Raw genomic sequence first — 288,358 nt, 5'->3', positions numbered from 1 at the left:
CTTTTCTTTTTGAGACAGGGTCTTGCTCTGTTGCCCAGGCAGAACTGTAGTAGTGTGATCTCAGCTTACTGCAACCTCAGCCTCCTGGACTCAAGCAGTCCTCCCACCTCAGCCTCCCAAGTAGCTGAGACTACAGGTGCATGCCACCATGCTGGACTAATTTTTTTTGGTAATTTTTGTAGAGACAGGATTTCATCATGTTGCCCAGGCAAGTCTCCAACTCCTGGGTTCAAGCAATCCGCCCACCTTGGCCTCCTAAAGTGCTAGGACTGCAAGCATGAGCCACCGTGCCCAGCCCTGAGTCTTATTTTCACTTCAATACCAGACATTGCTAAGTGGAAGTTGCTGGACCAGGTTCAGCCTCAAATTTCATTTATTCGGTACACACAGTATTGGAAATATCTCTTTTAATCAATTACTACCATTGAAAAAAAATCAGGAGATTTTACATAAATCTTTTGGCTTCTCTTAAGAAACAGGATCCGGAAACATTGTTTCCATCCCCTTGTAAGGTGACAGCACTCCTAACTGGCCTGCTCTGCTCATTTTCATGACCTACCTGGGTTTTGGCTTTATGTTAATCCTAACCTCTGGCAGAGAGTGCGCAGTTCTCTCTCATAGAGTTGTTATGAGGACCAAATACAATAGTGTATAAAGTGGCCGCTAGTAAGAACTGAATCATTATTACTTCTTGCTTTTTAGTTGCTGAAATTTAGGTTTGTGAGCTTACATTGACTTTTAAACATCTAAATAGATTTTCCATTTTACATAGATGAATAATGATTAAAAATAGCAAAAGTAGGATTAGATGAACACCTGGGATGAAGCAATTCCTTAAAGGAAAATAATATGATCTCAGAATCTTGAAAACATGTTGGCAAGATACATTTTTTCTTTGAGATTAAAATCTTTTTGTTATCTCTTCCAAATGACTTTTGTTATCTCTTCCAAATGAACCATTTAATCAATGAGACAGTTTATTGGACAAATAGATGTTTTCCTTGCACTGTGCCAAAAAACTGATTTGATTGATTTTACAATTAAATCGAGGGAGGTGGCTGATAGTTTTTGCAAACTCATTCCTTGCCCTTTATTGATTTTTGTTTAAAGTTTAGCCATTGAACATTACAATAAAGTAACTAAGCAAGCCACCTTGAACTGACAAAAACAAGGGCACTCATCAAGTGAAAACATTAAGACCTGTCAGAGCACTTACGGATTTTGCATCTGATCACTGGAATAAGACATCTAGAGTACTAGGATTAAGAATCTCAGCCTTGAAGTTAAAAAAAAAAAAAAAAAAAAAGAGGAATCTTAGCCTTTTCCAGGCACAGTGGCTCATGCTTGTAATTCCAACACTTTGGGAGGTCAAGGCTGGAGGATTGCTTGAGGCCGGGAGTTTAAGACCAGACTGGGAAACACAGTGAGACCCCTCCCCTTCCCATCTCTACAGAATAAATAAATAAATAAATAAATAAATAAATAAATAAATAAATAAAAGAATCCCAGTCTTGAGGTTAGCTTTTGGACTATCAAAGCTGCCTCAACTGTTGCTCATTTAAAGAGTCAAAAGCTTTTTTAAGAACTCGCTTGTTTGTTTCATTTCCTCTTCTGAAGATTTTTTTTGCAGATCCAGACTTTGAAGAGGCTCCTCCCTCCTGCCAGGCTCACTTGCCCTTGTCCTTGCTGTGACAAACTGCATATTTCAAAACTCTCAAGTAGTGCCCCGCTTCTTACCCAACCCTACCACTACCATACATATCCCTTGCTGAACTCTGAGACCAAGACTCAGTTTCAGGAAACACAGCTGTCCGAACGCTCCTCCATTTACAGAGTCTACAGGCATCTCACACCAGGTCTCCAGGTCCTGATGTCCCAGCATGAAGTGTGGGGTGGAATGTGGCAGAGGCCTGTCACCTCTCCTCCCTCCAGGGCTGGCAACTTAACTTCGCCCCACCTGGCTCTTCTGTTTCACAACAGATTAAGTCTTTTCAACTTCTGGACGCCTCTCTTGGTAGCTCACACCTGCAATCCCAGCACTCTGAGGGGCAGAGGATCCCTTGAGCCTCAGAGTTCAAAATCAGGCCAGTGAATCTAGTGATACCCCTTCTTTATCAAAAATAAGAACTAAAACATAATTTTAAATGAATGCTTCTCTTAGCTTGGTTTCTCTTTGCATTTGAAAAATGATGCCAATTATTTTCCTCAGGGGACGTCTTTGAATGCCTCTGGCACTTTCACAGATTGCTTCTTTTATTCCTAAAATTTGGTTATGAAGCAAAATGTGGCAATTTACACGTTTCATTAGTTGTTACTAAGCTGTGTCTCTGCTTGCTTTGTAAACTCTTTCCAGACCCACTGAAAGCTCATGCACGTCTTTTACTTTTTTGAAGTGAACTAGCACCCTCTGTAGGCCAATCTTGTTATAAATACAAGAAAGCACATCTCAGGGTGTTAATAGTTTCTAGCGCCAGCGCCTAAGGCAAAACAATCGTATTTGTCAACCCTATCTGTGAAAATCCCTTAAATTATCAGGAAACATAAAAACGAAGAATTAGTTTCTTTTGTTTCTGTTTTGATTTGGTCAGTGTCTCCCTTTTTTGGAGTAGTGGATTTCAATAGGGGAGGGAAGATTAAATAGAGAGTCTTTTTCTCTACCTCTCTTTTTGTCTTTTCTCCCACGCGCTTATGTGGAGAAGCCTGTATTCTTGAATTTCCATATAATATATTCATTCACTCAGAAACATTTATTGACTCAACTCCATGCCAAGCACCATACAGATTCTGATACAGAGAGATGCCTGCTCTCATGGAGCTTACATTCTAATAAGGAGAGAAGATTACCAGCTAGGTTTTTAAGAGATGCTTCTTCAGAAAATAATAAATACTCTGAGCATAATAAAGTGAGAGTGGTGTAGAGAGTGATAGGGCAGTGGGGTAAGCTGTATTAAATAGAATAGTCATGGTGGGCCTCCAGAAGTAGGTGATTTTTAGCAGAGATTTGAATGAGGAGGAGCCAGATTCATAAATTCTATGCTGGGGTGTGACCACAGCAGTCTGGCTCCCCAAACCTACTCCTAATCTCTATATTTACTGCCTCCCACGTTTTATTTTGGCTATACCACATTAGTCCCCAAAAAGTAGATTACGAGGTGGGAGGATCACTTAAGGCCAGGAGTTTGAGACTAGCCTGGGCAATATAGTGAGACTTCATCTCTTATTTATGAAAGAGAGGGAGAGAGAGCAAGCAAAAAAAAAAAAAAAAAAAAAAAAAAAGCTGGACATGGTGACGACACCTGTGATCCCAACATTTTAGCGGGGGCAAGGCAGGAGGATTGCTTAAGACCAGGAGTTAAAGAACAGCCTAGGCAACATAGTCGCACTCTGTCTCCCTTCCTCCCTCCCTCCCTCCCTCCCTCCCTCCCTCCCTCCCTCCCTTCCTTCCTTCCTTCCTTCCTTCCTTCCTTCCTTCCTTCCTTTCTTTCTTTCCTTTCCTCCCTCCCTCTTTCCTTTTCTCTCTCTCTCTCTCTCTCTCTCTCTTTCTTTTGACAGAGTCTTGCTCTGTCACCCAGGCTAGAATGCAATGGTGTGATCTCCGCTCACTGCAACCTCCGTTTCCCGAGATTAAGTGATTCTCCTGCCTCAGCCTCCCAGAGTAGCTGGAACTACAGGCGTGCGCCACTACGCCCAACTAATTTTTGTATTTTTAGTAGAGACAGGGTTTTGTCATGTTGTCCAGGCTGGTCTTGAACTTCTGACCTCGTGATCTGCCTGCCTCAGCCTTCCAAAGTGCTGGGATTATAGGCATGAGCCACCACACCTGGCCTCTATCTAAATTATTTTATTAAAAAGAGAGAGAGAGAGAGAGAGAGAGAGAGAGAGAGATGCTGGGTACAGTGACTCATGCCTATAATCCTAGCACTTTGGGAAGCCAAGGCAAGAGGATCACTTGAGCTCAGAAGTTCAAGCTCAGCCTGGACAACATAGTGAGACCCCCATCTCTATTTTTATCAAAGTAAAATAAAGATAATTTTAAAAAAGAAGAAAGAAATTTGTTGTAAACAAATATTGACAACATTTATTACAACATACTCTGTCTCCCATATACACCAATAAGCCCATAGAAAAATCCAGTCTTGAAACATAAATGGAATATTGTTTTCTGAGAGATACATCATAAACTGTTTTTGTTGTTGTTGTTGTTGTTGTTGTTGTTGTTGTTGTTTGAGATGGAGTCTTGCTCTGTCGCTCAGGTTGGAGTGCAGTAGTGCCATCTTGGCTCACTGCAACCTTTGCCTCCCGAGTTCAAGCAATTCTCCTGCCTCAGCCTCCTGAGTGGCTGGGATTACAGGCATCCACAACCACGCCTGGCTACTTTTTGTATTTTTAGTAGAGACAGGGTTTCACCATGTTGGCCAGGCTGATCTTGAACTCCTGACCTCAGGTGATCTGCCCGCACTGGCCTCACAAAGTGCTGGGATTACAGGCTTGAGCCACCGTGCCCGACCGTTTTGTGTTTTTAAACTTTTAAGTTCAGAGCTACATGCGCAGAATTTTTGTATATATAAGCACGTGTCACAGGGGTTTGTTGTATAGATTATTTTGTCACTTGGATAATAAGCATAGTACCTGATGGTTAGTTTTTCGATCTTCACCCTCCTCCCACCCTGGACCCTCAAGTAGACCCCAGTGCCTATTGTTTTCTTTCGTCTTTTCTTTTCTTTTCTTTCTTTTTTTTTCTTTTCTTTTTTTTTTTTTGTTGAGAAGGAGTTTCACTCTTGTTGCCCAGGCTGGAGTGCAATGGCGTGATCTCGGCTCACTACAACCTCGGCCTCCTAAGTTCAAGCGATTCTCCTGCCTTGCCCTCCCTAGTAGCTAGGATTATAGGCATGTGCCACCACGCCCAGCTAATTTTGTATTTTTAGTGGAGACAGGGTTTCTCTATGTTGGTCAGGCTGGTCTCGAACTCCTGACCTCAGGTGATCCACAGCCTTCCAAAGTGCTAGGATTACAGGCATGAGCCACTGCACCTAACCGTTTGTTGTTGTTGTTGTTTTTGTTGTTGTGTGTTTTTTGTTTTTTTGAGACAGGGTTTCACTCTGTCACCCAGGCTGGAGTGCAATGGTGCAATCTCAGCTCGCTGCAGCCTTCACCTCCCAGGCTCAAGTGATACTCCCACCTCAGCCTCCCACCTTATGTGCCTGTAGCTGGGACTACAGGCAGGCACCACTATGCCTGTCTAATTTTTAAATATTTTTTATAGAAACGGGGTTTTTCCTGTTGCCCAGGCTGTTCTTCAACTCCTGAGCTCAAGCAATCTGCCCTCCTCAACCTCCCAAAGTGCTAAGATTACAGGCTTGAGCCACCACACCCAGCCTATTTTTGACTATTTTAATACACATTCTGACTGGTGTGAGATGGTATCTCATTTTTATTTTGATTTGCATTTATCTAATGATTAGTGATGTTGAGCATATTTTTGTATGTTTGTTGGCCATGTGTATATCTTCTTTTGAAAAGTGTCTGTTCATGTCCTTTGCCCACTTTTTAATGGGATTGTTGATTTTTTGCTTAATATGTGTAATGTGTTTCCTACAGATTCTACATATTAGATCTTTGTCAGAGGCATCATTTGCAAATATTTTCTCCCATTCTGTAGGTTTTCTGTTTACTCCATTGTTTGTTTGTTTGTTTGTTTGTTTTGCTGTGCAGATCCTCGCTAGCTTATTAGGTCCTGTTTGTCAGTTTTTGGTTTTGTTGCAAATGTTTTTGATGTCTTCATCATGAAAACTTTGCCAGGACTTATGTTCAGAATGGTATTTCCTAGGTTTTCTTCTAGGGTGTTTTTTTTTATAACTTTAGGTTTTACATTTAAGTCTTTAATACATCTTGAGTTGATTTTTGTTATGATGAAAAAAAGGGGTCCAGTTTCAATCTTCTGCATATGGCTAGCCAGTTATCCTAGCACCACTTATGGAATAGGGAGAACTTTCCCTATTGCTTGTTTTTATAGATTTTGTTGCAGATCAGATGGTTGAAGGGATATGGCTTTATTTCTATGTTCTGTAATCTATTCCATTGGTCTATGTGTCTGGTTTTGTACCATTACCATGCTATTTTGATTATTGTAGCCTTGTAGTATAGTTTGAAGTCAAGTAAGGTGATGCCTCCAGCTTTTTTTTTTTTTTTTTTTTTTTTTTTTTTTTTGCTTAGGATTGCTTTGGCTATTCACCTTCTTCTTCTTTGGTTGCATATGGCTTTTAGAATGTTTTTTTCTAATTCTGTGAAAAAATAACAGTGAATATATAAACATCTATATATTGAATAGCATTTAATCTATAAATTGCTTTTGGCAGTATGGCCATTTTAACAATATTGACTCTTCTTATCCATGAGCATGGAATGTTTTTCTATTTGTTTGTGTCATCTCTGATTTCTCTCACCAGTGTTTTGTAATTCTTGTTGTAGAGATTCTTTACCTTCCTAGTTAGCTATGGTATTCCTGGGTATTGTGTGTATGTGTGTGTCTGTGTGTGTGCATGTCTGTGTCTACTGTGAATTGGATTTTGTTTTTGATTTGGATCTCAGCTTGGATGTTATTGTTGTATAGAAATACTATTGGTTTTTGTACATTGATTCTGTAACTCAAAACTTTATTGAAGTTTTTTTTTTATCAGTTCTGGTAGCCTTTGGGCAGAGGCTACAGGGTTTTCTAGATATAGAATCATATTGCCTAAGAAGAGAGATAGTTTGACTTCCTCCATACCTATTTGGATGCCTTTTATTTCATGATAGTTCTGACTATTATGAATACCTCATGCACAAAAACTGAGGGGTTTTTGTATTTCTGTGGATTAGGTGGTAGTGTCCCCTTTGACATTTCTGCTCGTGTTTATATGAATTTCTCTTTTTTTCTTTATTAGTCTATGTATTAGTCAGGGTTCTCTAGAGGGACAGGACTATTAGGATAGATGTATATATTAAAGGGCATTTATTAAGGAGTATTTACTTACATCATCACAAGGTGAAGTCCCACAATAGGCTGTCTGCAAGCTGAGGAGCAGCTGAAGCCAGTCTGAGTCCCAAAACCTTAAAAATAGGGAAGCTGACAGTGCTGCCTTCACTCTGTGGCTGAAGGCGTAAGAGTCCCTGGTAAACCACTGTTGTAGGTCCAAGAGTCCAAAAGCTGAAGAACTTGAAGTCTGATGCTTGAGGGCAGGAAGCATCCAGCACAGGAAAAAGATGGAGCCCAGAAGATTTAGCCAGTCTAGTTTTTCCATGTTCTTCTGCCTGCTTTTATTCTGGCTGAGCTGGAAGCTGATTAGACTCTGCCCACCTGGATTAAGGGTAGGTCTGCCTTTCCCAGTCCACTGACTCAAATGTTAAACTCCTTTGGCAACACTCTCACAGACACACCCAGGATCAATACTTTGCATCCTTTAATCCAAGCAAGTTGACACTCAATATTGACCATCACAGTCTAGCTAGTGGTCTATCAATATTATTTATTCTTTCAAAGAGTTAACTTCTGGTTTTGTTGATCTTCTGTATGGTTTTTCATGTGTCAAGTTCACTCAGTTCAACTCTATTTTGGAGCTTTAAGGTCAGTTTGCTCTTTTTTTTTCCTCCTGGGTATGATATTAGGTTGTTAATTTGACATCTTTCTAACTTTTTGATGTGGGTGTTTAATGCTATAAACTTTCCTCTTGACACTGCTTCGGCTGTGTCCCAGACACATGTTATCTCTAAAGATATGCTGTATCTTTGTTTTCATTAGTTTCAAATAATTTCCTGATTTCTGCCTTAAATTCATTATTAACGCAAAAGTCATCCAGGAGCAGACTGTCTAATTTCCATATAATTGTACGGTTTTGAACAATCTTCTTAGTATTGATTTCTATTTTTGTCATCCTGTGGTCCAAGAGTGTAGTTGATATGATTCTCGTTTTTTGAATTTGCTGAGAATTGTTTTATAACCAATTGTGTGGTCATTTTTAGGGTAGTGCCATATGCGGATGAGAAGAATATATATTCTGTTGTTTTGGGTGAAGAGTTCTGTAGATGTCTGTTAGGTCCATTTGGTCAAGTGTTGAGCTTAGGTCTCAAATATCTTTGTTATTATTTTGCCTGATGATCTGTCTAACACTATCAGTGGGATTTTGAAGTCTCTCACTCTTATTATGTGGTTAAGTCTCTTTGTAGATCTTTAAGAACTTGTTTTATGAATCTGTGTACTCCTGTGTTGGGTGCATATATATTTAGGATGGTTACGTCTTCTTGTTGGATTGAACCCATTACTATTATGTAGTGCCCTTTGTCTTCCTTGATCATTGTTGGTTTAAAGTTTGTTTTGTCTGAAATTAGAATAGCAATCCATGCTTTTTTTCTGTTTTCTGTTTGCCTGGTAGATTTTTTTTCATCTCTTTACCTTGAACCTATCCATGTCGTTGCATGTGAGGCTGGTCTCTTGAAGGCAGCATACAGTTGGGTCTTGCTTCTTTGTCCAACTAGCCATTCTGTGCCTTTATTTTATTTTATTTTATTTTCTTGAGACAGAGTCTCTGTCGCCCAGGCTGGAGTGCAGTGGTGTGATCTTGGTTCACTGCAACCTCCACCTCCTGGGCTCAATTGATTCTCCTGCCTCAGCCTCCCAGGTAGCTGGAATTACAGATGTGCACCACCATGCCTGGCTAATTTTTGTATTTTTGGTAGAGATAGGGTTTCACCATATTGGCCAGGCTGGTCTCAAACTCCTGACCTCAAATGATCCAACTGCCTCAGCCTCCCAAAGTGCCAGGATGGAATTACAAATTACAGGTGTGAGCCGCTGTGCCCAGCCTTTGTGCCTTTTAAGTGGAACATTTAGCCTATTTACATTCAAGGTTAATGATATGTGCAGATTTTTTTCCTGTCATCATTATGTTAGCTGGTTATTATGCAGACCTGATTGTGTAGTTGCTTTATAGTGTCAATAGTCTATATATTTGTGCTTTTCTGGTGGCTGGTAATGATCTTTTTCTCCCATATTTATCACTCCTTTGAAGACCTTTTGAAAAGCAAGTCTGGGCCGGGCGCGGTGGCTCAAGCCTGTAATCCCAGCACTTTGGGAGGCCGAGACGGGCGGATCACGAGGTCAGGAGATCGAGACCATCCTGGCTAATACGGTGAAACCCCGTCTCTACTAAAAAATACAAAAAACTAGCCGGGCGACGAGGCGGGCGCCTGTAGTCCCAGCTACTCAGGAGGCTGAGACAGGAGAATGGCGTGAACCCGGGAGGCGGGGCTTGCAGTGAGCTGAGAGCCGGCCACTGCACTCCAGCCTGGGCGGCAGAGCAAGACTCCGTCTCAAAAAAAAAAAAAAAAAAAAAAGAAAAGCAAGTCTGGTAGTAAAGAATTCCTTTAGCATTTGCTTATCTGAAAATGATTTCTCCTTCACTTATGAAACTTATATAAAATTCTTGGTTGGAATTTATTTTCTTTAAGATTGTTGAATATAGGCCCTAATCTTTTTTGGCTTGTAGGGTTCCTCCTGAAAGGTTTGCTGTTAGCCTGATGAGGGTTCCCATTGTGGCTGACCTTCCTCTTCTCTTTAGTTGCCTTTAATATTTTTTCTTTCATGTTGTCCTTGGAGAATCTAATGCCTATGTGTCTTGGAGATAGTTCTCTTGTATAGTGTGTTACAGGGGCTCTCTGCATTGCCTGAATTTGAATTTTGGCCCCTCTAGTGAGGTTGGGGAAATTTTCATGAGCAATATTCTCAAATATATTTTCCAAGTTCCTTGCTTTCTCTCTCTCTCTTTCAGGGATGCTAATGGGTCATAGATTTAATCTTTTTACATAGTCTCAAATTTCTCAGAGGTTTTGTTCATTTTTTTATGTTTATTTTTTTTAATTTGCGTCTCACTGAGTTGATTTCAGAACTGGTTTTTGAGCTCTGAGATTTGTTTCTCAGCTTGGTCTATTCTGCTGTTAATACTTGCAACTCTATTATGAAATTCTTGCAGTGTTTTTCAGCTCTATCAACTCAGTTTGGTTCTTTCTTAAAACGGCTATTTCACTTTTCATCTCTTCTATAGTTTCACTGGATTTTTTTTTCTTGACAGAGTCTTGCTTCATCACCCAGGCTGGAGTGCAGTGGTGTGGTCTCGGCTCACTGCAAGCTCTGCCTCCCAGATTCACACCATTCTCCTGCCTCAGCCTCCCGAGTAGCTGGGACTACAGGCATGCCCAGCTAATTTTTTTTGTATTTTTAGTAGAGACAGGGTTTCACTGTGTTAGCCAGGATGGTCTTGATCTCCTGACCTCGTGATCCACCTGCCTTGGCCTCCCAAAGTGCTGGGATTACAGGAATGTGCTGCCGCACCCGGTGACTTATTGGATTTTTAATATTTGTTGGATTGGATTTCTACTTTCTCCTGAATCTCAATGATCTTCTTTCCTATTCAGATTCTTAATTCTGTATCTGTCATTTCTGCCATTTCAGCCAGTTAAGAACCATTGCTGGGGAACTAGTGCAATCGTTTGGGTGTAAGAAGACACTGTCGCTTTTTTAGTTGCCAGAGTTCTTGCATTGGTTCTTTCTCATCTGTGTGGGCTGATGTTTCCTTAATCTTCGAAGCTGCAGTCCTTTGGATGGAGTTTTTTGCTTTTATATTCTTTGACATCCTTGAGGGTTTGAGTGTGATATAAGGTGGATTCAGCTGACTGGCTTTGTTTCTGGAATATTTTAGGGACCCAAGGCTCAGCTCAGCACTCCTGAGCTGTAAGTACTAACCCTGTGGGGCTGGTACTAGAGCTCCAGCTTTGTTCTTTGGCCCCTTGAAATTAAGAACTTGCTGCGCTGGTGGGGGGTCGAAGTATTCCTGGCTAGTTGGCAACAATACTCTGATGGAGAGTGCTGATCAAAGTGCTTTGTTGTGGTGGTAGTGACAGGATCTGTGCTCATGTGTATTTCAGTAGCAGCAGTGGCACAAGTGGGGCACTGGTGGCGGTGGGGTGGGGGCAGGGTGGTAGCATCTAGGCACATGCTCACAGTGGCAGTGGGGTGGTGGAATGCATGCACACAACCAGTGGGAAAAGGGAAGTAGGGTCCACCCATGCAGACACACATGCAAAGCAGTATGTGTGTGCGCTGGGTGGGAGCGGGGCAGGAGGGGGTAGCAGGTGTGGGCAAGTGTACACGGGTAAAGTGGCAGGGGGAGGCTATGGTTCAGGGAGGCTTCAGATGGGTGTTTGCATGTCAGCATAGGTCAGTCTGCTGGAACTCTCCAATGGTTAAGAGTGCTCTGCCAGTGAAAGAGCTAAAATGAAGGCCCTCAGGAAGCATCCTGATTGGGCATCCAAGGCTATGCTACAAGCAAGCACAGCAAGACTGGGGCTCCAGAAGAAGCTGGATGACAGTGGAGCACTCAGATTAGACTGGGCCCATCCCACGGGGAAGACTGCCCTGCTCGTCCAGGTCTGGCAGTCACCAAGGGCCAAAGCCACCCAGAGGAGCATGGTAAGCCCTGAAGGATGGGCATCCCTGGCCATGCTCCACTGTAGCCGTTCTCATGCCAAACCCTCTGGGCTCCACACAGGCTAGAGTTCTGCCCCTGCCACCTTCTCTGAACAGCTCTCCTTGCCAGCTCAACTGGGGGTCATGGGGTCTGCTGCACTAGAAGTCTGTAGGTCCATGGTGAGAGTAAGCTGTTCCCCACCTGTTTAACTCACCCCTTCCCAAGGAACCACTGGGGGCCAGGAACAAGTCCTGGTGCTTGGCAGCCCTGTGCAGGGTTCTCAGCTTCCTCTGCCTTCAGCCCGGGGTCTACTTCCTCCCTGCATTCACTTTCAATGCCTTACCTCCAAAGATCTGCTCAGAATATACTAGGTTTCCCTGATAGTCTGGTCTTTTGGTGGGAGATGCTCTTCCTGGCTGTGTCTAGTTGGCCATCTTCAGAAATAATTTTAGAAACAAACAAAAAAATTGAACTGTTGCCACTTCCCAGCCTTAATCACCTTGAAGTGGCAGTGTCAGAAAATCTGGTCAACTGTGGGCCACAGTAGTGGTGATGGGGTAGAGAGTTGGTAGCTTGGGTAAGGATATTTGCAGTTTTGAATGGGTGGTCTTTTTAGTTTCTGAGAACTCACAATTTATCTGCCTGTGCAGAGTGGCTACTGCTGCTCAGAGCAGCAGGTGGAAGCAAAGAAATGAGTTCCATTTTATGAATGTTTGATGCTCTCTTCTCCATGTAGAGCTTACACTCAGGACATCAAGCAGCTGTAGAGAATTCAAGTTAGATTTTTAATCAAAGGAAGTATTGTGATTGAGTCTTTACATAGGAGGCTGAGAATGTCATTTCCTCCCAGCTGAGTCTTACACAAAGTGATATTTTGAGGGCAACTTGACACCCCTGGACAGCAACTGGGTTGGGCAGTGTCGTGTACACACTCCTCTCTGCCTCTCCACACAAGATTCCCTCATAACGTTGCTAGTCTCGAGACAGTGGACTAAAGCAGTGTCTCAAAGAGAAGCCAGATAGAAACAAGGCAGTCATGGGGGCACTTGGGGTGTGGTGAGAATAATGAGAAAGAAAACATTTGGCTGATCAAATTGGTCTCTTCCAGGGCTTGCTTCCATGTTTAGAGCTGCCCAGTGCTGTTATAAGGCAAAATGATTGACAGATGACCAAAGATAAAATGATTCTGAAAAGACAGAGTGATAGCGCAGTGCTTGACACACGGTTGTTGATTAATACATGGTTAATGAAGAGATATGAAAAGCAATTAGAGTTGGAAATAGTATATAAATTCTGTCATGTCTGGGTTTCAATTTCTTAAGGGTATTTTGAAATTATTTTTGAATGATTAAGTAAGAGGACTACAGTGGATTGAAAGTATGCGTTACCGGGGGTTAAAAGCTGCCTCTGAGGTCCAACGAGGTTCTTCAAAGCCTTATCTATGTCTGGAGGGTGTTTTGATTTTTTTTTCATACTTCACAACACATATTTTGAGGTTTTTTTTTTTTTTTTAAATCTGAGTTTTCTTGAGTTCCTGTCTTCCTTAGTGACAACTAGATTCCAAATTCCTGATGCTCTGTATGATTTGTAACTGATTGCTATTAATGAATAACAAATTTCATATGATGGAATAAACTGTGCCATTGCATTTAATTGCTTAAATTTATGTCTCTCTCTCCTTCTCTGTTTCTCTTTTTCTCTTCCTTGACTTTACTAATTGGCTTGTTTTCCTGATTTGAGTGTTCTCTCTAGAGGCAATTCATAAGCATATTCATTCTATACAAGTATTTTCCTAGGAGCTGAGTTGACCTTAAAATTCTGGTTGTACAGACTACACATCTTGATTAGTATGTATAAGTAGACCATCTTAAATATGCTTGTTGAATGTATAAGAAATATGGACAGGATTGTCACCATGCCAAATTAACATATTTTTCCATAAAAGAATGAAACCTACTTTAATCAAAACTAGTTATCTCTTATAGACTAGAAAAGAGCTTCAACAGTAGTTTAAAAGAAAACAGAAGAAAGTATTACCGTGAAGTCATCTGAGAATGCTTTTACAGGTATTGTTTTGTTTATTATTCACCGAAAACAGGGCTTTCAGATCAAATATACGACACCCAGTTAAATTTGAATTTCAGATAAACAACAACAACAAGAAAACGATTAGTGTAAATGTGTCCCAAATATTTTGTCGTTATCTGAAATTCAAATTTCATTTTATTTATTTATTTATTGAGACAAGGTCTTGCTTTGTGGCCCAGGCTGGAGTGCAGTGGCATGATCAAGGCTCACTGCAGCTTTGAAATCCTGGGCTCAAGTAATCCTCCCATGTCAGCTTCCTGAGTAGTTGGTACTACAGGTGTGCACTGCCATGCCCAGCTAATTTTTTAAAAACTTTTTGTATAGATGGAGTTTCATTATGTTGTTCAGGCTCATCTTGAACTCTTGAACTCCTGGGCTCAATTGATCCTCCAACCTCAGCCTCCCAAAGTGCTAGGATTACAGATGTGAACTACCTCACCTGGCCTTGAAATTAAAATCTAACTGGGGGTCCTGTATTTATATTTGTGAATCTGGCAACCCTACCTTAAAACTACTTAGTTTACAATCTTCAAGCATCCTTTCATTTTAATGCCTGTGAAACAGCTAATTTCTTGGCTAGAATCGCTTGATGTCCTCTGAGGCAATCTGATCATCAGGTGGAATCAGTAAGTACTTTACTTAATATCAAAGAGAAAAACAACAGACTTAGAGAAAAGAAAAGGACAGAAAAATTAGCATAATTTATATGGCTTGGAAACTAGATAATGGGTGAGATGCACTACAGTACTACTAATCTATAAAATGGTTGATTATTCTTAGATCAAAAGGTTTTTATAAGGTCATATCAGTGAAGTGGTGGACTAAGGACCTTCCCAATAGTCTCTCTTTCATAAAAACAATGAGAATAATTCAAACATTTATGCAATCAACTTTTTCAGAATTCTGGAAAACCAAAAGCTTGCAGCAATCTGGAGAATGTTTATTCAAGAAAATGACTGAAACTCAGAAAGGGAGAGTTTGTGTCATTTTAACTTTTTCTATTTCCATTCTCACTTTTTGCAGCTCTGAGAAAGTCTTACAAAGCAACAAGGCAGCCACAAGCCACAAAACCAACAAGATGCAACCACATTTGTAATGATCACAATGGAAAACAGCAGCCTGGCAGCCACTGGAAAGGTAGAATGATACTGGGGTTCCTTCAAAGCCCCATTCCCAGGGAATGACCATTATTTAACCCATCTCATAGGTCCCTGGAAGACCTCAATTGCAAGGTTGTCATTACTTGACTTGAGTTGGAGCTCATGCAGTGAAAAGAGCCTTTTCTCCATGAATGTTTATTAAAAACAATTAGAAGCAATTGTTTAACATCATGGCTGCCTGATGCAATCACCTTTTTAAAGATTATGACAGCAAAAGAAGTCTAGCATAGCTGACTCCATCTTGTTTCAAGCCTCACAGACTGGCTGTCCTCACTCATTCTTGGGTGTAGGTCAAGCTAACCATGGGAGACATTTAGTTTATAGTTTAACTTTGCATCAAGGATGATAAAAGTCCCTCCCTAAAACTGACCTCCTCCTTAAAACTGAAACCACCTTTGTAAGACTAATGAAAAGCCACAAGATTAGGATTATGGTGTGGGGCGGAGCTGATTTCTGCTAAAATGTAGGTACTGTTAAATGATAACCAGCCATTTGTTCCCTAGCTTGCTTTTCTATAATGCATTACTGCTTAAGAGTCATGTGGCCAGATGTCACATGATTTGTAGCTTCTACTTGGCCAGACCTGCAATTATTAAATTCTTTCTTTGCTGCATAAATCTGCTGTTCTGATTGCATTGGCTTTTCTGGACAGTAAGCAAGAGGAACCTGTTAGGTGATTACACTGAGGTGGTGGATAAATATGGGGACAAAATAATAGAACAATGAAAAAACTTTAAAAAACGGAAAATAAGGGGAATGAGATGTCCACAGGGGGCTTTGACATGCTGTGATAGATTCCTGGGAGTCTAGAAGGCAATACAAATGAAGCTGGGCACAATGACTCATGCCTGTAATCCCCAACAATCTGGGGGGCCAAGGTGGGCGGATCATCTGAGGTTGGGAGTTTGAGACCAGCCTGACCAACATGGAAAACCCATCTCTACTAAAACTACAACATTAACTGGGCGTGGTGGTGCATGCCTGTAATCCCAGCTACTCAGGAAGGCTGAGGCAGGAGAATCACGTGAGCCTGGGAGGCAGAGATTACAGTGAGCTGAGATTGCAACACTGCACTCCAGCCTGGGCAACAAGAGCAAAACTCAGTCTCAAAAAAAAAAAAAAAAAAAAAAAAAAAAAAAAAAAAAAAGAAAAGAAAAGAAAAAGAAAGCAATACAAATGAGTAGAACTATATGCATGCCCAGGGCTGTGTACAAGTTTGGGAAAGAATTGAGAAGGCCCTAAACTCTCACCTCTGGCTGATCTTGAAACTACACTAGCAGGAAGTGAATGCTAAGTCAGAGTTGAAAACTGCCTGGCTGAGTGTTAAAGGCAAGTTCCAACATGCACACAGAGCTCCTTAGCAAAGACTGAGAGACTTACACGTTTCAGTTAAGAAAATTTCAGTCCAACCGTTACCTAACCACAAAGCTAACTGAGTAGAGAGAATTGACAACTTCTTTTCACAAGTACAAATATGGACATAAATGCTCATAGCAGGTGGGCACAGTGGCTTACAGCGGCTCCCAGTCTTAGCACTTTGGGAGACCAACACAGGAGGAAAGCTTGAGGCCAGGATTTCAAGGCTGCAGTGGGCTATGGCCATGCCACTGCACTCCAGCCTGGGCAACAGAGTGAGATTCTGTCTTAAATAAATAAATACATAAAATGACATGGGATGGGCACAGTGGCTCACACCTGTAATCCCAACACTTTGGGAGGCTGAGGTAGGTGGATCACCTGAGGTCAGGAGTTTGAGGCCAGCCTGGCCAACATGACGAAACCCCGTCTCTACTAAAAATACAAAAATTAGCTGGGCGTGGCAGTGCACGCCTGTAATCCTGGCTACTGGTGGGGGCTGTGGCAGGAGAATTGCCTGAACCCAGGAAGCAGAGGTGAAGCTATTGAAATGTTAATGAATCAAAAATGAATTTCTAGTTTTATACAACAGTTCTTTATATTAAATATCCAATTTAGGCTGAGTGCGGTGGGTCACACCTGTAATGCCAGCACTTTGGGAGGTCAAGGTGGACGGATCACTTAAGGTCAGGAGTTTGAGACCAGCCTGGTCAACATGGTGAAACTCTGTCTCAACTAAAAATACAAAAATTAGCCAGACGTGGTGGCACATACCTGTAATCCCAGCTACTCGGGAGGCTGAGGCAGGAGAATCACTTGAATCCGAGAGGTGGAGGTTGCAGTGGGCCAAGATCACGCCACGGTACTCCAGCTTGGGTGACAGAGCAAGACTCCATCTCTCAAAAAAAAAAAAAAAAAAAAAAAAAAGAAAAGAAAAGAAAAGAAAAGAAAACAAAGAAAAGAAAAAGAAAAAAGAAAGAAAAGGTCTTTATAAGAAAAAGGTCCCATCCACTCTTCTGTTCTGGAAGGATTAAATCCCATATACCTTCTAGGAGTGGCCCTTAATATCTCACACATACTTTGAGTTATATAAACTTTTTTTTTTTTGAGACAGGATCTCAGCCCAGGCTAGAGTGCAGTGGTGCTATCTCACCTCAATGGAGCCTTGACCTCCCAGGCTTAAGCAATCTTCCCACCTCAGTCCCCCAAGTATCTGGGACTACAGGTGCACACCAGCATGCGTGGCTAGTTTTTGTATTTTTGTGGAGATGGGGTTTTGCCATGTTGCCCAGGCTGATCTTGAACTCCTGGACTCAAGCAATCCTCCTGTGTTGGCCTCCCTAAGTGTTGGGATTACAGGTGTGAACCTACTGCACCCCACCATAACAACTTCTTTTTTTCATTAAGCAACTAGATGTCTTGAGTATTTTGAAGTCTCAAACATCCTCCCATCTACCCCACCCAAATGAAGAGCATATGACCCAAATGAAACCAGAAATTTGAATCTAGAACATAAAGGCACACAGATAGAAGACTGGGGTTGATGGACACAGCACTGTGACTCACCCCTGTAATCCCAATACTTTGGAAGTCTGGGGCAGGAGGATTGCTGGGCAATTTAGCAAAATCCTGTCTCTACAAAAACTAAATTTTAAAAAATGAGCCAGGCTTGGTGGTATGCACCTATAGTCTTAGCTGCTCAAGAGGTTGAAGCAAGAGATTTTCTTGAGCCCAGGAGTTCAGGGATGCAGTGAGTCATGATAGGGCTACTGCACTCCTGTCTGGGCAACAGAGCAAGAGGCAGTCTCAAAAAATAAAAAATAAAAATAAAAAAGAAAAAAGACTGGATTGAGTCATCGGGTCATTTTCTTGGCAGCATCCAAAATGTAACGATTCAGGAATTTCTGGTACTGAAGCCCCTGGAAATCCCCTAGTCTGGTTCTTTTTGAGCCTGATTTATTCTTTTTGTTGCTTGAATTCTGTCTTTTCTTGTGTTATTCCAATCAGTTCTTTACTGCTTGAATTAGTCAGAATCTATGTCTGTTGTTTGCAGGCAAAGGACCGTAACCGAGACAAGTGACAATGTGAAAGTGGTGCTGTGTACTGGGCTAGATTCTCTTGAGTTGAGCCTGCTTGCAGACTGTGGGGTGACCCAGTGCTCCCGCAATTTTCTTCAGTAATTCTGCTGTGCAACCTCCGATCTTCCTGTGCACAATACGCTGAAATATCACTTGTCCCTCACTTGGTGCAAAAACATTACATTATGTATTACGTTCACATTTGTTTTTTTCTTATGAGTCTGTGTTGATAAAAGTAGTGGTATTGATGCCCTTAAGAAACCATTTTGATCACAAAAGTAAATAACATCCTTCAGTTATAAAGTGGCCATTCAAATGATCCAAAATATACCTCTATTATTTTTGACATTATCATTGAATGAAAGCACATGGCTTTAAAAAAAAACAATTTGTGGCAAAGGATTTTCAGATCCTCGAAGGCAGATTTGAGAACTCTTGCCCTGGCTATTAGAGACTATTGTGATACATCTATTTTTCTTGTAGTTTACAGACTTCATCTTTCTCCCTGATACCTCAGTGATGATCAGGTCCAGGCTTAACAAATGTGTAGCTGAGTGTCATATGTTTAAAAAATTAACATGCAAGGACATGAGCAGAAAATTCACAAAGAGGGAAGTTCAAATGGTCAATAAATACAGGAAAATGTGTTTAGTCTCAGTAGTGAGCAAAGATGTTTAATGTATTAGTCAGGATGGTGTAGATAATGCTGCCCTAACGCTCAACCCTAAGTCTCAGTGGCTTACAACAACAAAGTTTTATTTTTTGTTCATACTCATCATGGCTTACTTGGAGTCTTTATTCCATGTTGTTCTATCAAACTGAATACAGTATGTTCATGTTAATCAATTATGGGACCCAGGCCATTTTCTGAAACATTGTTGGTAATCAATAGCAGAAGTGAAAGAGAGCTCTGTAAGGTCTTGCTCAACCCAGAAGTGACACATACCATTGCTATTCACAACTCAGTGACCAGACCAGGTCACATGGCCCTGCCTAACTTCAAGGGCCATAAAATTAAATCATTTTTTGTGTTTTGTTTTTGTTTTTGAGACAGAGTCTCGCTCTGTTGCCCAGGCTGAAGTGCAGTGGTGTGATCTAGGCTCACTGCAACCTCTGCTGCCTCCCAGGTTCAAGCGATTCTCATGCCTCAGCCTCCCTAGTAGCTGGGCCTACAGGCATGTGCCACCAAGCCCAGCTAATTTTTTTGTATTTTTAATAGAAACGGGGTTTTGCCGTGTTGCCCAGGCTGTCTCAAACTCCTGAGCTCAGGCAATCTGCCTGCCTCAGCCTCCCAAAGTGCTAGGATTACAAGTATGAGCCACCACACCCAGCTCATAAAATAAAATTTTACCATGTGCTTGGAGGTAGAAGCCAGAGGTATTTGGTGGGGAGCATTAATGACTATAACATACAGTCAAAACAATAAGTTATTATTTTTCAGCTACCAGATTGGCAACTTTAAAAAACAGCTAAAACCTTTTTAAACAAAAAACTTAAAATATAGAGATGGGGGCTGGGCGTGGTGGCTCACTCCTGTAATCCCAGCACTTTGGGAGGCCAAGGTGGGCGGATTGTCTGAGGTCAGGAGTTCGAGACCAGTCTGACCAACTTGGAGAAACTCCGTCTCTACTAAAAATACAAAAAAATTAGCCAGGCATGGTGGCACATGCCTGTAATCCCAGCTACTTGGGAGGCTGAGGCAAGAGAATTGCTTGAACCTAGGAGGCGGAGGTTGCAGTGAGCCGAGATCATGCCATTGCACTCCAGCCTGGGCAACAAGAGCAAAACTCCGTCTCAAAAAAAAAAAAAAAAAAGTGTGTGTGTATATATATGTATATATATATGAGAGAGAGAGAGAGAGAGAGATGGGGTCTCCCTATGTTGCCCAGGCTGATCTGAAACTCCTGGACTCAAGGGATCCTCCCACCTCAGCCTCCGAAAGTGTTGGGATTATAGATGTGAGCCACTGCACCCAGCTAAAATCTTGTCTCATCAAATGTGTATAAACATCTATAAATTGGGAATGAAAGTTTATACATCATTTCTGGGGGCAATTTGACAGTATACACAAATACATATGCACACACACACACACACACAGAGTGCATACTCTTTACCCTGCAATTCCATTTCCAGGAATTCAACCTAAGGAGATATTTATACAATTGTGAAAAGATAAATTTACAAAAGCATTTATTGAAGCATTTTATATAATGGCTGAAAATGGATACAACCCAGCCGGGCGCAGTAGCTCATGCCTGTAATTCCATCATTTTGGAAGGCTGAGGCGGGTGAATCACCTAAGGTCAGGAGTTCGAGACCAGCCTGGCCAACATGGTGAAACTCCGTCTCTACTAAAAATAGAAAAATTACCCAGGTGTGGTTGTGCATGCCTGCAATCCCAGCTACCTGGGAGGCTGAGGCAGGAGAATCGCTCGAACTCAGGAGGCAGAGGTTGCAGTGAGCCGAGATCACGCCACTGCACTCCAGCCTGGGCGACAGAGTGAGAGTCTGTCTCAAAACAAAAAAGAAAAAAGAAAAAGAAAAAGAAAAGAAAATGGATACAACCCATAAATGCAGCAGTAGAGTAATGACCAAACAACTTACACCATGTCTATTAGATTAAATATTATGGAGCCATTAAAATTATGCTAGCAAAGACTGATCATGGTGGCTCACAGCTGTAATTCCAGCAGTTTGGGAGGCCGAGGTGAGCAGATCACTTGAGGTCAGGAGTTCAAGACCAGCCTGGCCAAGGTGGTGAAATCTCATTTCTACTAAAAATACAAAAATTAGTAGGGCGTGGTGGCAGGCACCTGTAATTCCAGTTCCTTGGAAGGCTGAAACAGGAGAATCCCTTGAACAGAGGTTGAGGTGCCTCAAGAAACCCTTGAGCCGAGATCGTGCCACTGCACTCCAGCCAGAGCGACAGAGTGAGATGCTGTCACCCCTCCCCACACACACAAAAAGAATTATGCTAACGAAGTAATATGTTATTCTATAATTTTAAATGCCAAAGCAGTCTAGCAGTCTATATGCATTCAGTGAAACTTCTTGCTGCATGCTACAAGTGCAAGCGAAAAAAAAGCACCGAGGAGTTCTCCCTAATTGATTCTTTCCTGGTAATTGGAGGTTATCACAATTCATTCAACAGAGTCTGTACATCCACAATTAAGAACCTTAACCAGGACTGCCCTTCCACGGGTAACACATTGTGCTATTTTATAGCTCAGCTCTTCACCATCCACAGAAGCTACCCTGGGAGCAAGATGGTGGGCGTTGTCTCTTGACAGAGTGCTTCCACTTCCCTAGAAGCTCATTTATGCTCAAGATTAGGAAAGAAATAAAAGTACCGACTGTTTTCTTCACAATTCTTCTTATGGTTGAGTTTTCCTTCCCCAAAGAACCATCTCCTGTTTTATATAGACTAGCAAAGTGCCCTGATCTTCTCATGCTGATTCATTTCCTCCCTTCCTTCCCGCCTCCCTCTCTCCTTCCCTCCCTCCCTTCCTTCCTTTTTTGTTTCCTTCAAAGAAACATTTATGAGCAGTTTAAGTCTCAGGCACTATGTCCAGTGCTGGGAATACTCTCAATGAACAGACACTGTCTCTGTTCCCATGGAGCATATTATTTCTTGGAGAAAAGAAGGAGAATAGCAATTGCAATATATCCCTGTGGCAAGCACTTTTGAAATGACCCAAATGATCACTGCTTCTTGGTATTCATTTCCTTGTGTCATCCCCCTCTCCTGAGTGTTGACTCAACTTATGACTTGCTTCTAACAAATAGAACATGGTAGAGTGATAGGATGTCATTTTGAGACTAGGTAATAAAAAGACTCACTTCCATCATGCGTCCCCACTCCCCAATCCTTGCTCTGGGGGAAGCAAGCTGCCGTGTGCTCCACCAATACGTTACAAGACTGGTGTCATTTGTCAGAAAGGGAAGGCAATTGTAAAACGAATCACGACGAAAGCAAAACAAAAATTTAAAACAGTGTTATTAAATCCTAATAAGACAGGATTGTCTACTGAAAGCTCTGAGCCTAAGGCTTCCTTGCACCTTCTCTCTCTGTCATTCTTAAGAAGAGAAGTGGTTTAATTTGTGCAGCAGCAATAAAAAACAAAAAACAAACAAACAAAAAAAAAAGAGAAGTGGTTTAAAAATAAAAGTAGCAGTACCAAATCAAAATTTTCTTCCTGATATAATCAGAAGGATTAAAGAGAATTTGAAAAGAAATCACAGAATAACTATTTCAGCTATTGCCGTGTCTATATAGTACTAAAACTCATCTCTTATTTGTGAGGCACTTTGAAAACACTGGCCTACACTAACCAGCCGAGACCCTCAGCCACAAAGATGGGTTTTTTATTTGTCAAGGAGAGCTTCCTTCCTAGCCAGAGTAAGCTGCTTTTTCAAACCAGACCTAAGACAATAGTTCTGTACCTGAATGCATGGCACAGTACTATTCCATGAATTTTTACAGTGTGTTGACAAATTTTGATCAGTATATAAACTTGACTTCCCCCTTCCAGCTGAGGCTACACATTTTTTTATATCTGTGACAGAAGGCTCTGTAGAGTGAGCTGGGAAAAGTGTATCCCACCCTCCAACTGTATTAGTCAGGGTTCTCTAGAGGGATAGGACTAATAGGATAGATGGATATATGAAACGGAGTTTATGAAGGAGTATTGACTCACAGGATCACAAGGTGAGTCCCACAATAGGCTGTCTGCAAGCCGATGAGCAAGGAAGCCAGTTAGAGTCCCAAAACCTCAAAAGTGGGGAAGCTGACAGTGAAGTCTTCAGTTTGTAGCTGAAAGCCTGAGAGCCCCTGGCAAACCACTGGTGTAAGTCCAAGAGTACAAAAGCTAAAGAATGTGGAGTCTGATATTCGAGGGCAGGAAGCATCCAGCATGGGAGAAAGATGGAGGCCAGTCTCGTCCTTCCATGTTCTTCTCCCTGCTTTTTTTTTTTTTTTTTTTTTTTTGCGGGGATGGGGGGGCGGGGGACTGAGTCTTGCTCTATTGCCCAGGCTGGAGTGCGGTGGTGCGATCTTGCCTCACTTCAACCTCCATCGCCCGGGTTCAAGCGATTCTCCTGCCTCAGCCTCACGAGTAGCTGGGATTGTAAGTGCCCACCACCATGTCTGGCTAATTTTTGTATATTTACTACAGATGAGGTTTCAGCATGTTTGTCAGGTTTTGAACTCACCTCAGGTGATCTGCTCACCTTGGCCTCCCAAAGTGCTGGGATTACAGGCATAAGCCACTGCACCCAGCCCTTCTACCTGCTTTATCTTAGTCATGCTGGCAGCTGATTAGATGGTGCCCACCTAGATTGAGGGTGGGTCTGTCTCTCCCTGTCCACTGACTCAAATGTTAATCTCCTTTGGCAACACCCTCACAGAGGCACCCAGGAACAATACTTTGCATCCTTCAATCCAATCAAGTTGACACTCAAAATTAACCATCATACCATCCTTAAGAAATATCACCTTTCTAAACTACTTTAAATTTCATGTGGAACCAAAAAAGAGCCCATATAGCCAAGACAATCTTAAGCAAGAACAGCAAAGCAGGCTACAGTAACCAAAACAGCATGGTACTGGTACCAAAACAGATATATAGACCAATGGAACAGAACAGAGACCTCAGAAAAAAAAACCACACATCTACAACCATCTGATTGTCGACAAACCTGACCAAAACAAGAAATGGGGAAGGATTCCCTATTTAATAAATGGTGCTGGGAAAACAGGCTAGCCATAGGGAGAAAACAGAAACTGGACCCCTTCCTTATACCTTATACAAAAATTAACTTAAATGTAAAACCTAAAACCATAAAAACCCTAGAGGCAAACCTAGGCAATACCATTCAGGACGTAGGCATGGGTAATGACTTTATGACTGAAACACCAAAAGCAATGGCAACAAAAACCAAAATTGACAAATGGGATCTAATTAAACTAAAGAGCTTCTGCACAGCAAAAGAAACTACCATCAGAGTGAACAGGCAACCTACAGAATGGGAGAAAATTTTTACAATCTATTCATCTGACAAAGCTCTAATATCCAGAATCTACAAGGAACTTAAACAAATTCACAAGAAAAAAACAAACAACCCCATCAAAAAGTGGGCAAAGGATATGAACAGACACTACTCAAAAGAAGACATTTATGTGGCCAACAAACATATGAAGAAAAGCTCATCATCACTGGTCATTAGAGAAATGCAAATCAAAACCACAGTGAGATACCGTCTCATGCCAGTTAGAACGGCAATTATTAAAAAGTCAGGAAACAACAGATGCTGGCGAGGCTGTGGAGAAATAGGAACACTTTCACACTGTTGGTGGGAGTGTAAATTTAGTTCAACCATTGTGGAAGACAGTGTGGCGATTCCTCAAGGATCTAGAACCAGAAATACCATTTGACCCAGAAATCCCATTACTGGGTATATACCCAAAGGATTATAAATCATTCTACTATAAAGACACATGAACACGTATATTTATTGCAGCACTATTTACAATAGCAAAGACTTGAAACCAACCCAAATGCCCATCAATGATATACTGGATAAGGAAAATGTGGCACATATACACCATGAAATACTATGCAGCCATAAAAAAGAATGAGTTCATGTCCTTTGGAGTGACATGGATGAAGCTGGAAACCATCATTCTCAGGAAACTATCACAGGAACATAAAACCAAACACTGCATGTTCTCACTCATAAGTGGGAGCTGAACAATGAGAACACATGGACACAGGGAGGAGAACATCACACACTGGGGCCTTTTGGAGCGTGGTGGGTAAGGGGAGGGGGAGCATTAGGACAAATACCTAATGCATTCAGGGCTTAAACCTAGATGATGGGTTGTTTTGACGTGCCAGCAAAACACCATGGCACATGTATACCTATGTAACAAAACTGCACATTCTGCACATGCATCCCAGAAGTTAAAGTAAAATTTAAAAAAAAAAACTCCCAAACCAGCAAAAATAAATAATATATTATTTAAGAAAAAAAAAAAAGAAAGAAAAGAAATATCATCTTTCTGTGGAAACAGTGAACTGGAACACTGATCAGAGCAATCTATACTCATAGGCTGCATAGCAATAGAGAACGACCAAGTGAGTGGTCAAACTATTTTCAATTTTCTAAAACTTGCTATCTAAAAACCACCATTTACCTGTAGATAAAAAGAGTCAAACTCTGTAAAATATTTGAAGAGATTTATTCTGAGCCAAATATGAGTGACCATGGCCCGTGATACAGTTCTCAGGAGGTCCTGAGAACATGTGCCCAAGGTGGTCAGAGCGCAGCTTGGTTTTATACATTTTAGAGAGGCATGAGACATCAACCAAATATATTTAAGAAATACGTTGGTTTGGTCCAGAAAGGTGAAACAACTCAAAGTAAGGGCTGTAGGTGAATTTCAACATTTTCTGGTTGACAATTTGTTGAGTTTGTCTAAAGACCTGGGAGAGACAGAAAGGGAATGTTCAGGTTAAGATGAAAGATTGTGGAGACCAAAATTCTTTTGAAGTCTTATAGTGGCTGCCTTTAGAGACAATAGGTGACAAATGTTTCCTATTCAGATTTTAGTTAATCTCTTTAGGATTGGGAGGGTCTGGAAGAAAAAGATCTAGCTATATTAATAGAGATTCTTTACAGATGCAAATTTTCCCCCACAAAGAACAGCTTTGCAGGGCCATTTCAAAATATGGCAAAGAAACATGTTTTGGGGGTAAAATACTTTGATTTTCTTCTGTGTCTGCTAGTGTTACGCCAGAGTCAGGTTGGAAAGTAAATCATGATATATAAGGTTGAATAAAACCCATCTTATGAGAACTTATAATTTGTAGGGCATGACTCCCCAGACCTCTTAGATAGGAATTTGGGCAAGATAAAAAAAATTAGAGGTCAGTCCTCACCAAAAGCACTTGCATAGTGCTTATGAACTATCCAAACTTCTAGAATTCAAAAATGTGGCTAATCCTCCCATTTTCGGGTTGACGTCAAATCCTAACGTATGAAAAGGGTTGTAGTTCAGAGATTAGTGGTCAGACTCATTCCACTAGCAACAAAATCAAATTTCAGAATTCTTGCAATCACAGTTGTGCTTTTATGGGAGTAAATATTTCTTATTCATTTGTTTTGCCAAGGCAATAAAACATGACTAGTGATTTGCAGTGATAATATTTTCTCCGAAAACCTTCCTGATGTGCAACTTGATCTTTTTTTTTTTTCTTTTCTAAAATATATTATGGAAACATTTTGAGCTTGTAAATGATTTGTTCCAAGTGCCAATAGAGAATAGCATTTCCGGCCGGGTATGGTGGCTCACGCCTGTAATCCCAGCACTTTCGGAGGCTGAGGCCTGTGGATCATGAGGTCAGGAGTTCGACACCAGCTTGGCCAACATAGTGAAGCTCTGTCTCTACTAAAAATGCAAAAATTAGCCAGGCGTAGTGGCAGACACCTGTAATCCCAGCCACTGGGGAGGCTGAGGCAGGAGAAGCACTTGAAACTGGAAGGTGAAGGTTGCAGTGAGCCCAGATCACGCCACTGCACTCTAGCCTGGGCAACAAGAGCGAAACTCCATCTCAAAAACAAAACAAAACAAAACAAAACAAAACAAAAAAAAAACAGAGAAGAATGTTTCCTAAAAAAACAATGGCTTCCTCTCTCAGAATTTTGGAATCTGCCTGATATATTTCTGGACAAATGGGATCAAACAGCATAGTCATACCCTGGAAGTGCAGAGGTTGGAAAAAAGGTGTACAGGGCATAGTTGGGAGTGTAATTTTGTGCATAAGAACAGAAGAAGAAGGTACAAGGTTAGAAAATTAGTATTATGCTTTTCTCCTTCACTGCAGAATTGGGCTATGTTTGAGTACCTGGAATAAGCTTGGCAAAAAATCACTTGCTTCCCCATGCTGCTATGTTCTACAGAACTTTCTGTTCACATTACTGTCTTACTGAATGGCCTATTTTGTAAACCAGATGCCACAGTATTTCCACATATCTAAATTCAAAGAAATATGCTGACCTACAGTATGAAAACCCATTGAAATATCAGACAATTTTTTTTCTTGTTTAAATTTTAAGAGTTACTTGCTTAGCCTTGCCAAAATGATTTTAATTCAGTATCTAACTTGGATTGAAATGTTTGAATCCTGGACAGGAAAACAATAAAAGTTATGAGGGTTACAAAAAACAAACAAACAAACAAAAGAAAAAACAGGCATGGTGGCTTACATCTGGAATCCCAGCAATTTGGGAAGCTGAGGCAGGAGAATCACTTGAGGCCAGGGTTTTCAGACCAGCCTGGGCAAACATAATGAGATCCCATCTCTATTAAAAATTTTAAAAGTTAAAAAAAAAAAAGAGTAAGTCAGCCGAGCATGGTGGCTCACGCCTATAATCCCAGCACTTTGGGAGACTGAGGTGGGCGGATCACCTGAGGTCAGGAGTTTGAAACCAGCCTGGCCAACATAGTGAGACCCTGTCTCTACTGAAAATACAAAACTTAGCCAGGCGTGGTGGCACATGCCTGTAATCCCAGCTACTTAGGAGGCTGAGGTAGGAGAATTGCTTGAACCCAGGAGGTGGGTGTTGCCATGTGCCAAGATCATGCCACTGAACTCCAGCCTGGGCGACAGAATGAGACTCCATCTCAAAAAAAATAAATAAATAAAAAAGTCATGAGAAGAAAAGAGATTGGGTAGGAGGGAATCAAGTCCAACTTCCTCTTTTTTTTTTAAGAAAGATTTGCAGTGGAGCATAGTGGTTCATCCCTGTCATCTCATCATTTTGGGAAACTCATGGTCAGGAGTTTGAGACCAGCCTGGGCAACATAATGAGACCCCTGTACCTTCAAAAAAAAAAAAAAAAAAAAAAAGGCCAGGTGTGGTGGCACATACCTGTAGTCCCAGCTAATCAGGAAGATGAAGTGGTAGGATCGCCTGAGCCTGGGAGGTGGAGGCTGCAGTAAGCCATGATTGTGGCATTGCACCTCAGCCTGGGTAACAGAGCAAGACCTTGTCTCCAAAAAAAATAAAATAAAATAAAAGGATTTGTGCATCATCATTTTTTGACCCCTAAGAAGAAGCTTTCAATGAAGCAAAACAATTTTTTATTTGCTTAAAAGTTCAAATCAATAAAAATTACATTTAATTGGGACTTTAATAACTGAAGAAAAGGACAGATGTCATAATCTAGTAGGTCAGACTCAAGGCACGCAGGGATCTGGTGCCTGACTGGTGGGGAGAAAGTAGTGGTTGGAGCCAGGATGGGGTACATGATATGACTATGAGTCAGACCCCCAAGGATGCTAGCAGGTGGTCCAAGTTGGTGTTCAAAGGGAAGGGGCAGATTTGACATTAATATATCCAATGCTAATACCTAAGAGAGTCCAGTTTACAGGTGAAGCATGGCAGTAAAGGCCTCCATGAAGAGGTAATGCCTCAAGTTAGCATGGAACTTGCTTGTGAATGTTCATCTTTTTATTATTTTATTTTATTTTGAAGCTAAGTCTCTCTCTGTCATTCAGGCTGGAGTGCAGTGGCGCGATGTTGGCCCACTGCAACCTCCACCTCCCGGTTTAAGCGATTCTTCTCCTGCAGCCTCCCAAGTAACTGGGATTACAGCCGTGCACCCCCAGGCCATGCTAATTTTTGTATTTTTAGTAGAGACAGGGTTTCACCATGTTGGCCAGGTTGGTCTTGAACTCCTAACCTCAAGTGATCCACCTGCCTCAGCCTCCCAAAGTGCTGGGATTACAAGCGTGAGCCACTGCACCTGGCCTGTTCATCTTTTTAGAGTAGAGCCCTAGATAGCAACTTGGGGATTAGTAGGGAGTCTCTAGGCCCCCAGGAAGAGGAATGCTAAGACTTCACAGAGTTCTAGTTGGCTAGAGCAGGGTTTTAGCTCTTGAGGCAGAAGTTCAATTACACAGACTAGCCTCCCACAGTGAGATTTAGGAGAGTATTATAACTCAGTGCATCCAATACAGGGATCACAGATACTATGTCTACAGAAAAACAGCTATTTCCAGAACACACCCACTTACAAAGGTGGACTGTAGTGACCCAACTTAGAAGGTAGGAGCTAACATTAACATTAGGAAACCAGGCAACATTGTCATGGCAAGTAGCATCAGCCATACTCGTTGAGGGTATGTCCTATTGGCAGCCCTGTATTCGATTTCTTGGAAAGGAAGTGTAAAAAAATTTATAGACTCCCAAATGTCCAAGAAACAAATGAAAGATGCAAGCTGGAGAACCTGGAAAGCCAGTGATAGAATTCAGTCCAGGCCAAAGGCTTGAGAAGCAGAGAAGCCAATGGTGCAAATCCCAGTCCAAGACTGATGGACCGAGAACTGGGACAGGGTGGTGGGAGCCCTGGTGCAAGTCCTAGAGTCCAAAGGCCTGAAAACAGGGAACTCTGATGTCCAAGGACAAGAGAAGATAGATGCCCTGGCTCAAGAAGAGAAAGTGATGTCACCCCTCCTCTGCATTTTTGTTTCATTTGTGTACTGAACACTCACATCGGTGAGGGCAGAGCATATTCACTCCATTACTGATTCAAATGCTAATCTCTCCCGGGACGGCTCTCACAGACACATCCAGAAATGATGTTTTACCGGCTATCCTAGTATCTCTTAGCTCAGTCAAGTTGACTCATATAATTAACCATCACAGTGTACTTATCCAAAATAAAATGAGGGATTAGTAGAAAAGGAAAGGGAATGATGAGTGACTAAAAATCAACAAATTTCAGGCCAGGCGCAGTGGCTCATGTCTGTAATCCCAGCACTTTGGGACGCCGAGGATGGACGGATCACCTGAGGTCGGAAGTTGGAGACCAGCCTGACCAACATTGAGAAACCCCCTCTCTACTAAACATACAAAACTAGCCAAGTGTGATGGCACATACCTGTAATCCCAGCTACTTGGGAGACTGAGGCAGGGAAATCACTTGAACCCGGGAGACAGAGGTTTCAGTGACCCAATAGCATGCACTGCACTCCTGCCTGGGTGACAGAGTGAGACTCTGTCTCAAAAAATAAAATAGACTGGGTGCAGTGGCTCATGCCTGTAATCCCAGCACTCTGGGAAGCTGAAGTGGGCAGATTACTTAAGGTCAGGAGTTTGAGACCAGCCTGGCCAGTGTGGTGAAACTCTGTCTCTACTAAAAATACAAAAATTAGCCAGGCATGGTGGAGGGCACCTGTAATCCCAGCTACTCAGGAGGCTGAAGAAGGAGAATTGCTTGAACCCAGGAGGTGGAGGTTGCAGTGGGCAGAGATCATGCTATTGCACTCCAGCCTGGGCAGCAGAGTGAGACTCTGTCTCAAAAAAATAAATGAATAATAAATAAATAAATAAATAAATAAATAAATAATAAATAAAATGTAAAACAAAATAAAATACCATAGGAACACCCTGAAGAGAAGGGTTACTTTGGCCATGAGGCAATTTCACATCTCCTTCTATGTCCTTGTAGATTACTCCGAGGGACTGAAATGAAGGAAGGGTGACAACACCACATGACAAATTCACAGCGGGTTGAATGATATTCCTATGCAATGGAGGGAGAAGGCAGAGGGCAGTTCAAGGAATGCAGCCTCTATATGAGCCCCACAAGACCATGGCTGTGACTGTCTCTACAGCATCTGTGTCCAAGATTCAGACATACACAAAGAATAACTGTGAAATCTGCACGTGACACAGAATTGAGAAGAATGACTGCAGTACTGTCTTGCCCTGAAATTCTGTTGCTTTAAAGATGCATTCTACGTTGTATTTCTTAATGGAACATTTGCTTTCTATTAATTACCATGTCTTTGTGTTTAAATACATTTGTTAACTATATTCAAGTGACTTGGTAAATGGAGTTTCCAAGAGAACAAATCAATAACTTGATTGTCAGGCCTCTGAACCCAAGCTAAGCCATCATATCCCCTGTGACCTGCATGTGTAACTCCAGATGGCCTGAAGCAACTGAAAAACCACAAAAGAAGTGAAAATAGTTCCTACCTTAACTGATGACATTCCACCATTGTGATTTGTTCCTGCCCCACCCTGGCTGATCAGTTAACCTTGTGACATTCCTTCTCCTGTACAATAAGTCTCCGGAGCTCCCCACCAAGCACCTTGTCACCCCTGCCCCTGCATGCAAGAGAACAACCCTCTTTAACTGTAATTTTCCACTACCTACCCACGTCCTATAAAACTGCCCCACCCCTATCTCCCTTTGCTCACTCTCTTTTCGGACTCAGCCCACTTGCACCCAAGTGAAATAAACAGCCTTGTTGCTCACACAAAGCCTGTTGGTGGACTCTCTTTACACAGACTGGCATGACATTGATATTCTGGAATGTTAAATATCTTACAAAGTAAATTCATGATGCCAGAGTTAAAAACAAAAACATGGCCGGGCTTGGTGGCTCATGCCTGTAATCTCAGCACTTTGGGAGGCCGAAGCAGGCAGATTGCCTGAGGTCAGGAGTTCGAGTCCAGCTTGGCTAACATGGTGAAACCCTGTCTCTGCTAAAAATACAAAAATTAGCCAGGCGTGGTGGTGGGTGCCTGTAATCCCAGCTACTCAGGAGGGTGAGGCAGAAGAATCGCTTGAACCCAGAAGGTGGAAGTTGCAGTGAGCCAAGATCACGCCACTGCACTCTAGTCTGGGTGATAGAGCAAGACTCTGTCTCAAAAAACAAAACAAAACATACAAACTCTTTAACATTCCTTTTTCAAACACAAGCTGTGCTGTCATCCTTTTGATTATTACCATAACATAATTTTGATTAAACTCTTAATTTTATTTTATTTACATGACTAGGCCTAAAATCAACATTTTAACCACACCATGAAAAAATCATTAGCCAATTTATACTCACTCAGTGGTTGAAATGAAGTAGTAAAAACCATTTTGCTTTTCCTTCCTCTCTCTCCCTTTTCCTTCCCCCCTTTTCCTTTTTCATTCCTCCCTCCTTTCTTCCACAAACACTCATCCTTTCATGAGCCTGAAGCTTTTCTAAGTGCACACATTTGGAAGATATAATACTTAGATTCAAGCATACTTAACCAGTCATGTCCAGAATAAGTTTAATATGATGCATTTGACCTATTATAATATCCATCCACACATCTCACATGTTTTTAAACTCTAATTTTGGCCCATTCATCTTTGAGTACTGACTCACCACCATGCAGTTCTTGATTAGATTATTGTTCACCCCTACTCTGAGAGCAAAATAAGAGTATGCTCAGCTGACTCTAGTGAGTCAGTGGACCCACTTTTCATTTCCTAATTCTAGTTCTACTTCAAGATTGAATAAGCAATTATATACACAGCAATTGTAATTAAACCCATTAATTTAAAAAATACACATAGACCTTAACACATCAATTAAAATGGTTATAGGTTGTGTCTAACAAAGCATGGGAGTCAAACGAGTAAATATTTCTATGTACAAAGGCTGAAATAGAAAACAAGACTGAGTATGTTTAACGTAGCTGATACATCACTGTGGACCTGCTTCCATGCCTTCTGCTGTTTATAGAGATGACTTTTTTTCTTTTGTTTTTTTTTCTCTGAGATGGAATTTCACTCTTGTTGCCCAGGCTGGAGTGCAATGGCACAATCTCAGCTCACTGCAACCTATGCCTCCCAGGTTCAAGTGTTCTCCTGCGTTAGCCTCTCGAGTAGCTGGGATTACAGGCGCATGCCACCATGCCCAGCTAATTTTGTATTTTTAGTAGAGATGGGGTTTCTCCGTGTTGGTCAGGCTGGTCTCAAACTCTTGACCTCAGGTGATCTGCCTGCCTCAGCCTCCCAAAGTGCTGGGATTACAGGCGTGAGCCACCGCGCCCTGCCAGAAATTATTTTCTTTTGTTGCTTTTGTTGTTGTTGATATTTGGTAGGCCGCCCAGGTCTTCTAAAGTAAGGACAAAAGATAAGAATTTGTTAGCTCTTGTACATGATGTTTATTAACATTCCAATGACACATGAAAAAATGTCTTGAAGGGTTTCATTTATATTTGAGTTTATCTTGGCTGGGTGCAGTGGCTCACACCTGTAATCCTAGCACTTTGGGAGGCTGAGGCAGGAGGATCACTTGAGCTCAGGAGTTCGAGACCAACCTGGGCAACATGGTGAAATCTCCATCTCTAGTAAAAATACAAAAATTAGCGGGGCATGGTGGTTCCCACCTATAGTCCCAGCTTCTTGGAAGGCTGAGGTGGGAAGATTGCTTGAGCCTGGCAGGTTGAGGCTTCAGTGAGCAGTGATCATGCCACTGTACTCCAGCCTGGGTGACAGAACAAGACCCTGTCTCAAAAAAAAAAAAAAAAAAAAAAAATTATAGTTTCTCTAAGCTATTCATTTTAAAATAAACTAGGAAATTCTGTATGTTCAGCTAAGCTACTTTATAAAATGAAGTCAAGGGGTAAATCTTAACAGACTTGTCTGAATATAAATGAGGACTTTCCTATTTATTTTTAGGATAATCCTCAGTGGTGCTGACAATGGGTGGGAAGTAGCCCCCATTTTAAAAAGGGCATCTGAACACATGTGCACAGGCCTTACTATGACACAGTCATTCTTTCTGGTCTAGGAATCGTCACTCCCAAAATCCTATAGCAGAGAAGGCTGTGGTTTTAAAGGCAAATGCATCTGCATTAAACATTTTTTTCTTATTTATTTATTCCACACATACTTTTAAGTACCTGCTGTATGCTAGGCAGTGTTGTAGGCATTGGGGATATAGCAGTGTACAGAAGTGGGGAAATGTTCTAATGGAGAAGACAGTAAACATGGTAAATATGTAAGATATGCAATATAATAGATAGTGATAATTGGTAAAGATATAAGAGCAGAAAGTAAATTGTAGAAAACCAGATAGTGATGCAAATAATCATTGTGTAATATAAGTGCAAGTAACCTTTGTCCCATGGAGATGCAGATGATTTGAGGCTGGTAAAGAGACTACAACCCACAGTTAGTTTTATTACCCTACGCGGCACTAACCAGTTTTTATGTAATTTAGTAATCATAGTCTAACATTTTTGTTTGTTCTAGCATAGTCTAGCATTTGTTTTTTCTTTCAGTGACTACCTGTCCTATGCCCCTTTGAACTGGCTTTCTTCTCTTGCTGACTCTCTTATCTATGAGCTCTTTGATTTTTTTTGTTTTTTGTTTTATGATTTTTGTTTTTTTTTGAGACAGGGTCTTGCTCTGTTAGCCAGGCTGCTGGAATGTAGTGGTGCAATCATGGCTCACTGCAACTTTGACCTCCTGGGCTCAAGCGATCTTTCTGCTTCAGCCTCCCAAGTAGCTGGTTCCACAGGCATGTGCCACCACAGGTGGCTAAGTTATTTTTATTTTTAGTAGAGACAAGGTCTCACTATGTTGCCCAGGCTGATCTCAAACTCCCAGGCTCAAGCAATCCTCCTGTCTCGGCCTCCCAGTGTTGGAATTACAGATGTGAGGCAGCATGCTCAGCCAACTCTATATATATGGACTATGAAAACCATGGCTTTTAGCTTTTTAAACATTATACAATGACATATAGAATGCACTTTATATGCTTCTGATTTGTTATATACATTTTAATGAGCAAACAAAAACCTAAAATATATATATTTAAAAATGAAGCAATAGAGATAAAAAAAACTTCCTTGTGGACTGATTTTCTACATTCTAATGTTGATAGACTGTTAGGCATTAGAAATTATAATTATGGGGCCAGGCGCGGTGGCTCACGCCTATAATCCCAGCACTTTGGGAGGTTGAGGTGGGCGGATTATCTGAGTTTGGGAGTTTGAGACCAGACTGACCAACATGGAGAAATCCCGCCTCTACTAAAAGTACAAAATTAGCGGGGCATGGGGGCACATGCCTGTAATCCCAGTTACTTGGGAGGCTGAGGCAGGAGAATTGCTTGAACCTGGGAGGTGGAGGTTGCGGTGAGCCAAGATCGTGCCATTGCACTCCAGCTTGGGCAATAAGAGCGAGACTCCATCTCAGAAAAAAAAAAAAAAAAAAGACATTAAAATTATGAAGACTGTAGAGTTATATGTGATGAAAGCTTATGAGAATTTTTTTAAAATATGTAGATAAATAAGTAAATAAAACATTTAAACTCCTAGAATAATATTGCCTCTTTACTAGTGTAACCAGCATACTAGGTATTTAAGTATTACAAATCATTGACACTGCAGAGCTCTTGAGTCAGGTTGTCTGGTTTTAAATCTTTGCCCAATCACTTCTTGATTTGGGCAAGTTACTTAATCTTTTTAAACCTCATTACTGACTGGGCGCACCGGCTCACGCCTGCAATCCCAGCACTTTGAGGCCGAGGCGGGCAGATCACCTGAGGTCGGGAGTTTGAGACCAACCAGCCTGACCAACATGGAGAAACCCCATCTTTACTAAAAATACAAAATTAGCCAGGCGTAGTGGCGCATGCCTGTAATCCCAGCTATTCAGGAGGCTGAGGCAGGAGAATCGCTTGAACCTGGGAGGCAGAGGTTGTAGTGAGCCAAGACCACGCCATTGCACTCCAGCCTGGGCAACAAGAGTGAAACTCCATCTCAAACAAACAACAACAAGAACAACAACAACAAGAACAACAAAACACCTCATTACTTTCTACCTCACAGGATTGTTGTGAGGAATAAATAAAATAAGAAGCTTAGAACAGTGCTACCAAATGCTCACTCAATGTTAGTTACAAACTTTCTGTTTAGTTATTTTTATCTTTGCAATGAAAAGTTACGATATATAAAGTAATACAGAGCAAGTAAGTAACCATTGCAGCTTCCTATCATTGCATAAATTACTTTTAAAATCATATACAATGTTTGCAAAGTTCAATAGAATAATGTTACTCAGTGTTGAAACATTCTTACCAAAGCTTCTTTAAAGTCAAAACATTGATTTTAAAAAGAAACACAAAGCTTCTTTAAAGTCAAAACATTGATTAATTTTTATCCATCTAGAGTCTTGTATTTTATCTTTATTTTATTGAACTACAGAACATTTTACAACCACAGGTAAACAGTGTTGTCCAGTGAAACCCAGGTCAACCACAGGTAAATTGTGTTGTCCAGTGACACCCAGGTTTCAACACCGATACTTCTTTTGCATGGAAAAACAAAACAAAACAAAAAACCTCAACAAAAAACTTCCTAAGTGAACTGTTGCTTAAGTTGCTTGAGTAAGCAAGTTAAAATATAAAGAAAAGCTCTGGCAAGCATTTCTTTAGAGGATTTATACTTAAACCAAATTTTAGTAGTTATTAATTCTTCAAACCACAGAAACAAGACACGAAAATAAAAATTCAATAAAATGAAGCAAAACAAGAATGGATATGGCGCCCTCTAAACTGTAGGCATAGTTATTCAAGCCAAACTCCCCTTAGAGGTCAGAAGCTACTATGCAAGCTTGAAAAATGACTTGGTGGCTCTGAATACCTTCAGCTTTTACAAACGGCTTGCTCTTTCCAAGTGTTTTCAACTTTTTAACTCAGAGCAAAAGGTGCAATAGATTCTTTTAATCTACTCTACCTCACGGTATTTAAAATTTAGCAAGATTGTCAATATGGAGGTACAAATACATATTGTTTTTGTTTCTTGAGACAGAGACTCACTCTGTCATCCAGGCTGGAATGCAGTTGCTCCATCACGGCTCACTGCAACCTCCGCCTCCTGGGCTCTGAGTAGCTGGGACTATAGGCATGGACCAACATGCTGAGCTAATTTTTTTTGGTATTTGTTATACAGGCAGAGTTTCATCATGTTGTCCAGCCTGGACTCGAACTCCTGGACAAATGTATTTATTTAACTAACAATACTGTAACTGCCCAGTGGATTCTCCTTGCCCACTGCCCAGACAGAGATGATTTATTAAGACAGGGGAATTGGAATACATAAAGAGTTTAATTCACACAGAGCGAGCTGAATGGAAGACTAGAGTTTTATTACTGAAATCAGTCTCCCCCAAAATTCAGAGACTGCATTTTTTTAAGGATAGTTTTGTGGGTAGAGGGCCAGGGCATAGAGAGTGCTGATTGATCAGGAGGTGCCAGCTGATGCACCGTAACACAGGGTCTAAAAAATATCTTGAGCACCAATCTTAGGTTTTACAATAGTAATGTTATCCCTAGGAACAACTAGGGAGGATTGAAATCTTGTGGCTTCTGGCTGTATGACTCCTAAGCCATCATTTCTAATCTTGTGGTTAATAGGTTAGTCTTACAAAGACGGTCTGGTCCCCCTGGCAAGAAGGGGTTTGTTTCAGGAAATGGCTGTTATCATCTTTGTTTCAAAGTTAGACTATAAATTAAATTCCTCCCAAAGTTAGTTTGGCCTGCACCCAGGAATGAAGAAGGGCAGCTTGGAGAGTGTAAGCAAGCTGGAGTCAGTTAGGTCAGACCTCTTTCATAATTTTCTCAGTGTTTATTTTTGCAAAGGTGGTTTCAATACTCCTAACTTTTCTTGTTAAAATTACAATATATACTATTTCAGACTTTTTCTTCAGTATATGAAAGGATTTAAAGATTTTTGTCACTTCTCATAAACTGAATTATTTATTAGTTTTAAATTTCTTCCCATCATCTTATGCAGTAACAACATATATAGTACAGTTTCTTGAATGAATTGAGGAAAGAAATATAGCTCAGAGCAATCTGAGCTCTGTGAGGTCTGCAAAAGGTGCCAGGCCCAGAGAGACATGAGTACATGACTTTAGTTACATCTTACAACCCCCCACCATCTTGCATCCATGCCCAGGGGTAATTGTTTTTTGTTTGGGTTTTTGTTTTTGTTTTTGTTTTGATACAGGGTCCTGCTCTGTTTCCCAGGCTGGAGTACAATGGCATAATCCCAGCTCACTACAGCCTCCACCTCCCTGGCTCAAGTGATCTGCCCCACTCAGCTTCAAGAGTAGCTGGGACTACAGGTGCATGCCACCATGTCTGGCTAATTTTTGTGTGAGTGTGAAGATGTGGTCTCACCATGTTGCCCAGGCTGTGCTCAAGCTATCTTCCTTTCTTGGCCTCCCAAAGTTCTGGGATTATAGGCATGAGCCAACATGCCCTTTATCAGGTTTTTTTTTTTTTTTTTTTTCCCAGACAGGGTCTCACTCTGTTGCCCAGGCTGGAGTTCAGTGGCATGATCATGGATTTTGTTGCCCCGGCTGGTCTTTAACTCCTGCCTTGGCCTCCCTGGGTGTTGGGATTACAGGTGTGAGCCACCGTGCCCAGTCAGGGACAATTGTTTAAAGGCATTCTGGCTGGCATGGTGGTTCATCCTGTAATCTCGGCATTTTGGAAAGACAAGAGAATCACTTGAAGCTAGGAGTTTGTGATCAACCTCGGCAGTATAGAGGAAACCTGTTTCTATTTAAATACAACTATTTTGAAGAAAAAAAAAGGCATTTTGTTTCTGACTAGCTGACCTGCCCATTATCTTCATGTTCCTGAAATCTGTGATACAAAGAACATGGTACAGCCAATCAATAAATTATATATTTAAATATAAGTTATTGGTGCATATATTAGCCCGTTATCACACTGCTATAAAGAACTACCTGAGGTCTGGCATGGTGGCTCATGCCTGTAATTCGAGCACTTTGGGAGGCCAAGGCGGGTGAATTACTTGAGGTCAGGAGTTCGAGATGAGCCTGGCCTACATGGTGAAACCCCGTTTCTACTAAAAATGCAAAAATTTGCCCAGTGTGGTGGTGGACACCTGTAATCCCAGCAGCTGGGGAGGCTGAGGCAGGAGAATCACTTGAACCCTGGAGGCAGAGGTTGCATTGAGCCAAGATTGCACCACTGCACTCCAGCCTGGGTGATGAAGCGAGACTCTGTCTCAAAAAAAAAAAAAAAAAAAAAAAAAAAAAAAAAAAAAAAAAGAACTACCTGAGACTGGGTAATTTATTTAAAAAGGTTAGATTGACTCACAGTTCCGCATGGCTGGGGAGGCCTCAGGAAACTTACAATCATGGTAGGAGGCAAAGGAAAAGCAAAGAACGTCTTACCATAGCAGATCAGGAAGAGAGAGAGAGAGTGAACCTCTCTCTCTGTCTGAGAACCACCAGATCTCAGGAGAACTCACTCACTATTATGAGAACAGTAAGGAGGAAATCCAACCCCCATGATCCAGTCACCTCCCACCAGGCCCCGTCCCTGACATGTAGGGATTACAATTCAACATGAGATTTGGGTGGGGACACAGAACCAAACCATATCAGTAAACAGCATAAGACCACCTCTTCTTGTCCCTTAAAAACCTACTTGTGGTTGGGTATGGTAGTTTACACCTGTAATCCCAGTACTTTGGGAGGCAGAGGCGGGAAGATTGCTTGAGCCCAGGAGTTCAAAACCAGCCTGAGCAATACAGTGAGACCCTCTCTCTCTCTCTCTCAAAAAAAAAAAAAAAAAAAAAAAAAAAAAAAAAAAAAAAAGTCAAGAGGATTGCTTGAGCCCATGAGGCACAGGCTGCAGTGAGCCATGATCGTGCCACTGCACTCAGCTGGGGTGACAGAGAAAGACCCTTTCTCATAAATAAAATAAAATAAAATAAAAAAAACCCCAGCTACTTGTAATTGCTGCTAGTTGGAGTATATATTCAGGGAACTTTGAGTCTATGTTCTAGGTTGCAGTCTTTAAAGCTGGCCCAGATAAACTCTCTACTTACATTACATTTGCCTCAGTTTAGGTCAACAGAACAACATTACAATCTGGATTTTAATTGAATTGGGCAAACTGATATTTTTTCTTGAAGGCCACACAATGCTCTACAACCTGAGAAAAAAGGCATTAGGGAAAAGGAAGAGGAGGGGTATTGTATTTTTCCAAGTTTTTCTTTAATTTTCTTTTCAGGTTAATTTGTTTGTTGCTTTTTTCATTATCTAAATGTCTATTTTGTATATTAACCAAAATATGTCAATGAAATGTATTTTTGGATCACATTTTTAGCCAACTAACTCATAACAAGAATAGTCCTGAAAAAGTTTATAAAAGGCATATTGGGCTGGGCGTGGTGGCTTACGCCTGTGATCCCAGCACTTTGGGAGGCCGAGGTGGGCAGATCAGGAGGTCAGGAGTTCGAGACATTCTTGGCCAACATGGTGAAACCCCGTCTGTACCAAAAGTACAAAAAAATTAGCTGGGAGTTGTGGTACACGCCTGTAATCCCAGCTACTCAGGAGGCTGAGGCAGGAGAACAGCATGAACCTGGGAGGCAGAGCTTGCAGTGAGCTGAGATCGTGCCACTGCACTCCAGCCTGGGCAACAGAGCGAGACTACAAAAAACAAACAAACAAACAAACAAAAACAACAACAAAAAAGAAAAGTAAGTTACTATATATAGGATCAAATAAAACCCATCTGATGAGAATTTATGGTTTGTAGGACTTGACTCCCTAGGCCCGTTAGGTAGGAATTTGGGCAAGATAAAAAAAATATCAGAACTTAGTCTTCACTATTATTTTGAATTTTTCCTAATCCTGCCTTCAAATAAATTCAATGGAGACCAGAGACTTTTCTTGAGGTTATGCAAGTCAGTTAGGGCCTGGAGAAAACCAGCAGGAAGTACTAGAGAATTCATGTATCTCCCAACTCCTCTGAGCTCCTCATCTTTACTGCCCTCTCTACCCTGCCCTCAAAGGCTGAAAGAAGCATAGATCAATGCTAGGCTTCAACTAGTTAGTTCAATGATGTTAATGTAATTTGTGAACCATTCAGTTAATTTAAAACGAAAAAAAAAGAAAAAAGAAAGAAAAAGCTATTTTAGTTGGGTTAGTGGTCATGTCTGAATTCTAAAGAATCCATAAACTGTTTTGGCCTTGCTTATACAGAGCCATCATTAACACTTTGCTCATTTTTGTTGTGATTTTTTTTTTTTTTTTTGTGAGATGGTGTCTTGCTCTGTTGCCCAGGCTGGAGTGCAGTGGTGAGATCTTGGCTCTCACTGCAATCTCTTCCTCTCAGGTTCAGGTGACATTGTGATTTTTATCATGGACTTGCTTCTAGTTGGAAGTGAATATTTGGTTATAGCACAGGAAATTGACAAGAAAGGTGCCTTAACAATGTTTTTTTTTTGTTTGTTTGCTTTGTTTTGTTTTTTGAGACAGATTCTTGCTCTGTCACCCAAGCTAGAGTGCAATGGCCGGATCTTGGCTCACTGCAACCTCCACCTCCCGGGTTCAAGGGATTCTCCTGCCTCAACCTCCTGAGTAGCTGGGATTACAGGTGCCCGCCATCATGCTCAGCTAATTTTTGTATTTTTATAAAGACAGGGTTTCACCATGTTGGCCAGGCTGATCTTGAACTCCTGACCTCAGGTGATCTGCCCGCCTCAGTCTCCCAAGTGCTGGGATTACAGGCATGAGCCACCAAGCCTGGCCCAATGTTCTAATTTATGGAAAGTAAGAAATAGGTTGTTTCCCATAAATACTGGGAAATTTTGAAGAGTCAAGAAACATGCACACACATTATGTAAAAAGAAAAAGATTGTCAGATGGGATCAAAAGATTGTTGGATTGCTTTCAGGATTGTTGCATTTGGATCACTTCTTTATAAATAGGAAGATGTTAGCTTGAGGAACTTTGGAAGTTAACTATTATAGGAGTAATTATATACCTTTCATTCCTTCAATCCTTCATTAATTCAACAAATATTTATTTAGTGTTTACCACAAATTGAGCAACGTTTTGGTTTTGAAGTCGCAGCACTGAAGAGCGGACAAGATCCTTGTGCTCAGAAAAGTGACATTCTTGTTGACAAGACATACGCAGACAAACAAGATAAGTCAGAAATGGTAGTTTCTCTACCATGTAGAGAATTAGAATGGGTGACTAGAGATTCAAAGCACTTTGGATGAGGTGGTCCTTGAAGACCTCTCTAAGGAAGTGACTTTAAGATAATTATCTGAATGACACAAAATTAACTACAAGATTTCAGGAGAAAGCATTCCCTAAATAGGAACTGGTTGGTGTACAGGCAGGAATAGGTTTTGTGCAACTGAGAAAAGTCCAGAGCAGCTGGGGCATAGTGTGCAAAGGGGAGGATGTTCTAAGTGGAAAGCAGAGAAACAGGCAGGCCCAGATCAGCAGGGCATGTAAGCCAGGATGAGGTATTTGGATTTCATTGTGATGATAATGGGAAGCTACAATCTAGGAGGGCAGTGACATTTTTGATTTGCATTTTTAAAAGTTGTGCCTGGCTTCTGCATAATGAATGGATTACACAGAAGGCAAAGTAAAAGCTGGGAGACCAACTAGGAGACTATTCTAGTAGTCTCAACAGGAGATGAAGGGTCTATAAACTAGGGTGAAAGTGGTGAGAAGTGGCAGATTTGGGATATATTTTGGAGGTGGATCTGTCAGGATATCCTGATGGATCTGCTGGAAGGAAGAGAAGTGGTGAGATAAAGAGATTTTTGGTTTGAACCAACTATCTGGTAGTGATACATACTGAGACAGGAAAACTGGTGAAGAAGTTTTCAGGATAAAAATGAAACAGTTTTGTTTGGGCCATGTTAAGTTTGAGATGCTCACTAGACATCCAAGAAGAAATATGAAGTAGATAATTTTTTTTTTTTTTTGAGATGGAATCTCACTCTATTGCCCAGGCTGGCATGCAGTGGCACCATCTCGGTTCACTACAACCTCCGCCTCCCAGGGTCAAGCCATTCTCCTGCCTCAGCCTCCCAAGTAGCTGGGATTACAGGCACATACCACCATGCCGGGCTCATTTTTGTATTTTGAGTAGAGATGGGGTTTCATCATGTTGGCCAGGCTGGTTTTGAACTCCTGACCTCATGATCCACCCACCTTGGCCTCCCAAAGTGCTGGGATTACAGGTGTGAGCCACCCCGCCTGGCCTGATAGATGAAATTTAAAGCCAGGGGACTAGTTGAGATTACTTCCAGGCTGAGTATGACAGATAAAAGCAAGGGCCCCAGAACAGAGTAGGGGCACTCTAACATTAAGATATACAGTAGAGAAGCCATCAGACAGAGAGGCAATGGGCACTGAGGAGAAAAACCAGAAAGTATAGTGTCAAGGAAGCCAAGAGAATAAAGTAACTCAAGGAGAGAGTGGCCAACTGTTTTCTATATAGGAAACAGTCAAAGTCAAAACAATAAAGTAGTCACTGGAATAAGAAACATGCAGGTCATTAGTGATCATAAGAACAGCCTTATTGGAGTCAGTGGGACACAGGCTACAGAGGCTCGACTGGAAAGGGTTGAGAAGAAAATATAGAGTGAAAAAGTGCAGCAACGTTAGATGTGTAGGCCATCTTGAAGATCTTGAGAAAGAAGACAGAAATAAAGTGTAACAGGAATGCTGCTGGGCAACTGTTAAAGGAGTAATCACATACCTTTCATTCCTTCAATCCTTCCTTCATTCGTTCAACAAATATTTATTTAGTGCTAATCATGAATTGAGCAATGTTTTAGTTTTGGGGTCACAGCACTGAAACAGGTACAAGATCCTTGTGCTCAGAAATTTGATATTCTTGTTGGGGAGACATATACCTGAGATTTGTGGTTATTAACGCAGAATGAGCCCAACAACCCGTTATATATGTGTACCTCTAGTGATATTTAGACACTTTCCTATTCCTATATATATATATGTGTGTGTGTGTGTGTGTGTGTATATATATATATATATATATTTTAGATGGAGTCTCGCTCTATCACCCAGGCTGGAGTGCAATGGTGTGATCTCAGCTTACTGCCACCTCCACCTCCTGCCTTCAAGCGATTCTCATGCCTCAGCCTCCCCAGTAGCTGGGACTACAGACGTGCGGCACCATGCCTGGCTAATTTTTGTATTTTCTGTAGAGACAGGGTTTCACCATGTTCACTAGGCTGGTCTTGAACTCCTGATCTCAGGTGATCCACGCCCCCTCACCTCCCAAAGTGCTGGGATTACAGGAGTGAGCCACTGCGCCCAGCCTTCTATTCCTATTGATTCTGTGCAGCAGAGAGTAGGTGGTTAATTGAACTTAACCAGGGTTTGGCCTCTGCTAGACAAAAGCAATGGAGGAAGAGAAAGGTGAAGAAGTGGCCGGGTGTGGTGGCTCAATTCTGTAATCCTAGCATTTTGGGAGGCAGAGGTGGGTGGATTACCTGAGCTCAGGAGTTTGAGACCAACCCTGGCAACATGGTGAAACCCCGTCTCTACTAAAAATACAAAAAATTAGCTGGGCATGGTGGTGGGTGCCTGTAGTCCCAGCTACTCGGGAGGCTGAGGCAGGAGAATCGCTTGAATCCAGGAGGCAGAGATTGCAGTGAGATTGCACCACTGCACTCCAGCCTAGGCAACAGAGCAAGACTACATCTCAAAAAAAAAAAAAAAAAAAAAAAAAAAAAAAAAAAAAAAAAAGAAAAGTGAAGAAGTTAAGCATATTTGCAAAGGGAAGATTGTAAAGTTGTACCACAGGTTTCAGGAGGGGTTTTGACAGAAATGAGTAGGCTACAGAAATGACTGATAGTAAGAAAGTAAGAGGGGCCAATGGATTTGAGGTCTTGCTGGGGATCAAAGTAAATAGATGGTGGGGGAATATTAATGGACAAGAGCTGAACAGATAGGAATTAGTGGTCAGACACGGTAAGCAGAAATGCTATGTGTAGGAAGCTGCTAGATTAGTGAAGGGTATTCTTACATGATTGTCTCATCCACTGCTTATTTTCTTTTGTAGTAATTAAGTTCTCCAGTGTATTATCCCAGTGATGGAGTTATCATGAACTGTGCAGGGGAGTACACAGATTTTCAAATAATCTATCTAGCTCAGCTGTAGATGAGAGCCTATTATATTATTCAAAGGATTCTACAGGAGAATTCCAGTAAAGAAGGTCTTAGTATGTAACATTAATAAGCAGTTTTAAGCTTTTTTTTTTTTAACGACAGGGTCTCACTTTGTCACCCAGGATGGAGTACAGTGGTGAGATCATAGCTCACTGCAGCCTCAACCCTCCCTGGGCTCAGGTGATCCTCCCACCTCAGCCTCCTGAGTAGCTGGGACCACAGGCTCACGCCACCATACCCAGCTAATATTTTTTTAGACGAGTTGTTGCCATGTTGTCCAGGCTGGTCTGGAACTTCTGGGCTCAAGTGATCTGTCTGCTTCCGTCTCCCGAAGTGCTGGGATTACAGGCATAAAGTCAGTGTGCCTGACCCTAAACTAATTTTTGAAAAACAAAAAAAGAGGAAAAAAGTCACTTTTATCACCCCAAGTTGCTGAGAATGTTTCCCATATTGTCTGAAAATAAAGCACCTCATGTTTAGAAAGATGGAAAAGTATGTGCTTTGTAAGGGCATTATCACTGGTGATTACTAATAAATTAGCTGTAGGCATGACTGTTCTGCTGCACCATCAGGAGATACACACACATAATAAAAAACCAAATATATTTGGAATAGCAATATCGTATTACATTATATACTGCATTATACTTTACAGAACATTTTCCTATTAACTCGTTTGCAAATAATATTTAATTTTGTGCTGCTTTTCAAAAGATCTGGAAGTACTTTCAAAAAGCACTCCATTCATTGCTTCATAGGTTTCATTCAGTGTTGTTTTTTTTCCCCCTCCCAGAAAGGTTAGTTCCATTATTCCCTCTCCTTCCCTGTTCAAGCAATATTAAAGGCTTCTCTTTTTCTACCAGGTTGTTAAGTTGAGCCTCTTGGCTTGTGAATATCGGCAGAATGCTGTAATTTCTCAAGTTAAATAATGACATCGCACCTGGAGGTCAGTTCCAAGTCCACGCCGTTTTGGCACGATATTTATTTGTGACCTCATTTTTTTCTTAATCTATAAAACAGAGGCATTAATGACAACTTACTTCATATATCTATTATCAGAATAGGACTTAAAATTCCTTAGGAGGTCAAGCACGGGCTTTAGAAAAAGAAAGCTCAACATGTGAACATCAGCCTGTTAAAAATTGTTTTGATCTAGAAAAGACAACCTCAAACTTCTCTTGACAATTCAAATTCCAGCTTCTTCCTACCCTTCTTTTCTAAATCTTTGCTTTCTCTTTGGCTGAAATTAGAAGCAGGAAGGGAGCAGGGAAAGGAAACCAGGGGCTGGAAAAGGGCAGGGGAGCCCAACAGACCGGTTAAGCACGTCTGAGATTCTCTAGTTGGCTTCAACCCAGAGGCCCAGAGGCAGAGTCAGCTTTTCCAGCAGAAACGAGGATATAGCTCAGGCTCAATACCATGTCCATAGTCAGGAGCAATAGCCGGAAGGGTCACATCGACACATTTTACAAAACAGCCCGAGGAGTCCCCTCCTCCTGCCTGGGTCAGGGAGGGACACCCCCAGGGGTCCTCGCCCGCCTCCCACTAGCTGGCACGCGGTCGTCGCGCGGGCGCGGCCCTCTGACGGAGCCCAGGCGTGCGCTCCGCAGCCTCGGCGTCCCCCAGCTAGCCGGAAGAAACTGCGGCGACAGCGTCCTGCCGCCTGTCAGTCACGCAGCCGCCCACGCTGCCACCGCTTCCGATTGGTCGCTGGCCCGGACCGGCCCCCTTCAGCCCCGCCTCCCGCGGATGGACATGCGAGGGGCGGGCCCGCCGCCGCCCCGCCCCCCGGCGGCCGCGGGCGGGCCCGCCCAGCTGTCAGTTACGGGGGCCGCCCGGCGGGCGGGCAGGAGGCGCTCGCAGGCTGCCTAGTCGTTTGCTCGCTCTCTCTCGCGTGCTCCCTCTCGCCGCCTGTGGGGAAGTCGGGGCCGCCCGAGCGGCCGCAGCCACCGCCTCGCCCCGACCTCCTTCCCAGTCCCCTCCCGGCCCAGTCCCTCCCGCCCGCGCACCCCGAGTAGTGAGTGGCCCCGCGCAGGGTTTGGAGAGTCACCGAGGCGGCGCCGGGTGGTGGTTAAACCATGTTAAGGAGGATTTTACAGAGGGTAAGAGAGTGAAACCGTCTTTCCGGCAGCACGTGAGCGGGACAGCCGGAGCTTGGGGCCGCGGCGCGGGCGCCCTTCCTCAGCGCGGGCTCCTTCCTTCTCTAGGCCCCACAGCCCGGCAGGCTCTTAGGCCTCGGTCGCCCGGCCCGGGGGCGGGGAGGGCGGGTGGGGCCGGCGCGGCGGGGCGGCAGGCGGAGCCCTGATGGCCCCGCGCGTCCAGGCCTGGCGCCCGCTCCGGCGCGAGGCTCGGTCTGTGCGAGCTGGCTGCGACCTGGAGGGTGTGGTGCCGGCGCCTTCCTCCCGGGATCCCGGAGTGGGAATGAAAATGGAGAGTTGGTGCCCGTGGGACGGGCCGACTGGCCGCCTGCCGGGCTGGAGAACGCCCCCTGGGAGATTGCGGGCGGCTTGCTTCGCCCTTCCCCACCCGCCGCACTCCCCGTGCCCCCCAATTTGACACGACGCGCACCTGCCACACACGGCCCGGCTTTCTCCTTTGGACCACATTGGAGGGTGGTGTGGTGAGCCCCGGCCTAGCTTGGGCCCAGTCGTGGGACTGACACTGGCAAAGTCAGCCGAGAAGGAAGATGTTACTCACTGTTGGAAACTTTTTTTTAATTAAAAAGACGTTTTCTGTCCAAGCCCCACTACCTTATTTTAGCTATCCGAGAATAAATCCGCAGTAAGCTTGATCAAGTGGTATACACTTAGTTTCTGCCAGTGCTGTCTCTGAAATCTGGAAAACCTTGAGGATAGAAAGATTAGAGCATTAGAAAACTGTAAGTGTATCATTTAGGAATCAGTTACTAGAATAACATAATTCACATCTCTTTTCCTATAAGAGTTGTTGTACCTATCAACTGTTAACTTTTTTTGGGGGGCATAGCTTTTTTCTTTTCTTTTTGAGGCTGATAGGGTGTAACAAAATGTAAATGATTGAAAAGTAGGTGCCAGGCCTATTAGTTCTTTACCGAGGGAGTAGCATAACTAGTTCAAAGGACAAAAGAAATTAGTTAATTTGTAGGATTCAACCGAGGAATGTGCGGAAGAGAGTTGAGTCATCCAGTAGATAGGAAGGGAGTGCTCTTGCTTCTGCCTAGCTTTCTCCTGAAAGAATGAAGTCATGTGAAACTTGGTCAGGTTATTAGAGGGAGAAATAGTTAACTTTTTTATCTGACAACCTGTATTGACATTTAATTGTATTTTGCAGTGTTTTGTCAGTTTTGAAATCCCGATCAGCGATGATTTTGGCAGTAGCAAGGGCGTGTCCTTTACTTTCCCCATCACTTCCTCAGTTCAGCAGCATCTGTGCATTATTTACTTTGAGGCTTTAGGAGATTTTTCTTTTATCAGACCTGGAGGAACTGATTACCTCACGTTTCAGATTGTGTTTCTGTCATAGTTCCGCAAGTGAAAATTAGTTTGCCCGTGGTTTGCTTTGAAGTTTACAAATAAAAGTGTTTACTGGTTTAAGAGTGGCTTCTGTAGTTATAGATTGGTTTTCAGAAATATGGGATGCTTTCTAGTAATCTTGGTTTGAAGTTAAACATCGAAATTATATGAAGATCATTTTTAATTCCGTTGAAACTACAGAAGTGAAATTGATTGTGGTTATTGCCAGAGATGTGATATTGAATCATCACATCCGAATAAGTCAGTTGACAACTGAGTTTCTTAACGTCGGCGCTATTGGCATTTGTGACTGGATAATTCTGTGTTGTGGGAGGCTGCCCTGTGCCTTGTAGGATGTTAGCAGCATCCTTGGCATCTACCCCCACTAGATGCCAGTAGCATTCCCCTATATTCCCTTCGCCCTTGTTGTGACAACCAAAAATACCTCCAGATTTTACCAGATGTCCCCTAGGGGCAAAATTGCCTCTGGTTGAGAATCAATGTGTTAAATGCATTAACTCTTTAATAGGAAAGTTTGAAGTGTTTCTCACAGTTAAGTACTTATCTTTCTTTTATTCAGTGTATTTATATTGAGTTTCAGTAAATGCCAGTCTTCATGCTAAGGGCTGGGAAACAGTTGATTAAGCTATGGGTCCTCCCTTTAGAACGCACAGGCTGTTTGGGAGGTGAACATTTAAAATGACAGTGCTATGTAATAGAATAATGAAGAGGACAGAGGACCCAGGAGGCACTCTTTGGGAGGAGGTGAGGGTAATTAGGAAAAGCTTCAGGGAGGAGGGCATATTCACAGCTCAGAAGAGGGAAGGGCTTGTCACCCAGAGGGAACAGCAAATGCAAAGAGATGGAGTCATAAAAGGTGCACTCCCCACACTATGGGGAGTGTGAACAATTAAACTTAGGGAGTGAGATGGTCTGTAGCAATTAGTAAGAGATGAAGCTACCATGGTGGCTAGAGACCAAATTGTGAGAGGACTTAAGAGTCCCTTTGAAGGATCTCAGCTTTTATCGTGTAGTTGGATCAGTGTTAATGCTGAGTATTTAATAGGGACATTTTGATAAATGTCTTAAATCTGGTGATTTACTAGTTTAGAAGGTAGAATATATATTTTATTAACTCTACAAGTGGTATTTACCAACAAGTATAACTTGAATCTTTAAATTGTGTAACATGGCAACCTATTTTACCCCACACTGCTAGTCTTATTTCTCAGCCTAGATATTAAGATATAAGATGAAAGCTATTGTCAATTTAGAGATTTATTTGAAATGGACTCCATGCTTTGAAATTATGTGGCATTCCTTTAACATTTTGTTTTTAGATGACCTTTTCATTTTAACTATTCTTATTTTCTTCTGAATAGTGTCCTTTAAATAGCATTTTTTTAAAAGAGGAAAGAGACAAAGTGCTTACAATCAATTAGAAGTCAAAGTCTTTGAACATCATCAGTAAGTCTCAGGATACTTTACAGAAATTTGGTTTCTGGTTCTTCTGCTTCTGTCCCTCCTTCTGCTCCTGCTCCTCCTTTTTCGTTAGCTTACTAAGGTTGTTTCTCTGAGGCTTGAATGAGGCTGGAAAACAAAAACAAAAACAAAAAAACCTCAAAACAAAACCAAAATGAAGTAGCTCCAATATATGTATTGAATATTTTACTTTAGAGTCCTTTGAAGAAAAACATGAATTTGAAGTACTTAATGGTTAGAACTTTAATCAACATTTAGTACCTTAGGCAGCTTGTAAACCTTGTTGCCATTTCTTTCTTAAGTATTATAACTTACTGTGGGCTGGCTTAGTGGCTCATGCCTGTAATTCCAGCACTTTGGGAGGCCGAGGCGTGCAGATCACTGAGATCAGGAGTTCGAGATCAGCTTGGTCAATGTGGTGAAACCTTGTCTCTACCAAAAAATACAAAAATTAGCCGGGCATCGTGGTGCACGCCTGTAGTCCCAACTACTTGGGAGGCTGAGGTGGGAGAATTGCTTGAACCTGGGAGGCAGAGGTTGCAGTGAGTCAAGTTTGTACCATTACATTCCAGCAACAGAGTGAGACCCTGCCTTAAAAAAAAAAAAAAGTAACCTACTCTGATTAGTGGTTTTTTTTTTTTTTGAGACATCTATTGTGGGCCTACTGTGTGCTGTGCAGACAATGATGGGTAAAGCAGGCATGAATTTCTGTGGAGTTTAGTGTCCAGTGGAAGAGAGGAAATCTTCAGAGATTCATACAGCTGTACTATTGAATGAGTTCTAGGAAGGACAAACACAGCCGCAAGAACACCCAGCAAGAGGGCCCTGGTCTTAGATGTTGGGAAGGTGTCCCAGATTAGTTGTACATCTAAGTTTGATGAAAGTATTGCTGATTTATTGAAGTGAATTTTAAAAAGTGGCAGCTAATGGAATGATTTTCTTTTTGAGTGGTTTTTTTTTTTTTTTTTTTTTTTAGGCATGTTAGGAATAAAGAAGAGATTAAGATATTAAAGATCCAGGACTAGGCCGGGCGCGGTGGCTCAAGCCTGTAATCCCAGCACTTTGGGAGGCCGAGACGGGCGGATCACGAGGTCAGGAGATCGAGACCATCCTGGCTAACATGGTGAAACCCCGTCTCTACTAAAAATACAAAAAAACTAGCCGGGCGAGGTGGCGGGCGCCTGTAGTCCCAGCTACTCAGGAGGCTGAGGCAGGAGAATGGCGTGAACCCGGGAGGCGGAGCTTGCAGTGAGCCGAGATTGAGCCACTGCACTCCAGTCTGGGCGACAGAGCGAGACTCCGCCTCAAAAAAAAAAAAAAAAAAAAAAGATCCAGGACTAGAACTGAGAATAAAGAAGACATTAAGAAATGAAAGAACCAGGGCTAGTACTCAGTTTTCTTCTCTAATTCCAGTGGCCTTTTGCTTGAGCTAAAGAAATAATGTAATTTAGTAGTTAAGAACATGAACTCTGATACCAGACTCCCTGGGTTTGTATCCTGTTTCATTTACTATCTGTGTAGTTTTGGAGAAGTTACTTCTCTGTGTCTCAGTAAAATAGTTGCAATAATACTACCCTCCTTACAAAGTGGAGAACTAGATAACTAATATGTATAAAAGTCTTAGCCAGGCGCGGTGGCTCACGCCTGTAATCCCAGCACTTTGGGAGGCTGAGGTGGGTGGATCACCTGAGGTCAGGAGTTTGAGACCAGCTTGGCCAACATAGTGGAACCCTGTCTCTACTAAAAATAGAAAAAATTAGCTGGGCGTGGTGGTGGGCACCTGTAATCCCAGCTATTAGGGAGGCTGAGGCAGGGGAACTGCTTGAACCCGGGAGGCGGAGGTTACAGTGAGCCGAGATCGTGCCATTTCACTCTCCAGCCTGGGCAACAAGCAAAACTCCATCTCAAAAAAAAAAAAAAAAAGTCTTAAATGTTAGCTGCTGCTAATGTTGGTATTTTCTTGTTGTTTTTGGTGTTTAACTTTCTTTTCTCTTTTGAAACAGGGTCTTGCTCTGTCAGCCAGGATGGAGTGCAGTGACACCATCACGTTCACTGCAGCCCCTGCCTCCTAGGCTCAAGTGACCCTCCTGCCTAAGCCTCAGGAATAGCTGGGACTATAGGTGTGAACTACCACACCTGGCTGATTTTTTAAAATGATGTTTTAGTGTCATTATAAACTCCAAATTTCTTTAAGGAACACTTATCATTTCCTTTATTTTTCTAATCTCCATTTTTTTTTTTTTTGTAGACGAGGTAGATGAGGACTTAGAACATAGGTGCATTCATTTTATGTACTACTGAATATTTATTTTGTGCTAACTACTGTGCAAAACACTCTTGAGAATAAAAACCAAAAAGCAAAACAAAACAAAAACCTGCTGAGCTTTAATGGAGGAGACAGATAAATAATTACAAAACAATGTGATAAGTGTTGTAATATATACGCAGAAGAAAAGTTTGTAAGCACAAAAGAAAAAGTAACTATGTGGTGGAGAAGGTGTGTGGTGGGGGGGCAAGGAATAGAGATTGTGGAAGTCTTTGCAGAGGATGGAAGTGACTCAGGCAAGGAGGGACAAAGGACAGAAGGGCATTTTAGAGATCAGAACCAGACAAATCCAAGGCATGATATAGTTTAGTATAGAGTAGGGGGATTGTGAGTATTTCTGGATGTGGATGGGATGGTTGCAACAGGTAGCTTGAAGGGTTTTGGACCTTATACTGTAGACAGTAAGGAGCCACAGAGAATTTTAAAGTTATCAAATTTGTAATAAGGAAAACCCTCCAAAAGTAGTTCTCCCAGATAATCTTTATTTTATTTTATTTTATTTTTGAGGCAGAGTTTTGCTCTTGTTCCCCAGGCTGAAATGCAATGATGCAATCTCGGCTCACTGCAATCTCTGCCTCCCGAGTTCAAGCAATTCTTCTGCCTCAGCCTCCCGAGTAGCTGGGATTACAGGCGCCTGCCACCATGCCCAGCTAATTTTTTTTTTGCATTTTTAGTAGAGACAGGGTTTCACTATGTTGACCAGGCTGGTCTTGAACTCCTGACCTCAGGGGATCCGCCCGCCTCGGCTTCCCAAAGTGCTGGGATTACAGGCGTGAACCACCGCACCCAGCCAGGGTAGAGATTTTTTTGTTTTCCTTTGTATGTTTAGGTCTAACATGGTGCTTGATGCCTGGTGGTTTTTCAGTAGTACATATTGACTACTTGGTGGCCCTGTAGAGAGGATGACTTCATTAGGGAGATCAGCTAGAAAGTTATTGTCGTTCTTAAAATTGTTGCATATTGGAATCATTTGGTATTCTTAAAAACAAACCAGATTTTTGAGTTTCTCAATTGAATCAGAATTTCTGGACCTCTGGCCCTTAATCTAGGGGATAATGAAAGCTTGAATTCAGGCAGTGGTTTTGTGGATAGAGAGAGAATAAAGTGATTTTCAAGAAGTGGAATAGAATTGCTAGAACTTGTTGACTTGTGAGTAGTTTGGGTAGCTGTGAGGGTGGTGGAATAGATCTAAGATTAAGGATAGAGATAGAGGAAAAGGTTGGGGAAGAAGATAAAAGTGAACTAGAGGTCTGGACTTTCCAAGTGGAGATGTTCAGTAGGCAAGAGAAAATACAAGTCTAGCACTCAGGAGACAAGTAGAGGCGGGTGTTAGGTATGTGTAAATGTTGAAGAGAAGTTGAGTCAAATAAGGACTGAGAAGTGCCCACTGAATGTAACAATTGGGTCATACCTATTTCGGTTGCAAGAGAGTCACAGGGGGAAATGAATGACTAGGAAGTAAGGGAATAGAAACAGGGACTACAGCCTACATGGAAAGTGTTGAAATATTAAATGCATTAGTGTAATCTGTCATTCTTTGACCATCTTCTAATAACTTTCTTTTTTTTTTTGAGACAGAGTCTTGCTCTGTTGCCAGGCTGGAGTACAGTGGTGTGCAACCTCTGCCTCCTGGGTTCAAGCGATTCTCTTGCCTCAGCCTCCCAAGTAGCTGGGACTAAAGGCATGTGCCACCATATCCGGCAAATTTTTGTATTTTTCGTAGAGACAGGGTTTCACCGTGTTGGCCAGGATGATCTCCTGACCTCGTGATCCACCTGCCTCAGCCTCCCAGAGTGCTGGGATTACAGTCGTGAGCCACTACACCCAACCAATAACTTTATTTTCAAGGATTACAGATCTCCTCAAATTAGTTTAAATTTAAAGAGGGATTTATTATAGGGTTTCATAGTGATCCAAGATCTGGAATCACTGTATACATAGTTGGGTCTCTGGAGAGTAGTTCCTAGAATGTATCAGGGACAGAGGCAGCTCTTTTCTCTGTCTCACACTTTCTGATGGACCATTGGCTTCTTATCTCCACTTCTCTGTGCCTATTCTCGCTGCTGCTTACTAAGTATGGCCAGGATTTTCATGGCCATCTGACATGATTCCACGTGCCTTTCACGTCAACTTTGCATAGCCAACTGGCCCAAAGTCTTGTTTCCAAAATCCCAACAGAATAATCTAAAACGTTTTTCTCATCTTTTCTTATCAGGTCATGCATAGGTCTCTGGATGGCCAATAGAATTGTTTCCTCCGGGTCAAGTGTCCATTGCTGGTCTAATCAACCAAGGTTGGGGGTGGGGTAATATTGTGTCTTCAGGAGTTGTGGCAGCATGAAACACATCTTTTGTAGGTCGTTCTTCTAGAAATAAACTTTACCATGGCTCTGTAACAGTGATAATGTTTCTGATTAAGTTCATTTGGTTCTAGAAGTAAAGAATCTATTGGGTTAGCTCAAATAGGATGGTAATGGTTATAAGGATACATTCTGCAATTAAAAAAAGGTAGAATTTCATAGAAATCCAAGACCAAAAAATGTCATATGGGGCTGAGCCTCCGATACATTTTTACTGGAAGTCTTTGCAGGATTAAGGCAGTGCTCTTTGGGAGCTCTGTAACAGGGCTTTATAGATTTTTCACTGTAGGGTTCATCTATTAAAGGACTCACTTCACCTGTTTGCATCCTTGTTTCTGCTGTTAAGTAATTTTTTTTTTTTTTTTTTTTTTTTTGAGATGGAGTCTCGCTCTTGTTACCCAGGCTGGAGTGCAATGGCATGATCTCGGCTCACCACAACCTCTGCCTCCCTGGTTCAAGCGATTCTCCTGCCTCAGCCTCCTGAGTAGCTGGGATTACAGGCATGCGCCACCATGCCCGGCTAATTTTGTAGTTTTAGTAGAGGTGGGGTTTCTCCATGTTGGTCAGGCTGGTCTTGAACTCCTGACCTCAGATGATTTGCCTGCCTCGGCCTCCCAAAGTGCTGGGATTACAGGAGTGAGCCACCACGCCCAGCATTTCTTACTCTTTATTCTAGTTTTCTTAATACCATGTCTTCTGCACACTCAGAATCTATGGTCTTTTAAAACTTTGGCTGGGTTGTAACTTTGATTTGCTCAAGTCCTTCAAGTACTCTTACTTCATCTTGTAACTACAGTGTATGTCTGTTTAGTGTCAGTTTGTACAGCTGATCAATCATTTCCCTTCTTAGTTTGTAATGCACAGGCCTAAACATGGGACCCAGCTGTAGCTGTTCATTCCTACATTGGCCTCCCCCCACCCTGCACTGGGCCATTTCACTGGTGGCTAGCTAGCTGGTTGAGTCCAAGTGGTCACATCTGGTTAGTCAGCAGTAAGCATGGGAATCATATAACTTGGCTGTCTTGGGCTTTGTTCTCAACACGAACAGTGGTAGGACAGCTTACTTTAGGATGGATCATGGCTGTTGCATGCCCTATGATTGATTGACATATTTAGCACAAAGATGCATAGACATCTGTTTTAGTGTTGCATGGGCCATAGCGGTAGATGCTATTTAATAAAAATCATGTTCTTTCCCTTATCTCGGTTTTTAATATCAGACTGTGGCTAAATTTTACATATGTATGCGAATATAAAATTTTTTCCAGTGTGTTGGTGGTATTTTATTTTGACTTAATTAACTAAATAATGTTTGGAAAATGTTTTAAGAGTTCCTTCCTTTATACTGTGCTATGCCAAAATAATTGCTTTGTGAATGGATTAAGTGGTTGGTAGGTCATATGGAGTTAGATCCCCAATAAAGAAGTGTGAGTTTCTTTTGTTCTGTAAAACTTTTTTTTTTTGTTTTGTATAACTTGTTTGCAACTGCCCATATATTTTAAGCAGTGATTTTATTTTAAAAATATTTAAAAACGATAAAATATATTTCTGATTATGAAAATAAATCATACACATCATGAAAATTTGAAAAGTTTAGAAAAGAAGAATTGAGAAGTAGCATAGGGCTGTACCACAGTGGGTAGTTTAACTTTAAAAGCGCAAGACTGAAAGTCAGATGGAATCTCAACTCTTCCCATTATTAAATTTGTGGTCTTAGCTAATGACTAAGTTAGCTTTTTAAACTTTTTTTTTTCCCCACTTGGGTAAATGAGAGCAATCTGTTGTCTTTACTCAAAAGATTCTTGTGAGGATTAAATGTTATAAAGCAATTAAAGTGCCTGGCATAGTGCCCATCATAGAGTTTACATCTTAGCTATTATTATTGTTAATAAAAATATAGTCTTTCATTTAGCAGACTACCAACTGATACTTCTTCAACTAGTATAAAACACAAGTTTTATGTGCAGGAATTTGAAAATGCACATAATCTAGGGGAAGTTGATATCCAGAGCTTTATAATAAGATTTATGCCTCAGGGTTATCTTGGTTTTATTAAGTTTTTGATTGTAAAGGCACCAGAGCATGTTAAGAACTCATTGAAGCTGGAATCAAAGACCTGAGTTTAGGTTCTGCTTCTGCTACCAGTGTGATCTTAGGCAAATCGTTGAGCTTTCCTGGGCTTTATTTTCCTTATCTGTTCAATGAGGGCATGGGCTAGGTGATCTCTCTCTCTTTTTTTTTTTTGAGATGGAGTCTTGCTGTGTTGCCCAGGCTGGAGTGCAGTGGCGCGATCTGGGCTCACTGCAAGCTCTGCCTCCCGGATTCATGCCATTCTCCTGCCTCAGCCTCCTGAGAAGCCAGGACTACAGGCGCCCACCACCACACCCGGCTAATTTTTTTGTATTTTTAGTAGAGAGGGGTTTCGCTGTGTTAGCCAGGATGGTCTCGATCTCCTGATCTCATGATCCACCTGCCTCGGTCTCCCAAAGTGCTGAGATAACAGGCGTGAACCACTGTGCCCGGCTGATGATCTCTCTTTTTTCCTTTTTTTAGACACAGTCTTGCTCTTTTGTCCAGGCTGGAGTGCAGTGGTGGAAACAGCACCTGCCACATAGTAGGCTCCAGAAGATAGTAGGTCTCTTTCTTTACCGAGGTCTTTGTCCCTCTAGTGTATAGCCCTTTTTGATATTTCAAAGGCAAGTAAGGCGCATTATTGTAGTGTGACACCTAGATCCCTATTCAGGGTAGAGACACCTTCCTTTAACTGCCTAGAGTCATGGCTGCTAAAGGCCCATAGGTGCATCTTTTTCTTGGACTTGCCCTTGTAGAAGGAAGCAACCTGCATTTAATTAATGATTAATGTGGAAGATATGCATTGCCTCATTAGGGTCTTATATGAAGGACTGTCCCCACTTCAGAACTCTTAGTAGGATTCACTGAGGTTGCTGTTGTGATTGTGTTACTGTTCAGTACTGTTCAATTTCTCCCTCTACCCAGTCATGCTTTCCTCTATGCCCACACAGGTGTTGTTCTTGAGATTACTTCCCGATAAACCTCTTGTATGCAGATTTCAGTCCCAGAGTCTGGTCCTTGGGAACCCAAGTTACGACAGTCATCTACTATTTGGATCGTCTCTCCCAAAATTTTTGCATTATAGAAAATGATTATATTAAGGATGGATTTTAATTTTATGAATTTTGTGGTCTACTTCTTTGAAACTGATTCTATATATCTTTTATAATGGGAATCTGTAGCCAGTAGATTCGAATTTTTGTTAGATTATAAAGTGTTACCTAACAGGTTTTTTTTTTTTTTTTTTTTTTTGAGACAAAGTCTCACTGTTGCACAGGATGGAGTGCAATGGTGCGATCTAGGCTCACTGCAACCTCCGCCTTCCAGGTTCAAGTGATTCTCATGCCTCAGCCTCCCGAATAGCTGGGATTACAGACACATGCCACTGTGCCTGGCTAATTTTTGTATTGTTAATAGAGATGGGATTTTGCCATGCAAACTCCTGGCCTCATGAGCCACTGCGCCTGGCCACCTGACAGATTTTTTCTTTTTTTTTTTTTTTTTAATATGGAATCTCACCCTGTTGCCCAGGTTGGAGTGCAATGGCACGATCTCAACCTCCGCCTCCCAGGTTCAAGCGATTCTCCTACCTCAGCCTCCTCAGTAGCTGGGATTACAGGCGTGCAGCACCATGCCTGGCTAATTTTTGTACTTTTAGTAGAGACAGGGTTTCACCATTTTGGTCAGGCTGGTCTCGAACTCCTGACCTCATTATCCGCCCACCTTGACCACTCAAAGTGCTGGAATTATAGGCATGAGCCACCGTGCCCGGCCCAGATTTTTAAGTTTGTTTCATAGTCCATGATTTTGAGCATGATCCACAGATCCTCTGTTCAAGAAATTTTATTGTCAGTACCTTTCCCTGTTCCCTTAAGTAAGTTTAAGACTTAAATAAAATGAAAAGTGGCTACTTCTTTAAAGTAGACCGTTAACTCTTATTTTGGTACGTTTTTATATCTGTCTATTCATATTTGATGAATCAGAACAGCCTATATTTTAAACTTGCCTAACATATGTAGGTCGATTTTAATCAGATGGTGGGTATTTTTAAAACTTTATTTCACCTAATATTACTTATATTCACTTAATATTTCACTTAATATTAAGTTAATTGTATGATATCTGTAAACCCAAATTAGGTACTAGGAACTTATCTATAATGAGTTCTGATAGTCTTAGTCTCTTACAGACTTGGCTGCTTGTGAGAGACAAATTATTTTCATCTAACTAGTAACTTAAGTTTTAGAGTTTTAAATATGACCATAAGAAAACTAAGGATATACGGATATTGGAGATATGTTTGACATCCTTTTAGGTCAGCCAATTTATGGCTCCAGATCAGTCATAGAATGAGAATTTTGGAAGTGGAAGCTCCTGTGAATTCGTCCTGTCCTTATAGTTTATCAATGAAGAAATTGAGATTAGAAAAGTTAGGCTTAATTGGTATCAGAGAAATGAACAAGAAACGTTTTGAGATTGTAGGGAAAATATCAGTTGAGATCCCGGAAATCTAAGTGTTAATTGTAGCTCTACCATTAGATAGCAGAGCGTTGTCAGGCAAGCCAGCTATTCTTTCTTTTAGTTTCTTCATGTATGAAGTGGCAATTGGACCAAATGATTTCTGAGTACCTTCCAGCTTTTATTGTTTTTGTTTTGTTTTATTTTGTTTTTGAGACAGGTTCTTGCCCTGTTGTCCAGGCTAGAGTGCAAGTAGCCTGATCACGGCTCACTGCAACCTCAGCCTTTCCAGGCTTAAGCAATCCTCCTGGCTCAGCCTCCCTAGTAGCTGGGATTACAGGCCCACACCAGCATACCTGGCTAATTTTTTGTAGAGACGGGGTCTCACTTTGTTGTCCAGGCTAGTCTTGAACTCCTTGGCTCAAGTGATAATCTCACCTTGGCATCCCAAAGTACTGGGATTACATGCATAATCCACTGTGCCCGGACAGCTTTTAAATTTTGATTCTAGGTCTTTTTTGTGCAGAGAGATGTACTTAATAATAATATTTGTCTATTTATAGTGTATCTACTATAATGCCAGACACTAATTTAAACATATTTATTATTTAATCTGTACAACAATTCTGTGAGGCTGTCATTATTAGTTTCACTTTACAAATGGGAATTTCAGGCTTAGAGAAGTTAAGTAAATTTACAAAGCTTTGGCCAGGTGCGGTGGTTCACACCTGTAATCCCAGCACTTTGGGAAGCTGAGGCGGGTGAATTACCTGAGGTCAGGAGTTCGAGACCAGCCTGGCCAACATGGCGAAACCCCGTCTCTACTGAAAAGACAAAAATTGGTCGTGGGGGTGCACGCCTTTACTCCCAGTTACTTGGGAGGCTGCAGTGGGAGAGTTGCTTGAACTCTGGAGGCAGAGGTTGCAGTGAGCTGAGCTCACACCACTGCACTCCAGCCTGGGTTACAGGGCAAGACTCCTCAAAAAAAAAAAAGTCTATAGAGACAAAGGTCTTGCTATGTTGCCCAGGGGCTGGTCTTGAACTCTTGGCCTCAAGTGATTCTTTCACATCAGCCTCCAAAGTGCTGGGATTACAGGTGTGAGCCAGTGTGCCCAGCCTCAATGCAATTCCTGTCAGATTGCCAACATCATTTTTCATAGAATTAGAAAAAACAATTCTAAAATTCATGTGGAACCAAAAAAGAGTGTGAATAACCAAAGCAGAACAAAGTGGGAGGCATCAAATTACCTGACTTCACATTATGCTACAAGCTACAGTAAACATGGTACTGGTATAAAAATAGTCACAAGTCAATGGAACAGAATAGAGAACCCAGGAATAAAGCCACATACTTATAACTAACTGATATTCAATGAAGTTGACAAAAATATGCACTGTGGCTTCTGATTATGGGCCTGGGATCTGAGTGCAGGGCTAGAGGCAAGCAACGGCAGGGCCAGAGGCCATGGGGGCATGGGCTGGTGAGTAAGTGGAAGGGGGAGACCCGAGAGTATGGTGGGGGTAGGGAAATGCAGTGGGGAAAGAATACTTTATTCAATAAATAGTGCTGGGAAAATTAGATAGCCATATGCAGAAGAATGAAGCTGGACCCATATTGTTCACCATATACAAAAGATAACTCAAATTAACTGAAGGATTAAAGACTTAGATGTAAGACCTCAAACTAGACCGGGTGTAGTGACTCCCAGCACTTTGGGAGGCCGAGGTGGGCAGATCACCTGAGGTCATGAGTTCAAGACCAGCCTGGCCAACATAGTGAAACCCTGTCTCTACTAAAAAGACAAAAATCAGCCAGGAGGCTGAAGCAGGAGAATCGCTTCAACCTGGGAGGTGGAGGTTGTGGTGAGCTGACATCACACCACTGCACTCCAGCCTGGGCAACAGAGTAAGACTCTGCCTCAAAAACAAACTAATAAATAAACAAAAAACCTGGAACTAAAAACCCTGGAAGAAAACCTAGGAAACTCTCTCTGGACCTTGGCCTGGGTGAAGAATTTATGACTGAGATCTCAAAAGCAAATACAAAAACAAAAATAGAAGAAAATGGGAATTAATTAAAGTAAAAATCTTTTGTACAGCCCAAGAAATAATGAACAAACAGACAGCCTACCAAATGGGAGAAAATGTTTGCAAACTATGCATCTGACAAAGGACTAATATCCAGAGTCTGCATGGAACGCAACAAGAAAAAAACAAACCCATCAAAAAGTAAACAAAGGACATTAGCAGATATTTCTCAAAAGAAGACATACAAGTGACCAACAAACATGAGAAAATGCTCAACATTGCTAATCATCAGAGAAATGCAAATTAAATTAAAAATACAATGAGATACCATCTTATACCAGTCAGAACGGCTGTTACAAAAGATTAAAAAAACAAAACTAACAACATGTTGGTGAGGAGGTGGAGAAAAGGGAATGCCCATACATTGCTGGTGGGAATGTAAATTAGTATAGCCTCTATGGAAAACAGTATGGAGATTTCTCAAAGAAGTAAAAACAACTACAGTTCAACCCAGCAGTCCCAGTACTGGGTATATATCCAAAGGAAAACAGGTCATTGTATAAAAAAACAAATCTGCATATGGCTGTTTGTCACGGCACTTTGTACCACAGCAAAGTCATGGAATCAACCTAAGTGTCCATCAACAGATGATTGGATAGAGACAATGTGGTTTATATGTACCATGGAATACTACTCAGGCATAAAAAAGAATGAGATCATGTCTTTTGTAGCAGCAGGGATGGAACTGGAGGCCATTATCCTAAGTGAAATCACTCAGAAACAGAAAGTAAAATACCGCAGGGTCTCACTTATAAGTGGGAGCTAAACAATGGATACAAATAGACATAAAGATGGAAATGTGGGGAAAGGGTGAGGGTGGGAGGAGAGTGAGGGATGAAAAATTACCTATTCTGTACATTATTAGGGTGGTGGGTACACTAAAAGCCGAGACTTCACCACTATACAATATGCCCATCTAACAAAACTGCACTTGTACCCACTAAATCTATAAAAAGAAAATAAGGTGGAAAACAGAATGGATTATCTAAGGTACCTTCACTCATATTGCTGGTTTTATCCATTGGGCCACATGTGTCCAAGGCTAATCTGGGTTTAGGTGGTGGCAGAGAAGTTTCCAGCAACAAGAGAACAAATCCCATTGTGCAGACAGACACCTTTCAAGTCTCTGCTTGTGTCTCATTTGCTACTACCATTAGTCAAGGCAAGTCTCATGGCCAGCCCAGAGTTTATGTAGGGGAGGATTACATAAGAGAATTACAAGGGCATGAAAACATAGGCCTGATTCATTGATGGTAATTACCATAACGAACTACCACTGACGCCACTCTGTTCTTCCTTCTATTATGAGTAAATGCTGCAAGAGGAAATATAAATAAGGGATGTAGTCAAGTTTAAAGGATGGAAAGATTTCTTATTTGAGTAAGAACACTCAGAATATTTTATGATGCCATTTGGGTTAGATTTCAGCAATATTTGCAAAATGATCTTCTAAATCTTTCATTGCTTCTACATATATTAACTGAAATTTTTCTGTAAAGAACTTTTTGATATCAACCAGGGCTATTTGGTTATCCCAAATTTCAGTGCATACTTGCAAGGCAGGATAAAGACTTAATTTTTTTTCTTCGATTACTGTTAGAATAAGAGTTGGTACACTAGCTACTTCAGCAGTGATCATTGTGGTTTTCTGAGTTTTCGTTTGATTTTCTCTTTCTTGAGGAAAGGAAGTTCATAGATTTGAAAAACAAGTTACTTTTTAGAGCAGTTATAGGTTCACAATAAAACTGAGTGAAGGTTACAGAGATTTCCCATATACTTCCTGCCCCTACACATGCACAGACTCCCCCATTATCAATATTCCCCTCTAGAGTGGTATATTTGTTAGGATTTGTGAACATATATTGACATATCATTATCATTTAGAATCTGCAGTTTACAGTAGGGTTCACTCTTGGTGTTGTACATTCTGCTGATTTTGGGACAAATTTTTATGTTTCTACCATTATAATACCATACAGAGTACTTTCACTTACATACAAATCCACTGTGTTTTGCCTATTCATCCTTCCCTTCCCCTTAACTCTTGGCAAACATTGATCTTTTCACTTTTTTCCTAGTTTTGCCTTTTCCAGAAGGCATTTTCAGATTGGCTTCTTTCACTTTATATTTCACTTAGTAATATACGTTTAAGTTTCTTCATTGTCTTTTCATGGCTTAATAGTTCATTTCTTTTTAACGCTGGAGAGTATCGTCTGGGTGTACTAGTAAGTTATTGATTCACGCACTGGAAGATATCTTGGTCAATTACAAGCTTTAGCTATTATGAATAAAAGCTACTTTAGACATCTGTGTCCACGTTTTGGTGTGGACAGAAGTTTTTAATTCATTCGGATAAATACCAAGGAGTATGATTACTGAATTGTATAGTAAGAGTATGTTTACTTTTGAAAGGAACTACCAAACTGTTTTCCAAAGTAGCTGTACCATTTTGTGTGTCCACCAGCAATGAATTCCTGTTCCTATTTCTCCACATCCTTGTCAGCATTTGATGGTGGTAGTGTTCTGGATTTTGGCCATTCTGCTAGGTGTGTTGTGGTATCCCATTGTTTTAATCTGCATTACCCTGATGGTGTATGCTGTGGAGCAACTTTTCATATGCATATTTGCCATCTGTATATCTTCTTTTGTAAGATGTCTGTCTATTAAGGTCTTTGCCTTAGTTTTTAATTAGATTATTTATTTTTTCCAAATAAATTTAAAAAATTGTTTGTATATTTTGGATAATAGTCCATTATCAGATTTGTCTTTTGTAAATATTTTTCTCCAGTCTATGAGTTGTCTTTTTATTCTTGACAATGTCTTTTGAAGAGCTGACATTTTTAATTTTAATGAAGTCCAGCTTATTAATTCTTTCCTGGATTGTGCCTTTGGTGTTCTACCTAAAAAAATAGTGGAAAAACCACAGTCTTTTTCTCCTATTTTATCTTCTAGGGTTTATAGTTTTGTGTTTTACCTTTAGGTTTGTGATCCATTTTGAGTTAATTTTTTTTTTTTTTTGAGACGGAATCTTGCTCTGTCGCCCAGGCTATAGTGCAGTGGCATGATCTTGGCCCACTGCAACCTCTGCCTCCCAAGTTCTAGTGATTCTTCTGCCTTAGCCTCCTGAGTAGCTGGGATTACAGGCGCGCACCACCATGCCCGGCTAATTTTTGTATTTTTAGTAGAGATGGGTTTCACCATGTTGGTCAGACTGGTCTCAAACTCCTGACCTCGTGATCTGCCTGCCTTGGCCTCCCAAAGTGTTGGGATTACAGGCATGGGCCACTGCACCTGGCCTTGAGTTAATTTTTTAAAATTAAAATTAAAATATAATTATTTATTTTTGAGATGGAATCTTGCTCTGTTGCCCAGGCTGGAGTGCAGTGACGTGATCTTGGCTCACTGCAACCTCCACCTTTTGGATTCAAGTGATTTTCCTGCCTCAGCCTCTTGAGTAGCTGGGATTACAGGCGCCTGCCACCACACCTGGCTAATTTTTGTATTTTTAGCAGAGACAGGGTTTTTCCACATTGGCCAGGCTGGTCTCAAACTCCTGACCTCAGGTGATCTACCCTTCTCAGCCTCCCAAAGTGCTGGGATTACAGGCGTGAGCCACTGCACCTAGCCTAAATTTATTAAGACGGGTCTCACCATGTTGCCCAGGCTGGTCTTGGGCTCCTGGACTCAAGTGATCCTCCTACCTCGGCCCCCCAAATAGCTGGGATTGTAGCCATGAGCCACCATGTCTACCCTTGAGTTAGTTTTTATGAAGAATATAAGGTCTGTATTTAGATTTTTTTTTTTTTTGCATGTGAATATCCAATTGTTCCATTACCATTTGTTGAAAAGACTATTGTCTTAACCCATTTTTTTTTTCTTTTTTCTTTTTTTGCTGCTATTACAGAATCCCACATACTAGGTAATTTATAACGAAGCTTATTTGGCTCACAGTTCTGGATGCTGGGGTGTCTAAGCACACAGCACCTTTCTCTGGTGAGATCCTGTCTGCTATGTCATCTCATAGCAAATAGGAAGGGCAAGAGAGCAGGTGTGATGGAGAGCTTTGTTTTCTTTTTTTGAGACAAAGTTTTGCTCTTGTTACCCAGGCTGGAGTGCAGTGGCGCCATCTCAGCTCACTGCAACCTCCACCTCTCGGATTCAAGCGATTCTCCTGCTTCAGCCTCCTGAGTAGCTGGAATTACGGGCATGCACCACCACGTCCAGCTAATTTTGTATTTTTAGTAGAGATAGGGTTTCTCCATGTTGGTCAAGCTGGTCTCGAACTCCCGAACTCAGGTAATCTGCTTGCCTCTGCCTCTCAAAGTGCTGGGATTACAGGTGTGAGCCACCATGCTTGGCCGCGAGCTTGTTTTTATAACAAAGCCATTCCCGTGATAACTGATCCATGTTCACAATAATGGCAATCCGTTCATGAGGGTGGAACTCCCATGACCTAGTCACCTTTTAAAGGCCTCACTTCTCAATACTATTACATTTGCAATTAAGTTTCAACATGAGTTTTGGTGGGGACATTCAAGCAATAGCAGCTATCTTTTCTTGTTGTATTGCCTTTGTTCCATTGTCAAAGATTATTTGACTAACTCCTGGATTTTTATATTATGAACTCATGGATTTACATATAATTAGTGTGTTTCAGTCAATTACAGTCAATGTTTTTTGCTGATGTGAAAATGATCTCAGCTGTAGCTACTGGGAGTATCTTCAAGGTGACGTTTGTCATTTTGACAGGACCTTATTTGTGTTCAAAAAGCTTCCTTGCTTTTTGGCACAATATATGTTTCAGATTTATCTTGTAAATTTCCCCTCCCATGTCTGGAATCAGCCATTTCTCTAGAAAATTCCTTTGAGTGGGGAGTGATGGTTAGAGACCATAGTATAAGCACTGAGGGTGCACTTTGCTTTTGGGTTGTCTTTGCTTTTAAGCTTTTGAATGGTAAGAATTATTGTTAAGAAACAAGGCCAGGCGTGGTGGCTCATGCCTGTAATCCCAGCACTTTGGGAGGCCGAGGCAGGCAGATCACAGGTCAGGAGTTTGAGACCAGCCTGGCCAACATGGTAAAACCCTGTCTCCACTAATTAGCTGGGTGCATGCCTGTAATCCTAGCTACTCAGGAGGTTGAGGCAGGAGAATTGCTTGAAATTGGGAGGCGGAGGTTGCAGTGAGCTGAGATTGTACCACTGCACTCCAGCTTGGGTGAGAGAGACTCTGTCTCAGAAAAAAAAAGAAACAAAAACCAAAATAATAATTCAAATTTAAGATATAAAATGTTTTTTTATTTATTTGATTCTGTATTTATATCATTTTTTCTTATACTGAATATCTTGGTTCTTAACATTAGCAAATGTTTTTGCTAAAATATGCATAAGTAGCTTTAAAATTAACAATATGAATCTTATGGCTAAGATTATTGAATTAATTTTACTGTTTCTTTTTTTAACAGTGTTTTTTTGGCTTTGTGCTATAACCCAAAAGGATATGTAGTAAAAACTCTATGTTCTTAAATACTTAAAATAATTATTTTGTCTGTTTGGTAATGCCTGCAATATAATACTTATTTAGGTTTTAAAAATTTTATTAAAAATTAAAATTGTGACAAAATATACGTAATTTAAAAGATACAATTTTTACCATTTTTAAGTGTACAGTCCAGTGGCATTAAATGTATTCACAATGTTGTGCAATCATAACAACTAAACTCCATACTCATAAAACAACAACTCTTCATTCCTCCCCTCCCCTGAACCCACTGTAACCACAATTCCACTTCCTGTCACTATGAATTTAACTGTTCTAGGTACCTCATGTAAGTGGAATTATACGATAGTGATCCTTTTGTGTCTGGTTTATTTCACTTAGCATAATTATTTCTGCTTCATTCATGTTGCAGCATGTTATCAGAATTTTCTTCCTTTTAAAGGCTGAATAATATTTCATTGTGGATGTTTATACTACATTTTGTTTATCCATTCATCTGTTGGCGGACATTGGGTTATTCACATGTTTTAGCTATTGTGAATAATGCTGCTATGAACATTGGTGTGCAAATATCTGTTTTAGTTCATTTAGGCTTTAATTTTTGTTTGTTTGTTTGTTTGTTTTGAGACAGTCTCACTCTGTCACCCAGGCTGGAGTGCAGTGGTGTGATCTCTCATTGCATTGCAACTTCCACTTCCTGGGTTCAAGTGATTCTCCTGCCTCAGCCTCCCAAGTAGCTGGGATTACAGGTATCCACCACCATGCCTGGCTAATAGTTCATTTAGGTTTTAACTGAAGTTCTTGATAAATGAGGATATTATTGACTAAGCTGGAGAACATAGTGAAGAAAGTAAACTTTTTCCTAGGATGGTAAAGTGTTGAGATGAATAAAGAGTTTGGTTTGGTTACAATGCTTTGAGACATCCATTACTTGATTTCTTAGTAAACAACTAGAAATGTGGATGTAGAAGTATAGAGTGCTATATTAGGTTTCTTTTATAATCCAGGTGAGAGATGATGGCAACATGAATTAAGGTAGTGGCCAAGGAGAGGGAGAAAGGGGGATAGATTCAAAATGTATGTGGGCAGTTGAATTAACTTGGTGATTGGATGTGAAGGTTAAGGAATAGAGACGAGTAAGAGTGATGCCTTGGATCTAGGCAAAATGAGTGTGTGATGGTTCTGTAATCTGAGATGGAGAATGCAGATGGGTGAAAGGGTTGAGCAAAGATAAATGAATTTGGTTTTGAATAAGCTGACTTTGTGGTGCTCTCAAGGCATTCAATTAGATATGTTTGGCAAGACGGGAAAATATGAATTGGAAACTCAGCAAAGGTCTGGATTAGAGTTAGTGTTTTTATTATTGTCAGCAATGGTGATAATGAAAATTTAGGGAGTAAATGAATTTACCTAAACTATGTGATCAACTAAGAGGTCAAGTATGAAAACTCCCTGGGAACCCCTCAATTACTTTACATGAATTTTTTGTGTGTGAAATAGTATGTGTTTTTTGCAAAGATACCTTCTTGCTTTATCTATATGTTATATTTTTAGCTCTTAATAGTAGAAAAAGGTTAGTGAGAGCCCTTTGTCTATCCATTTAGTATAAGGCTTGCATAATGTATTTAAAGCATTGTTCTTAAGGTCTCTGTATAGTAAATGACTTTTCAAACTTTTTGAATTTGTGAAAATCTTTCTAATTAATTTTTATGGTGGGATGAGGATGAAATAGAGTAACAAAATCAGTGTTGAAAGTTACATTTTAAGCCGGGCGCGGTGGCTCAAGCCTGTAATCCCAGCACTTTGGGAGGCTGAGACGGGCGGATCACAAGGTCAGGAGATCGAAACCATCCTGGCTAACACGGTGAAACCCCGTCTCTACTAAAAAATACAAAAAACTAGCCAGGCGAGATGGCGGGCGCCTATAGTCTCAGCTACTCGGGAGGCTGAGGCAGGAGAATGGCGTAAACCCGGGAGGCGGAGCTTGCAGTGAGCTGAGATCCGGCCACTGCACTCCAGCCTGGGCGACAGAGCCAGACTACTCCGTCTCAAAAAAAAAAAAAAGAAAGTTACATTTTATTTTATTTTTTATTTTTATTTTTATTTTGAGACAGAGTCTAGCTCTGTCACCCAGACTGGAGTGCAGTGTCGTGATCTCAGCTCACTGCAAGCTCCATCTCCCGAGTTCACGCCATTCTCCTGCCTCAGCCTCCCCAGTAGCTGGGACTACAGGCGCCCACCACCACGCCCAGCTAACTTCTTTTGTATTTTTAGTAGAGACGGGGTTTCACCATGTTAGTCAGGATGATCTTGATCTCCTGACCTCGTGATGCGCCTGCGTTGGCCTCCCAACGCAGTTGAGTGCTGGGATTACAGACGTGAGCCCCCGCACTCGGCCCCGAAAGTTACATTTTATAAGAAATCCTTATAGATATCTTATAAATCACCAAGATTTTGAGTTGTATATTATTTAATTTCTAATACTTGTATCCTTTCCAGTTTTAGAAATAATTTTGCTTAAAGAAAATTAGCCAGGGCGGGGCATGGTGACTCATCCCTGTAATCTCAGCCCTTTGGGAAGCTGAGGCAGGTGGATTGCTTGCATCCAAGAATTTGAGACCAGCCTGGGCAACATGGCAAAACTCCATCTGTATAAAAAAAACACAAAAATTAGTTGGGTGTGGTGGCATGTGCCTATAGTCCCAGCTACTCAGGAGGCTGAGGTGGGAGGATGTCTTGAACCCAGGAGGCAGAGGTTGCAATGAGCTGAGATTGCACCACTGCACTCCAACCTAGTTGACAGAGTAAGACCCTGTCTCAGAAAAAAAAAAAAAAAAGAAAAAAAGAAAAGAAAATTAGTCAGATGTGGTGGCACTCATCTGTAGTCCTAGCTACTCAGTAGGCTGGGGCAGGAGGGTGGCTTGAGCCCAGGAAATTCGAGGCTATGATGAGCCATGATTGTGTCACTGCACTTCAGCCTGGGTCACAGAGTGAGATTTTGTCTATTAAAAAAAAAAAAAAAGAAATATGTCTAAATTATACTCAGTAAACAACTAGTCTGCAATAGATAAATCATTTATTTCAAAAAAGTTTTGGGTTGTTAAAACTTCTGTGACAGTGATATTTCTTTTTAAGATATTTCACGTAGTAAACAATAACAATTTTTCTCCTAGTAAAGTGCTGTTCTTTCTCACATTTGTGTTTGCTTCTTTGATAGTTTTTTGCAGATATTAATGCTGTTTTATACTGATCTTGTAGTATGAATTTGTTTTTTATCAGCAATCTAGGATATCCTATTTATTGCAGACATCTGTTCTTTTTTTTTTTTTTTTGAGACAGAGTCTCTCTGTCACCCAAGCTGGAGTGCAGTGGCATGATGTTGGCTCACTGCAACCTCCGTCTCCTGGGTTCAAGTGATTCTCCTGCCCTGGGCTCCCCAGTAGCTGGAATTACAGGTGTGTGCCACCACGCTCAGCTATTTTTGTGTGTGTGTGTGTGTATTTTTAGTAGAGATGGGGTTTTACCATGTTGGCCAGGCTGATCTCTAACTCCTGACCTCAAATGATCCGCACGCCTTGGCCTCCCATTGTTAGGATTACAGGTGTGAGCTACCGCACCCAGCCAACGTCTGTTCTTATTTGAAGTAAATACTTTGAATACTATGTATTTTTTTCATAATTTCAAATATTAATATTGTATTATAATAAGAAATATATATTTGTTTTTTTTTCTTGTTTCTGGCATGGACTCCTAAAACTTTTGGAATTCCTTGAGTGATGGAGGTGAAAGGAGTGTCATTTGTCATTCATAATAAGTACCTTTTGGCAATAGCTGAGTTTATGCTAATAAGGTGATATTGATGGGCCCCTAGATAGCTTCAGATTGGGGACTGGTTGCCATAGACACTAGCCACAAGATTAAGGATATGGAACTTTCATCCCTACCCTCTGACCTTCAGGAATAGAGAGGGGCTAGAGATTGAGTTAATCACTAATGGCCAGTGACTTAATCAATCATGCTTACATAATGGAACCTCTGTAAAAACCTTAAACAATGGTTTTGGAGATCTTTCTAGTTGTCGAATGCATTCATGTGCTGGGAAGGTGACATATCTCTAAATTCATGGAGACAGAAGCTCCTGTGCTTGGGACCCCTCCAGACCTTCCCTAACATACTGCTTCATCTGGCTATTTGTATCCTTTAAGATATCTTTTAAAGTAAATATAAGTAAAATGTTTCCCTGAGTTCTTTGAGCTGCTGTAGCAAATTATCAAACCTGAGGAGGGGAGTTGTGAGAGTTCCCCATATGTAGCCAAGGTAGACAAAAGTGTGGGTAACCTGTGGACCTTTTATTTGCTATTGGCGTTAGAAGGGGAGGGCAGTCTTAAGAGACTGGTCCCTTAGTCTGTGAGGTCTCTGCTAATTCCAGATAGTGTCAGAATTCAATTAAATTGTAGGACATACAGTTGGTGTCTGCAGAGAATTGGTGTGGAAAACTCAAACATTTGTTCAGAAGTATAGTGAATAGAGAAATAGTTTTGTTGTAGCTGGTTTTCCTTTAGTTGGTCTGTTTGGTTGTAGCTACTTAAACATTAATGATAAGTGATTGATAATTAGAATTCTCTGGGTCTTCTTGTCAAGCCCAAATAGTTTTTTAAAAATGAGAAAACTTTTGGCTGGGTGCGGTGGCTCATGCCTGTAATCCCAGCACTTTGGGGGGCCAGGGTGGGCGGATCACCTGAGGTCGGGAGTTCAAGACCAGCCTGACCAACATGGAGAAACCCTGTCTCTACTAAAAATACAAAATTAGCCAGGGTGGTGGTGCATGCCTATAATCCCAGCTACTCAGGAGGCTGAGGCAGGAGAATCGCTTGAACCCGGAAGGCAGAGGTTGCGGTGAGCCAAGATAGCGCCATTGCGCTCTAGCCTGGGCAACAAGAGAGAAACTCCGTCTCAAAAAAGAAAAAAAGGAAAAAAAAAAAAAAAGAAAACTTTAAAAAGTAATATGACAACACTAACAAAAAATTATGGGTGGAAGTAGCTGGGTGGTTAATAAAATCATCTTAGCACAAATCTCATCTTTTCAGTAATATAAGAGGGAAAAGTAACAACAAAAAAAATCACCCTAACATGAAACTCATTGGTTTTATATGATTACCTTTTAATCTTTTTATGTGTGTATATGTTTATGTAATTGAAGTCATAATATATTCCAATGTTGTATTTACCTCTTTGGCAAATTCGGGATTTATATCATATACATTCTTTTCTTTCTTTTTTTTGTTTTTTCTTTTTTTTATTTCTCATAGTAGCTGTATCATATATCATATGCATTCTCATTTTTCTTTTTTTTTTTTGAGATAGAGTTTTGCCTTTGTTGCCCAGGCTGGAGTGCAATGGTGCTGTCTTGGCTCACTGCAACCTCCACCTCCCGGGTTCAAGTGATTCTCCTGCCTCAGCTTCCCAAGTAGCTGAGACTACAGGCACCTGCCACCATGCCCGGCTAATTTTTATATTTTAGTAGAGACGGGGTTTCTCCATGTTGGTCAGGCTGGTCTCGAATTCCCGACCTCAGGTAATCTGCCTGCCTCTGCCTCCCAAAGTGCTGGGATTACAGGCGTGAGCCACTGCTTCCGACTGTATTCTCATTTTTCTATATAACCTTCATACTTTATAACCTGCACACTTATCCCATTAATTGTCAAGACTATTGAACAGTTACGTCATAGTTAACAGTTTCTTCATTTTAACATATAGGTTGCTTATGATTTATAAACTGTTACAAATAATGCTTTGGTTGGAATGCCCTCTCATCTCTACCTGGAAAAGCTCTGCTCAGATTTTGGGCCTAAACAGTGCATGGCAAGATTTCCAGCTTTTTTTTTTTTTTTGAGACAGAATTTTGCGCCGTTGCCCAGGCTGGAGTGCAGTGGTGCAGTCTTGGCTCACTGCAACCTCTGCCTCCCAGGTTCTAATGATTCTACTGCTTCAGCCTCCCGAGTAGCTCAGATTACAGGTACCTACCACCACGCCCAGCTATTTTTGTATTTTTAGTAGAGACGGGGTTTCACCCTGTTGGCCAGGCTGGTCTAGAACTCCTGACCTCGTGTTATGCCCACCTTGGCCTCCCAAAGTGCTGGGATTACACGCGTGAGCCATCGCACCTGGCCGGATTTACAGCTTTTTAAAGAGTTTCTATTCATTGCAAGAGATAGTTGCCTTGCCTGGATTACTAAGTTTTCACAGTGGGCCTGGCTTTTTATTACCTTGCACATCCAGGGCGATTTTGGTTCTTATTACTGAACTTAGCTGCCTCTACCTGTTTTAGGTTCCAGAATCCTGGATACTCTATGTTTCAATTTTATTTTTGGTCCATTGTGATACTTACCTTGTTTTTAAGATTGGTTCCATCTTAATAATATTTGAAATTCTTTTTTTTTTTTTTTTTTTTGGAGACAAGGTCTTACTCTGTTGCCCAGGCTGGAGTAAAGTGGCATAATCACAGTTCACTGCAGTGTTGACTTCCTGGGCTGACGTGATCCTCCCACCTCGGCCTCCCAAAGTGGTGGATTACAGATGTGAGTCATTGTGCCCAGCCTATCACTTTAAATTTTTAGCATACATCATTCCAATCCCATTCTTTTTGCAAAATAAAACTTTTATAAGTGAAAAAGTCAGAATGCTTTATATTGTTTATTTAGAGTTAATTTTATTGTTTTTGGGCTTCTCATTGAAATAAAGGAATTTTAGTGGCTTAAAAATAGAACAAGAATGAAGGCCGGGTGCAGTGGCTCACACCTGTAATCCCAGCACTTTGGGAGGCTGAGGTGGGCGGATCATCTGAGGTCAGGAGTTTGAGACCAGACTGACCAACATGGAAAAACCCCGTTTCTACTAAAAATACAAAAAATTAGCTGGGCATGGTGGTGTGCACCTGTAGTCCCAGCTACTCGGGAGGCTGAGGCAGGAGAATCGCCTGAATCTGGGAGGCAGAGGTTGCAGTGAGCCGAGATCGTGCCATTGCACTCCCGCTTGGGCAACAAAAGTGAAACTCCGTCTCAAAAAAAAAAAAAAAAAAAAAAAGAACAAGAAGTTCTTAGATAATTTAACAACAATCATGAGGAGTATACTTACAATATGGGCATCAAAAACCCCTATCTTGTGAGGGTTTCCGTTTACTCCCTGTGCCTCTTGGGCTTTACTTAGGTACATTTACTAGGATTATTTTAGGCAAATTTGAGAAAGGGTATTTTTGGTGGTGATAATAGGATTTGTAGAAGTACCTTATTTCAGGTGGCCATGGTGGCTCACACCTGTAATCCCAGCATTTTGGGAGGCTGAGGCAGGAGAATCACTGGAGCCCGTAAGTTCGAGATGAGCCTAGGCAACATACGGAGACTTTATCTTTACAAAAATAAAAAAAGTACAATATTTCTTTGAATTACTTACTTCCTCTCAGTCAAGGAAAACCTTAGTGAAAAGCCATCTGGCATCTGGAAAAATAAAGTAAACAAATGGGGAAAATATAGTTCTTTGGAAGTATAACTTCCTGTTACCAGTATCTTTCATTATTCTTAATACCATCGTAGTGTGAAGCTATTGAAATGTTAATGAATCAAAAATGAATTTCTAGTTTTATAGAACGGTTCTTTGTATTAAATATCCAATTTAGCCTGGACATGTTGTCTCATGCCTGTAATCCCAGCACTTTGGGAGGCTGAGGCAGGTGGATCAGTTGAGGTCAGGAGTTCGAGACCAGCCTGGCCAACATGGTGAAACCCCGTCTCTACTAAAAATACAAAAATTAGCTGGGTGTGGTGGCGTGTGCCCATAATTCCAGCTACTGGGGACGCTGAGGCAGGAGAATCACTTGAACCTGGGAGGCAGAGGTTGCAGTGAGCCGAGATCATGCTGTTGTACTCCAGCCTGGGTGACAGAGCGAGACTGTCTCAAACAAAACAAACCAAAACAAAACAAAAACAAAAACAAAATTTAAGTGCTGTTTTAAAACGTTTTCGCCATTTACTTTTTGCCACATCCATGAATGTTTCATTAAATCCAGAACTGGCTTTTATTTATTTATAAATTCGTGTCTCAATTGTATTATTTTGGGAACAAATCTTGCTTTGGTGTTGGCAGGACTGTAGCTGATATGAAAACAAGAAAATTTTGTGGGCATTAAATGAACACAGTAAAAACATACTCTGGATAAATTTAGACAGTTTTAGAATGTTAGATTTTAGGAAAATTTAAAGGGACTGTGGAGACTGAGGCCTGCTGCTCCATACTGTACCAGGAAATCTGAGATTCCCTAGGCTGAGAAGAATTTGAGGACTTTTTTTCTGAAAGCCCTTGAATGCCTTTAGATAAATCGAGGGGAGAAATACTGAGATCAGTATTCCTCCTGTGTCTGTGATAGCTAAGGATACATCATTGGAAACAGTCAGGGTGTTAACTACCTTTTTAAAAAAATCATTTGACTTTTGGTCCCTTTTGTTGTGATTCCTTGTTTCTGCAAAGCTGGCTGGGATCAGCATAGTAGGTTAAAAAAAAAAAAACAACAAAAAACTCAGTGACAGAGTTTAGGAATCTCCAATCGCCCAAACATGTCACTAAGGACTTGAACCTGGGCCGGGTGCTGTGGCTCATACCTGTAATCCCGGCACTTTGGGAGGCCGAGGTGGGTGGATCACAAGGTCAGGAGATCGAGACCATCTTGGCTAACACGGTGAAACCCTCTCTCTACTAAAAATACAAAAATTAGCCAGGCGTGGTGGTGGGCGCCTGTAGTCCCAGCTACTCGGGTGGCGGAGGCAGGAGAATGGCGTGGTCCTGGGAGGTGGAGCTTGCAGTGAGCCGAGATCGCGTCACTGCACTCTAGCCTGGGAGACAGTGCGACACTGTCTCAAAAACAAGCAAACAAAAAAACAAAAAAACACTTGAACTTATCACCAAATACTCAAGATGCAGAAGATAAATTCCACCCAAGGGAGAATGACCCTCTGAAGAAAAGTTTGGAATCATTATCACAGCCATTGGAGGAGACACCCAAGAGTCATGTGGCTGAGGTTTCACAATATCCTGCTGTGCCTCCAGTCCAGAAAAGAAAGCTAGATCAACTTCCAAAAAAGCATAGGCATTTTAGGAAGATTGTAAGGGCAAAGAAAATGAGACCGAGCAAGAGGAAGGAGAAAATAGAGGCCCACTGCTTCCTCTCCCCTAATTCTTCCAGCACCTTTGGTCTCACCACAAAGTGAAGAGACTAGATTAAAAGCTGACCCTGTTCAGTACCCAGGAAGATGATCCTGACTTTCCCAATGAGGGCAGATTACAGTGTCAGCAGGATGAATGTGCCTGTGTAATGCATCAGGAATGTCAAATCGAGCCCTGTGAGCTCTCAGTGGCTCAGGAACCCAGGCCTTCTGCCATGACATCCTTGGCATCACTGCTTTGATTATTTCACAAGCTTTGTCTGCTTGTCTAGAAAGTGGAAACTTCCCAGAAGAAGGGTCAGCAACCATGCTGAGGCAGGAGGTAGTGCTCAGGTTCCAAGACCTGGCAATAAAGTGCAACCTCTCTAAAGCCTGTAGCAAATTGAAGTTAGGCTGAAGTGGGATTTGATCTAGATAGGTGGTATCTAAAATTCATGTTTATTTCACTCATGTATTGGTTGGCTTAACCTTCTCTGACTTCTCTGAGGATGAAAGTCTTACAATTTCATCATTTTGGTTAGTGTCTCCTGATACTGACAACCAAATGGAGACTCCTCATATCCAGCTCCTCTCGTTTTTCTTTTTTTTTGCCTTTGGCCAGAGATTCATTTTGCATTCTTCATCTTTAGTACTTTATTGAAATTCTGCCACTTTCTACCTGTTTTCGATAAGCTTTGGTGTGGTGGTTGCTACTATTCTTGGACAGGATAGTTATTGCCTCCTCTATCTCTCAACAATGTTTCTTTTTTTTTTTCTCATTAGTAAGGTGCCTCTTTCTGAACTGTGCCTCTGATGTTCTCTAACCATCTTTATTGAAACATAGGCTGGATGCAGGGGCTCTTGTCTGTAATCTCAGCACTTTGGGAGGATGAAGTAGGTGGAGGATCACTTGAGCCTGGGAGTTCAAGACCAGCCTGGGCAGCATCGTGAGACCTGTCTCTAAGAAAGAAAGAAAGAAAGAAAGAAAGAAAAAAAGACATAGTTACACAAGTAATGTTCCTTTTTTTTTTTTTTTTGAGATGGTATCTCGCTCTGTCACCCAGGCTGGAGTACAGTGGCATGATCTCGGCTCACTGCAACTTCTGCCTCCCAGGTTCAAGCAATTCTCCTGCCTCAGCCTCCCGAATAGCTGGGATTACAGGTGTGCACCACCATACCCAGCCAATTTTTGTATTTTTAGTAGAGACGGGGTTTTACTATATTGGCCAGGCTGGTCTCGAACTCCTAACCTGAAGTGATCCACCCACCTCAGCCTCCCAAAGTGCTGGGATTACAGACGTGAGCCATTTCACCCAGCCATAATGTTCCTTCTTTGTCATCTTTAGTTGACAGAACCTCCCAGAACCCTGAGTTCTTTTGAGAATCCTAAAGAACATAAGTACTTTAAAAAAGGTTCAAGATCATTTTATTTCCACCTTGTCATGGCATGCTAGGTTAATACTCTATCCAGAATATGAAATAAACGTTTAATCTTATACCCTTCTTTGAAGAAGTATGTTTAAGAAGAGTTTGGGAGTTTCTCTGTAGCTTTAATTACTGGTTGTTATTTTGTATTTGTTCTAGTTTCCTGATTTATATAAAAATTTTACAAGTATATAGGCATACTTGTATATAGGCATATCTCGGAGATATTGCGGGCTTGGTTCTAGATCACTGCAATGAAACAAGTATTGCAACAAAATGAGTCACATAAATTCTTTGGTTTCACAGTGCATATAAAAATTATATTCACAGCATACTGTAGTCTATTAAGTGTGCAATAGCATTATGTCTAATTAAGTAGATACCTTAATTAAAAAATATTTTATTGCTGTAAAATGCTAACAATCGTTTGAACTTTCAGTGATTTGTAATCTTTTTTTCTTTGATGAGACAGAGTCTCGCTCTGTCACCCAGTCTATAGTGCAGTTGTGTGATCATAGCTCACTGCATTTTTGAATTCCTGGGCTTAAGTGATCCTCCTGCCTCAGCCTTCCTAGTGTCACTGGTAGAGGGTTGTGACTGCAGGTTGTCCAGGTTCTTGGCGTTTTGAATAAAGAATTGGGCAAAATGCCCAGCAAAGCAAAGAAAGAATGAAGCAACAAAAGAACGAAAGCAGAGATTTATTGAAAACAAAAGTACACTCCACAGTGTGGGAGTGGGCCTGAGCAGCGGCTCAAGGGCCTGGATGCAGAATCTTCTTGGGTCCAAATACTCCCTGGACGTTTCCCATTAGCCACTTCACGCTCACCTCATGTAAATGAAGTGATAGCCCACAATCAGTCTGGTTGGTTGCAGAAAGCAGCCAACCAGAGGCTGAAGTAAAATTACAGAGGTCACACTCCTGTGCAAACATCTGATTGGTTGCAAAAGGCAACCAATCAGAGCCTAGGGTGAAGCCACACAGTTATACTTCTATGCAAATGAGGAGTTGCCTGCAATCTGATTTGTTGTGGATAGCCAGTTTCCCATCTGCCGTGCAGAAAAGGTTAAAGGGAGTAGCCTCTGGTCCTTTTGTTACTTAGGTGTGAAAGACCTACTCTGAGGCTACTCTGAGGCAGGAGGCAGAGGCTGGAGAATGGCATGAACCCGGGAGGTGGAGCTTGCAGTGAGCCGAGATTGGGCCATTGCACTCCAGCCTGGACAACAGAGTGAGACTCTGTCTCAAAAAAAAAACAGTGATCCATGTGGTAAACAGATGTGCTATTAATTAGGCTTTCTCGCTCTATTTATAGAGCACAGAGTAGCATTAGCATAATTCTTTAGGGTCCTAGGAATTTCAGAACGGTATAAATGATCATTGGCTTGAACTTAAAAGTCATCAGCTGCATTAACCCCTAACAAGAATTACCCTGTTCTTTGAAGCTTGGAAGTCGAAGCTGGGAAACCCAGTATTGATTTCTCTTCTCTAGCCATAGTAGTTCTAGATGACATCTTCTTCCAATAGAAGGCTGTTTTTTTCTGAATTGAAAATCTGTTATTAGACATCTACATCACTTATCTTAGCTAGATCTTCTGGATAACTTGCTGCAGCTTCTATCATCATCACTTGCTGTTTCACTTTGCATTTTTATGTTATGGAGACAGCTTCTTTCCTTAAATCCCATGAACCAACCTCTGCTACCTTCAAACATTTCTTCTGCAGCTTCCTCGTCTCCGTCAGCCTTCGTAGAATTGAAGAGATGGCCTTTCTCTGAATTAGGCTTTGGTTTAAGGGAATGTTATGGCTGGTTTGAACTTCTATCCAGGTCACTAAAATGTTCTCAGCAATTTGTGCTCTTATCATTTGTGTGTTCACTGGAGTAGCACTTTTAATTTCCTCAGGAACTTTTTCTTTGCATTCACATTTGGCTGTTTGGCACAAAGGCCTAGCCTTTGGTCTGTTTCAGCTTTCCACATTTCTTCTTATTAAGCTTAATCATTTCTAGCTTTTGATTTAAAGTGAGAAATGAGCAGCTCTTCTTTTCACTTGAACACTTAGAGGCCATTATAGGGTTATTAATTGGTCTAATTTTAATATGGTTGTGTCTCAAGGAATAGGGAGGCTCAAGGAGAAGGGAGAGAGACTGGGAAATGGCCAGTGAGTGGAGCAGTCAGAACACACACAACATTTATCAATTAAGTTTGCCATCTTATATGGGTATGGGTTGTAGTGCCCCAAAATAATTGCAGTAACTTCAAAGATCATTCATCACAGGTCACCATAACAGATATGATAATAATAAAAAAGCTTGAAATATTGTGAGAATAAAAAAATGTGACACAGAGATACAAAATGAGCACATGCTTTTGAAAAAATGGCAGCAATAGATTTGCTTGACGGCAGAGTTGACATCAACTTTCAATATCTAAAAAGCACCACATCTGCAAAGTGCAATAAAGTGACACACAATAAAATGAGTATGCCTGTAAATAAATGTGCAGAGTATCTGCATGAGGAAAAAAAAAGGAATGCTGTCTATTCAACTGGAGGTTTGCTTATCTTTAACATAAAACATTTTTTTCAAGATAAAAGCAATTCAAGTGTGTATCTAAAATTCTGAAAAAAAAAAGTAGCAAAAACTAAAACTGAAAAACATAAAAATGAAGATTCCTGTTTTACTACAGAAATCATTATTTGAATTTTGGAATATTTCTTTTTAGTCTTTTTTCTTAAATCAGTAGTTTTTATATATAATTTAAATCATGTATATTTTTCCATTGTATGTAGTTTTTATAATCATTTTGATGAATATAGCATTATGAATTCATCCTTATTTGGCATTTAGGTTGAACATTTAGTAGTGATGTACAGGATGTTCACATCTTGAGGCAAATATGTAGTGAGGTGTTTTGAATCTTGGGTGATTGAGGGGCATTTCAGTGGAGATGTCTAACAGAGAAGGAGTATTGGTTAGTGATTAAGAGCCATACTGCTCTAATTAAAATCCCTTCTTCCCTTTATTACCCATCTGACTTTGGGCAATTTACTTAGTCTCTATGCCTTGGTTCCCTCATATGTAAAGTGTGGATAATGCTAGCATGTACCATATATATTTTTTGATGAGCATTATTGAGTCAGTTTTTGTGCTCTAAATCTCTTTTTACGCAGTGTTTTACTGTGTTTCAAATTCATCCAAAAAGCAATTTGATATAAAAGTAACACCTAGATTTTAATAAATGATAATGCTAAGTGATAAATGGTGCAGGAGGAAAAGACCTTTAACCCTCCAAAATGTGCCTCTGATGGTGTCATATCAATGACACCATCATATCAGTGTGCCTCTGATGGTGTCATATCAATGGAGATGGATGGTAATGACTGGTTTGAATGGTAGGTGATGGGGACTTGATAACTTGGGCTGCATTTGGTCTTTTTTGCACCACTTGAATCACTGTAGTTTTAGTTTGTGTAGAAAAGAGAGCATTGCCGGCTGGGCGCTGTAGCTCACGCCTGTAATCCCAGCACTTTGGGAGGCCAAAGCGGGGGGATCACTTGGGGTCAGGAGTTCGAGAACAGCCTGGCCAACATGGTGAAACCCCGTTTCCACTAAAGATACACACAGAAAAATTAGCTGGACATGGTGGCATGTGTCTGTAGTCCCAGCTACTCAGGAGTCTGAGGCAGGAGAATTGCTTGAACCCAGGAGGCAGAGATAGCAGTGAGCCGAGATCGTGCCACTATACTCCAGCCTGGGTGACAGAGCAAGACTCCTGTTTCAAAAAAAAGAGAGAGAGAGGGAAAGCATTGTCAAAGAAATCAGATCTGCATTTTAGTTCTGCATCTTCGGATTTTTTTGCCTTAACTTGGATCTTGAGAACTTTCTGATTTTTTTTTTCCTCCTTGAGCTTACATCTTGAGGACTTTCTGATTTTTGTTAACAGTACAATGGTAGTCTGAGCATCATGGCTTACATCTGTAACCCCAGCACTTTGGGAGGCAGAGGTGGGCAGATTGTTTGAGCTCAGGAGTTTGAGACCATTTTGGGCAACATGGTGAAAGCTCGTCTTTACCAAAAATACAACAAAGTAGCTGGGTGTGGTGGTGTGTGCCTGTGGTCCCAGCTACTTGGGTGGCTGAGATGGGAGGATCACTTGAGCCTGGGAGGCGGAGGTTGCAGTGAGCTGAGATTGCACCACTGCACTCCAGCCTGGGTGACAGAGCAAGACCCCAACTCAAAAAACAACCAAAACAAAAGAGTACAATGGTGAACAAGTCACTTCCTACTCTAAATCTGTTTTCTTCTCTACAGAGATAACATCCATCTTATCTGTCTTAAGAGATGTCATTTTGATTAAATAAGATGTTTCGTGAAGGTGACTTGAAGACTTTGAAAAGCGTTGTATACATTTTATTAATTTAAAGTGACTGAAAATGAGAGAAATGCATATATAAAGATTTTGATACAGCATTAGGTATAGTCTTCCATAAAGGATACTGTTAGTGCTGTTATTATTGTAAAGACATCTACTTTTCTTATGTGAAAAGGTTTAGATTATTAAATGGCCTATGAATATATTGTTAATGTCTGCTTTTTTTCACCCTTCTGTTTGTGTTCCAGACTCCTGGGAGAGTTGGCTCTCAAGGTTCTGATTTAGATTCATCAGCAACTCCTATAAACACAGTGGATGTCAATAATGAAAGCTCTTCAGAGGTATGATAATAACTTGGCAATAAAATTCAATATTATTTAAGGGAAAATGAGCAAATATTTGGTGTAACAATTGGTGATTTGTTTAGGAAAATTTCTCATAAGTTTTTCTTATAAGTTGGAATGTGACTTTTGAAACATGCTTGTAACTGTATACCTGTACCTAGTTGTGAGACTGAGAAAGTGTACATTAAGACTCTGAAAAATAATATTGCCAATTTGTCTTTAATGCTAATGTCATCTCACTGAAGATTTTAAAATGTCTGTTTATAAAGAATTACAGGTTAATTAGTATCTATGTGTGTGTACTGTCATGAACTATTGCACTAAGGAAAAATTGGGTTATCAAATTTACATATTATTTACTATCTTCATGTATGACTTTGTAAGGACTTTTGTCTTTGATATTAAAGATATTATATTAAATATAAATACATTATATAAAAATGAATGCAGAAAGTATTATAAATAAGTGAAAAAACCTCAAAAAATGTGAAAAGTCAGCTTTAGTTGCATTAATATTATTTTTAATAAATAAGTAATATTGGATGATTATAGAAAAAAAGGAGATAAGGAATGTGAAGAACATAACACTCACCCATAATACTGCCACGAAGAGATCAAGACGCTCACATTTTGCTCTGACACTTTTTGTCAGTTGCCCCTTTGAAGGCCTAGCTGTAGTCCTTACCCAGTCTTTTTTCTCTGCTCTCCTCCACCTCTTGGTTGACAAGTGTGTATTGTGCATACGTTTCTGGATATGTCCTCTTTCTGTCCATTCATCATTCTGTTTTGTCTCTCTCTGACCATCTGTTTAGTATTTGTCTCCATGTATATATATTTTAACCATAGTAAGATTTTACAAATTTGCGAGAGGGGAGGAGAAGTATCAGTTAGACTTTATTAAGAACAAATTTGAGGAAATGTCTTTAAGAAAAAGTTGGAAACTGTGATTGTGATATGATGAACTCAAAGGAATCTAGTAATAATTTAGTTGACCTCAGTCAGAACAACACCAAAAAACAATTCCGATGGGTATTGGTATTGTGCAGTGCTTGGCAATACTGTTAATATCGTATTAGTAGGATTAACTTCCTACTTTCTGAGATAGTTATTTTGTACCTTCTTTGTTTTGAAATCTGTCTCTTTTTAACCTTCTCTCAGTCACCTTATATATAACTGAGAAAATAGGAACTATTAGATAAATGTTCTTATTTTATCATACCTATGCCATGCCTGTTTTCTCTTACTTTATTACACTGAGAAAAAGTCCTTTTTATCAAATTTCATTCCTTTGTCTTGTTCTCTGGATTCCATTCTTTTTCATTCTTAATTTATCCTCTCTCCCTCCTGCTACTTCACTTTTTACCTCTACTTCATGTAATTCCCAATAACATACAAATTTGTTCCATATGATTCATATGAAAACAAATAAGAAAAGAACACCAAAAAATAAAAAATGAGAAAAACCAAAACCAAAATCTCTTTCTCTGACTTGAAATCCCCTCTTCAGATACCATCTGTTATTTGCTTTCCTTCAGAGCCAAACTTCTCTAATACGCTGTTTAGTCACTGGCTTCATATTTTATCTACTTAGATCTGTTATATCCTTTTAGTGAATTGGTGTTTAATAGTAGTGGAATAACCCCAGTTTTGTTTTGATTAGTATTTTGTGTATCTTCTTCTTTCTTTCTTTTCTTTCTTTTTTTTTTTTTTTTTTGAGACAGAGTCTCACTGTGTTGCCCAGGCTGGAGTGCAGTGGCGCAATCTTGGCTCACTGCAACCTCTGCCTCCCAGGTTCAAGTGATTCTCCTGCCTCAGCCTTCTGCATAGCTGGGATTACAGGTATGTGCTACCACACCTGGCTAATTTCTTTTCGTATTTTTAGTAGAGACGGCGTTTTGCCACGTTGGCCAGGCTGGTCTCGAACACTTGACCTCAGGTGATCTGCCTGCTTCAGCTTCCCAAAGTTCTGGGATTACAGGTGTGAGCCACTGCTCCTGAACTTTTTCTTTCTTTTCATTTTCATATTTTTTTGTTCCTTTTGTTTTAGGTGGGTTTTTTTTGTTTTTGTTTTTTGCAAAGAGCGTAACACGTGTCTTTTAACTGGGAAAACCCCTTTGAATTATTTTGGTTATTGGTGTATTTTGATTTATTTTTATTGCGCTTTGTACTTTCTCTTTATCCTGCTTTTCTGTTTCTTTTTCTCTTTTTGCCTTAGTTTGGATTTAACTTCCTTACTACACATTCTTTTCTGTGCTTCTGTAATACCACACTCTTCTGGTTTTTTTCCTACCTCTCTAGCTGTTCATTCTTATTTGCTGGCCCTTTGGTAAGCAACCTTCACGTGGTGGTGGAGTACATTGCTGGGGTTAGTCCTGGGTACTGCTACTAGTTTGGATATTATGCATTATATTCTGTTGATTTAGTGTTTCTTTTCTTTTTATGTTTTTGAGACAGTCTTGTTTTGTTGCCTTGGAGTGCAGTGACGTGATCTCGGGTCACTGCAATGTCCATCTCCCAGGATCAAATGATTCTCCCACCTCAGCCTCCTAAGTAGTTGGGATTACAGGCGCATGCCAATATGCCCTGCTAATTATTTTGTGTTTTTAGTAGAGACAGGATTTCACCATGTTGACCAGGCTAGTCTCGAACTTCTGACCTCAAGTGATCCATCCACCTCGGCCTCCCAAAGTGCTGGGATTATAGGTGTGAGTCACCATGCCTGGCCCATTTTTGTTTCTTTTGTAACATACATAATGTCTAAAATACTTTTCTCTCCTTCTGTTTCAAGGACCTTTGAATGCTTTGATATGGATCACTACTTCCCAACTTATATTGTGGTTCAGTAGTTTAGATTTATCTTATTTTCTTTTATCTTCACAAATTAGAGGTTATTATTGTTTTTAGATTTATCCATGTGTTTACCAGTATAGTTGTTTACCATTCCTTGTTGCATCTTTGGCCTTCTACTTACAATTATTTTCTTTGTGTTATAGTACATCCTGTAGGATTTTTTAAAATGAGGACTGATTTGCCAGACTCTCAGTTTCAGTCTAAAATTTTATTTCATGCTCGTTCTTGAAACACGATTTTGCTAAGCATAAAATTCTACATACAGATCTGTTTTTTTTTTTGTCAGCACATTGAAAACTTCCATCTCTGTCTTTTTTCTGGGTCATATTGTTACTGTTGAGATGACTGTTTTTAGTCTATTTGGTTCTATTGAAGGGATCCTTTTCTCTACTCTTGTCGTTGTTTTATAAAAATTAATCAGCCAATCAATCTGTTCTAGTCTCTTTCTTTCATTTCCTGTTATATGTGTGTGTGTGTTTAATCCTGCTTGAGACTCATTGGGCTTTCTGTACACACCAATGTGTATTTGAAGTGTTTTGGAAAATTCTCGGTGATTATCTTTGACTGTTGCCTCAATTTTTTTCCGATATTGCCATATGAAACCTACATTAGATATACTGATGCTCCTCGATTTATGATGGGGTTACATCTTGATAAATCAGTCATAAAGTCAAAAATTTTAAGTCAAACTATCCTAAGTTGGGGGCTTCCTGTATGTTAAAATTCTTCCCTTTATCATTTATTCTATTATATGTGTTTTATTATTTTTATTTTTATTTTTTGAGACAAGGTCTTGCTCTATTGCCTGGGCTGGAGCGTGGTCATAGTTCACTGCACCTCAAACTCTTGGGCTCAAGCAATTCTCCCAATCTGATGTCTCTAGTAGTGGGACTATAGGTGCACATCACTATGCCTGGCTTTTTTCTTTTTTTTTGGTAGAGATGGGATCTCATTATGTTGCTTAGGCTGATCTTGAAGTCCTGGCTTTAAGCAGTCTTCCTGCCTCAGCTTCCCAAAGTGCTGGAATTATAGGCGTGAGCCACTGCACCTCTCCTTGTTTTAGTTTTTAATTTTTTGGTTTTTGAGATGGGGTCTCCATCTGTGACTCTGGTTGGAGGCTGGTCTTGACTTCCTGACCTCAAGTGATCCTCCTGCCTTGGCCTCCCAAAATGTTGGGATTACAGCCATGAGCCACCGTGTCTTGTCTGTTTTGTATTTTATATCCTTCTTTTTTGTTTTTCATTTTGGATTAAAAAATGTATTATCCAATTAATTAAATCTTTCCTCAACTGTGGAGAATACCTGTGGTTTAATATGCCCATTAATTTTCATTTTAAGTGTCTTTTTTTTCATTTCTAGAAGTTTTTTCTTTCTTTCTTTTTTTTTTGAGATGAAGTCCCGCTCTGTCGCCCAGGCTGGAGTGCAGTGTCACTATCTTGGTTCACTACAAGCTCCACCTCCCAGGTTCACGCCATTCTCCTGCCTCAGCCTCCCCAGTAGCTGGGACTACAAGTGCCTGCCAAAACACCTGGCTAATTTTTTGTATTTTTAGTAGAGATGGGGTTTCACCATGTTAGCCAGGATGGTCTCAATCTCCTGACCTCGTGATCCGCACGCCTCGGCTTCCCAAAGTGTTGGGATTATAGGCATGAGCCACGGCGACCGGCTTTTCTTTTCCTCCCTTCCTTCCTTCCTTCCTTCCTTCCCTCCCTCCCTCCCTCCCTCCTTCCTTCCTTCCTTCCTTCCTTCCTTCTTTCCTTCCTTCCCTCCTTCCCCCTTTCCTCCCTTCCCCCTTCTCCCCTTCCCCCTTCTCCCCTTCCCCTCCCCTCCTCTCTTTCCCTTTTCTCCTCTCCCTTCCCTTCTCTCCCCTCCCCTCCCTTCTCTTCCCTCCCTTCCCCTTCCCTCCTCTCCCATCCCCTCCCATCCCTTCCTGTCTGTGCCCTCCCTTCCTCTCCCCTCCCTTCTCCTCCCCTCCTGTCTCCTCTCCTCCCCTCTCCTCTCCTCCCCTCTACTCCTCTCCCCTCTCATCTCCTTCTTTCCCCTCCCCTCCCCTCTCCTCTCCTCCCCTCCTTTCCCCTCCAGTCTCCTCCCATCCCTTCCTTTCTCTTCCCTTCTCCTCTCCCCTCCCCTTGCCTCACCTCTTCTTTTTTTCACAGGATCTTGCTCTGTCACCCAGACTGGAGTGCAGTGGTGCAATCATAGCTTTCACTGCAGCCTCGAACTTCTGGCCTCAAGCAATCCTCCCACCTCAGCCTCTTGAGTAGCTGAGATTACAGGCATGTGCCACTATGTCCAGCTAATTCTGTTTTTTTTTTTTTTTTTAATTCGATCTTTCTTTTTCTTAGTTCCTTGTTCTTTGCTTCAATTTTCAAGCTTCTCTTTTATTTATTACAAATTCAAATATGATTATTCTATATTTTCTGTCTGGTAATGTTTATAGCATTATAGTATTTGAAACTTTATAGGTTTGACTCTGTTGCTAGTTCTTTCTGTTGGACGTCACTCATAATGGCTTGTGGCTTGTTCTCTTGTATATTTTGTAAACTTTTTTCGATTGTGAATTTTTGTTCCTTGGAACTTTTCTTGTGGAAACTCTTTGTGGTCTATGCTGATGTTCTTTCAGAGAGGATTTGCTTTTGCCAGTGCTCAACATTATGTATTACAAAAATGTTATTACAGCCGACACTTGAATAACACAGGCTTGAACTGTGCAGGTCCGCTTACATGTGAATTTTCTTCCACCTCTGCCACCTCTGAGACAGCAAGACCAATTCTACTTCTTTCTTTTCCTTTTCAGCCTACTCAGAGACAACAAGGATGAAAAACTTTATCATGATCCACTTCCACTTAATGGATGGGAATGTTAGAGAGGTGCTGTTAACTGGGGACTGCTTGAAATTAAGCTCTGAGCTTGAAATTCTTCAGATTATATAACAGCATGCATTCTGACTACTAATCTAATTGAGGGCTCTTAGTGGTTATGGATTCTCAGGGGAAATTATTTTTTCCATATGCCACCAATACTAAGGTACAGACAAGGTCTTGGTTGGTCTCTCTCTCTGTCTCTCTGAGGTTTGTTTCCTTTTTACCTTAACATTGAGTTTGGCCTCCTACCTTGGACAAGCTCTAGGTTTTAACATTGTGCCTTTAACAGCTTCTAAGTGGAATTGGAAATATCATGGTCTCCAGGACATTACAGAAATAAACATTAAAGAAATACTTTGGTGCTATTTATATAATATTTTATATTTTATAATATGTAGTTGACCCTTGAACAATTTGGGTGCCAACCTCCTGTGCAGCTGAAACCTCCTGTGCAACCTCCTGTGCAGCTGGGGAGTCACTTTTGACTCCCCAAAAACTTAACTACTAATAGCCTACTGGTGACCAGAAGCCTTACCTATAATATAAACAGTTGATTCACATATTTTGCATGTTATATATATGTTATATACTGTATTCTTTTTTTTCTTTGCACATTAAAAAAAAGACATTTATTCAGCATCATGATCAGACTATTACATTTAGCAAGCAACAGCATGGATGCAAAAAAAAAAAAAAAAAACTACATTAAAACCCTTTGTTGGAATGCTTTACACTTTGCACAGAACAGAAATTAAAATGACTTGTTACACAATTAGTCACAAATACAGTCCTTGAGTTTTTTGCCCGTATCCGTGAGAATCTGTCTAAAACAGGTCTTCTTTGTAGTGGCTAGGCCCTGCCACCACTGTGCTTGGCTGAGTTCACAAATCTGTTGTAACCTGTAGCTTCCCTGTCACTTCTCTGGCTCTCCTCTCCTGCTAAGCTTTGTTTCCTAATTAAAATCTCCTGCCACTGCCATAGCTACTGCTGCTACTGGAACCACCTTAGCCACCTTGGTTTCTTGGTTGGCAAAGTATTGGCCTCTACCACCATAAGGGCCAGGGCTTCTGTCCCCAAAGTTTCCTCCCTTCATGGGTCCAAAATTTGAAGACTGATTGTTGTAATCGCCAAAATCATTGTAGCTTCCACTGTCTCCAAAATTGCTTCCATCATTACCAAACCCATTATTGCCATCCCCACTGCCACCATATCGACCACTACCACTGAAGTTTCTTCCATTACCAGAGTTGTCATTCCCACCGAAACCACCTCCACGACCACCACCAAAGTTTCTAGAACCACTTCAGCCTCTTTGGCTGGATGAAGCACTAGCCATCTCTTGCTTTGAGAGGGCTTTCCTAACTTCACAGCTGTGGCCATTCACGGTATGGTGTTTCTGAATGACAGTCTTATCCACGGAGTCATGGTCGTCAGAGGTTACAAAGGCAAAGCCCCTTTTCTTGCCACTGCCTCAGTCAGTCATGATTTCAGTCACTTCAATTTTTCCATACTGTTCAAAATAATCTCTTAGGTGATGTTCTTCAGTGTCTTCTTTAATGCCACCAACAAATATCTTTTTCACAGTTAAGTGGGCACCTGGTCTTTGAGAATCTTCTCTTGAGACAGCTCTCTTTGGTTCCACAACTCTTCAATCCACCTTGTGTGGCCTTGCGTTCATGGCTGCATCTACCTCCTCCACAGTGGCATATGTGATGAACCCAAAGCCCCTGGAGTGCTTGGTGTTTGGATCTCTCATTACCACATAGTCTGTGAATGTTCCCCATTGCTCAAAATGGCTCCTTAGGCTCTCATCAGTTGTTTCAAAGCTCAACCCTCCAATGAAGAGCTTCCTCAGCTGTTCAGGCTCTTTAGGAGATTCTGACTTAGACGTGATAGAAGGGAGAAGAGAGATTTTAATGATGCTTCTTCGGCGGCATCCACGGGCAGAAAGGAGCAAGCTGATGAATGTGTCTCACTGTATTCTTACAATAAAGTAAGATAGAGAAAAGAAAATGTTATTAAGAAAATCATGTGGCTTATGTAGAAGAATGAAACTGGACTCCCTACCTTTCACCATATACAAAATTTAACTCAAAATGGATTAAAGATTTAAATATAAGACCTTCAACTATAAGAATCTTAGAAGAAAACCTAGGAAACATCATTCTGAACATTAGTGTTGGGAAAGAATTTATAACTAAGTCCTCAAAAGCAATTGCAACAAAATCAAAAATCGACAAGCAGGACTAATTAAAGAGCCTCTGCACAGTGAAAGAAACTATCAATAGAGTAAAGAGATAGCCTGCAGCATGGGAGAAAACATTTGCAAACTGTGCAGCTAAGTTTGCAGATATCAAAGGTCTAATATCCAGAATCTGTAAGAAACTTAAATGGTTGAACAAACAAACAAACAAACAAACAAAAAAAAACCCATTAAAAAATGGTCAAAAGACACAAACAGGCACTTCTCAGAAGAAGATATACAAGTGGCCAAGAAGCGTGACAAAATGGTCCGCATCTCTAATCATCAGGGAAATGCAAATCAAAACCACAATGAGATACCATCTCACACCAGTTAGAATGGCTATTATTAAAATATCAAAAAACAAATGTTGGTGAGGCTGCAGAGAAAAGAGAACGCTTGTACATTGTTGGTGGGAATGTAAATTAGTTCAGCCACTGTGTAAAAAAGCAGTTTCGAGATTTAAAGAACTTAAATAAGACTACCATGTAACCTAGTAATCCATTACTGAGTATGTATCGGAACAAAAACAAACCGTTCTACCAAAAAGACATGCATTTGGATGTTCATTGCAGCACTATTCACAATAGCAAATAAATGGAATCAACCTATGTGCCCATCAGTGGTGGATTGGAAAAAAAAATATGGTACATATACACCACAGAATACCATGCAGGCATAAAAATAACAAAATCATGTTCTTTATAGCAATATTGATGCAGTTAGAGGCTATTATCCCAAGTAAATTAACACAGGAACAGAAAACCAAATACTGCTTGTTCTCACTTATAAATGGGAGCTAAACATTGGGTACTCATGGACATAAAGGTGGCAACAATAGAAACTGGAGACTACTAGAATGAGAAGGGAAGGAGGCAGGCAGTGGTTGAAAATCTGACTGTTGGGTACTATGCTCAGTACCTGGGTGACAGGATCATTTGTACCGCAAACCTCAGCATCATGCAATATACCCAGGTAATGAACCTGCACATATACCCTCTGAATCTGAAATAAAAATTGAAAAAAAAAAAAAATGGCCAGGTGCGGTGGCTCATGCCTGTGATCCCGCACTTTGGTAGGCTGAGGTGGGCAGATCACCTGAGGTCAGGAGTTTGAGACCAGCCTGGCCAATGTGATGAAACCTTGTCTCTACTAAAAATACAAAAATTAGCCAGGCATAGTGGCATGTGACTATAATCCCAGCTACTCGGAAGGCTGAGGCAGGAGAATCACTTGAACTCAGGAGGCAGAGGTTGCAGGGTTGCACTGAGCTGAGATCGCTCCACTGCATTCCAGCCTGGGTGACAGAGTGAGACTTTGTCTCAAAAAAAAAAAAAGAAAAGAAAAGAAAAATCATATGATCTAGAAAGATTCCATAGAGCCAAAAAAGAAAAAAGAAAAGGAAAGTCATAACAAAGAGAAAATATATTTACTATTCTTTAAGTGGAAGGTCATAAGGGTCTTCATCCTTGTCTTTATGTTGAGTAGGATGAGGAGGAGGAAGAAATGGAGTTGGTCTTGCTGTCTCAGAGGAGGCAGAGGTGGGAGAAAATCCATGTATAAGTGGACCCACACAGTTCAAACTTGTGGTGTTCCAGGGTCAGCTGTAATAATATATAATATATATAATACATAATGTAATAAGTGATATTTTATATCATTTCATTGTTTTCATCAGGACAGTTCAGACTGTTGAGTACACCATATTGCTAGAAGCAAATGTCTGTTTATTGTTTATCCCATTCCAATTTGGCTTCCATCCTCAGTTTTTCCACTGAAACTACTCACTAGTGGCCTATATTTTACTAATTCTCATCTTTACTTCTTTATCTTCATCTTACTTTGCTTCCTAGAAGCATGTAGTCCAGTCAACTCTTGCTGTCTAATGCAGTCTTTCTTGTGCTTCTCTGATACCTCTCTTCTGGTGTTTTCCTACCTCTCCAACTGACCTCCAGATGTTGTAGTATCTCATTACTTCACTGCCTTTCTTTCCCTCTTTCTTCCTTTCCCTTTACCTTTCCTTTCCTCCGTTCCTTCTTTCCCTGTCCTCCTCCTCTCCATCTCACTCTGTTCCCCAGGCTGAGTGCGGTGGTGTGATCACTGCTCACTGCAGCCTCAATCTCCCAGGCTCAAGTGATCTTCCTACCACTGCCTCCCGAGTAGAGTAGGTAGCTGGGACCACAGGCACACATCCCCATGGCCCTGCTAATTTTTTTTTTTTTTTTTTTTTTTCATAGAGATGTGGTCTTGCCATGTTGCCCAGGCTAGTCTTGAATTCCTGAGCTCAAACAATCCACCTGCCTCGGCTTCCCAAAGTGCTGGGATTATAGGCATGATCTACTACACAGAGCCCCTTTTCTAAAAAGCCAGTTAGATTTAGCAGTGGGAGGACTAACTCTTGCCTGATCTTGTGCCTGGAGAGAGCAGACTTTTCTTGTTAGCATGGTCTGGTGTTTCCAGATTGCTGGCTTCTCCAGTATTCATTTCAGAATATATGAGGCAAAGAACTCATCAGTCTGTCATTCCTTGGCTGAGATCACTAACTGGTCTGCCTTCCTGTCTGTATCTTTCAGCATCTTCTTACATTTGTTTTGTATATAATGTCCATGAATTTTAGCTGTACTTGGCAGAAGGAATAAGGAAAAGTACATCTATGCTATTTTTTCTGGAACTGGAAATGTACCTATTTTAAAAATTAAGCCAGGTGTGGGTAGCTGATGCCTGTAATCCCAGAACTTTGGGAGGCCGAGGTGGGCTGATCAGGAGGTCAGGAGATTGAGACCATCCTAGCTAACATGGTGAAACCCTGTCTCTACTAAAGATACAAAAAAATTAGCTGAGTGTGGTGGTGGGTACCTGTAGTCCCAGCTACTTGGGAGGCTGAGACAGGAGAATGGTGAGAACTGGGAGGCAGAGCTTACAGTGAGCCGAGATTGCACCACTGTACTCCAGCCTGGGCGACAGAGTGAGACTCCATCTCAAAAAAAAAAAAATTAGCCAGGCATTGTGGCGTGTGCCCGTAATCCCAGCCACTTGAAAGGTTGAGTCAGGAGAATCGCTTGATCCTGCAAGGTGGAGGTTGCGGTGAGCCGAGATTGCACCACTGCGCTCCAGTTAGGGTGACAGTGAGACCACAACTCAAAAAAGAAAAAAAAAATTGGATTATCTTTTTATTATTGAATTGTAAGACTCTGTACTGGGTGCAAGTCATTTGCATTTGCCAGTGTTTTCATTGCCTCCTGTGTTTACCGTGTGGTGAAGGAGGGATTTTGCCCTAGGGTTATGGGAATGGCTGAACACATGACACAGGACAGTTGAGATCAACAGCAGTATGTTAGTTACATATGTTTACAGCCTAGGGGAGAAGGACACTACATGCCATGCATGGCTACATGAAGATTACATTTGGGAACAAAATGAACAACCAGGGGCTGTGGGAGGCAGGCTTGGTAGTATCAAGAGGCTGGCATACCTTCTGGTTCCTAAAGAAGGATATGATTGTATTGTTTGGATAAGTGTGTGGGCTGTCAGGGGACCAGGACATGGAAACCCGCTATGTAGGGATAAGCAGGCACTGTGCCTGGTCCCTGTGATCAGAAGGGCTGTTTGAGTAGGCAGCTTTATCTGTGGGAGCAGAATGGGGAGGCAAACTTGTGATTAGGCCATTTGAGGCCCTCCCAGTTTCAACAGATGTCAAGGCAGGACACAGTATCGGGTCTTAATTTGGGTCAAATATTAAATAGAATTGGGGAGAGTAATTATTTTACTTTGTGAACTTAGGGGAATAGCATTTAAGGTTTTTACCACTGAGAATGATGGTAGCCATGAGTTTTTTCTGATCAGTTTAAGGATGCTTTCTAGTTTTCTGAGAGCTTTTCCCCTTCCCTCCCTCCCTCTCTCCCTTCTTTTCCCCTCCCCCTTCTATTTGAATGAATTTTGAATATTGCGAAATGCTTTCCCACATCTATTGAGATGATAATATGATTTTCTCCTTCCGTTGTTTTGATGAATTTACATTGATTTTTGAATGTTGATCTACTCGTGTTTCTAGGATAAGCTCCACTTGGTCTTGCTGTGTTTTTATTACTATTTTAATACAGGTGGAGCATCCCTAATCTGAAAATTCAAAATCTGAGATGCTCCACAACTCCAAACTTGAGTGCCGAAATGGTGTTCATTTCAGATTTTGGATTTTTTGCATTAGGATGTCCAAGTATCATGTAAATATTCCAAAAAAAAAAAAAAAAAATCCAGAATCTAAAAGTGTCTCAAGCATTTCAGATAATGGATACTCAGCCTGTATACTGCTAGATTTCATTTGTTTATATATTTTTGGGGGACGTTTCATTTGTTCATGAGGGATATCAGTCTGTAATTTTCTTTTTTGAAATGTCTTTGGGCCGGGCACGGTGGCTCAAGCCTGTAATCCCAGCACTTTGGGAGGCCGAGACGGGCGGATCACGAGGTCAGGAGATCGAGACCATCCTGGCTAACACCGTGAAACCCCGTCTCTACTAAAAAATACAAAAAACTAGCCGGGCGAGGTGGCGGGCGCCTGTAGTCCCAGCTACTCCGGAGGCTGAGGCAGGAGAATGGCATAAACCCGGGAGGCGGAGCTTGCAGTGAGCTGAGATCCGGCCACTGCACTCCAGCCTGGGTGACAGAGCGAGACTCCGTCTCAAAAAAAAAAAAAAAAAAAAAAAAAAAAAAAAAAAGAAATGTCTTTGTCAGGTTTTGGAATCTGGGTTTTCGTGGCCTCATAAATTAGGAGACATTCCTTCCTATATTTTCTGAAAGAAATAGGCACTAATTATACCTCGAATGTTTGCTAGAATTCACTAGTAAAACCATCTGGGCTTGGAGCTTTCTTTTTGGGAAGTGTATTATTACTCAGATTCTCCGTTTCTTTTTCAGTCAGTTTTGGTGAATTGTGTTTTTAAGGAATCTGTTATTTCATCTAATGTGTTGAATTTATTGGCATAAATGTTTAGAGCATCTGTAGGGATAGCCCATGATTTTGGTAAGAGAGAAAATATTTTATCTTTTTCTTTCTTTCTTGATTATTCCTTTTAGTTTATCCATTTATTAATTTTTAAGATAGCCAACTTTTGACTTTGTTAATTTTTCTGTCTTTTGCTTTTCTCTTTTATTGGTTTCTGCTTTTATATTTAATTTCCTCCATCTACTTACTTTGGATTTAGTTTGCTTATCTTTTTTCTAGATTCTAAAGGTAGAAGGTTAGGTCTTTAATATGCATTTTAAATTTAATATTTGTCCTAAATTTAATGTGTAAGTTAAATTCTTGCCCTCCACCTTTTCCTGCCCCAACATTCAACTTGCTATTCTTTTAGCCATCTTAGAAAGCTGAAAATTGTAGAAAATCTCAGATACTGAAGCTAAGGATTTCAGAGCAAACTTGATTCTTCCTTTTCCTTAGTCATCATATTCAGTACATGATAAATCCTATTCATTTTAGCCCCCAGATATATCTTCAGTCCTTTCCTCCACCCTTTTTTTTTCTTTTTTGTTCCAAAGGAAGCTGTGTAGAAATTTAATTTTTAATTTTCTTGTAGGAAGGGGTCTTGCTATGTTGCCCAAGCTGGTCTCAAGCTCTTGGCCTCAAGCAGTCCTCCCACCTTGGCCTCCTGAAGTGTTAAGATTACAAGTGTGAGCCACCATGCCTGGTCTTATCCTCTTCTTTCTATTTCTGCTGCCACCCTCGTCTTTCACCTAGATGATCACAAGGGTGTATTATCCTTATCATTTTAGGTCACTTCTCCAAAGAGCAACCAGAAGAACTGGAATCAGATCAGGCCATTCCCTGAATTAAAATCTTCATTGGCTTTAGGAAATGCCTGCTTCCAGCTTCTGCTGGAGGCTATGCTTCCCAGCAAGAAAAGAAAAAAAATATTCATTGGCTTCCTGTTATGCAAAATAAATTACGTTATATCTTATCATGGTCTGTAAGGCCCTGCATATGTGGCCACTACCTACCTATCAAATCTCATCTCCTAGGCTGAGCGTGGTGGCTCATGCCTGTAATCCCAACACTTTGGGAGGCTCAGGTGGGCAGATCACAAGGGCAGGAGTTCGAGACCAGCCTGACCAACATGGTGAAACCCCATCTCTACTAAAAATACAAAAATTAGCCGGGTGTGGTGACACGCGCCTGTAGTCCCAGCTACTCAGGAGGCTGAAGCAGGAGAATCACTTGAACCCAGAAGGTGGAGGTTGCAGTGAGCCAAGATCATATCACTGCACTCCCGCCTGGGTGACAGAGCAAGACTTTGTATCAAAAAAAAAAAAAAAATTTTAATTTTAGTTCAGTTATTACCTCCTCAGAAAACCTTTTCTATTGAAATTGCTTAAGCAATAATTTTAATCCATTTTGTTACTGCCTTAACATAGACTACCATCAATCTTTAACTGTCACATATTATTGTAACTGTCCTCCTTTTTTTTTTTTTTTGTCTTTTTTTTTTTCTTCCTTTTTGTGGAGAATGGGGTCTCACTATATTGCCCAGGCAGGTCTCGAACTCCTGGGCTCAAGCTATCCTCCCGCCTCTGCCTCCTTGAGAGCTGGGATTATAGGCATGAGCCACTGTGCCTGGCCTATGCTTATGTTTTGTTTGTCTTTTCTTTTTTTTCCTATCCTCCTTTTATCTGATGTTACCCACCTCCTATCTCCTCCCTCTTCCAATTGAATCTATTCTTTTAAAATATCGCTAGGATTTTATGATGCCATTTTCCTGGTTAAAACCCAGGTTAGGCCAGGAATGGTGGCTCATGCCTGTAATCCCAGCACTTGGATGCCCAGGCTTGCGGATCAGTTGAGGCCAGGAGTTTGAAACCAGCCTGGCCAACATGGAGAAACCCTGTCTCTACTAAAAATACAAAAAAAAAAAAAAAAAAAAAAAAAAAAATTAGCTAGACATGAACGCCGCATGCCTGTAATCCCAGCTACTCGGAAGGCTGAGGCATTAGGATTTCTTGTGCTTGGGAGGCAGAGGTTGCAGTGAGCTGAGTTCGTGCCACTGCACTCCAGTCTAGGTGATAAAGCAAGACTCTGTCTCAAAAACAAAACAAAAAACAAACAAAAAACAGCCAGGTTAATGGTTTTCAATCAATTGTCCTTAGAATAAAGTCTAAATTCTTTAGCTTGTTCTAGAAGTTTTTTGTTGTTGTTTATCTTCTTTTTTTTGGTGATCTGCTTTCTTTTTACTTCTATAACTTCATTTCTTCTCATAGTCTTCTTGATACTTTTTGATCCAGGCATACTGAATTCTCTCTCTGTTTTTACAGTGCACCAAGTTTTTTCTTTTCTCTGGGGCTTTTCCATAAGCTAATCTCTGTATCTCACCTGCTTATCTTGGTAAGTTCAGACTGCTAATACAAAATACCACAAACTTAGTAGCTTATAAACTGTAGAAATTTATTTCTCATAGTTCTAGAGGATGGGAAGTCCAACATCAAGGTGCTGGCAGATTTGATGTCTAATGAGGGCCCATTTCATGGTTCATAGATGGTGTCTTATCCCTGTGTCCTCATGTGGTGGGATGGGTGAAAGAGCTCACTTTTACCCATTAGTTAGGACAAACTAAAAAATATTTATCCTGGTGGAGCTTACATTCAACCGGGTGGAAATAGGCAAAAATAAAAACATACTAAACATACTAAACATGTATTGGCCAGGCATGGTGGCTCACGCCTGTAATCTCAACACTTTGGGAGTCTGAGGTGGGAGGATCACCTAAGACCAGCCTGGACAACATAGGGAGATGCCGTCTCTACAAAAAATAAGAAAGAAAATTAGCCAGGAGTGGTGGCATGCAGCTGTACTCTCAGCTACTCTGGAGGCTAAGGTGGGAGGATCGCTTGAGCCCAGGAGTTCGAGGCTGCAAGGTTACCATGATTATGCCACTGCACTCCAGCTGGGATGATAGAGTGAGACCCTGTCTCAAAAATAAATAAATAAAAAATATATCAAGTTAGACAGTTGGTGTTATTGAAAAAAATAAAGTAGGAAAGGGGGCATATAAAGTGTTCTTGTTGGCTGCAATTTTAATTAGTTATCAGGGAAGACTTCTCTGAGGAGGGGATAACACAAAAAGAACTGAAGGAGGTGAGGAAATGAGTCACGTGGATTTCTGGGGCAAGTATTTTTCCAGGTGTGTGGAACAGCAGGTCTCTAAGGTGGGAATATGCCTGTCACGTTGAAAAAGCAACCAGGAGGCTAGTGTAGCTCTAGCATAGTGAGCAAGGGGGAGAATGGGTCAGTGATCAGTCCTGCCTCTTGTAGGGCCTTATAGACTATTATACAGACTTTAGTTTTTAACTGTTACTGTGGTAGAAAGCTATGGGATAATTTTAAGCAAGGAAACGACAAGATTTGATTTGCATTTTTATGGGATACACTCCAGCTGCTGTGTGTTAGTGGGGTAAGCGTGGGAGCAAAGAGAGTGTTAGGAGGCTATTATAATGATCTATGTACAGTGTGATGGTGACTTGGAGCAGAGTATTAACAGTAGAGGTGCTGAGGTTCTGGATGTATTTTCAATGTGGATCTAATAGGATTTTCTGATTAGTGGGGCATAAAATGTAATTTTTTCTTTTTTGAGGCAGAGTATCACTCTGTCGCCCAGTCTGGAGTGCAGTGGCGCGATCTCAGCTCACTGCAATCTCTGCCTCCTGGGTTCAAGCGACTCTTCTGCCTCAGCCTCCCGCCACCACGCCCAGCTAATTTTTGTATTTTTAATAGACTATTGGCCAGGATGGTCTTGATCTCTTGACCTCGTGATCCGCCTGCCTCGGCCTCCCAAAGTGCTGAGATTACAGGCATGAGCCACTGTACCCTGCCTAAAATGTCATTCTTTTAGGTAATTTTTTCAGAGAGTCTATAAGCTTCTTGAGGGTGAAGACCTTGTCTTATTTATCATTGTATTCTTAGCACCATACCACAACAGCTAGAACATAGTAATCACATGTCCATGTGATTTTTAAAAACTCATATAGTACTTAAAAATTTATTTACTTTTTAAATGGACACATTTTAATTACACCTAGTTGCGGGATACATTTTAATGTTCAATGCGTATCTATGTTGTATAATAATCCAATCAGTGTAGTTAGTGTATCCATCACCTCATTCATGTGTCATTTCTTTGTGGTGAGAGCATTCAGAAGACTCTCTTTTAGCTATTTTGTGATATATAATATTTCACTGTTAACCACAGTTACCCTATTGCGAGGTAGAATACCAGCAAGTAAATACTTGTTGAATGAATGACTGTATATGGAAACTTAACAGTGAACAAACAAGAGTAAAGTAAAAGCCAACCTAAAGCTATGGTGGCAGTAACAAAACAGCCGGGCATTGTGGCTCACGCCTATGATCCCAGCACTTTGGGAGACTGAGGCGGGTGGATCACCTGAGGTCAGGAGTTCAAGACCAGCTTGGCCAACATGGTGAAACCCCGTCTCTACTGAAAATACAGAAATTAGCTGGGCGTGGTAGCAAGCACCTATAACCCCAGCTACTCGGGAGGCTGAGGCAGGAGAATCACTTGAACCTGGGAGGCCGAGGTTGCGGTAAGCTGAGATCGTGCCACTGTACTCCAGCCTGGGTGACAGAGGGAGACTCTGTCTCAAACAAAACTAAACAAATGAAGCATATTTTTCTTTTTCTTTTTTCTCTTTCTTTTTTGAGACAGGGTCTCACTCTATTGCCTGGGCTGAAGTGCAGTGGTGTGAACATGGCTAACCACAGCCTGGACCTCCTGGACTCAAGTGATCCTCCCGCCTCAACCTCCCTATACCTGGGACTATAGTTGCACACCACCATGCCTGGCTATTTTTTTTTTTTGTATTTTTTGTAGAGATGGGGATTTGCCATGTTGCCAAGGGAGGTCTCAAATTCCTGGGCTCAAGCGATCTGCCAGCTTTAGCCTCCCAAAGTGCTGGCATTACAGGTGTGAGCCACTGCACCCGGCTGAAGCATCTTTTAAAAAAGAATTGTTCTGTAGTTCTAGCACTTGAGACTGTGGTCATCTGGAAGACAACCCTTTCATCAGTTAAAAGAAAATGAACTCATGTTCCTTACTTTGATCCCCGGATAATCTCCTTTAAGGGCTATTAACAAAAGGAGTAATTAAAGTAATGATAGCTAACATTTACTGAATGTTTTCTTTGTACCAGGTACAATGATAAGTGCATTGCATGTATTATCTTACTTAATTGTCATGAGATTCATATGAAGTAGGTGTTATTGTTATTCCACTTAACAGATGAGGAAATTGAAGGTCACATAGCTATTAAGAGTGATATGAATCCAGGATTCAAGCCCAAGTCTAGCTCTTAATTGCTACCCTGTCTTGCTTCCCATCTGGCATCTGTTTTCAGTCTTCCTCTCTTTCCTTGCTATTCTAAGTGACTTTGATAACTCAAGGAACATTTTAACCTCCCAGTTCCTTAATGTTGTCAATGTCAATGATCTTTATTATCTCTTTTCTAGCTACTCAATTCCATGGCAGTACCTTCTACTGTATCATCAGGCACAATAGTTTCACCTGAAATATTAAAGTCATATCTTCCCATTCTTTGCCATAATTATCTATCCTCTCACAAACTTTCTTCTTCATATTCTCACTACTTCATTTCCTTGGCCTTGCTGAGTAATCTAGGTTTTTAATTGCTATCTTGTCATCTAGTCTCTCAGTCCTTCCCTTTCATCTTTAAGCGTACATCTAATGATAGGTCATATTTCTTGAGTACTTATAATATCTCAAGCACTGTATTTAGTATTCTATATACACAATAACTCTAGAAGAATATGTGCTAATATTAGTCCCATTTTATAGATAAGAACACTCAAGCAAAGCAAAGTGATTTCCTTAAGGTCATATAATGAGGCATTGATTGAGCCCCAAGTCCACATCTGTTTTTGACGCTGACACTCATGATGTTATAACATTTTATCCTCATTGCTGTCTTTATTTTATTTCCTTTTTTCCTGATGCTTTCAATTCTAGTCTCTCATCCTATTGTTCTTTTATTTTGTTTGTTTGACATGGAGTCTCACTCTATTGCCCAGGCTGGAGTGCAGTGGTGCGATCTTGGCTCACTGCAACCTCCACCTCCTGGGTTCAAGCGATTCTCCGGCCTGAGCCTCCGTAGTAGCTGGGATTACAGGCGCACACCACCAGGCCTGGCTAATTTTTGTATTTTTAGGAGAAATGGGGTTTCATCATGTTGGCCAGACAGGTCTCGAACTCCTGACCTCAAGTGATCTGCCTGCCTCGGCCTCCCAAAGTGCTGGGGATGCAGGCATAAGCCACCACGCCGAGTCCCTCATCCTATTATTCTTATTTGACAAAACCTCAGGCCATACATAGATCAGTATAACAGCGCATATTTTAAAATATTGGTATTGTTAGGCATAGGAAATTTAAAATATTGTTTGAAGATGGTTTTATTTGCCTCAGAAAATTACAAGGAAGAATCATCTGGGAATTATGGGTGTGGGAAAGAATGGGATCTCGAGCTAGTGGGATATAGTAAACACTAAAAATTACTTTCATTAAATTACTTTCAAGGAGAATTTCTTTGTCAAGCACATTGTATGACAGAAAAGTATTTGTTATTCTTGCTAGTAATTTCTTGATCTCGACTGGGCGCAGTGGCTCATGCCTGTAATCCCAGCACCTTGGGAGGCCAAGGCAGACAGTTCTTGTCAGGGAAGGAGTTGGAGACCAGCCTGGCCAAGATGGTGAAACCCCATTTCTACTAAAAATACAAAAATTGGCCAGGTATGGTGGCACGTGCCTGTAGTCCCAGCTACTCGGGAGGCTGAGGCATGAGAACCCCTTGAACCCAGAAGGTTGAGATGACAGTGAGCTGAGATCATACCATTGCACTCCAGCCTGGACAACAGAGTGAAACTGTCTCATAAATAAATAAATATGTAAATAAATAAATAAATAAAACAAAAGCTAACTTGCCGATAATAGGTCTTACATAAGTAAGGACAAAGTATCATAAACAAATAATTTTTTAAAAGTGTCATAAACAAAATAATATTCTAACTGAAGCAACTGGATACCATAATGAAAAGAAATTGAACCAATGCAAATTTATAGCATAAGGATAGGAACTAATTTTAGAAGTCCGACTTTGGATAGATTTTCACCTTTTGTACAGTTACCACTTGAAAATTTTCCTTATGTATACTAAAAGAGATACACTAATTATTTTCTTGTTATTTCTCTTTGCATTGTCTTGTTTTATACAAATATTTTTTTGTATATTTTTCTAAAAGTTGTTATTTCACAGGGTTTCATCTGCCCCTTATGTATGAAAAGATGTATAACTGCTATTGATTTATCGGAGCATTACCAGAAAGTGCACGATGAAAATGAAACAAGAGGACAGGAACTTCTTTATGACTCAAGTGTTACTGTGGGTCCTGTATATTTTGTTTTAGCAGCTTGGTTTTGGGTTGCTCAAAATAGCTCATTTTTCCTTACCTTGGTGTTGCTTAACTTTTTATGCTACAAGGGAATATGGATTGCTTTAATTATGCATGCTTAAAGGAAGTTTCAATAAGGAAAAGAGGCTCTTGGGAAGTCTGCGTGGTTTCTCTTACTGTTTGCAGCTGTCTTTTTGTGAATTTGTAAATAAATACAGAAATTTAAGTTAATATTTTGTATCAGTTTTGCCCTGAAATCAAAATATTAAGTGAATATTATTCCAACATTGGTAAGTTATATTTTTATTATTTTGTTAATGTTTCATTAATGGATGTACTAAAATGCTTTAGTATAAAATACTTTGCTCTTACATAGAAAGAGGACTTTGAGGCTGGGCACTGTGGCTCATGCCTGTAATCTCAGCACTTTGGGAGGCTGAGGTGGGCAGAACACTTGAGGTCAGGAGTTCGAGACCAGCCTGACCATTGAGGTCAGGAGTTCGAGACCAGCCTGGCCAACATGGTGAAACCCTGTCTCTACTAAAAATACAAAAACTAACTGGGGTGGTGGCACGTGCCTGTAAATCTAGCTACAGGGAAGCCTGACGCACAAGAATCACTTGAACCTGGGAGGCAGGGGTTGTAATGAGCTGAGATCATGCCAGTGCACTCCAGCCTGGGCAACAGAGTGAGACTCTTTCCCATTCCCGCCCACCGCCCCCACCTCCCCCAGCCAGAAAAAGGAAAGAAGGCTTTGCGTATGAACAGTTATTGTCCCTGCTGGGGAAAATATACAGCATTAGAACTTGAATCTCAGACTGTCTCAATTTTCATTTTAATTCCCCCAGACTTGAGGAAGGTGACAGAATGACATACTCTCGTAAGTAACAGTGGATCACTCCAAAAATATTTCTCAGTATGTGAGGCTGCACATAACAAAGGCTGAGGAGGGGAGCAAGTTAGGGGAAGCGCTGCCCATTTTCAAGCTGAAAAGAATTTCTCAGATGATCCTGATAATAGGTTTTCTTTGAAAATCACTATGGTATTCCAAAAAAAAAGGAAACATAGCTTTTAAAAAGTGTTTTATAAATCTTATAAAATAATGCAAACTTTTGCACCAGAAAGACCAAAAATTACTTTTTTTCTATGAGGTAATTATGTATATAAGAAAGCACTCTCACCAACATTTAGTTATTTGACACATTAATGGAGTACCTTTTATGTGGCAGATATTTTGGCAGGTGAGGGAGATAATGGATGAATAGGTGCAATCTCTACCCCAGGGAGTTTCTGTGATAGGTATTATTTGTAAAAAGTGCAGTGGCTAATTCAGCATGAGAGGAACTCAGGAAAAACTTTGTAGGAGGACAGTTAAATGAGAGATTTTAACTGTGGTGGAGAAATGGGTGCATGTAGGATGATACTAATTAAACCGGCTGAAGCAGTGCAAGCAAAGATGGAGGCATAAAGGATTCTTGAAAGTCTGCTTAGCATTTTATCACATGTTATCCTTCTGGACTTTGTGGGTCAACTTTTCTTCTTGATGGGCTAGCCAAAATCAAAATTAGTAATCTCACCTACTCTGCATTTAAGGTAAGGGCTTTCCTGTGTTTTTTTTGAGGCAGAGTCTCACTTTGTCACCCAGGCTGGAGTGCAGTGGTGCAATTTTGGCTCACTGCAACCTCCTCCCGGTTTCAAGAAGTTCTCCTGCTTCAGCCTCCCAAGTAGCTGGGACTACAAGCGTGCACCACCACGCCCGGCTAATTTTTTGTATTTTTTTTTTTTTTTTTTTTTTTTTAGTGGAGATGGGGTTTCACCATGTTGGCCAGGGTAGTCTAGAACTCCTGGCCTCAAGTGATCTGCCTGCCTTGGCCTCCCAAACTACTGGGATTATGGGCTTGAACAACTGCACCTGGCCAGGGCTTTTCTTTTAACTAAAAGGATACTTGGTACAACAGGAGTACCTTAAGTATCTAGTTAAGGTAAGTTCTTAGCTGCAGTGGATATGAGAAAGGATTACAGATAACCAAACTCTAAGTATATTGAATATATTGTTTTTAATCTTAAGTGAATTGTGTTTTTTAGAAGTTGGTGACAAATTTGAAATGATTAAGGGAAATAAATGTAGCTGACTAGCTTTAGTGTGTTATTGTTAGCTAACAGTCCTTCTCTGGAATTTATCTATCTAGCAACCTCGATCCCCTTGGAGATTATTTAGAAAAAAATAGAGGAGTCTCATATATCAAATTGGTTTTCAAAGTCCATGAACTAAAGCTCATGCAGTCTGTTCATGGAACATCCCTGAGGCACTCATTCTAAACTTATTATACTTTTATTTTAAATGAATAGTGGGTTTTAATAAACTTTAAATAAATCTACCCATCCCATTTATTGCAGGTTAGCATTCCCAGAGGTAGCATGCTAAGAATTTTTAGAAATGACTGTTGAAATACAAAGCAGGCGAACTATAAAATGTGGGTATAAGAATTAAAGAACCTTGCCAGAATTAATAGGGTAGAAGACATCTATTCAGTGATAAATATTTATGTCTTGGAGGCATTAGGCAGAGGTTTAATGTCATCTGTTTGAGAAGGTGAGGAATTATACGTATTTTAGAAAGATTTATTTTTATTAGAAATGTCCCCAAATTTAAGTTTTATTTAAACAAGGAAATCTTAATCACATGGAAAATTCACTTATGTGGAATATTTCTATAATAAAATGTGTATTACTGATTTCTAAAGTTTCTCATTAGGAATGAATCATTTATTTCTGGGGTATTAATCTGGTAATTTTTGGAAGTTGTCAGAAGGTATGGCATACCTCAGTGTGATCATTAGCTTTCTGGAACTCTTAGGTATCTGGAGCCCAAACCTGAAAGTGGAGACAGTAGTCAAAAAGCCACAGTTACAAAGATTAAATCATGTAATAAGGATGTAGCTTCTCTGAGGAACACTTTTTCATTTGCTTTCTGGTTATTAGCAGAAGTTGAGACACAAAAGAGAAATGACAGGCTAAACATTATACAGGTACATGTACTGTTGCACTAAAAGCATATCTACTAGTGTTGTACAACAGTGGGTAGGAGATCTAAGAATGCCAACAGATGGTTTCGAAGAAAATGAGAATAACAGCAGCTAGACTAACATCCTGACTGGGAGCATTCATTCATTTAGAAGACAGTGTTGAGTACCATATCTCTGGAGCCTAATGGCGTCATTGTATTCTGATGTCCAGAAGCACATCCTCAATACTACTATTTGCTCATTTCAGGAGTTTCATAGGAGATTATTGCATTTATCACCTGTCGTCCCCTGCCCTTTGTTCTGGCTCTGTGATCAGAACACACGTAGAAGCCTTCTGTTTCCTAAATGTAACATGGCTATTCATAGTGTTTCCTGCACCTTTGTTTATGCTCCTCCGTTTGCTTAGAATGGTTTTTTCTCTGCCAGGTAAACTCCTATTTATTCTTTAGTACCGAATTCCAGTGACACACACTCTCTCTCTCTCTCTCTCTCTCTCACACACACACACACACACACACACACACACACATGTATACACACACACACACAATGCAGCTGCAATGAGGATGCAGTGAGGATGGAGATGAGACACATATATAATGTGTATAGGTATTTTTGTAAATGAGTCTCACTCTGTTGCCCAGGCTGGAGTGCAGTGGTTCAATCTCAGATCACTGCAACTTCTCCTTCCTCAAGTCTGGGGGAATTAAAACGAAATTTGAGACAGTCTGAGATTCAAGTTCTAATGCTGTATATTTTCCCCAGTAGGGACAATAACTGTTCATACGCAAAGCCTTCTTTCCTTTTTTTGGCTGGGGGGGGGGGCGGGGGCGGTGGGCGGGAATGGGAAAGAGTCTCACAAGAATTCTGAGGCACAAGAATCGCTTGAACCTGGGAGGCAGGGGTTGTAATGAGCTGAGATCATGCCAGTGCACTCCAGCCTGGGCAACAGGTAGAGTTGGATACTTCTCCTGCGTTCCCATAATTCTTTATCTATAATTGTATTATATAGCATTGTATGGTAATTGTCTACATATCAGTATCCCCAGAAAACAGTGATCTTTGATTCTGCCACATAATGTGCATAAATACTAAATGAGGATATACATTTTTTTTTGCATCAGCACTCAAGCAACAGGTTTTTTATTTATTTATTTTTAGTTTTTACATGCTCAGAGTACTTATTGCTTAGCTCATTTTCTCCCTTGGAAGATTTTATAATCTGTAAGCTATTACAGATCTTCTGTTTTTTTGGCCAATTTTGCACTGCCAGGTTCTTTCATATTTCAGTGAATAAATATACAATATAGAAAAATATAGTATGTTTAAAGTACCACCTGTGGCCATTATGGAAATATGGATGAAAAAAATCCAATATGCTATGTATTATAGTGAGTAAAGGAACTTGACAAGCTAATGAGGGTGTTCCTGGAGGGAAAAAGCAGTATACGCAAAGGCACAGAAGTTTGAAGTATGATGGCGTGCTCAGGGAAATGCAGGTATTTAGTATTGAAATACGGTGAGGGAGTTAGGGGAATGGTTATGCAGAACCTTGTATGCCATATTGATGATAAAGGTTGGTGAAGGATATTGAAGAATCTATTTTATAAAGATTCCTCTGGCAGCTCTGTGGAAGATTAATTAGGGAGAAGGAAGACTAGATATAGGAGCACTGTTTCTAATGTTATTGCAGTAGTCTGGACAAGAGATACTGAGTGTCTGGACATGAGTAGCTGCAATGAGGATGGAGATGAGAAGATGGAAAGGAGAAATGTTTATGCTTAATGTTTTATTAGAAATGAATCAGAGGGAGAGTAGTGAGTAGTTTAGCCAAATTTTTAGGTTTCTAGTTCAGGTGAAAGGTGGGTGTTGGTGAGAAAAGGAGGTTTGGGAAGTGAGTCTTGCATTTGTTGTATTAGAGATGCCTGTGGGATGCAGGTAGAGATACATGTTGTTAAAGATTCATAAGAATTCTGAAGTGAGTTCTTGGCTAGCTAGATGGATTTGGGAGTCATCAACATGTCAGTGATAGCTAAAACCATTGCATTGTTATATACCTGGGAGAATGTTGAGTCAGAACACGAGGAGATCAATGAGAGAGCCTTGGGGAACAATGATCTTTAAAGGGAATTGTATTTTGTTTTTCATAGAAGCAAGAGACGATGACCATTCTTATATGTAAAAGCTGTACATTCTCATAAAATAAAACTTACTTTCCATAGAACCTTCAAAGTTATAATGTATTTACTTGTTTCTTACAGTGCAGGAGCACCACTGCCACACACATTCCACTTTATTTTTGTATCTGTAATGGAGGGGAATTTTAGAATTGTGGTGTACTTGATGGAAGCAAAACAAGTTTATTTCTTGCTACCTTTAATTAGCAGAATTGTATGTGTAATAATTTTATCATGTTTTTGCTAATTGCTATTTTTTTAATCTGTGATTTAATGAGTGACTACAAATATTCTTTTTTTTTTTCTTTGAGAAGGAGTCTTGCTTTGTCACCCAGGCTGGAGTGCAGTGGCATGAACTTGGCTTACTGCAACCTCCTCCTCCCAAGTTCAAGCGATTCTCCTGCCTCAGCCTCCTGAGTAACTGGGACTACAGGTGCGTGCCATCACGCCCGGCTAATTTTTTGTATTTTTAGTAGAGATGGGGTTTCACCGTGTTAGCCAGGATGGTCTCGATCCTCTGACCTTGTGATCCACCTCGTGATTTTTAGTAGAAACGGGGTTTCGCCGTGTTAGCCAGGATGGTCTCGATCCTCTGACTTCGGCCTCCCAAAGTGCTGCAATTACAGGCGTGAGCCACTGCACCTGGCCCACAAATATTCTTTAACATATGAAATTTTCATGCACAATAGATTGCATGAGGATATTCTTGTGTATTAGGGTGAAAAATGGGCTGATAGTGTTTTCAGAATTAATATCCAGTAATATTTTTTAAAAGTCAAGACTTTGGAGTAAGACCTCCTCAGAACCCTTGTTTGTGTGTGCATGTGTGTGTATGTGCATGTATGTGTATGTATGTGTGTAAAGTGTGGGGAACTACTTTATTATCTATAAAAACTTTGGAATGCAAATAATTTAAAGACTAATTCAAAATTGAGAGTTTTCTATTTATATTGGGTTGATGATGCTGAAGTATTACGTTATATATATGTGTATACACACACACACACACACACACACACACAAATTTTTTGAGACAGAGTTTTACTCTTTTTGCCCAGGCTGGAGCGCAGTGGCACAATCTTGGCTCACCGCAACCTCCGCCTCCCAGGTTCAAGCGATTGTAGTGCTTCAGCCTCCTGAGTAGCTGGGATTACAGGTGCTTGCCACCAAACCCAGCTAAGTTTTGTATTTTTAGTAGACATGGGGTTTCGCCCTGTTGGCCAGGCTGGTCTCGAACTCCTGACCTCAAATGATCTGCCTGCCTTGGCCTCCCAAAGTGTTGGGATTGCAGGCAAGAGCCACTGCACCTAGTGGTATTATGTCATATTTGAATATTACCAAAAATTCGATGGATACAGAAGTTGAGTAAGTAATTTTTTAGAGTACCAACACACAGTTGGAACGAAAGCTGTGATTTGTTTGATTTGCCAGTTTACTTTGTAATCAGGTACCCCTACAATATAAACTTCAGTGCCATCTTGTTAGTCATTAATTCAGTTTCATGCATTAAGGTATTTTTTCATATGTATATATTTTGCCTTCTCAGTTTGAAGGCCAAGAATATATTTTGCCATTTGTATCTTGTAGAGAACTCTGATAACACTTGAAAATTATAGCCAATACATATTTTTGAATAAAGTCACTAAAAAGTTAGATAAAAGGGCTTCTTTTAAGGTAGTCATTTATAAGGTGAGTCAATGAGTTTAAGAGATAGAATAGCATATTAGTACATGGGATTTGTCTAGCAGACTTGTGCATCTTTTGGTTTAGTTAGGTTAATGATTCTAGGAAAGTAATGTAATTTTCTGAGGTTTAATTTCCTCTTCTATAAAATGGAAATAATAATACTAACAAATTATTGAGAAATTTAAACAAGGTTGAATAGGGAAAGCACATAGTATGGAATTTAAAAATAATCATTATTGTTATACATTCCATCCTGTATCTAACAGCTATCTGTACTAGTGCTTCTCAAATATTTTTGATAGCAACCACTTAAGAAACACACTTTTCTGTCATCACTCAAAACAAAAGTTAATAAAACATCCTTACTACATATGATGAACTCTAATATATTTTGTTGTAGAGAATTATTATTTTAAAGTTGTGGCCAGGGCCGGGCGGTGGCTTACTCTTTTAATCCCAGTGCTTTGGGAGGCCGAGGCGGGAAGATCATGAGGTCAGGAGATCCAGACCATCCTGGCTAACACGGTGAAACCCCGTCACTACTAAAAATACAAAAAATTAACTGGACGTGGTGTCATGCTCCTGTGGTCCCAGCTACTCAGGAGGCTGAGGCAAGAGAATTACTTGAACCCGGGAGGTGGAAGTTGCAGTAAACCAAGATTGTGCCATTGCATTCCAGTCTGGGTAACAGAGTGAGACTCCGTCTCCAAAAAAAAAAATTGTGGCTGGGCATGGTGGCTCATGCCTGTAATCCCAACACTTTGGGAGGCTGAGGCAGGTGGACCACCTGAGGTCAAGAGTTCTAGACCAGCCCGGCCAACATGGTGAAACCCTGTCTCTACTAAAAATGCACAAAAAATTAGCCAGGCGTGGTGGCAGGCGCCTGTAATCCCAGCTACTTGGGAGACTGAGACAGGGAGAATCGCTTGAACCCGGGAGGGGGAGGTTGCAGTGAGCCAAGATCCCACCATTGCACTCCAGCCTGGGCAACAGAGTGAGACTCATTCTCAAAAAAAAAAAAAAGTTGCAACCCAGTAAGTTGATTTCGTGATTCATTAATGAATTGCAATCTAAAATTTGTAAAACATGGATCTTTATCAGCATCTGTAACATAGTACTCTAGTTGATAGTTTTAACCATATAATAATTCTGGGATTAGTTATATAGTTGTATTTGTTTTTTATATTTTGTGGGGCTACACACTAATTTTAGGCCTTTACTGTGTTAGCTGTAGATTAGCAAGGAAATTTACTGACTAGAATACTGGTCTATCATTGTAGATATCTGAACTCTGTGGTGATTATGAATTACTTTTTTTCCCCTCAGTGATTCATCATCTTTTTTTTTTTTGTTAGCCTTCCTGTGAAGTAGATTGGAACAGATATTATTTTACTAATATGGATATCTAGAGAATGGAAGGATATGATGGCAGATCTTCTCAACTAATCTATATTAGAACTAACTTTTCAGATTAGACTTGGATACTCCAGCTATTAATTTATCTAACCTAAAGATGGTTGCAAGGGCTTTCTTTGTGTTTTGTAAACTTCAACTGGAATAGACAGTGAAGTATCTTTGTATGATACAAGAATTTGGGATTGATATCATAAGATACAATTTACCTAATGGCACCATTGGTATGATTAAGATATTTGATGATATTTAATAATATGCAAATTGTTGTTTCATAATATTAAATACTATTTTGAAACTTTTTTCTACCCCTTTCTATAGGGTTTCATATGTCCTCAGTGCATGAAATCTCTTGGATCTGCTGATGAACTTTTCAAACATTATGAAGCTGTTCATGATGCTGGTAATGACTCAGGTCATGGAGGAGAGTCTAATCTTGCTTTGAAGCGGTACAGTATGATAATTTTGAAGTATAATGTTATGGAATATGCATGTGATATCATTGTTTAATCATGATTAATTAGTTTATGAAAATAGTAACCTTTTTGTATTATTTAATTTAAATCTGTCATCATTTAGCATATCCTTCCTCCATTATTGTTAAAAACTATTCAATCCTTGACCAGTAACTATCTATGCCAGCAACTACAATACGGTACATAGGGTATGTTTTTAATGAAGATTGTGAGTTAGCGAAAGAAGGTTAAATTATAGTTAGCATATTGTGTGTAATATAAGATACTATTTGCTTACATGACTTTATAGTAAGTTGTTAAAATAATGAATTTAGCCAACAATTAAAATTTAATTTTTAATTAAAAATTTTAAAAATTCCATTTATAATCACCAGTATAGCAATAAGCACACGTACACATTGTATTTTTTGATAAGTTGTCTTCGTCATTTTAAGAAGTAAAAGTAAACTAAAATATAACTACTTAGAACAGCATTCAACAATATAACTTTGCATTTCTTCCGCTGTTGGAGAGAACTCTTGTCTTTTGTCCCCACTGAGGGCATAAAAGCTTCACTTCATTGTACTTGTAAAAAATTATTTTTATGCTCTCCTAAAAAAAAAAAACTTACTGGTTGATTAATCTGCTGTAACACAAAGAATACTATGTAAAGGAAAATTTGATGACCACATAAACTTTGTGGTTGATAAATAATGTAGAACTATAAAACATGGCCATTTTAAATTAAAATATGTGGGAAAAACTGTATTAAAATATGTTGGAAAAAACTGTATTAAAATATGTGAGAAAACCAGTGCTTTTGGGAAGAGTGGATCTTCCTTTTTAATATGACTGTTAATGCTCTCGGGTATTTTTATGTGTGAATTAATAATTTCGGCCACTATTCTTTTGTCATTTGTTAGGAAATAGATTAAAAATATGTGGTTATATTAAATTATAAATGTTTTTATGTTTAATATCAATTTAATAGAGTTGTGTTTCAACTATGAATTAGACCATGTCCAATATATGAACTTTTAACATAAAGGCATCCACGGTCTACCCTTGTTCTTCTTAACTTTTCATTTAGCGTTTTAGTTAATCGAAGCCTGACTTCTGCCCTACCATTCTCTGGCAGTAGCTCTGAAGGCCAACAGTAACCTGGATTATTTTCAGTTCTTATTTTGCTTGACCTCTGTTTTGATTATCTTTACTGTCTGACAGTCTACCCAAAGAGCCTAGTGTTTAAAACTATAACAGTTTATTAATTTTCATGATTCTTTGAATTGACTGCATAGTTCTTCTTTAAGTTTACCTCTTTAAGTGAGGTAAACTGGGGTTGTAGGAAGACCAGAAGTTTCAAAATGGCCTCACATTCATGGCTGGAATTCCATGTTGGATGCCAGCTGGGAGCTCATCTGGGGCTTTATGCCAGAGGCTTCAGTTGTCTTTCATATGGGCCTCTTTATATAGCTGCTTGGACTTCCTCACAAACTGATAGTTCGTTCCAAGATAGTGTGTTCCAAGAGGAAAGAAGCAGAAGCTGCCAATCTTCTTTAGGCTTGATTCAAAAGTGTCAGAGCATCACTTCTGCCATTCTATTGGATAAAGTAGTCATAGTGCCAGGTCAGATTCATGAGGCCTGAAGATAAACTTTGTCTTTTAGTGGGTTAGTGGATTTTGTGTGTAGGAAAGGAAGAACTTGATTGTCATCTCTGTAGACTATCTACAACAACCACTGCAAAATTTGGCTTTGCCGTCTCTCCTTCCTTCTAGTCTTCTGAGATGACATACCATTGTGATAATTTTTTCTTGATCTGTTTTGTATGCTGCCCTTTCTCTCTATGGTCTACCTGGGGTAATATCTACATCCATAACTTCCTCCTAAACCACATCTCCAACCTAGAATTATCTCCCAACCTGCCTATTAGTTACCTTCCCTCAGATGTTCCCGAGGCACCTCATCATTGACATTTTGAAAATAGAGTTTATTCTGTTTTCTTCTAAACCCACTACTCTTGTCTACTCTTCTGGAGAATGGCAGCATTATCTTTCTACCCAGTTAGTAAAGCCAGGAAAGTAGGTGTGCTCATTTTTACACATCTGCTCCTCCTTCCCCTATCTGATATATCATAAAGTTTAGTTAATTCTGTTTCCTTAATAACATATATTCTTTTACATTTTTTACTGTTGTAGTTCATTTTAGGCTTTAAATCTCACTCAGAAATGTTTTTTCATATTTATAATTGACTCGCTGTCTTTAGTCTTGTACTCCTCCAATTAATTTCTCCATATTGCTGCCAGAATAATCCTTTTTTTTTTTTTTTTTTTTTTTTAGAGATAGGATCTTGCTCTGTTTTCCAGGCTGGTGCAGTCATAGCTTACTGTTCAAGTGATCCTCCTGCCTCAGCCTCCCAAATGACTGGGACTACAGGCATGGACCAACATGCCTGGTTAATTTTTACTTTTTTTTTTTTTTTTTTTTTGAGACAGGGTCTTGCCATGTTGCCCAGGAACCTCAAGAAGTTCTCAAGGACTTCTCCCACCTCAACATGCCAAAGTGTTAGGATTGCAGGCCTGAGTCACTGCGCCCAGCCAGAATAATATTCTTAAAATGCAAATTTGATTGATGTTGCTTTAAGTAATAATTTTTGCTGGCTTCTCATTGCTTACAGAATAGTTACTGCATGCGTTTCCATTTTTATCTTATTGTATCTCCTCTTCCCATTTTCCTACGCCTCAGTTTCTGACAATTGCATTCTACTCCTCTGTAACACTTTGGATGATATGTGATTATGAGCAGGATATGTCTTTTAGATCGAAAGTCCACATGACTCAGGTGGGTCATGAAACCTTTTTGTTTTAAAGCCCTCTGTTCATCAGTTTATATGCAGATTTCATCAACATCAAATATTTGAAGCTTGATGCATTAGTGAGCTTTTTTAGACTAGATCTTTAAATGTATGTATGTAGATGTACATAGTACAAAATTCAAATTGTTCAAAAAAGTTTATGGTGAAAATTGAGCCCTTGCCACCCCCTTTTCCCTAGCCTCTTTTTTTCGTCAATTTCTTATGTATTCTTTCAGAGATATTCTATGCTTATATATTCATATGCTTATATCTACATATAAATAAATATATAAATATCTGTAATTATATAAAAGTTAGCAATTCTACGTTGTTCTGTACCTTTTGTTTCTCTCTGTATCTTATGGATTCTTTCATATCAATTTGGATAGACCTATCCTATCTTTTTAATGATAGCATGGAATTTTCTCATTCTTTGATTGATGACTATTTAGGTTATTTGTTGTGTTTTGCATACTTATGACATCATGTAAGTTCCTTTGGAGATATCCTTTGTACCTGTTTGAGTGTATCTGTAAGATGAATTTGAATCCAGCAGGGAAAGATATGTTCCTGACATCCAGAATAATAATTCTTTATAATGGTGTTTCCTCATGAAATCTCTCTCCCGCAGAAAGGCCTAGAATGGTCAGTTCACCATTCTTTGTCAGTTTGACCCTTAGGTGAGGGGAACAGAGTGTGAGAAGCTTCTCAGACGGGAAAGAGCATGCCAGACCCAAAGGAACAGAAATAAGCAGGGTTGTCTGTGTGTGTGTGTGTGTGTGTGTGTGTGTGTGTGTGTATGTGTGTATTTCCCCCCTTTTTACAGAGCTTTTTCTTCTTTTTTTGTTTTTTTTAAGGTAGAACCTAGCATTTTATTTAGATCTTCATTAAACTGTTGGAATTGAGAACCAGACGTGTGTAATAAACCTCCAAAAATAGATCCTGAAAGGCACTTTCTGCTTTGGGCAAGCAGTCATGGAATAAGCATGTAAACAAGCTGACTTCTCTATCACACCAACCAAGTCAGCTTTCTCCATGGCCAGCTGCACCAGCTCTGCCCTCCCTTTGTTAACACTCAGCCAGACCCCCGGTAGGTCTAACCCAAGGTTTTTCTGTAGGACACCTTGGCCTACCTAGGAATGCTGGAAATATGTTGTTAAAGGGATCATGGTAATCATGGTATTGAGAGAAAAAAAGAATTTTGAAAGCTGCCATCTGAGGTGATGCCTTCTGTGTACTTACGCCATACCCCAGAATACAATAAATAAGCAATTAGAAAATGTTCAAATATGAAGGAATTTCCTCCTCCCTGCCAAAAACACTGCTCTCTGAAGGAAGCTGACTTCTCTGTAGCTACACCAGCTGTTCAGAAAACTCATTAGACCTGGTTTTGAAAATAAAACAAAATTAAAACCCTGGGAGGAGTTATCGTGCAGTGTGGAGTACTCAGACTTTCTTATAAAGGAAAAAAAGTTACCTGGTACCAAAGTGTGCAACCTACAGACCCTCAGGGACTGCCCTGTGACTTCACTGTATGGTACCATAAAGGTACCAAGTGCCTGTTTTTCTAGAGCTAGGAGTTGGTGAGGTTTGGCTAGTGCTGAAACCATGCATAGGATTGGTTTAGTAAATTAAAACCTTACTATGTACGTCCTCCAAAATACAGCTGAAAGTGGAGAGATTTTGATTTGGTACTGTTAAAGAGGTGGCAATTAAGAGCATAAGCACCAGGGACATGGTTTAATGGTAACTGCCTTTTTTTGATGTCAGGCTAGAGCTCCATCTGGGAACTTGCATTACATGCAAGATTGATCAAATAGAGAACACTCCCTGACAAAGAGCTCATAATTAGAAATGGATCAAGTTCCAGGGAGGATAAGGGGAAGACTTCACATTCATAATAGAGCTCAAGACATTACAAATTCATGCTGACAGAACTGTGGCATTGCCAGACAGAGGCTATAAGTGGAACTACATGTACTTTATGTGCACATTACAAGGACATTTTCACCATTTGGTGGGAAAGTCAATGCAATTAGGACTTTGGAGCATTGGGTCATAGGGCACAAATGTTCAATTTTAAAGCATTATTTACTACAGTGTTGTTTCTAGGCAGTTACATGGATCACCTGTGCTCACTAAATTCATTACAATGGTAAACAAAACACCTAGGGACAGAATAGCAAGCCCAACAAAACACCTAAGATTATTTACTACAGTGTTGTTTCTAGGCAGTTACGTGGATCACCTATGCTCATGAAATTCATTATCGATGAACAAAACACCTAGGGACAGAATAGCGAGCCCAACTTACCCACAAATGCTAAAATTCATGTCATTGACTAGTGACTACAACTGATCAGGCACTGAAACAGGACAGGAAAATTTAGAAAGGAGGGCCCTTTCCCTCAGAGCTCGAAGCTTTCTCTGTTGCCTACGCCAACAAGTATGGGTGAAAAAGGCTAACACTTTCAATATTTAAGCTTTTTGGGCACTTCCCATGGGAAGCTATCCCTACCAAAGTGACCATAGGCTGCAGTCCTCTGGCTTCTTCAGATCCAGATCCCTGACAATAACCCTAGAGTGGAGATTGAAATTCTTCTTTACAATCTCTAGTAGCTCTCTCTCACTCTTCTGAGAGGTACCATAATGGAAAACGGAGATAGATAATGGATGAGAAACTCCAGTAGAGCAAGAGACCTGAACAAGAATCCTTCTGCACAGACCTCCTGTTACAAGGGATTTTGCCACTGAATGAGCAGGATAAGCAACGGAACGGTTGACCTTAGTATAAAATCCTTTCATGAAAAGACACCTCCTCCGTGAACACCGCAACCTCCATAAGTGTCCACAATGGTTTTCCGTCCAGTCGTACAAACCAGTGTCACCCAGAGCCCCACCAATAACAAGTCTGCCACTTGGCTGTAGGTGGTAGATTATATCCTCATCAAGGTATTTTGCAGGCACAATGGCTTTGATGACTTTCTCCTTTAGGGCATCTCTCATCTCATCAAGACAAACCTCTTCATCATGCGAAACAGTTATAACAATTGTGTGGACTCTGATGGGAAGCATAGCACCTCAATCCTGCATGTACTGCACAGTAACTTGAGTTTTAGAATCAGGGCATAACCAAGGCAAAGTGCCATTATGGCATAGTTCTGCCAGTTCGGCTTTAAGCTTGTATGCCAAGACAATGGTTCAAGGCATACATACACTCCTCAGTTTTCATTAGTGGCATAGCCAAACATCAAGCCCTGGTGTCCAGCACCAGTGTCTTCTTCATTTCTGTCAAGATGAACACTTTGAGAAATATCTGGTGACTGTTCCTTCAAGGCTGCCAGCACATTACAAGTCTTGTAGTCAAACCCTTTGGAAGAATCATCATATCCAATGTGTTTAATGGTTTCACGAACCAGTTTCTGGTAGTCAGCAGCAGCTCTGGATGTAATTTCCCCAGCAAGAAGGATCATTCCAGTTTTAGCAACAGTTTCACAAGCTACTTTGGCATCAGGATTTTGTTGAAGGTGGGCATCAAGGACAGCATCACTGATCTGGTCACAGATCTTATCTGGGTGGCCTTCCCCCACTGACTCTAAGGTGAAGAGGAACATGCCCTTCTCAATGAATGCCTAGTGGAAGCTGCTGAGCTCCTGTTCATGTTGGTGTTGGTGGCGGTGAGTGGAAGTGGCATTGAAAAGGAGCAGCAGCAAGACGGCGGCTGCGAAATGTGCAAGCTGCGGATGGCATTCTACTCAGATCGTAGAATCAGGGTGTAACCAAGGGTGGTGTGGAGTGAACCAGGGCTTTTTCTCAGTGTGAAAAAAAGAAGCCAATGTTGATAGAGCTAAATGAGTGAAGGGGAGAGTGATAAGGCAATGACTAGATTATGCAGATTTTATAGTCCATGTTAATGAGTTTAGATTTTATGCTAATTACAATAGGAAGCCATTGATGCTTATTGTTAGTAAATTAATGGGAGACATTTTGCCTCTTGGCTCGGGCACTTAACCAGTCAGTTTTATGGTTATTTCCATGAGAAAATGTTTTTCCATTTATAAACAATGAGCTTTACAAATAAAATTGTTTTTCTAAGGGCTTTATATATATGCCATTATATATAAAATCTTTCATAGTTTTTTTTTGGAATTGAAAAACCTATAATGCTAATATACAATTACTAGTCATGATTTCTTAAGTTTTTTAATTAAAGGATGTTAACTATTAATTCCTTCCCCCCATTTTTATTTAGAGATGATGTAACACTGCTCAGACAAGAGGTCCAAGACCTACAGGCTTCACTTAAGGTAAGAATAAAAATTGTTATACCTTTTTATTTTCAGTGTTTCAGGTAATACCTCTTTTTAAATTTACTAATTAAAAATCTTTTTTATTAGGAAGAAAAATGGTACTCGGAAGAATTAAAGAAGGAATTAGAAAAATATCAAGGGCTGCAGCAGCAAGTAATTGCTCTTAAATACTTAAAGCATGTTTATTAGTTGTTTATTTTTATTGTTGAAAACTAAATACCTTTTTGCAAGCAGGTGGCGGCCTGATATAAATAACTTCCTAATAGCCTACAGTGTATAGTCTTTGTAATTCTGATAAATGCAAACAAATATATGAAGAGTGAAGATGTAATTTTTTTAAAGGTGTACCATTAAAAATCAGTTACTAGATGGGCCTATGCCTGTAATCCCAGCACTTTGGGAGGCCGAGGCAAGAGGGTTGCTTGAGCCAGGAGTTCAAGACCAGCCTGGGCAATACGGGGAGACCCTTGTCTCTACAAAAAATTTTAAAATTAGCTGAGTGTGGTGCGATGTGCCTGTGGTCCCAGCTACTTGAGAGGCTGAGATGGGAGAAACGCTTGATCTCTGGATTTCAGGGCTGTGTTGAGCTATGATCTCACCACTGCACTCTAACCTGGGCAACAGAGCAAGACTCTGTCTCAAAAAAAAAAAAAAAAGAATCAGGTACCTATATGTTGTTTTTTTAAAAATCAGGCTGTATTATTCTAATTTTTTGTAATATATCTAAATGGCCAAAAAAAAAATAAGAATAAAAAAAGGTTCAAACAGTAGTGAGTCTTCAAAGCATTTAAGTTTCTGACAAATTGATAATGACTAAAGTGTCTGCTGGTAGGGAAAAAATATTACTAGCTACTTATAGCTAGTAATATTATTTGCTATGTTAGTGAAGATTAAAAACTGAGAAACCTGTTCTATTAACAATGTTTTTTAAAAATTAAAAAATATGTATTTGTACATACATGCACACACACGCATATTCTCTATGACTTTACATAAAAATAATACATGGAAAAAAACAGAAGAAAATCACTGCAGTATCAAAAGTGGTTCTCTCTGAATAGGATTTTTTTGATGTCGTAGTTTCTGTGTAGTTTAATGTGTTTTCTAAGTAAATGCCTTAGTTATTATTTTTATGCTGAAATTATTTTAGTTTTATTCTGAAATTAGAGGAAGAATCAAAGGTTATTGAAATTTTACCAAATCCACAGTCATCATTTGTAAGAATAAAAGTAGTTACCCTTCAGCAATAGTTCTAATATTTTTCTAAAGTAATTAATAATCCCTTTGCATATTATCTTATCATATTGTGACTTTCAGAGAACCTTTTTTGCTTTTTAAAGCCTTTGCACCAAGAATAGGCAGTTGGACTGAAAAAGACAAAAACAAATAAGTAAATGACAAGATAATTAATCTTATTTCTATTCAGCTTCTCTAATTGGTGATTCTGTTAACATTAAAGAAGTTTTTAGTAATCTAAAATACTTACAGCTCATTTACTCATGTTTTGTACAGATGCCATTAATAGTTAATCGAATATGGGCTGTATTCTTTTCTGTATCTGAAAACAGAGTGGTAATTGTTTACTACATTTGAGATGACTATTTCACATTTAATACACTTAAATAACTTCTCCACGGTGCAAGGTGTAAGTTACCTTGGCAGGAAATTTACCTTTTGGGGGAAATATATTTTAAATACTTACGATTCTTTGCAATCAGTATGTCTTAGTTCAATGTAAAGAGAAACAAAAAGTCAGATATACTAGGAAATGCCTTATTAAACTCTTTCAGATGGGTATAATTCTCTAAAATACAAAAATAATGCCAAAGTAGTATATTATTTTGTTCCTAATGCATGTGACAAATTAAGCCATATGGAATCTGTTATTTCTGCTTCTTTTAAAGTTGACTTGTCCTGAATTAAAAATTTATGCTTATAAAGCCAATTTTTTTAGTAGTGATAGTTTTGATAGCATGTTTTAACTAATGCAAATGTTCAACTATTATAGGTGTTGTGTTTGATTGTAATAAAAAGCATGATTTGAAGTATGATTTCACAAATTGCATGGTTTATTGCCAAAGAGAAATTTTCTTAGGTTCACAGTGCTTAAAGGGGGAGAAGTAACATGAACAAATCTTGTGGGGAATATCAATTGATGAGGTATACTAACTATATAGTGAATAAGCTCCAAAATTATTAAAGTCTAGTCATCTATCAGGATGGAAGCAGGCTTTTGTGAAAAATAAAGTCTAAAAGGATTGAGGTGTGCCTTTTTATATGAGCAGTCTCTCTGGAGAGATGGCATCTAAAACAGTGGAGATCCCGCACAATGGGGATCTCCTCCTGCTAGAGGAGATGTAGGTGTTGGCTGGCAAGACTCAAGGCTCAAAGGCCAGCAGGATGTGGTCCTGTTGCAGCATGAGCTGCCAATCTGAAAGAAAGCAACTGATAAAGTGCAGCCTGCCATGACCTAAGCTTTCAAAGTGTCTTTCAGACTCTTTGGTTAATATGCATTTTGAAGTCCAGTAGTTGAGGTCAGTAGCTCAGATCTGGGGTATGATAAGGTCTGATGTAATACTACTGAAGAGAGGAGAAGTTCATGCCAAGTTCTCACATATGGGGTCTAACAGGTATCACATGCTTGAGTGGAGGGGGATAACACTCCAAGTTCTTATTACAGCAAAATATATAGCATCCATGTAGCAAACTATGTTAGGGTTTGAAATTATTTCAGAGCTACATGCTAACACGATTGAATGTTGCCAGTTGACTTAAGTATTTGTTTTAGAATCTATATTTATAATTACAATAATTGTGCTATTTATTTATTACTGAGTTCATGGAATTTAAGATGACCACAATAACTTCATATTTATTAACATACAAAAAAACTATGTTAGAACTAATAAACTGAAGTTAGATCATTATGCTCGTCTGCCTGCTGGTCTCTTACAGATCTGGAAGAGTGGAAACTACCAAATTTAGATTTTCACCCAAATCTTACTACTTACCTCAAAGAATGTGACTTTCGAGATTTTTAAAATTGACAATTTTAACAGTCTTATCTTTTCCTTTTAATTCATTTGTTTATGTCTTTTGTTTTAATTGAGGAGGCTAAACCTGATGGGTTGGTGACTGATTCATCAGCAGGTAACTTTACTTAAAGCAGATGTTTTTTCAGTTTTCTTTTTCTTCTTGTTTTCCTTTCTTTTTCTTTGATGCCTGCTAAATGAATTTTGTTTCATGGTTATGCTTTATCACTCTAAAACAGTGAAGATAATGGTCTTATTCTAGGTTTAGAGAGTTACATGTGAACTTCATAATTTAATCAGTTAACTAAAACTTTAGTTTTCTTAGTTCATTATATTTTGAAGTAAGGAGTAAACTTCTGGAATATTACATTAATATGATTGTTTAATGAAATTTTAAGTTTATGTTAAGAATAAGATAGTTTCTTTTCTTTATGATGAAGTATTAGGAGTTGATTGCATAGTTTAATGAATTAAAAATTTTGAGGCCTTGATCTTAACCGTTTCTAATTCTTCCTGCTTTATAACTAATTTTATCAGAGGAGCAGAATGTTTTCGTTTTTGAGCCAGGCTTGGTGGCTCATGCCTGTAATCCCAACACTTTGGGAGACTGATAGGGGAGGATGGCTTGAACCCAGGAGTTTGAGATTAGCCTCAGCAACATAGCGAGACCCCCATCTTTAAAAAAAAAAAAAAAAAAAAAAGACTGTATTCCTTTTGGGTCAGTTGATGGATATAGAAAAAGAACTGTGAAATGTTAAAATAACTTTTAATCAAATCTTTATAGATTATTTGGCAGTGATTCTAAATATTCCTTTCATTTGTATTATGTTTTTAAGTTATGATTTATACCTTAAATGAAGCAGATATACTTAATTTCTTGAAATGTCAAAACACTCTACTTGTAATTGGATAATAAACTTAAGTTGATCATCTTTACAACTGTAATGAATATAAGTAATAACAATTTAGCATATGTAATTAACATGGTATTTGAATAACCATGGCATTTTTTTGTAGAACTACAGTCTTTGGAACAGCAATTAGAAGAAGCCCAAACAGAAAATTTTAATATTAAGCAAATGAAAGACTTATTTGAACAGAAAGCAGCCCAACTTGCTACTGAAATTGCAGGTAAATTGTATTAGAATTTTTTAGCCATTAAATCAGTCTCATTACCTTTTTGCCATTATATACCCTAGCAATAAATATAGTATTTTAGTGTGTTAAAGCATCTGTGATAGACTTAAAATGGTGATTAATGGAATTTAATGATTTCAGAGTTGCTATGTAAATTATTTTGTTTGTCCGCTAGCTGTCCTCCGTCAAAGGACTGGTGTTTCTCTGTAGATTCATGTTGAAATTTAGAGAAGATACATTTTCTTCTATGACATGCTTAAAGATTAAAAAGGAACATTTTAAAGAAGTGAATTAAATAATATAGTATAAATGTAATACTTGGTTATACTATCACATATATATTTTTTAACATGTGCTTTTAGGTAAAATGTGATTAAGTATACATTAAAATGCTAATTATTAATGTTGAGTGAAATTTATGTAGTCAGAAACAATTAATTTTAAGTTCATTTTATGTAATTAAAAGTATAAATTTACTGTATATATTTATGGTTATCTAAGGAATGTCAATTTGAATTAGAGCGATATACAGATATGCAGAGTAATATATGGGAACTTATAAAACTGCCCTTCCCTTAATGTCATAAAACTAATATTTATATAACTATCTTTAATTAGATATAAAGTCAAAGTATGATGAAGAAAGGAGTCTCCGAGAAGCTGCTGAACAAAAAGTGACACATATGACAGAAGAATTAAACAAAGAGGCAACTGTAATTCGAGATCTGAAGACGGAACTGGTAATTTAGGAATTATTTATTGAGATGTACTCTTACACCTTTCTAAATTAAAAATAAAATACATACCCTGAAGGAAAAAGTTTAAAAATATAATTTGAGTGAAATGGAGGAAATAAGCAATTCCCTATATTCTACCACCTGCATATATATTCTGTATATGATTTTAAAAATAAAAATGGAATGTTATGATACATAACTTACTACCTTAACATTTTTATTGTTTCTATGTAAATATCATCTGTAATTTTAGTAGTTTACATATCTGCATCTCTGATCCTGGTCTTCTCTTGCATGTTAGTTTTACAGATTCGTCTGCTTTTAGGGTACTTTGTGTTGAATTTCTAGCTTTAATTTCAAATTCAACAGGTATAAAATCAAAGTAATCATGTTTCCTCATTACTGTATTTCTGTTATTGGAATCATACTTCTCTAATATTCTCCCAAGACTTAATAATCTTGGATCTGTTCTTGACTTTCTTTCCTTTATTTAGCTCTCAATAAATATATAAATTAACTACATCCAACCTGCAGCATCTGTGCTTACATCTGCTCCTTCATTTTTATTCCTAGGATAGGAAAAGAAGGAATGTGGCATTTTCAAGTCAGTGTTATGACCAATAGATGTAGTTTGTGAAGGAAAGGAAAACAAAGTGGTACAGATAATTGTGAATTTACTAGACTGCACCTTGAGTAGTAATACTATTAAATGCAAGGTAGGATGGGAAGAAGTGGCTTATTGTGGGAGAAGATATCAGTGTTCGGTGTTTGGAGTCTAAAAATTGATATTGAAGATTGTTTCCCTTTTGATTTCTTTGTAGTGAAATTATTCTAAAAATGTATATTATTTTAGTTTTTCACTTTAATTTTTAATTAAAATGTGTTGCTTCACAGCTTCAGAGACCTGGTATAGAAGATGTTGCTGTGCTAAAGAAGGAACTGGTGCAAGTTCAAACACTAATGGATAATATGACCTTGGAACGTGAGCGAGAATCTGAAAAACTCAAAGATGAATGCAAAAAATTACAGTCACAATATGCTAGCTCAGAGGTAATGAAGTTCATTGTACTTAAATGTGATTCATATTAGTTTGTCTAGTGTATACTGTTGAGTGAAGCCAGGATTTGAGATTTTTCTGAGTGGCCTATCAAAGTATTTGTCTTTCTTTCATTTTTAATCTGAATAATATTTGTTTATAGTCAATATTTACAGTCAGTATGTTTTGCTTTATAAAGCTAGACATTAAGAGAAGAATATTTGCATAAAGATTATTATTCTGTTTAATAAATGATATATATGGCTGACATGATATTTAAGGTTAAATTTACTCAAGGTTAGTTGATCAATGGTAATTGAGTTTGTCTTTGGTAGAAATAAAGGAACAATGATAGCATTTTCTACAATTATATTACCAATTTTGTTTAGAAAAAATATTTAAGAAAGGCTTATTTTGTAATAAGCTTATTTCTTTTTTTGTTTTTTGAGACAAAGTCTTGCTCTGTCACCCAAGCTGGAATGCAGTGGGGTGATCTCAGCTCACTGCAATCTCCACCTCCCAGGCTCAAGCGATTCTCCTGCCTCAGTCTCCCAAGTAGCTGGGATTACAGGTGCCTGCCACCACACCTGGCTAATTTTTGTATTTTTAGTAGAGATGGGGCTTCACTATGTTGGCCAGGCTGGCCTCGAACTCCTGACCTCAGATGATCTGCCCGTCTCGGCCTCCCAAAGTGTTGGGATTACAGGCGTGAGCCACCGCGCCTGGCCATAAGCTTATTTCTAATTGATAGACTTTGAATTATGAATTTGAAAGAAGTCTTAAAAGGAGCTAGTCTAACATTCCATCCAGGACTTCCCTTTATGGCAACCCTGATAAGTGATCCATAGTCCTTGCTAGGTGGCGTAGGGTGTGCATATTTCTTCCTAAGTCTATTCTATTGAGCTGACATTTGTTTCTCTGTAATTTACATGCACTGGTTCTAGTTCTGTCCTTAGGAATTACACAGAATAAATTGTTCCTCTTTCCACATGAGGTATTTGAAGACTGCTCATATTTGCTCTGAGTGTTTTCTCTTCCAAGATAAACATTTTCAGTTTCTTCCACTATTTCTTACATGACATGACTTTGGCCTGTAAATCCCTTGTATAATTATGTCAGCATATAACAAACTCTAAGATGTATAATAAATAAATTTCCTTAAAAATCCTAGTCTGTGTCCTTTTTACTTTATTATAGGAGACATTTTGTTATGACTACTATTATTTGTAGTCTTTAAGCTCCCTTATGTAAAGTAGACCTCTGATTTTCTTATTTTCAGTTTAAAAAGTTGTTACCGTGACATTTTAATTTGAATCTCTTTCTTAGAGTTTTGTAACTGGTGATTTAAAAAGCCACTCTATTCATAAATAGTAACATGTCATCAAGCTTTGGGGTATACGTATTATAGATAACCCATGTCTAATTCATTTTTTAAAATCTTTCTTCTTTATCTTATGGAAAGGGATGGTGAAAGTTTGTGGATATAACACACATAGGCATGTAAGGCCTTGTGATGCCTAACACTTCACTCTCTAACGTACGATATTTGGATGCAGATTTTCCAAAATTGACCCTTTGTAGCCCAATAACACTTAATTCCAAAAATTTTCAAACAATTTCAGGTGGTTCATGAACTTACTGAAGCCAGTTAAAAGTTCTTGTTCTACAGGTATTATTAATGAGCAAAAGACAATGAGTAATCTGTAAGTACAAATGTGGAATCAAAGAGAGGCTGAATTAGAAGTCGCATGAGGAAAAGTTCTATTCAGATCTTAGTGTAAAAATACCTAAAGCTGGGTGAACCTAGTCATTTATTTCTTTGTTTCAGTAAGAACTATTTTTGATTAGATATGTCTGCCTACTGGTATTTCTCAAATAAAAAAAAAAATTACACTCTCTTGATTAAAAAATATCTTAAATGCTATTTGAAAATTTAAAATAAATGTATTATGGTGACTAAAATAGAACCAAATTAATGGCAGTTTTAGGAATACATATTTTAAAGTTGAGTCCTCTCTGACTTATTCCAGCTGCAAGTTTTGGAGTTATACTTGTTAAACAAATAGAGTATTAACAAGGAAATAAATTTACATGTTTACTTGCCATTTAACAAAATATAGACTGAGTATCGTGGCTCACCCCTATAATCCCAAGACTTTGGCAGGCTGAGGCAGGCAGATTGCTTCAGTCCAGGAGTTTAACCAGCCTGGGCAACATGGTGAAACCCTGTCTCTATAGAAAGTTAGCCAGACGTGGTGGCATGTACCTGTACTCCCAGCTAGGTGGGAAGCTGAGGTGAGAGGATTGCTTGAGCCCAGAAGGTTGAGGCTGCAGTGAGCCATGATCACACCACTGCACTCCAGCCTGGGTGATAGAGGCAGACCCTGTCTCAAAAAAAAAAAAAAAAAAGTGAGAATATAATATAACTTGCTAATGGGAAGGCATTTCTAAGTAATATTTTATCTAAGAGTTACTCTAATTTAAGAATTACTCATTTCTAAGTAATATTTAAGAGTTACTATAATAAATTCTTTTTAAGAATTTGTAGTGTGTTTTATGAATTTATATTATTGTAGATTAAAATACCTTTATATCTAAGGGGAAGAAGTGATTTAAGATGAAAAAGCTATGATTAGAGTTTTTTTGTTTTTCTTTATTTAACAAATTATTTTTGGTTGAGATGGAGTCTTGCTCTGTTGCTTAGGCTGGTCTTGACCTCCTTGGCCTCAAGCAGATCCTCCTGCCTTAGTCTCCCAAAATGTTGGTATTAAAGGCATGAGTCACCACACCCGTTCTATGACTAGAGTTATGAAAGATAGGGAGGTGAAAGAATTTAGTGTCTCCCTCCATGGCCCTCCTACAAACAGGGCTAATTGTAGGAAACAGTGGTTTTGTTTTTTTTTTTTTTTTTTTTTCTAGAAAAGATATTTCTAGGAAAGAAGGAAGACAGCTTAGAAATCAGTTCTTTGTGTCTTCATTTAAAGTTTCATAAAAGTTTATCCTTTCAAGTATTTGGAAATAAATTTAGAAAGGAATTTATTTGTGCTGAGTAACTGAATAGGTGATTTAATATTTCATTATGTTTTTAATAAAACAAGAATAATACTTATTACCTATTTAATTGATTAATGGATATGTAGTGATGAATGAGACCTTGGCTATGTTAAAATATTTTGAGTAACTTTAGGAAATGGTAACTTAAGAGTCAGAATAATATTATTATTAGAAACAAACTCATACTTTTTTGAGCACCAGTAGGTTTTGGATACTGTGTTAGGCACTTAAAACGTGGTCTCATTTGTTTCTAATAACCCTGTAAGTTAACTATTAAGTATGTTTTACATATGAGGAATCTGAGAGGCAATGAGGTTAAGTAAATTGTTCAAGGTCACACATAACATAGAAGCTAGGGTCGGAACTCAGGTCGTGTCCAAAGCCTGTGTTATTCCCTTTTTATCGTGCTGTCTCCTAATTTAGGTGGTCTGATGATTGCCTTATAAGTAAATTTGTGCTATTAATCTTGTCCTAATACTTATTGTTAATTTTTTTATTTTGCCATATTGTGTGTTGTAATATTTGTATTGGGTAATATCTAATACTTTTGAGTTATGTCATACCATTTCCATATGAAAAAAAATTACTGTCTACTTCATTTTATTTGTTTATAACTGCATTTGTTTTTTAGCATTTCCTTAATCTGAATATATGACGTTTCATTAATTTATTAAAATTCAATTCTATTTATTCTCAATTAAGTATGTTAGTGAATTATAGGACTTAATACAACAATTTTTATTATAGATGCTGCCGTTTTTACCAAGCCTAAATATTGGCATCAGAAACAAAACACATACAAAGGAATTAAAGAAGCTTTATTTTTAAGGGCCGGGTGCAATGACTCACACGTGTAATCCCAGCACACTGGGAGGCCCAGGCAGGTGGATCACCTGAGGTCAGGAGTGCAAGACTAGCCTGACCAACATGGTGAAACCCTGTCTCTGCTAAAAATACAAGAAATTAGCCGGTGTGTGGTGGCATATGCCTGTAATCCCAGCTACTTGGGAGGCTGAAGTGGGAGAATCCCTTGAACCTGGGAGGTAGAGGTTGCATTGAGCCAAGATCATATCATTGTACCTCGAGCCTGGGCCGTAGAGTGAGACTCTGTCTCAAAAAAAGAAAAAAATTATTTTTAAATGTCAAATAAACATTTACTTCAAACCAAATTAATGGCAATTTTAGGAATATGTATTTTAACATTTATTTCAAATAAATGTTTATTTGCCTAGTATACCTCGTTGGGGCTGAAGATGTATAATCTGGTGTACGTTATTAAGTATGTATGTCCTTGTGTTTATTACTTTTATTGAATGCATACCTTACGAATACACTGACTTCTTTTTGCCTGAGCATTTTTGAAGGCATATAGAAAATATCTCATTCTAAAGCATTTGAAAATTCTTATAAACAATTGGCTGTTTTGTGGGTTGGAAATAGAGGATTTAAAGGTTAAAAAGTATTATTTATAAAAGTCTACATTATTGAAAATATCTAGGCTATAATCAACTTGTATTTGGTGTAGTATTTAATGGAAATGATTTTTAAAGAATTTTATGTTTTTCCAAATAAACTCATTTGAATCCCAGTTTTAAGAACTAAAATGCTTATGTAGATATGGAATAAGTATGATTAGACCCATGCATAGCTATGAAAGTATTTAAATATCTTTTAAAGTATGGTTATTTAAGAGACTAGACTTGCAGGCATGTTTGGTCATTTTTATTATGTGCTCAGTGTGTACTTTTGTCAGTCTTGTCTGCCACCTTTCATCCACCATTTTGTTATTATTTTTTCTGCTTTCTAATGGAGATGCTTAAATTTGAGGTAATGTGATTTTGGGAGGCTTTTTAATATTAGTAATACCCTTAATGTATCACCTTCAATTGTTATATGGCAATTTTATGTTTTAAGGCAAACTTAGAACTTCAAAGACATGCCCATTTTTGTTTTATTAATCATGCATAGCTTCAACCATTTAAAAATGATTATTTACTAATAGTTGTAGTATATTAAAACAATAGTTTTTTTTTTCTTGGCCATATTTTATTTTATTTTATTTATTTATTTTTTTAAGGTAAGAATTTCTTTTTTTATTTTATTATACGTTAAGTTCTAGGGTACATGTGCATAACGTGCAGGTTTGTTACATATGTATACTTGTGCCATGTTGGTGTGCTGCACCCATCAACTCGTCAGCACCCATCAACTCGTCATTTACATCAGGTATAACTCCCAATGCAATCCCTCTCCCTTCCCCCTCCCCACAATAGGCCCCGGTGTGTGATGTTCCCCTTCCTGAGTCCAAGTGATCTCATTGTTCAGTTCCCACCTAAGAGTGAGAACAGGCAGTGTTTGGTTTTCTGTTCTTGCGATAGTTTGCTGAGAATGATGGTTTCCAGCTGCATCCGTGTCCCTACAAAGGATACAAACTCATCCTTTTTTATGGCTGCATAATATTCCATGGTGTATATGTGCCACATTTTCTTAATCCAGTCTGTCACAGATGGACATTTGGGTTGATTCCAGGTCTTTGCTATTGTGAATAGTGCTGCAATGAACATAATTTTTCTAATGCACCAGCAGGATGTTTGCTTGAAACATCATTCCTTATTTTGTAATGTAAAGTTTTTTAGTAAAAATTCGTATTGAATTCAATAGCATTTCAGACAATCAAGGGAAATGCAAACTGTTTTATAGGATCTAATATACTGTTTCCTTGGAAATAAGCATCTATTATCTATTTGGTGGTATAATTACTCATTCCTTTACTGAGTTTTTTTGGGTTTACCAAGTGTCAGGGACTGCTTTAGGTGTGGGGATTAAAATACCGAATAACACAGAATACTTGCTCCCGTAAGGCTTAATCCTTTCTGGAAATCAAGCAACAGACGTTGTACAAGTACACTGAATCATGATAGAAAGCCAGGTAATAATAAGGGCTGTGAGGAAGAAAAATAAAGCACGTATAGGCCATAGTGGAAGTGGGAATACTGTAGAACAGTTTTAGAGTGGTCGGGGAAGATCTCATGGAGGATATGTGTGAGAAGAATGAAATAAGAGTCAGAGTTAAGCAGTGGGAGCTAGGATTCCCAGGAGGAGGTTGAAGTCCAAGGCACATATAAGCTTGGCCTGTTAAGAAAGTCAGTATGAACAGAGATCTTTGAACTTCACCATAGTGATGTCTGAAGAGGGAATGTATTTACTTTTTTTCCTTTGTAATTATTGTCTGTCTTTAATCTTTATTTTGTCCCCAAATATAAACATAATATGTGATTATTGTAAAAGATTAATGATTCATAATGTGCAATAAAAAAGGGGAAACCTTTCCAGAATTCACTCTCCTCACTCCTCTTCTTCATAACTAAAGTCTGCCTCTGGATGTATAAGTCTTCCCACATCTTTCTTTATTGTCCCCTTGAATAAATTTTAAAGTTTTAAGTGCTGGACTTTATCTATATAAAAATCTTAGTTTTTGCAATATTTAAATTTGTACAAAGTGTAAATGATACACTTAATGTCCAGTTTTTTAGTTGTTAACCTTATGCAATCATTTGTAAGAACATATCTAAAAGCTATAAAATAGGATACAAAAAAGCTGTAAAATAGTATATTTTTGGAGTATGTTTGCTTTACAGTTTCCTTCTTTCGTAAGGAAAATTCTATTCTTATTCTTACTAGAAATTCTTATTTCTACATGTTGGAATTTGTCAGCAAGACAGACCTTACACTTGGCTTACTACATTTTATAAACTTCAATATGAAATCATCATATTTTAATGAGATATACACATAATTTATATTTTAATATATACTGTTATTATTTCTGTGCATTATGTGCCAGGAACCTGTGCAAATTTTTTTGATAAGATAGTTTTAAGTAGGGATTTAAATGTGATATTTTCTTTTGTAATAAATTGGCATTTTTGCTATATGATTAAAACATAGTGAGTTAAAATAGTCAAATTGTTCCTGATGTTTCATTTAACATCTGTAACCCTACTAACAAAAAAAATTTGAGATTCAAAATTTTTAGAAATAGTAATTTGAAATAAACTCGCAATAGCTAAATCCATTTCAAGGTTACATGTTCAGTTTAAGACAGATGGTTTTAGGGTAGGGCTTTAACTTGAGTGTAGTTGAAAATACATAAATATATCAACATTTTCTTCTTTGAATTATTTAAGATTATATATATATATATATAAACATATCAGCTGTTACACATGACACTGAAGCACTGTGTATAAGGTGTAACAATATGGTAATGTTACCGATTGCCTTTCATTGCATCAGAATTTGTATATTTAAGTGAATGTTTTCCCAAAAAGGTCAGGCCATGCATGTATTTCAGACATACTCCATTCCTAAAAACATTTTTGAAACTTATTTTAATTGACTTTTAGTCCATTTGGAACACACTAAAAAAACTAATTCTGTTAATTTATGGTTATTAAAATAAGCCCAAGAATTTGATCATTCAGTTCAATCACTTCTGATTTTTAAAATAAACCCGTTATTAAAATAAAATGGTTATTAAATAAAATAATTATTAAAATAAAATAAGCTCAAGTGTTTGATCTTTCAGTTCAGTCACTTACCTTTCTTATAAACTTGGTGGTTTCCAAAACTTAAAATCAAAGCCACCATAAAATGGATGAGGATACACCACCACTGAGAATTCCTTAAAAACAATAAGTTCCACACGCTCTGGAGGGGTTTCCAAAAGAAGAGTAGCCAAAGATCTCTTGAATAATAGCATTGTTGCCACGATAAGTTAGTAGTCTTCTGAGATTTCTCCCTTGAAGATGAAAGTACTCATTTGTAATATATGATATGAATAAGTATTTATAAATATCAAGAAAAAATGTAAAACTTGTATCTTATTCATATTATAAAGTTTATTCAGTAATAAAGAAATAGACACTGGAAATGATTGTAACTTTATTTATAAAGTGGAAAGTAAAGCCAATAGGCAATATTAGAAATATTAATAGAAAGTTATTTTGTCAGTGTCATTTGCAGCAGACTATACCTAAAAAAAAAAAATACTTAGTCTTTCTAATAGTTCAGCTTTTATGTATTAGAAATTTATATTTCCAAGATCTTTGCTTACCTCTCTTTCTCTTATATTATTTTTAAATGATCAAACCGTTGCTTTAGTTAAATAAAACGTGATTTTCACATTTTTTAAAATGTTAAAATGCGCTGGGCTCAATGGCTCATGGCTGTAATCCCAGGAGGCCGTAGTGGGAGAGTCACTTGAGCCCAGGAGTTGGGACGAGCCTAGGCAACATAGTGAGACCCTGTCTCGACAGGAAATAAAAAAATTAGCTGGGCGTGATGGTCCTAGCTACTTGAGAGGCTGATGTGGGAGGATTGCTTGAAGCAGGGAGGCTCAAAGCTACAGTGAGCTGTGATCGTACCACTTCACTCAAGCCTGGGTGACAGAGCAAGAGCCTGTATCAAAAAAAACAAAAACAAAACAAACAAACAAAAAAAAACAAAAAAAAAAATTAAAATGCACTAAATCAAGTTCCTCCTGCCTGATGATTATACCTGACCATATAGTGATCTAACTTAAGGAAGCTGTGTATAACTTCAGCTTGATAACTTCTTTAGACAAAGACATTTTCATTATAATTTAGAAAGATGATTCATCAGTAGCAAGCTCTGTGTTGCATGTTTGCCCATGTCTTAAAGTAAAAGGATAATTTTACGCTACAGAAGTTAGAAAATGTAGACATAACTGGCATATTATCTTTAAATTCTGGAAGATTGAAATATAGAGTTTAAGAACCAGTAAATTTAGGTTTGCAGTTTGATACTTCAGAAACTTAAAGTAGGATGCCAAATTTTTATTTTATGTATTAATAAATAAATGAAGTTGTGCATCTTGGATAAATTGTAAAAATTCGTTGTAAGCCGAGAAAAGCTTAATGTGGTAGTACAGGTGGCAGGATAAAGAACAAAATAGAAAATTCCAACAATAAAAAATTTGTTTTCTTAAAACCTTTTTATACTTTCATCTTTTAGTTTTTAAAAAATTTAGTTTGCTTTAATTTTTTTTTGTTTTTTTTTGTTAGGCCACAATAAGCCAGCTAAGGAGTGAACTTGCCAAAGGCCCCCAGGAAGTTGCTGTATATGTACAGGAACTACAAAAACTGAAAAGTTCACTTAATGAATTAACACAAAAAAATCAGGTGAGAATTTTAAAGCTATATATAATAGTAAATTGTTTTCATGTATTTTAAATATTAATATTACATAATTTAAAAATATATTGGCATAGTACAATGTAATTTATTCTGTATTTTTTTTTTAGTGTTTAATATGTTCATGTTATTATGCAAACCAATCTCCAGAACTTTTTTCATTTTGCAAAGTTGAAATTTTATAACTGTCAGTTCTACATTCCTCATTCTCTCTAGCTCCTGGAAGGTTCCATTCAACTTTCTATCTCTAAAATTTGACTACCCTAGGTACCTCATATAAGTGGAACCATACAGTATTTGTCTTTTCAAAATGTTGTTTTTTAAATTTTTTCAGACTTGGGTTACTACATCTAACAGTATTTGTCTTTTTGTGACTGACTTATTTCACTTAACATAGTGTCCTCAAGGTTCATTCATGTTATAGCTTCAGTCAGAATTTGTTTTTAAGGCTGAATGACATTTTATTGTGTGTATATATGTTATTGATTCATCTGTTGATTGACACTTGGATTGCTTCTATCTTTTGGCTGTTGTGAATAATGCTACTTTCAACATGGCTGTACACATATCTCTTTGCCACGTTGCTTTCAATTCTTTACCTGTAAGTGGGATTGGTAGATCATATGATACTTCTATTTTTAATTATTTGAGGAACTGTCATACTGATTTTCTTTTTTATTATTATACTTTAAGTTCTAGGGTACATGTGCACAACAGTTCTAGGGTACATGTGCACAACATGCAGGTTTGTTACATATGTATACATGTGCCATGTTGGTGTGCTGCACCCATTAACTCAGTCATTCACATTAGGTATATCTCCTAATGCTATCTCTCCCCACTCCCCACTCCCCACAACAGGCCCTGGTGTGTGATGTTCTCCTTCCTGTGTCCAAGTGATAACATTGTTCAATTCCCACCTATGAGTGAGAACATACGGTGTTTGGTTTTCTGTTCTTGTGATAGTTTGCTGAGAATGATGGTTTCCAGCTGCATCCATGTCCCTACAAAGGACATGAACTAATCCTTTTTTATGGCTGCATAGTATTCCATGGTGTATATGTGCCACATTTTCTTAATCCAGTCTGTCACTGATGGACATTTGGGTTGATTCCAAGTCTTTGCTATTGTGAATAGTGCTGCAATAAACATACGTGTGCATGTGTCTTTATAGTAGCATGATTTATAATCCTTTGGGTATATACCCAGTAGTGGGATGGCTGGGTCAAATGGTATTTCTAGTTCTAGATCCTTGAGGAATCGCCACACTGTTTTCCACAATGGTTGAACTAGTTTACATTCCCACCAACAGTGTGAAAGTGTTCCTGTTTCTCCACATCTTCTCCAGCACCTGTTATTTCTTGATTTTTTAATGACTGCCATTCTAACTGGTGTGAGATGATATCTCATTGTGGTTTTGATTTGCATTTCTCTGATGGCCAGTGATGATGAGCATTCTTTCATGTGTCTGTTGGCTGTATGAATGTCTTCTTTTGAGAAGTGTCTGTTCCTATCCTTTGCCCACTTTTTGATGGGGTTGTTTTTTTCTTATAGATTTCTTTGAGTTCTTTGTAGGTTTTGGATACTAGCCCTTTGTCAGATGAGTAGATTGCAAAAATTTTCTCCCATTCTGTAGGTTGCCTGTTCACTCTGATGGTAGTTTCTTTTGCTGTGCAGTAGCTCTTTAGTTTAATTGGATCCCATTTGTCAATTTTGGCTTTTGTTGCCACTGCTTTTGGTATTTTAGACATGAAGTCCTTGCCCATGCCTATGTCCTGAATGGTATTACCTAGGTTTTCTTCTAGGGTTTTTATGGTTTTAGGTCTAACATTTAAGTCTCTAATCCATCTTGAATTAGTTTTCATATAAGGAGTAAGGAAAAGATCCAGTTTCAGCTTTCTACTTACGGCTAGCCAATTTTCCCAGCACCATTTATGAAATAGGGAATCCTTTCCCCATTTCTTGTTTTTGTCAGGTTTGTCGAAGATCAGATGGCTGTAGATGTGTGGTATTATTTCTGAGCGCTCTGTTCTGTTCCATTGGTCTATATCTCTGTTTTGGTACCAGTACCATGCTGTTTTGGTTACTATAGCCTTGTAGTATAGTTTGAAGTCAGATAGCGTGATGCCTCCAGCTGTGTTCTTTTGGCTTAGGATTGTCTTGGCAATGTGGGGTCTTTTTTGGTTCCAAATGAACTTTAACGCAGTTTTTTCCAATTCTGTGAAGAAAGTCATTGGTAGCTTAATGGGGATGGCATTGAATCTATAAATTACCTTGGGCAGTATGGCCGTTTTCACAATATTGATTCTTCCTATCCATGAGCATGGAATGTTCTTCCATTTGTTTGTGTCCTCTTATTTCACTGAGCAGTGGTTTGTAGTTCTCCTTGAAGAGGTCCTTTACATCCCTTGTAAGTTGGATTCCTAGGTATTTTATTCTCTTTGAAGCTATTGTGAATGGGAGTTCATTCATGATTTGGCTCTCTGTCTGTTACTTGTGTATAAGAACGCTAGTGACTTTTGCACATTGATTTTGTATCCTCAGACTTTGCTGAAGTTTCTTATCAGCTTAAGGAGATTTTGGGCTGAGATGATGGGATTTTCTAAATATATAATCATGTCATCTGCAAACAGGGACAATTTGACTTCTTCTTTTCCTAACTGAATACCCTTTATTTCTTTCTCTTGCCTGATTGCCCTAGCCAGAAGTTCCAACACTATGTTGAATAGGAATAGTGAGAGAGGGCATCCCTGTCTTGAGCCAGTTTTCAAAGGGAATGCTTCCAATTTTTGCCTATTCAATATGATATTGGCTGTGGATTTGTCATAAGTAGCTCTTATTATTTTGAGATATGTTCCATCAATACCGAATTTATTGAGAGTTTTTAGCATGAAGGGCTGTTGAATGTTGTCAAAGGCCTTTTTGCATCATGTGGTTTTTGTCTTTGGTTCTGTTTATATGCTGTATTACGTTTATTGGTTTGTGTATGTTGAACCAGCCTTGCATCCCAGGGATGAAGCCCACTTGATCATGGTGGATAAGCTTTTTGATGTGCTGCTGGATTCAGTTTGCCAGTATTTTATTGAGGATTTTCACATCGATGTTCATCAGGGATATTGGTCTAAAATTCTCTTTTTTTGTTGTGTCTCTGCCAGGCTTTGGTATCAGGATGATGTTGGCCTCATAAAATGAGTTAGGGAGGATTCCCTCTTTTTCTATTGATTGGAATAGTTTCGGAAGGAATCGTACCAACTCCTCCTTGTACCTCTGGTAGAATTCGGCTGTGAATCCGTCGGTCCTAGACTTTTTTTGGTTGGTAGGCTATTAATTATTGCCTCAATTTCAGAGCCTGCTATCGGTCTATTCAGGGATTCAATTTCTTCCTCGTTTAGTCTTGGAAGAGTGTAAGTTTTCAGGAAATTATCCATGTCTTCTAGGTTTTCTAGTTTATTTGCATAGAGGTGTTTATAGTATTCTCTGATGGTAGTTTGTATTTCTGTGGGATCGATGGTGATATCCTCTTTATCATTTTTTATTGTGTCTATTTGATTCTTCTCTCTTTTCTTCTTTATCAGTCTTGCTAGCGGTCTATCAATTTTGTTGATCTTTTCAAAAAACCAACTCCTGGATTCATTGATTTTTTGGAGGGTTTTTCGTGTTTCTCCTTCAGTTCTGCTCTGATCTTAGTTATTTCTTGCCTTCTGCTAGCTTTTGAATGTGTTTGCTCTTGCTTCTCTAGTTCTTTTAATTGTGATGTTAGGGTATCAATTTTAGATCTTTCTTGCTTTCTCTTGTGAGCATTTAGTGCTATAAATTTCCCTCTACACACTCCTTTAAATGTGTCCCAGAGATTCCGGTATGTTGTGTCTTTGCTCTCATTGGTTTCAAAGAACATCTTTATTTCTGCCTTCATTTATTTATGTACCCAGTAGTCATTCAGGAGCAGGTTGTTTAGTTTCCATGTAGTTGAGCGATTTTGGTTGAGTTCCTTTGTCCTGAGTTCTAGTTTGATTGCACTGTGGTCTGAGAGACAGTTTGTTATAATTTCTGTTCTGTTACGTTTGCTGAGGAGTGCTTTACTTCCAACTATGTGGTCAATTTTGGAATAAGTGCGATGTGTTGCTGAGAAGAATGTATATTCTGTTGATCTGTAGATGTCTATTAGGTCCACTTGGTGCAGAATTGAGTTCAATTCCTGGATATCCTTGTTAACTTTCTGTCTTGTTGATCTGTCTAATGTTGACAGTGGGGTGTTAAAGTCTCCCATTATTATTGTATGGGAATCTAAGTCTCTTTGTAAATCTCTAAGTACTTGCTTTATGAATCTGGGTGCTCCTGTATTGGGTGCATATATATTTAGGATAGTTAGCTTTTCCTGATGAATTGATCCCTTTACCATTATGTAATGGCCTTCTTTGTCTCTCTTGATCTTTGATGGTTTAAAGTCTGTTTTATCAGAGACTAGGATTGCAACCCCTCCTTTTTTTTTGTTTTCCATTTGCTTGGTAGATCTTCCTCCATCCCTTTATTTTGAGCCTATTTGTGTCTCTGCATGTGAGATGGGTCTCCTGAATACAGCAAACTGATGAGTCTTGACTCTTTATCCATTTTGCCCATCTGTGTCTTTTAATTGCAGCATTTAGTCCATTTACATTTAAGGTTAATATTGTTATGTGTGAACTTGATCCTGTCATTATGATATTAGCTGGTTATTTTGCTCGTTAGTTGATGCAGTTTCTTCCTAGCATCGATGGACTTTACATTTTGGCATGTTTTTGCAATGGCTGGTACTGGTTGTTCCTTTCCATGTTTAGTGCTTCCTTCAGGATCTCTTGTAGGGCAGGCCTGGTGGTGAGAAAATCTCTAAGCATTTGCTTATCTGTAAAGGATTTTATTTCTCCTTCAGTGATGAAATTTAGTTTGGCTGGATATGAAATTCTGGGTTGAAAATTCTTTTCTTTAAGAATGTTGAATATTGGCCCCCACTCTCTTCTAGCTTGTAGAGTTTCCTCCGAGAGATCTGCTGTCAGTCTGATGGGCTTCCCTTTGTGGGTAACCCGACCTTTCTCTCTGGCTGCCCTTAACATTTTTTCCTTCATTTCAACTTTGGTGAATCTGACAATTATGCGTCTTGGAGTTGCTCTTCTCGAGGAGTATCTTTGTGGCGTTCTCTGTATTTCCTGAATTTGAATGTTGGCCTGCCTTACTAGGTTGGGGAAGTTCTGGATGATATCCTGCAGAGTGTTTTCCAACTTGGTTCCCTTTTCCCCATCACTTTCAGGCACACCAATCAGACGTAGATTTGGTGTTTTCACATAATCCCATATTCCTTGAAGGCTTTGTTCATTTCTTTTAACTCTTTTTTCTCTAGACTTCTTGCTTCATTTCATTCATTTGATCTTCAATCACTGATACTCTTTCTTCCGGTTGATTGAGTTGGTTACTGAAGCTTGTGCATTTGTCCCGTAGTTCTCGTGTCATGGTTTTCATCTCTATCAGTTCTTTTAAGGTCTTCTCTGCATTGATTATTCTAGTTATCCATTCATCCATTCCTTTTTCAAGGTTTTTAGTTTCTTTGTGCTGGTTATGTAGTTTTCCTTTAGCTCTGAGAAGTTTGATCGACTGAAGCCTTCTTCTCTGAGCTTGTCAAAGTCATTCTCCGTCCAGCTTTGTTCCGTTGCTGGTGATGAGCTGCATTCCTTTGGAGGGGTAGATGCACTCTGATTTTTTGAATTTCCAGCGTTTCTGCACTGTTTTTCCCCATCTTTGTGGTTTTATCTGCCTTTTGGTCTTTGATGATGGTGACGCACTGATGGGGTTTTGGTGTGGGTGTCCTTTCTGTTTGTTAATTTTCCTTCTAACAGGACCCTCAGCTGCAGGTCTGTTGGAGTTTGTTTGAGGTCCACTCCAGACCCTGTTTGCCTGGGTATCAGCAGTGGAGGCTGCAGAAGATAGAATATTGCTGAACAGCGAGTGTTGCTGTCTGATTCTTGGTCTGGAAGCTTCGTCTCAGGGGTGTACCCAGCCATGTGAGATATGAGGTGTCGGTCTGCACCCAGTGGGGGATGTCTCCCAGTTAGGCTACTCAGGGGTCAGGGACCCACTTGAGCAGGCAGTCTGTCCGTTTCAGATCTCAGCCTCCGTGCTGGGAGAACCACTCCTCTCTTCAAAGCTGTCAGACAGGGACTTTTTTTTTTTTTTTTTTTTTTTTTTTTTTTGAGATAGAGTCTCGCTCTAGACAGGGACTTTTACATCTGCAGAGGTTTCTGCTGCTTTTTGTTTAGCTATGCCCTGTCCCCAGAAGTGCAGTCTACAGAGGCAGGCAGGCCTCCTTGAGCTGTGGTGGGTTCCCCCCAATTCGAGCTTCCTGGTGGCTTTGTTTACCTACTTAAGCCTCAGCAATGGCAGGCGCCCCTCCCCCAGCCTCGCTGCCACCTTGCAGTTAAATCTCAGACTGCTGTGCTGGCAATGAGGGAGGCTCTGTGGGCGTGGTACCCTCCAGGCCAGGTGTGGGATATAATCTCCTGGTGTGCCGGTTGCTAAGACCCTTGGTAAAGCCCAGTATTAGGGTGGGAGTTACCCGATTTTCCAAGTGTTGTGTGTCTCAATTTCCCTTGGCTAGGAAAAGGAATTCCCTTCCCCCTTGTGCTTCCCAAGTGAGGTGATGCCTCGCCCTGCTTCAGCCTCTCGCTGGTTGAGCTGCACCTGTGGACCACCATTGACTGTCCGACACACCCCTGTGAGATGGGAGCTGGAGGCTGGAGCTGTTCTTATTTGGCCATCTTGGGCACCCCCTGCCATACTGATTTTTATAGTTGTTGTAACCCTTTTATATTCCCACCAACTATACCAGGGTTCCAGTTCCTCTACATCCTCACCAACACTTATTTTCTTTTTCTTTTTTGAGAGTGACCATCTTAATGGGTATAAGGTGGTGGTATCTCATTTTGGCCTTGATTTGCATGCCCCTAATGACTAGGTTGTTGAACATCTTTTAATGTGCTTGCTGGCCATATGCAACAAAACTGGGTTCTGTTGTTGTTATTGAGTTGTAGGAGTTCTTTATATATTCTAGATACTAACCCCTTATCAGATATGTGATTTGCAAATATTTTATCCCATTCTGTAGTTACGTTAAATTTTGATGTAGTCTAATTTATTTACTTTTATTTTTGCTAAGGTCTATTTGGTGTCATAGCCAAAAAATCATTGCTAAGCCTAGTGTCATGAAGCTTTTCTTTTGTTTTCTTCTAAGAGTTTTCTAATTTTTAGGTCTTACGTTTAGGTTTTTGATCCATTTTGATTTAATTTTTGTATATAGTATAAGGTAAGGGTCTAATTTTATTCTTTTGTATGTGGATATCCATTTTCCCAGCAGCATTTGTTGAAAAGACTGTCCTTTCCCCATTGAATACTCTTGGCACCCTTGTCAGAAATTATTTGACCATTGTCTTAATCTGTTTAGGCTCCTATAATAAGATGCTATAAACTGGGTAGCTTATAAACAATAGAAATTTATTTTTTACTATTTTGGAGGCTGGGAAGTTCAAAATCAAGTCACTAGCAGATTTGGTGTCTGGTGAAACACTGCTTTCTGGTTCATAGATGTTGCCTTCTCACTGTGTCCCACATGGTGAAAAGAACAAGAGACCTCACTGGGGCCTCTTTTGTAATTCCATTCATGAGAACTCAACCCTGAGGACCTAATTACCTCTGAAATGCCCACCTGCTAATACCGTCTCCTTGAGGGTTAAGTTTCAGTATATGAATTTGGGGGGGACACAGATGTTCAGACCATAGCAACAATATATGCAAGGGTTTATTTCTGGCTGTCTATTCTATTCCATTGATCTCTATGTCCATCTTTATGCTAGTACCACACTGTTTTGATTATTGTAGCTTTGTAATAAGTTTTAAAATCAGGAAGGTAAGCCTTCAACTTTGTTTTGTATTTTTAAATGTTAATATTTTCTGCGTTGTTTCTTTATAAATGAGCAACATTGGCCAGGCACAGTGGCTCACGCCTGTAATCCCAGCACTTTGGGAGGCCAAGGTGGGCAAATCACCTGAGGTCAGGAGTTTGAGACCAGCCAGACCAACATGGTGAAACCCCATTTCTACTAAAAATACAAAAATTAGCCAGGTGTGGTGGCACATGCCTGTAATCCCAGCTACTTGGGAGGCTGAGGCAGGAAAATCACTTGAATGTGGGAGGCAGAAATTGCAGTGAGCCGAGATCATGGCACTGCACTCCAGCCTGGGCCACAGAATGAAATTCCATCTCAAAAAAACAAACAACAAAAAAACAAAACAAAAACAAAAACAGAAAAGCAACATATAGTATTTTGTTTGGGGGTAGGGGAGGTACTAATATTAATACTTTTTCCCTTTGTCTTTACTTTTTAGTGATGGGGCAGTAGAGAGTTATTAAACCCTTTTATTCAAAGATGTGAATGTGTTGGTTCATTTGTAATAACTTGAACTTAACATTTTGGTGAAATATAGTAAGGAAAAAGTTAAGAAAGAAAAAAATAGGGCATAAGGGAAAAAAGAGAAATATGCTTAGCTATAAATACTAAACCTCCTGCCAACAGCCATGTGTATGAGCTTGGAAGTAGATGCTCCAATCCTAGTCAAGTTTTCAGAAACTGTAGTTCTGGCCAGCAGCTTACTATAACCTCATGAGAGACCCTGAGGTGAAATCACCCAGTTAAGCCACTTCTAGATTCCTGACCGTCAAAAACTATATGAGATAATAGATACTGTTTTCGGCTGCTGCTGTGAAGTTTCAGGGTAATTTGCTGCTCTTGGCCAGCACTTCTCTTTACATTCTCAAAATGATTAAGGACTCCAAAGAGCCATTTTTGGGGTGAGTTTACATCTATGGACACTTGCCATATCGAAATTTAAAAGGAATTTAAAAATATTTATTTATTTAAAAAACATTAACTCATTAAATATTAACATAAATAACATTTCTTATGAAAAATGACCATTTTTCTAAAACACAGGAGTTCAGCAAGAAAAATAGTTGTGATGTTTTACATTTTTGGAAACCTTTTTAATGTCTAGCTTAATATAGGACAGATAGATTCTCATATCTGCCTTTGCATTAAATCTATTGTAGCATGTGGTTGAAGTATATGAAGAAAATTTAGTCTCACACAGATATGTGGTTGGAAAAGGAAGGTATATTTTAATACCTTTTTCAGATAATTGTGGCTTTCTTTATTTGATACTGTGCTCAAGTTTGATAATAGTGTCTTAAAAGTTAGTTATAATGTAGAATCTGAAACCATATCAGTGGACTTTTTGTACCCTTTAGCATTAAAATTTGGTCTATCTTGCCTTTTGAGTGGATCTTTTCCTGTGCATGATTCTGTAAGATCATGCATTAGTCATGTGGAAAATATTGGTTCATTGAGTTACTCAGATCTTCCAAATTTTGACACATTTTATTGTACAATATAAAAACAGTCACATTTGTCAATATCACTATGAATCTCAGAATAAGCTTTAAATATGAGGAAGCTGTCGAGCTCATGGTGGTGGATACATGTTTTCCAAAATTCTAAACTGTATTCGAAAGCTTGAGTTTTATTACTGGCAACAAATGCTATCAATTCTATTCTTTAAAGTGACAGATTCCCTTCCTTCTCAAGTCTGAATAATAATAGTTTGTCGGTCTTTCTAGTAAAAGTGGTGTTTCATAAAAAAAAAAAAACGTGTGGCTAGTTCAGTGAAACTCAATCACATGAGTACTTTTCTTCATGACAACTGTATTATACTTTGGTGTGGAGCAGAAATGCTCCATGTATAATTCCTATTTTTTATTTTTCTTGCTACTACAAATATTCAAATATTATAGCTGGAACATTCATATATAAATCTTATGCATTTGTACAAGAATTTCTCTATGTTAGATACTCAAAGTGAAATTCCTGTCCTGTAGGGCAAACACATGCTCAGATTTACTAGATGACCTCCAGCTATTTTCCAAAGTAATTATACCAGTTTACCATTACCCCTTTCCCCATCAACTCTTGGTGTTGACTGATGTTTAAAATATAATCTTTTATAGCTGTGCTTTTCCCTAGTAAACTTCTAGATCCTTGTTCCCCTTTTATCTCCTGTCAAACTACACGGAGAAAACTTCTACGTAATTTAGTGTTGCCTTTGTCTCTCTGTTTGATTTTTAATTTCTTTGAACCCAGAGCTTACCTTCTATCTCTTGGAAGCTGACCAGGATATGTACAGTAGCAATTTACATGCAGTGGGTGTTTATGATCAGTGTAATTTATTATGTATTTCTCAAACATTAAGCTCCTAATAAAGGACATGATTTGATATTGGTAGCTAAAATGTACAAATACTCTAGCATACATTTTGTGTGTGTCTGTGTGTATATTCACACATGCACATTATTGAAAGAAGTGCTGTGGCTATTTTATGAATAATACATAGAATCAAGATTATTTTAGTGTGTTCGAATTGGAACATTACTTATTAGGGAATAATAAGACCTTCTACTAATCTTAATAATGCCTTACATAAATTTAACACTTCGCAGTTTTGTTTTGTTTTTCCCAAAGGGTTTCTCTGTTCAGGATTTGGTCACCAGTCAGTACAAGCCCACAGTTGTATCTGCCTTTTCTTATTATCCTCACTATCTGCCTCTCTCACCCCTCCTTACCCCATGTCTTTGGGGTAATTATTGACAGTGGTGATTTTCAAGTGCTTTGAATTTGGAATCTCTCTACTTTGTCGTTTGAAGGCTATTACATGAAATGTCCTGGGCAGCTTTTGTGGGTCACAGGTAGTATCAACGTGGATAGGGTAACATTGCAATATATAACGGATGGAAAAGATAATTGCTTTTGTGATAATGTCAAAGTTTTCAGGTTTAAACCAGTATTTTGTAATTACTAGTCTTGAAAACGTAAAAACACAATGGAAAAATTGAAGAAACTTTCTTCTTAGTTTTCAATAAAAATAACTTCTGACATTTAAATAGCTCAATTAACTGTTTCCTTATAAATTCTAAACAAAATTATGTTGCTTCTCTACAGTCACTACTGTAATATAATATAGGTCATTGTAAGAGACAGATATTTTTTGGGTCTCACCTTTCATCCCTTTTCTGTCCTCCATTGCTCTCATTTTTCACCAGCCCCAGTTCTAAGGTGCTCACATGCCGAAGTGGGAGCCAGATTTGGCCAGTAGTTATTATATAGCTGTGTATTACCACTGCATTGCAAAGTGGTATATTGATAAGAACAGTATGGTACAGTGGTCACAGGCATTCTTAAATTTCAGTTTTGACACTTACCGTCTGTGACACTAAGCCTCTGAAAGTCTGTTTACTCTCCTGCTAAGAAATATTATTATACCCACTTACCTCTTAGGATTAATAGGAACATTACATAAATTAATAGAAGGTAAAGTGCTTATTGACTTTTAGTAAGCACCTTAGTGAATGTTGGTTGTTGTTGGTGTTTTTTTTTTTCCATAAATGAGAGAGAGTCTCACTCTTTTGCCCAGGCTGGAGTGCAGTGGCATGATCTCGGCTCACTGCAACCTCTGTCTCCCTGGTTCAAGAGATTCTCCTGCCTCAGCCTCCTGAGTAACTGGGATTACAGGTATTCACCACCATGCCTGGCTAATTTTTGTATTTTTAGTAGAGACAGGGTTTCACTATGTTGGTCAGGCCGGCCTCAAACTCCTGACCTCGTGATCCACCCGCCTCGGCCTCCCAAAGTGCTGGGATTACAGGTGTGAGCCACGGCACCTGGCTGGTTGTTGTTTTTAATTGTTAAGTGTTGTGATGCAGGATTGGGTCAAGACCAAGATGAGAGTTTTCCTAATTTACTGCCTAGTGAATCAGAAAAGGCTTTTGTATAAAACATAACATTTTAGCTGAGTCTTTAAGGTTGCTAAGGAGCATTTCACATGTCAGAGGGGTTAAGACATTTCATTTTGAGAGCGAGGTGCACAAAAGGCATAGAACAATGTAAGAGCATATATATCTCATAAAATAAGAGACGTTGGAGAGCTACGAAGTAGTTTAATTTGTTCATTCTCACCAAGCTATTCTGAGGAACAAGTGAGATGTGATCTCTGAAATAACTTTGTAACCTATAAAGCATTAAAAAATGGCATTCTTTTTATATTCATTTTATTACTTGAGCAAGTAACAAATGAAAAATAGAGCCTAATATAGGGAAATTGTCACTATAAGAATATATATTGAGATAACAATTGGTGAGAAAATAAAAAGGGACTGGATATTTGGAAGGAAAGAATTTTGCTTACCCAAATGATAATTAGGTTATAACAAAGGAATACATGCATTTTATAATTTAAATTTGAATAGGATATATTTTAGGGAGTACAAATTGATTTATTGAATGTCTCAGTTGTGTTATGAAAAATGTATTGGATTTAGAATCATAATCCATGACTCTGCCATTTGACCAATCATGTCAGGCTCTGTCAACTTTACCTTCTTCATCTGTAAAATCTCTATCACATATTTTGTTGTGAAGATGAAAATGGAGAAGTGAAAATGCTCTTATTATTTTTTAATGAATTTCACTATACTTTAAAAAGTCACTCTTCAAAAACCTTGTATTCACTGTAGTATTTTCTTCAGATTCCATGGGAAGACCATAATAAAAATGAAAAGTTTTAATAATAAAATATAGTTAGCCTTTTACCTGTAAAAATTACAGAGTGTTAGTGGATTAGGTTCTTTTAAAAAGAAAGAAAGTGGTTCTGGTACTTTTAAAGAAAATTTAGTTCTCTTTCATCTGTGTAATAATGCTGGTAGATTTTGGTTATTTTTTTTAGGACAAGGCAATTTTAAACAGTCCCTAGTTGTTGCCATATATTTTTGCCTTTTAAAGAGTGAAACTATCAGCTGGGCATGGTGGCTCACGCCTGTAATTCCAGCACTTTGGTAGGCCGAGGCGGGTGGATCACAAGATCAGGAGATCGAGACCAGCCTGGCCAACATGGTGAAACCCTGTCTCTACTAAAAATACAAAAAATTGGCCGGGCATGGTGGCGGGCCCATGTAGTCTCAGCTACTTGGGAGACTGAGGCAGGAGAGTAGCGTGAACCCGGGAGATGGAGCTTGCAGTGAGCCGAGATTGTGCCACTGCACTCCAGCCTGGGTGCCAGAGCGAGACTCCGTCTCAAAAAAAAAAAAAAGAAAAAAAAAAGTGAAGCTATCTCAAGAGTGTATAGAAATGGTGGGATTAGTTGGTTACTTTCTAAGTAAGTCTGTGAGGAAGAAGACTCTAACTCATTATGAGCCTTAATTTTTGTAGCATGTTTTAAAAGGTATGTTCCACCCAAGTTCTCAGTGTATGTGAATATGGTTGCATTTATGAAATTCAGTAACTTAGAATTCTCTTTAAAAAAGATTATTTATAGATTAATAAATAGACTTAATTTGCTTATAAATTGTAAAACAAATATTGTTTTCCTAAATAAAACAAAGGTAGAATTATGTCAAGAAAAATTTGGAATTACAAAGAAATGTTTATAAAAAGACAATTTTTCTAACATATAGTTGAATCAGAAGTGTTTTTTTTTCTGTAATTTTCTTGGCTCTGTGTCTTTTTTTCTGTTTTTGTTGCTTGGTCAAGGCATACATCTTTTAGCTAATTTTGCTGTAAACTTAATGTTTGCTCTTCTTACTTTTAAGTCTGTCTGTCATCCTCTCTTATGCATACTTTTTTTTTTTTCTTTTTTTGTGACAGGGTCTTGCTCTTGTTGCCCAGGCTGGAGTGCAGTGGCGTGATCTTAGCTCACTGCAGCCTTTAACTCTTGGGCCCAAGCATACCTCCTGCTTTAGCCTCTCGAGTAGCTAGGTCATACTGCCATGCCTGGCTAATTTTTTTTCTTTTGTTAGAGATAGGGTCTTGCTATATTGCCCAGGCTGATCTTTAACTCTTGACCTCAAGTAATCTTTCTGTCTCAGCCTTACAGAGTGCTGGGATTACAGCTGTGAGCTGCTGCACCTGGCCTCTGTTATATATACTTTTATCATCTCTCCAGACACTGCTTTTCCATAGTATATTCCTGTTTGATAATTAACATTAGCTTATTTTTTCTTAGACAAATGTTCGAGAACCTTTATTCCTGCATTTCCCATGTTGGGGAACACAGCAATAAAGATATTTCTATTACCCCTGTGAGATAATAGGGTTTTGCTGTCACCCCACCTGAAACTTGTTTGCCTTTTCCTTCGTGTCTTATACATTTATATAGAGCAGATGGCATGTATCATGTGTATGTATTACATGATTTTTCCCATCGCTTTTGAAACCAGGCTCAAACTTCATGGTATTTAGATGATCCTACTAGTTAGCTCCCCTTGACTTTGCTCATTTTTTAAAAAAATTGTGCCTTAAGAAATTTGACACGCTTTTCTATTAGTCAATTCTGACTCGTGCATTATGTTTTAACTTACTTAGAAAGATTTTTTGTTGTTGTTGTTTTGTTGTGTGATTTCATTTAGAGTATATTCTGTTTAAGGTATGAAGGCTTTGATTGGTCTCTCCTATTTCAGTATCATCCCCTTCCAGCACACTGCATATTAGTTCGTACACTAAATGTCCACTAACTGACTCACCAGGTACTTACAATAGCTTCTTATCCTGGCTGGATGTCTTACAGAATTTAGTTAACATTCTGATCCATATTTTATGCTTAAATATGTTTACTTTAAAGTTTAGTGTTAATTTTTACAACCCCACTGAGACCAGGCTTTGACATTAGATTAGGTTGGTTGTTCCAGGTCTTTGATTAGAAGTGTTATTTTTATGTTTTATACTTGATAGCATTGAGTAAAATGACAAAATTTAAGGCAGGTGAGTGATAGCTTTAGATCATTTTTTAATACACCTAGAAAAAAATTTGAATTAGTCTTAGCTTGTGAGTCTAAAACTTGGTCTTTAACAAGAAGAGCATAAAACGATACAATCAATAGATTAGGTGCATTAAAACAGTGGATGATACTGCTGCACTAAAGCTCTTACCAACTATGAAACTGCACAGTGAAAAATCAAAGTTTGCATAGTATATTGTTACTCAAAATAATTTGTTGGTAGAAAGGTAGTTTCAATTTTTAACTCAAATGGAAGAATATAAATATGTCACATACCCTAAAAAATCCAGTAGATTTTATTATTTTTATTTTATGTCAACACTTGCTTGGCAATTCTTAAGTTGTATTAGTAGAGTTTAGTCAAGTGGACCAATACTGAAATCACAAGTTAGTATGTAATGATTTAATTCTTGGCTAGAACATTGTCACTGTTTTATATTTTAATATTGACTAAAATGTATAGTAGGAGACAGTACTGCCCCAAGATTGTTCGAATAATTGGAGTAATTTAAAATATTAGAAAAGGCAATAAATTGTTAAATTGATATTTTAGACCTTGACAGAAAACTTGCTAAAAAAAGAACAAGACTATACTAAGTTAGAGGAGAAACATAATGAAGAATCTGTGAGTAAAAAGAATATTCAGGCAACCCTTCATCAAAAAGACCTAGATTGTCAGCAGCTTCAATCAAGATTGTCTGCATCTGAAACCTCACTGCATAGAATACATGCAGAACTAAGTGAAAAAGGAGAAGCTACTCAAAAGCTCAAAGAAGAATTATCTGAGGTAGAGACCAAGTACCAGCATCTAAAGGCGGAGTTTAAGCAGCTACAACAACAGAGAGAAGAAAAGGAGCAGCATGGGTTACAACTCCAAAGTGAAATTAATCAAGTAAGAGCTGTTAATTTTATTTATTGTAATTCTCCCTCTGGTTTCTTCTTCATGTACTTGATGGTTATTTGATCATAATATAGTTCATGTTGAAAAAATATTGCCATTTTAAAAGATTAACTCTTAACTTTTATATCCAGTAGTGTTGTCAGATCTCATTTCTTCTAATTTCCATGTCCCTTAAGAAAAAAAATTATAATATCCATTTTATAGCTTTGTGGGGAATTGTTTATGAATTGATATTATAAATTGCTTAGGTTGGTACCTGGGGCATATAGGTACTCACTAGGTTGTAGCTATTATAATTAATTTAAATTATTGACCATTCTTTCATTTGAAATTTTTTTGTTACAAAATTTTAAAAGCATCATTATTATAAAACAAACAGCATACAGATTAGATATTTTTAAAAAATCATGTGTTTTAGGGAAAATTTTTTTGAAAATAAATAAAAATTAGATATTTCATAGAAAGTAAATCAGCCCTAATGCTGCAGCTATTTTCTATAGGTAAATAATACATGAATCACATATATATAAAATATATATAATATATATTATGTATTTATGAATATAAATATATATTTATATAGTGTATATATACAATATGTCATATGATATTCATGTCATATATTGATATATATAATTCATATATTATTTACCTATATAGCTCATATTTTGAACTATATTATTTACCTACACAAAAGTATTTTGTATAGGTTAATCTAGCTTAAAGGCACCAACTATTTTGTATAAGTTAATAATGTAGTGGCTATCAGATGAAGTTTAATGCAAGTTTTGACTTTGCCATTAACTTAATTTTTTAATGCCTGTGTTCTAATTATTGCTTTAGGTAACATTGAAAATTGGTTGAAAATGGAAATTGGGGGATATTCAAGTCCTCAGCTACTTTTTTGATAATGTTCAGCTCTTTTTCTAAAATGACAGTGATACTTTATTTTACTATAATTAATAGTTTTCATGGCTTTCTATCCTTTAGTAGTAATAATAATAATGATTATGTTAGTAATTTAATGAGCTTCAGTTATATTTCAGAAATTAGAGCAAGCACTTCACATATGCTAATACTAATTTTTGAGTTTGTACTGTGAGTTCCATGATACAGTAAATCAGAAGAGTTAAAAGTATTTCTGTAACATGTGTTCTCCTTCCCTGTTTCTGCTAGCCCTGTCCTCCTTGTTTCACTCTTAAACCACTCTAACAACTGCAAACTGATCTGCCTTCCCACTTGCCCCTGACAAACTGATCCTTTATATAGGCATCAGAGTAATCTGTATTAAAGGCAAATCTTACCATGTTCTAACCATGCTTTAAGCCCATTAATAACTCTTTATGACCTAATGGATTAAGTTGAGGTCCCTTGTTATGACATGCAGTATCCATAGTGGTCTTGTTGGCCTTACTCCCCAGCAATTTACCCTTCTTTTCCTTATTCTTTACTGCAAGAATACGGAAGTGTCTTTAGTTTTTTCCTATATGTTGTGCTGTGTCTTGCTTTTGTTGTGTCATTCAGTCTGCCTTCTTGACCTGAAATATTCTTTTTATTCTTCTTCACCTTGATAGATACTATTTACTTCACTTGTCACTTTTTATAATTTTTTTTTTTTTTTTTTTTTGAGACAGAGTCTCGCTCTGCCACCCAGGCTGGAGTGCTGTGGCCAGATCTCAGCTCACTGCAAGCTCCGCCTCCCGGGTTCACGCCATTCTCCTGCCTCAGCCTCCCGAGTAGCTGGGACTACAGGTGCCTGCCACCTCGCCCGGCTAATTTTTTGTATTTTTTAGTAGAGACGGGGTTTCACCGTGTTAGCCAGTATGGTCTCTATCTCCTGACCTCGTGATCCGCCCGTCTCGGCCTCCCAAAGTGCTGGGATTACAGGCTTGAGCCACCGCGCCCGGCCTATAATTTTTTTTTAAAGAACAAGATCATGTTCCTTATAGCAACGTGGATGGAGTTGGAGGCCATTGTCCTAAGTGAACTAATATAGGAAGAGAAAATCAAATACCACATGTTCTCACTTAAAAGTGGGAGCTAAATATTAAGTACATATGGACACAAAGAAGGGAACAACAGATGGCCAGGCCTGCTTGAGGGTGGAAGGTGGGAGGAGGGTGAGGATCGAAAAACTACCTATTGGGTACTATGTTTATCACCTAGGTAATGAAATAACCTGTACACCAAACCCCTGTGACATGTAATTTACCTATATAACAAACCTGTACATGTGCCCCTGAACCTAAAATAAAAGTTAAAGATTTGAAAAAATTTAAGAAATACATTTAGGGGGTACAAGTGCAGGTTTCTGGCATGTATATATTGTGTAATGGTGAAGTCTGGACTGTTAGTGTACCCATTGCCCATATAGTAACCATTGTACCCAACAGGTAATTTTTCAACCCTCACTCGCCCCTCTCCCAACACTCTCCCTAGAAATCCTTTCTAAACATGCCACTGCTTCCCCACACCCAAGATAGCTTAAGCATGTACGTATCTTTAATATTTAACTTATACCATAATATAGTTTATTATCATAATTTATGTCTTTCTTTACTAGACTCTGAACTCTTTGGGTGCAAAGACCATGTCTTATTCATTTTTTATTTTTACTACCTGGCATTTTGCTTGTTTTTTTTGTTGTTGTTGTTTTGTTTTTTTTTTTTTTAAGACAAGCTGGAGTGCAGTGGCATGATCTCGGCTCATTACAGCCTCCATCTTCTGGGTCGAAGCAGTTCTCGTGCCTCAGCCTCCTGAGTAGCTGGGACTTCAGGCATATGCTACCACACCCAACTGATTTTTTGTGTTTTAGTAGATACGGGGTTTCACCATGTTGCCCAGGCTGGTCTCGAACTCCTGAGCTCAGGCAATCCACCCTCCTCAGCCTCCCAAAGTGCTAGGATTACAGGTGTGAGCCACCGTGTCCAGTCAGCATTTTGATTGTTAATCTGCCTATGTTTTAGTGAGTGAATGAATGAATAAATGTAAGCATTCATAATGGAGGGAAACTGAGCCATGGGGATGTCAATGAATAACTTAAACTAACTTATATATTTGAGTTTTAGTTCAGATAAACAAATTTAGCATTTATGCTTTCTTTTTTCCTTTTTCTTTTTCTTTTTTGAGATGGAATCTCACTTTGTCTCTGCTGGAGTGCAGTGGCAAGATTTCAGCTCACTGCAACCTCCGCTTCCTGGATTCAAGCAATTCTCCTGCCTCAGCCTCCTGAGTAGCTGGGATTACAGGCATAAGTCACTGTGCCTGGCCGCATTTATGCTTTCTAAAAGACACATGCCTCATTTACTAGGGGATACAGAAATGAATAAGAAACAGTACCTACTTTTAATAATTGTATAAATCTTATGGAGAGGATAAGGCAAGTACTATAGATCATACTAAAGATTATGAGAATTATAATAAAAGGATTCCATATATTATAGGAAATTGGAAGAGTTTCTTTCTTCTGTTCCCCCGTGTAGTACTTCAGCTGTTGTAATTTTTTATCCAATTATGTGATCAGGAAATCTTTGTATTAGGGAGAGGTGGTACTTGGAATTGGGAATATCAGATAGGTTTTGACAGGTGGCAGTTTGAAAGCAGATGTGTCTTCCAGCCAGAGGGATTAGTGAGAGCAAACTAGTGGCAGGAAAGTGTTGTAAGAGGCAGGAAGGGACACTGATTTGCTGTTAGGATAGAGTATGTATAACAGGGGTGGACTACTCGTGATGGTTCTTAACTGCCTTAGTTTTAATTGGGTGGCATTTGTAAAGTTAATGAATGAGGGTCACTATATATATGATCATTTCTTCTATTGTATTTAGAAATTATATGCCAATATGAGGACTTGGGAATGCACTGGGCAGTATCCAATACCCAAATATAAAACGTTAACTGTAGTAGTTCTTGGCTATGGAAAACCAACAAGAATCACTGTGGAATTTTAAACAATACTGTAGAATAGATCTGAATGTGTACTAAGTGTCTTAATTTTTAAGTTGTATTTTATTCTTTTAAGTTTCTGAAAATTCCAACACTTATATCCAAACAAGAGCCTGCATTTGTTTTAAGAGAGCAGTAACATAACACAAAAACAAAAATTGTGATGTTTAACCATAATTTTATGTGATTCATTATAATATATGATTAAAATTCAGTTGCAGTTAAAATCACTATATAAAATCTTAGGTTTCCCCAAAGTATCATGAAAATTAAGATATTGTACTTATTTTGGTGAAAGGTAAAACATTGTTTGGAAAGTAGGTGGTCGTGTGTGTGTGTTTATACATATGTACATACTTTTTTTTCTTTTTTTAAAGTTACATAGCAAACTTCTGGAGACAGAGCGCCAACTAGGGGAAGCTCATGGTAGGCTGAAGGAACAGAGACAGCTTTCAAGTGAAAAGTTGATGGATAAAGAACAACAAGTGGCTGATTTACAACTCAAACTTTCTCGGTTAGAAGAGCAGGTAAGCTAGCATTTATTGATAGGCTTGAGGTATCTTTAACATGATTATGATTCATCAGTCTGTTAATTGTCAGAGCTTTAATTGGACTTTAAGTAAAGTGCAAATTTATTATTCTCCAGTAGCAACATCCTGCTTATTAACTACATTAAGTCATTTTGTTGTAATTGTATTCCCTAAAGTTCTCAACAAAAATGCACGAAGAAAACTTAACTCTTTCAGCTTTAGGCAGGAAAAGTTCTGGGGGTGAACCCATCAGGCTGCTAGAGCCTTCCTACTCAGGAAGGACTACTTCCTAATGAAACAGTAAACTATGAATTGTTGGTAAAGATCATTAATGACATGTAGTTGGTATATATAAACTTTGAGTTTCCACTTAAGGATTTTTGCTTTTAAAAATTAAGCATATATTTGAATGCTGTCCCTCATTAGACTTGCGGTTGCTATAAATGATGCCTGTAATATAAAGTAAAAGTTATTAAATTACATCTTTATTGCAATTAAACACATTTTTTTTAGTTTTTAAGTTTTTAATTTTTAATTTAATTTTATTTTTTATTTTTTATTTTTTTGAGACGGAGTCTTGCTCTGTTGCCCAGGCTGGAGTGCAGTGGCCGGATCTCAGCTTACTGCAAGCTCTGCCTCCCGGGTTCACGCCATTCTCCTGCCTCAGCCTCCCAATAAGCTGGGACTACAGGCGCCCGCCACCTCGCCCGGCTAGTTTTTTTGTATTTTTTAGTAGAGATGGGGTTTCACCGTGTTAGCCAGGATGGTCTTGATCTCCTGACCTCGTGATCCGCCCGTCTCGGCCTCCCAAAGTGCTGGGATTACAGGCTTGAGCCACCGTGCCCGGCCCTTTTATTTGTTTTTGAGACAGGGTCTCATTCTGTCACCCTGGCTGGAGTGTAGTGGCATGATCTCGGCTCACTGCAACGTCCGCCTCTTGGGTTCAAGCAGTTATCCCGCCTCAGTCTCCCCAGTAGGGACTACAGATGTGCGCCACTACGCCCAGCTAGTATTTGTATTTTTTGGTAGAGATGGAGTTTTACCATGTTGGCCAGGCTGGTCTTGAACTCCTGACCTCAAGTGATTTGCCTGCCTCAGCCTCCCAAAGTGCTGGGATTACGGGTGTGAGCCACCATGCCTGGCCGGAATTAAACACATATTCTACAATAAAATCTGCAGCTTCAGCAATAGATTTTCTTCTAGACCTAAAATCTTAGATGTGGTAAATTATCGTATTCTTTTCCAGTAAGTGATAATTATGACTATTAAGAAAAAAAATAAAAGAAATACTGATATGTGGTTTAAACTATTGTTACAAATAATTTATATGTAATTCCTTGATCATACTAGTTTACAAAAAAGTTAATAAACTAAATACCAGCCCGGAGAAAGTTCTTTTAGGATAAGCCTATTTATATAAAATAGTTTCTTTAGCATGAGATTAAGATTCTATAAGTAATGAGGTACTGCTTTTTTTTTTTTTTTGAAACAGTCTCTTTCTGTCGCCCAGGCTGGAGTGCAGTGGTGCAATCTCGGCTCACTGTGACCTCCGCCTCTCGGGTTCAAGTGATTCTCCTGCCTCAGCCTCCCAAGTAGCTGGGACTACAGGTGCCTGCCACCACACCCGGCTAATTTTTGTAGTTTTTTTTTTTTTAGTAGAGATAGGGTTTAACCATATTGGCCAGGCTGGTTTTGAACTCCTGACCTTGTGATCCACTTGCCTTGTCCTCCCAAAGTGCTGGGATTACAGGTGTGAGCCACTGCGCCCAGCTAAGGTGCTGCTGTTAAAGTTTATCTTATATATTATCTGAATTTATTGTTCTGTTCAGACTTGAGAATTGAAGTAATGCCAGATACTTATGAATGATAGCATTATGCCTTTAAGTTCTCAACTGACAATCTGCGTTTTTTTAAGTTGAAGGAAAAAGTTACAAATTCTACAGAATTGCAGCATCAATTAGATAAAACAAAGCAACAGCATCAAGAACAACAGGCTCTTCAGCAAAGCACCACGGCAAAACTTCGAGAAGCTCAGGTAAACATTAGTTGCATTATTAGCCTTGTAAACAAAAATTAATTACCATTACATAGAATATAAGAGAAAAAATAAAATTACTTAATCCAAATCATTATCCTTTTGTTGTGGTAAAACTAGAAAATACAAAATACTTGATTGTGAGAGATTTTGAGAATTTTGAAGTCTGAATAATCAGAAAATTCTTTTTCTTTTGATTACTATGTTGAAAAGTTTTTCCAACTTAGTGTAAAATATTAATTATAAACAAATTTATGCATTTATCTTTTATATATTAATTTAAATTTATTAGATTTATCTATTAAATGTTTAGTTAAATAAATTTAAATTACTTATAAATAATTTATTCATTATTGTTTCTTATTGCTTAAAATACAGTATTTGGAAAATCAAAAATGTTCGAATAAAATTTTCTGGCATCGTTAGCCCAGTAAGGAAGAATATTTTGTATTTCCTTCAGTAGAACTTAGTATTTGTTGGTCATTTCTTTTCCTGCTTTATAACCATCATCTGAACATTGGAATTGTAGGTGTAGAAAGTATAATTGTTTGGGTTAAATTTATACGAAGTCTGCAGCGTAGCTTAGAATATTGAAAGAAGTTTTCATTTTGTTATGATAAGGGGAGATTGTACAAATGTTGAAATGAATTTGACTTTGATATGTTTTAATTATTATTATTATTATTATTATTATTATTTTATTTTTTTTTTTTTTTGAGGCCGAGTCTCGCTCTTTCGCCCAGGCTGGAGCTGGAGTGCAGTGGCGCTATCTCTGCTCACTGCAAGCTCTGCCTCCCGAGTTCACGCCTTTCTCCTGCCTCAGCCTCCCGAGTAGCTGGGACTGCAGGCGCCCGCCACTGTACCCGGCTAATTTTTTGTGTTTTTAGTGGAGACGGGGTTTCACCAGGATGGTCTTGGTCTCCTGACCTCGTGATCCGCCCGCCTCTGCCTCCCAAAGTGCTGGGATTACAGACATGATCCACCGTGCCTGACGTTTCACTGTGCTCAGCACTGTGAATAGACAGAGTACTTGCCCTCTAGGAGATGGCAATCTAATGATATGTACGTAGAAACAATATTGTAGTTTGAGGGAGGCAATAAATAATATGCCTTTCTCTTCTGAGCTTGGAGAGTGGCATGGGAGTCAGATGAATAGAGATCAAAATACTGGATTCATTTATTTGTTCTTTTATTCAGTTAGTCAAAAAACATTTATTAACCTCTACTCTCAGCCAAGGAACTGATTTTGTGAACTTAGCAGTGAACAAAACAGACGAAAATATCTGCTCTCATGGAGCTTAGTGAGAGAGGCAACGATAACCAACGTAAATAGGCAAAATATATAGCATGTTAAATGGTGATAAGTGCTATAAAGATGAAGGAAGGAGGGATGAGGAGTTGGAAGTGTTTTGGGGGGACCAAAGTTGGGACTGCAGTGTTAGGCTTCTTTGAAAAGATGAAAGACCTGAAGGAAGGAGAAGCCTGTGATTCAGAGAGAAGAACATTAGTACATTAAATGGTGCAGAGGCAGGAGCATGTCTCAAGAATAACGGGAAGTCAGGGCTGGAGTGGGAGAGTGTTAGAAGAGTTAAAAAGGGCAGGTCATAGATCTCACAGGATATCAGAACCTCTAGTGCCTTATAGGTAATTTTAAGGACTTTATTTTACTTTGAGTTAAGATGAGAAACCATTGGAGGGTTCTGAGCAAAGCAGTGATATGATTTGACTTGTGATTTCACAGAATTATTCTGGCTGATGTATTGAGAGTAGACTGTACAGGTACATAAGTAGAAGCATAGAAATTAGCTAAAAGGCTACTACAATAATCCAGATAAGAAATGATGTAGTTTGGATTAGAGTGGTAGTGAGAAGTCAGATTCTAGTTTTGCTTTAAAGGTAAAGCTGACTGATTTATTATAGAGTATTCAGAGAGAACTTAAGGGTGACTCCAAGGATTTTAGTCTGGGCATTTAGAAGGATGGAGACCAGACAAAATGAAGATGGAGAATCCCATTGGATTTGGCAATATGGAGGTCATCGATGACCTTGACTAGGATGATTTGCATAAAGAAGTGAGACAGAAACCTGATTGGAGAGGGTTCAAGAGAGAATGGAAAGAAAAAAGTTTGATAGAGTGAATATAGATAACTCTAGGAGCTTTATTGTAAAGGTCAAGGAAGAAATGGCAATAGTAAAGCAAGTGTGAAGAATTTGGTATAAGTCAGCAGCCAAGTGGGCTTTCTTATACTGTACCCAGAATTAACTTTATTAGTTTAACCACAAAGCTAGAAATGGAGCCTTTCACCTTTTTGCAGACAGATTGTCTGTCAGACTGAGGGAACAGCAGGGACTCAGTTGAACATGATTATTTGTTCCTTATTCTACACTATCCAATAAGTTTACATTCTTATTCCCTGGGGAGGAATACAGAAAGGATGAAAGACGGACCAGGCAACGTCCCTCATTATGGAAACATGAAAAGTCCTCACAACTAACAAAAGAGATGTAATGAGTCTAGTTCTAGGTGTGTATATGTATATAAAATTATTACGGTGGCATAGAGAATAGTTACCTAACCCAAACAGAGTCTGGAAAAGAGCAGCCATGGAAAACTTTTTAAAAGTGACAATCTGAGCACAAATGAGTAGATATTTCTGGGGTACAGAGATGGTGGTAGTGAGAAGTTTACTCCAGATAGAATTTACAAGGATGAAGGATACTGAAGCTAGTGTGAACTAAGCTCTTAGGTTTTGCTGTACCTTGAAGTGTAAGTTAGAGATTACTTAAGAAGTCAGAGCATTAGATATGGGTAAGTTTATAGAAGATCTCATGTGACATTTGTATTTCAAGATGGAAAGATTTTGAAGATGGAAAGGTATTGAAGGTCTTAAGAAAGAATTGCCATAGTCAGATTTGCTTTTTAAATTATTCTTGTTGATGTGTGCAAGATGGATTTGGGTGGGAATATTCTGGAATGAAATGAATTAAAAGACTAATATATGCAGCAGTTCAGATGAAAAATAATACTGGTCTTAGTTCAAGCAGTTGTTGAAGTCATAGGGATAAATGTGAGAAATACTTATAAGGTAAAAATAAATGAACAGCACCGGTTGACTTAATAGATAAAAGGGATGAGGGAGAAGGGATGTGACTTCCAGGTTGATAGCGTTGGGTGCATGGTAAATGGAGGTGTCATCAGCTGTGTTAGTGAATGTGATACAAATGGCCATCTCATAGGGCAATGCAATGTGTTCAGTTTAGGACGTGTCTTGAGGCACCAGTGCGATATATTTAATATTTAAAGCTTGGAGGAGGGAATCGTGTTATATATGTTAACTGAGAGAGACATCAGAATATATAAAGTAAATGGAATTATTAGAGTAGATGTGATCAGCCAGAAGAGAGAGTATAGTGAGAAAAATAGATAATTGGTAACATAAGACTTCTGAGAAACACCAGCCCTTAAGGGGTGACTAGTTAGAAGAAGAGCAGCCCCAGGAAGAGTGAGAATGGTCAGAGTAATTAAGAAGAACCTGCAGAGTGGAAGCCAAAGGAATAGGAAGGGTCGAAAGTTAGGGGTAATCAGCACCTTCAAATGTGGGTTTGTGTGGTGGCGATGCTCAGTATGATAAATGAAAAATACCAATTAGATTAAGCAATTAAGTAAATTGATAATGTTGCTAAACATAATTTCAGTAAAGTAATAGAGGTGAAAATCTGATTGTCGATTAATGAGTAAATGAGAGATGAGGAAATTAGGAATGTAAATATAAATTATTTTTGAAATGTCAGTGTAAATTGTTTAAAGACTGGGCAGAAACTGGAGGGGGATGTGTCCTGGGGAGTGTTTTTGAGAATAAGAGAGACCTGGACATATCTATAGTCTAGGACAAAGGGATTCATAGGGAGGGAGTTATTAAGGCTATTGGGGGAGAAGCGGCTGAGGGAATAAGGTATTGTTAAGAAGCTACGATGTTACTGATACACTGGGGGAGGGTGAAATTAAACTCATCCACTGAAGCTTGAGGAAAGGAGGTAAATATGGAGTGGGGCATATATACATAGCTCCATATATCTATATATATAAATATATGTATATATTGTTATATGTATATCTATATATGTCTCATGGATCAGAAAAAGAGTAGTAGGAGATGAGTTTAGAGCATTGGAAAAAGAATGTGGTTAATTGAAGATTTCTTGTTAAATTCTAGTTTATAATAATATAGATTTATATTATTAAACATAGTTCTAATTAATTGTATGTGTATATAATATATATATACACATATTATTTTATATAAAATTATTTTTTTGAAAATCAAGATTGATCATTCCTGAAAATCTCATGTTTCTTGATAAAGTTGGAGATAGTAATAGCTGAATATCAGGCAAGCAGAGATTGAGAATGTAGAGATAATATGGAATCTTTTAAGTAGTTGTTGAGGGGAATATTTGAGAGTGAGGACCTCATTCAAATAAAAAACTTGACAAGATAATTCTGAATATATACTGTGATGGAAGTTGAAACCAGAACGAGAAATTTGTAGTAGCACCAATCTATGGAACTTTGTGATTTTACTCCAATAGTGCTTAGAAGTATAGGAATGGAGAATTGGGCTTTTTTGGGAGTGGCTCTTGGAAATTTTTGGGTGGAAGGAAATGGACAATGTGGTTGAAAGAATAGTTAAGGTTAGGTCATATCTATATAGGAAGTTCACGAAGAAAAGCTAGGCATATGCTGAATATGTTAGAAGGAAATTGACGTCTCTGACATTGAATAACAGAAATTAGGTCATTAAATTGGAAGGCAGTAAGTTGTGGTCATAGAGTAGGATAGTTAGAAATTTCTAGCTGGAAGAATTTCAGGTGGTTACAAATCCTATATGAGTGTGTGAAATGTGGAATGAGTAAAGGTCCAGGAATTAAGATGATATGAATGTTGAGGCTATGCTCTTAATTATTTATGTATTTTGTATTTCCCAGGAAATTGGCAGAAATTGGGATTGAGAGAAAGACTAAATCAGGTCTCAAGTCTTCAGTGAATGAGGTAGGGATTTATAGATGATAGCAACAAAAAGTAGAGAGTAGAATAAGTAAATGGCATAATCCCCAGAGCAACACGAAGCTTTCACATGAGGGAGAGAGTAATGGCAGTGAAACACCAGGAAAAGGTCACCCTCCTCTGCTTGCCCAGTGGAATAGACGTTACTGACCAGAGCAGGGTGAGGGGTGAGGGAGAATTGGCATCTGTAAAGGGAGAATCAAATTTCAGTTAAGACTTGGAAACAGAGTGACTACATATCTATATCTATACATCTATATCTGTATATCTATATCTAGATATGTAGATATATATCTACTATGTAACAAGCCTGCTCATTCTGCACAAGTATCCCAGAGCTTAAAGTGTATGTATAAATATCTATATCTATATCTACATCTTTCTATAGTAGATATATCTATATCTGCTATCTCTATCTCTAGATATAGATATAGATATAGATATAGATATTTATAGATACACTATAAGCTCTGGGATACTTGTGCAGAATGAGCAGGTTTGTTACATAGTTACACATGTGGCCATGGTGGTTTTCTGCATCCATCAACCCGTCATCTAGGTTTTAAGCCCCACATGCATTAGGTATTTGCTCTAATGTTCTCCCTCTCCTTGCCCCGCAACCCCCAACAGGCCCCGGTGTGTGATGTTCCCCTCCCTCAGAGTGACTTTTATGGAAAGAAGCTTAGGCCTGGAATTCTGATTCCAGATTAGTGGAATGTAGAGAGAGAAGTTATCTATCGGTGGCAGGAACAGAGACTGAGAGGCAGAGAGGTTTGGTTGCCTTTTGTCATTTGACCAAAACTTAGAAGGATGAGAAGTATGCTTGAAAGTGACTGATCTCAAATATTTTAATATTGGCACAAATCATGAGAGTACCACATGGTTGCTGGGTCTGTGTCAGCAGAGTGGTGTGAAAGTAAAAGAAGAGGGATCCCTTGCTGTATCGATAGAAGAGTTCTTTTAGTGTATTGAAGTGAGCCTGCATGTATATGTGATTTAGAGTGTAATAATTTATTTTTCTATTCATTCAGTGACTTTTTAGAATATATGTGTCAAATATCTTGGATATATCAATGCCTAAGACACAGAAATCATTTTTAGAGTATACGTTTTAACGGAGGGTGGTTGGAGTGAGGCAGATCAGCATGACAAATAAGCAAATTATTTAGTGTGTTGGAAAGTAAGCATGGAAAGAAAATGATAACCAAGATAGGGAATATTGGGAAAGGCTGAAATTTTAAATGGAATGGTCAGAGTAGTCCTAATTAAGAAGGTGATGTTTGAGCAAACATTTGAACGGGGAGTAAACTATATGACTGTGTGGGGGAGGAGTTCCAGGCAGAAGGAGTAGTTAGTACACTAAGGCTTCGAGGTGGGAGTGTGCCTAGTGTGAGATTGAGTCTCATGTGTCTGAAATTAGGGTCAGAAAAAGAGTAGTAGCAGGAGGTCATATTAGAGTGTTAGAAAAAAATGTGGTTGACAGTTTTTTGTTAAATTCTAGCTTATAATGATATAGATTTATATTATTAAATATATAGTTCTAAGTGCTTAACTAAATTTACCATGTTAAAATGTAATAGTTTTAAGAAAATGTAAGACTGAGAATTTGAGTGATGGAATTTATTGTTAGTCATTTTATGTTTGAGGAATAACTTAAGTTCTCTATTCTTAAAGTAGTGGTTTTCAATTCTTTACAGAATGATTTGGAACAAGTTCTACGTCAAATTGGCGATAAGGACCAAAAGATCCAGAACCTTGAAGCTTTATTACAGAAGAGTAAAGAAAATATTTCATTACTAGAAAAAGAAAGAGAAGATCTTTATGCAAAAATTCAGGCTGGTGAAGGAGAGACTGCTGTTCTTAACCAGTTACAAGAAAAAAACCATACACTACAGGAGCAAGTAAGCTTGTAAAATATATTATATTTCTAAAATTTACTTCTGTCTCTCTAAGTCTTACTAAGTGCTTATTTAAATGATTCTTCATTCTTGCTCTTTTTAGCACATTTTAAAAGTTACATATTTTTATGACAAATAACATCTCATGTACCTTAAGAGGCAGATTACTATTGTATTGAAACATGATTTGACAAAGGAAAATTTCTCAGTTCATGTCCCTGGATGTAAGTGTGACTATGAATAAATCATTTTACGTTGTTAGCTCACTGGAAAAACAGAAATATTCATAGTGTATACTTGCTTAATGGCATTTTGTGATGTTTAAAAAAAAGAATAATGAAATGTATTCATAAATTGAAGATATTAATCAAGAGTTAGTTTTTACTGTGTATTAATATACAGACTTAATAGTAACATATTTTGATAAAGTATGTGTCTTTGCATCATGTATAGCCAATAATAATTTTGATAAGTTGCCTTAATGTTTCAACATTAAAATGTAGTTTAAGAAAAGTTTATAAAATTTAGATAAATACATTTTCAAACAAAAAAGAATTTACAGTTGCTTTTTTGGAAGAATTGTGTAATAAGAGAGTTATTATCTAAACGAGAAAATATTTGAAACAAAGTGTCAGAAGGCCATATCACTTTTCTAATTTTAGAATTAGAATATAACAGATTTCCCTCCAAATTTCAAAGTTAGTTTTGAAGAATTCTTTAGGTTAGTTTTTGGTTGTATACAACTTGGCGTTGCTTATCATATAAATATGGTCAGGAAGCCATGCGTTCATTTTAAAGAATAAATTAAAATAAATCTGTTTCTGGCCATATTGGCATAGTTAATACCTATTTAACTCTGCTACCATAAATACCAAGAAAAGTGGAAAAAATGTACAAAACCACTGTTTTCAGACATTGGGCAATAGGCAGTGCAGGACTGTGATCCCTGAGAGAAGAGAAACAAGTGATAATGAACTCTTTGACCACGCTAGCTTTTGATCCAGAGACATTTTCCAGACTGTGGCACAGCTTGGGGGAACCTAAGGAAAGCCCAGTGGTCTATGTGAGATATTAAATTAAATTGAGAGAGTGAAGTTCAGGGAGGTTAAGGCAGATTGAATTTGTAGGGTAGGATACCAGAAAGGAAAGAGCAGTACAGAGAAAAAGCTTCAGTAATCTGCTTAGGAATCCACTTGAGGCTTTGTTGAATGCCAAGTTTTGTATTTGTAAAGTAGGATTCTATGAGGCCAGACAATGAATACTATCAAGGAGCTACAGGCTGAAAAATTACTAGTGCTTACACAGGACTGGGAGATGTTCAGGTTCCAGCCAATCAGAAGAAAGGTGTGGCTGAACACTTTGGGAGTATTTAGTAGACATATCAGAGATGTCATAACTTAGGAGAGGAGTAAGGCTAAACTAGCCCTAGAGTAAAAGCTGCCATACACCTGACCTTACAAAGTGTAAAAAAAAAAACCTGAAAAGGATCCAGTAGAACCACAAATATATTAAATACATGCTGGGACAAAACATTCTTTGAAAGAAGACAACAAAATCGAGAGTGGTCACAATAAATAGTGAAAGATTACTACACATATGAAGAAACAGAAACAATGTGAGCCGTGACCAGGAGAGAAATTATTCAGTGGGAACAGACCCTAAAGTAAGAGATGATAGAGTCACCAGACAAGTACTTTAAAACAGCTCTTCAAATATGCTTATGGATAGAAACAAAAATCTGTAATGATGGAGACAGAAGCGGAAATAGCTGGGTGCAGTAACTTGTGCCTGTAATCCCAGCTACTCTAGAGGCCGAAGTGAAAGGATCACTTGAGCCCAGGAGTGAGCTATCACTGTGCTACTGCACTCCAGCCTGGGTGATGGAGTGAGACCCTGTCTCTTAAAAAAAAAAAAAAAAAATTGAACTTTTAGAGATAAAACAAAAATATGTGAAATGAAAATTTTATTGGATGTACTTAATAGATTAAGCAAGTAGAAAACAGTATCAGTGAACATAAAAAGTCAAATGACTTGGATTTTATCTAAATTTAAAAAAAGTATGCTCTTCAAAAGATACCATTATGAAAATAAAAGCCATAACACAGAATGGGAGAAAACATTTGCAATACATGTATCTGACAATTCAGAAATGCCCAGATATATAAAGAAATCTTGTTACTTAACCAAATCAGTGATTGGCTGGAGTTAGAGATGGGATGGGAGGAATGACTGCAGAAGGGCATGAGGAAACATTCTGGAATAATGGAAATGTACTTTATCTTGATTGTGGTGATGGCTAGTTAAATGAGTGTATGCATTCATCAAATCTCAAATTGTACAACTTCAGTTGAATGAATTTTATATAACTTACAGCTCAATAAAGATTATTTTAAAAGGAATATCAGTCTTTGAATTTAATGTTATTTCTTGGTATTTGAGATACTATGTTGACGTATTTTGGAAAAGTGAATAATTTTACCTGAAAAAATTTGAGATAAACTATCATAAAGCAGTTTAATATTCTCATGGCTCTTAAATTTAGGTTTCTGAATTTTTGTTATATCATTTGTGAACTTCATGATTAATCTTACTTGTATAACAGGTAACTCAACTAACAGAGAAGCTGAAGAATCAGTCAGAAAGCCACAAACAAGCCCAGGAGAATTTGCATGACCAGGTACAAGAGCAGAAGGCACATCTTAGAGCTGCACAAGACCGTGTGCTTTCTCTAGAAACCAGTGTCAATGAATTAAATAGTCAATTAAATGAAAGCAAGGAGAAGGTCTCCCAGCTTGACATACAGGTAATATTAAATTTAATGTTTGTATAAAGCACCAGTTTTAGACCATCAAATGTTTTAAATTCTGTTTCTATCTCTTTTTGCCTTGCATATTAATTGAAAAAAATTTGAAATAGGAATTAGATAAAGGCTATATCTAGACAATTAGTTGAACTTTCCTGTTTGACTTTCTCATCCGCTTCCCCCTCTCTGTCTTTCTCTCCCTCCTCCCTTCCGTCTTCTTCTCACTCTTCCTCTCTCCTCTCCCTCCCTCTCTCTCTCTCTCTCTCTCTCTCTCTCCTCTCTCTTTCTCTGGCTCTTGCTCTCAGGTGTGCTCTGTCTCTCCTCAAGCTACACTTGGTGAAATCACTAAATCTTTTAGATTTTCCTTGTTTTGATCATGCCATTATTGTGTTTGATATTCAAATTAGTTTGATATTATACCATTATATTTCTATGTTAAATATTTTTTTACTTTGATTTTTTAAATCTCCCTTTATAAGTCTGACTTCTGATTAAAAAAAAGAAATTCCACCAACAGACACATGAAAAAATGCTCGTCATCACTGGCCATCAGAGAAATGCAAATCAAAACCACAATGAGATACCATCTCATACCAGTTAGAATGGCAATCATTAAAAAGTCAGGAAACAACAGGTGCTGGAGAGGATGTGGAGAAATAGGAACACTTTTACACTGTTGGTAGGATTGTAAACTAGTTCAACCATTATGGAAAACAGCATGGCGATTCTTCAAGCATCTAGAACTAGAAGTACCATATGACCTAGCCATCCCATTACTGGGTATATACCCAAAGGATTATAAGTCATGCTGCTATAAAGACACATGCACACGTATGTTTATTGAGGCACTATTCACAATAGCAAAGACTTGGAATCAACCCAAATGTCCATCAGTGACAGACTGGATTAAGAAAATGTGGCACATACACATCATGGAATACTATGCAGCCATAAAAAAGGATGAGTTTGTGTCCTTTGTAGGGACACGGATGCAGCTGGAAACCATCATTCTCAGCAAACTATCACAAGAACAGAAAACCAAACACCGCCTGTTCTCACTCATAGGTGGGAACTGAACAATGAGATCACTTGGCCTTGGGAAGGGGAACATCACACACCAGGGCCTATTATGGGGAGGGGGGAGGGGAGAGGGATTGCATTGGGAGTTATACCTGATGTAAATGACGAGTTGATGGGTGCTGACGAGTTGATGGGTGCAGCACACCAACATGGCACCAGTATACATATGTAACAAACCTGCACGTTATGCACATGTATCCTAGAGCTTAAAGTATATTTAAAAAAAAAAAAAATTCCCCTACATGGTGCCATATTCTTTCAGAAGTCTATATAGCAGTCTTCCTCAATGAGTCAATCATGGGGTGAGCAGTAAGACATAATTTTTTCTCCGTTCTTACTATTGATTTCTTATTCTGTGATATAGAATAGAAATTTATAAAAATCGTTCAAGGCTTGATTTTACTTTAAGATAATGATTCCACTGGAAATAAGGAATGTAATAAAATAATATGACTGGCATACTTATTAGAACTTGGAGAGAATATACATTTCTTTCTTTTTTAAAAAATTATTTGCTAGATGAATTATATGATAGCCTGTTATGTGGATGTCCAATGTAAGGGGGAGGGGAATGGGGAGGGAATGGGGGTCTAGTGACAATGTGAATGTACTAATGTATTAGGACAGTCTGTGATTCTTTCTGCGTTGCAAGGTCCTTTCCTTTACAAAAGATTGCCCTTCCACTGCTATTCATTTCAGAACTAATTCCAACAATGAGATCAGCCCATTTTTTTTGTTACTATCATTGCTCCCATTATCACCTTGACAGTAACTTCTTCTTTGCCATTACTCTGAAAAATGTTACCTGTAGATATTTTTTAAGTTTTTGAGGCTTTTTTCAAAGCTACTTTAACTTCTTTATAAACTAGTGTTAGTTCATAAAGTAGGATGTATGGCCTTACTTTTCTTTTGAGAATTAGGACCCTGAGAAAAACCTAGTGCTTTAAGTGGTATTATTAATAAAAGAATGTCAACCAAAAGTGCTTAGCCAAAGGGTATTAGCTGTAGCCAGCTGTAGCTTAACTGTTAGGGTAATGTTTTTTTCTGGAGTGTCCCTTTAACTCTACAAATGAGGCTTTTAAGCTGTTTCTCAGTTTTAAGTTCTATAATACACCTTTTGATCCCTACTTCCACAGTACTTCCTTGTGTGCATGATCAGGACAGCATCAAGGTACATTATTATGCACATGTATGAGGGCACTTCACTGCTTTTACTGTTTTAAGGGCTTTAATGCAAAAGTTGCAACAATTGTAGCCTTGTAGTAATTGGTGCTTAGTCTTTGCCTGTAAAAAGGGCAAAGAGAGGGGCTGGCTATATGAATAGCCACATTTCCCCCTCCCCATCAGAAGCCTTTCTAAAATAAGGCAAACCAGTGGAGCAATTACTTAATTTCCCCCAAACTTTCTTTCTGTGGTACATAACTTTTGGAATATACATATATTCCATTAGTTGAAGCATGCTGTATAAAAAAGATCATGAGTGATTATTATATGTTAAAATATTTCATGAATTTTTGGTTCCTCAGATAGATGAAATGCCATATGTAAATAAAGCTGACTTCTGCAAAAATATATTTGTAGTCTATGCTATATATTCATCAGTATAGATTTACTATGTATTGTTTAAAGGGAAGATTTCTTTAGTTTTCACCTTTAAATCAATGTAGATGTATATACCTTGATGTAACTATTATTTCTGTGAAAATTATTTCGATATTGAGAAAAAATTTGAATTTTTCCTTCAGCTTGTAATTATCCATACAATGTAAATCTTGGATTTCGTATGTTCATTGATCCTCTCTTCAACCAGCTAAAAGAATGCTCCCCCAATTTTTACTGTTTTCTCAAAATATGTTAATTTTAAATATATGTTTTTACATATATATTTTATTTTTTGCTTTTCTTCCTTTTTTTATTTCTGAGACAGAGTCTTGCTCTGTCACCAGGCTGGAGTGCAGTGGCGTGATCTCAGCTCACTGCGACCTCCACCTCCCAGGTGAAAGCGATTCTCCTGCCTCAGCCTCCCGAGTAGCTGGGACTACAGGTGCGTGCCACCATGCCCAGCTAATTTTTGTATTTTTAGCAGAGACGGGGTTTCACCATGTTGGCCAGGATGCTCTCGATCACTTGACCTAGTGATCTGCCTGCCTTGGCCTCCCAAAGTGCTGGGATTACAGGTGTGAGCTACCGCACCTGGCCTATTTTTTGCTTTTCATATTTGAGGTGAGTTGTACTAAAGGTATTCAAACACTTAGTTACTTTTGATAACAAGATAGATCTTTGTGCTTGTTTGATTTTATCGGCAGCCTTGAATTTTTAATGTTTAATATTTTGACTGAGCATCAGAAATAAAACCCTTTAAGTGAGAAGTTATCAGGGAATACTGAAGTTTACAAAGTGCCAGTTGTCTGGCTGAGTCCTTAAATTCTGTAATTCTTGATTATCTTTGGAGTCATCATTTTTGGGGGCGTGGTTATTTACTTTATCATAATAGTGGTAGACTTTCAGATATTCACTTCTGAAAAACACAGTGGCATTTTCCTGGAAAAACAGTGTACCTTTTGTTTCTTAGCAAAGGAATACTGAAGTGTTTTGGGATCATATAAGGATATCTTTTTATTGTTTATCCAGCATTATTAGGAGTCTTCTCCCCTGTCATTCCTATTTTGGGAATTTTTCACAGTGCATATTTTTCAATATATAAATCCATTTGTTTCTGTGAATGACTTAATTTTTAAATAGTTTGTTTAGTCACAAAAGCAGTGTGCATTCAAGCAAGAGGAAATCAAGAACTAAATATAAATTAAATAATTTATAAATTTTATTACAGATTAAAGCCAAAACCGAACTGTTGCTATCAGCAGAAGCGGCAAAAACTGCCCAAAGAGCTGATCTTCAGAATCATTTGGACACAGCTCAAAATGCATTACAAGATAAACAGCAGGTAGGGAAACAGATGCAATTTCATACTATCTACCACCTAGTGCTTTGATAGATAAACAGATTGCAAACATGTAAAGACGATACCTAGTTTTGTATAATCTTGTGATAGACTTGCTTATCCCCCTTAATTTCTCCATGAGTTCAGAACCAGTTGAGTAGTAAAGGTGAGGGTCACATAGATGGAGATAAAAATAACAGCTTTGTTTTTGATAAAGCTCTACTAGTGTGCAGCTGTGGTTGGTTTCCTGATACTGTCCTTCTCCCCTAGCCTAGACCTTGGTGTAGAGCAGTAATATTTACTCCTAACTTTTGAATTGTTGCCTCATCCCTTCAAGAGTTGGTGATTGGAAGGGGCAGACCTCCACATTTGCTTTTAGTAGGTAGACTGGACCATGACCCAAATGTACTTGCCACTTGGAAGTGGGAAAAGGAACACTATATATTCTACCTCAGTTGTAAGAGTTACTCGTTTCTTGGGAATAGGAGGAAGTGAGGAGCTGGAGGGAATACAGAAGCAGTACTCTGGTAGAATAGAAGCATCCTACTTTAGGGTCAAGGTGAATGTTGCTGGTAGATTTTTCTTAGCTTTTACCAGTAGAAATTTTTAAATTTTACTGGCTATTCAGAGAGTAATATTAGTTATTGGTCTTTCGGATTTTTTTCTTTTCTTTTGAGATGGAGTTTTGCTCTTGCTGCCCAGGCTGGAGTGCAATGCTGTAATCTTGGCTTACTGCAACCTCCACCTCCCGGATTCAAGCAATTCTCCTGCCTCAGCCTCCCAAGTAGCTAGGATTACAGGCATGTGCCACTGTGCCTGGCTAATTTTGTATTTTTAATAGAGACAGAGTTTCACCATGTTGGTCAGGCTGGTCTCGAACTCCGACCTCAGGTGATCCACCCACCTTGGCCTCCCAAAGTGCTGGTATTATAGGGGTGAGCCACCACACCTGGCTTTATTGGTCCATTTTTTAAAAAACAATACAGAAGTATATCAAGTTAAAAAACAGAACAAAACGGTTTTCTATATTTACCCTTTACCGAAAACCCATTTGAATAGAATGTTTGCTGTTAAATTTGGTATGTGTCCTACTTTTGGTACATAGTCGATTTACTAGTAATTTTTATTTATTTATTTTTTGTGCAACTGAATATTCCAAATGAATTGAAAAGCATCATAGATGTAATCACTGTAACTTTTTTAAAAATAGTTTTTAAAAATGGTGTCTTGAACATTGAAAATATTTAATTATAGTATAAAAGTGTTACTTTATTATTAGCCCGGCTAATATTCTGTTTTGGCTCCTAAAATGATTCTTCCTAAATAAACACTGGAAAGTTATTAAACTGTTATACATATAAACTTAGGATCTCAGACTACGCAAGAGTTGAGTTCATGTTGTTTATACTGGTAGGTAAGTATAGCCTCTGATATATCATTGGACTTATCTGAGCTCTTACTCCAAATATTTTTTTAAATAAAATTAGAGTTTTCAATTTTATTTTGAATATTTGGCCACTATGATATAGTAAACCTTACCAAAGTTTTCTTCAACTGTACTTTTCTAAAGGAGTTAAATAAGATTACTACTCAGTTGGATCAGGTCACTGCAAAGTTACAAGACAAGCAAGAACATTGCAGTCAGCTGGAAAGTCATCTTAAAGAATATAAAGAGAAACACCTCTCTTTAGAACAGAAAACTGAAGAGCTAGAAGGTCAAATTAAGGTTTGTATAAAAGAAGTTGAATTTAGTTATATTTTCTACTTCAGTAGCAATGGAATCTCTTGACCTACATGGAATCAAAGATTTTTAATTAACAAAGAAAGGTGAAGTTGTGGTATAAAATTTTTTTAATTACTTGTAATTTTTCATGTCTTAATTTTGAATTATATCTTTATTTTTAATTTCTTCCTTAATGAACATCTTTTATAAATGACAGTCAACTTACATACTGATTCCATTGTAATGTGTTACTTTTTCTAAAGACAGCTAACCAGAGATCTACTCTACAATTACAAGGAACTTACCAATTTTTTGTTGTGAAGTCTTTTCTGTTCCTTCATTCTTCCATCTCTTACCAACTTACTCCAATATCACATTTCAGATATGGTAGACTTTTTCCTTTTTAGAACTTTATACCCTTTGGACTTTGCTTCTAACTTAGTAACACATTGAGACTATGGTAAACAGCATCTTACTTTAACACAACGCCAAGTGAATGTGTTGATTTACTGAAGAGATAAGATGATTAGACATCTCAGAAGGATTTGACCTGAGTTTTTGTGTCCTTTAAATTAGAACCACTTGCTGCTTAACTGCCTTTGGCTAAAAATAAAAAATGAAAAATAAATTTAAAAAATTGGAGCTACTATCAGTTAAACAAAAACTTCTCAAGTTACTCTGTATATGTAACTTACACTTCCACAACCCACTGAAGCATGTGTGTATGATTTTAGAGTCATGAAATGTATACATGTACATACATACCAATATAGTAAGGGGGAATAATTACATTTACAATTCTAAAGATTCCTTTTTTTCTTTATGGAAAATGATAATAGCAAAGGCAGAGTACTTTAGGCATGGTTAAAAATAATAGAAGTATTATTTTACTGCAAAGTGTCTAATGAGTATTCTGTTTGGGTACCTATTAAAAACAGTGGTTATTTAGAACTGAGTTTTTATTGTGATTATCAGCTCTAACACTTCATAATTATCATTTTAGGGAGTATTTTATATTTTTATATAGACATGTAGAATTAATTTAGTTACATCAAATATATTTTATTTAGTGAATATTTTCAGTGTAGGTCAATGGTAAGGGTTACAGGTACCAATCAGTTTATAAAATATTTAGTGTGCAAAATCACTACCACTGCAAGGAAATACATTGTGTAAAGCTTTTCAAACTTACATTTAACAGTTTGATTTTGTAAATTTGTAAAACCACACACATAATTACATGTATACATGTGAGATGCAAACTATATTCTGAAGAACAATGTCATCATCTAGTCTAAGAGATTAAAGAAACAAAATCAGGAACTTAATTGGCTTTATATTTAGGATCAGTAGGTGTTAATGAGAAGGAGTACATGAGAACTTCATTTTAGTTTTAAATATCTTATAATTACATCAGTGTTTTTAACTGTGACTATAAAAGATAATATGTTTTAAGTGAGTACATTAGTGAACCTGTTATTTTTTCATACTTGAGTTTATAACTTTTACTGAGGTAATAACTATTTATGTTTCTATGTTTCTTTTAAGTTGATTGCTTTATTCAGAATTAATTTTTTTTCTTTTTTTTGAGATGGAGTCTTATTCTGTTGCTCAGGCTGGAGTGTAGTGGTGCGATCTCAGCTCACTGCAACCTCTGCCTCCTGGGTTCAAGCCATTCTCCTGCCTCAGCCTCTTGAGTAGCTGGGACTACAAGCACGGTCCACCACGCCTGGCTAATTTTTGTTTTTTTTTTTTAGTAGAGACAGAGTTTCATCATGTTGGCCAGGCTGGTCTCGAACTTCTGGCCTCAAGTGATCTGCCTGCCTCTGCCTCCCAAGGTGATGGGATTACAGGTGTGAGCCACTGTACCCGGCCAAGAATTAATTTTAAACATCAACACTTAGTGGCTGTCTATCATGTATAAAGCTTTCTGCTGGGTCTTCTGAAAGATTTTAAAATAAATAACACCCTTAGTAATGGTTTCAGAATATGTTTTTTATTATAATAAATATTTTATGTTTTTTTGTGTGTCATACCTGTTTGAATATAAACAAATGTTATAATATTTAATAATGGTTGATAATTACTAAAATGGCTACCATACCATATTTCTTTCATAGAAAGAATTACTAAATTTACTAAAATTACTAAATTACTAAAATTATTAAAATGGCTACCATACCATATTTCTTTCATAGAAACTAGAAGCTGATAGTCTCGAAGTTAAAGCAAGCAAGGAGCAGGCTTTGCAAGATCTACAACAGCAAAGACAGCTGAACACAGATTTAGAGCTTAGAGCCACAGAATTGAGTAAACAACTTGAAATGGAGAAAGAAATGTAAGCTAAACCACTTTACTTACAAATTAATGGAAAAGATTGTAAACTAGTATTAAAATTTCCTTCAGATTTGAATTTTGCTATCATCGTGCTTAAAGATTTATTAAATATTTATTTTGTGTTGATTTTATGAACTGATGTTAATGTGAATGAAAAAATAATGCCATCATAATATGGTTAAACTTCACTAGAAAGGACTGAAAACTTAGTTTTATAAAATTTGGATCATCCAGTCTCTTTTCAACAATGATATGGCGCTCATTTCTCTGGCATAAACCTTGTTTTGAGTTGTTCACAAATTTGAATAAATTACTGTAAAATTAAAAAATTCGGGGATATTTATGTGTTATCCAAAAGTAGTTAGACTTCTAGTTAGACCAAATAGGGAATGGATTCTTTCTTATAAGAAGTGATCTTCTCAGCCTGGGAAGCATAGCAAGATTGCTTGAGCTTGGGAGGTTGTGGCTGTCACACCACTGCACTCTAGCCTGGGCAACAAAGTGATACTCTATCTCAAAAAAAAAAACAATGACCTCAGCTTTTTGATGCATTTTGACAGATTGTCTGTGTTTATGAAGACAAAGGAAATACAAAAACCAGTGTGCCTTCTTGTTTTTATTATTGGTGCAAAATTCACACATAGTTAAATGCACAGATTTTACATATGTACTTTGAGTTTTAATAAGTGTATATTCTGTTTGTCTATGCATCTAGCCACAGCCCCATATGGGACATTGTCATCACTCCAGAAGTTTTCTGACTTGCCCTTCTAGTCAATACCTTTCTTATCCTTTTCCTGTAGATAACCACAGTCTATGTGTCTACATGGTATCCTGACACCAGTATCATGGTGTTGGTACCTAATATCATAGTACCTAATATCATATAATTATGATATTGAAAGTTATAAATGTAGCTAAGTTGGTGTGGCATAACACACAAAAGAAACCGTAAGATATTTGTAATATACCATAAGATGGTAGCTTTATGATATTAGGTGTTAATCCTTCACCTTTATTATTTTTCAAGATTGTCTTGACTCCTGTAAGTTCATTGCTTTTCCATATACATTTTTGTATTAACATATCCATGTCTACAAATAAAACTGTTGGATTTTGATTAGAATTGCCTTGAAGCTATAAATCAATTTGGGGAGAAGTGACATCTTAACAACACTGAGTCTTCTAATACACAAGCATGTATCTCTTTATCTACTTGGGCCTTCTTTAATTTCTCTGAGCAGTATTTTATTGTTTTTAACATAGACATCTTTTTTTTTTTTTTGAGGCAGAGTCTCACTCTATCGCCCAGACTGGAGTGCAGTGGGGCGATCTCGGCTCACTGCAAGCTCCGCCTCCTGGGTTCATGTCATTCTCCTGCCTCAGCCTCCTGAGTAGCTGGGACTACAGGCGCCCACCACCACACCCCGCTAATTTTTTGTATTTTTAGTAGTGACAGGATTTCACCAGTGTTAACCAGGATGATCTCGATCTCCTGACCTTGTGATCCGCCCACCTCGGCCTCCCAAAGTGCTGGGATTGTACATCTTTTGTTAAATTTATTCCTGAGTATTTTTTAATGCTATTGTAAATGTAATTGTTTTTTAAATTTAATTTTCCACTTATGACTAGTATAAAAATGCAGTTTTTAAATATATATTGACTTTTCTGCCCTTTAACCTTGCTCAATTTACTTTTTAGTTTTAGTAGTTGTTTGTAGAGTCCTTGATGTTTTCTAACTAGACATTCATGTTATCTGTGAATAGAGACAAATTTACTACTTCCTTTCCAACCTAAAGGCCTTTTATGTTTTTTTTCTTGCTAGCTAGGGCATCCAGTAACATTTTGAATGTAAATAGTAATGGCAAACATCTTTGCATTACTTCTAATCTTAGGCAGGAAATATTAAATGTTTCATCATTAGGTTTGAGGTTAGCTGTAGGTTTTACTGAGATTCCTTTAATCAGATTGAAGACATTACCTTTGATACCTTTTATATATTAAAAAAAAATTATCGGCCTTGTTGTTTATGCCTGTAATCCCAGAACTTTGGGAGGCCAAGGCAGGCAGATCATCTGAAGTCAGGAATTCGAGACCAGCCTGGCCAACACGGCGAAACCCTGTCGCTACTAAAAATACAAAAATCAGCTGGGAGTGGTGGCACATGCCTGTAATCTCAACTACTCGGGAGGTTGAGGCACGAGAATTGCTTGAACCCAGGAGGCAGAGGTTTCAGTGAGACAAGATCACGCCACTGCACTCCAGCCTGGGCAACAGAGCGAGACTCCATATCAAAAAAAAAAAAAAAAAAAAAGATTACAAAAGAAACAATTATTGTGCTTGAATTGAATTTTATCACCTTTTATTTCTGTATCTGTTGATATGATCATATGGATTTTCTCTTTTATTCTGTTAATATGGTCAGTTACATTCATTGATTTACTATTAAACCAGCCTTGCTTTCCTGGAATAAATTAACCTGACTGTGCTGTATTACCTTTTTATGTATTGCTGTTTTTGATTTGATAATACTTTGTTAAAAATTTTTCATATATTTATGAGGGATATTGGTCTGTAGTATTCTTTTAATATCATTGTCAGGTTTTGATATCAGAGTTATACTGGCCTTAAAAAGGAATTGAGAAGTATTTCCTCTTCTTCTCCTTTCTGAAATAGTTTGTATGAGATGGATATTATTTTTTTCTTAAATGTTTGATGGAATTCACTAGTGAACTGGCTAGGCTTAGAGTTCTCTTTCTGGGTTGTTTCATTTGGGTTTCAATTCATTTAATAGATAGATATAGAGCTATTCTAATTTCCTGATTTTTTTTCTTGAGTCAGTTTTGGTAAATTGTGTCTTTCAGAAATGTGTTCATTTCCTCTAAACTTCAAATTTATTGGCAATTGTTGATAATATTATACTTTTGAAGTCTGTTAGGATCTGTAGTAGTATTCCTCCTTTATTCTTAATAGTGGTAATTTGTCTTTTTAAAAATCAATTAGAGATTTATCAGTTTTATCAGACTTTTGTAAAAAAAACTTTTGATTTAATTTTGTCAATTTTCTATCTTATTTATTTCTCCTCTTTATTGTTTCCATCTTTAGACCTTAGTGTTTACTTTGCTTTTTTTTTAAATAGCTTTTGAATGTGAAAACTTCTCTGTCTGTCTACATTTTGTAGTATCTGTTTCTTTTTTTCAGTTACCTGCTTTTCACTTGTCAATGCTAGATGTAAGATTTCTGCAGATGGTAGTATGTAGCCTTATTCTAATAACATCAGTGTATTATGACAGTTTTGCCACAGATGAAATAAATTATCTTGAAGGAGGTTTCTTTTCTAATTTGCACTAAAGTGCTCAATGAATTCATGGCTCCTCTGAATATAAGGGTGGATTGGTTTAGAAGATATTGGGACCTATAAGATTTATTGGTATATGAAATTTCAGGTATCTCTAGTGGCAGAATGGGTATGTGCTTCTGAACATATATAGCCACAAAAGTGCTTAGCTACAGCATCATTCCTTCACTCCCAAGGTAGAATTAATCTCTTGCCCAGCTTACCCTTGATGTTGATGCTGAACTTGGGTCCTGCCATGATGAGATCTTCAGTGAACACATCACTCACCATTATTTTGATGGATGAAAATCAGTTCCACCCAATTCATTTGAATATCTTCTATATGAGTGGTTACATTTGATTAAATGTTGTCTTTAAACACCAAATCACCTACTCTGACTGAGTTGATGGACTTGACTTGTGTCAAGGGGATGAGGACTCTTGACTGTTACAGTAGTAAAGGTAGAGACTAAGAACCTGAGAAAAGTCCTCTTCAGAAAGATGAAATAAAACCCATCTGAGTTGATGATTAAGTTGTTTCATACCTTCATGGTTTTCATCCTTGTTTGGGGATAAGATGGTGAAAATATTCTCATTTTCATATCTAGTAAATTGGTTCCTCATACTTTGAATCGGAGGTTATAGAAGCACATCTTGTGCCTCTGGGGTGGCATTCCTCCTCACTGTAGTTTCCAGTGCCTAGGTATTTGAGGAGCATATCTCATCCATTACATTACCAACCAAATGGTTCGTCATTATCTCTAGAATGCAGTTATCAGTCCATGAAGATCATCTTTGAGATAGCTTTTATTGTCTTCCTCAAAAACCCTGCAGGCCCACTGGTTCTTTCTCTTTCCAATGGACCCAATGGAAGTGGACCCATTTTCATTCTATGTTCTAATCTCATGGTTCAGAATTCACTTACAGGGCTCCCACATCCTATTGGGGTAGGAAAACCTTTAAAACTAAGATCTTTCTTGTCTATGTACTCTGTACATACATTTCTCCTCTGAGGTCTTACATTTCTAGAGTACTACCTAGGCAAGGAGGGCTGGGGTCCCTTCTGCTCTTATATCAGATAAACATATTGAGACTTTGACTAAACCCCACCCATGAGCCCAGGGCTCAGCCCATATAAGAGGATACAGGGCTTCCCTTTTTGAGAGCCCACTTAAATTTATACACCCAATGTTACCCTCCCATCTTACAATGTATTTTCATTCCTCTGCAGTTTAATGTATTTTCTGATTTCCTTTGTGATTTCTTCTTTAATGTGTAGGTTATAAGTATGTTTACTTTCCAAATATTGAGGCTCTCCTAGATATATTATTGTTACTGATTTTTTTTTTTTTTTGAAACTGGAGTCTCACTCTATGCCCAGGCTGGAGTGCAGTGGCATGATCTTGGCTCACTGCAACCTCTGCCACCCAGATTCAAGCGATTCTCCTGCTTCAGCCTCCTGAGTAGCTGGGACTACAGGCACCTACCATTATGCCCTGCTAATTTTTATATGTTTAGTAGAGATGGGGTTTCACTGTGTTAGCCAGGATGGTCTCGATCTTCTGACCTCGTGATCCGCCCTCCTTGGCCTCCCACAGTGTTGGCATTACAGGTATGAGCCCCTGCGCCCGGCCCTAATTTCTAATTTAATTCTATTGTGGTCAGAGAACATTCTTGGTAAAATTCAAACTTTTGAAAATAAGTCTTATTTAAGGCCCAGCATATGGCTTATCATAATTAATTTTCCATGTGCACATATATGTACTCTGTGTTATTAGGTGGAGTGGCCTATAAATAACAATTACGGTGCTGTTCTTATTATCTATATTCTTGCCAATTTGTTCCTCTGGTTGTTCTATCAGTTTCTAAGAAAGAGATATTATAATTTCCAACTATGATTGTAGGACTCATGTATTTCTTCTTTGAGTTACTTAAAAAAAACAAACAAGAAGTTTCACAGTGACTATGTAAGCCTCTATTTCTGTTTTGCTTTCTTTGTTTCACATAATCTTGTGATTTTGTAATTAATTTTGAAGAAGTTAAGCAGCCTATAAATAAATATACCAAGTCTTAATTTTAGGGTTGCTTGACAGGGATTTTAACTACATTAAAATGGTAAAATAATATTAGTGTAATAACTTTTCCATTTGGACCTTTAAAAATCAGGCAGGCATAGTATCTTGTGAACCTATTAAGCTTTAACATCCTTTCTAGCTATTTTTAAGGAGGTAAAAGTGTGTTTCTAGAACTAAAAAATTAGATTTCGAGGTATAAATACAGTTTTGATATTGTATTAATACACAATTTCAAATACTTTATTAGTACATCTTTTAACAACCTCCCTTTAACATATTGTTGAATTATTTTTATTGGTTATCAATTTATTCTGATTACATTGGAACTAGTGTGCATTCTAGAAATACTGTTACTTAGCATCTGGTTTTGACTTTAAAAATGGCTATTATTTATAGTGTATCGGGGGTTTTGCAGTATAATTTGCATAGTTTCTTTTATGAAAACAATAAAAGTCTATAGCTTTCTAAAGCTATAACTTTATTTCTTCATTCTTGTTGCTTTTTTCATTCGTATATAAGAGACCTATATTAAGGAACAAATGATAACAAAGCCTTTGTATAATCTGCTAGGTTCTAGGGTTAAAGTAAATCATTTGTCTTCCCTCTGTATTGTAAATAAAATATTTCTTTTTTTTTTTTTACTTTTATTTTTTTCTGGGTTAGCCATAAATATTTTGAAGTTTAAGAGCTGTCGCACATAATGTGTTTCATGTTTTCAAGGAAAGAGACAAAGTTCTCTCTGTGTTGGAGAACTAACATAATAAATAGATTCTTTATGGAAAGACGTTTCTGGCTGTTATAGACTAAAGGGTCTGTGATACATAGTTTTTTTCCCTGGGAATTAGTTGTGGTGGACAAAAATGCATTAAGTCAGGAAGCTTAGATAGTTTTGTCTTCACTACTAACTTATATGACTTGGGAAAAATAATCTACATCTGTTAAATGATCAAATGAGATGTTCTAAAGTATTTTTCAGTGGTATGATTTTATGAAATTAGATTTTTACTTGTGAACTATACAAAAAAAGTTTCAGAACTCAGTAATTGTTTATGATTAATTTTGAATGGTAAATAGAAATAGTAAATTATGTGTTATTTAAAAAGATTTTTAAAAAATATTTAGAGTATCCAGTACAAGATTGGATCTACAGAAAAAATCTGAAGCCCTTGAAAATATCAAGCAAAAGCTTACCAAGCAAGAGGAAGAAAAAAAAATCCTGAAACAAGAATATGAAACTTTAAGTCAAGAAGCAAAGATTCAGCACGAGGAATTGAATAACAGAATTCAAACAACAGTAACAGAACTACAAAAAGTAAAAATGGAGAAAGAAGCTTTAATGACAGAGCTTTCTACAGTAAAGGAGAAACTATCAGAAGTTTCTGATTCTTTGAAAAACTCCAAAAGTGAATTTGAAAAGGAGAATCAGAAAGGAAAAGCTGCTATATTAGACTTGGTTAGTAGTTTACATTTACTTTCTTAAGTAGAAGTGATCATTTTATTTAAAATGTACTGATTTTTCTGCTTAATTCACAGTTCGCTTTTCTTTCCACATTGAAATAATTTAAAGTAGTTCTTATGAGGAAATTAATTGGGATTGCTTAACCTGAGAAGAAGCCCAAGATAATAATGTGGGTGTGTATACACCTGTGAGCACACCATTTTCTGAAGGCCAAGAATATTTTCAGTTGAATATCACAGTCTTTCTCATGTGTGTTATTATGTTCCTTTCTGTTTGGTGAAAACATTTTCTATCTGTACACCTTTCCTATTGTGATCACTTTTTAATTTATTGTTTTCTAAGTTTTCTTGCTTCCATTTTCTTGAAGCCCATTGCTGTAAAAGTAGTGTGGCAAGTTAATTATAATGAATTGTGTGACATAAAATGTGATTTCTAAAGTGTTCTAAGATATCATCTTAATATTGTTTAAAATATGTCATTGTGACTTGGTTGATGATCAAAACCCTTAGTGTTTTGTTGTCTCTCCTCCATTATTTCTGTAATATTTTCCTAGTTTTATCATTGAAATGGATGATCCTGTCTCAGCTCATCGATAATTTTAGTTTATTTCCTCGTGTGTATCTTACTAAGGTTATAAACTAAACTTCTTAAGGTTATTACAAATATTTTTTATGTAATATAGTTTTCATTTTTTTTAAGGAGAAAACTTGCAAAGAATTAAAGCATCGACTTCAAGTGCAGATGGAGAACACACTTAAGGAACAGAAGGAACTGAAAAAGTCACTTGAAAAAGAGAAGGAGGTAAGATTTTCTTTTTTCTGTAACATAAAACGTATAAAGTATAGTAAGGTCTTTATATTTTCAAATAAATATATAAAGTATGTTTGTTCTTGGCAGCATTTCCACAGATAATTTTTTTAATAGTTTTAAGAAAAATAAGCATTTTCACATTGATATTTAGGTCATAGGTTTATTTCTCTGAAATATAACAAATCATGTATATAGTTTAAAACTGTTATTTATATTTTACCTACTATTAAAAAGACTTAAGCTAGTTTATAATCAAAGGTCCAGATAAAGAAATATAATTAATAAAGGTAGAAAATTGAGTCAGCTGACTACAGAGTTAAGGACCATTTTTATGATTGAAAAAAATCGTAAAAGGCTTTCCATAGAAATGACCTTTATTTCATGGACTCTTATGGCTCTTTAATTCATGGACATTTATACTCATACTAATGTATACTTGATAATTGTTGTAGAGCAACCAAAATATTTTTCTGTGGTTAGTGCTTCTGTTGTTTCCAGCAAAAACAGACAAGCAAACGAGTAAACAAATGGGTATAATATATGGTTGTTACTCTCTGAAGCCATACCTGCGAGCTACTAGAGTCCAGGCATGCAACTTTCGAGAAAATTGGATTTGATAAAGGAGCAAGACGTAGTACTGACAAGTATTTGATGTGATTGTGTTCTAGTTGTTGATTGAAAGCAGACTTGTGTTGTAGATGCCAGCCATGTAAGTAGCAAGATTATAATTGCTTCATGCCCAAGTTCTGAATCAAGATTGTCCAAATTTATATTCTGGCTATGCCATTTATTAGCTATGCCATTTTGCCATCTTTTAGACAAAATACTTAGCCTCTGTGCTGTAGTTTCTATATGATAGAGTCTACATGAATCTATGTGGTAGAGTTATTGTGAGAAATAAATGTGTTAATATCGTTAAAGTACTCAGGACACTGACTATAATGCAGTAAATGCTCATACTAGTTATTATTTTGTCCTTGGTTATCATATCATATCATATCATATTATATCATATCATCCTTATTGTCATACTGTTTGACTCCTATTTTGCATAAAAATATTTTGCTATTCATTGTGGAGATAAGCTGAGACATCTATGTATAACAGTAACATTTTTTCAAAGGTAACTTTGGATATAGTCAAATGCTCGAATGTAATGCTAGATTCTTAGTGAAATATGCATAGAACATGAAAACATGACTTTGTTTGGAGGGTGGGATATAATAGTGATTTACCTTGGTGATAGAGGAACCTCAGTGTGACTTCTGTATGATGACTGAATTTGAGCAGAAACATATCCTGGTGGATTGTACAAACAAGGTAGTAGTAAAATATGCCCCAGATCTCTAAATGAGGCAACTATTCTGCAGTGTATTATTATTATTATTTTAAACAGAGTCTCGCTCTGTCACCCAGGCTGGAGTTCAGTGGTGCAATCTCAGCTCACTGCAACCTCCACCTCCTAGGTTCAAGCGATTCTCCTGCCTCAGCCTCCCAAATAGCTGGGATTACAGGTGCCCACCACCATGCCTGGATAATTTTTGTGTTTTTAGTAGAGACAAGTTTCACCATGTTGCCCAGGCTGGTCTTGAACTCCTGACCTCAACTAATCTGCCCGCGTTGGCCTCCCAAAGTGCTAGAATTATAGGCGTGAGCACCTGGCCTGTGCAGTGTAATTTTAATGGCATCAGACAGATACTAAATGTATTTTGTCAAAAGTGATTTTGGTTTTGTCATAGTTACTATAGAGCTATTCTTTGTGACAGCTGTGGCCAACGGGCTTAGTGGCATATGAGAATATTCTTTTTTTTCTTTTTTTTTCATTATTTTTTGAGACGGAGTCTCTTGCTCTGTTGCCCAGGCTGAAGTGCAGTGGCGCGATCTTGGCTCACTGCAAGCTCCGCCTCCCGGGTTTACGCCATTCTCCTGCCTCAGCCTCCCGAGTAGCTGGGAATACAGGCGCCCGCCACCAGGCCTGGCTAATTTTTTTGTATTTTTAGTAGAGACGGGGTTGCGTTGTGTTAACCCGGATGGTCTCAATCTCCTGACCTCGTGATCCGCCCGCCTCGGCCTCCCAAAGTGCTGGGAATACAGGTGTGAGCCACCACGCCTGGCCGAGAATGTTCTTGAAAGACAGTAGACATCCAGCAATCTAGACATTGATGTTGACATACCTATTTTCCGTGATACAAGAAAATACTAATCTAAATCATTTACAAGCTGTAACTATACAATTATAAGTTAAAAAGAAAGGTAGTGTTAAACAAATAATAAAGATTAATCCAGCATGTCACCTAATAGTGAATAGTGTTGGTTATAAAAGCAGTATGAGGGCAGGTATCTTTATTAATTATCTGTAGCCAACAGCCTCAGTAGTTTCTTCCTAGAGTAGTGCCTGGAGTGTAGTAGTTACTCAGTAAATTGTCTTTTGAATGAACAAATTAAGGCTAAATAGATTTTTTTTTTCTTTCAGGCTTCTCATCAGTTGAAATTGGAACTCAATTCAATGCAGGAACAACTTATACAGGCCCAGAATACTTTAAAACAAAAGGAAAAAGAAGAGCAACAACTTCAGGAGAACATAAATGAGCTAAAGCAATCAAGTGAACAGAAGAAAAAACAAATTGAAGCACTCCAAGGAGAGCTTAAAATTGCTGTTTTACAGAAGGTAGTGATATATTTGTTTACTTTTTATAGGAAGAAAAACTTGACAATTAAGAAAATAGTATGATGATTAATACAGACAGATGAGTTGCAACATAGAAAAGTTTACATAAGTTAAATTTTTTCCAAGTTTAATGTATGAAAGCATTTGAATGTATTATCAAATACCTGAGTCTGGATTTCCATTCACTATAACTCTGTTGTCAGATAATTGTTATTTAAAATTATAGTACTAATCATTTGATAGACATGAAACTACCTTATTAAAAATAATATATAACTGGCCAGGCGCAGTGGCTCACGCTTGTAATCTCAGCACTCTGAGGCAGGTGGATCACCTGAGGTCAGGAGTTCAAGACCAGCCTGGCCAACATGGTGAAACCCCGTCTCTACTAAAAATACAAAAATTAGCAGGGCATGGTGGTGCATTCCTGTAATCCCAGCTACTTGGGAAGCTGGAGCAGCAGGCGGAGGTTGCAGTGAGCTAAGATCATGCCACTGCACTTCAGCCTGGGTGACAGAGGAACTGTGTCTCAAAATACTACCACTACTACTACTACTACTACTACTACTACTACTACTACTACTACTGCTACTACTACTACTACTACTACTGGTAGTAGTAATATATAACTAACACTTAAGGAAATAATTTGTGCAACATTCATAGTGTATTAGAAAAATTTAAAGGAATTTAAAATAAATCATTCTTATTAAGGGCTGAGAACAAAAATTACAAAGTGGGGTATCTTAAAAACATTCACTAGCATAAAGCTTCATATAGTTTTAATTATTTAATATTTTAGTGGTTTCCATTTCTAAACCTATTCTAATTTATTACTGAGCATGTTTTTTATTCTTAAGTGTTTTAATACTTGTCCAGACCAAGAGTTGGTAAAAATGGATTATACTTAATATGAAATATTTGAACAAAATGAGTTCCTTCTCTACTGTTAGTATGTCCATGTTAATTGGTCTGTGGAGAAGACCGTAGAATCCCTAGTATGTAGAATAAACTAAATATATCATGCCATTAAGAGTTGGCTGTCATACTACTAAAGTACAAAGTATGTAAATAAAAACAATCAAAAATACACATTTTATGTTGACCACTGTTTTTGTAACTATTATTATGCTACTTAACAAAATAGTAGTTCTCTAATAATACAGCCAAGAGTAGACAAATGTGTCTATTATTTTGTTTGTGTTACCATATGTAATCAAAAGTCAACATATAATTATCACAGTGCATACTTGGTTGTATGCTTTCATATCCTGAGGTCATTTTCTTCAAAATATACTAGCCTTGTATCCAAATATTTACAAAATCTTCATTTTTACAGCATCGTAACTTATGAAATAAAAAATACAAGTCTTTTTAGCCTGTTTTCTTATTTAAAAATTGTGAGTTATAATAATATTTTGTTTGGATTTGTGATTAATATATATCGCCTGTACAGTTGACCCTCCATATCTGTAGATTCTGTAACTGCAGTTGGAATTGAAAATATTTGGGAGAAGAAAAGCAATAAAAAGTAACAGTACAGCATTAAAAAATAATACAAAATTGGCTGGGCACAGTGGCTCACACCTATAATCCCAGCACTTTGGGAGGCTGAGGTAGGTGGATCACTTAAGGTCAGGAGTTCGAGACCAGCCTGGCCAACATGGTGAAACCTTGTCTCAACTAAAAATACAAAAATTAGCTGGGCATGGTGGTGTGCACCTGTAGTCCCAGCTACTCCAAAAGCTGAGGCTCCAAAAGGAGACTCACTTGAACCCCAGAGGCAGAGGTTGTAGTGAGCCAAGATCACGCCACTGCACTCTAGCTTGGGCAACAGAGTGAGACTCTGTCTCAGAAAAGCAAAACAAAATGAAACCAAAACACCCAAAATTTAAAATACAGTAAAACAACTATTTATATAGCATTTATGTTGTGTTAGGTATTGTAAGTAATCTAGAGGTGGTCAAGTCAGGCAGATCTGAATTTAAATTTTGTTTAATTTTATTAAATTTGGACACACATTAACTTACTGGTCATAGAGAAATGATTCATCCTTCTGAGCTCAATTTAATGTTGTCATAGAGTTGTTGTAAAGATTGAGATAATGTATTTAAAGTTTCTAGTACTGTGACCCATACAATGTGGAAGTAAAACAGTTGTTGGATACTATATGGAAGTATAGCAAACTGTGACTTGGGAGTGTCAGTGTATAGGGTAGACCATGTAGTAATAGGCTGTGACAAAGTTATCATTGTCACTGGCCCATGGTGAAGTAGGGAAAACAAGGATAGTGTTTAAATGGGTATAGATGTATGTGTGTACACACTTAAATATATATATAAAACATATATACACACATTATATCTAGATATGTAGTTTTATGTCTACAGCTATAGAGTTATATATATAAATAGATATCTATAGATACATAGTTTTCCACATTGAAGGTCATAATGCACTTATACATTTTCTACATATATATAAATAAAAAGTAATATTACAGCATTAAAAATAATACCAAAATTTAAAATACAGTAAAAACAACTATTTACATAGCATTTATTTTGTAATGCTGTGTTACCTAATGGTATTGTAAGTAATCTAAAGATGATTTAAAACATTTTATATATAGCATAAGACTATTTGGGAGTTACTGATCTAGAATCAAGAAAGCATGCTGTTAAGTCAACAATCCCTTACCAACTTTGTTCAAAATCTAATGTGGAAATATAAAATGAATAAGATATGGCCCCTTACTCTTAAGCAACTTATAATTTAATGAGAAAGCAAAATGTAAGTGGAAAAAAACCGTATTATATAATGGAGCAGTTATCAACTGTTGCATTTATTTGTTTTTTGTTTTTTGTTTTCCATTTAACTTCTTCACTAATGGATTTGAGTTCTTCAAAGAGAACTTTGTCTGTTCTAGCAAATAAGCTCTTAATCATTTTTAAAAGAATGGATGAGTTTGTCAGAGGAAAAATACTGAAAGCCCAAACATGAGCCCAAAGAGCTATTATGGCCTTTGTTGAGACTTCACAGAGAGCTTAGAGGAGGGAGGGATTGCATTGGGGAGTTATACATGATATAAATGATGAATTGATGGGTGCTGACGAGTTGATGGGTGCAGCACACCAACATGGCATAAGTATACATATGTAACAAACCTGCACGTTATGCACATGTACCCTAGAACTTAAAGTATAGTAAAAAAAAAAAAGAGAACGATAATTAAAGAGTAAGAAACCTAGATTTATGAAAAAATGTTAAAGAAAATAAGTAGTATTTTAGAAAAGAAAATGTGTAATTGCATTATGACCTTCAGTGTGAAAAAGATATCCAGCAGTTCTTCAATATTAATTGGAGGAAGAACTCTATGAAAGGAAGATGGATGGCATGGGATATTATCAGATACTGTGTAGGGAGATCAGCTCTCTGCTCCCCCATAGGCAGTTAACACCAATTCCTATCACTCTGTTTCCTAGGTTTCTTGAATCCATCCTTCTCATTTTCCACTGCTACAGCTTTAGTCCAGACTTCTTTTTCTCTTATCTAGGCTGTTAATATGGCCTAATAAATGTTCCAGGCCCTCCAGTCTATTTGTCATTCATTCATTTGTTTGAGAAATATTACTAGGCACTTATTTTATGCCATGACACAATTGTAGGTGCTGAAGACATAGCTGTGAACAAAACAGACATGGGACCTGTTATTGTGGAGCTTATACTTTAGTGGATAGAGAAACTAAACAGAAAGGTATGAAAGATAGTGATGGGACATAATTCTACTAAAGGTTGGATGATCAAAGAAGCTTTGCTGAAAAGATTTGAATTGATATTGGTATTTTCTAAAAACAGATGACTAATATGGTTTAATTTGGTTGTGAGGGAGATGGTAACATGAGATGAACTCAGATAATTAGACAGGGGCCAGATCGTTTATATGCAAATTCGATTATGAGATAACAGAATGGTATATTTTATTCTAAGGGCAATTCGACTCTATTGGAGAATTTAGAACAGAGAATGGTGGGGATTGACTAAAGGGAAAATAAAGGAGCAAGCAGGAAAGGCATTGAAAAACTATCGGAATGATCTGGACAGTATGCCATGATAGCATGAACTAAAGTGTTAGAAGTGAATGATTTGTGAATATATTTTGGAAGTTGAGTCATCAGGACTTTCTGATAGATTCAAAAGTGAGAGGTAATAGGAAGAGGATCAAGGATAACTTGGGTTTGTGCATGTGGGTAGATGGTAATGCCATTTATTGGGAAAAGTAGCAGCTTTTTTTTTTTTCTTTTATTTAAGTTCTAGGGTACATGTACACAACATGCCGGTTTGATACATAGGTATACATGTACCATTTTGGTTTGCTGCACCCATCAACTCATCATTTACATTAGGTATTTCTCCTAATGATATCCCTCCTCCAAGGCTCCCACCCCCCGACAGACGCTGGTGTGTGGTGTTCTCTGCCCTGTGTCCAAGTGATCTCATTGTTCAATTCCCACCTATGAGCGGGAACATGCAGTGTTTGGTTTTCTGTCCCTGTGATAGTTTGCTGAGAATGATGGTTTCCAGCTTCATCCATGTCCCTGCAAAGGACATGAACTCATCCTTTTTAATGGCTGCATAGTATTCCATTGTGTATATGTGCCACATTTTCTTAATCCAATCTATCATTGATGGACTTTTGGGTTGGTTCCAAGTCTTTGCTGCAATAAACATATGTGTGCATGTGTCTTTACAGTAGCATGATTTGTAATCCTTTGGGTATTTACCCAGTAATGGGATTGCTGGGTCAAATGGCAATTCTAGTTCTAGTTCCTTGAGGAATCGCCACACTATCTTCCATAATGGTTGAACTAATTTGCACTCCCACCAACAGTGTAAAGTGTTCCTATTTCTCCACATCCTCTCCAGCATCTGTTGTTTCCTGACTTTTTAATGATTGCCATTCTAACTGGCGTGAGATGGTATCTCACTGTGGTTTTGATTTGCATTTCTCTGATGGCCAGTGATGATGAGCATTTTTTCATGTGTCTGTTGGCTGCATAGATGTCTTATTTTGAGAAGTGCTTGTTCATATCCTTTGCCCACTTTTTGATGGGGTTGTTTGTTTTTTTCTTTTAAATTTGTGTTCTTTGTAGATTCTGGATATTAGCCTTTTGTCACATGGGGAGATTGCAAAAATTTTCTCCCATTCTGTAGGTTGCCTGTTCACTCTGATGGTTGTTTCTTTTGCTGTGCAGAAGCTCTTTAGTTTAATTAGATCCCATTTGTCTATTTTGTCTTTTGTTGTCATTGCTTTTGGTGTTTTAGTCATGAAGTCCTTGCAATGCGGGCTCTTTTTTGGTTCCATATGAACTTTAAAGTAGTTTTTAGAAAGTCATTGGTAGCTTGATGGGGATGGCATTGAATCTATAAATTACTTTGGGCAGTATGGCCATTTTCACAATATTGATTCTTCCTATCCATGAACATGGAATATTCTTTCATTTGTTTGTGTCCTCTTTTTTATTTTGTTGAGCAGTGGTTTGTAGTTCTCCTTGAAGAGGTCCTTCACATCCCTTGTAAGTTGGATTCCTAGGTATTTTATTCTCTTTGTAGTGATTGTGAATGGGAGTTCACTCATGATTTGGCTCTCTGTTTGTCTGTTAATAGTGTATAGGAATGCTTGTGATTTTTGCATGTTGATTTTGAATCCTGAGACTTTGCTGCAGTTGCTTATCAGCTTAAGGGGATTTTGGGCTAAGACGATGGGGTTTTCTAAATATACAATCATGTCATCTGCAAACAGGGACAATTTGACTTCCTCATTTCCTAATTGAATACCCTTTATTTCTTTCTCTTGCCTGATTGCCCTGGCCAGAACTTCCAACACTATGTTGAATAGGAGTGGTGAGAGAGGGCATCCTTGTCTTGTGCCAGTTCTTAAAGGGAATGCTTCCGGTTTTTGCCTATTCAGTATGATATTGGCTGTGGGTTTGTCATAAGTAGCTCTTACTATTTTGAGATAGGTTCCATCAATACCTAGTTTATTGAGAGTTTTTAGCATGAAGTGCTGTTGAATTTTGTCAAAGGCCTTTTCTGCATCTATTGAGATAATCGTGGTTTTTGTCATAGGTTCTTTTTATGTGATGGATTATGTTTATTGATTTGCATATGTTGAACCGGCCTTGCATCCCAGGGATGAAGCCGACTTGATTGTGGTGGATAAGCTTTTTGATGTACTGCTGGATTCAGTTTGCCACTGTTTTATTGAGGATTTTCACATCAATGTTCATCAAGGATATTGGTCTAAAATTCTCTTTTTTTATTGTGTCTCTTCTGTTCTTTGGTATCAGGATGATGTTGGCCTCATAAAATGAGTTAGGAAGGATTCCCTCTTTTTCTATTGATTGGAATAGTTTCAAAAGGAATGGTACCAGCTCCTCCTTGCACCTCTGGTAGAATTCAACTGTGAATCTCTCCGGTCCTGGACTTTTTTTTTGGTTGGTAGGCTATTAATTGTTGCCTCCATTTCAGAGCCTGCTATTGGTCTATTCAGGGATTCAGCTTCTTCCTGGTTTAGTCTTGGGAGAGTGTAAGTGTCCAGGAATTTATCCATTTCTTCTAGATTTTCTAGTTTATTTGCATAGAGGTGTTTATAGTATTCTCTGATGGTAGTTTGTATTTCTGTGGGATCGGTGGTGATATCCGCTTTGTCATTTTTTTATTGCGTCTATTTAATTCTTCTCTCTTTTCTTCTTTATTGGTCTTGCTAGTGGTCTATCAATTTTGTTGATCTTTTCAAAAAACCAGCTCCTGGATTCGTTGATTTTTTTGAAAGGTTTTTTGTGTCTCTATCTCTTTCAGTTCTGCTCTGATCTTAGTTATTTCTTGCCTTCTGCTCACTTGTGAATTTGTTTGTTCTTGCTTTTCTAGTTCTTTTAATTGTGATGTTAGGGTGTCGACTTTAGATCTTTCTTGCTTTCTCTTGTGGGCATTTAGTGCTATAAATTTCCCTCTACACACTCCTTTAAATGTGTCCCAGAGATTCTGGTATGTTATCTTTGTTCTCACTGGTTTCAAAGAACATCTTTATTTCTGCCTTTATTTCATTATGTACCCAGTGACTCATTCAGGAGCAAGTTGTTCAGTTTCTATGTAGTTGTGCAATTTTCAGTGAGTTTCTTAATCCTGAGTTCTAATTTGATTGCACTGTGGTCTGAGAGACAGTTTGTTGTGATTTCTGTTCTTGTACATTTGCTGAGGAGTGCTTTACTTCCAGTTATGTGGTCAATTTTAGAATAAGTGCGATGTGCTGAGAAGAATGTATATTCTGTTGATTTGGGGTAGAGATTTCTGTAGATGTCTGTTAGGTCTGCTTGTTGCAGAGCTGAGTTCAGGTCCTGGATATCCTTGTTAATCTTCTATCTCATTGATCTGTCTGATATTGACAGTGGGGTTTTAAAGTCTCCCATTATTATTGTGTGGGAGTCTAGGTCTCTTTCTAGGTCTCCAAGGACTTACTTTATGAATCTGGGTGCTCCTGTATTGGGTGCATATATGTTTAAGATAGTTAACTCTTCTTGTTGAACTGATGCCTTTACCATTATGTAATGGCCTTCTTGTCTCTTTTGATCTTTGATAGTTTAAAGCCTGTTTTATCAGAGACTAGGATTGTAACCCCTGGTTTTTTTTGCTTTCCATTTGCTTGGTAGATCTTCCTCCATCCCTTTATTTTGAGCCTATGTGTATCTTTGCATGTGAGATGGGTCTCTTGAATACAGCACACTGATGGGTCTTGACTCTTTATCCAATTTGCCAGTCTGTGTCTTTTAATTGGGGGCATTTAGCCCATTTACATTTAAGGTTAATATTGTTATGTGTGAATTTGATCTTGTCATTATGATGTTCGCTGGTTATTTTGCCCATTAATTGATGCAGTTTCTTCATAGCATTAATGGTCTACAGTTTGGCCTGTTTTTGCTGTGGCTGGTACCAGTTTCCTTTCCATGTATAGTGCTTCCTTCAGGAGCTCTTGTAAGGCAGACCTGGTGGTGACAAAATCTCTCAGCATTTGCTTGTCTGTAAAGGATTTTATTTCTCCTTCACTTATGAAGCCTAGTTTGGCTGGATATAAAACTCTGGGTTGAAAATTCTTTTCTTTAAGAATGTTGAATATTGGCCCCCACTCTCTTCTGGCTCATAGGGTTTATGCCAAGAGATCCATTGTTTGTCTGATGGGCTTTCCTTTGTGGGTAACCCGACATTTCTCTCTGGCTGCCCTTAACATTTTTTCCTTCATTTCAACCTTGGTGAATCTGACAATTATGTGTCTTGGGGTTGCTCTTCTCAAGGAGTATCTTTGTGGCGTTCTCTGTATTTCCTGAAGTTGAATGTTGTCCTGCCTTGCTATGTTGGGGAAGTTCTCCTCGATAATATCCTGAAGAGTGTTTTCCAATTTGGTTCCATTCTCCCCATCACTTTCAGGTATACCAATCAAATGTAGATTTGGTCTTTTCACACAGTCCATATTTCTTGCCAGCTTTGTTCGTTTCTTTTTAGTCTAACTGTGTCTTCTTGCTTTATTTCATTAATTTGATCTTCAGTCACTGATACCCTTTCTTCCACTTGATCGAATTGGCTATTGAAGCTTGTGCATGCATCACGAAGTTCTCGTGCCATGGTTTTCAGCTCCATCAGGTCATTTAAGGTCTTCTCTACACTGTTTATTCTAGTTAGCCATTCGTCTAATCTTTTTTCAAGGTTTTTAGCTTGCTTGCAATGGGTTCGAACATCCTCCTTTAGCACAGAGAAGTTTGTTATTAAGACGTAGGCCTTCTGAAGCCTACGCCTGTCAACTCGTCAAAGTCATTCTCCATCCAGCTTTGTTCCATTGCTGGTAAGGAGCTGCAATCCTTTGGAGGAGAAGAGGCACTCTGATTTTTAGAATTTTCACCTTTTCTGCTCTGGTTTCTCCCCATCTTTGTGGTTTTATCTACCTTTGGTCTTTGATGTTGGTGACCTACAGATGGGGTTTTGGTGTAGATGACCTTTTTGATGATGTTGATGCTATTCCTTTCTGTTTGTTAGTTTTTCTTCTAACAGTCAGATCCCTCAGCTGCAGGTCTGTTGGAGTTTGCTGGAGTTCCACTCTAGACCCTGTTTGCCTGGGTGTCACCAGTGGAGGCTGCAGAACAGTGAATATTGCAGAACAGCAAATATTGCTGCCTGATCCTTCCTCTGAAAGGTTCATCCCAGAGGGTCAGCCACCTATATGAGGTATCTGTCAGCCCATACTGGGAGTTGTCTCCCAGTTAGGCTACTTGGGGGTCAGGGACCCACTTGAGGAGGCAGTCTCTCCATTCTTAGAGCTCAAACGCCATCCTGGGAGAACCATTGCTCCCTTCAGAGCTGTCAGACGGGGAAGTTTAAGTCTGCAGAAGTTGTCTGCTGCCTTTTGTTTAGCTATGCCCTGCCCACAGAGGTGGAGTCTAGAGGCAGTAGGGCTTGTTGAGCCATGGTGAGCTCTGCCCAGTTCAAGCTTCCCAGCCACTTTGTTTACCTACTCAAGCTTCAGCAATGGCGGGCCCCGCTCCCCAAGCCAGACTCGGAAGTAGCAGCTTTTTGATGCTCATGGCTGCTGTCAGGAATCCAGATTTCTGCTTACTATAGATATGTCAGTCATTCGAGTGGAGACATCAGGAAGATACATGGATATAAGAATCCAGAGTTCAGATAGAAAGGTTGCAGTTAGAGCAGTTAGAGACATAAATTTGGGAGTCAGTTGTAAAGAAGATCTTTAAAGCCTGGGACTAGTTGAGATCTGATTTTCTTTTCTTTTCTTTTCTTTTTTTTTTTTTTGAGATGGTGACTCTCTGTCACCCAGGATGGAGTGCAGTGGTGTCATCTTGGCTCACTGAAACATCTGCCTCCTGGGTTCAGGCAATTCTCCTGCCTCAGCCTCCTGAGTAGCTGGGATTACAGGTGCACGCCACCACACCTGGCTAATTTTTGCATTTTTAGTAGAGGCGGGGTTTCACCATGTTGGTCAGGCTGGTCTCGAACTCCTGACCTCAAGTGATCACCCACCTCGGACTTCCAAAGTGTTGGGATTACAGGCGTGAGCCACCATGTCTGGCCTTGTTGAGATCTTCTAAGGAGAGAGTGTATGGATTAAAAGAGAGTCAGCAATAGAACTTTGGGGTGTCTCAACATTCACAGAAGTAGCAGAGGAAAAGGAGCTAGTAAAAGATTTTGAGAAGTTATGACCAGTAAGGTAGGAAGAGAACCTAAAATATAAGGTACCTTGGAAACCAGTTGAAGAAAGTGTTTCTGGAAGGAGACATAATCAACTGTATCAGGTACAACTGAGAGGTCAAGTGAGGTGCTGACAAGGATAAGAATATAGGATTTTAGAACATGGCAGTTACTAATGACTTCAACATTGATTTTATTGGAGTAGTGTATTTTGAAAGTCAAATAACTATTTTCATACTATGCGTATGTATATGTTTTAACTATGTCATAATTTGTGCATATCTCCTGAATCTTCTTGAAGACTAAAGACAAGTTTAGAGTTTACAGGAGCTTTAAAACTTTGTGAGATTTTCTTTTTCTGCCTTGATATTAATTAAGATGACTTGTAGAAATTTCTTGTTATTCTTGCATTTCCAAGAGTAGAAACTATATATTAATACTTCAACAAAGTAATGGCTTCTTACTTTCTTTCATGTACAAGTTTCCCTTAGTTCCACCTTAAATTATGTCAGCTGAGGCACCTAGCACTGCATGTTCCCTCAGAATGTAGTTGTTACTCTTTCTCCTGACACCTGATAGTACTTCCCAGTGAAATGCCTTTAAAAAAAATTAATTACTTTTGTATTTTATGGTTTTTAACTTGAGACTTGTTAAGATTTTGTAATTCTTTGACTTTATAAGTAATTTACCTCATTGAGGTAGAATTTTGAGGCATAAGTACAGTTCATCTTATTGTTTGGAATTTTCTTCTAGGTGTCTGGATTTTACTTTATATTTGTAATTGGTTTTTGGAATGCATACTGTTTTAAGTAACTATTGTATGTTTCAGACAGAGCTTGAGAATAAACTACAGCAGCAGTTAACACAGGCAGCCCAGGAACTTGCTGCAGAGAAAGAGAAAATGTCAGTATTACAAAACAACTATGAAAAAAGTCAGGAAACTTTCAAACAGCTTCAATCTGATTTCTATGGGAAGGAATCTGAACTTCTAGCCACCAGGCAAGATCTTAAGGTATAGTAAACTATACTGTACCATAAAATCTCAGTAAGTTTGATAGACATTTATTAAATGATCTATTTGAATCCAAATGGGCAAGAAAATGTTAGTCAAGATCTTAAGGTATAGTAAACTATACTGTACCATAAAATCTCAGTAAGTTTTATAGACATTTATTAAATGATCTATTTGAATCCAAATGGGCAAGGAAATGTTAGTATTTGTGGAATAGTATGCTGTTTTCTGTTAAATTATTTTTGTATTAGCATGCTTTAAAAAATTGTTTATATTATAACGAAATAATGATATACATAAATGTGGGCATTTAAAAATGATGTATTTGTAATAGTAAGATAATTTGGATATATCTTCATTGTGACACTGTTAACTTATGTAAATATTATGCTGTCTTTATGTGCAAATAACGTTAAAGATAGGCTGCTGTTAAGTTCTAAATATAAACCGCTTGTGAAAAAATGCAAGCAATTTTACCATTGCTTGTCAGGCAATTCTGACTTTAGTTATAATATTTGTCAAGTTCCCAATATTACTGGATTGCCTAATGATTAAAATTAGGAGATTATAGCTCAAAATAAACTTACCCTTAATTATATAACAATGTATAGAAATTTTACCTTTGGTAACATTATTTGATTATAGATAAAGTATCAAGTTTATTAAATTTAAGGATAATGGGAAAAGGGTAAACAATTTTTAGGTCACAGGAAAGTACTAGTTTTCTAAGGAAAATTGAATATTTGTGTTCTCTCACAGAAGGTTCAGCCTTTCCTCTCTCTCTTTTTCTTAACGGGAAATGCTTTCTCTGTTTCTTTCCTATGTTTGGGATTTTTGTTTATTTAATATAAAGTGCATATTGCAAAATTCTGAGAATGAAAGAATATTAAAATGTTATATTTAGATAGAGAGCATATATTTTATCCATAGGCTGTTATAGGGAATTATGAAGGAGGTGGGACTTGATTAGGTCCTGAATTTGAATACATAGAGACTCCTGAGAAAGGTCGTTTTATTCAGGGGCACATTTGAGAAAAGGTGCTGTAGTAAGAATGAGTAAAGCAAGCACATAGTTAGCATAATTGCCTTGCTGGTATACTAGTTTATGTATGGAATTAAGGTTTAAAAGCTTGGCTCTAAATTGTGAAGTATCTTAGATGCCTAGCAAAGATGATTGGATTTTATATTTGAGGGGAAAAAGTGAAAAGTCTAAATAGAGGAGTAAAATGAAGAAAATAGTACTTTAGAAAATAACCTGGTAGTGGCTTGCAGACAGCTTGGATTGGACCTGGGATAGACTAGTGGTGGAGAGATGAGTTAAGAGGTTACTTTCTTTCTCCATAAATTCTAATAGTTGAAGTATAAGTTGATTAGAACGAACATGAAACAGGATGAAATAGAGGAGATTAATGGGAGAGAGAGAAGAAACAAAAGGACTGAACCCATACCTAGCTGCAAGGATTTGACAAAGAGATAGGAAATTGGGTAAAATAATTTTCACAGTGCCAGTAGAATATCTATCTATGTATCTATGTATCTATCTATGTGGAGGTAAAAATTAGCAATAGTTGTTATTAAGAAAAAATACCACACAAGATTTAGGTAGTGTTAAATTATTGTTATTTGTCCTTACAACACTACCGAAAGTATTGAAAGTCAAGGAAGCTTTGTGGAAGAGTTTGGGCTTAGCCTAAAAACAGTGAGGAACCACTAAAGGAAGTTACTTACATTTGTATTTTAGGCAAATAACTCACTGCAGATTGAGGAATGAGAAACAGGGCTGAATGTGAAGACCAGAAAGGAGACTTTGCAGTAGTCTAAGTGCAAGATGATGGTGGTGTGGGCTGGTAATAGCAAGGATGGAGAAAAGTGCATGAATTTGAAGGATATTTAAGTGACAGAAGAGATGAAACTTAATGATTGATTGGAAGAGTCTTATAGAAATCACACTCCTTCCATATGGATGTCATTTACCCAAAGCATAAGCTAGTAACAGGAACAAACATTAAATCATCAATGTTAGTTGATTTGATTGATATTCTTTCATTAAGCCAGCAATTTTTATTATGCTTGAAAGCTATGTTGTGTACGAATAATTTCATACATGAAAGAGTAACTCAAATGTAAATATGGGCAAAAAGAGAAAGCTGAGGGACAAGGCTGCCATAGAGTTTTACAATTTATTAAGGGACCTTGGATAGATCCTGTATTCCAAAGCTTTCTTTTGCTAAAGAGAGCAGGCCCAGTGCTTCCTTTTGCAGAGAAGACAGGACTACTGCTATACAATAACAGAACCATGGTTAAATCTTAGTTCTGATTCAAAGTCTGCCATTCTTTCATCATTTCACTAGAATTTTTTATACAAAATAAAGATTGTTAAATGTTATATAAATGCTTTTAAAATGAGAAGTGTATGAACTACTTAGGAAGCTAATTTTTTTTTAATGGTAAATTCCTAGGGAAGTTCAGATATTTATAGACTTAGATAAGAGATGGCCATCAGTTATTATTTTTCTTTTGCTTCAGTGATGTTGTATGGTCTTGTATATAAGAGAGAGAAGAGGAGAGATTCAGAGCCTTGTAACATGACACCCACCTATGTCAACGCTATCTACCATGGGTTAGCAGTGCACAGCATGGGCTAACAGTGTCCATTCTATACACCATTAAAGTGAAAGGTAGCCTGACCTGATCTATGCCTTTAACCCCATCTGCTGGATTACTTATGGAGTACTTAAGTTTGTTGACTGGATAGTTCGGATTGGTTATGCTGTGCACTACTCTGTGTTGTCCAGGAAAAGTAGGGGTAGAATTTAGCTGTAAAATTTACACGCTGAGTGAAGTGAAAATTCTAGGATAATAGATTTAGAATTAAATGTAAATCTTCTTAGCCTAGTACTCTCTCTATATCATTGCATCAGAAATCAAGTAAAAACAACTAAAAATATGAAGTTTTTTTTTTTTTTTTTTTTAAGAAAGAATGGGAAAACTTGCTGAATAGACAAAAACAATAGCTACCATAGAACACTGCAGAAATCATTTGTTTACTAGGGTACTATAATGTGATTGGCATAATCAGGGTCAAGGTTGGTATTTGATCCATTTAGGGATTTGCCTATTCAAGAGGTGTAGATGGGTTAAAGATAGTCCCAGTGAAACCATGGAATGGAAGATGGGGTTCTCTGAGGGAAGAGATGCTGAACAGATGAAATAATATGCAATATTATTATAATTTGTAATAAGAAAGATGAAAAGAACATATAAAATGCATGACAGTATAAATGTTCATCTATGTCATTGAATGACAAATGAAATTTCAGAGGCAGGGGAAAACAGTATGTCTTGGCACCTTCAGAAAAGATTTCATGGAGCAGTCTAAATTTTGAGCTTGACTTTAAAAAGTAAGTCACTGGGTTTAGTGAGTTTACAATTTTATAGGCTGTTATTTAAACCATGGGCTTTTTGGAAATCTTGTGGTTAGAGGTTAGGGGTGCTTTCCAGACTCTAACAAGCCTTGGTATTTTTAAACATTAGATCATGATCTCTATTAACTAATTATAGTTGTTGTAGACTGTTTGAACTGGACTTTGTCAACTTTTCTCCTTTTTTATGTGAAATCACTCTCACCTTTGTGACACATAGGTCAGTTCCCACATGTTGTATAGAGCTTTCTGTAAACCCCAATCCACAGCGTCTCACACTGTTTTTCTGTGCATTTGGCACATAGAGTATACCCTCCTGCCCTGCATAGCTTCCATTTTACATGCCTGTTCTGCTTTTTGGGCGATGTACTCAACTCCCTTAAGACAGAGACCAGCTTGTACCCTTCTGTTCTGTCTTAGTGTTCTCAATTAATGGTTAGCTGCCTGGTTAGTAAAGAACTAGCTGACATTAATTCTTTCCTGAAAAAAGCCTCAAGGGGTTTAGTGTTCTACTGGCAGTCATTGAAAATTAAGATTTAATTTATATCAGAAAGATATAACTGGGTTACTGGTAAGAAGTAAACTTTCTTTTTCAGGAAGCTTAAGAATCCTCATAAGTAAGATCTTTGTTTATTTCATTTTTTTTTTTTTTTAACTGAATACTTGCTGTATACAAGCCTACTCAGCAGGGATCCTTTCATAAATTATGTTTTCTGCCTCCTTTTCAAAGGAACTGTACCTCTAGATTAAGAAAGATCAGCTTTTTCCAGATCTGATGAAAGAGATCAATTGGATTTCTTACCCTGCTGATTCTTCGCAGTGGCAGCTGAGAGTGGCAAGGTTCTTACCATACCCATTACCTACCTGTTACCATATTTATCCCCAAATGAAGTGTAATGAGTGAAGAATCTTCCCCTTTCCCCAACTTCTTCTTCTCAAAATACTTGGGCTTTAAAACAGTCAACAACTGTGGACTATGTTAAATGACAATCACCGCTTCTACGATATAGATGAGAAGAGAATAGTGTGCCTTCTCAGGATACAGCCTCAGATGTTTGGCTGAATTTTCTCTTTTCGTTGACTTGATCAGGTTGTCAACTGTGAAGTAGTTATTTTTATTCTGTGACAAAATAATCCTTCCTATTTGTTTCAGGAAAAACTCTCTCAAATTGTGTTTTTCCTCTACTCTCACACCACAACAATTATCAACACAGAAGACTTCTGTGACCAAACATAGGGGGATGATTTTCCCATACACACGCCAAGAAGCAGACACCAACTGGGCGTCTTCCAATTCAATTCCGACACTATTTCCCTAGAGATAGTGTCAAATCCCACAGATTGGGGGCTCAATCCCCAAGACTGCTCCCTACAACTCCAAACACCAATCATAAATCCAGGCTTCCAGAACTTCTGACCAACCAGCTGGTTTCAAGTTGGGTTTTCATGACACCCTCTTTGGGTTCAATTAGTTTGCTGGACCAGCTCACAGAACTCAGGGAAAACTTATTTATATTTACTGATTTATTATAAAGGATATTACAGAGAATTCAGATGAAGAGATGTGTAGGGCGATATGGGGGAAGGGGCACGGAGCTTCCATGCCCTCCCTGGGCACGCCACCCTCCAGGAACCTCCATATGTTTAGCTATCTAGAAGTTCCCCAAACCCAGTGCTCTTGGATTTTTATGGAAGCATTCTTTAACCCAGGGTATGAGGCAGGACCCTCTCAGGGAAGAGTCTTAAGACCCACAATCAGAAAGTGGGATGGGGAAGAAGATTAGAGGCCTGCCTAGGGACCAGTGGAAGGAGGGCAGGAGAGGAGATTCTGTTTCCTGAGGCCTAACATACCCAACATTGTAACAAAAAACTGTAACAAAGGACATGGGAGTTTTGATTCAGGAACCCTGGACAAAAACCACTATGTCACAACACCATACAATTTATTACTATTTTTAGCATGTCAAGGGACATCATAGAACCTACCAAATGTATATGTATGCATGATGAAGCATTTAATTATATCTCTTTTAAAATTGTTTTCTTTCACATTGCCTTATGACTTTAACCATATATATGTTCTCTGAATGTATCTGATATGGTCCCTACTTACTTGGTATTCTTTCATATCAACTAGCCAGTATTGAAGATGTGATCAACATTCAGCAAATACTTTAAATATTTATTAGTAAATAGATTATTTTTAGAGGGTTTGGAATTGCTTCCATTTTACTAAATATTTTATATTATAAATGTTTTCTGTAAGCAAGAGAGTTAATATTTTAGAATTCTTTCTCTTTTACCTGGTCTTACTGATGGGTATAATATGCTATTTTTTTTTAGTATATTGCTTTCTACAGTGTTTATGTTAACTTATGTTTCTGTTGAATTTACTAAAAACATGGCATATAATAATTTGGGAAAATTGTTTTTGTAAGTCCATAGAAGAGAAGCTTTCTCTAGCACAGGAGGACTTGATTTCAAACAGAAATCAAATTGGAAATCAAAATAAATTGATTCAAGAACTGAAGACTGCCAAGGCTACATTGGAGCAGGATTCAGCAAAGAAAGAACAGCAATTGCAGGAGCAATATAAAGCACTACAAGACATTCAGAAAGAAAAGGTATTGCATGTTTCTGACCTAAATCTACAATCTTAGAGTTACAATTGTCTTAGAGATCATCCAGTCAAACCTCTTATTCAGTACAGGCATCATCCTTATTTTCAACAGCTCTCTCAGAGGGACCTCTAGTTTCTGACACTTTTGATCATTGGGATTTTAATGCTAGGAAGTACTTCTTAATGGCCTCCTTGTTATTTCTACCCTTTTTTCTTACTGCCCTTTTTAGTTTTACAGACAAATCAATTTTTCACACCATAGATCCTTGGTTATTTCAGGAAAGATAATATAGTTCCTCAACTATTTCTCATGTAACATATTATCCTTTAGATGCGTGAATGAGATAATAAAAGATCTAGAAATAATTCTTAAGTGTGTTAAGAATTCTTAAAATTAAGAACCAGAGTGTCTCAGGAGTTTATTAAGTTACAAAGTTGAAAGCATTCGTTTATTACTATATGACCAGTACATTTTAAAAATCACTTTAAATTCTATATGAAAGAAAAATTCAGATCCTAGGAAAGAGTTTATTTTTTGTTTTATAGTTGAAATCATACATTCCTATTAGCTGACAGGATATTACTCTGCAGTGTATAATCCCTAAAATTCTTGGTATATTCTGAGTGGTTCAGTTCCTGAAATTTAATTTAAAAATGTTTTGTGGGTGTGGTGATGGTGAAGCTGGAATGAAATTCATGATTTGTGCTTCAGGTTTAGAGAATTCTGACAGAACTATTGTTCATAAGGCCAGGTTTGATGGCTCATGCCTGTTATCCCAGCACTCCCAGAGGCCAAGGAGGAAGGATTGCTTGAGCCCAGGAGTTCAAGATCAGCCTGGGCAACATAGTGAGACCTTGTCTCTATTAAAAAAAAAAATTAGCCGGGCATGGTGGTGCATGCCTGTAGTCCCACCTACTCGGGAGACTGAGGTGGGAGGATAGCTTGAGTCTGGGAGGTCAAGGCTGCAGTGAGTGAGCCATCATCTTACCACTGCACTCCAGCCTGGGTGATAGAATGAGACCCTGTTTCAAAAATAAAAAGAACTGTTGTTTATAGGAGTTTAGTTGTGAGAGCTTTACATCAGACAGACTTGCTTTGGTTTTGGCTCTACCTCTGATAGATTATTTCATGTCTCCTAAACCTTTGTTTCCTCACCTAGAAAATGGAGATTTAGAAATCTACATATAGTAGAGATTAACTGAGATAATATGTAGTGCTCCTAACTAGATACCTTATATAAAGATAGTGATAGTAATAAAATAGGAGTTATAAGAGTAAGAATGGTAGTTTTGGCTAAATTTTACAGCATCATTACTCTGACCAGGTACTCTTTATCTCACAATATTAACTATAACTATTTAATCTTTACAATTATCTTATTATTATTGTTCACACTGTATAAATAAGGAAACAGGCAAGAAACAAGAGAGGGTAAGTAATTTGCCCAAGTTAGGTAGAAAGGGGCAGGAGCCAGTGTCATCAATAGTAGCAGTCATTTTTATTACACCCATTTTCACTTAAGCATTTGCTTTAAAATTATTTTAAAATATATCATTTTTCTACAGTCACTGAAAGAAAAAGAACTAGTAAATGAAAAGTCTAAATTGGCAGAGATAGAAGAAATTAAATGTAGACAAGAAAAAGAAATCACTAAACTAAATGAAGAACTCATGTCCCACAAACAAGAAAGCATAAAGGTATGTTAAGATAATCATTTTTCCTGCCTTCTGTGTTATATTGTTCTTTAAAGAAATATATATACAAATACATATTTATTTATTTATTGAGAACTTGCTGTGTGCTAGGCAAATTGTTCTGTTGTTTCTGACAAATACTCTTGCCAGAGTGCTTTTGTATTGCATAATACCTGTACACATATTGAAATTGTTACATTTGTTTTCACATTACCGATGAAGCAAAGTAACCCTAAGAGTTTGGATCTCATCGAAATGATAATCAAGAGATGTATTGATTTAGAAAATTATGCTCACGGGTAGTAAATTTCAAAATATGAAAGAGTTTAGAAGTAAGATTTAAAGGGATTGTTTATTCAATTATTTTTCTTCCTAAAGTCCTTTCATAATCTGTTATTTTTAACATTTTACCTGTTATAAGCATAGATAGGGTACCCATTGAAGAAAACTAATTGTTTATTATTTGCTTTGTAAAATACTAATTTCTTAAAAAAGGTTAGATTCTTGAGAGCACTCATAATGCCCTTTGTGTCTGTCAGCATAGTTATCATTTTGGTTTTTAATTAATTATCCCTTTATGTTCCTCTGTCCTCTAGAATGCGACTTCCTTAAATCAGGGAATGTGTATAATTCATCTTTATGTTATGTCCCCAGAACCTAACTCAATGTGTGATAACTAAATGATGATCAGTAAACGTTAAGTGAGGAAAGGCAAAATAGAGAGTACAGTTTGTTTTCTTTCTCCACATAATCAAAACGTATAATTTTTTGTCACCTGGATTTAAATGATTGAGCAGGACATATAATCTTGCATTTTTTAACCAATTATTTAAAATACTGAACTTTTAAGAATTTCGTAAGTGAGTAAAACCTATATTCAATCTATTGTGATAAATTGCATAAATGTTAGCTACATTTTGAAATATTTACTATGAAGGATGATTTATTTTTGGCCCTACTTTTTCAACAGGAGATAACAAATCTTAAGGATGCTAAACAGCTTCTAATTCAGCAGAAATTAGAACTTCAAGGAAAAGCAGACTCCCTGAAGGCAGCTGTTGAACAGGAGAAGAGAAATCAGCAGATACTAAAAGACCAGGTGAAAAAGGAAGAAGAGGAAATGAAGAAAGAATTTATTGAGAAAGAAGCTAAGTTGGTCAGTGAATTAATCAGGGGAAGTATGTTTTGCAGTAGAGCTTTAAGTCAATCCAGTGAGAGGACTATTCTACTTATGAGATCTGATTAAAATGCTTTCCTAACATTTTAGTTTTTGATTAAGAAAGGAGATCTTATTTGTTTAAATAGCTGACATGTGTTTGGAAATATTTTACCCTGTAACCATATTTCTGTCTATATAAGTGAACACTGAAATGAAATAAAATTTTAAAAACTTTTTTTTTTTTTTGAAGTGTCAGAAACCAAATAACCGCACAACTATGTAGATCTGGTAAATGGTGTGAATGTTAGTCATGTGAAACCCATTTGTTGGGTCAAAGCGAATGTTGATAAGGGGGAGCGGAAACTTGAGTTTGAAATTATGATGAACAAAGTCTGCTTTTCCTTTCCTAAGTTGCACATGCCAGATGGGAAGCATCTGGCTTTCCTCTATTGAATTAAGTCCAAATATGCCCAGATAACTTGGCCATTGAATGTTTTAGTTGAAGAGTTTCAATTTTAACTTCAAACAGTCATTTGAAGGTTTCATAATGGTTTTTGGCAGACTGATAGAGAAAAGAAAGCATATGGAATTGGGAGGAATAAGGAAATTTCAGCTTTGTCTCTAGGGCACCTTGCTATCCCTAACCATATGTGTCTTTCCTGCTCTGGTGGAGAAAAATATCTCATATTGTGTCACTTTAGCTCACTATCATGATGGTCACTATCCATCATTTCAGCATTTTGACCTTTGAGCCAATTCGTATTACATAGATGATTGTGGAATCAGTTTTATTAATGTGTAATGAAATATGTTCTCCTGCCTCTATTCCCAAAGAAGCAATAGTATTTATATTGCCAGTATTTTAAATTTAATAAATCATATTATTTTGTACTACTTTTGTAATAGATTTTCCCCCCACTTTTCCTTTTTTTTCAGCATTCTGAAATAAAAGAAAAGGAAGTAGGAATGAAGAAGCATGAAGAAAATGAGGCTAAACTTACCATGCAGATTACAGCATTAAATGAAAACTTAGGCACTGTGAAGAAGGAGTGGCAATCTAGTCAACGGAGAGTTAGTGAGCTCGAGAAACAAACGGATGACTTACGGGGTGAAATTGCAGTATTAGAAGCAACGGTTCAGAATAATCAAGATGAAAGGAGAGCACTACTGGAAAGGTGATTGATATCTAGTAAAATTAAGTTTATTTCCATTGTAAGTGATAAAAAGATTGTCATGTTCCATAGTTTTTAAAAATAGAAGAATCTTGAGAAAAGTGCATAAGCCTCTATAGGTATTTAAGTAGCCATTTAAAAATTAATCTGTAAAACAATCAGATAGTCAAAATTAATGTATTATATATTTTAAATTACTAAAGTAGTCCATTATCTATACCCTAGAAGGGTCTTTAATGATTTTCTAAAAAATTACCTCTTTGCAATCTATTCCAGATGTCTTAAAGGAGAAGGTGAAATAGAAAAGCTTCAAACCAAAGTATTAGAATTGCAAAGAAAGCTGGATAATACAACTGCAGCAGTACAGGAGCTGGGCAGAGAAAACCAATCACTTCAGGTCAGTCAACTATGGATATGAGGCAGTTTTTTAGTCTAGAATTGACTTATTAGTGAAAAGCATATTTTTAACTTTTAAATCTCATGTTTTATAAATACTTTCAAATAGCTACTGTCTGTTTAGCAGTATTGTAGGTTTTATGGATATTTAAATATAAAAGTAAAGAACTTGTTTCAGAGACCTCAGAGATTCATTAGGAAGCCATGTCATTCATGAATTGTTAGTATACGGGAAGAACTACAAAATTCAAGAATACCAAAGAATATATGAGTCAGTATGTTTTAAAGAAGTGATCTGAATATATGCTCAGAGTTACCAGGAAAGATTCATGATTATGTTTAGAATGGATTGGAAATCAGCAAAGGTTAGCAAGATGTTTCAGGAATAAAATTCTATGAATTTTATTTGGTCATTCAGATTTATGAATATAGCTACTTTTGACAATAGAAGCTGACCAGTATATTTCTGATTTTTTAAAATTTTATTTCATGGGTCATATTGTCAAAATTTCATAGAACTCTGACAGCAAGTTAGAAATAATCTAGCATTCTTTAAAATGTTGAGTACTATAATAAATATGTCGATACTTTTTGAAAAACAGATCAAACATACACAAGCATTGAATAGAAAGTGGGCCGAAGACAATGAAGTACAAAACTGTATGGCCTGTGGGAAAGGCTTTTCAGTAACAGTGAGACGGGTAAATACTTTTGTTCATATAACTATGTTTCTGGATTTCATTTCTCACTGATAATTAATGTTTTAACCATCAAAATAGTCCTTCATTTGATCGAATAATTTTCTGTTTATCAGTAAACTTTAACAACAACAGAATAACTAAACTTCATGCAGTCTAGCTTCTGTTTAGCATATGTGTTTGAATTTTACTTTTAAATTCAGTCTTTGTCTTCCAACTTAGTTACTGTCTGGGACAATCATTTTCTGAACCAGTGTGCCAACATTAAACTCATGTTTTAGTAATCATTGGGTTCTTTAAAGGAAGAAAAAGCAGAGGTATTTTTAAAATATATTCTAAATACTACCATTGTGTTATGACTTCAGTTTATATTTCTATTGGAGACATTAGTGCCTGAAACATTTGGGAATTAGGAATAGTTTTTCATTGGATAGAGATACTTTATAAACACCTTTTAAATGCCTCCTCTGGTTCTTTTGAGAGTTCCATGATAAATTCTATATAAAATGTTTAGCATAGTGTTTGATAAATAGGAAGCATTCAATTTAATTATAACCAAGAGATTAAGTTAACATATTGAAACATTATATCATTAAATATTTCTAATGCTAATGTACCTTCACAATGTAGTTGGTGGTATTCATGTAATTTCATAATACTTTTGGTATAGTTTTTATTCTTAAAATTGTTTAAATTTTGTCATTTACAGCATCACTGCCGACAGTGTGGAAATATCTTCTGTGCTGAATGTTCAGCCAAAAATGCCTTAACTCCTTCTTCCAAGAAGCCTGTTCGTGTCTGTGATGCATGTTTCAATGACTTGCAAGGATAATGGGTTATCACAACTTCAGAGTAATATTACACTAACATTAGATTTTTAATAAATGTACTTAATAGAGGTCTTGGACTACTATTTGGTTTGGACATTGGTTGCAATACTAGACCAAATAGGAATTAGTATATTTTGGAATGTTATGGATATCAAGTAAAACTCTTCTATTTTTGTGAGACTTGGCCTTATCATCTTTCATTACTTTTTTCCCATTTAGCCCCTGGAATAGCTTTCATGCCAAGTTTAGAATTAGCCAATGAAATGTAAATAAACTTTGGACAGAAAATAGCAATGTATTTTTTTAATATAATTTCATTATTCACAAATGAAGAATGCAATTCCATAGCTTACTTCTTTCTCCTAAATTTAATGTACAAAAATGTACATGGATGATATCACTTGTTGCTGTTTTTGTTGCACAATAGCACATTAATTATATTAAATATTCTCTTTGTGAAGTTATGCACAGAACTGTAACATTTCCTCTACCCTTTTCTCTTATATGTAGGTTCATAGCTCAGTTGCATTGTTATGTTATGAATTTACTACTTGAGTGTTCTCAATACAGTTATCTCAAAATATGTAGTAACCATGAATTCAAAAATGGTTTTTGTTTTAACAATATTAATTAAATTTTCTTGGGTGGATTTTATAAAAACCGGTGTAAAATCAATTTGCTTACTTATGGTTATCTGGGGTTGTATTTCAAAGAATAGGGTTAATTTTTCTTTTTGTCTTTTTCTGTCTCTTTCTTAAACTCCCACATATTGTCCATTTAGAATCTTAGAAAGCTTCTTACCCTAGCCCTCAGTTGGAGGATGAATAATAAACATTGTATAATGTTCTTATTCTCAGTTTCTTGTAAGTGGGAAGTTTTTTGAGATCAGCCTTCATATCATACCCTTATTTTGTCTCTCTAGCATCTTCAGGAACCTGAGTTTGCTTTTTATATAGATCTGATTTTTTCCTTTATTTGGTTTAACCTTTTCAAGCATAGGTCAGCTTCATGTATTTGTTTTATAATTTTGCATCTTAAAGCTAGTAACTAATATTGCTGTGGTCTTATTGGTGAAAACAAAATATAAAATGGTAAGAAGACATTAAATATTTTACTTTCTATTTTTATTCCCTATCGGGAAGAATTTTTAAAAGTTGTAAAATTGACTTAAAGTTAAAAATGGTTCTGAATTTGGTATTCCATATCAACTGTTCCCAATTTTACTGTTGTGAAATTCCCTTTAAGTAACTAACACCTAGAAATAGAGCGTCACCAAAACAAATATATTTAGGAATCCCAGAGTTACAATAAAAACTAAAACAGCATGGCTAAGCACCGTAAGGATAATTAAGAATTAGCTTATTTGTATGCTGAACAATGGGATCGAACTTTAATTTAGCATAGTCTTATTAATTTGGAAAATTGTAAAACATCTCAAGAGAGAAGTTATTAATATTGGTTTGTTAATCTTTCTAGAGAAGAAATGTAGTTATACATTCATTCAGTGCAATCATTTTATAACAGTAGTTAATATTTCATTTATACTAGTTTATAATATACATTTGCTTTCAAATATTCTGAAATGAAATTATATTTATGCTATACCTACAATTGTATGTAAATTGAAAGAGATCACTACGTATTTGTTTAATTATTTAAAAAAAATTTTAAGTAAACCCTGTTGTCATTAGCTATTAAGAACATCGATTAAGTTCCTGGACTTGGATAAACATATATCCTTGAGCATATATAATGAAGAAATACAGTGGCTCTTTATTAAAAATAATAGTTGGATAATATAAACTGAACTATTTATGCAGTTTTATATACTTATAAATCCTTCCAAATAGTTTTAATTCTATAATTTTACATATAAATAACTTAATAAGTGTGCTGGAAAAACCTTCCAAATAGTTTTAATTCTATAATTTTACATATAAATAACTTAATAAGTGTGCTGGAAAAACACAGATGTTCACAGCACCACTGTTCTTTTTTTTTTTTTTTTTTGGAGATAATAAAATTCCATGAGAAATCTGGGTTTGAATATTTGTTCACTTTGTCTCCTAATTGGACACCCTCCAGGCCTTCTGTCTGTCTCCCCTTTACCCCCACATATTCACAAAAAAATTGTAAGACAAGTAACCATATATAGGTGTTTGAATGATTTTCTCATTTTTATCTAACTAATTTCATTTCATAAGTCCCAAGTAATTTACCTACCATAGACTACTATACTGATAATATAAATGAAACCCAACATTTTTTGCTACGAACTCTCCCCAATTTAATGTGTTTTGAAAACAAAAATTTTAATTTTTTTCCTTTTAATTAAAAAGTCATCTTTGAAGTCCTTATTGGCTGTACATTTTACATGTTTGCTGGTACTATTATTTGTCAGTGAGTTAGAGCTGGCATGTACTGCTCTTGGCTTTAATGAAAAGCACATTGACATAATGTTAGTAAATTCCAAACCCCGGCACAGAATGTGAGTTAAAATTAAGTCTTGCTGGGTTAGTGTACAATAAACTATACCTACAGACTTTTTTTTAATAGAAAGAAGACAAAGCTGCTGGTATATGATTTGTTCCTTTGAAGAAAAAATGAGGGAAACAAACACAAAAACCTCAATGCAGTGTATAAATAACATTTTGTTCAACTACCTCTTAATGTGGAATTATCTACTTTAATAGTTTCCTGACAGTAATGTTAAATAGTAACTGCCAAATTTGTTATTTTCTCATCTCTTAAAAAGTCTTTATGATTATTTTATATAGTTTTGAGAACTTTAAAGCCACTTTTTTTTAACCTTACATTTGCATAAAAATGTTTAGCTTTTAAGTAGAGAGCAAATTATGATCTTATATTTTGATATTCATGACCTATTTGACTATAGGAGTTTTTTTTAAAAAAAATGCACTTTGGCTGTAAAACCATGGATGATTTGATCCATAAAATTTAAATGTGCCACCATTATAGTATTCCTAGACATGAGCTTGATGAATGGTATTCTGTAATTATCACGTGCCACACATTATCATGTCTTAATTGCCCTTAGCCCGAATTTTAATGATCAATTTGTTATTGTTGCAGATGTGAATATTGTGCATAAACTTACTAAATTGATGTAAAATTGTATAAAATAGAATTAGAAGTCACTAAGTTCTTTCTGTGTAGAAGTACTAAATTTATTGTAACACAATGCAGTTGTGTATATGATATTCTATAATTTCTTGAACTGGATCATATATTCATAACTTCTGTAGATACTTCTGCATGAACATTTTCTCATTTAGTTTTTGGGTTCATTATTTGTACTGTGTTTACTACTTGTGATCATGTAGTTGTGCCTTATTTTGTGAGAAAGATTAGCTCAGTAAATACTGCAATTTCTAAACTCAGTGATTGGAAGGTTATTAATTATAAATGTAACTGATAAAGTACACAACAGCATTTAAATCTGTATAAAGAACAGTGGAAAGATCCTTATTGAATTGTTGCTTTTGTTTTTTTAATATGTTTAAATATTATATTAAAAAACATTTCTTTCTAAACTAGTTGTATTCTGTGACTATAAATTGTTTTGTCTAACAAAAGAGAGAACACTATATTAACCATTTTGCATTAATTTATTTACAGAATATTAGGACTTTGCACTTGGATATAGACAGTGGTGTTTTAATGTTGTTCAATTTAGAATAGTAATTAAATTCCTGATCTTGAGAAATTATTAATGCCATTTTGTTTTAGACATTCCATTTAATATTGTAGAGAATTAACAAAACTAAAAACAAATATAAAAATATGTAATTAATCCCTTATTTCATAAAGATACTTAAAAATTTTATTTATTTATTTTTTTCTCCTTCCCATCCCCAAAGATACTTTTTGGAAGGCCCAATGTGCCGTTGTTTTTCTTCCTGGGAGCCACGGTTCTAGAATGGTTTTTGTTCCGACCCCCACGATCCCTTCATTTGAATGTGCTTCATTCTAAACCCTCTGAAGAGTTTAATGTGCATATCCTCAAGCATCTAATATATTGTATATTAGACATGTTATTTTGTGAGCTTTATAGAATTCCAGTTAATGTGCAGCGTATTCTTGAGCTGTTTTACATATTTTGTTAATTTAGTCGGTCTGTCTCTCCCTTTAATGAGATTCAGAGGGAGAAAACTACCTTTATACATGTAAGTCAGTCTGTGGTTGCTGGATTCATGGGACTACAGGAATTTGACAAGTACCTCATCTTAGTCCACTGCTCACCTCCGAGGTTGGTTTATATCTAAAAAATTTGCAAGATGATTGTTAATTTAAAATTTTTTTCAGCCAGAAATTTCTTTATAAAATCCTCTCTTGCATAATCTATATTGTCTTCTCCTGGACATAACTGCTTTTAGTCCCATCCAGATGCCATCTCTAGAAATTCACTTGAAGTCTATTCTCCCCTTTGTCTTCCCCCCACCTCATTTATTCTTAGCTATTAACAATAGTTACCGTCCTCCAGATTTTCCTTTTATTTTTTTCTTCTATTAAATGTCTGACATTATTATAAAGAGATTATTAGTCTCCATTCTAATAGTGCTTGCCTTGTACAGAAGCCTTTTTGCTGCACTTGTCTTTACTGCTTTGTTTGCATGGTGAAATTTCACCTTCCTCAAGGAATTACTGTGCACATGACTTGCCCAAATATTATCCTCTGTATCCCATTCTTTAGCTTAACAAAATCAGCTAAGGCTTCAGTTGCCTTGCAGCCAAATTTGATAAATTTACTACTTTCACTTTGCAAATTGCAAAAGGTACGAGCCTGAAATGGAAGTTTGTGGACTTCCATTTGATGCAATAATCTGACCCTAAGAACTAGTTCCTTGAATGTAGGTAATAGTATATATCCTGTCATGATAATATAATAATTATTCAAACTGCCTTTCATGATAAAAATTCTGAAGAAATTTGAAGTCCTGCCAAATAAAATTAAGTGACTGTACTGTGCTAACACACACACACACACACCAATCAAAACCAGAAAGTATTTTTATGGCAAACACCAAAAAATAAAGTTAAGAGACAGATACCTTACTATGTCTATGAAAATCTGTACACTTCACAACAGGCCAAGAAAAGCCATGCAAAAGGGTTAACTGGTGAAAGCCAGATATCCACCCCCCCGCCGCCATCTTAAAGTAATGGAATTTAGTCTTTGGGGTTTTCTACTTCCACGTTAGAGTACTATAAAGTATACCTGAGAGGAGTTTGAGAATAGGAATTTTAAAACTGCTATTAAAATGTACTCCTTATCTATCGCTTTGTATATTAAAAGAACAATCAAGCTTTGTATCTAAAGAACTATCATTGTGTTTGAGGCAGGACTATAAAGCAGTTAAGACTGATTGACAAGCCATGAAGGAAAATTGGTTTCATTATTTTATAGATACACACAAAGTAAGATGCTGGAGTTCATACTGGATACAAGCAGTGGACATTTGTTTTCCTTCTGATACTCCATTTATCTGATGATTCACCCTTTACAAAGTAGCACCTTTCTTCACTCACACCTCTTACAGACTTGACAGAAGCATTAGAAGGTAATCTGGATGTCAGTATATATCTGTCAAGAAATTCCTCAGAGTTCAAATTTGTTGCAGTCATTACTCCTCTATACTGAGGATTTTCCTAGCTCAAATTTTCAAATTCTGGAACTTCTTTAAAATGCAAATTTCCTTCTAGCTTATCACTAGCTAAGTGTTACAAAAGTTTGAATGAAATAATAACTTAGATCCTAATCTTCTAAAAAGGCATGCCACTTATTTTAGGTCCCTAAATTTCAGAGGATTCAGCGGGCAATGTGAATAAAGATATTTTCTTGGTTTCCTGACTCTTGGTAAAGCAAGAAATTGCAGTTGTTATTTGTGCCATCCATGTTTTCTGTTGAAAAAAGAAAAAAAATACATAAATAGAGATTAGAATGTTAAGCTGACAATTTCTCACATATTTGGGCTAATATTTTCTGCTATATTTATTGACCAGCTCTTTAAAACTGAAGACTAATGAAACATTTGCATACTTTCTTTCTTACATCTAATATAAATACTTCTAATCATGCAGGAAAATGCAGATGGGCTAAATGAGTATGGTATGCACGTTGGATAACGGTTATGAGTAATCAAACAATAGTCAATGATAACTCATTAGAAAAATGAGTACTGAGAATATACGTAGTTTGAACGTGGCATTGCTGGAATATTCATTCTCTGTGGAAACAAGTTCTCAACCTGTAGTATAATTTAAAGGAGACTGAGGGCAGTGACCCAGGAAACTGAGTATTGCATTTATTGTCTGGCCACATTGTGGCTATGATGAAAGCCTACCAGGGGAAATTCAAAAATAGAAACTTCTAAGATAGAGAAACCAGAGTCAGGCAACTGCTCTTTCAACTCCATAGCTGTAAAAACAATGGCAGTTTTTCAAAGGTTGACAAGCTGACTTGACACAGATCGTTATTGCACCAGGCCCTCCTTAAGCTAATATCCTATTATTTGCACTTAGGAAATTGATTGGAGCGTCTTAAAAGTTCATCATGCAATCCAAATCAATTCTTCCCCCATTTCTAACCACAGAACTCAGGCCGCTCTTGAGCTTCTCCAGGAGGAGAACTCTGCAAGCGTGAGGAAATTGTTCCTCAACCCTGCAAGTGCGAGGAAATTGTAAATACTGAGGCTTTTGAGCATTATATGGACTAGATGTATCCCTCCCGTCCTCCCAAATCTGCCCTTCCCAAGTGGGTGAGAGAAATACACAAAACTTTTCATTCACTGTTACTTAAGAGGCTGGGGGTGAACTTATGTAAACTCTGAAGAATCAAAGACCCACAACATTAAAATACATACTTTGATGTTTTCCAGTTTGGGCTTGTAATAAGAATGCTGCTATACACTGTCGATATCTGTTTTCGTGTTGTATAAGAAAAGCATTTCTCAGCCCAAAGACTAGAAAAAGATATTACAAAGACAAAAAGCCAAATCATTTCATAATGAAATCCAAACAATTTCTTAGTACAAGAACCTAGGGTTTGTTTTCTATTTGGCTTGTTTTTGTTTTAATGAGGGTGGGAGGTTTATGTAGGTTATAAATTTTTTTTAATTTTGTTTCAATGCCAAGACCCCACTACTATGTCCAAATAAAACCCACTCTACTATAAAAACCCTTTCTTCTTTAGCTCATGACTTCTGATACTTGATGAAATCCAACTATGGCTTAAGTAATGGGAAATGGGCCCCTCCTCATAGAATAAGCTAAGCACGTGAGGTAGATTTTTGTGTGTGTGAAAATATAAATAAAAATATACAAAACAATATAATATTTTCTTTTTTCTTCCTCACCACTCCTTTAAAAAATTTTATTTTTGTGTTTAAAGGGAAGTCACATCCAACCAAGGTTTATAAACAAATTAAGACGTGGCAAAAATACAAAACCACCTGAATACTTCAGGCCAAGAAAAGTCAAAAACCACTCAAATGAAATCCAGCATCCACCAAACTGGGTGAAATGTAAAACAAAACAAAAAGAGACTTTGGCATGGTTTCTGTGTTTGCAAAAGAGAGCCTGTTCTGTCATTTTCTAGCTGGTCTCAAAGAAAAGACAGGAGATAGTGGGAGAGCACATTTCTTTTTTTAATATAGCAGGAGCTCTTTTAAAATGTAAGTCTCTTCTTTGAATTATTAATACAACACAGTTCTGAAGCTTATACATTCTTTTTTTCTTTTCTTTTTTTCTTGAGACGAAGTCTTGCACTGTCACCCGGGCTGGAGTGCACTGGCGGGATCTCGGCTCACTGCAACCTCCGCCTCCCAGGTTCACGCGGGTTCTCCTGGCTCAGCCTCCTGAGTAGCTGGGATTACAGGTGCCCGCCACCATGCCTGGCTAATTTTTTATGTTTTTAATAGAGATGGGGTTTCACTATGTTGGACAGGCTGGTCTCGAACTCCTAACCTCGTGAACTGCCCACCTTGTCGTCCCAGAGTGCTGGGATTACAGGCATGAGCCACTGGCGCCCGACCCTGTACATTCTTTCTATAGTCAGTGTTTAGAAACAAACAAACAAAAACAGGCCAGGGCTGTCTCCTGCCCATATCAAGTACTTCAGAGAAGAGAAAAAGTGAGCAAGTGACATATTCTTGCTGATCATTAAGCTGATGCTTGTCTGCTGTCACTATTTGTATTTGTTGGAGTTAGTTTAACTCAGGCTTATCTGAGGAGGGTTGGGCTTCTTTCAGAATCCACTGAATAAGATACTTATTTTCTTTCTTTCTTTTTCTTTTTCTTTTTTCTTTTTCTTTTTCTTTTTTTTTTTTTTTTTTTTGAGATAGAGTCTTGCTCTGTCACACAGGCTGGAGTGCAGTGGTGCGATCTCAGCTCACTGCAAGCTCCGCCTCCCAGGTTCAAGAAATTCTCCTGCCTCAGCCTCCAAGTAGCTGGGATTACAGGCACCCACCACCATGCCCAGCCAATTTTGTGTAGTTTTAGCAGAGACGGGGTTTCACCATGTTGGACAGGTTGGTCTCGAACTCCTGACCTCAGGTGATTCACCCACCTTGGCCTCCCAAAGTGCTGGGGTTACAGGTGTGAGCCACCACACCCGGTCAATACTTATTTTCTTAACTGCAAGAACTACCCCAGTATCACAGATTATACTCATAACAATCTAAACATCCTAATTCCTCAATTCTACTACAACAAATAAAGTCTTAAGGAGAGGCCATAAAATTCTGTCCAGCTTCTCTTCAGTGAGAGGACTTAAACCTATTAAAATGACTTTCTGGGGAAAAAAAAAAGCTGGCTGTGTTTGTTTTACTCTATAATTCTTTGCCTTATAAATTCCCTGTAGCAAGTGAGGCTTTAAAGACCAGGTTGTTATTCTTGGCTGTTTCTGGAATTCATTTTCCTCAAAAACTGTAACTGTATTTCTAAGTTATTCCAGGCATCCTTGCTCCATTTGGTTTGTAGTATGGGTACAAGGGACTTTATAAATAAAAGGACCTGCTAAGCTAGGCCTGTAAAATACAATTCGGAGAGAGTATCATATATCGGCAGGAATAGCTCTTTTTTCACTGACATTCTAATACAATAATTGACACCATTTTAAAAGCATTTTCTATGTACTGGGCACCATACTATGTTTTTTCTCTACATAGCAACCCTATGAGATAGGTCAGCTAATTCCTACTTGTAAATAGGAAAAAAATTAATTTTTCCAAGGTCACAGAGCTTATAAATGATATAGCCAGGATTTGGAATTAGGTCATTCACTCCAGAGCTCAATCTCTCTCTTGTTCTCATTTACTTTTTCCTACTCTATAGCTACTCTGCCTCATGTACTGTATCTAATTAGTCAAGTTAATAGGCCCGAAGAATGAGAAAAATATTTTTAAAAGGAACAAGAGATGGTAATTAAAATCAGAAAATAAAACGGTGGAAGCATAGTTGTTTTTGTTTTTGCTTTTTGAGACAGAGTCTCACTCCATCACCCAGGCTAGAGTGCAGTCGTGTGACCTTGGCTCACCGCAACCTCTGCCTTCTGGGTTTAAGTGATTCTCATGCCTTTGTCTCCCAAGTAGCTGGAATTACAGGTGTGTGCCACCATGCCTGGCTAACTTTTTTGGATTTTTTCACCATGTTGGCTAGGCTGGTCTTGAACTCCTGACCTCAAGTGATCAGCCTGCCTCGGCCTACCAAAGTACTGGGATTACAGGCATGAGCCACTGCACCTGTTCCCAGAAGCATAATGTTTTTAAAAAGATTTCTTAATTAAAAAAAAAAAAAGAAATAGAGGAGAAAAAACATGCATCTTTCAAGGTAATCCAGTGATGTCAGATTTCCTATAAAGTTCAAGTCTTAAAGTTGGCAGGTTGTGACTACACTGAACCCTCAGCTGAGCTGCTTCCTCTTCCTCATGGGTGTTCTGGCACCTTCCTTTACTCAAGTCTATGTGTCAGGCCACAATCTCTAATATAGCCAATCTATAGTAATCTATAACTATAGCCACTGTAGTAGAATAAATTCCTAGCACAGGATGCCCTCTACTATGATATTTTTCCCCATGAAAAAGTAAACTAAACAAATTACAGAACAGAAGTGATTTCCAGCCGCCACATACTGAAGTTTTGTTTTATCTACATTCCTCTGCCATCCCTTGGGCAGTTAAGAGGCTCACACTGAAAGTTAGCACACTCACCAAGCAAAGGTTTTGCAACCTTGACATATTCCTTTTGTGGCTTGCTCCTGAACCACTGTCTGGCTTGGCAGATTTTGGCCTACATAGACTTTGGTCCCAGTGAAGTCAAATACAAGAGGCTTTAAGGTCTGCCCTGTTACCTTTCATCAGATCTTACTGAAAATAGAAAGAATGGATACAGGAGGCAGAAGCTATCTTTCTGGATACAGGCTTCCCTTCTGCTCTTGGAGAGAGAGGTTATATTAATTCATGGGTTAATATATGTAAGGCATCAAAATTTTTACAATTTATTTATTTTTATTTTTAGAGACAGGGTCTCACTCTGTCACCCAAGCTGGAGTGCAGTAGCAATCATAGCTCACTGCAACCTTGAACTCCTGAGCTCAAGCCATCCTCCAGCCTTAGCCTCCTGAGTAGCTGGGAATACAAGTGTGTGCTGCTGTATTTCACTTTTTTTTTTTTTTTTTTTTTGAGATGGAGTTTCACTCATTGCCTAGGCTGAAGTGCAATGGCTCGATCTTGGCTCACCACAACCTCTGCCTCCTGGGTTTAAGTGATTCTCTTGCCTCAGCCTCCCGAGTAGCTGGGATCACAGGTGTACGCTACCACACCCCGCTAATTTTGTACTTTTAGTAGACATGTGGTTTCTCCATGTTGGTCAGGCTGGTCTCAAATGCCCGACCTCAGGTGATCTGCACAATTTGGCCTCCCAAGGTGCTGGGATTACAGGCGTGAGCCACCACACCCAGCCTATTTTTTCTTTTTTTAATAAGAGACTGGGTCTCACTATGTTGCCCATGCTGGTCTCAAACTCCTGGCCTCAAGCAAGTCCTACTGTCTTGCCCTCCCAAAGTACTGGGATTATAGGTGTGAGCCACTGCACCCGGCTGGCATTTAAATATATAACTTAGCTATGTAGCATAACTATGTAAGTATTTGCTACTGTTGTTTGTGTATTCATTCATTCACTCTTTAAGGTTTCTCTATTATGTATGAGTCAGTCCTATGCTCATCACTGAAGCTCTGGGCTTGGCTGCTGGAGTGGGAATTAAGGGGGATGGTGAGCGCTTCCTCTTTTCCAGCCCCTCCCATGGGGACAGGAAGTCAGTCCCCACCTGCCTGGCCTCAGCTGGTCTAGGAGCCTCTAGCCAAGGCAGAGTGGTGTCTGCTTCCTCCTGAACACTGCTGCCCACTCAAGCCCTGAGTAGACTGAAATGTCCTTGAGGAACTCAGAGTCCCAGGGCTTTTCTGACAGAGAATTTAGTGATCTTTCATTATTCTAAGAGCTCCCCAAGGCCAACGGCTGTTCCTTATTCATCTTTGTATCTGCAGGGCCTGCTGAGTTCTTGGCTCTCAGGAGATACTCAAGAAATACTTGAATAAAAGATTAAAAATGATATATATTTCTGATGCATGTGTCATGTAGATACATGCATATGTATATGTGTGTGTATATATGTGAATATATATATATATCTGGCATAATTATTTTAATAGAGTGTAATAAAATATCTTACTCTTGCATATCTGGTCATGGTTTCTCAGTGTTTTAATAATAGCAATAGTATTAATGATGATACTGTAATAACAATATTAGTAGCAACTATCATTTATTGAATGCATCACATTTGCTATTTAATTTTCATAGAAACTCACTGAAATAGATATTATTATCCCTATTTTGCCAAGGCTTAGAAACTGAAGTGCCTTGTCTAAGGTCATACAACTAGCAAGTAACAGAGCTATCACTCAAGCACTGAACACCATAACTAATTCATAGAGTGAAAGATATATAGACACATAGGAACACAGTCTTGTTTTTATGAAGACTTAAATTGGATTTATGTCCTGCTACCAAGAAAGGCCAACATAAAACGCTGTGATGGCAAACAGATGAGCTGAACAATGAAAATAGACACATACCTGACACATGGAGTGGTTCAATACTTTTCACTACCAACCTATCTAGTGGAATAGGCTGATCGAGTACTGTACATGAACCACCCTCTTTTATTACTGCTTGCAACTCAGGAGTAAGAGAAGGACACATTAAACCAGGGTCTGAGCCTCCAAGTTTCTAAAATTAACAAGAAAAATAATGTAATAAACAGGAAATAAATATTGGCACACTTATCTAAAGTGCATCTGTAAGCAAATAGATTCTGAGAAACAATTGCCTAAAATCTATTATTGCCTAAAGTTTTACTCCTCTTTCTGGATCTTGAAAAGCATCTCCCCAAAGCATAGTGATTTATAGCAAAGTGTTCATTTTATTATTATTATTATTAAAATTTTTTTTCTTGAGACAGGGTCTCACTCTGTCACCCAGGCTGGAGCACAGTGGTGTGATCTTAGCTCACTGCACTCTCAACCTCCTACATTCAAGTGATCCTCCCATCTCAGCCTCTCAAGTAGCTGGGACTACAGGCATACACCACCATGCATGCCCTGCTAATTTTGTTTTTCATTTTTTTGTAGAGATGGGATCTCACTATGTTGCCCAGGCTGGTCTTGAATCCCTGGGCTGAAGTGATCCTCCCATGTCAGCCTCCTAAAGTGCTGGGATTACAGGAGTGAGCCACCATGTCCAGCAGCAAAGTGTTTCTGATCTCCAAGTTTCATTATCTGAATAAATAATGGTTGATATCCATAACTGGGAAACATTTAAATCGCCCTCACCTCAATGGTAAGTTCTTCATTCCTAGTATCTTAATCTCTCTATAGTATTGAGTTAGATGAACGAGAAAGGGGGCCTCACTTCAGCCAACTGTATGCCTGGGATCTAATACTGAATTCTAAATAGATTCCATGCTCTAGAATTTATAAATAATTAAAATTGTTTTGAGCACATAAGATGATGATTTTTTTCAAAAGGGGGTAAAAATTAAAAATTGTGACCTGCTTGGTATAAATTGTACATAAAATAGCAAAGAGGCATGTAAACTGATACCATTTCTTACTTTAGGAATCAACTTGTGATGCATAAAACCAGAATATCAGTTTATTACATGTCCGACATGGGCTGCCATTAATTCATATACTCTGATTTGACCATTAATTGACATGAAGGTCAGCTATGCAAGCATCAAGGTTTTTTGAAGGGGGTAGAGATTTTTCAGAACTTGGCTTGTTCAGACACAGCTAGTCTGAGTAACTTATAATGGGAAGTCATATAAATTCCAAAACTGTGACTCTTAATATTCTTGTACACCCATTCCCTCCCCAACCACCAATTAGCTATTCATAGATTGATTAATGGGTATCATTTTATTGCTTAAAGATTTAGCTCAACTAACCAACATGCCATGTAGAAGCTTAGTTTATTAAAAGATATGAGATAGCTAGTCTCATGATCTTATCTATGTAAGGCTAGTCACTTGGTAAAGAAATGAATAGAATAAAGCAACATTAGATATCTCTGACTGTTAAAGACACTGCATTTCTCTTCCCACCTCTGCGAGCGGATGTCTGGGAGCCTTAGAGAAACTTCCCTGATACTACTCAAACACACCATTCAGGAAACAGATTGTGAAATAGTAAATTAGAAAGCCTTTTGGGGACCAGCAACAGATCAGTGGCTTAATGGGTAGTAAAAATAACACCACCAATAATAGTAACAAATAATACTTATGTAATGTGAAAAAAATCCCTATTCCCTATAGAGATTTTGCAGCTCTAGCTCTTAGTTGACTCATTTTGTCTGTGATGCCAGTTGCATACATGTTTGGTTTCTACACTTTTTATATAGGTAGACACTGAGAGATCAGGGCTCCCTCTCATCTCCACTCCCAAATCATTATTTCTCAGAAATAATGTGAGCTTTCAAATCAGAATGAGTGTTGAATACCACCTCGACACAAGACAGTAGACAGTTCAGAGGGGTCCTACTCTAGCTGTTTTTGTTGTGGTGGCCAATTCAGTAAAGGAACGGGCCAAAATGGACAAAGATGTTTTGAGTTCCTTTGCTTAGGCAGGTCAGGCAAAGTCTTGTGGCTTCTGGGACTTAGCTTGCAAGTATATAGATTAAGTTGTTCTAAAAATGTATTCCTCTTTTGACATCCTTGAGAAATGCAACTCGCATTTTTTTGTTTTATTTATTTATTTATTTATTTAATTCAGAGCTTTATGACTAAAAACGTCAATATTTTATAGTGCCTTCATTTTTTTAGAGGAAAACATTCAGCCTGATGTAAAAGAATATTTTATATTTTTACCACAATTTATTTAGAAATATTTCTAAACTCATTTAACAAACTTGTTTAGAAATGTATTTTGAAATAGCAGCATTTTACCTTTTTGTTGCGCTTAGTTTTCGTAACTAAGAGGAAATCACTGAAGAGAAACAGATAAACATCTAGGAATCTTGTGCTTTCTGAGGAAAAAAAGAGAAGCTGAAATGGGGACTTGAAACTGTTAAGTAGAAGAGTTTTCCTTCCTTCCTTCCTTCCTTCCTTCCTTCCTTCCTTCCTTCCTTCCTTCCTTCCTTCCTTCCTTCCTTCCTTCCTTCCTTCCTTCCCTTCCTTCCTTCTTCTCTCTTTCTTTCTTTCTTTTTCTCTTTTTTTATCAGTGAATTCTTTAGAAAACAAAACCAGGTGGCTATTACAGCACCCCAGGGCCTCCAATCATGTAGGTCACAAAGCTGCCCGCCTCAATGTTGAATTGCTTTATTTATTCCTAAAGCAGAGACTTGATGAGAGGCCAAGCTTCTAACATTAAAGACATTGAATTTATGATGTGTCTCATTTGAATCTAAAATAACTCAGATGATATTTGTAGTGGCTTCAACTAAGCCGAGAGTAAATCCATCAACTGATTGAACTTGCAGCATTTTTGCCCCTTGATTCCTCTGGGTGGTTATTGGCAAAGGCACACATAACCAGAGAAAAGGCATTTTCTCACTGCTATGAACTATGCTATTGTGTCCCTCAAATTTCATATGTTGAAGCCCTAAACCCCTAGTGTGGCTGCATTTGGAGTAAGAAAGTAATTAGGGTAAAATGAGTTAATAAAGCTAGATCACTGATCCAGTAGAATTAATGTTCTGTTGAGACACCAGATACCCCCCTGTCCCCCACCCCTCATCTTGAAGAGAGTGCTCATCAGGAGCTGAATTTGCCATCACCTTGACCTGGGACTTTTCAGTCTCCAGACTGTAAGAGATAAATTTCTGCTGTTTAAGCCAGCCTGTCTGTGATATTTTGTTATGGCGGCCTAGGTTGACAGTCATTAAAACTACTTATTTCTTAAGTTTTAGAATGTGTCTATAAATGTTTAGATATTCTCCATGTGTTTCATATTTACAAACTTTTCTGATATTAGTTTTAATAGTTACTTAAGGCAAATAGCTTTTCTTTAGATTTCCCTAAGAAGGGAATAGTAGTAGAAGAGAAACCAAATATTAGAACAAGGCATCTCCTTCCTTATTTTACTCTATCCCTTAGAAATTAAAAAAAAGGGTTAAATTTAAGTGATTTCAGAGGAAAAGATTTTTAGAAGGGGTTGTGACAAGTGCTTAGAGTAATCATAGGAAAACCCAGTAATTTTTTCAGCTTATTCTATTTATATTATATATATTGTTCTAGAAGTTCTTTCTTATATATTTTTACCCCTGGAAGATTTAAAGCAGTCGATACAACATTTAGGATTCATTTCTATCCCCTCTTATTCTGAGTTTAGAGAAAAGATTTTTTATATATTTGCACAGGGGAGAAATCAGTTATTTTATTCAAATTAAATAGTCCTTGAATAGTTTTTAAAAAATCTTATCAGAAACTTAATTTTTCATAAATCAGGTTGTGGCAAAGACTGCTGGATGTCCCTTGAAAACCATTCTCCCCTTCTCTTGTAGCAATGGAATTCCCAACTTTTAGTGAGTTACCATCCACAGAGAATAGAGACTACATTTTCTTGCTGCTGAGTATGACCAAGGAGCTAAATTCTGACCAATGGAATGTGAGCCAAAGTATGCAACTTCTGAGTCATATTCGTGAAGGGCAGGGCCAAGCTCTCTTGTCCCTGTCTCTCCTTCTCATTGGGTAGAAAGCAAACATATTGGTGAGTCATCTTAGGCCACACAGAAGAAGGCAATACCCTAGATTTGGCTATAAGACAGCAGGAATCTGGATTCCTAATGACTTCATGGAGTGGAGTTGTCATATAGGTTGAGACTTAACAAGAGAGAAATAAGCTATCTTTTTTTAACCTATCTGTCTCCAGTCACTGAATCTATATGCCAACTGATATACAGGGCTAGAAATGGTACAACACTAGACCTGTGAACAGCCAGCTCAGCCTGCCATAGCAAAATACCACAGACAGGGTGGCTTAAGCAATAGGAATTTATTTCTCACAGTTCTGGAGCCTGGGAAATAGGTCAAGGTGCTGGTCGATTCGGTTCCTGATAATGCCTCTCTTTTTGACTTGCAAGTAGCCACCTTCTGGATGTGTACTTACATGGCAAACAGAGAGAGTGAGCTCTCTGATGTCTGCTCTGATTAGGATACTAATCCTATCAGATCAAGGCTCCAGCCCGAGTCCCTCATTTTACCTGCATTTCTTCCTTACTCCAAGTACAGTCACACTGGACGTTAGGGCTTCAACATGTGATTTGTGGAGGAACACAATTCAGTCCACAGCAACCTTCAAACCTGTAAAATGTGCTATTACCATCCTCTGCTACTCATGTACATGTCAGCTTAATGATCATTGTCAAAATGAAATCGTTTTGTTTTCTCCTTCTAATTTCAACTATTTTATTTTGACAAACAGGCAGGGAGCACACCTTCTATGTGCTCCAGATGTTATTCTAGATAATGTTCCATACATTATTCTAGAAAGTGATAATTATTTTAGCTACCATTTATTGAGGCCCTAGTTTTCCACCAAGCAATTTATGAAACAAATTATGAAAATGTGTACCTTCTAGGAATGAGAAAGTATACTTATTTGGTTATAAGAGCACAGTTTTTAAGGTTGGAAGAAATTCGGAAACACTGTATGTGTTAGGTATCATCACATCATTTTCATCCTCATTGTCATCATCATTATCAGCAGCAGCAATAACATTTATAAAAGAGAATAAGAGCATTTAAATTTTCCCAAAGTCTACAATTGGTACTAGATCCCCTGACTTTTGGTTCAATGCTTTTTTCATTTAAAATGATGTCCTGTTTCTTCACTTGATCTTAGCCAAAAGACCAAGAAGTGAAACGTCCTGTTTCTTCTAACACTATCACCCTGCCCCATCAAATCTCCGTGCTCATCTCTGAGTCCAGTCTCATGACTTTGCACTTGACTTGATACCATGTAGACTACATCATATGGAGTCTCCATCTCTGATGGAATTTGACTAATACAGTTCATGCCATTAAACAAGTGCCTGGTGTTAGTGACATTATGTAGTTCATCTCCATGCTACCACATTTGACTGTACAAGAAGCATTTTCTGGAAAAGTTGAGTCTGCTTGTAAAGAGCCTTTCTTAGGTGAGCTTCCAATCCACACATCTATGACAGTCACTTTGAACCCATGCAATGCATGAATTCACATCTGACATAGCCTTTCACCCACCAGGAGCTGCTCCTCCAGCTTCCATGTGGGTTCTTATTATGCCCAAACCTGAACCCTAAAATTGACTCCCTGACCGCACTCGCTCTACCACCCACGGCATTATCAACAAAACTTTCAGAAACATAGATTAGAACAGTTTTTTATACTCATTTCCTCTTCATCCACTTTATCGATCGTAAAGTCCTCCTGGTTTTGCCTTTGCAATATCTCCCGTATCCTTTTCTATCATGCCCATTTCTAATGTTTTAGGAGAAGCTGGTGCATCTCACAGTATTGGGAGGTAGGGAGGAAGAGGGAAGGCGTGAACCAAAGTCTCACATAATTTCAGGTGGGGCTAGTTTTGGAGGTAAAGATACATGCTGGAACACAGATTATGTTTTGCTTTATTACTTTGATTTGTTCTTGTCATAAAATAGAATTACTTTGAAGTTGTAAATAACATTAAAGAAAAGTTAAAATTGTTATCTTTTCAAATGAAAGTCGGGGGTGGGTGAACAACAGGTTAAAAATGGTAGAGCAACAGACAGGCCCAGAGTCTTCTCACCTCGTACTGTTCACCATTGAACTTCCGGTTTCACCACTGATCTCTCTGCTTTGGTCTCCTCTATGCCATTTTGAAGACTGCTTATTAACAATGCTTTCTTCAATACCCTTTTAACCTATCACTTCCCTGTCTGAGAGCTCAATGACTTCTGGTTGCCTGCAGTTTCCTGGCTGGGTCCTTCTGTTTGGTTTCCAAGGCAGTTGCTCTGATTCTGGAAGCCAGCTGGACCAACGCAGCCTGGCTCCAGCTGGTACTCTGTCATTTACCCACCAGGTGAACTTGGGCATGATACAGAACCTCCCTGAACCCCAAATCTCTTACCTATAACAAGGGATTAAAAGCAATTTCTCTATTTAACTTACTGGAAAGAGACAACGTATGAAAAAGCCCTTGGATATAAAACACTGGACATGTCTATCTTCCTTATTTAACAGCTGCCGGGGGGCGGGGGGGGGGGGGGTTATGTCCTAACCTGACATCCAGACTACCTCTAAAATAGAGCAGAGTTTCAATATACATGTATTAAGGGATTATTTCCCAGCCCCTCCCCACCAGATATCACATCACCACTGTTAGGCAACCTCCCATCCCACAGGACTTCACACTCAGTAGGTGCCTGGTCAAGATTTTGTGCAGAAATGAATAAATAAATGATTCTAAATCTTATTTCAGCCAGGCAGCCTTTCTGGTCATCATGATATTTATTGAGCATGAACTTTGTGTCAATCATTCTTTTGAGTGCTTATACATCTGTTGGTTCATTTAATCCTCACAATAAAGAAAGGTAAACTGAAGCACAGGAAATCACTGTAAATGGCCCAAGGTTGTACAGGCAGAAAAGGCTGAGCAGGGAGTGAGCCAGGCAGTCAGCCCCAGGGACTTGGCTTCCTATGTACTCTGCTAGAAACTAAGCTTCTGCAGGGGCTTCTGCCTCCAAGACTTCTCTGGCTCTGCTTTTTATCTGAATGACCTCCCTCCTGTCCTTCCACTGACCTCATCCTTCCTGCCCCTCCAAGCCCACCTCCAGTCCCATGGACTGCACGAAGCCTCTCCAGGGCACTCCAGCCTCAAGGACTCTCTTCTTTTCTGAACTTATCCTGCAGGTCTGGTAATAAGGCAGAGCTTCCCAACTAGAGGGAAAGAATTATACAGAATGAGTTTTTATATCTTCCAGTGGCACCTACCTAGCACAACTTGTACTATATTATAGATTCTCCATAAACATTTGAGAGCTTGATTGTCTGGCTCATTGGAGGAGTACAATGGTTGTGATGATAACAGCTGCCATTGACTGAGAGTTTACTAGATTCCAGACTGTGAGCTAAGTTGTTCTTGTATGTTGTTTTAACAATCCTATGGAATAGTTACAGTTATCCCATTGCAGAGAGAAAACAGAGGGCACCTAGCTAGTTGTGTTGCAAAGTCTTCATTCAAGCCTGAGTCTGTATGGCTCCATAGGGTACTCTCTGATTCATACCCTCCATCACCTGGAACATAGGCAAACACGATTCCTCCTGCTCTTCAATTACTGGCAGTCAAACAAGATACAAGGCGGTACAGATGTTGGGTTTTTAAAGGAGGCAGTTATTTACCTGCAAGAGTTAATTTTCCTTCATAGAGAAGGTGTCTGTTGGTTGGTGACAAGATGTTTTCTGCCGTGTGTTCTTTAAAAATGTGTTTCAAACACTTGTAAAACAAGGGAGAAAATAAAAGAGATGTTGTTAGTGATCGGAAGAGAACATGTTTAAAAAACTGGGGCAATCAACTCCATCTAGAAAGTTCATGACATTTGGAAATGCCGGCAGATGGACATGGGAACGGGAAACAATGAAAAAACCTCTCAGAAGGACCATCATAAGAATGGCACAGCGACCTCAGCCTCCCCGCATACAGTGCCCTACAGATGAAGACTTTACTTCCTGTTCTTGAAACTAGATTTATTCTTCAAGTGGACAGATGGGGACATCTAAGATGATCGTATTTCTGTCTGAATGCCCAACTTCCAGAAATGGACAGAAGTCCTAATTGACGTGTTGTTTTTTTTTGTACCTCTGGAATGAAAAACCTTTTATCTCTATCCCAAAGCGGTGGCCACACTATAATCTCCTGTAGATATCTAAATTTTTGGAAATTGTCCAGCCATTTCACTTTTCCTTCAAGGTCCCCTGAAAGACAAGACATAGTCAGTCTTTTTAGGTGCATGTGACATTGCATATAAATTTTAACCAAGGTCCAAGGGAATCATTTAGAAACACTGGCTGCCCCTGGAGCCAGACCATATATTAAGTTTGTTTCACATATTGCTTGCTGTTCATGCGTCTTAGAAAACTCACTAATTTGGAATCAGCCTCTTGCAGAGAAAAATGAAGCTTAGCTAATTTAATTCAGTAGGTTGAAAGTATATTGTGTATTCTTATTTCAATAATACTAATAAAATCCTTGGTAGTTTTCTCTTATTTCCTAGACCACACAGCCTGTAATTAGAGGAAGAAAAAAAATCAGACTGACAAGGACAAACATACGTTTTTGTCCCAATCATAAAAGTATATGTTCACTTCATGATCATGGTGATTATTTCTTTTTTGGTAGGAACTCAATTTCTCTTTGGAAGGTTTATATTCATTTTCCAGTGTTTTCTAATAACATGTTGCTATTGAGGGTTTGAAATGTTTTTTGAAGACATGCAGGGCAAGTAAAAGACCTGCAGAATCACATTGTTAGCAGACCTCTTCAGAATTCACCATCTTTAAGGTAATAGACTTAAAGGGAGCCCACACAGGTCTCTTCCCTCAACAACAGAATCCATCTTTCACTGAGAAATCTCCAGAGGTGCTGCGTTATCTTTCCTCACAAACCCATCTAAATGAGTCATAATCCTTAAGATTACTTCTAAAGCTTAAAGAAGTCATCTTCAAGAGATTCTTTGTCTTACTCGCTTGATAAACTTAATCCCAGCTCTTCAGGTAATTTTAGAATTTGAATAAAACATTTAAAAACAGAAGAAAAACCCAATGAAACAGTCATTTTACTTTTTTTTTTTTTTTTAAAAAGCACCTGTTCCAGGCAGTATCATTTTACTTTTAAACTTGTAAAAGAAAAAAAAATGATGTACAGCTGAGTATTACCAATTTGAATTGTTCCCTTTTGATGCCCATCAGGAAACCTTGGTTTATGGGCATAAATCATGAACTTCTTTATGTGAATTGCAATTATACAGAGTTACACAAATAAACTTAAGTCATCATAGGGCCTGCTCAGTTCCCATCCTCAAATTTCAGTTCTAAAGATTGCAGTTGGCAATAGTTTCACATTGACCTTGGCTTTTGGTGATTTGAGAAATGATGAATGGTAATTTATCCTCTGGACACATTTTCCATGGTGTTTACTCCCATTTGCTTTGTGTGTGGGGTCAGTACGGCTGTTAAAAACAAAGTGCCTTCAGTTTTCTGGGAAGTAGAACTTTTCCTGCCTGAACTCACTTCTGAAACACTTGGAGACAGAGCCACATCCTGTGTAAACTTGGTGCTAGAGTTCTCATAGTGTTTGCCAGGATGTGACTGGAGCCCATTGTCCTGTGCGTATTTGATTTACAATGTACTCACACTTGAACCCACATTTCCAAGAGCCATGACCTCAAATCAATGGAATTGCCTCCTAAGATGGAAGCCTAGAGGGTTTCCAGGAGTCACAAGGCCACAATTATTCAATTAAGCTCACTTATCTCAGGGACTTACAGATGGACTTTTCCACCTTTTCCTTGATGGAGTAGATCATGATTTTCTCAGCAGAGTCCATGCTCCTTTTCCAGATATTCTTCAGCAACAATGGATATCGAGTGAGCCTCTGAAGTGGGGCCACTAGTAGCTCAGGCAGGTGGAGCCGTCTGCATTGTTCATTCTGCTCACACCACTGGGGAAGGCAAAAGCAGCCACATCAGAATGATCACCTCGCCCACTGAGCCACTAAGAAGCCTGGATATGAGAGGTTCTTGGAGATTTTACTCAGTAACTGCAGGCCGTACTTGTGAGTTTGCTGGGACAGTTTATAAGCCACAAATTAAATCCCCTAAAAAGTACCTGTTCCATTAGCGGTAGTGATAAGATATAATAATAGATGTGTTCCAGCCTTGTTTACCCTTCTCATTTGAGAGTGAATTTAGTTTTGCCCATTATTAGCCTTTCTTCCCCGGCCCTTGGGGGAGATTTCTGGTTTCACCAGCTTTGTTCCCATCCTTGTTGTGATGCAGTTAGGAGAATTGAGAATTGAGACTGGAGAGGCAGGAGGGCAAAGGAAGGATTCTTGCTTGTTGGGTCAGTTCCTTGACTCCCCTTAGCTGGGGAGGATCATGGTAGTGATAAAAAAATGAAGAAAAAAGAAAATAGAAGTTGAAGAGGCTTAGTTGATCTAGAACAAAGAGGGGAGAGGAGAGAGGTAGAGATGTGGACAATTTTCAATAGGGAGAGTTTGGAGTTGAGATTTGGAAGAAGAGGCAGTTCTGGGGTATGCCAGCACTGGGGAAGACAAGAAATCTTAGTAATTTAGTAAGTATAGTAAATATTGCCATGGGTTATACATTGGGGTTCCATAAATGATGTTTGAGAAACCTCAGTAAACATGAGAGTAGCTTTTACATTTGTTTTATCTGCTGTGCTGTTTCTTTGAATGTGAGCTTCCTTGAACCTAAGGGGCTCTGATTTTAATGAAGGTGGCAAATGAGGCATGGAGGTGGTCGCTGGCCAGCATGCAGATGGGTACATCAGGAAGGAGTAGAGGGGGTGGTGTGTTCTATTCCTCTTCTCTTACTCTGCCTACTCACACCAAATTGACCCTGAGTTCAGCAATAAAGGGATTAATATCAACCAAATGTTTACTTTCCTTCAAATCCACGTAATATTACTTTTAATGCCCAAAACTGCAATTACTTTTGCACCAGCCTAATAAAATCCTAACCTTCAGTGGGGTGGTATTAGGAGGTGGGGCTGTTGGGAAGTGATTAGGCCATGAGCATGAAGCCCTCTTGAATGGGATTAGTGTCCTTATAAAAGGGGTCCTGGAGAGCTCTCTAGCTCTCTTTCCACCATGTGAGGCTACAACAAGAAGACAGCTGTCTGCAACCCAGGAAAGGGTCATCACCAGCCCCTAACCATTCTGGCACCGGGAGACTTTCAGCCTCCAGAACCATGAGCAACAAATTCCTGTTGATTATAAGCCACCCAATCTATGGTGTGTTGTTCTAGCAGCCTGAATTGACTACAACAGGGATCCTGCCCTTACACTAAATATTTCTCCTGCTGCAGGCTGTTGCCTCATTTCTTTTCCACCTTCCATTCTCCTTTCATTCTCCAGGTTAAATCCTTTGCATTGTGACCCAGATCCTTCAGGGCCATCCTCAGGTGGGCCAGGCACACTGCAGAAGACTCCTGCTGCATCCTCAGAGATGTCTTCAAGTCTACGTGTCAGCCCTTGCATTTTGAAGATCTAGGTACAATTGGCTCAACTCCCAACCAATCCAATGGCCTGTGGAGGTCCAAACTCCTCCCCTAGATATTTACCAACTCAGGGGACTGAGATTCTAATGGCTTCCTCTGGCCCCTGGACTCTTGTTTCCATGTACACTGTTTCTTTCCTGAACAGCATGGAACAAATGTATCCTTTTGGTTTCCTATGTGAGTTTCTGCTGTAAACCCCCTCATGACATGTTTTGTGAGTGTGCATATTTATTTTACTGAAGATTTAGGGTTGTGAAGAGGGGTCAAATACACAGCCCACAAGTCCCTACTATTTTGATGGGTCCATTCTCTTCTTTGGAAAGAGAGAGCTCTTTCTCTCTTCCCCCTTAAACAAACCCTCCCTTTATCTCCTAGCCTCCTGCCTAGCAATTTGCATTTGTCTTTCATAGCTTGACCTCGTCCTTGGTGGGGTGAGGTGGGGTCTTACTCTCCTCCCACACTATCAGCTTTTTTTTTTTTTTTTTTTTTTTTTTTTTTTTTAGGGAGATGGGGAACAGGGTCTTGCTCTGTCACCCAGGCTGAAGTGCAGTGGGATGATCATAGCTCACTGCAGCCTCGACCTCCTGGGCTCAAGCAATCCTCCCACCTCAGCCTCTCACATAGCTGGCACCACAGGTACAGGCCACCACACGTGGCTAATTTTTAAATTTTTTGTAGAGACTGGATCTCACTATGTTGCCCAGGCTGGTCTCAAATTCCTGAGTTCCAGCAATCTACACACCTCCCAAAGTGCTGGGATTACAGGTGTGAGCCATAGTACCTGGCTCAGCTGGATGTTTTGGAAAACATCCTGGGCTCTTCATCATGGGGATGCTGCCAAATTCAGTCTTCTTGGCCGGGTGTGGTAGGTCACGCCTGTAATCCCAGCACTTTGGGAGGCCGAGGCGGGAGGATCACTTGAGGTCAGGAGTTCAAGACCAGCCTGGCCAACATGGTGAAACCCCGTTTCTACCAAAAATACACACACAAAAAAAAAAAAAGAAAAAGAAAAAAAAAATAGGAGTGGTGGTGCACGCCTGTAATCCCAGCTACGCAGGAGGCTGAGGTGGAAGAATCACCTGAACCTAGTAGGCAGAGGTTGCAGTGAGCCAAGATAGCACCACTACACTCCAGGCTGGGCAACAGAGCAAGACTCTGCCTCTAATTCAGTCTTCTCCTTTCCCCTACGTACAGATGGCTGGCCATGAGAGTGAGCTCATGGTGCATGGTGAACGAAGCTCTAGGAGCTGGGCTCTGAGGACCACCTTCTCTCTCTGGGCCTCCGATTTCTCTTTTTAGACAAACTAGGCAATGTGCTGAAAGATATGGTCGTTCTAGGGCAGAGGTAGGATTTGAATTCAGACCTGTCTGAACATGATGTTCAATCTCCTACAATGCTCTGTTGTAAACAACATTATTGTAGAACTTAAGCCTGTGTTGTGTTATGGGCTGCCTGAAATTGACCCATAAATGCAGTGGGGTAAATTTACCCTTAAGGCTAAGCTTTATGAATGTATGTACTTTATCCCGGTGCACATTAATGGGATTAGAATTCTTCAAACTGTTTTATTTTTATTTATTATTTATTTATTGAGACAGGGTCAGTCTGACTCTGTCACCCAGGCTAAGTGCAGTGGTGCAATCATGACTGCAACCTCAGACTCCAGTCTGGCTAGATGGCTCTTGGCTAGATGATCTTCAAGTTCTCCTCCAGCTCCAAATGACTGTGGCTCTCATTGAGGTTGGCAGGGATGGAGACAGAAGTGAGCACGACAGATGAAGAAAGGCCAGGGAGTGGAGGGGGGCAGGGCTGTGCTTTAGCGGCTGATTTCCATGTTGACTCGGGGGCAGCAGCGTTCCAATGATACCTTTGGGTCCTGGACCTCTTGGGTGCCTGGCAATCCTTGTAACTGATTTCTCAGCAGCAGTTAGGCCCGTGCCCTCCCAAAAAACTCGCCCCAGGCCACTGCCCCAAATTGCCCTGCTGTGGGAAACAGTTGTGGCTGCCAGCATGCACTGGTATTCAGGGTCAAAGTGAAAACACCAAACTCCTCCAGGTAACAACTGGCAAGAAGCATCTGTGGTAAATAATTTAGACAAGGATCCAGGCAGGGATGTTGGAAGCATTTGTGCTTCAGGAAACTTCAGAAGAGAGAAAAAGAATGGCTTGACATTATAAAAGTGAAGCTGTAAGTTTTCCTTTCATCTCTCTATTGACTTCATTTTTCAGGTCCGTTAGGGAAGGCAAATAACACTTCATTGAGAGAGATTGGACATAAAAGGCCTTTTTTATTGATGAGTCTAGATCAATGGAGGCTACTTTTGCTTTATAATAAATATCCAATGTGCTTAGGGGATTCAAGGGCCCCAAATGAAAATATGTCCCATCGCTTGAGCATGGGAAGTTGAGGCTGCAGTGAGCCATGATGGTGCCACTGCATTCCAGCCTGGGTGACAGGGTGAGACCCTGTTCCAAAAAATAAATAAAATAAAATAAAATGAAAAGTCCTAATAAATCTGTCTTAGTGGGATGCAGCATTAGGATGGGGCAACCAGAATTCTTGGAACCTTGGGAAATTTACTTACCCTTTCTAAAATTTATCAGTAAAATGTAGATAACAAGAGTAACTACCTCATTGGGACGGCGAGAGGTTTTAATGAGATAATCCACACAAAGTGCTTAGAACAGAGCATGGCACATCTCAAACACTCAGTCCATAGCAGCTAGAGTTCTTAGCCATTGTTAGTTGCACCACACAAAGAGACTTGGTATGAAGTTCCCAGTTTCTTCCTCTGCATTGTTTTGTTTCTAAAATAGTAAGCAGGAGGATTGCTTGAGCTTAGGAGTTTGAGGTAAGCTGGGCAACATAGCGAGGCCCAATCTCTACAAAAAATTAGAAAATTTGTCAGGCGTGATGGCATGTGTGTGTAGTCTCAGCTACATGGGAGGCTGAGATGTGAGGGTCACCTGAGCCCAGGAGACTGAGGCTGCAGTGAGCTTTGTTTGTACCACTGCACTCTAGCCTGGGTGACAGAGTCAGACCTTGTCTCATTAAATAAATAAATAAGTAAATAAATTAAAAAACAAATAGTAGGAAGAATTCTAATCCCATTAATGTGCACCAGGATAAAATACATACATTCATAAAGCTTAGCCTCATGTGGTATGGAGGGTTTAGAGGTCATTTATCACTGCATTCATAGGTCAGTTTCAGGCAGCCCATCACATGGCATAAGTTTACGTTCTCCAAGAACATTGTTTTCCAACAGAACATTGTGGGAGATTCAACACTGGGTTCAGACAGGTCTGAATTCAAATCCTCCCTCTGCCCTAGAACAACCATACCTTTCAGCATGTTGCCTAATTTGTCTAAACTCCTGAAAAATAGGGACAATATCAAATTCTGCAGTTAGTGTGTAGACAAGAAGATAAGGGATGACCAGCATGTAGCACAGTGTCTAGACCATAGCAAGGGCTCAAACACTAGTCACCGTGAGTATCTGTGAGTCTCTCCTTGACCTCTCACCTTTGTTTCATGAGGCTAATAGTTCCATGGTGATGGGAAATAGCCCCAAGGAATTGGAAATAGTTCTGATATGAAGAGCACTGGAATTTTTGCCTGAAAATCTTTCTATGGTTCTTTCTTTGCCACCTATTTGCTATGTGGCCTTGCAAATGTCATCTAACCTCTCTGAGACTCGGGGACACAAAGGAACAATGTAATCAACTTTACAGGCTTCTGTTCAGAATTAAGAGATGTTTGAGAAAGTGTCTGGTAAAGTATTATGCATTATAAAAGCATCACATGGCTGGGTGTGGTGGCTCACGCCTGTAATCCCAGCACTGTGGGAGGCTGAGGCAGTTGGATCACTTGAGGTCGGGAGTTCGAGACCAGCCTGGCCAACATAGTGAAACCCCGTCTCTACCGAAAATACAAAAAATTTGCCAGGCATGGTGGCAGGCACCTGTAGTTCCAGCTACTCGGGAGGCTGAGGCAAGAGAATCACTTGAACCTGGGAGATGGAGGTTGCAGTGAGCTGAGATTGTGCCACTGCACTCCAGTCTAGGTGACAAAGCAAAGTTCTGTCTCAAACAAACAAACAAAAAAAGCATCATGTGTTATAACAGCACTGTATTCTCTACCTACTACCTTTCCCAAAATATCTTTGGATGCCACATACATTTTTATTCATACACAATTATACATACGTATGGGGCACATATGATATTTCGATACATGTGTACAATGTACACATCAGGGTATTTAGGATATCCTTAACCACATTTATTAACATCATTTCTTCATATTGACAACATTTCAAATCTTCTAGCTATTTTGAAACACACAATAAATTATTGTCAACTATAGTCACCCCAGTGGGTTATCAGGCACTAGAACTTATTCCTTCTATAACTGTATGTTTGCACCCATTAACCAATCTCTCTTCATCCCCTTCTCCCCACTTCCCAGACTCTGGTAACCATCATCCTACTCTCTATCTCCATGCGACTAACATTTTTTAGCTCCCACATAGGAATGAGAACATGCGATATCTGTCTTTCTGTGCCTGGCTTATTTCACTTAATGACCTCCAGTTTCATCTGTAAATGACAAGATTTCATTCTTTTATACTGGTTGAATAATATTCCATTGCATATATATATATATTATATTTTCTTTATCTAATCATCTGTTGATGTACACTAGATTGATTCTTTATCTTGGCTATTGTGAATAGCACTGCAATAAGCATGGGGGAGCAGGTATCCCTTTGATACACTGATTTCTTTCTTTTGGCTAAGCACCTAGTGGTGGGATTGCTGGATCGATGGTAGTTTTATTTCTAGTTTTCTGAGAAACCTCCATTTTGTTTGCTATAACAACTGCACTAACTTACATACCCACCAACAGTATACAAAAGTTCCCTTTTCTCTGTATCCTTGCCAGCATCTGTTATTTTATTTTATCTTTTTAAATAGTAGCCATTTTAAATGGGGTAAGATGATATCTCATTGTGGTTTTGATTTGCATTCCTTTGATGATTAGTGATGTTGACATATTTTTCTTTTTTTACCTGTTGGCCATTTGTATGTTTCATTTTGAGAAATGTCAGTTCAGATTCTTTTCTCACTTTGTAATGGGATTTATTTTTTTGATCTTCAAACTCCTTGTATATTCCAGGTATTAGTTCCCTGTCAAATGAATAGTTTGCAAATATTTTCTCCTATTCTGCAGATTGCCTCTTTACTCTGTTGTTTCCTCTGCCGTGCAGGAGCCATTTGGTTTAATACAGTCCCATTTGTCTATTTTTGTTTTTGTTGCCTATGCTTTTGAAGTCTTAGCCCTAAAATATTTGTGTAGACTAACGTCCTCTAGTGCTTCTTTTATGTTTTCTTCCACCAGTTTTATAGTTTCAGGCCTTATATTTCATTTTTATTTGATTTTTAGATATGGTGAGAGATAGGGGTCTACTTTCATTCTTCTGCATGGAGATATTCAGTTTTCCGAGCACTATTTACTCAAGAGACTGTTGTTTCTCCAATGTATGTTTTTGGTGCCTTTGTCAAAAATCATTTGGCTTTGAATACATGTATATAGGATTTTCCAAAGTTATTTGAAAACAATAATTGGACCTTGTTAAATTAATCTCTTTCTCAGCTTGGAAGGGAGAGAAAGGAATCTGGATTCTCCCAGTTTGGGGGCCTAGCTAAGAGTCTAATCCATCAGCTTCTAGGGGAAACAGTCACAAAATGATTATTCATGCATTTGGAAATCTAATGAGCTATCAGTTTTCAGTTTGGGTAGCAAATGAAACACTAAAGGTCTTAAGCTACAAAAATATGGCCAAGTCTCTTCCCTAAGATTACTCCCCTTTTCTCATCCTTGGCACACCCCGGCTCCCTGGCATATCAAGGCCATGGCAGAAGCCCACTGATTCACAGCTGAGTCACTGGGAACCATGGGAGCCTTTCCTCCCAAGCCTCTGAGGTCATGCTCTGGCAGGGGCTTCTTGCAGCTGCAGGGAAGAGCTGATTTTCTGGAAAGGCTTGGACCATTTTCTCTGTATGATCCAAAAGGGCTCTGGCACGGGACTGAAAAGGTCCAGTTCAGACTAAAGAAATATCAAGGCAGGGACCAACAGAATTAGGGAAGTCAGGGGAAATTGGTTTTAGGCTTGGCTACTAGAAAATGCTGAAGGCACCCAGCAGAAATTTCTTCTTTTAATGCTGTGGGACCCAGAGCTGCCATATTGGCACAGCTCCGGAGACAACATAGACATTGTGCTTTATACTCTAATCAAGGGGGCACCACTGATGTAGAATACAGTGTAAATGATGCCACAAGTTTCTATGCTGGAACTAACTCCTGCAAGAGGCAAACTTCTAAGTCACAAAGCTCAGGTTCTTACTATAGTTTGTCCTTAAAATGTACCAATTTCTACCGCAAATAAAATAATGAACAAAGAAAACATTTTTAAGCCCCAGCCAAAATCTCAGGAGGGTTATTAGATAACATAATGTTTCCAGATGTGCACCATTTAATATTCCTAAGTGTGCAGTGGACAATGTATTTATGAGGATAGCAGATTTATAGTTAAAACATAGTATTGTACCCTGGCAAGATGGCCGAATAGGAACAGCTCCAGTCTCCAACTCCCGGCGCGAGCGACAAAGAAGACCGGTGATTTCTGCATTTTCAACTGAGGTACTGGGGTCATCTCACTGGGGAGTGCCGGACAATCGGTGCTGCTCAGCTGCTGCAGCCTGACCAGCGAGAGCTGAAGCAGGGTGAGGCATCGCCTCACCTGGGAAGTGCAAGGGGGAAGGGAATCCCTTTTCCTAGCCAGGGGAACTGAGACACACAACACCTGGAAAATCGGGTAACTCCCACCCCAATACCGCGCTTTAAGCAAACGGGCACACCAGAAGAATATATCCCTCACCTGGCCGGAAGGGTCCCACGCCCACGGAGCCTCCCTCATTGCTAACACAGCAGTCTGCGGCGATCTAACCGCAAGGCAGCAGCGAGGCTGGGGGAAGGGCGCCCGCCATTGCTGAGGCTTAAGTAGGTAAACAAAGGCGCTGGGAAGCTCGAACTGGGTGGAGCTCACAGCAGCTCAAGGAAACCTGCCTGTCTCTATAGACTCCACCTCTGGGGGCAGGGCTCAGCTAAAAAAACAACAGGGGAAGCAGCAGAGGCCTGAGCAGACGCGAACGACTCTGTCTGACAGCTTTGAAGAGAGCAGTGGATCTCCCAACACGGAGGTTGAGATCTGAGAATGGACAGACTGCCTGCTCAAGTGGGTCCCTGACCCCTGAGTAGCCTAATTGGGAGACATCCCCCACTAGGGGCAGTCTGACACCCCACACCTCACAGGGTGGAGTATACCCCTGAGAGGAAGCTTCCAAAGTAAGAATCAGACAGGTACACTCGCTGTTCAGCAATATTCTATCTTCTGCAACCTCTGCTGCTGATACCCAGGCAAACCGGGTCTGGAGTGGACCTCAAGCAATCTCCAACAGACCTATAGCTGAGGGTCCTGACTGTCAGAAGGAAAACTATCAAACAGGAAGGACACCCACACCAAAACCCCATCAGTACGTCACCATCATCAAAGACCAGAGACAGATAAAACCACAAAGATGGGGAAAAAGCAGGGCAGAAAAGCTGGAAATTCAAAAAATAAGAGCGCATCTCCCCCTGCAAAGGAGCGCAGCCCATCGCCAGCAACAGATCGAAGCTGGTCAGAGAATGACTTTGACGAGATGAGAGAAGAAGGCTTCAGTCCATCAAACTTCTCAGAGCTAAAGGAGGAATTACGTAGCCAGCGCAAAGAAACTAAAAATCTTGAAAAAAGAGTGGAAGAATTGACAGCTAGACTAATTAATGCAGAGAAGGTCATAAACGAAATGACAGAGATGAAAACCATGACACGAGAAATACGTGACAAATGCACAAGCTTCAGTAACCGACTCGATCAACTGGAAGAAAGAGTATCAGCGATTGAGGATCAAATGAATGAAATGAAGCGAGAAGAGAAACCAAAAGAAAAAAGAAGAAAAAGAAATGAACAAAGCCTGCAAGAAGTATGGGATTATGTAAAAAGACCAAATCTACGTCTGATTGGGGTGCCTGAAAGTGAGGGGGAAAATGGAACCAAGTTGGAAAACACTCTTCAGGATATCATCCAGGAGAACTTCCCCAACCTAGTAGGGCAGGCCAACATTCAAATTCAGGAAATACAGAGAACGCCACAAAGATACTCCTCCAGAAGAGCAACTCCAAGACACATAATTGCCAGATTCACCAAAGTTGAAATGAAGGAAAAAATCTTAAGGGCAGCCAGAGAGAAAGGTCGGGTTACCCACAAAGGGAAGCCCATCAGACTAACAGCAGATCTCTCAGCAGAAACTCTACAAGCCAGAAGAGAGTGGGGGCCAATATTCAATGTTCTTAAAGAAAAGAATTTTAAACCTAGAATTTCATATCCAGCCAAACTAAGTTTCATCAGTGAAGGAGAAATAAAATCCTTTACAGATAAGCAAATGCTTAGAGATTTTGTCACCACCAGGCCTGCCCTACAAGAGACCCTGAAAGAAGCACTAAATATGGAAAGGAACAACCGGTACCAGCCATTGCAAAAACATGCAAAAATGTAAAGACCATCGAGGCTAGGAAGAAACTGCATCAACTAACGAGCAAAATAACCAGTTAATATCATAATGACAGGATCAAGTTCACACATAACAATATTAACCTTAAATGTAAATGGACTAAATGCTCCAATTAAAAGACACAGACTGGCAAACTGGATAAAGAGTCAAGACCCATCAGTCTGCTGCATTCAGGAGACCCATCTCACATGCAGAGACATACATAGGCTCAAAATAAAGGGATGGAGGAAGATCTACCAAGCAAATGGAGAACAAAAAAAAGCAGGGGTTGCAATCCTAGTCTCTGATAAAACAGACTTTAAACCATCAAAGATCAAAAGAGACAAAGAAGGCCATTACATAATGGTAAAGGGATCAATTCAACAGGAAGAGCTAACTATCCTAAATATATGTGCACCCAATACAGGAGCACGCAGATTCATAAAGCAAGTCCTTAGAGACTTACAAAGAGACTTAGACTCCCATACAATAATAATGGGAGACTTCAACACTCCACTGTCAACATTAGACAGATCAACGAGACAGAAAGTTAACAAGGATATCCAGGAATTGAACTCATCTCTGCACCAAGCAGACCTAATAGACATCTATAGAACTCTCCACCCCAAATCAACAGAATATACATTCTTCTCAGCACCACATCGCACTTATTCCAAAATTGACCACATAATTGGAAGTAAAGCACTCCTCAGCAAATGTAAAAGAACAGAAATTATAACAAACTGTCTCTCAGACCACAGTGCAATCAAACTAGAACTCAGGACTAAGAAACTCAATCAAAACCGCTCAACTACATGGAAACTGAATAACCTGCTCCTGAATGACTACTGAGTACATAATGAAATGAAGGCAGAAATAAAGATGTTCTTTGAAACCAATGAGAACAAAGATACAACATACCAGAATCTCTGGGACACATTTAAAGCAGTGTGTAGAGGGAAATTTATAGCACTAAATGCCCACAAGAGAAAGCAGGAAAGATCTAAAATGGACACTCTAACATCACAATTAAAAGAACTAGAGAGGCAAGAGCAAACACATTCAAAAGCTAGCAGAAGGCAAGAAATAACTAAGATCAGAGCAGAACTGAAGGAGATAGAGACACAAAAAACCCTCCAAAAAATCAATGAATCCAGGAGTTGGTTTTTTGAAAAGATCAACAAAATTGACAGACCACTAGCAAGACTAATAAAGAAGAAAAGAGAGAGGAATCAAATAGATGCAATAAAAAATGATAAAGGGGATATCACCACCGACCCCACAGAAATACAAACTACCATCAGAGAATACTATAAACACCTCTACGCAAATCAACTAGAAAATCTAGAAGAAATGGATAATTTCTTGGACACTTACACTCTCCCAAGACTAAACCAGGAAGAAATTGAATCCCTGAATAGACCGATAGCAGGCTCTGAAATTGAGGCAATAATTAATAGCCTACCAACCAAAAAAAGTCTAGGACCGACGGATTCACAGCCGAATTCTACCAGAGGTACAAGGAGGAGTTGGTACGATTCCTTCCGAAACTATTCCAATCAATAGAAAAAGAGGGAATCCTCCCTAACTCATTTTATGAGGCCAACATCATCCTGATACCAAAGCCTGGCAGAGACACAACAAAAAAAGAGAATTTTAGACCAATATCCCTGATGAACATCGATGTGAAAATCCTCAATAAAATACTGGCAAACTGAATCCAGCAGCACATCAAAAAGCTTATCCACCATGATCAAGTGGGCTTCATCCCTGGGATGCAAGGCTGGTTCAGCATTTGCAAATCAATAAACATAATCCAGCATATAAACAGAACCAAAGTCAAGAACCACATGATTATCTCAATAGATGCAGAAAAGGCTTTTGACAAAATTCAACAGCCCTTCATGCTAAAAATGCTCAATAAATTCGGTATTGATGGAACGTACCTCAAAATAATAAGAGCTATTTATGACAAACCCACAGCCAATATCATACTGAATGGGCAAAAACTGGAAAAATTCCCTTTGAAAACAAGACAGGGATGCCCTCTCTCACCACTCTTATTCAACATAGTGTTGGAAGTTCTGGCTAGGGCAATCAGGCAAGAGAAAGAAATCAAGGGTATTCAGTTAGGAAAAGAAGAAGTCAAATTGTCCCTGTTTGCAGATGACATGATTGTATATTTAGAAAACCCCATCGTCTCAGCCCAAAATCTCCTTAAGCTGATAAGCAACTTCAGCAAAGTCTCAGGATACAAAATTAATGTGCAAAAATCACAAGCATTCTTATACACCAGTAACAGACAAACAGAGAGCCAAATCATGAATGAACTTCCATTCACAATTGCTTCAAAGAGAATAAAATACCTAGGAATCCAACTTACAAGGGATGTAAAGGACCTCTTCAAGGAGAACTACAAACCACTGCTCAGTGAAATCAAAGAGGACACTAACAAATGGAAGAACATACCATGCTCATGGATAGGAAGAATCAATATCGTGAAAATGGCCATATTGCCCAAGGTTATTTATAGATTCAATGCCATCCCCATCAAGCTACCAATGAGTTTCTTCACAGAATTGGAAAAAACTGCTTTAAAGTTCATATGGAACCAAAAAAGAGCCCGCATTGCCAAGACAATCCTAAGTCAAAAGGACAAAGCTGGAGGCGTCACGCTACCTGACATCAAACTATACTACAAGGCTACAGTAACCAAAACAGCATGGTACTGGTACCAAAACAGAGATATAGACCAATGGAACAGAACAGAGTCCTCAGAAATAATACTGCACATCTACAGCCATCTGATCTTTGACAAACCTGAGAGAAACAAGAAATGGGGAAAGGATTCCCTATTTAATAAATGGTGCTGGGAAAATTGGCTAGCCATAAGTAGAAAGCTGAAACTGGATCCTTTCCTTACTCCTTATACGAAGATTAATTCAAGATGGATTAGAGACTTAAATGTTAGACCTAATACCATAAAAACCCTAGAAGAAAATCTAGGTAGTACCATTCAGGACATAGGCATGGGCAAGGACTTCATGTCTAAAACACCAAAAGCAACAGCAGCAAAAGCCAAAATTGACAAATGGGATCTAATTAAACTAAAGAGCTTCTGCACAGCAAAAGAAACTACCATCAGAGTGAACAGGGAACCTACAGAATGGGAGAAAATTTTTGCAATCTACTCATCTGACAAAGGGCTAATATCCAGAATCTACAAAGAACTCAAACAAATATACAAGAAAAAAACAAACAACCCCATCAAAAAGTGGGCAAAGGATATGAACAGACATTTCTCAAAAGAAGACATTCATGCAGCCAACAGACACATGAAAAAATGCTCATCATCACTCGCCATCAGAGAAATGCAAATCAAAACCACAACGAGATACCATCTCACACCAGTTAGAATGGCAATCATTAAAAAATCAGGAAACAACAGTTGTTGGAGAGGATGTGGAGAAATAGGAACACTTTTACACTGTTGGTGGGATTGTAAACTAGTTCAACCATTATGGAAAACAGTATGGCAATTCCTCAAGGATCTAGAACTAGATGTACCATATGACCCAGCCATCCCACTACTGGGTATATACCCAAAGGATTATAAATTATTCTACTACAAAGACACATGCACATGTATGTTTATTGCAGCACTATTCACAATAGCAAAGACTTGGAATCAACCCAAATGTCCATCTGTGACAGACTGGATTAAGAAAATGTGGCACATATACACCATGGAATACTATGCAGCCATAAAAAAGGATGAGTTTGCGTCCTTTGTAGGGACATGGATGCAGCTGGAAACCATCATTCTTAGCAAACTATCACAAGAAGAAAAAACCAAACACCACATGTTCTCACTCATAGGTGGGAACTGAACAATGAGATCACTTGGACTCTGGAAGGGGAACATCACACACCGGGGCCTATCATGGGGAGGGGGGAGGGGGGAGGGATTGCACTGGGGAGTTATACATGATATAAATGATGAATTGATGGGTGCTGACGAGTTGATGGGTGCAGCACACCAACATGGCACAAATATACATATGTAACAAACCTGCACATTATGCACATGTACCCTAGAACTTAAAGTATAAAAAAAACAAAAAAACAAAAAAAAAAAAACATAGTGTTGATCATTTTGTTTTCTTCTTCCCATTTAATTTAAATACAATCATTCCCAGTACACATGACACCCAAAAAGCACCAGAAAAAATATGAAAGAAAAGAAAATGATACTTTACTTTTAAATAAATTCCAAAGTCATCTCTCTGCCTCAGGCTCTCAAGATAAAAGATAGCAGCTGAATAGTTCAGGCAGTAGGTCTGGTGGCTCTGACAGAGACTCCCTCGGAAATACTGCAAGAAAGGAAGAGCAGAAGGAGGATGAACACAAGTGAAGGAGAGCATTGAGCCCTGACAGACTATTTCTCTTCACTTTTATCATTAACTAGAACAGGCAAAAGTGAAGGAGGCGCCGTGATCAAGCAGGCACTACAACTGCGTAGAAATACAGAGGTAATCTCCAAATAAACGTTATTTTAACAAAATAATAATAAACAGCTGACACCTCAATAAATAGTCTTTTTCTCCCTATACTTAAAGAAAATTCTATTTAGGCTGTCTTGATTTAATGCACCTCTTCACTTCTGTTTAAGGTTTCTTCAGGCACCACACCCTGCAGGACACCCAGTAACAAATATTGCCTTTGATTTGGGTGACCCTGTTGGTTAATGTTAAGTTTGTGTTATACTAAGTGATTAAAGTAAGGACACTTAACTTTTCATCTGATATACCTCAAGAATTTCCATGCATTTAATTTTGTTGGCTTCTAAACATGTGGAAATTTTGGACATCTTGGCTGGGCGTGGTGGCTCACGCCTGTAATCCTAGCACTTTGAGAGGCAAGGCAGGCGGATTGTCTAAGCTCAGGAGTTCAAGACTAGCCTGGGCAACACATTGAAACCAAAAAATGTGAAATACAAAAAATTAGCTGGGCGTGGCAGCGTATGCTGGTAGTTCCAGCTATTTGGGAGGCTGAGGCAGGAGAATCGCTTGAACCCAGGAGGTGGAAGTTGCAGTGAGCCGAGATCACGCCATTGCACTCCAGCCTGAGTGACAGAGGGAGACTCCATTTCCAAAAACAAACAAAAAAAAAAAAAAAAAAAAAAAGGAAATTTGGGACATCTCTACTCAGCGTACTGTATTTAGCAGCATGCATTTTATCTTACTCAATCTAATGCTTGTCTTTCCTTTTCTTCATTATTTAATGTCTTAAACTTGCTATAATGACTACACATTTGTAAGCCACCTAAAATTGTTTTTAGAATAAGGCAATTATATATATATATATTCATACATATAATGGGTAAACTGAGCACACTGAACTACATGCCACCATCTCAGTTAAGCGTCTTTCTTGGGAATGACGGTTATTCTTTTTCTCTTCAGCAATTCTTCTGGCTCATTACTGGCAGGCACTCTCTTCAGGATTCCATAGTGTCTACCATGTTGCTAAGCCTATGTGTCCATTGATAGGTTTATTGATAATATAATGACTCATGGGCTGCATTAAGGAATTTCCAATAGTATCCCAATGTGGTGAACTGGAGCAAGAAAACACACCTGCTGGCGAGTAGAGAAAGCAGACCCAGCCTGAAAAACCACAAACAGAAGTGATAGTAACAAAGCCAGAGGTGGTGAAACCTAGAAAAATATTTTGTTATAGGACCTCAGAAGACAAAACACTATAGAGAGCAATGTCAAGTTTTGGCTTCAGCAAGAAGTAATTTGAAAGATGATGTGAGTTTATTTTGGAGGGGAAAGTTGATAGCTGAGCCTTGAAGAGGACTTGGAGGTAAAGGGAGGGTCTTCTCATGAGGCACTGAGATGCTTGAGAAATGTCAGAACCAGGAAGTAACTGGTTAGAGGCCAAGATTAAGACTCACTAATGGGGCTGGGCGTGGTGACTTGCACGTGTAGTCCCAGCACTTTGGGAGACCGAGGCGGGTGGATCACCTGAGGTCAGGAGTTCGAGAGCAGCCTGGCCAACATGATGAAACCCCGTTTCTACTAAGAATACAAAAATTAGCTGGACATGGTGGCGCACTCGGGCCGCTGAGGCAGGAGAATTGCTTGAACCTAGGAGGCAGAGGTTGCAGTGAGCCAATTGTGCCACCGCACTCCAGCCTGGGTGGCAGAGCAAGACTCTGTCCACCCTCCTCTTCAAAAAAAAAAGAAAGAAAGAAAAATAGAGTCATTAATGGTCAGGCTTAGATATCCAGTTCTACCACCCATTGGCTCTGTGATCTCTGCCAAATTATCTAACTTCTCTAAGCCTCAGTTTCTATCTCATTGACTTGATAAATACAAAAATTAACTGGGTGTGGTGGTGTATGCTTTTAATACCAGCTACTTGGGAGGCTGAGGCATGAGAATTGCTTGAACCTGGGGGGCAGAGGTGGCAGTGAGCTGAAGTCGCACTACTGCACTCCAACCTGGGCAACAGAGAAGCTGTCTTAAAAAAGTAAATAAAAAAAAACTAAACAACAAACAAAAACGTCCAAAGATCTTATTTCAACCCATTTTAAATGTTCACTAAAGGATCTTCCCGCTTATTTTTGCCTTGTTAAAAGTCTTCCTTCTGGCCGGGAGCGGTGGCTCATGCCTGTAATCCCAGCACTTTGGGAGGCGGAGACAGGCGGATCACGAGGTCAGGAGATCGAGACCATCCTGGTTAACACGGTGAAACCCCGTCTCTACTAACAATACAACAACAACAAAAAAAATTAGGCGGGCACGGTGGCGGGCGCCTGTAGTCCCAGCTACATGGGAGGCTGAGGCAGGAGAATGGCATGAACCCCGGAAGCGGAGCTTGCAGTGAGCTGAGATCCAGCCACTGCACTCCAGCCAGGGCGACAGAGAGAGACTCCGTCTGAAAAAAAAAAAAAAAAAAAACAAAAAACTCTTCCTTCTTCATGCATCTTCTCAAGTGTCATATCCCCAGGAAGCATTTCCTACCTGTGCATCCCAACTTACAAGGTTTCCTTTGTTGGACACTCATGATATTTATGTTCCTTCTTTTCCCCAGCATTTATCTTACTTTGATTATATAATCATTAGTGTCATTATTGGATTAATTTCTCCCCCACAAGACTTAAGACTTTAAATTCCCCCCCTTTTTTTTTGAGGCGGAGTCTCGCTCTGTCGCCCCGGCTGGAGTGCAGTGGGGAGATCTGGGCTCACTGCAAGCTCCGCCTCCCGGGTTCATGCCATTCTCCTGCCTCAGCCTCCCGAGTAGCTGGGACTACAGGCCCCATCACCACGCCCGGCTAATTTTTTGTATTTTTAGTAGAGATGGGGTTTCACTGTGTTAGCCAGGATGGTCTCGATCTCCTCACCTCGTGATCCATCTGCCTCGGCCTCCCAAAGTGTTGGGATTACAGGCGTGAGCCACCGAGCCCAGCAGACTTAAAATTTCTTAAAAGCAAGGAGCTTGTTTAATTTTTCACATTATTGTGTACAGGGTATTGGCTCCATACATAGCACTTAGTAAGTTCTCAATAAATCTCAATCTATCTTTTTTTCTTAAAAAGTGGAGTTTAAAAATTCAGATCTTGCTAAATGAAATTAGATTAAAAATCTCAAAGTAAGAAAAGTAGGGGAATTATTTATAAGTTATTTGTTACAAATTTCTGCCTTTACTACATTTTGTCAGAGAATGAGGTTTGTATATGCTAATCCTTTATAATGTGCTAAAATTAGACCTGTAATATGGTCAATTTCTATAAATGTTCTATTTGTGCTTGAAAAAACAAAAAGAAAAGTAGGGGAGGATGTCCAAATGTCTACTCAAGAAATAAATAGCACTTATCAAACCCGGGGTACAGGTTTTCCTCTTTTCTCCTTATTTCACCCACAGAAATATGATCAAGGGTGTTGATGAATTTGAAGGTTTATTCTGTTTCTTTCTGAGAAATTGGTACTTTCGTTAAAACAACTGAATCATGTAATTAGCAGACACTAAACTATTGCCATGAATATTACTTTAAATTGAAGTCATTTAAAAAACAGACTTGGAAATGGCTTTTCCATGCATGCAGATTTTTGTGGTAATAAAACCCACACAGGAGATGTGACAATGGGAAAACAGAATCTGCAAGTTATTTTTGAAAATGTTGATTGGCAGAGAAAGGGACAGTTCCTTTGTAGGAGGGTGGAGGTAGAACTTTCCCAGTGAGAAGAAAAATCAAGTAGGGTATAAACAACTGTCTTGGGAGGTGGGTGATGCTACTTTATGAAGCGGAGATCTCCTGGAAGGAGTTTACCTTTGTGAGCACGGAAATAAAATCCAGTGATGAGGAAATCTCAGAAGCGTCTGCATAGTCCTTGATGATGCCAAAGAGACTGTTCACAAAACCAAGGCTTGTCTAGGGACAGAGAGAAAGAAAGCAAAAGTAGGCACACACCCAGGGTTAAGGAATAAACATTTGTTGAACTTTGAGTATCATTCTTACACGTTTCCCATTTCAAATTTATCTCCTAGCAAAATTCAAAGATTTATTTCCTCCACTCTCCAATACATATTTTCTTATAAGTATTTCTTATAAATAAATTCCTGTTGTTATCTCTCTTCCTTTCAAGAGGAAAAATATTATTTGTTTATAATGTATGTGAGAAGAGGACATTCAGTTGAAAATAAACATTTATGAAGATGATGGAGATCTTAGGAACGTGTTTACTTTTTAAAATAGCCATGGAAAAATGACAAATAAAGGGTAACTAATATCTACAATTTATGGGAAAGGCATCAACGGGTATTTCAACTTCTTTCTTATTAACCTGAAGTCCTGAGTGGGAATGGAATATGGAGATGTATTATGGAATACGAGGCATAAGAACAGACCAAGGATGAATTTTCGTGATTCTCTAGTGAATATTAAAACATGACTACTAAAATCTTCCTGCTTGGCTCACCTGAGTTAACTCCTCCAGGTTTGCAAAAAGTCTCCATAAATCCACATCTAGGAGATATTCATGAGTTTGCAGATATTTTAGTGTATTCATAAAGATCTTTGAAATAAAAAACATATGCACATTAATTTCTGTTTTTTAATTTTGAAACATGCCTTTTGCAAGAATATTAAACATAACCCTCCTGGGTATAACTTTACAAAACAATGGAGAAATCAGCACTCTCAAGGTTTAAATGCTATACTCAAGACAAATGATCACATTTAAGCTTCATAGAACATATTGGAAATGAGCTTTTCAGTATGAAAGTTGTGGTTGCTTAAGTCAATTCTAACAACATTCCTGTTGAATAGAATCTGTCCAAATGGGCTTCCTCTGCTTCTAGTGCCAAAGAAATCCCAAAGGTTCTCTTCTTGCCAACACTACTAACTTGAAAGCAAAACGATATTCATGGTGTGTTCTCATATGCTCTCTCTTCTGCAAAAGACCCAAATATGCTTTACTTTCAGGGAATTAAAAGTAGAGATTTAGTGAGTTAATCTCTGATAACTGGTAAAATGTTTCAGCTCGTTTAGAGGCATTAAACATGGATGAAAACATTAAGGGAGTTTTTATGTTATTTTTACTTAATTTGATGATTTCACAAACTGGAGAACTACACAGCAAGTCAAAAAATAAAAATAAAAAAAAAGAAGTACAATCCTCACTTACAGATAGCTTGCCCTTCATTCTATAATCTGAAGAGACAGCAGTTTATTGGAAAAGAAATACTTTGTATACATAAGACGGCAAGTATTCAAAGGGACAAAAAGACAAATTACTTAAAGAATTTTAGGGGTTAAAAGACTGGGCTTTAGATAGATAACCTTCTCCAATTCCCATTCCTGTATTATTTCATTAGTGTAGTGAGTGGTTCTTGAACTTGCGTCAGAATCACCTGGCAGCCTTGTTACACCAGAACTTGCTGGACCCCACCCTCATCTGTGATGGGGTCTGAGAACGTGCATTTCCAACAAGTCCCCAAGGGATTCTGATGCTGCTGGTCTAGAGGCCACCTGTCGAGAACCACTTAGACCTTTTAAAATCCATGGAGTATTGGTTGTTTGGAAATCTGTCAATATCCAAGCATTTAAAACATGATTGTAAGAAACAGAACTCATTACTACAGATAGACTGGGACAATTTGGAAGAAATACTACTATTGTTATAAGATTCTTTGCTTTACAGAAATTTTGCTATTTAAAAAAAAATGCTGACTCCTCCAATGTATTTATTAAATGAGTTACAAATTTTTAACTCATAAGCGCTTTTGGAAAACATATTGATTGTGTCAAAGGAAGGTACATATATACTTTAAATACACTGAGGTATTTGACAGTGAGCTTAAATTGGCTTTTTCTTAAACAGGAAATGTTATTTTGAAAAGCTTGGACAGTTTACAGTGGGACAGAAAGTTCTGTGCTGTTTCTTAGGACAAGGAAGGTGGCATAGCTCAGGGGCTTAGTTCTCTGCAGTGAACATTTATCATTACCACCCTCTGCAATACTCCTCTTCCCTAAAAACAGCCTGGTTTTCACCCCAGTGTCTACTCTTCCCCAGGCGGCACATGTGCCATGTGGCAAGCTGATCTCACTCCCGAGGTTGGGTCTTGACTGCCTTAAACCAATTGGCACATTCCTTCCTTACGGAGCTAGTGGATTTGGCTCACGGGTGGGCACGTGATCTAAGCCAGTCCAATCAGATTAAATCTCAAGACTTTTGCTATGAATGCTGAGAAGATCTCTCTCTCTCTCTTTCTCTCTCTCTCTCTCTCTCTCTCTCTCTCTCTCTCTCTCTCTCTTTCTCTCTGGCCATGAGCTCAAGGATAGCAACCATGCTGTGACTACAAGAGAAGCCAGCCATAGGATGTGGCTAATGCCATGGAAGGCAGGGTGAGAGATGGAAAGAAATGTTTTTTGTTTTGTTTTGTTTTGAGCCCCTTGATCAAACATGTCTTGAATTCTCTCCCACCTCTGAACTTGGCAGTCACAAGCACTAACAAAATACTGTATTATAAGCTAGTTTTCTATTACATGCTCTTGTAAGCATCCTAACTGATATTGTCTCTAAATTTCAATTTTCTCCTAGAGTGTCTTTGTGGTTTACATTTTGCTAAGTTAAGGATTTAGCACTGTGATTGACAAAAAATATTACTTACAGAAAATAACTGACGTTTGTATAGCACTTGATAGATTTCAAAGAAAACTAATTTGATCATCATAATGGTCTTATGAGATAGCCAGAGACGGTACTGTCATTTCTCTTTTATAGCTCAGGACAGGGACTGTCAAACTATGCAGCCTGTGAGCTTAATTTGGCCTGCCACCTGTTTTTGTAAATGATGTTTTCTGGGTGACACAGTCATGCACATTCCTGTAGACTGCTTTTGCACTGCAATGGCAGAGTTAAGTGGTTGCAACAAAAACTATATAGCCTGAAAAGCCCAAAATATTTACTATCTGCACCTTTGCAGAAAAGATTTGTCAACCCCTGGTTTAGGATATGAAGGACTACACTTTCCTAAGGTCACAAGGCAAATCAGAGGCAGAGCCAGGGCTTGAACTTAGGTCTGCCAGCACAGTGCCTTTTAGCTGTGTAAGACAGTCATCAGGATGCAAAAGTACTGTAGTCAGAGGCAACCTTGGGAGCTGTGTGGCCCACCCTCCCCTGTGGTCCTGGGAGGAAGCTGCTCTATGGTTCTCTTCCTTGCTCTATTGTTATTCTAGAAAAAATTCTCTGTTCTGAGCCTCACCAGAGCATAGCTGCAGCGGTGTGTAACCACACGGGTGCTATTTACATAGCAGACATCATGAATATACCATGTAATTAAACAGTACTAAATTGCATGTGTATGGTAGCCCCTGAAATCTGCAATGGTGGCCCTGCAGTTGATAAAAAGCATTCACCTGGCACTGTTCACGAGGGAGCAAGAGCTCCAAGAAAGGAAGCCAAGGAAAGATGGAATGGACTGCCTGAGAAGGGTGTGAGCTCCCTGGCTCAGGAGTGTGCAAACTGGTGAGACAAGGCAGAAGAGATTCATTCAACATCGGATGAGACACTGGACTAGTTCACTAAGAAGATCTTATCCAATGTTAAAGTATAAAAAGACAGTAGAGTAATAGGTAAACAAAAATAAATGACAAATAAAAATTTTCACGATCCCCTGAAAGAGGGAGAAAAGAAAACCTCACCTCGCCTTCCTTTCCCTCTCTTTTCCTTCCCTCCTTCCTTCCTTCCTCCCTCACTCCCTCCTTCCTTCCCTTCCTCTCCCTTCCTCTCTCTTTCTTTTCCTTCCTTCCTTCCTTCCTTCCTTCCTTCCTTCCTTCCTTCCTTCCTTCCTTCCTTCCTTCCTTCCTTCCTCCCTTCCTTCCTTTCTCTCTCTCTTTCCTTTCTTTCTCTTTCTTCTCTCTCTCTCTTTTATTTCTTTCAGAAGAGGAAAACAAGTGCCCAAATAAACAAATTTTCCATCTACTACAAAATTAAGCCTGGCATTACCATCTTAAGAACTAATAAATGGTCCAAAAAATAGGTGCATTCACTTGTGAAAAGTTCCCACACGGCCTCTTGCTGCTTTCTCAAGTCTAATTGATTGGTCAGGAGTTTGTGATGCGTTTCCATGACTTCATCCCAGGTCTTATCCTGTACATGAGGAAAAAAGAGAGAACAAAACATTTCCACCTCAGTGGATTGACCTGTTGGCTATTTGCTTTGGCTTGCAGTTCCAAAGGGCCAAGCAACCCCTGGAATCATGATTTCCTGCTTCAGGCCCTGGACATCCCTCTTGACAGTGACTCCCCAAGTGACCGAAGCCATCGCTTTCTCTGTGGGGCTCTGGGATGCCAATTCCTCCTAATACACAGCATGAAATGCACAATGTGCATTATTTCTAGTTTAAGATTCAAATCAATTCAGACTGATGATGCTTTGAATTAAGCTTGAGAATATCATGTGTCTTTTTCAGTTTATTGACATAAAAAACTCAAAGAACCCCAAACCCAGGACTGGGAAGTCTGATTCCAGGTTCCACTGGCAAAACTTATTGAAATTAACTACTGAAGAAGCATGAAGTGAGAGTTTTAAAGCTCAGGGAGACCTTTAGAAATCGTCTTATCAAAAACAACTTAACGTTTCCAATGAGGAAATTCAGGTCCAGAGAGATGAAGAGTAGTAACAACCACTTTTAACATTTGCAGAGGCTTTCTGGCCTATGAAGTGCTCTCACATTTGTTACCTTCTTTAAGATAAAATGGCTTTCCCCAGCTTTCAGTGTGTTTGAGGAGAGCAGGCCCTGTTCAGTCCTGGGTTCCTCTCTTGCATTTTGCTCTTACTGTAAACAAGACCGCAATCTGGCAGCTTAAAACACTGACCTTCCCCTCCCCTCCCCACCAAAAAACAAAAAGAAAAAGCCATGCCCCCCAGGAAACAGTTGGAAAGATACCTTTAGACTGTAGAAGTCGTAGCCCCTGAAGTTGGTAATTTTCACAGAGGACAGGCAGTTTTCCAGATCGGATGTGTGCTTGTGTTTGTCTTTGCCCTGCTTAAAGATGGTTAGAAATAGGATTTTCAAACATGGATTCTTTAATGACACGACTTCGGTAGCCTTGGTATCTTTCATTCATTCCCTAACATTCATGATAAGAGATGACATATTTTGTCTTTAAGCAGTTTCAAAGCCACTTCTGAGCTCTAGTAGGAGCCACAGAACCACAGAATGTCAGACCTGAGGGACACAGGCCCGTGAGAATACCTTGTCCAAACCTCTCATTTTACACGTTAAAAAAAATCCTAGGCACAGAATGGTCATACAGCAAACAGTCTTATCATGCCTACCTTTGGGGTGACATAGCCTTTACAGTTTTAACTTTTCCAAACTCTGGACCCTAAGATTTAATTAACATCAGAAGGTACCTCAGACATATTGGTTCAACCCTTATTTTAGCAGATGACAAAATAAAGCCCAGTGTTAAAGCAACTTGTCCCAAACAATAATTCTCTGCTACAGAATACCAGAACATGCTGGAAACTGTACTTTCCTTAGAATGGAATCACCCACTTAACTTTTGTTGTAGTCATTTTTTCTTAATAATATTTGTTTAAAAAATCTGATTGCTAAGAAAATATATGTTTATTGTAGAAAACTTGAGAAACAAACAACAACAAAAAAACCCATGAAATGTGTCTTCACCCTCACATACCCATTGGAAATATCATATTCTGATCACATTAATAATTAATTTTTAAATGGTACAATGTATCATATTCACACATCCTTTTGCAACTTGCTTTTTAAACTTATATTGTGAGCATTTTCTTTTCGGTTCATTCACTATTCTATTACAACATCATGAATTGCCCACTTAAAGAGTTCATTTTACCAACCAAAGCAAGAAGAAGCTATCAAATAACAATGTGCAAGGCTTTTAAAAGTCAGCTTGGCTGCATTTCAAATGAATGCTTATGACAAACAATTTTTCTACTTGTTCTGTTGCCTCAGGGTGTGTGATATTGGCATGGATCTAAACAGTTTGGTGAAAGTTAATCGATGTTGTTTTCATGAGCAAGAAAGGCACAGGATATCTACCGTTGCAGGTAGGGGGCTCCCTGTGCATCTGAAAAGAGACCCTGTCATAGTTTCAGAATGTGCTAATGGGTTGTGGCTGGTTTCTCTGGTAGGGTTATGGCACTGAAAAAGGAAACTTATTGTAGACTCATTAGCCTCCACAGCAGCAAAGGAATCTTGGAACCAGTTAAAGACCTCCTACTGCAATTGGGACATATGCCTTTTGTTGATGTCTGAAACCATAGCGACTGCATGTTGTGGAAATAAAAAATCAGCAGCCAGTTGGAAAAGAAAGAGGCTGAGACAATGGAAGGAGCATTGGAGCTGTGGGAAAGTGGGCGCCAGCCCCGTGTTTTGAAGGGCACTCACCATGGCTTTCTATGGGTTTGACCAGCCTCCTGGCCAAATGTCTGGGTGGGTATTCCAGTGAGGAGAGAGGAGACGGTTCTCCCAGTGGTCTCATTAACTCTTGAAAATGACACGCCCATTTAGTACCTTCTTGCCTCCATTGTGGTAGCAGTGGTTAGGAGAGGCAATGAAAAGCATGTGAAGGTTACTTGAGAGAACACACAGGGTAGAGAAAAGTGAGATGCCAAGGTTAATTCTGGAGTCTCAAACTTAGTAACTAAGAGGTAGGTGGCATGAAGATGTGCAGTAGTCACTGGTGACATGGAACTGGAGCAAAATTGAAGGTTAAGACTGAATATACACATTTTTGGAGTGATTGACAAATCAATGAGAACAGGTAAGATCTATGAGAGCTCTAACGAGAGAATGGATGGAGGAGCTTCCAGGTCTGGTGATGGGGACTCCTACAGTTGAAGGAGCAGGGCCACATCAGGGCTAGAACAGACTCAAAGCCAGACTTCCTGGAATGCTGGATGCTCCATAGCTTATGAGCTGTGTGTCCTCAGGCAAACTAGTCGACCTCTCTGAATCAATTTCCCCATTTTCAAAATGAGAAGTAATAATGTTAGCTACCTTGTTGGATTGTTGTAGAATTTATGAGTTCACATGTGTTAACTGACATGCATAAACAAGAATACAGGTAAACAGTAACAGTGCCTGGTAATGTGCTAAACATTATAGATGTGTTCGCTTTTATTACTAATATTATACTGATGGGAAGAAAGGAAGGAGGAAAGGAAGGAAGAAAGGAGGAAAAGGAAAAATCTGTAATAGATTGGAAAAACACATCACAACACAGAAGTGTGTTTGTTATATTGATGTGGATTACCATTTATAGAGACACGAATTACGTGATTAATAAGGATAAGAGGATAAAGGAAACGATGTTAATTTTAAGAAAACAAGATATTGTGTTCTTGTGAAAGTGAAGCTTCTAGAAATGACTTTCTCTTCATTGCTGAAAACATTTGCTGAGAACGTCCACCAATTATTCTTCCTTTGTGTATCTCCCTCATTGCCTCCCTCCCTCCAACACAGTGCAAACCATTTAGCATGTTTTCCCCCACCACCCACAGTTTACTTGTCAGTCCCATCTTCTCAATTGTGAGCTGATAATGGGCATCTTGGCATCTTAGATATCTGTCCCAGTACTTGGCACAGTTGTTCAACACATGTGTGGAGAACAAGTTGCTTCTTTGTGGGGGAAAAGAATGGATCAATCCCAACAACTTGTAAGAGTGCCCTTCCTTAGCCAAGTTCTTCCCTTCCGAAAGCATATTCTATCTCTCAGGCAGCCCTCAGAGCTTCCCTGTCCTGCATAAGCCCTCGGGAGGGCTCGGGGGAGATGCCCCTTCTCCTGAGATCTCAGATGTGATTGGTGACCAGCTCTGCCTCTGTTTATTCGAGGAAAGAGCTCAGGAGGGGCTGCGTCATAAGCCTTGTCTCAGACCTGTCAGAAACGCAGACAAAGCATGTCTCTAAATGACTGATGAGCAACAGCCCTGGTGGCAATAGTGTTACAATTTTACTAACAATTTACGATTTGCAGCTCATAATGTTTAGAGTATGTTCCATATAAACGTTTTACTTTTGGGAAAAAACGTGAAAGTCAATCATATACTTGGCTATGAGAATAAGTAGTTTTCCAAACTGTAATTAAAGATACTACTACTAGTGATACGGCTGAGTGTCTGCGTGTGCCTGGCTCTGGGGTAGGCTCCACATGCATTATAAGGCATTCATTACAACCACCCTGTGAGGCTGGCACTGGTCTTCTGTCTTTTACAGGGAAGATCTGAGCTGAGGGAGAGTAATCCATTTGGCCAAGGTCATAGGGCAGTAGGGGAAGGAGCTAGAATTGGAACTTCACAGGACTTTTTGTTTAGTGATGGGACTTAAAAAATAGCAAGGTGTGTGTGTCATAGAACCACTGCAGATGTCAGCAACTGATGCCAAAGTGATTGGCAAGGCCATGTGGGCAGATTTTTAACAGAATGAGGCATAGTAACAGTCCATAAGGCCCTGCTGCTGCTGCTGGTTGTGGTGTGTAAGTCATGCAACTAGTACTGCTGGGAGAACACAAATCAGTCCCTTTCCTCCCCCTAGAAAACAGGAGGAGTCCGGTTGTCATCATGAGCATTCCCTCCCTCTTCCCACAGCATGCCAGAAGGAATGGCTTGACTGTGGCCACCCTTGTCCTAGGCAGTAAAGTCTCAGGGACCACTGATTGAGATGGATAACTCATCAATTATTGATGGAACCAAGAATGAATTCAAACCCACTAGGATTAATCCAGTTGGCTTTCCCAGAAATAGAAGTGTATTTGCGGAATCTGTTTCTGTAAGATCTCATTCATTTTTCAATGTTCCCAATATACATGGCACTAACTGCAAACTGGGGCATACATTTGTGCAAGTTTGCTTCATCGAGTGAGCTGCTTTCTAAGCAGCAAGCTATAAATGTAGTGTTGTAAAGCATCACTATATTAGGATTGCTTTGTGTGTTTTTTTTTTTCAGAGCTAATTAACCACTGGCAATTAGCACTGTTTCGCTGCACAAATTGGCAACCCTTGGCATGTTCCATAGCCAATACTACGGATGTGATGATATCATTTATATTTCACGTGCCATCTGCCTTTATGCAAAGATAAAGCAGAATGAAGAGGCTCTTCAGCCATTTCTTACTTTCTTAGCTACAGGAAGCTTAATTAAAACAAAAATGGCAATTTGCAACACTTACCACTCCTCTTTTGGAGAAAGGCCATCTTGGCTTTTTGGATTCTGGGTGAAATTAAAGATAATATATTATTACAAGTACTTAGAGTTACTAGTGACAGATCATTGCAGTGCTTTACAAAACCTGCTTTTTGAAAATTAGCCATACAGAATTCATCCTGCTTTAATTATCTTTCTCTTGAGAATGCACAAAATGAATATTTATATTTTTACAGACGAGTGAATGAAGCAATGTTGCAACCTAAAAGTTGGTGTTCTGTTGCTGCCTTAAGGTGGTATTGTCCTGTTTCTTTACTGGTGTATTATTTAAACTCCTTTTCCTCATCGCTTGGGGAGAAATCTGTAAACTGTACTATAAGATGTTGAGTAATTTATTTAAGGCAGGGAACCATAGCACTTTGGAGCTAAAAGGACAGGCCCTTTATTTTCACACTGTCTTACCAGAACCCTCCCACCACATGCAAACTTCAGCACCCTGAGCAAATGGGAGACTTGGAAACTGCCTTCACTCATAATCCCCAGATGTGGTTGAAGGAAGGCTCCCAAAATAGAGAACATTAAAACATCACCAATTTTTATGTTGGGGCTTCTTGCTTCTGGCCATCAACTAGGAGTTGCTTCGACTTGAGAAAGAAGCCGTTATTCAATCCCTCATTCTTTTGAAGACCAGGAAGGAAAGAGATTCGATTGGGTTCTAGCCTTTTGAATTTTATGCTGTTTGCATAAAGTTGTAATGCTACCTAGCAAAAGCTGAAAATTGTCTCTTAGGTGTGGGTGGCATGTTCTGACCATACGGTATACGAACTGGATGTCTTATACGTCCATCTCTCTTTCTATCAGGTCCCCCAGGACAGTGTGTGTAATAATTCAATCAAAGGGAAGCAATGATCTGAGCAGCATTAACTGCAAAGGATGTGCTTAAGGCACCTTCCCACAGTAACCTTGGGAGGCACCTGCCCAACAGATTATCCTCGCATTCATTTTGACCACCTTATTGATCTTCATTAAAGGGAGATTAGGTGGACTCTCCCTTAGGCACAAATCAGCTTCACCACACTTAGCTATCCCATGCCTGGTGGTAAATTACTACATCCAATTTGAACTGCAATAATTGGGGTCCCTGATCCTTGGCCAATTTCTCTCCTGTGCTTTTCTAGCTTTGGAGCCTTGGGAAAGCTTTGTGAGTATTCAGAAGATTCATGAGTCTTTATTGAATCCACAATCTTTCATTATCTGTCTTAAATATACAATTTTGCTAAACCAGAATCTTTATTTCAACTATATCTGCACGTGACTCATATGCACAGCAAAGCGTGAGCAGCACTGCGGTAGCCCACTGACTTGAGAACATGAGGCCTCTATTCTAAACTCCTGAGAAGAGGGCAGAGGGGTATAGAGAGGATACTGCTTATCTTATGCTGTGAGGTATCTATCATGATGCTAGGCACACACAAAAATAACAGCTAGTGAGATGTAGAAGCAGCAATGACCTTGTTCCTTAGTATGTGGTTCTCAAACTGTAGCTGGCATCAGAATCACCTGTAGAGCGTGTTAAAAAAGACTGCTGGCTGGGCGCGGTAGTTCGAGCCTGTAATCCCAGCACCTTGGGAAGCCAAGGCGAATGGATTACCTAAGGTCAGGAGTTCGAGACCAGCCTGACCAACATGTTGAAACCTCGTCTGTCCTAAAAATACAAAAACGTTAGCCAGGTGTGGTGGTGGCCACAGAGGAGACTCTGTCTCAAACAACCACCACCACTACCACCACCACAACAAACAAAATGGACGAACAGACTGCTGGACACCACCCCCAGAGTTTCTGATTCAGAAGGTCTTGGGGATGGGGAGCCTGGAATCTGCATTTCTAACAACTTCTCAGGTGAGGGCGAAGCTGCTGGTCCAGGACAGACTTTGGGAACCACTGTTCTAGTTAACTAATTGAGAGCATTCTAAAGCCTCTTAAAATGTACTAACCTCTGTTAAGGCCACATTGTGTTTAGAACTAGCTTGGATTTCTAGGGGCATGTCCTCAAGCAGATCACTTAACCCCTCTTGGTTTGTTCACTTGGATTACTGTATCACATAAGACAGTAAGTAGATGTGAAAGGGTCTGTAAAAATAAAGAGCTGTAAACATGTTATGATTTACTCACTGGTGGCCCTGGGCTTCACATACAGGAGACTGCAGCTGCCCATACCATAGATGACAGATGATGACAGATGCAGTCTGGTAGAGAGGGCACTGGACTCACACTCAGGAGCCTTGATTCCATTTCTCTGCACAAACCAGCTGACCCCATGACTAGGCCACTTCTCCTTTCTGGGTCTCACTCACACATATGTGAATGAGGGATGACCTGCTGGTTTTCAAACTCTTTTGTCAGGTGTCCGAGGCTCCTGGGATACCTTGGAGATGAGTCTTTCGGGCTCATCCCAGCTGCAAGCATTGCAGCTTCACCTGGATTTGTTTTATACATTGGATTTCCAAGTAAGGATTCTTTTGTAAAAAGGACTCTGCTAAGAACCAAACCAGTTTAAAAACCACCAGCATGGATAATCCTTAAGTCTCCTCTTAGCTCTCAAAGGCTTTGATTTACCTATCCCAAGAATCTTGAAGAAAACACCCTGAAGATCCTCATTGTTCTTTTATTTCACAAATGAGATGAAGATGCATCTTTATCCCTAAAGCTGCCTCTCTATCAGACACTCATCTGCCACCGCCACCTCTGCCTTCCCATGGTACCACCCTGGTTGGAAGATACCAGTGTGAGGCTGAAGCCCAGGAGTGGGGTGGGAGAGGAACATGACAGCAATAATGGGGAAGCTACTCACCAGCCTGGAGAGGGCACTCTGATCTAAGATGCTGCCCCTGTCTCAGGTCTTGGACCTGGGATAAGACATTTGACCAGAAGACATTTTAAGGGAAGAGCCACACCTCATTCATCTCTGTAAATGGAATGCCCAACACCAAGACTGGTACTCAGCTGGTTCCAGTAATTCCAGTAACAGCTGGTGCCTGTTGTCATTGGTGAGGCTGATTCTAACTGGTCAGTGCATATATTCTACTAATTATTCAATATTTTGAAAATTCCCCCTGGTTATGGCAATATCTGTTCCACAGAGGGCATGGAATGAAAGTATACTGAATGAACAGAACCTGAATTCAGCAGCAGAAGTGGGTGGCATAGGTAATCAGCAGCTCCATCTGACACCAGAAGGTCCCCAGGGAACACCTCAAGTCCAGGTAAGTTCAGCACCACAGAACTCCGCCTGTGCTCGTAGAACCTGTGCTCAAGAGACAAAAGGAAAACCACGCCGAAATATCATCTTACACCACTCAGAATGGCTATTACTAAAAAGTGAAAAAACAATAGATGTCGGCATGGTTGTGGAGAAAAGGGATGCTTATACACCATTGGGGGGAATGTAAATTAGTTCAACCTCAAGGGAAAACAGTATGGAGACATTTCAAAGAACTAAAAATAGAACTACCATTCAACCCAACAATCCCACTACTGAGTATCCACCCAAAGGAAAAGAAATCGTTATATAAAAAAGACACCTGTACACATATGTTTATTGCAGCACTATTCCCCATAGCTAAGTCATGGAACTGACTTAAGTGTCTATCAATGGTTGGTTAGATAAAGAAAATGTGTGTGTGTTTATGCCATGGAATGTGGCATATAAATGTGTAAATATGTAAACATGTGGAAATACACACACACACACACACACACACACACATCATAGAATACCATGCAGCCATAAAAAAGCATGAAATCAGCTGGGTGCAGTGGCTCATGCCTGTAATCCAAGCACTTTGGGAGGCTGAGGTGGGCAGATCACCTGAGGTCAGGAGTTCAAGACCAGCCTGACCAACATGGTGAAAACACGTCTCCACTAAAAAAAAATACAAAATTAGCTGGGTGTGGTGGTGCATGCCTGTAATCTCATGTACTTGGGAGGCTGAGGCAGGAGAATTGCTTGAACCTGGGAGGCAGAGGTTACAGTGAGCCAAGATCGTGCCATTGCACTCTAGCCTGGGCAACAAGAGTGAAACTCCGTCTAAAAAAACAAAAACGAAACAAAACAAAACAAAACATGAAATTATTTCCTTTGCAGCAAAATGGATGGAGCTGGAGGCCATTATCCTATGTGAACTAATCCAGATGCAAAAAATCAAATATCACATGCTCTCACTTAGAAGTAGGCACTATACAATGGGTACCCATGGACATAAAGATGGAAACAATAGACTCCAAAAGTGGGGAGGGGTGAGGTGGGAGGGAAGTAAGTGTTGCAAAATTAACTACTGGGTACAAAATTCAATATTTGGGTTATGGGTATACTAGAAGCCTGATCTCCATGATGCAATATACCCATGGAACAAATATGCACATGTACTCCCTGAATTAAAATAATGTTTTAAAAAGATGCAAGGAAAGATCTTAGAGCTGAGTTAGGCAGGTTCGTAGTTCAGACCACCTCTGTTCATGCAGAATGGCTGCGAGCTGCCTGCTGCCGCTCTGTTAGGGAGGACTGGGAGGCATGGGAGGGCTGTGATGACACAAACACTCCACACATCTACTCACCACCTCTTCGAGCCTTACTTGCCATTTATGGTTTTGACTAATCCCAAGCAGAAGAGCTCGCTTAGACATGTCAACACAAATGCACCCTGCTGCCTGGGCGACAGAGCGAGACTCCGTCTCAAAAAAAATAAAAAAAAAATAAAAATAAAAAAAAATAAAAAATAAAAAAAAATAAAAATAAAAAAAAAATAAAAAAACAAATGCACCCTGCTTGTTCTCACTCAGAAGGATATTAGGAAAAAGACCTCAAACACAGATGTCTTTGCAAATTACGCAAACTGCCTCAGAAGGCAGCAGGATCCATGGGGGTGATCATGGTACCCCTAATGATCTGAAGCTTGTTGTTTAAAGTCAGCTACTTTTATTTTTCCCAGAGAAAAGTGAGAAAAATTTTTAGAAAAGTTCATCACACAGGACTATCTACCTGCTCCTTTCCCCTGCCCTTCTCTTTTCCCCTGGCCCATTTCATGAAATGTGTCTGTAGGATGTTCACAAAATTCATGGGTGATGTCACAGACACAGTGGGGAACAGTGCCAAAGCCACCAGGCATTTGCTCAGCGATCTCTAAGGAGCAAAACTGGTCAGGCTTGTAAGGGGTCTGTCATGCTAGGGACCTTCCTAATAACATGGAATTATAGGGGCTCACAGTTTTCTCATCAGAACTATTCAGATATTCCTTTGGTCTATTCTAACGGACAGAGATGCAATTTCTTCTGTTTATTGACCAATGTAATCTTTATATTTTCACCAACAAATAGCATATATATGCTACTTTACATAGAAAGAAATTTGTCTTGATTTACCAACAAAAGCATAGCTGTGAATTGCCTGGAAAGTTGAGAGCCCAGATTTGTCACATCCTTTTGGATGTTATGATTTTGTCTATTGCCATCTAGCACTCTCCAACCCCCAAAGCGGCGGTGCTTGGATCCCTGTTAGTCTCCCTATCCCAGTCCTTCCTCCACTCTTTCCATTTTCCTACCTAGCTGCTGCTCAGGTCCTACCAGGCTCTGCAGCCAAGTTCCATGGTTCTGACCTTCTATATGAGTGACAGCCTTTCTGCCTGCACTTTCGTCTCTTGCCTCTTAATTGTGCATTCTTGGATCCCATGCCCTCTTTCTTGTCAGTATGTCTAATGTTGGAGTGTATCATGCCCTGTTAGGTTCCTCATGCTGCTGATGAAAACCGGTGTATATTAGCATATCCCGTGGAATTAATTATAAATACCCATCCCCAAGTCCCACTGCGGAGATTCTGATTTAGTAGATCTGAAGTGGGCCTCTGTATCTGTATTTTGAGCTCCCTGGATACTCACCACAATTAGAGAACAATTAATTTTGAGGTTATAAGTAACTTGATATAGGCCTTTCCTACCTTTAGGTTTTGAGTATTATTTCACATTTTCAGCCTTTGGCAAAATCTTTTTCAAATCATTTTACTTATAAATAGTAGAACAAGTTGTTTAGGAATTTATAATTAGTGGTCAACTTACATCCCATAATTTTCTACAAAATATATGAAGTAAGGATGCCTCAGACTGTTCAGATACACATTGTAGACACAAAAGGAAGTTCGTTTTCAGTTATAAAAGGCTGCTTCCTCCAAGAAGTCTTCCATGATACTCAAAGGAAATAGTTAATATTTGTGCACTCCTCTGTGTCTCCACCAGATCAGGGCCTCAACATCTTCTGATTGTTGTAACATGGTCACCTCTTACCTTGTTTCTCCACCTTTCTTTTTATCTCCTTGATTCCATCCTATACACAGTCACTAGGTGACTTATCTAAAGGTGAGTTATCTAAAATTTAAGTCTGAACTATCCCTCCCTGGCTTAAGACGCCTCAGGAAATTCTCATCTTATACCAGAAAAACACATTTTTAAAGCACACACACACAAGCCTTCCATGATCTGGCTCCATTTACCTGCCTGATATTCCTCACTTTGCTATTAGATCTCTGGAAATAGGGAATACTATTGTAATTCCCCATACAAAATCGTGTTTCCCAGCTTGGTGCTTTAGCTGGGAATGTTTTATTCCTTCTCTACCTTCCCCAAGTCTGTCTAACTCCTACTCATACTATGAGATTCAGGCCCATGGATTATCTCTGTTAGGGAGCACAAAGGGGAAGTACTTAAGTAACACTGGGCTCAGCTTTATTCAATTGTCTATATTCCCTGGGGTTTTGTAATCTGTTTCACCTGCCTTTTCTCTGCTCTTCTATTATTTTTTTTAATTAGGAAATTTTAGGAGAATGTGGTCATCCCTATTACTGTAATAATAGATAATGTGCCAACCCAATGTGCATGCTCTTTCCTTTTCTTGCTATTAAAACCCTGCTTTGTCTGGGATGGTATGTGCTGAGGTCATAGGATGACCTGCTTTGACTCTCTTGCAGCTAGTGAAGGCTATGTGACCCAAACCTGGCCAATGAGATTTAAATGGAGGCTCAAGCATGTGAATACTAGAAAAAGTTTTTCAAAGGGGACAGACTCAGCTAGCTTCTTCTGCTTACCCCTTGTCCTTTGCCTTCTTGCTGTCCGGAATAGATCTTAAAACCCGAACGTATACCGTAACTCTTGCAAAGACAACAGCAGAATAGAAAAACAGGTGCCTGGGATGTGGTTATGTTACCAAAAACCCACCCTTTCCTTACCTAGGTCATTCTAGTTGGGTTCTGTGACATCCAGGCAAATGCTATCCTTACTGACACAGATCTCTCATACTGGATTCCTCCTGCAAGGATGAGGTCATCTTTCAGCATTCTACACTCCTGTTTGACTTTTTCTCTACTTTATGATTTGGTTTTATAAGAAGATCATTAGGACTACAACTTCTTACAACTTTCCTTTTTTGTTTGCCAACTCAATGTCTGTGATAGTTATAAGGATGGAGGGAACTGAATTAGGTGGGAGTTGAGAAAGTTAAAATAATTTGAATGAGAAACATAATTCTACCTTCATCATATTGCATACAGGACATTGGGATTGACACATAATCGATCAGCAGTGTACAAATCCAGCCAGGAAGTTTTATAATAGTCTTCAGAAGGTATTATATAACACAAAATGCTGAGAGCTCAGAAAAAGAAGACCCCTGAAGAGAAATGTCAGAAGCTTCCCCATCAACTGTATAGTTCTCTTGATAAAAATCTAGGAGGCACATAATGGGATTTTAGCATTTAAAGAGGTCAGGGATTGAAAAAATTACAATCATTTGAATGAGAAATGTAATCTAGGCAAACTTTTGGGAAAAAATGGACTCTTTTGAGCTTGAACTCTAGATGTTATACACTCTAGTATCATTATATTTGGTAGTTTCCCAAGATTCTATAAACTGCTTTTCTATTTCCCGGAGACCTCAGAAAGCATGTAACTACTATTGGGGTAGAAGGATTCGTCTTCCCTGACCCCTTCTTAGATGGCTTATATGTTTCTGTTCCATGCTTCTATAGTTCTCTGGAGTGGTGGTTAAGAATGCGGGGTCAAATTTCGTGGATTTTAATCTCAGTAGTGTGACCCTTGGTTGAACAACTTAAGTAACCTCTCCGGTCCTTACTTTGCCATTTGGGAAATGCAGACAATAATAATATTGTGTGAGGATGGGCTAAATTAATATAAAGCACTTAGATCAGTGTCCAGAACTTGGTAAGCAGCCAATAAACACTATTAGACGGATTATTGAATATATTATAATATCATGTTTTATTTATGTGTCTTTTCCATTAGACTGACACTCCTTAAGTAAAGAAAACATGTCTTATAATCGGTTGTGTTGGTAGGTGTTAATTTAGAACTTAATCCATTGTTGCTGATGAACATGAATGAATCTTCTCTCAAGAAAAGTGTCTTATGCTTTGTAGATTCATGTCTTATTTCCCTTATCACCCTAAGGTCCAGCTCCTGGTCTGAATTCCTCTGTTTAGTAAGGGCTTAATAAACATTTGTTAAGTAAATGGAACAATAACCCAACCCACATATACTCAGAGTGATTGATCATTGCCATTTCCCTACACAAATGCCTGCAGAATGTGTACTCCAAGAATAGCTAGCTGTGTACTGTTCTTTAAACACGCTGTGTGCTTCACGCCTCCATGCCTTGGCTCAGGTAGTTCCCATCTGCCTGCCTAGTTGTACTTTGTCTGCCTGAAAAACTTGTATTCATCTTTAAATTCTAGCTTAGACATTCCTCCTCCATAAATCTTTTCTGACCCACTCAGGGAGGGACAATTCTCTCTCTTCCCCTCCCTCTCCTACTCCTACCTTGTCTCTTTATAATAAACACATTGAAGATTCATACTGGATCTTATATATCACAGAATCTAATCAGTTAGCATGGAATCTGACATAGAACAAGTATTCAGATAAACTTGTTGAATAAATAGGCATGTCAACCTATAGATCAAAATACTGACAGTCCTCAAAGGCATTTGTTTTTCCATTCTGGAGCATAAATGAATAATTGTATGCATATACAAAAGCAGAATACAGTTTGAGTGCTCACCCTCGCCCAATTAAAAGTGGTTGGTTACGTTACCCCTATCCATTTTGCTCTTGTCTGGGATACCTTCTGACATCATGCATCCATTGGGGGCACAAAGGTCAAATTTGGAGCTGAATTTGCACATAGGGAGCAGGGAGAAGACAACCGGCTTGTGAATGGCTTGATCCATGACCTTGACTTTTTGCCTTGGTGTTCAAAACCCACGAATGCTAATTCTGGAAAGGTGAATATGCCCCTGGAAGGGCATACCAAAATTTCTGTGACACAAAATATATTTTGTTCATCAAAAGACAGCATGAGTTAATAAAAATATCAAGAACCACCACTGTAGCCATGCAGAGACCTAGGAAAGCAATCAGAGCATCTGCACCAGTAACATGAAGAGACATGGATTGGTGCGGAAAATGTGCGTCGATGTCGAGTCCATGCCTGGCAGTGGACTGGATTTCTGGGCACTCTGGAAAAGACCCAGGTCTGTGCCAGCTGGGGGTGCTCAGATCGTGGGATGAACAAAATTAACTCATATAGCTGTATTGAGTTCAGCGTGACTTTGAATTTAGGTCTCATGGTGGGTGGAGTGTGTATCCAAACTGGTATCTTCTTTTGGCTGTTTTAAATATTAGGGTTGTTTTTGAATAAACGTGGCATTCATGCAGGATTAATGTCTCCAATTCTGGATTGTTCATCCACTGGAAGCAATCACTGTAGTGAATTCAGAATTCTCATCCCCCTCCCCAAAACAAAGTGGTGTCTGTGTGGGGTAGGGGTGCCTGGTGTGAAGAGGACAGGGGAGGATATTTTTAGAGATTGGATTTCCTCAGAGGAGGGATAAGCTGGTGAATAAACTAATAATAAATGCAAACTATTTGGGGTGTGGCTGGCAACCCACTGTCACCATTTAAGTACAGTATAACTCCATGCCATCCTTTAATTATTTAGAAAAACACAACTAAACAAACATCCTTGATAAATGCTTTTGTTGTTGTTGTTTTATGCTTGGCTATTCTAGTTCTTTGCTTCAGGACAAGCTTTGGAACCCAGAGGTATAACTGGGTGACCCAGACTTTGCAGCTCTCTAGGGCAGAACACCCCTCCACTGGCTTTCCCCACCCCCACCCACCATGTAGAAACCCCAATACAGTCACTCTTTCACTAACCCTGAGTTGCGTTGCCCCAAGCTGGTCAGATCCGAAGGGACTAGTCCCATGGCTGCTGGAATAATCTTGTCTCCCTTCTGGTACCAGAATGTCTCCTTATTCTATGCACTGCTGAAGATCTGAAGGTCTATGGTGTAGGCTGAGAAAGCAACAATTCAGAGCATCCCGGGAATTCCCCCCACCCCACGGCTGAGCAGGCCGTGCGCCCATGCGTCAGCACTCAACAATGAGGCGGCTCTCACGTGCTGGTGCCAGAAATGTCTCTGGCTGCTGGAAATGGGTCCCCCAGAAGACCTCAAATATCTACATTTTGTAAGCAATAGACTGATCTTGGTGAATGTTATTCTAATTTAAAATCAGCTGGCATTTACTAAGAACTGATTCTTCTTAGACATTTTGTTAAGTGCTTTACATGCATTATCATATTGATTCTCACAAGCACCCTATGTAGTGGAAATTACTGTTCTCATTTTAGACCAGAGGAAACTGAGGCTTAGAGGGATGCATAAGGAACTTACCTAACGTGGCACTGTTGTAGTGAATGACAGAGCCCGAATCAGAAATTCAATTATGCAGGTCTGACTCCAAAAAGACTTGTAAATGGGAAGAAGAGAAAAAGAGACTACCAACTATTTTAAAGCACAACAAAATTTTAAAAATGGTGTGATGATGCTTACTACTTTAGGAAAAAGAATGGAGTATAATGGTTTGAATGGTGACCCCCTAAAAATGGTATGTCCACATCCTAACCTCTGGAACATGTGCATATGGCCTTATTTGTAAAAAGGGTCTTAGCAGATATGATTAAATTAAGGATCTAGAGATGAGATTATTCTGGATTGTCTGAGTGGGCCCTAAATCCAATGACAAACGTCCTTATAAAAGACACTTAAGACGCCAGGCTCAGTGGCTCATGCCTGTAATCCCAGCACTTTGGGAGGCCGAGGTGGGCAGATCACCTGAAGTCAGGAGTTCGAGACCAGTGGCCAAGATGGTGAGATCCTGTCTCTACTAAAAATACAAAAAATTAGCTGGGCGTGGTGGTGCACGCCTGTAGTCCCAGCTACTCGGGAGACTAGGGGAGGCGAATCGCTTGAACCTGAGAGGTGGAGGTTGCAGTGAGCTGAGATTACACCACTGCACTCCAGCCTGGGCAACAGGGTGAGACTCAAAAAAAAAAAAAAAAAAAAAAAAAAAAAAAGACACTAAGAGAGGAGACACAGCAAGGAGAGAAGGGTATGTGAAGATGGACAGAGGCAGAGATTGAAATCAGGTAGCCACAAGCCAAGGAACACCTGCATGAAAAAGCAAGTGAAAAGTTCTCCCTTAGCGCCTTCAGGGGAAGTATGGCTCTGCCCAGACTGTGATTTCAGCCTTCTGGTTTCCAGAATGGAAACAGGATAAACTTCTGTTGTTTTAAGTCACCTGATTTATGGCAATTTATCATAGCAGACACAGGGACAGTCCCACTGAGTGGCAAGGGCACCCAGCTTAGGACCTGGATTCCCAACTGTGACCTTGGCCTGTCGCTTCCCCTGGCCGCCGGTTCCTTATGTGGAAAGCAAGTGTGCTGTGTGAGGCTGCCTGCATCTTGAATGCTCTAGTGTGAGATCCAGGAGCATCATTCTCCTTCTCTCCTTCTGTGGCCGGTGGGTGCGGACAGTAATCGTGTGGTGACCTTTATCTTGGCAGAAATGTTTGAAGGATGTTTGATTAATTCAAAGTTCCCCTTTTAGAAATATGACTAATAGATCTTTTACATTTTTAAAAGATTCCTTCTGTGCAGCAGACTTAAACCAAGGACTACTAGCCTTTAATTGTCAGGTGCAAATTTTAAGAAAAAATAATAACAAGGGCTAGAGAATATGGTAAGTACAACTGCCCTTTAGTGATATGTGTGTCTTAAAAGAATAAAAATCTTATTGAAGGCACTGCAACTTGGATAAAGCATAGTCTTATCTTTTCCTTTGCTACAAATGTTGCCCAGTGATTGTTGTTTTTTAATCAGGCAGCCTTATCAGGCCCTATTCATCAGAAACTGTAGTCCTTGTCTGGTAGTAAGAGTTCACGGTAAATGTAGTCTTCTTCAGCAGGCAGCTTTTCAGCAATTGTATGGCTAGAAAAAGTAGGCATTCCATTTTAAGAATCATAATGTTTTACCCTATGCAAGAAATATAGTGCAATTTGGAATGCTTGCTTATAACTATGGGTTGACTACAGAGAAAGAACAAATTAAGCATCAGTAAAAAACTTTTTCTAAAAATCTCTTTTAAAAATAATCAAAAGAGAAATGACAACTCTACCGCCAATTATTGAACTACAGCTCTCTTGGTTAAATCTGGGATATACTTTTCCATTATGAGTCTCAAAAATTGTTGGGAATGTGCTTTTGTATGTTTGATTATGGTTTCCAATTCAACTTTCTATCAAAGTATTCCATTTGTTGGAAATGCAAATGAGAAGCAGATAGGATGAGGAGCTTCTAGTTTACCACCTAGAATCTGGTACTGTGATGGTTATTTCTCATAAACGTGGAGTGAACAAATGGAAGACTTGTACCCTATACATCAGTTTGAACACAGAACAGAGATGCCTCTTAAGAGTCTCATCAGTGTGTGAGAAATGCCATGTACTGTGACTGTGGGGTCAAATCGGTAATATTTTTTTGAGCACACGTGTTCAGAGCACCATGGTAACTGCTGGTAACTGCGCAGAAATCTCACCTTCTTTCTAGGTTACTGTTTTTTTATGGAAAACAGTCAACATACTCCCTTGTGGGATTAAGCAATACTTGTACAAATCCCCACAAACCCAAAGTACACTCAAAGACAAGCAAAAAACAACAAGGAAGATAGAGGAGGTTGAAAGGAGCTAGAAGGAGTCAAATAAATAGTTGGAGGAGAAAACACACAAAACAAAAGGGGACCATACAATTTCCCTAAAAGGCATGTCCAAACCCAACTACCGATCAATTTCCTTTTTCTTTTCTTTTTCTTTCCTTAAACATTTATTGGATACCTACTAAGTGCCAGGCAGTGTTCTAGGTACCAGGGATAAGGCAATAAGCAAAAGAGATGAAAATCCCACTTTTCTGGAACTTACATTCTATTAGGTTGGTGCAAATGTAATTGCAGTTGTTGCCACAATTAAAAGTAATGGCAAAACCCGTAATTACTTTTGCGCCAACCTAATAGATGAGCTGATGCTGGTGGAAGAATGGCACGTGGTTCCCCTTGCACCATGCCCATGTCAGGAAACCTCCCCAAGGCTGCAGTCTTCTCTTTTGAGTAATGAGCGGTACACTGCCTATTAGTCTCTGAATCCTGTCCAACAAGCCTTAAAGCCCCAAAGAAGATGACAAGTCTTCTCTTCTAGTATGTTCTACAGTTAACAGACACTGCTAGGGACATAAAGGGTTTTAAATAAAAGCATGTGGGGTATAATATTGTATTGTATTGAACCTAAAGGTCAGACACATTACCTTTGATGTGCCTGATGTTAGAATATTTAGCTCTGGGGTTAGGAAATTTTAGAGAGAATAAGTCAATGACTTACATGTGGGAGGTGCTGAATGAATGGTTTCTCTAAAAAGAACAATAGCTACTCTTTGAGTTATATTATTTAACCAGTTAAAAAGAAAGACCTGTGAGAGGAACACTACAGATGTGCATTGCTTAATGATGGGGCTATGTTCTGAGAAATGCATCCTCAGGCAATTTTGTCATTATGTGAACATCACAGAGTGAACTTACAAAAACCTCGATGGTGTGTAGCCTACTACACACCTAGGCTGTGAGGTGTCACCAGTAGTTCCCAGGCTACAAACCTGTACATCATGTTATGCTACTGAATAATGTAGGCAGCAGTAACACAATGGGAAGTATTTGTGTATCTAAACGTAGACTAGGTAGAGCAAAACTACATTATTTTAATCTTACAGGACTACTGTTGTACATGAGGCCCATTGTATTAATGCAATGCGTGACTGTATTTGTATCTCCACTTCATGGATAAAACCTTCAAAGTTTCGAGTGGTTAAGGAAATTGTGCAAGATCTTGTTGCCACAGAGAAGTGGAGATAGGATTTAAAATCAGGGAGTTTGACTCCAGTAGACTTTAACTCCAGGTCCTGCTGCCCCCTAATGGTAACCCCAGATGGACTTGACTTTGGGGGAAGTTTTACTGGCATTTAATACTTTTGTTTGTTTTTTCCTCAAGACAGACTTTCAAATATCTCATCATTTGGCTTTCATGCTAATGTTGCCCCAGTGGCTAATATGGATATATTTAACTTTTTTCTTACATTCTATTTGAGCATCGGAAGGTTAGTCTATACACTTATAGAAATGTCACATGTACGTTTCTCTTCTCACTTTCAGGGCTGACCTGAAAATTAGGTAAGATGGACAGCTTCCTATCAATACAAAATGTAAGGGATGCTAGGAATGTTTCCCTGTCCACAAAATCATCTCCCTCACTTGCTTCTGATGTTTAAAATTTCCACCAGCACAGTTTCACTGTTTGGCTTCAAGCTGTCTTTTGTGAAAATGCAAATGCATTGGGGATAGATAAGTGGCACTGTAATCCAAGAAGCCTGCCAACCTGCCTGTCTTCCTTCTTCCATTTATCTTTTTGGAAGTAGACTCTTTCTGGGTACCGGATGCTAGAGGTTCAAAGATAAGTAAGAAGCAGTCTCTGCTCTCAGGAAGGTTTTGATTCTTGGGGGCAGATGAATGTAAACGAAACACAATATAGTGTTTTAGAAATTATGATGGAGACATTTATAAGATGCGGGGAAACCCAAAAGGGAGAAATGTACTGGCTGTACTTGGAAAGATGACAGTATATGTCCCTTAAGCCTAAATTCCCTACCACTTGCATAAGAATGAATTGTGAAGATTTTTTTCCAGGGGCCATATTCTAGTGATAAGAGAGGAAGGTTTGAAGTAAGCATGAGTTCACTTAAATATTACAGAGTGAGAGAGGGAATGGCAGGAAGAACGAGTTCACAAAGCAAAACCTGAGAGCAAGGATTTACCAGTTAGCCGATTTCACAACTATGAGTATATTGGGCACTTACCACTTACATATTGTCAGGTTACATGTTAAAACACTATAATACCTGTAATCCCAGCACTTTGGGAGGCTGAGGAGGGCAGACAACTTGAGATGAGGAGTTCAAGGCCAGCCTGGCCAACATGATGAAATCCTGTCTCTACTAAAAACACAAAAATTAGCCAGATGTGGTGGTGCACACCTGTAATCCCATCTACTTGGGAGGCTGAGACAAGAGAATAACTTGAACCCAGGAGGTGGAGATTGCAGTGAGCTGAGATTGTGCCACTACACTCCAGCATGAGTGACAGAGCAAGACTGTTTCAAAAAAACAAAACAAAACAAAAAACCCAACACCACTATAGTAGAAGAATCAGTATTTTTGAAAAAGGTTATGTATCTATTCTGCAAGACAAAAAATTTTGCTGTGATTGGAAGCCAGAGGCAAGCATTTCTTAATTGTATAGGCCAGGGGTCAGCACATCTTTTCTATAAAGGGCCAGATAGTAAACATTTTAGGGTTTGTGGGCTGTGCAGTCTCTGTTGCAACTCTGACATTACAGTGCTAAAACAGTCCTAGGCAATGTACAAATGAGTGGGCGTTGGTGTGTTCCAATAAAGCTTTATTAACAGAAACAGGTTATGGGCTGAATTTTGGCCATGGGCCATCGTTTGCTAAATCCTAGTTTAGACCATTTGATAGGCCTATTTTTTTTTTTTTTTAGGTAAGAACCCTCGGTCTTAGACAGACAGTGGGGCCTCATGCAGAGCTCTTCACTCTACACCTAACATTATATGACCACACAGCCTGGCAAGCAACTGTTCAAGGAAGTGGGCTCTTTGAACAAATGGCTGCTGCAGAAAAGACTGTAGAGACACGTGGAAGAAGAGAAGAGGGAGTGAAGAGAGACGGATTGGGGATCTGTCTGGGTTTGTTTATTTTTATTTTTTTAGTTCTTGTTTATTAGTAATAATGTAAGAATCTTGTGATGGTTAATACTGAGTGTCACCTTGACTGGATTGAAGGATGCGAAGTATTGATCCTGGGTGTGTCTGCGAGGGTGTTGCCAAAGGAGATTAACATTTGAGTCAGTGGGTTGGGGAAGGCAGACCCACCCTTAATCTGGGTGGACACCATCTAATCAGCTGCCAGCAAATATAAAGCAGGCAGAAAAATGTGAAGATTTGAGATTGGCCTAGCCTCCCAGCCTCTGTCTTTCTACCATACTGGATGCTTCCTGCCCTCGAACACCGGACTCCAAGTTCTTCAGCTTTGGAACTCTGACTGGCTCTCCTTGCTCCTCAGCCAGCAGACAGCCTATTGCAGGACCTCATGATCATGTGAGTTACTACTTAAGAATCTCTCTATTATCTATCTATCTATCTATCTATCTATCTATCTATCTATCTATCTACCTACCTACCTACCTACCTACCTACCTACCTACCTATCCCATTAGTTCTGTTCCTCTAGAGAACTCTGACAAATAGAGATTTTGGTACAAGGAGTGGTTCTAGAGGAACAGAGTATTAAGGATGGAGTTCTTTTGTTGGTTTTGGGGCTTCTGGAGTTGGCTGCTTCATATGATTAGATCCAAAAATGCTGAGGACTCTACTTCTAATAGTATGGAGAACACTGATAATCCTTGGTGTGAACCGTTTAGAGAGTTGTGCAACATAAATGCATTTGACACTCCTGATTCACTGCTTGTGAGAGGCAAGTTTAGTGACTCTATACATAATACCTTTGACCATATGTGGAGAACCCAGGAACATAATGAAGCTGGTTGGTTGCTCCTAAGTTCAGTGGACAAAGTGTTGAGAGAAAATGATGAACTCGGGGATTCTAACTCCTGGCTTCAGAAGCAGATACTAAGCCTCAAATCCGCTAAGATTGCCCTGAGTGAGAGTCTTTTCTCCTGTAGAGAAAGAGCTGAAATTGTGGAAAAATAGACAAAGCTCTTAAGCGAGTGGCTGACCTACAATGAAAGGTGCATGCACAGTCTTGCCAGGTGTACACTGTTAAACTGAGGGCATTGGGACCCTGCAACTTGGAATGGGGATGTGTGGGAGGACCCCGATGAAGCTGGGGACACTGAGTTTGTAAACTCTGATAAAACTTTTTTGCCCAGCTTCCCCATCCCCAGTAGTGGCAACATCCCCACCCTGACCCATGGTGCCATCAGTCTTTCCACCTTTGTCTGGGGAGATAAACCCTGCACTGCCTGAGGCAATAGTGATGGCCTCCCTTGAGGCAGTTGACAGGCACGATAATGTTGATTCTCCTCAGGAGCTGCCCCCAACAACCTTGTTTGCCTCTAGACCTGTAACTGGACTAAAGTCCAGGCCCCTAGAGGTGAGGTTGAGAGTGTGACCCATGAGGAGGGATCCTACACTTGAAAATCACTACTTGAGTTTTCTAATTTATATAAACAGAAATCTGGAGAACAGGCATGGGAATGGATATTAAGGGTGTGGAAGGAACACAGAGTTGAATCAGGCTGAATTTATTGATTTGGGCCCACTAAATAGGGACTCTGCATTTAATGTTACAGCTTAGGGAGTTAAATATGGGTCTAAAAGTTTATTTCTTGGTTAGCTAAAATATGGATTAAAAGATGGCCCACTCTGAGTGAGCTGGAAATGCCTGATCTCCCTTAGTTTAATGTAGAGGAAGAGATCCAAAGGCTTAGGGAGATTGGGATGGTGGAGTGGATTAGTCACTTTAGACCTACTCATCCCAGCTGAGAGGGTCAGAAGATATCCCCTTGACCAATGCCTTGTGAAATAGATTTGTGAGGGCAGGACCTGCATCTTTGAAGAGCCCTGTAATTGCCCTTCTCTGTATGTCATATCTAACGGTGGGAACCACAGTCATTCAACTACAAAATTTAAATACAATGGGAATAATTGAATCCCAAAGTGGCAGAGGCCAAGTGGCGGCACTCAACCATCAAAGGCAAGGTGGGCATAGCTACCATAATGGACAGAAGAGGCAAAGCAGCAATCAGAACAGACTGATTCCTGTAGAGCTCTGGCATTGGCTAATTAATTACAGTGTTCCTGGAATTGAAATTGATAGGAAGCCTACTACATTCCTACCTAATTTTTATAAGCAGAAAACTTCTAGGTTGAATGGACAAGACTAACTTGAATTATAAAAACAGAGAATCATGTTTTTATCATAATTCACGTGATAAAACGTCATGACTCACATCTCAATCAATTTCCAGAGACGTGAGCCAGTTTACAAACCCAGAACCCCTTGAATAAAGGGGAGGCCAGGTCTCCTTGACAAAGGACCCCACTACATTACTGACAACTTATGTAGTGAATCTTTTTTTGATAGGGAGTCTTGCTTTGCCATCCAGGTTGGAGTGCAGTGGCACAATCTCAGCTCACTATGCAGTGAATCTTTCTCCCATCCTTCCCTAAGGAGACCTCTGGCCTTTTACCAAGGTAACTGTGTATTGGGGAAAGGTAAATGATCAGACATTTTGGGGACTACTGGACACTGGCTTTGAGCTGGGGTTGATTCCAGGGAACCCAAAACATCATCATAGTCCTCCAGTTAAAGTAGGGGCTTATGGAGGTCAGGCAATTAATGGAGTTTTAGCTCAAGTCCAACTTACAGTGGGTCCAGTGGATCCCCAGACTCATCCTGTGGTCATTTCCCCAGTGCCAGAGCACATAATTGGCATAGACAAATTTAGCAGCTGGCAGAACCCCCATATTGGCTCCCTGACTGGTAGGGTGAGGGCTATTATGGAGGGAAAGGCAACATGGAAGCCATTAGAGCTGCCTCTACCAAGAGAAATAGTAAATCAAAAATAATATTGCATCCCTGGAGGGACTATGGAGATTAAGGCTACCATCAAGGACTCGAAAGACACAAGGGTGGTGATTCCCACCACATCCCTGTTCAACTCTCCCATTTGGCCTGTGCAGAAGACAAATGGATCTTGGAGAATGACAGTGAATTATTGTAAGCTTAACAAAGTGTTGACTCCAATTGCAGCTGCTGTACCAGATGTGGTTTCACTGCTTGAGCCAATTGAGCCAATGAACACATCTCCTGGTACCGATATGCAGCCACTGACTTGGCGAATGCCTTTTCCTCCATTCCTGTCCATAAGGCCCACTAGAAGCAATTTACCTTCAGGTAGCAAGGCCAGCAATATATCATTACTGTCCTGCCTCAGAGTATATCAACTCTCCGACTTTATGTCATAATCTTATTCAGAGAGACCTTGATCACTTTTCGCTTCTGCAAGATATCACATTGGTCCATTATACTGATGACATTATGCTGATTGGATCCAGTGAGCAAGAAGTAGCAAATACACTGGAATTATTGGTGACACATTTGCATGCCAGAGGATGGGAAATAAATTTGACTACAATTCAGAAAACTTCTACCTTAGCAGAATTTCTAGGGGTCCAGTGGTGTGGGGCCTTTCAAGATAGTCCTCCTAAAGTGAAAGATAAGTTGCTACATTTGACCCCTCCTCCAACCAAGAAAGAGGCACAATGCCTAGTGGGCCTATTTGGATTTTGGAGGTAACACATTCATTTGGGTGTGTTACTCTGGCCCATTTATTGAGTGATCTGAAAGGTGGCCAGTTTTGAGTGGGGTCCAGAATAGGAGAAGGCTCTGCAATAGGTCCAGGCTGCTATGCAAGCTGCTCTGCCACTTGGGCCATATGACCCAGCAGATCCAATGGTGCTTGGGGTGTCAGTGGCAGACAGAGATGCTGTTTGGAGCCTTTGGCAGTCCCCCATAGGTGAATCACAGCAGAGACCTCTAGAATTTTGGTGCAAGACCCTGCCATCTTCTGCAGATAACTACTCTCCTTTTGAGAGACAGCTCTTGGCCTGTTACTGGACTTTGGTGGAAACTGAACATTTGACTATAGGTCATCAAGTCACCATGTGACCTGAACTGCCTCTCATGAACTGTGTGCTTTCTGACCCATCTAGCCATAAAGTGGGTCATGCACAGCAGCATTCTATCATCAAATAAATGGAAGTGGTATATACGTGATTAGGCTCAAGCAAGTCCTGAAGACACAAGTAAGTTACATGAGGAAGTGGCTCAAATGCCCATGGTCTCCACTCCTGCCACCCTGCCTTCTCTCCCCAAGCCTGCACTGATGGCCTCATGGGGAGCTCCCTATGACCAATTGACAGAGGAAGAGAAGACTAAGGCCTGGTTCAGAGATGGTTCTGCGCGATATGCAGGCACCGCCCGAAAGTGCACAGCTGCAGCACTACAAGCCTTTTCTAGGACATCCCTGAAGGACAGCGGTAAAGGGAAATCTTCCCAGTGGGCAGAACTTCAAGCAGTACACCTGGTTGCATACTTTGCATGGAAGGAGAAATGGCCAAACGTGTAACTATATACTGATTAATGGGCTGTAGCCAATGGGTTGGCTGGATGGTCAGGGCTTGGAGGAAGCATGACTGGAAAATTGGTGACAAAGAAATTTGGGGAAGAGGTATGTGGATAGACCTCTCTGAGTGGCCAAAAACTGTGAAGATATTTGTATCCCATGTGGGTGCTCACCAATGGGTGACCTCAGCATAGGAAGATTTTAATAATCAAGTGGATAGGATGACCATTCTGTGGCTACCACTCAGCCTCTTTCCCTAGTCACCCCTGCCATTGCCCGATGGGCCCATGGACAAAGTGGCCATGGTGGCAGGGATGGAGGTTACACATGGGCTCAGCAACATGGACTTCCACTCACCAAGGCTGACCTGGCTATGGCCACGGCTGAGTGCCCAATTTGCCAGCAACATAGATCAACACTGAGCCCTTGATATGGCACCATTCCTTGGGGTGATCAGCCAGCTACCTGGTGGCAGGTTGATTATATTGCACTTCTTCTATCATGAAAACGGCAGAGGTTTGTCCTCACTGGAATAGATACTTACTCCAGATATGGGTTTGCCTATCCTGCATGCAATGCTTCTGGCAAAACTACCATCCGTGGGCTCATGGAATGCCTTATCCATCATCATGGTATCCCACACAGCATTGCCTTTGACCAAGGTACTCACTTTATGGCCAAAGCAGTGCAGCAGTGGGCTCATGTGCATGGAATTCACTGGTCTTATCATGTTCCCCATTATCCTGAAGCAGCTGGATTGACAGAATAGTGGAATGGCCTTTTGAAGTCACAATTGTAATGCCAACTAGGTGACAATACTTTGCAGGGCTGGGGCAAAGTTCTCTGGAAGGCCATGTAATGCTCTGAATCAGCATCCAATATATGGCACTGTTTCCTCCATAGCCAGGATTCACAGGTTCAGGCATCAAGGGGTGGAAGTAGAAGTGGCACCACTCACCATCATCCCTAGTGATCCACCAGCCAAATTTTTGTCTCCCGTTCCTGCGACATTACGTTCTGCTGGCCCAGAGGTCTTAGTTCCAGAGGCAGCAAAACTGCCACCAGGAGATACAACAATGATTCCATTAAACTGGCAGTTAAAATTGCTACCTGGACACTTTGAGCTCCTCCTACCTTTAAGTCAACAGGCTAAGAAGGGAGCTCCAGGTGCCCGCCACCACGTCCAGCTTATTTTTTAAAAAACATATTTTCAGTAGAGATGAGGTTTCACTATGTCGGCCAGGCTGATCTCAAACTCCTGACCTCAAGTGATCCACCTGCCTGGCCCTCCCACAGTGCTGGGATTATAGGCATGAGCCATCATGCCCAGCCTGTCCTAGCTATTGTTTTAAAATTTACCAAGACTATTTTTGTTATTTTCTCACAAAGATTCCATATGGCAATGGAAATTACCTTCATGTTATTTTTTTTTCCAAATGACTTAATGCATCCCATTGATTCACCTTTATGTCTGCTGGCTCCATCTAATAATCAGAGCTGGACCCAGACTTTACCTGCTCTAGAAAACATTCCTTGATTTAAGACTCACAAATACACATATAGCATCCACCCCTGATGCCTTCTCTAACCAATTATTTACTGAAAACCTCCAATTAGATGCTTCATAGGTCCTCAAACTCAACATGTCCAAACCTGAACACAAAACCCACACTCCAACCACTCATATTTCATTTCTTTACCCAAGTTTATCTAGGTCAGTGAATGGACACTTTAGTTACCCAGTTATATAAGCCAGAAGCTTGGAGGTTATTCTTGAAGATTCCTTTCCCTCACCCTGATAGGTTACCATTCACAAAGTCTGGGGGATTATATCTCCTAAATATCTCTTGCATTGAGATACTTCTTTTTAACCCCACTGCTTTCATCATAGTCTAACTTACCAACTTCTCATACCTGAACATTCGAATTATTTGACTCAAGTCTACTTGCATCTAAATCCCAGGTATATCTGACATCCATCTGATCGTATCAATTCATTAAATGGTTTCACACTGCTCTTAGGATAAGGAATAAAATTTATCAACATCTTATTAAAATAATTCGACTCTAAACATCACTTTTTTTTCTAAGACTACCCTTTTTCACTTTCTTTGACACAACTGAACTAGATCTCATCTTAGAGCTTTATTCTGTTTCACATGTATGGAAGATTTACACTAACATCCCCACTCTTCCCCAATCCTGACATCCCTACACGTTGCCATGTAACATTTCAATGCTCTCCCACTGTTGGTAACATGTAATTCCCTGACCCTGAGTTCAACTGAGTGACTTGCTTTGGTCAATAAAATTAGATCAGTTTCAGAGCCCAGGCTCCAAGAGGCCTTACATGTTTCTACTTGTCCTCTTGAACCTCTTCCTTCACTGTATAAAGAATATGCTCTATTGATCCCATGAACCCATGGGAGCCCTTTGATCCCATGAGCAGGTTGAGGAACATTTGGAGTGGAACTGCTCAGCTAAACGCAGTCTAGAGAAACTCACCCCCAGGGACACAGATTTATAAGACACAATAACTGTCTGTTACTTTAAGTAGTTTTTTATCTAGCAATAGCTAACTGATACACAAACATAACAATTTGCATTTTCCTACTGCTTGGTAAGTATCTTCTACCTTTGTTGATACATTTAGGCCAAGGAGGATTAAAATCAACAAAGAACGTTTACATGGATGTTATCCTTACTGCTATGAACATTAAACTATTGCTTGAAGATTGAGGCCCAGTAATAAAACAGCAGCTGTTTCTCCAAAAAAATCCTCTGTAACTTTTCAAATGAAATGAGGGCTTTCCTGCCAATCCCGCAGGTCAGGAAGATAAAATTGGGCATGGATCTTTTCCTTGCTGCTACAGAAACTCTTCATCCCTGTCAGGGATGGCAGATCCATTGCTACAACCAAGGGGCCACGCTGAAAGTTCAGAGCTGGTTTCAGAAATGACACAGTCTACTTCATTCTGGATAAGGGCACAGTCTGTCATAACAGGTTATTTTAAAGGTCACCCTAGATTTAATCAAGACATCTTGTTCCTTTAATTTTTTGTCCTCTAAATTTTTCTGTGAAAAGCTGTTGAGTATCTCTGGCCTTTCTATTTTCTCTACCAGACAAAACCTATTACTAAGTGGATGTTAATTAAGCCACAGGGCCAAGACATTGACAATTCAAAATGAAAACTATGACTGCATATGGCGTTGTATTCTGCCCCCAAATGCTGTGCTCTTAAAGGGAGACTCTTGAAATGAAAACTCTTGCACCTATAAATATGAAGAGTGACTTGAGTGCTGTAGAACAAAGTGTATTGGTTAACATACCATCAGCTTTGTTATGTCAGGACAGAAATAAAAATCTAATAGTAAATAGTCAACAGATGTCATAGCACTGGAGAAAATAAATGCATACTCACCTGGATGGGTGCAATTCTTCTCCCTGAAATAAATTTTAAGAATATATGTTTTAGTCTTAATCAAACCCATCCCGAACTCCAAAGCAAACATGTTGAAAGGAGAAACAATGAGCCCTCCTAGTTGAAACATGTTTTACATTTTGGTGGGATCACGAATTTGAATAACTGGCTCTTTCTCCCCTTTTAAATCAGTGACACCACATTGTCTTTAAATAGTGTGCATTTGCAAGAGGGCCCCCATTGCTATCGGGTACCTGACAGACTATCGGTAAGCCTGGCCTTGGTGCATCCTTTCTTAAAGTGCCTCCAAGGACAGAAGGAAGTGAGCGAGATCATTTTCTTTCTTCCCCAAATTGCTGCCCTCCTTTCACTTAAGAGCCAGTGCTTCCTAAAGAGAATGTGTCCCCTCAGTGTGACTTCCTGTGCTGTCTCCTTTTTAGGATCTACTGGCCCTTGGAGGAAGGAAGCAACTCTGAGATCTATTTTGCTTTGTGGTTCACCAACTGAGAGGCCGAAGGCTTAGAGCTGTGTTACCTGAGGACTAGGGCGTTGTAGGGTGGGGCTGGACAGGAAGTGGCCTTCTTGCCGCAGAAGAGAGGCCTGGGGAAGGGACTCTTCACTGACAGGCTGAAGCTCAGGAGGGAGACACTTGTCAGTGGGCCGGGTTTGGGGCTCCCGTGAGTCAGCTGCGTTCAGGGCCCTTTCAGGTTCAGAGGTCAATCTTGAGTGGAGTCTCAAGGGTGACAGCAAGTACGAAGAATCCTTTGGGCTTCCCGGCAGGCTCTTGGAAAGGTAACGTGGGGAGCCCTCAGGCTCTCTCCAGCTTCCCCAGGTGGGCACCTGCAAGGCATCCTGCTGAGACAGTGAGTGCCAAGTCCCACAGCCACGGGTCCTTAATCTCCTCAAAGTGGGCGAGGTGGAGATGCGGCCTGGGGCTTGCCGGTCAAACTGGAGGAGGCTCCCCTGGTTCTCACAGTGCTGCTTTGGCAGGCTCCTCAGCCGGGGCTGAGGAGAGGCTCCGCAGTCTTTGGGTGGCACCTCTAGATAGAATGACTCTGTTTTCTCCATAAAGCTAAGAGGTTCTACCGTGGGTAGAAGGTTCCAGAAGACGTATGAGTTACTGTTCTCTGGATCACATGGAGGGTGCTCAATTTCTGCATCCAAGTGCCACACATCCTCTAGTAGTTCTTTTCCTTTTCCAGAGGAGAATGTCAAGCAGGTTGTTGCATCTTTAGTGAGGAAGAGCAGACTGTGAAATCTGTAGCAAATGAGGGAGACTGCAGTGAGAAAAAAAGGTCTAAAATTTCAAAAGAAAACTTTCAATTCTTCATAGGAGATAGAGCTCAGTTCGCATCAGCATCCTTTACGTTCAGAAGATAATTAATATATAAGACTCCAGCATTCTCATCTAAACAGCGTATTGAAATCTGTTTACTGTCTACTTAATATTCCTTCTAGGTTCAAACAAAAAAGCCTTTAAAAACTTTGGTCACTTAAGATACTTCCCGGAAACCACATAGCTCCTCTCCTTGTGATTATTCCATTTTAAGAGATTCAAATATACATTAAATCCTCCTATCATCTACATTTATGTGTGAAAGTACATACTTTGGTGCATTCCGGGGATGCAAGAACAAGGAAAACAAGGTTCCTTCCCTCAAGGTTTAAATTACAGAATGAGACAGGCTTTGAAGGTAACTGATGTAAAGTATCTGGCAATGTCTTTTATCTTAGATTCTATCAATCTTTACATTTTGGAAAAATGACTTGCAAGTTTGAAAAGAAAAACCCAGATGTCACCAGGTACCCTACTGTTCATGACTGGAGGTGTTTTTTGCGATCCATGCATGCAGAATTATCTCTTCTTATGCTCAAGAAAAGCTGATCCTTCTATTTCACAACTTGATTCACGGGAGTGGCTTACTGCAGTTTCGTTATTCTGTACTTTCCCACATGAAGAAGGCATGTGTGGGAGAACATTAATCCTTAGACATCCCTTATGGCATGAGAGTTGATGCTTGATGATTTACAGACCAGGCATGGGACTGTGGGACGGGCGAGAGACCCACCTTCCCTGGCCCCAGAGGGCGTGGAAGGTGGCTTCAGACTGTGCGTGGATTGTTTGTGGATGGAACATTAGTAGTTGACTGTATATTCTAAGATCATCAATAATAGTTTTAGTAAGTTTATCATTCTAAAGCAGAACTCAGCAATCTGAAACCTTTTGGCCACATTTGGATTGCCAAAATGTAAAAATGGCTAATAATTTACTTCTTATAATTTTAATTGCAAGGACAATACTTTTTAGTAGAACTTCTCTAGAGTGTATTATCTGCTTCTTTAACTTGATATAGAGAAGGCTGAAAACCAATAAACCTTTTCCTCATTACCTGGCCTCATTCTGTTGACTATCATTCCAGTACTTTGCCAAAATACAGTGATTACTACTATGTTTACTCTAATTCTGTGGAGAATACAATAATTGTTGCAGGTTTTTACAGCCTCTGAATATTCACTCTCACACCAAATGACCCCACACTGATGTACTCCCTAATTTTTATTCCTTGCTTCTCACTATGCTTTGTGTACTTGCCTATGGCAACCACTCTCTCCTCTTTGTTTCTTTTAATCTGTGTCAGGCATAGAAGTTCAACAACCTTGTGAATAGATAATTAATAGGCTGTTAGATCTATTCCTATCAGTAGAGGAGGAGCTCAGTGTTTTAACATTGTCATGACAATGTTGTGACTTGACATTGATTTTGGGGATTTTGTGATCTCTTATTTTGCTCCCTGACTCTTATCTTGTTTAAGGTCAAATAAGTGCAGGCACAGAGGCTCATGCCTGTAATCCAAGCACTTTGGGAGGTGAAGGTGGGAGGATCACTTGACCCTATAAGTTCAAGACCAGCCTGGGCAACATAGTGAGACCCCCATCTCTATAAAAAGTTTCTTTAAGGGCCAAATGAAACCCACAGGTACTGGATTTTAGACTGGTGAGTTTTTTGAGGAACTACTTAGATGCAAACTAAAGTCAGTTCAACTCTTATTCACAAAAGAAATCTAAAATTCTTAATATTGGGTTTGCTTTATTTTGAGCTGAGGGCTCAACTGTTACAGAACTTCACATGTAGAACTAAAATGCATGAGGTACCTTTTTTTGCAGAGTGGAGGAAAGAAGGCAATACCAGTTTAGGAAACTTACGTTCAGTTAAGGTGAGATTGTATTAGTTTTGGTTTTAGATTGGTAATTCCTGGATGCTGCTCTGAAGGTTGATACTAACATTGCTGAAGAGGCATGAAATGGTCCCTCCTGACCATTGATAAAATAAGGTACATTATTGCTACATGAAGAGGCCAGTTCCTCATCAAATCTACAGGTACTTTGTTACTTTTTTGTTTTCTTTTTAGAGATGGAGTCTGGCTCTGTTGCTCAGGCTGAGTGCAGTGGCATGATGACAGTGTACTGTAACCTCAAACTCCTAGTCTCACAGAATCCTCACGCTGTGCTCCTGAGTAGCTGGGACTATAGATGCTTACCATCATACCCAGCTAATTTCAAATCAATAGGTACTTTCACACATACATACAATCAGGGCCATTCTATTATTTTTCTCCTTTAGAAGACTGTCCAAGTTCTAGGCAGCAACAATGTTAAAGGAATTCAGTATATTTGCATAGGCACTTGCATAATAGTTAGATCAGATTTCTTAGTCTTTGGGTTTCCCCTCTGTCCTTTTGGCCTTTTCCTCTCCTCTTTTGAGGAGTTAGGATACAGCTTTGGGTTTCCTTTGTAGTCAGTTCAGGACACAGAGGTGTAGCTGCTGGTAGAAAGCTATTTATGGCCAATAGGATTAACATTGGTGAGTATTATTTATTAGCCACTGTCTTAAATATAGGAACCAAGGCAATAGTAACTGCTGACATGATGCACTGCAGAAATGGAGAAACTTTAAAAACAGCAGGGCTTTGGGAAGTGATTTGCAGAGAGGCAGGAAGAGCTCAAGCACCAGAGTAAATGGATCTGGTTTCTTTTCCAGTATCACTTCCAACTGGCTGTGTGACCTAGGACAAGCCACTTCTCCTCTGCCAACCTCTGTGCAGCATTTACCAAGAGGTCATCAAAGAACCTCCCTCACAGGCCTGTTGTAGAAATTAAATGAGATAATGGCCAAGGCTCCTGGGAAGCTTTCCCAAAATGACTACACCCAGTGGGTCTATAGAATCAAAAGTTAACAGTCAATCCATTCATGCTAACTCTTCTCCTTTATGTTTAAAAGAGGTAATTAATACATGGTCATCATAAAGAAAATTCACCAGCCTTTGACTTTCCAAGCTTTGAGAATCCAGCAAACACCCACCCACACTGCTGGGGAAGCCATCTCACTGTACTAGAAATGAAACCATTGTAGGTGAATGATTCACTAATTCTAATGAGACCTGGGAAGGTCAGCAAAACAAGCTAACCTGATAGCAACAGGACAAAAGGAAAGTGCAAGAGAGAAACCCAGAAAGCAGCTGAATGTTGCCGTTAATACCTGTGAGACGGTCTGTCCCAACTGCACCCAGGTGGGTCCTGAGGATCCTCAGAGCCTGAAGAACCAGAGTGAGCTGCCGGAGGAGGGCTCAGAGCAACCAGTTCCACACCTGTAACAATGCGCCCTCCCGGCTGAGTGAAAGCAAGCTTGCTACCAGCTGTAATGAGGAACTGGTCTCTCCCCTCCTTAGAGACATTTCCAGTTATTTGTTTATGAAAAAGCCTAAAGGGAAGCCAGTTCAGAATCTAAGGCAGCCTAAGAACAAGTCAGGTAAACAATGGCTGATCAAATACAGAAATGATGCAAATGTAGCTTTTTACTTCCTCTTGGGGCGTTCAATAAATCATCACTCATAGTTTAGTGAAGCAGTTCTGGGTTTCTATTTCATTTATTTTCTCTAAGGTTGTGAGACGCATTCTTTGAGACTCTACTTTCTTCATATCATCAAACATTTTGTGTTGATCTATTTTATTAATGACATGCTTTGATAAGCATTGAATAATAGAGGAAATGATTAGAGCACCAGGGAGCGAATTTGAGAACATTAGTTTTCAAATAATTAAAATGCAAATGGAAGAGCATTTATATCTACCAGTATTCTCATTAGATCAGTACCCCAAAGAATATTTATTTGATGCCTAAATGGAGATAATGCATATGTATGCAGCATTAAACAAAAATGTCTATAGACTTTATCAAAACAAAGTCGAAGTAATTCTAATGAAGTCTAATTCACTGAAGTTTTCATTGCTTGAACTCATTATAGACACTCTCCAACCCCTGAAACTAATTTTTTTTTTTTTTTTTTTTTGAGACAGGGTCTCACTCTGTCTCTCAGGCTAGAGTGCAGTGGCACGATCTTGGCTCACTGCAACCTCCACTTCCCAGGTTCAAGCAATTATCCCACCTCAGCTTCCTGAGTAGCTGGGATTACAGGTGCACGCCACCAGGGCCTGATTGACTTTTGTATTTTTAGTCGAGACGAAGTTTCACCATATTGGCCAGGCTGTTCAAATCCTGACCTCACGTGATCCACCCACCTCGGCCTCCCAAAGTGCTGGGATTACAGGTGTGAACCACTGTGCCCAGCCAGAAGTCTGTGTTTAACAAGACTTCCAGGTGATTATTACATGGGTTAAAATTTGAGAACCACTGCAATTAGGGGAAAAAAAGGTCTAACTTATAGATGTTGGCCTTATGATAACCTTTATGTTAATCTTTAATTCTTTCATATTGATCTCACTAGAACATCATTTACTTAGAACTTTGAAAAATGACTTGATCTCCTGCCCTCCCCAACATTGCCAACATTACCATAACTCAACCAAAAGTAGGATATCAAAAAATATCTATTTTGCCAGCATGGAGCCTGCATAAACAGTTCTGAGCTCCTGCCAAGGACGTCTAGAAATGAATTGCTTCAATTTCGGAAGGAAAAAAATGAATAAAGTCTTTTAGCTTTTAGTTTGTGGAAGGAAGGTCAGACTTTTATCTACCAATCCCCTCACGCACATGGGATTGTAAAGCTGTCTCTCCTAGGGGACAATGATAATGGAATATTTGATCCCAGTGCAAAAACTTCCAACCTCTGGTTGTAACTTCAAGAAGGAAATTAAGAATCTTCTAGAAAGGTCACAAAGGATTATCAGGGAAAAAAATTTGCCACCTCCATCTGATTTGTCAAGGAGATGGCAATAGGGAGGCATTTTGGGTGGGGAAGGGACGCCCTAGAGTCAGCTTTTCCTTCAAGACCCTGGGGCAACCTCACTGTGGCCCTTTCTCAGATGACACATGGAGGTGTTCTCCAATATTGCAGAGGGAACAGCTTGCCTCAGTGTTTTTTGCCTATGTGTAGTTTTATGTTTATGTATGCTTTGCTTCAATAAAAAGTATACCTTAAAAAATGTCTATGCTAAAAGATGACATCCTGGTTTGCTTACTTTCTGGCTTTGAATTGGCAAATTCTTAAAAGATATTTTCTTTCTAGTTGTTGAAAAGAGGTATGAGATTTTTTTGAGCTTCCTTTTAGGTTTTAGGGTTACAAAAATTCA

General features: G+C 38.9%; 3 protein-coding genes across 7 annotated transcripts; 1 reads left to right on the top strand and 2 right to left on the bottom strand.

Moving 5' to 3' along the window:
- Positions 1–46,827: 46,827 nt before the first annotated feature.
- Positions 46,828–210,989, top strand: EEA1 (early endosome antigen 1). 3 transcript variants are annotated; one of them, XM_030938814.1, is made up of 29 exons: positions 46,828–47,129; positions 82,033–82,125; positions 111,172–111,299; positions 118,410–118,464; positions 118,555–118,620; positions 121,581–121,617; positions 122,517–122,630; positions 123,255–123,376; positions 124,268–124,423; positions 133,550–133,666; positions 149,128–149,466; positions 153,795–153,944; positions 155,863–155,982; positions 162,745–162,948; positions 165,548–165,748; positions 169,659–169,772; positions 171,340–171,495; positions 173,691–173,830; positions 180,364–180,694; positions 181,400–181,501; positions 183,984–184,178; positions 195,258–195,440; positions 201,301–201,486; positions 203,049–203,180; positions 204,148–204,333; positions 205,273–205,511; positions 205,785–205,905; positions 206,507–206,605; positions 207,312–210,989. In XM_030938814.1, exons 1-29 carry the CDS (start codon positions 47,106–47,108, stop codon positions 207,432–207,434), a joined length of 4,233 nt encoding a protein of 1,410 aa, XP_030794674.1. In that variant the 5' UTR covers positions 46,828–47,105; the 3' UTR covers positions 207,435–210,989. The 3 variants fall into 3 exon arrangements, with proteins under 3 accessions (XP_030794674.1, XP_030794675.1, XP_030794673.1); XM_030938813.1 differs by having other exon boundaries at positions 46,920–47,129; positions 121,578–121,617; XM_030938815.1 differs by lacking the exon at positions 118,555–118,620 and having other exon boundaries at positions 121,578–121,617.
- A 213-nt stretch (positions 210,990–211,202) lies between these two features.
- PLEKHG7 (pleckstrin homology and RhoGEF domain containing G7) lies at positions 211,203–267,983 on the bottom strand. Of its 2 annotated transcripts, none has more exons than XM_030938811.1 (15): positions 267,901–267,983; positions 260,803–260,930; positions 257,652–257,692; positions 253,382–253,480; positions 252,439–252,582; positions 248,908–249,003; positions 248,259–248,360; positions 244,177–244,290; positions 229,507–229,681; positions 227,822–227,937; positions 227,365–227,458; positions 221,953–222,032; positions 219,584–219,737; positions 214,317–214,415; positions 211,203–213,354 (listed from the first exon to the last, which is right to left on the bottom strand). In XM_030938811.1, exons 1-15 carry the CDS (start codon positions 267,948–267,950, stop codon positions 213,263–213,265), a joined length of 1,584 nt encoding a protein of 527 aa, XP_030794671.1. In that variant the 5' UTR covers positions 267,951–267,983; the 3' UTR covers positions 211,203–213,262. The 2 variants fall into 2 exon arrangements, with proteins under 2 accessions (XP_030794671.1, XP_010382237.2); XM_010383935.2 differs by having other exon boundaries at positions 253,382–253,477.
- Positions 267,984–280,890: 12,907 nt separating this feature from the next.
- C10H12orf74 (chromosome 10 C12orf74 homolog) lies at positions 280,891–286,444 on the bottom strand. 2 transcript variants are annotated; one of them, XM_010383936.2, is made up of 2 exons: positions 286,308–286,444; positions 280,891–282,999 (listed from the first exon to the last, which is right to left on the bottom strand). In XM_010383936.2, exon 2 carries the CDS (start codon positions 282,836–282,838, stop codon positions 282,290–282,292), a length of 549 nt encoding a protein of 182 aa, XP_010382238.2. In that variant the 5' UTR covers positions 282,839–282,999; positions 286,308–286,444; the 3' UTR covers positions 280,891–282,289. The 2 variants fall into 2 exon arrangements, with proteins under 2 accessions (XP_010382238.2, XP_030794672.1); XM_030938812.1 differs by lacking the exon at positions 286,308–286,444 and having other exon boundaries at positions 281,767–281,793; positions 282,305–282,838.
- Between the last annotated feature and the right edge of the window lie 1,914 nt (positions 286,445–288,358).

The sequence above is a fragment of the Rhinopithecus roxellana genome, chromosome 10 (genome assembly GCF_007565055.1).
Source record: "Rhinopithecus roxellana isolate Shanxi Qingling chromosome 10, ASM756505v1, whole genome shotgun sequence".
NCBI classification, from domain to species: Eukaryota; Metazoa; Chordata; class Mammalia; order Primates; family Cercopithecidae; genus Rhinopithecus; species Rhinopithecus roxellana.
The sequence above is the reverse complement of the archived record's forward strand: the minus strand, read 5'-3'. Positions and strand labels throughout refer to the sequence as shown.

Coding starts and splice junctions, on each gene's coding strand:
- EEA1 (XM_030938813.1), top strand. CDS start 47,106: ATGTTAAGGAGGATTTTACAGAGG. Junction 111,300..118,409: donor TCTAATCTTGCTTTGAAGCG/GTACAGTATGAT, acceptor ATTTTTATTTAG/AGATGATGTAACACTGCTCA. Junction 122,631..123,254: donor ACTTGCTACTGAAATTGCAG/GTAAATTGTATT, acceptor ATCTTTAATTAG/ATATAAAGTCAAAGTATGAT.
- PLEKHG7 (XM_030938811.1), bottom strand. CDS start 267,950: ATGGGACTAGTCCCTTCGGATCTGACCAGCTTGGGGCAACGCAACTCA. Junction 260,931..267,900: donor TTGGGGCAACGCAACTCAGG/GTTAGTGAAAGA, acceptor TCTTGAGCACAG/GTTCTACGAGCACAGGCGGA. Junction 252,583..253,381: donor ACGACTTCTACAGTCTAAAG/GTATCTTTCCAA, acceptor CCTCATGTACAG/GATAAGACCTGGGATGAAGT.
- C10H12orf74 (XM_030938812.1), bottom strand. CDS start 282,838: ATGGAGAAAACAGAGTCATTCTATCTAGAGGTGCCACCCAAAGACTGC. Junction 281,794..282,304: donor TACAACGCCCTAGTCCTCAG/GTAACACAGCTC, acceptor AATTTATTTCAG/GGAGAAGAATTGCACCCATC.